The 228110-nt window shown below is 43.6% G+C and overlaps 2 protein-coding genes and 4 pseudogenes across 3 annotated transcripts; 3 read left to right on the top strand and 3 right to left on the bottom strand.

The window, feature by feature from the left end:
• The first annotated feature begins 77256 nt into the window (after window positions 1-77256).
• PTPRZ1 (protein tyrosine phosphatase receptor type Z1) lies at window positions 77257-162315 on the top strand. Its single transcript, XM_066633664.1, has 29 exons — window positions 77257-77272; window positions 90786-90965; window positions 93027-93178; window positions 97391-97486; window positions 97742-97808; window positions 97999-98156; window positions 100058-100208; window positions 108210-108394; window positions 109616-109742; window positions 116969-117012; window positions 118510-121993; window positions 127826-127955; window positions 137050-137141; window positions 140903-140988; window positions 143267-143287; window positions 143422-143518; window positions 145315-145397; window positions 147581-147715; window positions 148587-148721; window positions 149847-150010; window positions 150751-150886; window positions 151907-152053; window positions 154090-154183; window positions 155224-155297; window positions 156614-156742; window positions 157581-157727; window positions 158310-158452; window positions 160285-160420; window positions 162175-162315. Exons 1-29 carry the CDS (start codon window positions 77257-77259, stop codon window positions 162313-162315), a joined length of 6750 nt encoding a protein of 2249 aa, XP_066489761.1.
• Window positions 77554-77670, top strand: LOC136658155 (5S ribosomal RNA; annotated as a pseudogene).
• On the top strand, window positions 87568-87687 carry LOC136658042 (5S ribosomal RNA; annotated as a pseudogene).
• On the bottom strand, window positions 148810-148929 carry LOC136658058 (5S ribosomal RNA; annotated as a pseudogene).
• An 8480-nt stretch (window positions 162316-170795) lies between the features above and the next one.
• AASS (aminoadipate-semialdehyde synthase) lies at window positions 170796-211476 on the bottom strand. 2 transcript variants are annotated; one of them, XM_066633986.1, is made up of 25 exons: window positions 211414-211476; window positions 208807-209027; window positions 206355-206531; window positions 204542-204626; window positions 203973-204040; window positions 203741-203887; window positions 202756-202834; window positions 202543-202670; window positions 201262-201410; window positions 199955-200077; window positions 199728-199839; window positions 196664-196723; window positions 196500-196567; window positions 193058-193179; window positions 190809-190838; window positions 189120-189249; window positions 187695-187805; window positions 186747-186855; window positions 184838-184978; window positions 183326-183493; window positions 181822-181917; window positions 179715-179830; window positions 178139-178227; window positions 174804-174980; window positions 170796-174271 (listed from the first exon to the last, which is right to left on the bottom strand). In XM_066633986.1, exons 2-25 carry the CDS (start codon window positions 209017-209019, stop codon window positions 174153-174155), a joined length of 2817 nt encoding a protein of 938 aa, XP_066490083.1. In that variant the 5' UTR covers window positions 209020-209027; window positions 211414-211476; the 3' UTR covers window positions 170796-174152. The 2 variants fall into 2 exon arrangements, with proteins under 2 accessions (XP_066490083.1, XP_066490084.1); XM_066633987.1 differs by lacking the exon at window positions 190809-190838.
• LOC136657774 (5S ribosomal RNA) lies at window positions 190404-190520 on the bottom strand (annotated as a pseudogene).
• Window positions 211477-228110: the final 16634 nt, after the last annotated feature.

The following is a 228110-nucleotide window of genomic DNA, read 5'->3' as shown; positions in this document are numbered from 1 at the left end:
AAGCCGTAGCCTTTCCTCATAAGGAAAGTGCCCCAGCCCAGTGTCATGGATATGTACAGTTCAGGCCTAGTAGCATTGCAAGGCCTGAACCAAGCTAAAACAGTAACACAGAAGTGGCTTGCATTTCTTAGCTGCTAGGATTTACAACTCAATGGAAGGTGATTATGTAGCACCTAGGCAGCCAGAAAGATGCCCACCAAGGATGGAATGCAGCTGCAGATCTCCAGGGGGGAAGGAAGAGCTGAGAGGGTGAGCTTCCAGTCCCACTTCCGGAGGACAGGGTCTTTGTTCCTTGTCTCTGGGTGAGAGAAGTGGTGGGTGCACATCCTGCCCCACCAGGACCATGTGGCCTCTTAGGAACTGACATGAGGATCTACAAAAGAAGCTGACCCAGGTGAGGGTTAGAGAATGATAGAGTTAGCAAGTTAGCTTTGTTGTTTTATGCTGATATGTTTCCTAGAAGTTTTTATGCCTCTAGCATTTGCTGCCTTCTGTAACCTTTTTGTAACCCTATGTATTTAATAAAGTAGAAAATATTTTTACCATGTTGGTTCATTGTCTGTTGGGGGCAAAGGTTCAGAATCCTGCCTAGCCAGAATTCAGCAAGCTACCAAAAATCCTCATTGTGGACTAGAAACTTGAGGACTGAGACTTTAAGTAAAGAAAGTGCTCAGTGCCTACAAGGGATATAGTTAAGCCTAAAGGGTCTTGGTTTCCCTGGACTGAGGCACTGGCTCTTACAGGGTGGTGGCAGTACTACCGAACAGGGATCTTTGCGGGCTCTAGGGTTCAGAACCAACAACTCTGAGCACCCCAAAACCCTGGGAGTGTGAGACCAAATATAGGACATCCAGCAATCATCTTAGTCGCTCTCTTTTGCACCTTTCTCAAATCCTTCCTCAAATCTACCTCCCTATAAACTGTTCTAGTCCTGCCCTCATAAGCCAGAGAGAACAAGTTCTCCTGACATCCCTTAGATATTTAATGACAGCTATCATATCTCCCCTTGATCTTTTTTTTTCCTTTTCCAGGATAAACCATTCCTTACAGGCCTTGGTTTCCAGATACTTCACCATCTTTTTGTCCTCCTTTGAACTCACTCCAGCATACCAATGTTCTTAAAATATGGTGGCCAAAACTGGATCAAGAATTCCAAGTGAAGTTGGACTAGTGCACAGTAAGGTGGAACTTATACTTTACACCAGCCACTCTCAACCTTTAGGATCCCCCAGACCACTGAGGCAAATGTTGGAATCGTCACGGAGCACATGCAATCCCCCATTCCACAGCACATAAAAAATACAATTAAATTTGTAATAATTATACAAGATTTATTAGATTTATTGTTCACAGAAAAGTTTTGTGGCTTCTGCTTTTTTCCCCCTGGCTGCGGGTGGACCATTCTCCACTCTCTCTGGTGGTCTGTGGCGAAGTGTCTCCTGAGCAAGTACTCCTCCACAGAATACCAGAGAATGTGGAGAACAGAGCCACCACAGCTGCAGTAAACAATTGCAGTTGCAGCTGTGCCAGTTGCAGCTATGGGTGGTCCATTCTCCACCCCTGTCTGTGGTTCATGAGAGAGCTCTTACTCACTGAGATGCTGGAAGTGATAGGAGATTTTTTTCTAGACCTTGCAGACCACTTCGCAGAGCCTCATGGACCACCTGTAGCCCATGGACCACGGGTTGGGAACCAGTGATTTACATGATTTATGACTCTATCGTGCCTCTGTTAATACAGGTCAGCACTGAGTTAACTTTTGAAGCTGCATCACACTGCTGGCTCCTGTTTACCTTGTGGACCACTAGGACACAATATACCTAGCTCTTTTCCACCTGAGCTGCTTCCAAGCCAAGTTTTCCCCATCCTGTAATTGTGACCCAGGTAAGTTTGAGAATCACTGGCATAAGACATTGGGACTGGAATATCTAAAGGACTGACTTTTCCTTTATCAACCTGCTTGCCCACAAAGATCTTCTGTAGATGTTCTCCTCCTTAATCCATCAATACCTGAGCTGCATTTAGTTAGATTACTTTCTCGGTGGTTGGGCCCAGATTTTGGAATTCCCTACTTATGGAGGCTGAACATGCTCCCTCCTTGTTCTGAAGACTTTTCTCTTCTAGCATTTGACCTGTCAAGTTATTGAATGTTAATCTCCCTGATATAACAGCTTGACTGTTTTTATCTTTGGTTTCTTGCTTTCAATTTTGTTGCCATCAACTTAAATTTTATTGCTATTTTATATTGTAAGCTGCATTCTGTTAATGGAAAGGTGGGGAAGATAAGTAAATAAAGTGTAGCACAGAATGTAATATGTTCACCAATTAATGCTCAAATAACCTTCATGTTCAGCTACAACAGACAAATTAGTAGCCCCATAGTACACTCCAGATTAGGAAAGGGTCACTGAACTTCACAGGGTCTTTCCTCCTTACTACAGCAATATGGTCTTTGGAAAAACGTACCTTTTAAGTTAGAAGAAGGTTGGCAAGATCTATGGAGATGTTCAATGACATAAAGAAGCGTGATTATTCAAATCACGGCAACAACAAAAAGAGGCATAGATTAAGAAGTACTGAACCCAAAGAAATAGCAGGCCTGGTAAAGAAAGAACAAATGAAAAAGGAGAAATGAATGCAGAGGGGACAGTCTGAATGGGAAGCAGAGAAAGAATTGTAAGAGAAGCTGAAAGGAATGGGAGGAGGGGTAGAGCAAAAGAATACGGAAAAGAAGAAGAAGAGAGAGCAACTCAAAAATGGCACATTAAGTAAAGTTAGAAATGCGACTTCCACCAAGTATGTGGCTGTGGTCACAACAACTGAAGACACAGCTAATGATCCAGACTGCTGCAATTTTTACAAAATAAAAAAAATAAAATACAAAAAAAGAGCTTCTGCATTTATTAGGTTCTAAATGCTTTATATGCATTTATTAGGTTCTAAATGCTGGGTCCCTTTAGGGAGAAGAGCGGGATATAAATAAAGTTTATTATTATTATTATTATTATTATTATTATTATTATTATTATTATTATTATTGGTCAGGACCAGCACTTGCATTGAACCCAGAAATGTACAGGGATCCAGGCAGCCAGTGAAGGTGACTGATTGATTTACAGCCCTATCCAAACTAAATTCTCCGCCAGGCAGAAGTGCCAGGAGCCTGCCAGAAGTCACATGATGTTGTCATGTGCTCCAGTGTTGCTGATCAGTGCAATGAGGCTGCCAGCTCAATTGCTGGTGGCTGCAAGCATGAGCCACTGGCCAGGTCACCACCAATCAGAGCGAGGTAAGGTGGGGGGGGGCAGGCAGTTAGAGGAGCAGGCTTCCATATGAGGAGCCCAGGTCTTCCCACCGGTAGACCTGCTCTTCCATTCAGAGTCCTTCCTGGTGTGGAGCCCAGATCTAACCTCCCCCCCCACCCCCCCGTAGACCTGGCCAGGAAATTTCTGGCTCCCATACTTTGGTATCACACCCCTGCACCCACTAGTGAGCATTGGTATCAATGCCCCTGCACCCTCTAGTGACACCACAGTGTGCAGTGCCTCAGCTCCTGGTAGATGGGGCGGGGCTGGGGAAAGGTGGGAGGTGATTCTGAGTTCTCAGTATTTATCTGGGGAGGAAAGGAAGAGGAAACCATAGCCATACCACTGACAAAGAAGACCCCCCTCCTACCTTCCTCCCATAGGTCTCAGGGATGTCCATGTGAGGACATTCTACTCAGAAAATGTAGGAAATTATAAATTTCCAAGGCAGAAAGACAGTACACAAATGCTAAAAATATAAATAAACGTAGGGCACAATCCTAACCAGGTCTACTCAGAAGTAAGTCCTGTTTTGTTCAATGGGGCTTACTCTCTGGAAAGTGTGGTTAGGATTGCAGCGTTAACCACTGCAACATTCAGAATCAATGCGTAAATAACTCAGAGAAATGAAATAGGTGCTAATGTCACTAAAGATTGCTGGGGCTTTCTCAATGTTTAAGAACGTGTAGCTCTGATGAGCCCCTGGGGATGTGACTGGCCCAGGATGGGCGTTCAGAATCTGGTGGCTGCTGGCTCCAGTCTGCCTTTTTCCCACCCTGTTCCCCACTGCTCTCACCTCTCCATTGGTGGGGTTGTGCCGGTGGCTGGATTGAACCCCACTGCCAGTGGCATGTGGCTTTTCGGCTGCTGTACTGACTGCTGCGCTGGCAGCCATCAGCAGAGGGGCTGTCACAGTGCTGGAGCCATGTTTGTGCTGGCATACCTGGCAGTATGCCAGTGCTTCTAGAGCAGTGGTTTCCAAACTGTGGGTACAGACCCACTGGTGGGTCTCAGAAGGGTGATGGAAAGATCAGATAATTGATTGTCTCAAGCCCTGAGGTTATGGAAAAAGTTTGGGAACCACAAATCAAGAGAACAGGACTGGGCCATAGGAAAAGAAAGCAACATAAGAACATAAGAACAGCCCCTCTGGATCAGGCCATAGGCCCATCTAGTCCAGCTTCCTGTATCTCACAGCAGCCCACCAAATGCCCCAGGGAGCACACCAGACAACAAGAAGACCTGCAAGGCCTCTTGGGAATTGTAGTTTAAGAACATAAGAACAGCCCCACTGGATCAGGCCATAGGCCCATCTAGTCCAGCTTCCTGTATCTCACAGCAGCCCACCAAATGCCCCAGGGAGCACACCAGATAACAAGAGACCTCATCCTGGTGCCCTCCCTTGCATCTGGCATTCTGACATAGCCCATTTCTAAAATCAGGAGGTTGCACATACACATCATGGCTTGTACCCCGTAATGGATTTTTCCTCCAGAAACGTGTCCAATCCCCTTTTAAAGGCGTCCAGGCCACATGCCATCACCACATCCTATGGCAAAGAGTTCCACAGACCAACCACACGCTGAGTAAAGAAATATTTTCTTTTGTCTGTTATGACAACATATATGACCATATGACCAGTTAACATATTTGCCACATAATATTTGCCACATAATACAGGAGGACCTGGTGTACTGTGGTCCATGGGGTCATGAAGAGTCAGACACGACTTAATAACTGAACAACAACACTGGATAAATAAAAGAGAATGTAGTCTAGCTGTTTGCAATACACTATTGACTTCTGTCTACTTTAAATTGTGCAATAATTTTCAGGTAATGCTTAGCTCAAAAATATGTACCTGGAATAAGTTTGTAAAAAAGATGCAAGAAATGGACAGGGACAGAGAATAGAAAAAGCAAAGATGGCACAAACAAATTACCTTTATTGTTGGTTAGCATCACTCTTGACTTTACCAGGTCTCTCTGGATCTTGTAAATCGATTTCAGCAAAGAATGAATGTCTCGGTTCCTCCTCCCACATAACAAATGGTACCTGGGCACTGATGCCAGTTTTATTTTAACACACTGTAACCCGTAATATGCAACCCACACACTGGCAGTCCTGATTAAAGTTGTGTGGCAGATTGCATGGATATACTGTATGATATAAATTTATTTGAAATCACATAGTTGTGCAGGGGAAAAATTGGATATTTCTGCCTGACATATTTTTCCATGTGACAGATAGCTGTTCCTAAGAATTTTAAATCAAATCACCTTACATTTGCGGGCACGTTTAGGAGGAAGTGACCAGTTGTATATCACAATCATAGCCATACAGCCTAGGCCCTTGGCTAACAGGGATTGTCAGTGCCTTAAAGGAAGACTTTTGGCCCAGTCTTATCTTTGGCCTACAGTAGCAGATCTCGCAATCTGCTACCATAAGTCCAATTATTGTATTGCAAAAGGCATACAATTGTTGGGCAATCCACAAATGGCTAGTGGCTCCTTGACTCTACCAACCAATCACCTACACCACACCAGATCAGGTAACATGATGGTGTCTGCCCTCTCCCTGCCCCGTTCCACCCTCTCCCTGCCTTCCCCTGCCCTTCCCTGCCCCGGAATGCCTCTGCACTGCTTGGCGCAGGACTTGTCTCTCTTGGAGCCATGGAGCCTCTTCTGCCATTGCGAGAGACCTGCATGGGCCTATGTCAGCCTTCCCACTGGTATCTCCTTTTGCCTTATAGCAGGGGTGCCCAATCCCCGGCCCGGAGGCCACTTGTGGCCGTCGAGGACTCCCAGTCTGGCCCGCTGGGAGTTCTTAGTTTCCAATGAGCCTCTGGCCGTCTGGAGACTTGCTGGAGCCCATGCTGGCCCAGCGCAACTGCTCTCAGCATGAGGGCAACTGTTCGACCTCTCATGTGAGCTGTGGGCCAAGAGCTCCCTCCACTGCTTGTGTTTCACGTCTGTGATGGAGCAGCGACAGCGAAGGAAAGGCCAACCTTGCTTTGTGCAAGGCCTTTTACAGGCCTTGAACTATTGCAAGATCTTCGTTCATTCATATAAGTTCCATCTCTAATATATCATATATGTAAATTTATTCAAATTTTAAATGTATGTTTTCTTCCCCCCCCCCCGGCCCCAGACACAGTGTCAGAGATGATGTGGCCCTCCTGCCAAAATGTTTGGACACTCCTGCTTTATAGCAATCTCCATGGCAGCGCACGCTAGACTGGCGTGCCTGCGTTGGAGGATTGGGACGTTAAACAATTTAGAAACAAATTATATGCTGCTGGAGTTTATGGTTGGTTAACAATCAAAAACTCCTACACAGATCAGTCTGTGAGATCACTCACAGATCACGCAAGCCTTGCAAAATCCCATTCAGCACTCAAAGACTTGGTGAAACACGTGTATTTCAAGGGTGTTTCTAAAAGTTAAGAGAAAGGGGCTTCACCAACTCCCAAACTACTATACACACTTTTCTGGGAGTGAGCCCATTGAACAAAATGGGACTTACTTATGAGTAGACATGCATAGGATTGTGCTGTAACATAAGGAATTCCAGGGGATTATCACAGCAGTTGCATAGCTAGAGGGGGTGCAAAGCACTAAGTTTCAGAGCCATTCTGGGCGGGGCAGGGGGAACAAAACAGAGGCATTCACCTCCATTTTGCTACCCCTGCCTGGAATGGCTCCAATTCGGTAAGGGAGGTTCCCTGCAAAACTTAGTGCTTTGCAACTCCTCTAGCCATGCCACTGTATCACAGAGAAGGTTCTGTCCTGCCTGCATGTCAATCAAGTCTCAATCAATGTCAGCATGGTGAATAGATGCATAAATCCACATGACAGAAGATGGTCCTCAAGGTACCAAGGACAGTTGTAGTAGTGACCATTTATGTCTGCCTGATCAGTTGTGACTATGAGCAAACATCCTCTTTTGGAAAATGTGCAACAAGAGCTCATTCAGTAGCTTTATGCGCATGGGAGATCTATCAGCTTCACTAAACCCTTCCCATTTGGCTTTGCTGAACTGTGATATCAAAACCTGCCACTTTGATTTTTGTGCCACAGCCAGTAGAGTCCGCTCATTGGTCCTTAATCCTTGCCTTGAGATTCCTGAAAGCAAGTATCTTAGTGACCCATTACATGTTAAATATAATGAGGCCTCCCTGTCCCTCAGAAAACCTTCTAAGGCCTTCAGAGGGCACAAAAAGTTACTTCTGGTTTTACAGACAAACCAGGAAGTGATTTTTTTTTTTAGGCCTTTAGAAGGTGTCCTGAGGGCTGCATGCAGGCTCCCTGGCCCTCAGAGCACCCTCTCCATGAGACTGGAGCATAACTTTAGTTGCGTTCAGTGGAGTAGGCCAGAGGCTTACAGGGGACCAGAGGTTGGCCACAGGCTAGATAGAGACTTGCCATGGGCCACATCTGGCCCCTGGGCCAGGGTTTGGAGATTCCTGTCTTAGCTATTGTGAATGAATTTTTGTTGAAAAGTGCTCTATAAGTCTTCTATAGGAAAGTTGGTTAGGACTGAGCTGCAGAGGACTCAGCTCCAATGTGACTCCTTACCCATTTTGTGCTAATAGTTATTGTTTCTATAAGCACAGTTGCCATTCAGGTTCATTCTTTTGCTAAGGAAGCAGCCTTATAGATCCCCACCATCTTACAAAATACTTCGAGAAATGCTGACAGTGCAGTAGTAGACAGACTGGCCGTCTGTTGCTTCACTGCAAATTGCTAAATACCAGTGACAGCTTCTTGGATAAATTCTGATCACTCAAGAAAACCCTAATATGCTTTCTGTCAGCATCACTCATCACTTTGCCCAAACAATTAAGTTGTCAGAACAACAAAGAAAAGTTGATGGAAGATGTTTTCTTCTCTACCTAGTGGTAGGGAGAAGCGCCGTACTAAAAGTTCATAAGAAATAACAGATTGACAGTCAATTCTCATGACCGTCTCAGTCACAATTTCCAGTCTCTCCATCGCTGATTTCCATCCAGTCTGATAGGGCCGGCCCATCCATGAGGTCACTCCAGCTGAGTGGTTGCCTCAGGCGGGACACTGGAAGAGGGGGTGCCCATTTCCATCCATCCACTCACCTCCACTGAACCTCCTCCTGCCTCTCCATGGATTGGAAACAGGGATGTACAGTTCGGGCAGGCAGCAACTAGGCAGAACCAACCTACTGGCATCCTGCAAGAAGTGCCTAACCCAATGATTGTGCATGCATTCCACCCACTTAATCAGATGCAAGTGAGTGGTGCATGTGAGTTCACCATGTTCGGTTGTGGCAATTCTCCAAGGACACTGCTGTCCCCACATCACATATCCTTGCTTGGAAAAGGAAGATAGGGACAGAACAGAAGTAGGGAGGAAAAGAAACCGACGAGCTAGCATTAGAGGAGCAGAGGCTGGCACACCAGGTAAGGGCAGTAGCATTTTGCATGCTGCTGCAGATGCCAGATGGTCTTGGACCAGCTCTGACTGATGAGGCACCTGTCTGTATGTGCATTGCGCATGTGCATCGATAGCATGCAATGAAATCTGCTCAGGCCAGGTTTTGACATGCAAACACAACTGTTGTTTCCAAGCATTTGTGGTGTTCAGCTCGAAGATTATTTCTTTGGCATGCCACATCTGACATGAAAGTAATTTGCACTGTGGTTAGTATCATTTGCACACATGTGGCTGCAAACCTATACACACACTTATCCAGGAGTAAGTCCCATGGGACTCCATAGGACCAAGTTCTGAGTAGACATGCTTAGGACCGTGCTGTCAGGTGAACAAATCTTATTACAAAAATTGACAGTCAAACCTTATTCAGGATCAGAGCTGTTGGAGTACAAGACTACCTACCCCATTAAAGGTAAAGCACCATCTCATGAGAAACAAGCAAACTCAGCTACCCTCCTCTGCCACCTTGCCAAGGCAGTGTTTTCCTACACAGCCCCTTTGACTCACAAGGTTCTATTGCACTTGTATGCTACACTCATCTGCTAGCCCTTAGTGGCTGTTTCATACCAAGTCACTCCATCTAGCCCACTTACTACCTACTCTAACAGGGGCATTGCTAAAGAGAATGGAGTTGTGCATCTGGGCATTGGGATGGTGTGTGAAATGTTCCTTTGTCCCACAGCGCACCGCACCATTTTTCAGACCCGCATCCATCAATCCCCTTTCTTAGTACTTAAGAGCTTAGTACTTGAGAGATTTCCCCCAGCCTCTGCACAACAATATATTATCAGTTCTGCAGTGATGCAGAAGCTTCAGCACACGTTCATCAATTCATGTGCCAATCTCTGCACAGAACAGATCCACTTGAACCACTATCGGTTGTGTTGTGTCGATCAGCCCTCAGACTCAGTGATTTGAATGGAACTTGCTCCCAAACACAAGTGCTGAGAATCATAATGGAATGTCTTATTCCCAAATATAGAATGTGCAAATAAGGGCACAATCCTAACCCCTTATGTCAGTGCTTTCCAGCACTGACATAAGGGCAATGCAGCTCTGAGGAAAGGGAACAAACATTCCCTTACTTTGAGGAGACCTCCGTGAGTGACACCCAACTGCAGGATGCAGCACATGTCCCATTAGCACCACTATGCCAGTGCTGGAAAGCACTGACATAAGGGACTAGAATTGCACCCTTAATCCCATTGATATGTTCAGGACTGCAGCATATATTATGTATGAAGTCACCTTATTCAGTTTCTCGCCCCCCTTCTTTATCCATTACAAATACAGGACATGTAATGCTGGTTCATTCTATTGGGGTAACTAATTTTAATTCTTCTGCTGTTTGGATATTTGAGTATTTGCTATTTGAGTACATTTGTTCTGCTGTCTCAAATATCCTCATTTCTTTGTTATGATTTCATTTAAATAAGTGGAACTGTTTTGTTAGTTTACTAAAATGCTTTCCTGACTAGAAAGAAGGAAACATAAATCACATTTTAGTAGAGTGGTCTTTATTTAGATATTGCTGATTAAGGATTAAACATGAAATAAAAAATATAGTTGAGTTTATTCTGCCAACATTTATTCATTTCAGTTATAGAAAGGAGCTTGAAAATTGAGAATGAGGTGTAAACAGATTATAGTCTTGTCTAAAAAAAAGTAGGAGGTAAACAGTTTAAGATAAATTCATTAACAACTACCTCCCACTACTTTTCTATGAAAAATTGGCAGCAACTATTACCCTGCACATGCTGGATCTCATCTGATCTTGGAAGCTAAGCAGGGTCAGGCCTCGTTAGTACCTGGATGGGAGACCACTTGGGAATACTGGGTGCTGTAGGCTTATACCATAGTCTTTTGAGACTGAAGGTTGCCAACCATGTTATGATCTTTTTAATCAGAATGATTGATAAATTGCTTCATTTCTGCATGGTTACTGACCTAATTCTGGCAACAAACCGATCTCACATGTAGATTATCAGAATATACATAAAGTATGGTGGGATTAGCTACTATTCTTGCAGGACATATCTACCCACTGCCTGTATTACTTCCCCAAATCTCCTGCTGTATGCATGAGCCATTCGGAAATATGATAATTCTAGAACTGCCAGAATTTTTTGGCAACTCTGGAAATAGAGATGGGTTACTATTTTTGCATGCATGGATTGTGTGTATCGTTAGTCACACAGTCAGTGCGTCTCTCTTACCATTCATGATATCCTTCTTTTCACTCCTCGGCTCTGCAGTCAGCCATGAGGAAAGATGGGTAACAGCAGGAGCCTGCACAAATTGTACGTACCCTGTCAACACAAGTTCTGTCAGTGTTCATGCTAATCATCCTCTCCTTCTCAGCTCCAAGGCAGGAGGGAGATGAAGCGTTCTGGAGGTGGAGAGGCCTCTGCATTTATGGGCTCTGGAAGCGTGCATGAGCAAAATGACTACAAAGCAGGCTTTACCGGTGGTAAGCGACTCTGGTTTGTAACATGACTGGCGGGGGCTAGCATTTCCATGCATCCTACAGGGGTGGCCTTGTTGTTTCGATAGATTGGACATCATCAACGATGGTGCTGAAGTCCAGAACTGCGGAGGTTTGGAAATGAACTTCCGTAATGCAGAAACCCTGAACTCACGATAAGTCAAGCAAGCACCAATCCTTCCACAATTTGGAGCTACTTTATGAGTTTGACCAGTGCAAGTCTTATGCAAAGCAGTCACCCTCTAAAACCATTAACAAGATCCATGGGAACAACTAAATATTTTCAGTAGATCCTTGTGGCATGAATACTGCATTTTCATAACAACATACTGATACTGGAGATGTCAGGCTCTGTGAGAATTAGGCTGCATTGCTATATAGACTTACCTGAATAAGTCCTATTGAACACAACAGGTGTTCAATACTTCTGTGTAAACATGCATAGGATTGTGCTTTTACTTTTCTTATGGTTCCTTGTGACTGGGATGCTGCTAAAGTACTGAATGTCTAATGCAGTGTCCTTCAGCCTGTGTGTTGTGATCCCAACGGGGTCGCAAAGCCTTACGGGGGGGGGGGGGTGTGTGTGTGTCATACCTTTCAAGGCATGAGAGGGCTTTATCCAATTCAATAATGAGTTCTTATCTTGCACAGACTCTTTTTGCTGTCTTGCCCAACTGTTCCTAAGACCAGCCCTGCTCAGGCTGCAACCTCACAGGATTTTTGTGAAGACACAAGACATAGGGAGAAAACAGAGTGGGTGGGGGTAGGGGTGAGAGGATCGGGTCCTGGAGGTGGGGCAAGATTGGCAGTAGATTCCAGTTTCTTTCTTTCTTGCATGAAAAAGGTTGAATACTACTGGTCTAATGCAGTGATTCTCACACATTTAGCACCAGGACCCACTTTTTAAAAATAAGAATCTGTCAGGACCCACCGGAAGTGATGTCATGACCGGAAGTGACATCATCAAGCAGGAAAATTTTTCACAATCCTAGACAGCAATCCTACCCACACTTACCCAGGAGTAAGTCCCATTGACTATCATTGTTAAAAGAATATACATACTAGCTTGTTCAAAGTACAGGTCTGTAACATTTTCCCGAATGCAGTCACTTGCCATGGCAGCATCAAGTCTAATATATGAAAAATAAAATATTGACATGAATGGGGACCCACCTGAAATTGGCTCATGACGCACCTAGTGGGTCCTGACCCACAGTTTGAGAAACACTGGTCTAATGGATGCTGTGGAGCAATCCTTGCTGGTTATGAAACCCTGCTACTGTCTGGTAAATTTGGAGAAAAGAGAAGGGGAAGGGGGGTTAAGATGAAAGTCTAAACATACACCTGATAATGTCAATGGGAGCATCATGGAGACTGCACATTGATTAGGGTCAAGTTTAAATGAGCTTAATTCATTCAGTAGACCCCTCTGTACTGTGGAGGCTTACCCCTGCATAAGCAAATGAATGTTCCCTTAGCCAGAGGAGACCACTGTGACTGTCCTACCCCCAAAGGATGCTCTTGTTGGCATCCTTCAGTCTCGGAAGACTATGGTGTCATGCTCTGAATAGTGGTTCTGGAACAGAGTGTCCTCTCCAGTGCACGAAGCCTGGGTAAAGTAGGTATGGAGGATAGGCTGTTACCTATGCAGCAAATCCCCCCTCTCCACGTCGCTGAAATGGTCAAATGGAAAGGCAGAGGCCAATACGGTTGGTTCCAGCGGCGTCGCAGGAGTTGCCAGAACCTGACTGTGTTCAGCCATGAACTGCCTCAGGGACTCCGGCTCCGGATTTTGCCTCGAGGTTGACTCCTGAAGCCTTTTCCATAACTGGATGTAGCCACAAGGCAGTGGAGGTTTGGGATCAGAGTTTTCCTTCTCTCAGATGAGCTGCCTCCCCAGGCTGACGAGTCCCATCTACCCGGTGGCTGTTTAGTTGCCTCTTACGACAAGTACAGCCAAACGGAGGGCCTATTCTTGTCCCCAGCCCCCAAAGGATGCAGTGGTAGCCATTTTAGCATTGCTGCATCTGTCAGAGGGGAGATCATAGGATTGGCCTGTTAGATAATTAAAATGCAGTGTGATTTTAACCTTATGACAAATCTGTGTATTACATGCATATGTGAGTACCAAAAGTCTAGAAATAAGGGAATTTGAAGTTTGAAATGGGGGGAAATATTAATAGGCCACTACCTATCCATTTTTAATTACTCATTTAATTTTTATCCCACTTTTCTCCCAGATGGGCACTCAAAGCGGCTTACAAAGCATATATAATATACATAAAAATAATTCATAACAATTAAAACATAACTAAAATGATAAAAAACAAGCAGCAGAGTGAGCGTGAAAGAGCAAGTCATATAATATACAAAACCAGCAATAAAGCATAACCTTAAAACCAACTAATGACCATTAAAAAAAATCAGAAAGCTAATCTAAAATATTTTTAGGTCATGTTGGAAGATTTTTAACCCATTTCTGCCCAGCCCACAGGTGTACATATTTGGTCCCTGTTGCTTTAAGAAATAGCTTTAAAGTGGGAGCAGTCCATAAATTAAAAGGGATGGAATTCCATAAAGTTGGTGCCAGTATCCAGAAGGACCTATTTCTTTCACCTCCACAGGTGGCAGCACATCTAAAAACATTCTCTGGGATGACTGGAGAGTCCAGATTATATGGAAGAAAGCAGTCCCTCATACGCTGTTCCGAAGCTATATAGAGCTTTAAAATTCAAGTCTTGCTCCTTGGACTGGGCCCAGAAATGAACCAGCAGCCAGTGCAGTTGCTGGAGCAATGGTCCAACAGAGTTAAACCACCTACCTCCAGCATTCACATGGGCCACCAAGTTCTGCATTAATTGCAGTTTCTGAACTGTCTTCAAGGGCAGCCCCACACAGAGTGTATTACAACAGTCTAATCTCATTGTCCTTGTGGAAAGATCTGATGATGCTGAGGAGCCTGGGTGGACATCCAATCTTGGGGAGAATCTTGAAGAGGCCGTCCCTGCTGACCAGGTCGAAAGCCTTCGTGAGATCTATGAAGGCTATAAAGAGCCTGTTGTCTTCGATGGCTCCACATCAGACCCCTTTGACATCCGAAGTGGAGTGAAGCAGGGCTGTGTTCTTGCACCAACCTTGTTTGGGATTTTCTTCGCTGTCCTGCTGAAGCAGGCCTTTGGAACTGCAACAGAAGGCATCTATCTCTGGACCAGATCAGACGGAAAGCTCTTCAACCTCTCCAGACTGAGAGCAAAGTCCAAAGTCCAGCTGAACTGTCTGCGTGACTTGATGCAGCTGTCACTACCCAGTCTGCCAAAGATCTCCAGCAGCTCATGGATCGTTTTAGCAAGGCCTGCCAAGATTTTGGACTGACGATCAGCCTTAAGAAAACACAGGTCATGGTTCAGGATGTGGACTCACCTCCCTGCATTATATTCTCTGCGCATGAACTGGAGCTTGTCCATGACTTTGTGTACCTTGGCTCAAAGATCTCCGACACTCTTTCTCTTGATACCGAGCTAAACAAGCGCATCGGTAAAGCAGCTACCACGTTTTCCAGACTCACAAAGAGAGTCTGGTCCAACAAGAAGCTGATGGAACATACCAAGATCCGAGTCTACAGAGCTTGCGTCCTGAGTACACTTCTGTACTGCAGCAAGTCATGGACTCTTCGCTCACAACAGGAGAGGAAACTGAACGAATTCCACATGCACTGCTTCCGACGCATCCTCGGCATCACCTGGCAGGACAAAGTTCCAAACAACACAGTCCTGGAATGAGCTGGAATCCCTAGCATGTATGCACTGCTGAAACAGACACCTAAGTTGGCTCGGTCATGTTGTGAGAATGGATGATGGCCAGATCCCAAAGGATCTCCTCTATGGAGAACTCGTGCAAGGAAAGCGCCCTACAGGTAGACCACAGCTGCGATACAAGGACATCTGCAAGAGAGATCTGAAGGCCTTAGGAGTGGACCTCAACAGGTGGGAAACCCTGGCCTCTGAGCGGCCCACTTGAAGGCAGGCTGTGCAGCATGGCCTTTCCCAGCTGGAAGAGACACTTGGCCAACAGTCTGAGGCTAAGAGGCAAAGAAGGAAGGCCCATAGCCAGGGAGACAGACCAGAGACAGACTGCACTTGCTCCCAGTGTGGAAGGGATTGTCACTCCCGAATCGGCCTTTTCAGCCACACTAGATGCTGTTCCAGAACCACCATCCAGAGCGCGATACCATAGTCTTTCGAGACTGAAGGTTGCCAACAGGAATCTCATTGTCACCATGGTGTGTATCACCATGGCCAGGTCTGAACGATAATATTATCATTACTATTACTGACATATTTGTTATTGTCATTTCATGTATAAAGCACCTAATACAGCAATAACATGATTTTTTTTTGAAGAATAAACGAAAAGCAAGAGAGAAAATGCTATATCACGTAAAGCTAGTTTCTTGCAGCATCAACATGCAAGTCTAGGGAGGATGCTTTTTTATTTATTTTTAAAAATGTATGTGTGTGTGTCTGTGTGCCTGTGTGTGAGAGAGAACACAATGGGACATTCCAAGGAGTGTGTGTGTGTGTGTGTGTGTGTGTGTGTGTGTGTGTGAGAGAGAGAGAGAGAGAGAGAGAGAAAATATAATGAGATGGGACATACCAAGGAGTGTGTTTTTTGTGTGTGTACCAAGGAGTGTGTTTGGTATGTGTGTGCGTGCGTACCAAGGAGTGTATGTGTGTGTGTGTGTGTGTGTGTGTGTGTGTGTGTGAGAGAGAGAGAGAGAGAGAGAGAGAATACAATGAGATGGGACATACCAAGGAGTGTGTTTTTTGTGTGTGTACCAAGGAGTGTGTGTGTGTGTGTGTGTGTGTGCACCAAGGAGTGAGTGAGTGTGAGAGAGAGACAGAGAGAAAGTACAATGAGATGCGACACACTAAGGAGTGTGTTTTAGGGGGAGAACACAATGAGACATTCCAAGGAGAGTGTTTGTGTATGTGTGTACCAAGGGGGGGGGGCGAGGGAGAGAGTGTGTGCGCCCTTTCCCTCCACACAAGGAGAGATTCTGGGTCCTCCTCGAGAAGGCTCTTCCCTGAGCAGAGAGCCAGCCAGCCAGCTCTGCAGACGCGCGCCGGGGTCCTCTGCTCTGCTCTGCGCGCGCTGAGGATGCTCCGGCCGCGCTGCCTGCAGGCGCCCCCTCCCTGCCTCCCTCCCGCCCCGCGCTGATTCTGCTCCCCTTCGGGGCCGCGCTCGCGCGCAACGAGGCTGCGCGACGCCGCGCCGCTTCCCCGCATCCACCCTGTCCCCACCCCCGGGGCGAGGAGGGGAGCGCGCGCGCCTCTCCTCTCCGCTCCGCTCCGCTGTCCGCGCGCTCGGCTCTCGCCTTTTTCTGGGCACGCAGCGGGCGCGCCAGCGCAGAGAGCTCCTGGCGCGGCTGGGGAGTGCACTGGGGGCGGCGGGCGAGGGAGGGAGGCTGCGAAGGGATGCGCTGCCGCCGCCGCTGAGGGCTTGCTCCACCCGCCGCCTGCCCCGGCTCCGTGGGGAAGCCTCGCAGAGCTCGGACTGCCCGAGGAGCACAGCGCCCAGCAGGCGAGGTGGGAGCGCAGGGAAGCCCCGAGCCCGCCTGGAGATGCCCAGCCTTCGGGGCGCGCTGCTCGCCTCCCTCCAGCTCAGCTTCTTCTGCCTCTGCCCGATAGGTGAGTGCTTGGGCTTCCCCACTTCCGCGCCCCCTTCCCTGGCCTGGTTTGAGCACCCTCGGGATGGGGCTGTCATCGTCCAGGGCTCCCCCTTGCCTTGCCTTCCCTCGCCCTCCCCTCCCCCCCAGTGGCTGGGACAAACTCAAGGGGGGGGAAGAATGTAAGGGGGGACGACATTATGGATAGAGGGGATCATAGAAGGATGTTCTTTTCCCTCTCACACAACAGCACAACCAGGGGATAGCCATCAAAATTGGGAAAGTTCGGACAGGCTAAAGAAAATATTAATCGGTGGAACTCCTTGCCACCTGATAAGGGGGAAGACATTATGGATGGGGTGGGTAGAGGGATGTTCTTTCCCCTCTCACACAACACCACGACCAGGGGACGTCCATGTTAGGAATGTCACTGAATGTCCGGAGGATGTCAGGACAGACTAAAGAAAATATTAATCGGTGGAACCCCTTGCCACATGATAAGGGGAAGACATTATGGATGGGGTGGATAGAGGGATGTTCTTTCCCCTCTCACACAACACCACATGCAGGGCACATCCATTAAAATTGAGTGTCAGGAGACTTAGGACAGACTAACGAAAATATTAATCAGTGGAACTCCTTGCCCCATGATAAGGGGGGAAGACATTATGCATGGGATAGATAGAGTGGATAGGGGTATGCTCTTTTCCCTCTCTAACAACACTATAACCAGGGACATCCATTAAAATGGAGCATTGGGAGAGTTAGGGCAACCTAAAGAATATATTAATCCCTGGAACTCCTTGCCACGTGATAAAGGGGAAGACATTATGCATGGGATGGATAGAGTGGATAGGGGGACGTTCTTTTTCCTCTCACACGACACCATAACCAGGGGACATTCACTCACACTGAGTGTTGGGAGAATTAGAACAGACCAAAGAATATTGTTCTTACCCAGCGTGTCATTAACCTTGGGAACTCCTTGCCACAGGATGTGGTTATAGTGTCTGACCTTAATGCCTTTAAAAGGGGACTGGGCAAATTTCTGGACGGAAAGTCCATCACAGGTTACAAGCCATGATGGGTATGTGCAGCCTTCTGATTTTTGAAGTGGGCTACCTCAGAATGCCAGATGTAAGGAAGTGGCACCGAGATGCAGGTCTCTTGATGTCTTGTGTACTCCCTGAGGTATCTGGTTGGTACAGGAAGCTGGATTAGATCGGCCTTTGGCCTGATCCAGCAGGGTTCTTCTGATGTTCTTATGCCACTCTTGGGAGATGGCGGTGCTTGGGATGAGCCTTTCATGTGGGAATGTGAGAAAAGGGGACACCGATTATGCTTGCTGAGACTGTTGCATACCAGTAGAAGGTGCACCTCTTCAAAAGAAGAGAAATTCAGTCGACCTGCAGCCCTAGCTTGCCTCCTGCTTCTGTTGATCAAGGTGTAGCAGGTGTGTCTGTAGTCTCTCCCCACCACCTTTCACACCACAGCCAGGCAAGCACCACAGGCTCCAATTCTCTTCTCCTTTGCTGTGTCTGAAACTATAAGGTTGAAGCTGCATTGTAGTGCATTGCATTTAATCAGTTGTATTGCAGACATGGCAATCAGTTGCATCTCTGTGAATCAAGGAAGCCAACACAAGCCTTGTCTGAGAAAGCAAAGGGAGGTGGGGTGGTTATTTCAGCCATTCATTTTCTCTCCCCTGCCAAGGCAGTACTTGCAGGAGCATCTGCATGCATGACATATGAGAGAGAGAGAGAGAGAGAGAGAGAGAGAGAGAGAGAGAGAGAGAGAGAGAGATTGCCTACAGTCTAATCCAGAAGAGTGTTAACAGGCATCAACCTGCCTGGACAATGTACTCGGTATTAGACTGTCCTGCATGTTCAGGCAGTTAGCACTGGGTGCTCCCCATGCTACTTAGGTTTAAACTGGTTTTATTGAAATCAGTGGCACTTGTCCCAGTAATAGGATGTAACACACTGAGATGTGGAAGTGGAGGCTACGTTCCTCCAGTAATGACTTATTAGTCTGAATGAAATAGGTATCTATGTACAAAAAGCCAGCCAGCTTATCATTAATCCATTTACTCTCAGCACACACTTACTTGGATTTTGGTTTATGGACAGTGCTGCTTACATAACCAAATTAATGTTGAATGCATTCACATTCATGGAGTTAGAGTGCCTGCTCTTCCTGCATCGTTCACTAGCGGTGTATATTGGGTTGTACGTACTATAATAATCTTGTTTATTGTATTGCTAGCCTTGCCAAACAGAGCTGGAAAATATTGTGAATGAGTCAAGATTTTTTAGTCATTCGTGTACAGTTCCTGCTTTTGACCAGTAAAATAGATATTAATTTATATCTTCATCCAGTTTGTTTTTGGTACGTTAAATCTTTTTTAATCTTCATATGAGTTACTGTTTTAAAGACTTTGCTAAAGGGCCTGATTAATCCTAACTGTGATTGGTTCAAAAAAGGTTGGATTGGAATGATCTGAGGAACATAATGGCATTTTAACATGATTCCTTGTAAATGAGATCACTTAAATAAATATTAGTAAACCCATGTAGGCCAGGTATAAATGTTTAACACAATATCCATGGTGAGTTATTCTTCCCTTTTATGCCAGTGGCAAACCCAATAGTAGCTGAACTTCAACTGTTCAGTGTTTGAGTTCTGTCATATGTTCAGGAACCATACTTAATGAAATTTCCTCCTCACCATTCTGCAATGGTTGTACCTAATTGATTGCCTTTGTTTATGTAGTATATTAATTGAATGAATTTTTGAATTTTTTTACACTCACTTTTTTCAAAACAAAAGGACAGGAACATTATAATATCTATAGCAAATTAGAAATATAAGCTTTCGTGTAGGAGGTTCACACACATTTGGATGAAAAGCTTCAATATAATACTGTATACAAAAGGGAACCAGATTGCCAGATTGGTATTCAAAGTTGGATTGCTAGCCTACCTGACTCATTAAGGGTTAGCTTGTTCTGTTGTAATAATACATTCCCAAATCTTCTCTGCCCATTGATTTTTGTCAGGTTTGTTTTCCATAGTCCAGCTATATAAATCTTCACAGCTGTATAAAGGCATTGGAGTCATCCAAGAAGGAAGTAAGGATAATTTTTAGCAAAAGGATGTAGAACCATGTGTTTAGGATTAACACTAGATCTTATGTGCAATACCAGAAAGCCACTAGATCCCAAAATTACTGAACTGTAGGACATTCTCTATAGCTACCCAGGTATAGTGCAGCCAATATACTACTGGTGTTAACCCAGACATTTCCTGCAGTTTTTAAAAAAAATTGTTTCTGCCTTTTATGTTTGTATAATGTGTGTTGGCAACCTTCAGTCTTGAAAGACTCTGGTATCGCGCTCTGAATGGTGGTTCTGGAACAGTGTCTAGTGTGGCTGAAAAGGCCAATTCGGGATTGACAGTCCCTTCCACACTGGGAGCAAGTGCAGTCTGTCCCTGGTCTGTCTCCCTGGCTATGGGCCTTCCTTCTTTGCCTCAGACTGTTGGCCAAGTGTCTCTTCAGACTGGGAAAGGCCATGCTGCACAGCCTGCCTCCAAGCGGGCCGCTCAGAGGCAAGGGTTTCCCACTTGTTGAGGTCCACTCCTAAGGCCTTCAGATCCCTGTGAGTCCACATTTCTGTTGCATGGTGCAGAGTTGTCGATCCACTTGTCGGTTTTCACCCTAAACCCCATGCACCCCGTGAGGTTAACGGACCGTAGCCAGGCAACACCTTACTGACTGGGGACTGCCCAGCTTAAGGTGGGCGGTAGCTGCCCAATGAGATGCAATGATCTCTCCCACCGTCGGAAGCAGCCCCTGGCATCACGCTCTTCGCCAATCGAGCGAAGACTTATAACCGGTAAACTGCTGCTTCCCGTGTTGTGCCGACACCGTATGGCGAAGTTGGAGTGTCCTCTCCAGTGCGCGAAACCTGGGTAAAGAAGGTATGGAGCAGGGGTGCTCACACTTTTTTGGCTCGAGAGCTACTTTGAAACCCAGCAAGGCCCGGAGATCTACCAGAGTTGTTTTTACAATGTTCACGCCATCATAACATATAACATTTATGTGTACAATGTATGTTGGCGTACCTTGAGCCCCACTGAGTATAACAGGACTTACTCCTGAGTAGACATGCCTAGGATTAGGCTGTGAGGCTGCAATCCTAGCCACACTTGCCTGGGAGTAAGCCCCATTGAGTACAATGGGCCTTACTCCCGGCATTTCCTCCCAGAGGCACCTGAAGGGGGGGGTCGGCACTCCGCGATCTACTCATTTTGCCTCGCGATCTACCGGTAGATCACGATCCACCTATTGAGCACCCCTGGTATGGAGGATAGGCTGTTACCCATGCAGCAAATCCCCGCTCTCCACGTCGCTGGAATGGTCCAATGGAAAGGCAGAAGCTACTCTATGTATTGTATAATACATGCTCTTATTTGAAAGACATAAAAAAGAGCCTTATATATAGCCCAATCCTAACTAACATTCCAGCACTTTGCAATTGCAGTGTAGCCCCAAGATACGGAAAAAAGTGTTCCCTTACCTTGAGGAGGCCTCTGTTTCCCCCCCCCTCCCCGAATGCAATGCACACACCCTGGATTGGGCTGCTAGGGTTGTGGAGTTAAGGCAAATTCACTATCATGGAAGATTTTCAAGCTGTTGTCTAGCTGTTTTTCCCCCCTGAATTTCACAGTGTTTTCAGATATAGTCAAAGGGACCATGGAAGGGTATTTAGTGTTTTGGTCTCAGTGGTAGACTGTTGTGAAGACTGTTGAGCCAGACTGCTTCATGTGCTGAAGGATGTGATTGTTTCCGTGTATAAATATGCTGTATCCCTTATCTCAGTACCAACCATTAGATTTCATTTGACCGTGTCTTCGTCGTGCTACAAGAAGGGCTGCTGTTGCTCTAGCATCCATGTTTTGAATAGCGATTTGTTCTGTATTCTGTTATCAGATGTTAGTTCCAAAACTTTGAAGGAGTCTTCGCGTTTGTGCATGTGGAGCACACTTATCTCTCAGTAGCTGCAGCATCACTAAAGGGAGGAGCAGCGCACTAAGTATTGCAGGCGCTGCTACGCACTGTGTAAGTGGCCCCTCCACTAGCTGAGGGAGCCATTTTGGGCAGTGACAGCAAGTGGGAGGGGATGCTTTCATGGAACGTTGCGGCACCTTCAATGCTTACAGTTCCCCCCCGTAGCTACACTACTGCTCGGTAGTCATAGATTCCATAATCTTTGACACAACATTGCTGAAATCTCTCTTGGGTGGCATCAACATAAATTGAATGTACAACGCATAATGTGGCAATAATATGTAAATTTCGGGCAAGTCAACTTGGCCTGTTGTAGTTTTACTTGCTTGCCTTTGACCTGGTGGTAGTCCCATTGCTTATCCTATAATTGTATGTGTTCTTATCCTCCACTTGGAACTTCCTTGTTCATATGTTGGTTTATTAGATCCAACTGTGTTGTGCGAAGGATTGTGTAGCAGTTTGGGATTCTCACTGGTCTCCTGCCTCTCCCCAGTCTGACAAGCCTGTTTGCAATTCATGGCCAGCAATAGCTTTTGCTTGTACTTAATAATGTTTTGGTTCCCCCCCCCCCTTTTTATTTCTCCCTTTTGAAATTGTCAGAGATTATTTAATTAATCCTCTGGGCCCAATAAAAGTGAAGGGAAAATACAGATTAAACCAAAGGATAAAAAATAGTCAAGAATGATACAATAGGGTGTATTCACAGATATTTTTGAGGTTGAATTCATAGCATTTATGGCTACAGCCATTTTTCTGTTTCATATAATGTGTTCAAAACTGTACAAAGTTGCTGAAATTTTACCTAAAGTTCTAAGACGTTTGAAAATGCTTAAACTGGAAAATATGTGCAGTCTATCTATCTATCTATCTATCTATCTATCTATCTATCTATCTATCTATCTATCTATCTATCTATCTATCTATCTATCTATCTATCTATCTATCTATCTATCTATCTATCTATCTATCTAACTAACTAACTAACTAACTAACTAACTAACTAAGAAAGACATGGTTTCCATGGTTAGAGTATTATAGTAATATGGATGAGACAGTGTTGTTAGATGCTTTTGTAGCATTATATAGAATGTTTAAAAAGCAACTAGGAATTGATGCTATGATGGAGTGGTACAACATCTGTTTCCCTTCAATGGCTTCTCCAAAGTGTTTAAATCTCTTACAACCCAACCCGCAGCCTGGCTGGGCCAATGTATTGGATTTCAGCCTACTTAGGCGCATTTGCCTCTATCAAACTGAACAGGACTCCAGTAGTACTTGGTGTCTATTGTCTTTGTGCCTGAAATAGCGCTACTGAAGGCTGTGGGATTATCTTAAGGTAATTACCTTGAGTACAGTCCTTTTAGCAAGTCTTGTTTTCCTTCCTTCTTGCACTTGTTATTTAAGTGGTCAGTTCCAACGCTGGTTTCACTAATTAAGAATTTAAGGGTGAGAAGGTGACTCTTTTGCTGACAGTTTCAATTCCTCTTGAAATGGTCAGTGTTTTTCAAGTTTTTTTCCAGACGGGAAGTCTGAGTTTGTTCCGGAACCCTAGTGTCACCACTGAGAGCCTTATTCTTACAACTTCACGCACCATTTGTGAGCCTTCCCGGTATGACACATGCTTTGGCTAGTTAAGTCACTTTGCCTGTAAACTCCTTTTCTCATTAAGACAATTTACCGTTTGAATATATGTCATGGGGTTCTGCGCAGGAAAATATCAATCAACAGGAGGAAAGTTGAAAGCTTGCACACTGACAAATCACTCAGAGAACAGGTCCTTAGTCCCAGGAAATTGTCATTGTATATAAAATTATTAGTCCCAGCAATTTCTGTTGTATTTTTTTTAATGAATATATACACTTCCTTTCCCCCCTTCACCAGTGGGTGCAGATTGTAGATACACACTAACTTGCTGTGGCGAAAATGTGGGTAGGAGGTTTGAAAGTTTGGGTTTTTAACACCTATGCAGAGCTAAACTCCATTGAATTCAATGGGGACTTTCTTGCTGATGCAAGTCCACATGGACCTAGCTTGGGGGATTGGGTCAAAGAAGGGGGTTTGGATTTGGTGGACCTGCCCCCTTCTTAGACCCGATCTGCCCTCCTCCCCACTCCTGTCGCCGCCCTGTTCTAGCCTCCCCTACTGGCTTCCCTCGGTCAGCGGCCCTTTGGCAATCCATCTTAACATGTAGGGCCACTTCAGCTTCCCTGATGGTGCTCTAAACAGCACGTGGCTTCTCACACTGCTAGACAGACTTTTAAGGCTATCATAAGGCAGACTCTGCTGGCAGAACATTCTGCCAGTGGATTAGCCCAATGGGATTGGGCTGTGAATCACCTTCAGAGAATAGCTCACTCTGATTACTGAGAATAGATTACAACAGAGTAGTACATTTGTATATTGCATTCTCAGCACTTGTTTAATTTGGGATGTCGCAGTCTTTAGTTTCAGTGATCATGTGAGAATCAGGGTTCTCCCCCATTCCCCAAGTGGCATTTAAAAGAAGTTTTTAATCTCTCTTCTGGAATTGTAAGAGATTAATTATCATGTAGCTCTGCTTCTATATGACACCGTTACTAGTGTTATGGTCCAGCGGTCAGCTGATGGTGACTGTTGAAAAAGCATCATAAAGCGCTTTCTGGCAGCATGCGGAGTACCTTGCTGCGGGAATGGTCAGGGTGTGTGAGAAACTGAGTGGACTGAATTCAGCAGCAATCGTGCATGCCAGATCCTATCCACTCCAGCAGCAGCCTCCCCACCCACTTTCTCTCTTAGAACACGCACTTCCAAAAGTGCTAGTGCAAGTCTGAGGAGACTCATTGCAGAGTGGGAGGTGACTTATATCCCCTTTCCCTGATGAAGGCTCTCTATCCCCCCCCATACAGAAAGTCTGTTTTTCGCATGGCTGCACCAGTGGGGGGGGGGGGGGAAGAGGGTAGGATTTGGGCTGTTAATTTGACATGTGTAGTTTAAGGTAATTTGCCTGTCATCACTTCTTATTATTTGCCATGTAACATGTGAGATCTCTAAGATGAAACTGTATGAAGTAATCATTCAATTAAGTGGGCCTCAGTACTGCAGATAAGGCCAAAGGTCCCATGTTTGAAGCTCCTCCTCTTTGGGCCATGCAGGAATACCAAACATCTATTGTTTGTGGCTCATTTCCACCACTTTGTGACAGACCACGCTGGTCCATTTGCAATAAAATAGAGGTGTGCCCTCTGTGTTTCTAGACTCTGGAGGGTTTTCTGAGGCCATGGGCAGACATGCACAGCCTCCGCTGAGCTCAGAAGACCATCCAGACCCTCTGACCCTCCTAAGGCTGCAATCCTAACCACACTTTCCTGAGAGTAAGCCCCACTGAACAAAATAGGACTTACTTCTGAGTCGACCTGGTTAGGATTGCACCCAGGGTGCCCATTTTTTCTTTTTTAAAAACTTTTGCAGGCATGGGGAGCCCTGTGGAGTATTCCCTGGACCCCCTGGGCTGTAGCACTGGCTGCAGGTAAGTAAAAGAAAACTCCTCCCATCCTTGACAGCAGTGCGATCCTGAGGATCACGTTGCTGCCTTTGCCCCACCCTTTAAAGGGGCAGGGACAAGTGCTTCCTTGGCACCACCAGTTTGGTGCCACCAGTTTTGGAACCACTGATCTATACCATTTTGAGAACACTGGTCATAGTTTACAGCCAAGGAATGAAACAGAGCAATAAATGACTAGCCCAAGAGAATACATGGCACAGAATTCATCCGTGAAAATAATTAACCAAAGTGCCTCTAAGTATACAGAATCAAGTCCAAGCACCTGTTTTTCCCCTCCCAATTCTCCTGATTTACCTGCCCCCTACTGTATATAGCATGCTCTTTTTCAGCATAGCTACTTTAGTGGGGGGGGGGGGAGGAGAGGATAGGATTGGGCTGAAAATCTAGCAGCTGAACAAATACCAGAAGACTCAAAGGCAGATCTCTGAGTTGCTTCCCTATTCTGGTGAAAAGATAGAATGATGGTTGAAGGGAGTAGAGTGAGAGTGAAGTGAGAGAAAGATAGGAGAAGGAGAAACTACAAGTCACTACCAGATGGACCACATGCAAGAAATGAAAGATGGGGAGAGAGGCAAAAATATGCCTGATTTAGGTCTGCTGAACAGGAGTTTGCTGAAGTATAAGGTTTCACGCTCGAGGCTGGAGAAGCCACGTTCCTGGGGAAGCCAAGCCAAGCATTGCGAGTTAGATCCAGAAGAGGCACCCGCAGATATCAGTCTGAGTGGGCATGGATGTTCATGGAAGTTGAGAGTGGCATCTAGTGTGAAGTGTGGGTACCGGTGTCAACACAGTTACACTTGTCAGTAACTAAACTCGTCAGGTTTCCTGGACTAAAAGTCCAATGCTGAGGCCAAAGATCACCCTTTTTCTGAGTAAAACAAAAGGATTTGATTGGGGTGCAGGTGGTTCCAGAGCCTAATAAAAAGATCTACTCTTGAGCATTGCCCTGAATTGAGTGATGTCAGGGATGTTGATCGGAGTTCTTCAGCAGAGGCACCTTGATTGATGGGCAATTAACCAAGGCAATTTCTCTGGCACTTGCTTTGTCTGGCCCACATTCAGACTTTGAGGCAAAGCAATCAAGGGATTTTATGTAGTTGATTAGAATCCAGGCAGAAAATAAACTTTGCCTTAGAGGTGAGAAGGTGTCTCCTAATGTAGAGTTTTGCAAAAAAATTTTTTTACCTTTCTTGATGAAATTTTCAACCTGAAGGGAGGGCAAAAATGCCTGGCAAAATTCCATTGCCCAAACTTCTCAGTCCCTTGCCAGCTCTGACTGCTTTCCCCCTCCATCTCCATGGACTGGGAGAGGAGAACTAGCCAATAGTAAAAGCATCTACTTGCATTTAACACTGAGGAAAGTTTAAAAGAAAAATAAAACATCCATTTTATGAACTTTTTTTTGTTTACCTTGATAATTTATTTCCTTATGTTGTCAGTAATGAAATTTTTTGACATCCGTATAATTAAAGAGGTGTTAAAATTAAATGTGAGTAACCAAAATGGTAGGCAGCTTGTGACACTTATCCTGGGCTTCAGCTGTAGCTGCCATAGGGCATCATAGCATGGGGCACGGTGGAATGTATTTGTTTTTTGAAAAAATCAGAGTGAGGTTGCAATCGGGACTGCGCCTACTCTCACATATTTGTTTATTTATTTGTTACTAATGAATTTCTTTTTCTCCCTAATGTAGATAGTGCCCAAGGGGGTGTGCAATCAGATTAGAATGCAGCAGTGACATGCAGTGAGGTCCAGGCCCAGTGAGGCATGGCCACAAGAATATACACACTCTCCACCTCCTCTCTTAAGCTCAGTATCTCTCAATACCTTCCTTGAAAAGCACACACTCTCTCTCTTCCCCACTCTGCAAAATAAATAAAAAACCTCACCTCTTCTTCCCCCACTTGGAACTAGGAAAAGCCCAGTGACATGCCCTACGAGGCAACCGGAAACCAGCCTCCCTTGGTGTTTTAGAGAGTTGGTCCATTGCGCAAGCTCCCTACTGTCCATCCCTACAGGGGATGGACAGAGTGGATAGGGAGATGCTCTTTACACTCTCACATAACACCAGAACCAGGGGACATCCACTAAAATGGAGTGTTGGGAGAGTTTGGACAGACAAAAGAAAATATTTCTTTACTCAGCGTGTGGTTGGTCTGTGGAACTCCTTGCCACAGGATGTGGTGACGGCATCTAGCCTAGACGCCTTTAAAAGGGGATTGGACAAGTTTCTGGAGGAAAAATCCATTATGGGTTACAAGCCATGATGTGTATGCGCAACCTCCTGTTTTTAGAAATGGGTTATGTCAGAATGCCAGATGCAAGGGAGGGCACCAGGATGAGGTCCCTTGTTATCTGGTGTGCTCCCTGGTGCATTTGGTGGGCCGCTGTGAGATACAGGAAGCTGGACTAGTTGGGCCTATGGCCTGATCCAGTGGGGCTGTTCTTATGTTTTTACTTTTTCATGTTGTTTTTTTTTAATAAACAGAATGGAGGCAACTCTTCCTACTGTCTCCCCAGAGATTGCTGACAGAGGGACCCTGCCTGTTTTTCATTGGAAGCCAGCTATGATGGCAGCAAATCAGCTGCTGGTGGCCTTCCCGTGCATTGTAATGGGTGTGTGTTTGCTCTGCTTAACTCACTGACTGTGTTGGAAAAGAAAGGAGCAGTACATAAAGACAAGGGACTTGTTCCTGTTGGGCCCTTGTGCTTTTTTCTTTTATTTAACACTTATTGGGTCTGGTGAGGCTCTGCCTCCTCTTGACTGCACATCACTGAACTACAGGGGGGATGTAGTCACTCCTTCCCTCACTGCAATTTGCATTCCCCAGGATGTAATAGTTACAGACCAAAAAAAAAAAAAGGAGGAAAATTACAGGGTTAATATATGCATTTAAATTAAGGGGTTTTGACCCTTTGTGTGTGAACTTCTGGGAGAGCGAATGCCTTATGTGCTGTGGCAAGGGGCAGAAACAGAGCATGAAAGGAGACTTAGGAAGAATGGGGAACAATAGAAATCTTTAGGTTGGGGAATACCAAGGATGAGAAGAGAGTGTTAATGGGTGAAAAGAGAAAGTGTTAAGAGAAAGTGTTCTAAAAAGAAAACCCCCAGAGTCACAAATGTGTTTCTATGATTGATATAGCAGTACAACCCTCCTGAATGGATAAAAATGGAAAAACTGTTCTGATTGATTTGAGTTAGGCTCCCTGCTGTAGATAATTATGGCTACAGTGCTGGTGTGACAGGTAGATTCATTAAACTCTGGAATGGCTGGACAGATGCACTTTTACTCTGACCATTTGTTGGTCTTTGTTCTCACAGTTCTTTATCTCAGCATCCTCTCATGTGACCTACTTTGCAAAATCTTAAATTAAGGGTCACTCATTTAACACATTGTTACTCATTGCTAGCAGAAATCATTGTAGGCCTAACTTCATATTTTGTGACTATGAAAAATTCTGGCTTGGTCGAAGAGTGAATAAATATGGAGTCTACCAAGCAGTTAAGCTGACAAGTTCTAAGGGAATGATTGGGAATAAGTTGACTTAAATTCAAGCAATCTGTTTAAATGCTGTCTTGACAGGTCTGAAAACAGTTGTTACAGTTAAGGTTTGCAGCCTCACAGCCCAATCCTATCTACACTTTACTGGGAGTAAGCCCCATTGACTAATGGGACTAACTTCTGAGTAGACGTGCATAGGATTGGGCTGTCAAACAAGTACAGGTGTGTCCCAGTATTTGCGTGAGTTCCATTCTGGTATACATGGGTATGCAAAACTGCGGATACCAGGGATGCACCCTTTGCCTTTGGACTTTGTGAGGTGAGGGGAGCTGCACTATGGTTTTACAAAAACAAAGAAGTTGGGTTTGGGTTTTTTTTGGCCTAAACTGCCATTCTGAAGCCCACAGAAGCCATGGGCAGATGCATGTGGCATCTGTGGGGTTCAGAAGAGCCTCCAGAGGCAAATTGAACCCAGTTCCCCCCTCCTCTGGAGGGTGTGCAGGGGTGCTCAGGGAGCCTTGCCTTCATCAATATGTGAAACCACAGATAAGGGGGGTCCCCTCTACTAAAACAGAATTTGGGCGCAATCCTAACCTGCGCTGGAACAGGCAAGCCGGGAGGCTTGTGCTGTATCCAGTGCAGTATTGTGACCAGAAGTGGCTCAGCTGGAGGTAAGGGGAAACGTTTCCCATTACCCCTGGGTAAGCGCTGCTTGCCGCAATGGGTCTCGTCGGACTTGCACCACCTCTGGAGGTGGTGCAGGTCTGAGGAGAGTGGAGTGGCTTGAAGCTGCACCGTTCTCCCTGGGAACGGGAGTTGGGATCCCGCATAACTGCCGGATCTCAGACCCACCTCCTACTCCCCGCCCGCCCGCTCCCAGGGCCGCCCATCGCCTGCCCTCCCCTGCCCAGGAATGCCTCCCTCCCTCCTCCACCCCGCCTCCCCCACACCTCCCTTTTCCGCTTGTGTTGGCGCAGGCGGGCCAACACAAGCGGCTGAGGGGAAGCCGGTGCGGAGGCTTATGTTAGCCTCCACAGGCCAGCGCTTCTTGGAGCGCTGGCCTGACTTCCCCTTGAGGATTTGCAAACGTGCTTTATGGCATGTTTGCGATCCTTCTAGGCCGGCCCAAGGGACTTGGGCAAGCATAAGGCACAGTTTAGATTGCGCCCTTAGTTTTTCATTTAGGCTGCAATCCTATCCATGCTTTCCTGAGAGTAAGCCCCATTAAACACAATAGGACTTACCTCTGAGTAGGTATGACTAGGACTGTGCCCTCAGGGAAATATCAGATCACCATAAAATGTTTAAAAAATGAGAGAAATAAGAGTATTTAAAAAATAAAAAAACCTTTATATCAACATGCCATTCTAGTATCCTCTCAATTGCAATATGTATGAATATTGTATATGAATAAATAGGTCCGGATATATCTTAGTGAATAAAAACCTACACACACCGAAAGAATTTCATGCAGTCATTAATGTATGTAAATTTTCTTGGCAAATCATTAGGTGTTTCCTTTAACATAGCTAACTTTCTGTTGATGTGGATGCTATATCAGCTAATTTCAGTATTCCAGTAATTAGAGAAGAGTCTTAATTTGAATTTAATAGGAATAGTTTCCTTTAAGCCATTCCTGACTGAAAGGGAACATTAACCGGTACAGGCTATATCTCTGGAATGCTGTAAATTAATTAGCTTGAAAGCTTATTTTGATTTCCTTCATATTAAAGAAAAGCATCAGATTAGCTTCCCTAGGGATAAGAGTCAGTTGCTGGCAGAGAAAGGTATAAGCTCTTCTTCCCTGTTCCTTTCTGTGAATGTGGACTAGATACAGAAAGCACAATTGCTACTGTTGAACTAGTCCGTTAGTGTAAGTGAAACACTAGGTGCTTTCTGACACCTGCTTGTTATCATGTAACCCATTTGTAACTTGTATCTAGCTATTTACCCGCTTATCTGGGGCAAGTAACAATTCTTTTCAGCCAAATACAGTAGTTTTCTCAACTCCATGCTCTAGCTGTATTATAACAGGAAAGCACATAAAAGCAAGCGCATTGGGGTCAGGCAAAGTTTGCTGTAAGTATATTCTGTCAGTGGTGATAAGACAATCTATTGTCTCACATGCTCTCTGACCCCTCGAGTAGGTTTGTCTGGCCATTTTCCCCCAAGGTTTGAATGTACACTTATATTGCATCAGATACAATAATAAGATAAGATAATAAGATACATCACAATAATACAATACCTTTAATAATAATAATACTGTTAATAATAATCAGATACCTGTCCTATACCATTGTGTGGTCTTGCAGTTCTCAAGCCAAGCTGGTATCAGTGTTGGGGCATGCTCTCTCATATCACAGCCTGCTTTTTCACTTCTTGGTGCTAAAACAAGATGGCAAACTCCCATGCAAAAGTACCCTTGGGGATCCCATCTCCAGGGATCTTAAAGCCTATGTTTCTTCTTCTATACATAAAGTAGGCAGCATGGCACCTTTTTTTGGAGGCTGCCAAAGGCAGAAATTGTATTTCCCAAAGTATCAGTTCTGGGAGATAGTTAAGAAGCAAGGTGCAAGTACGCTTGTTATCTTTTTATGGCTTTATGCCTTTAGACAGACACAGTTGTGAGAGGAAAGGAGCCGGCATTATCTGTGACACATTACACAGTACAGCTGAAAGGACTGAGGAATGGTGGAAGGGACAAGCAACATCTCTTATACCTCCTAGGGAGATGGTCCCTAACAGTACAGTATGGAATGGGATGGCAAGCATTGTCCCCATCTCTAATCTAATTCTGATTCCGCTGTAATTATGGCACAGAAAGCTACCCAGGAATGATGATCAGTAAACTACAAGTAAGGTCAAGCATTAAAGCCTATTGCTTAAAAAAAATTCCTATTAAAGCTGTTTGGTGTAGAGGTTAGTAGTAAGTGCAAGCAGCCAGGCCTAGATTCTAATCCCCACTCAACCATGAAGCTGGCTGTGTGATTTTCAGCTAGTCACAATCACAATTGACCTTTATTAGGCATAGAACTTAACAGTTACCTGAGCAGCTTACACAAGAAGTTGCATTCAAGCAGGTCATCAAAACAGAAATAATGTAGATTAAATAAAAATTCCCTCCATTTTACTTTTGGTTAAAATCTCATATAAAAAATCTGCCATTGGTTTTACCATTTTTTCATTTGTAAGTAATATCTGTACTTTCAATTCATCATGACAGTTGGAATGATTGGCAAAAAACAGGTCCAAATGCATTGATCTAGACTTCTTGTAAAGCGGGCAATGGAGCACTGTGTGGGTCAGAGACTCCCTTTATCCCAACTCACAGGGACACGTCAATCGCTGTTGCATGGTTTTATTAAATTTCAGATCCAGTTCCCGAGAAGGGAACACATTACATCTGGCGAGCGTGAAAGCATGACAAAGTAAAGGATTATCTAAAATGTATAAAAATCTAGAACACTGGTCAGGAGGGGGAAAAATCTGAAAAAACAAAGGTGAGTGGGTTTTGTTTGCCTCAGCAAGGAGTCCCTGGTATTCAATATCTCTCAATCTAGAAATAATGATCTTTCTAGCCAGGCCTAGATTCTAATCCCCACTCAACCATGAAGCTGGCTGTGTGATTTTGAGCTAGTCAATATCTCTGTTTAGTCTGTTTCACAGAGTTGTTGGTAGGGTATAATGGAAGAGAACCATGTACCTTGAACTCATTAGATCAGGTATTCTCAAACTTCTTCCCTCCAGGACTCACCTGCTCTGCGATGCAATGGGCTGTGATCAACCGCCTTCTCTGGCACCGGGCCTCTGCAGTCTTCAGAAGGCCTCCACAGGCATCTGGAAGCAACTGGATGTCACTTTCACAAACCCAGAAGTAAACTCGAAATGACTTTCTAGCTGCTTCTGGAGGCATTCTGAGGCCTGCCGAGCCCTGGTATGGCCTCCAATTGTGTCCAAATTGGAGCCAGCCAGATGCAAGTGCAGGTGGGAGGGCCCAACCCAGGACCCACCGGATATCAAGTCATGACACACAGTTTGAGAAACCTTGCTTTAGAAGATGAACTGGGTAAATAGGAATAGTAAATAGTATTGCAATAGTAAACGAATCATTCATAGCATTCCCTAAGGTAGTGGGAGCACTACCCACTTTTTAGAATGATAGTCAGTCGGAACCCACTGGAAGTGACGTCATGACCAGAAGTGACGTCATGACGTCATGACGTCATGATATCGACAAGAAGGAAAATTTTTAACACCCCCCATATGACAAAAGCAAATCAAATCAATTAAGGAAGTAAATTAAAATTTTACGATAAGTATAAAAATTTATTTAAAAGAAAGAATGCTTCTTACCCTTCCAAGCAGTTGGTTGCTTATCTGCTTAAAAAAATTCCACAAACATCCCAAAGGCTGCAATCCTATCCACACATATCCAGGAGTAAGCCCCATTGACTCTCATTGTTAAAAACATAGACACAGTAGCCTGTTAAAGTACAGATCAGTAACATTTCGTCAAATGCAGTCACAAACCATGGTATCGCCACGTCTAATACATTAAAAATAAAATACAGACTGGAATGAATGGGGACCCACCTGAAATTGGCTCTCCGCGACCCACATTTTGAGAAACACTGGTCTAGCTGAAGTTCTTGGATTAATTTGGCATAATAAAGTGCAATATTTGCCCATTATCAGCATACGTTTGACCTGACATTAGTAATGACCAGTTTCAAAGGAGGATGTGGCTTCTGTTATCTCTAATGATTTTATAGAGGAAGAAATTTTTGGCAAGTGTAGTTTGAGAAGTCCTAGTTTTACATGAGTGAGAAAAACTGTACTTACCTAAATAAATACAACTTTTCCGCCTTTGAATGTTCAAAGAAATAAGAACCTTCACATGTTAATCCATTTTTGGATACATTTTGTCCAAGATGTCTTTCTGTAAAATTGTTTTGGGGGTCTTTTTTTTTTTGGCACTGGTGCTTTACCAATTTCTTTGGACATTTAGAGTATTTGGCATCAGATGGTTAGAGGAAAAAAGCAGATTTCAGTAGTCAGCAGCAGAGGCATTTGAATACAAAATAGACTCAATAGCACATTCATTCGAGGGTTGATACAAATAAGTTTAGCTTGGGAATTATTCTCTTTCTCCACTCATGACAAATAGGTCTGTATAAAACGATTTGGGGGTGCTGCTCTTTAATTCTCAGTGGTTCTTTGCCTTTTCTGAACTGTACTGTCAACTGTGGGATTTCTGTTGTATGAGTCTGGCAGAGAAATGTTCCACCATGAGCCAGTATTCATTACTGTATTATCCAAACATGAGAATCTCCAGCTTCTTCTTCCATAGCAATGTGATTGCAACATGCAGTCTGCTAATGATTTGAGTCATGATGTCAATTTTCAGAGGAAATGGAGAAGAGAAATTTCTCTATCTCAGTGTTTCTCAAACTGTGGGTCGGAACCCACTAGGTGGGTCGTAAGCCAATTTCAGGTGGGTCCGCATTCATTTCAATGTTTTATTTTTAATATATTAGGCTTGATGCTAGACTTGATGTGACTGCATTTGGGAAAATGTTACAGACTTGTATCTTTAACAAGCTACTATGTATGTTCATTAACAACAATAGTAAATTGGACTTACTCCTGGGTAAGTGTGGGTAGGATTGCAGCCTAGGTTTGTTAAAAAATTTTCCTGTTGATGATGTCACTTCTGGTCATGACATCACTTCTGGTGGGTCCTGACATTCTCATTCTAAAAAGTGGGTCCCAGTGCTAAATGTGTGTGAACAACTGCTCTGTCTGAATTCTCTCCTTTCCCTGACAACTTGTGCATAAACTTGCTAATGTCCCCCAATATTCAACTGCTTACAATAACTGGAGGGGTTCATTCAAGGAAGACAGTTCTTTATTAAGGTACAGTAAGGTATGGTAGATTCCATATCTGAATAAGTAGATTAATGAAATCAAACTATTTCTCTGATCTAAGAGTTGAAATTTACAAGTTTACAATTCTTTAAATTACAGCCCGATTGTATTCTCTCGTCCCCCTGTTCATGCAGGCGCATCCAAAAAGGCACATGCTGTATCCCGTGGGGGTGGCAGGGAGTGGATTGGAAGGTTTCAGATGGGAATCCCCTTACCCCTCCATAATCCTCCCACTCCCTAATGGGTCTCCTCCACTCTGCTCTTTAGCTGGTGCAAGTCCAAGGAGAGAAAGGGAGTGGGCTGGCTGCCAAAAAGGAGGATAGCTTCTGGAGTGCTCCATCACCACCAGATCCATTCCTCCTGCAGCCTCCCTGCCTCATTCCTTCCCCCTCCCTGCTCCAGAAGGTCAAGGAAGATCCACTGACGTCCCGGGAGCCCTTGTTGCATGTTACATCAGCAGCCATTTTAGGACAACGGAACTCTATCCCACTGTCATAAATGCCTGTGCGTGACAGTACAGTCTTGAATAGGATTGGGTTGTCCATGTTCTAATTTGTGATTGACATCACCTGTATGTACTGGCTCAGATACAAAGTACATGAAAAAGACGTGTAAATATCTTCATTGTTGAGTCAGAGCCTTGTGGAGAGCCCTGATGAGGCACTGGAAAGCAGTGGGTGTGGAATCAGAGAACCAGACCTGTGTTTTGAATTTGTCTTGCTCTCCTCAGAATCATTCTCTGATTTAGTGGCATATGTTACACTGGACAGGTGATAAAAGACAGTTGAGTCTTAGGTCTGGGGATGAACTCTCCCAATTCTTTATTACTTAAGCTGTTCAGAGACCGAACTGAATAATTATTCTGGCAAGATAAATCTATGCTTTGTCTTGCCTTTAAACCCTCAGGCCATCCAGTGCCTCTCTGCTTAACATCCCCTGGGATTTTATGGTTATATGGAAGAAAAAGAGGAAGAGGAAGAAGAAAGAGTGGGTTCAAAAGCCTTGGACTGCTGCAAACCCATTGACAGGGATGAAGTGGCATAGAAGATATAGAAACTTAGCAAGGTTGAAAAGGCACAATGCATGTAGGTGAATAGCAAAGGAATTGACTGAGTTGCCAACTTTTGAATTGACCTTTGAATTGACTCCTGCTTAGTACTCTTTGGGCAGCCTTCCAGTCAACACTAGACCACGCCTACTGGCATTGTCCACATTAGTGACATGTGTTGAGGTCTGAAGCAGGGAAGGCACAGCGCCCTGAGCTTGGTGACCTGGAAGTATGGTGGTGACCTGACTGGCATCACTGTCAAACTTCTGGGTCACAAACGTCCACATTTTTTGTTTACCAGAGTGAAAGAAACACAAAGAGGAGAAGGTGCCGGTCTGATCCTGCAGAGCTCATGTTCTGCTTTACTTCTTGTGTTAATGGAGTCAGCATGCACATCCAGCTGCCAATGACAGGCTTAGCGTTGATCAAGTGCATGTGGAACTTGGGAGCTGGAAGCTTGCTTTAAATACAATCAGTTTCTTATGCAAGCAGGATTTTGGTGTCAGGGAATGCGCACAAATCGTCTTCCTCTTCTCATGTGCCCTTTTTAAGCACACATTTCGATTGCTTGCCATTCTACCCTAGAAATATAAAGTCTATAATATGTAGGAACCCCATATGTAATAGCAGTCCCAGAGCTGCTAAGGCTGGCCCAGGAAGGGCTGCCCAAATTCACTCCTTCTCCCACTACCCATCCTGAGGAAAGCCATATCAGGTTGCCTCATGGTCTGGCTGACCCTACATTGCTGTTCTATTGATTTGATGAGGCCTTTTGCTTCTGATATCATTTTTGTTTGTTTGTTTTCTGTTTTGATAGTTTGGCTTGATTGTTTTTTGGCTGCCTGAATTTTTATTTTAAAGTTAAGCAGATTTAAATTTAAAGACTTAAAAACAAATCTTGGTGGCATGCTTTGCTATAGTTTTATTTTTTTTTTGTAACATACAGGGATTAGTTCTGCAGCATTTTGTGTGTTGTCCATGCAAGATACGTGTCTTCTTGGAGATGATGTGGCTGTCTGTGAAAGCCTCAGGAGGTATCGCATGAAATGGAGTATGTTCCAATGTGTCAGAAGCCGGGCTAATCGTCCTCAGCAATGAGCATATGCTGCCCCCTTGAAGGACTCACTTATATAATGATGGCACTAATTCACTGCACTTTCATTGGGTGCTGCTCCTAGTAGTTGTGTCCCAGCTGGACTTCCAAGAGGCATTGATTGTACTTCAGGACAGAACAATGAGCTCCAGTGTTCACATAGTGTAGCAGCTGCAGCTTTATGAAAAAGAGCAAGTCTGCTGCTCTCTATATGAACTCACCTTCACTGTGTTGTGGAAGATGGATTGTTTCTAGGCATACAATTGGAGTGATTAGACACAACAAAGGACAGAGCTACAGTACACAAGCAGTATCTGGTTGTAATTCTTTTGTGCTACATGACTACTAAAGGTTAAGATCCTTCCTACCTGTTACAATACGATTATCGCCTCCTTCCCTAATTCACTTTTTAAGAATGGTGGTTGCATTTATTTATTTGATAGTTTTATATTCAGGTCCTGCCCCCTTGCCCAAGGATTTGGGACCTACAATTTTAACTCATTGTGGGTTCTAAACCTGTAGGGTCTGGTTGGAGGCTGGACCTGTACCTTCTGAAGGTTCATAAAGCTAAATGGGTCCTGATTATTGTTTCAAAAAGTGGGTTTCACTTTTTGTTTCAAAAAGTGGGTCCTGCTGCAAAAAAGTTTGGGAACTACTGGATTATACTATGTAAAGCTATGATGAAGCATTGTTACCAAAAGGGCTGTTTTGTTTAGGGGAATTATTACACTGCCCTTATTGGAACATTAGGATCGTAGGCTGGATAGCAAGGTGGTGTAATGCAGAGAAATGCTTGAAGAGGAGGCTGAGAAAAGATAACTTTCAATAAAAGATTATGCTTTATTGCAAAAGACCAAAGGTGAACTTAATGCACATGGAGAAATATATTTCTTGGTACCTAGCTTTCATGGTGGTTGCGTGTGAAGAGTATTTGGTGCATCCAAGGTAATCAGAAAAAGGAAGGGGGGTTGTAGGGAAGGATTTTAGGGGTCCCTGCTCTGCCAACCCCAGCTGCTAACTAAAGATGGGGAGAGAAGGGGAGAAAAAGGGGGGGGTGAGAGAAGGGAAAGAGTTCCAGGTGCAAGATAGTTAGTTACCTGTTCTTGTAGAGCCAGTTGGGGGGGGGAAGAGTCCTGTAGAGAGGACCCTCTGAGAGAACACAAATGTGTGGGGCCTTGGTGAGAGAGAGAGCAGGTGAGAGGAAGCCCTCTCTTAAAAGGGGTTGGGAGACAGTACTGAACTGGATGGTACCTTGATTGCTAACACAAGGTTGGGTGCTTGGAGTATGTATGCATTTGAATAGGGATCAGGATGTCAGTTATCAGCAAAATTCAATGGGATCTATGGCTGGCTTCCTTAACAAAGACTGAGTGGAAACAATACAATGAAACAGAATCTCAACACCAAAATCATGGAAGGGAGTTCAAGTTTGCAAACAGTAATGTAAGAGATACTTAAACAGTGATTGGATTAAAACACAAGAAGGCAGTTCAAGTTTACATAAACAGTGATTGGATTAAAACACAAGACTTCCTCCCATAATGTGTGACTGGGGGGGGGGGTTGTAACCATGAGCTTCTGTGTAGGTACAATACAACACCAAAATCATTTGTATAGGAGACATTTAAATAGTGATTGGATTAAGACACAAAACTTCCTCGCATAATGTGTGACTATGGGGGTTGTCAAAAGGGTCTGATGTGGAGCCATCGAAGACAACAGTGCCCTTCATGTCCTTGTGGAAAGATCTGATGATGCTGAGGAGCCTGGGTGGACATCCAATCTTGGGGAGAATCTTGAAGAGGCCGTCTCTGCTGACCAGGTCGAAAGCCTTTGTGAGATCTATGAAGGCTATAAAGAGTGGCTGTCGTTGTTCCCTGCATTTCTCCTGCAGTTGTCTAAGGGAGAATACCATATCAGTGGTGGACCTGTTGGCTTGGAATCCACACTGCGATTCTGGATAGACGCTCTCTGCAAGTACCTGGAGCCTCTTTAGTACAACTCGGGCAAACAGCTTTCCTACAACGCTAAGGAGAGAGATGCCGCGGTAGTTGTTGCAGTCACCCCTGTCACCTTTGTTCTTGTACAGCGTGATGATGTTTGCATCCCTCATGTCTTGAGGTACTCCACCTTCTCTCCAGCAGAGACAGAGGATTTCATGCAGCTCAGTGACGATGATTTCTTTGCAGCATTTTAGGACTTCAGCAGGGATGCTGTCTTTTCCAGGTGCCTTGCCAAAGGCAAGGGAGTCCAGGGCCACGTGAAGTTCTTCTAGGGTTGGTTCACTGTCAAGCTCTTCCAGCACAGGCAGGCACTCAATGTTGTTCAGTGCTTCTTCGGTGACTACATTTTCTCTGGAATATAGCTCAGAGTAGTGCTGCACCCAGCGTTCCATCTGCTGCGCCCGATCCTGGATGACCTCGCCTGTGGCAGACTTCAGAGGGGCAATTTTCTTCTGTGTTGGACCTAGGGCCTGCTTGATACCTGCTTGAACATCCCCTTGATGTTGCCCGTGTCAGCTGCTATCTGTATCTCGGAACAGAGCTGGAGCCAGTAGTCGTTAGCACATCTCCTGGCAGTCTGTTGGACTTTGCTGCGAGCAGTTCGGAGGACCTGCAGGACATGAAGGGCACTGTTGTCTTCGATGGCTCCACATCAGACCCTTTTGACATCCGAAGCGGAGTGAAGCAGGGTTGTGTTCTTGCACCAACCTTGTTTGGGATTTTCTTCGCTGTCCTGCTGAAGCAGGCCTTTGGAACTGCAACAGAAGGCATCTATCTCCGGACCAGATCAGACGGAAAGCTCTTCAACCTCTCCAGACTGAGAGCAAAATCCAAAGTCCAGCTGAAATGTCTGCGTGACTTCCTCTTTGCCGACGATGCAGCTGTCACTACCCACTCTGCCAAAGATCTCCAGCAGCTCATGGATCGTTTTAGCAAGGCCTGCCAAGATTTTGGACTGACAATCAGCCTGAAGAAAACACAGGTCATGGTTCAGGATGTGGACTCACCTCCCTGCATTACAATCTCTGAGCATGAACTGGAGGTTGTCCATGACTTTGTGTACCTTGGCTCAACGATCTCCGACACTCATTCTCTCGATACCGAGCTAAACAAGCGCATCGGTAAAGCAGCTACCACGTTTTCCAGACTCACATAGAGAGTCTGGTCCAACAAGAAGCTGACGGAACATACCAAGATCCAGGTCTACAGAGCTTGCGTCCTGAGTACACTTCTGTACTGCAGCGAGTCATGGACTCTTCGCTCACAACAGGAGAGGAAACTGAGCGCTTTCCACATGCGCTGCCTCCGACGCATCCTCGGCATCACCTGGCAGGACAAAGTTCCAAACAACACAGTCCTGGAACGTGCTGGAATCCCTAGCATGTATTCACTGCTGAAACAGAGACGTCTGCGTTGGCTTGGTCATGTCGTGAGAATGGATGATGGCCGGATCCCAAAGGATCTCCTCTATGGAGAACTCTTGCAAGGAAAGCGCCCTACAGGTAGACCACAGCTGCGATACAAGGACATCTGCAAGAGGGATCTGAAGGCCTTAGGGATGGACCTCAACAAGTGGGAAACCCTGGCCTCTGAGCGGCCCGCTTGGAGGCAGGCTGTGCAGCATGGCCTTTCCCAGTTTGAAGAGACACTTTGCCAACAGTCTGAGGCTAAGAGGCAAAGAAGGAAGGCCCATAGCCAGGGAGACAGACCAGGGACAGACTGCACTTGCTCCTGGTGTGGAACGGATTGTCACTCCCAGATTGGCCTTTTCAGCCACACTAGACGCTGTGCCAGAACCACCTTTCAGAGCGCGATACCATAGTCTTTCGAGACTGAAGGTTGCCAATACATGGGGGTTGTGTATCTATGAGCTTGTGACTTGACCAGAGTCCTGGAAATGTGACCTGTATGCTGGGAGAACAGTTTAGCTTGCATGATATTATAACAAGATATATAGAAAATCACAGCTAAAAGGCAAAAGGGGATTTTCACGTAACAGCATGACTGATAGCACAATCCTAACTTATCTATGAGCCATGTAGCCATCCCTATGCTAGCTCTGTGTGTTGCAAATGTGCTGTAAAGCATTTTTGTGGATACGCAGCACTAGTTCAGTGGCCTGTACTAGTGCTGCATCCTGTAGCAGCACAGTTGCGCTGGGTGGTGCAGGGGTTGGGAGAGGGTGGTGGGAGTGCATTTTGAAGATGGGGAAGAGTGTTTTGGGGCAGGGGGGAGGGCGCAATCTGGGGAAGATCAAACCTAGGAGGGGTTGGAATTGGCAGAGCAGCTTTCACCATATCCTCCCAGCCTGCCTGACTGTACACTAGATTTGTGTCAGTTAAATTGCTGGCAAGAATCCAAGGAGTCCCATAGGGATGGCTGGGGCTTTACTCAGGGTAAGGGGAAATAAATCACCTTACCCTGAGGAGACCTCTAGCCACCTCCTGAGGGCTGCACTGGATGCAGTGTAGGTCATGTGACCTTGCTGTGCCACACATTTTAGGATTGAACATAAGAAGAGCCCTGCTGGATCAGGCCCAGAGGCCCATTTAGTCCAGCTTCCTGTATCTCACAGTTGCCCACCAGATAACTCAGGGAACACACACAAGACCACAAGATACTTGCATCTCACTTCCACCTGGATTTGGGCTGCCGAAGAGATGTTAAGGTGATGTTTCATAAAAAGCTCTCCCCAGCTTTCTGCCTTTCCTGCTACTGCTGTCCTTATGAAGTCTTTGGCAAACCCTGAGGGTAATATAAAATATATAATGATAAATATATATTGATTTAACATCGGAATTGTGGAAAAAGAAAATTTAATTCATCCACACACAATTAACTCTGAATGACGGCCAACGGTCCTTCTATTCTTGCAGCTACTAACCACAGGTCCAACCCTGAAAGGCCACTGTGCTGTTGGGACTTGTGTTCTGGGGGCTCCGTGACCTTTCTGGCATCGCCTGCAGTGCCTGACCCTTGATGTTATTGCATTTATTGTAAAGTGTCTGTTGGACATCAGAGAGCTTTGTACTGTAGTAATTTCCTGCTTCAATCTATGGTTCCCCCCCCCCCCGCTAGAAACCACTTTGAATGAAAGCTACATTGTTTAGATTAGAACATTGATTTGGTTATATTATGGAATGCAATGATTTAATGAAGCTGGGTTGTACAATATAGGGCATGCAAATCTAATTCTGTTGTGATCTGTCTTTCATTACCCAACTCGGCAGACAAGCAGCCCAATCCTATCCACACTTTCCTGGGTATAAGCCCCATGGACTGCAGTGGAACTTACTTCTGAGTAGACATGCATAGGATTGGGCTCTCAATAATCAAAGAATAACAGCCCAGTCCTAAGCTGCACTGGTAGTGGGGCCACAAGGCTTCTGTGCATCCAACACGGCTTTGGAATGGTTGGAGAACTCCTTGGGTTAAGGGGATATTTTCCACCTTAGCCAGGGTAATGCCCCAGCCTGCCCTGTGGGGAGACTTAAATCTCCACCAGCTATTTAGCTAGTGGAAGTCCAAGCAGGCTGTTGTAATGCCAGCTGGCTCAGGAGGGGGAATCAGATAACACAGAGGCATGCTCCACCAATCCTGCCCGCCTCCTGGACCTGATCTGCCCCCTGTTCCACTCTCCCCATGCCCCTCTATTGCTTGGTGTAAACCTTACCTATGCTAGTGGCCATTAGGCTGGATGCAGCATCAGTGTGTTAGCATCCTTCAGTCTCGGAAGACTATGGTGTCACGCTCTGAATGGTGGTTGTGGAACAGAGTGTCCTCTCCAGTGTGCAAAGCCTGGGTAAAGTAGGTATGGAGGATAGGCTGATACCCATGCAGCAAATCCCCCCTCTCCACGTCGCTGAAATGGTCCAGTGGAAAGGCAGAGGCCAATACGGTTGGTTCCAGCGGCGTCGCAGGAGTTGCCAGAACGTGAATGTGTTCAGCCACGAACTGCCTCAGGGACTCCAGCTCCGGATTTTGCCTCGAGGTTGACTCCTGAAGCCTTTTCCATAACTGGATGTAGCCACAAGGCAGTGGAGGTTTGGGATCAGAGTTTTCCTTCTCTCAGATGAGCTGCCTTCCCAGGCTAAGGAGTCTCATCTACCCAGTGGCTGTTTAGTCGCCTCTTAGGACAAGTACAGCCAAACTGAGGGCCTATTCTTATCCCCAGCCCCCAGGGGAGGGATGCAGCATCAGCAGGGCAGGAAAGGCTTCCCTACCACTCTCCAGGTTTCTCAAAACCTACTCTCCAGGTTTTGTGATGTGCCTTACAGCCTGTTTGAGACACCCTCTGCTGGTGCAGTGCAGGGACTGCTGCATTGGTGGATCTTCAAGTTAGAATTGAATTCTAAGCCTTATAATGCTGAGAGATTGAAGCAAGTCTACCAATATTACCCCAAATGTTTGTTTCCATGCTTTCTGCCTACAACACTGATATATCCTTCCAGTGGTGAACTTCCGTGTTTTGTGCCATTGTATTGCTGTATTTCTTGAGCTAATTGAGAAATATAGGTATTTTGTCCTTCAGTCATACACAGTCCAGAAACTGTGGCTTCACAATCTTGTATATTCTACCTAGAGTCATATATTCCTAAAAGTACATGCTGCTGTGATTTATATTTGGTCCCAAAAATAGATAGAAATGAATATACATCCTTTAGTTTGGAAAATAATTCTTGCATTTTAGATGTGTATGTTGGCATTTTGCAAGTCCCTGTTAACTTGTAGAAATAGGGTGGGAGGATATATTTACATATAATAAAGTGAAATTTCTCACCCGTTTGAAATTGTTTATTTTTAAAATTGGAAAAAAGGAAGCTATGCATTTGCCCATAAAGGGGAAAAATGAGATGAAGGGAAAGCTCTTTGCAAGAAACTGTCTTGTATGCATGCAAATATTATTGAGATTACTGCTGCACACATCTTCATTTCTAAACTGTTAGCCTCTGAACTACTTTTGATGAATATTTTCTAAAGTTCTGGTGTCGTTTTGGTATTCATTGTACTTCTGTTTGACTGTTAGGAAAAGGTTAACACACAACTAGAGAGGATCAACTAAAGAAGGTAATTTCAAAGGCAGAGGTATATGAACTTGCTTCTAGGTAGTATACATGAGATAAAAGAAGGGGGAAAGACTGTTAGGATGAGAAAATTTTCAATCCTGAATATTTTCCACATTTTTATACCAAACTTCTCCCAAAGACCTCAGGGTGATGTACGTTGTTCCTTCCCATCTTTTGTCCTCACAAAAATCATGTGAGATAGCTGAGACTGAGAAGTAGTGACTGATCCAAGGTCAGCCAGGAAGTTTCATGGCTGAGCAGGCATTTGAACCTGGATCTTCCAGGTCTAGGTCCAACTCCTGAACCACTAAGTATGGAAAATGGAGAAGAGTCCGCCAGGAGCTTGTGCACAGAGATAAGAATTTGTTGTACTGTGAACACATTTCTGTGGTACCTGCTCTAGACTGCCCCCCTCCTGACTCGGCTGCCCAAGTCGAGCTACCCAATGAGAATGCCAAAATAATACTTAGTATTTATATGACGCTTTTTGAGTGTGCAAAGTGCTTCATGTGTATTACCTTGATGTAATCCATACCATTAGGTAGGTTATTATTCTCTTATTGTTGCTGGAGAACTGAGGCTCGGAGAGAATGACTTGCTTAAGATCGCCAACTGAGTTTGTGGTAGAGGTGAGATCTAAATTGTGGTAGGTCCTGATTTGCAGCTTAACATCTCAATCCTATCAGCTTAACAGCCGGCCTGTCTGTTCCAGCGTAGGGTTGGGTCTGGCAACGGCACAATCCAAGCCAAGGGGAATCGACTACCCTTGAGCAATGTGTCAGCAACCCAAATGGGGCTACTCAGATCTGCGCCACCTAAAGAGGATTAGGGGTTAGGATCTGGCCTAAGTGCAGGATCCTGGCTCTACTCCCTCCATGGCTCTACTACCCTCCTCCCATGGGAGGCTGGCACAGGGGACTTGCGCTGGCCTAGGGATTTGGATTGCACCCTAAGTCTCTGAACTACTATGCTATACAAGCTCTTTACATTAGCAGACAGATGGAGGCAAAGGCATTGAAGGCTTGCTTCTGCTTTGACTGGAACTAGAATTTTTGTTTTATTTTTATTTCACATATCTTGTTTGTATTTTGGAGGAGTCTGGTCAAAAAGAAGAAGTTTACAAAATAAATGCTGTGACTATCTATGGAATTGTCATTTCCAGAGAGAGAGAGAGAGAGAGAGAGAGAGAGAGAGAGAGAGAGAGAGTGTGTCTTTGGTTGTTAAAATTGAGAATCTGGTCTAAGCCATGAAGGGAAAGAGTTACAACAAATGCAGACTGCTAAATGGATTAACTCAAGTGTGATATCTGCAAAAAGCCATGATAAAGCAACATATAGTTGAAAAGCATTTTGAGCAAAAGCAACCACTGAAGTAATATATTTGTTTACGTCCCATGTTCCTTTTGCTCTTCATGTTAATTAGTGGCATTTTTTTTGCCATGAATTTCATTCCTTTGAGGGTATATGATTAGAGTTGTTACATATGCCCTTGACTTGTGAAGAATTTCTTTAAAAGCTTGTTACAGAAAGTAGTAATTAACCCCGAGCCGAATAAATTTTCAGGCTTCAGGATCAAAGGCAAACACATTTAGCTCTGTAATTAGTATATGATAGAAAACTAGTTTCCAGATGAGAAAAAATAAACCCTTTTAAAAAAAAAACCTCATGAGTTTTAATAAGGGGGAAAAGACTTCAATGAAACATTAAGGAGTCCCCAGATTGCTTTGCAGCACATTCCTACTTTTTCCACTGCTGCTTGCGCAGTGGCTGTCGTACTGGCCTAGAGCTTCGCAAAAGTGCCATGAAGTACTCTGTGACATCATGAGAGTACGTTCTACTTAAAGTACACAAAATGTTATAAAAGTGAAGTATGGTATTATATTAACATAGGATGAAGTTTAATTAATGGCCACTGGAATTTTCTTTAGAGATTTTTTTATATTATTGTTGCAAAATTTCAAACTTGCCCAAGCCTGCAACCTTGAACATTCACGCCTAAGGGCACAATCCTAACCAGGTCTACTCAGAAGTAAGTCCTATTTTGTTTAATGGGGCTTACTCTCAGGAAGTGTGGTTAGGATTGCAGCCTAAGTCCCATTGAACTCAGTAGGGCTTATGCCTGAATAGACATACATAACATTGCTCTATTCGATGTTCAGGAACCAAAATGCACTGGAAAAATTGATGCCTCTAAAGATTCAAATAATTTCAATCAGAAAGCTATTGCTGAATTTCTTCTGAATAAGCAGAGATTCAACATAGGTAATGGCGTATCAAGTTAATGGGCTAAATTCTATTGGTGGAAATAGAATGTGTAATTTCTATTGGTGGAAAATGTGTCTACTTTATCTTAGAACCTCCTGGATGCAACTGGAGGCCACTTCTGGTTCACACTGGTGACTTCCAGAGGTATTCTGACCCAAGAGGGAGGGTAGAATGGGTCCGGGAAGGGGATGAGTGCGGAGGCAATGGTGGCCAGTGAATCCTAATCCCCTTCCTGGACATGATCTTGCAGTCTGGGTCCACATGGACCTGTGTTAGTGATTTCACTAACCCAAGTAGACCCCTCGGCCATGGAGACTTGTTCCCAGGTAAGGGAATGAATATTCCCTTATCCAGAGAAGACCTCCTGAACTGCCCCTCCACCGAATGCAGTGGAATCAATTTTGAATGCCTGCCTGCATCAGCTGGAGGGGGGAAGCATAGGATTGGGTTGTAAGATGGTACCTTTGGAACTGATCTGTATGTCTTATACATAGATAAAAGCCTCATTTCTATTAATCTCAACATGTTGAGTACCCTATACCCGTTTTTTAGTTATTGGCAGGTTGGGATATAGCACTGCTTTAATGCAAGTAGATGTTAATTGCTGGTGAAAATATGACTCCAGGGAAAATATGTAGCTTCTGTTTTTATTAATCAGTATGAAGGTATTTACTGTAATTTTGTCTTTGGAGACTAGACATTGTCAGAAAATTACTCCATAAACATTGTGCCAGTGAACTCTTGGTGCTGTTCACTCTGCAGACTTTGTGTAAACTTCCAGAGAACTTGTATGAATGGTTGAGTTCTGAATTTGTGTCCATGGCAATCTGTTCACTGTCTAAAGGAAGTTACAGTGGCATTAACCCATGAAAAGGAATGGTTGTTTTCATGGAAAGCAGTCAAGACATGCTTTGCATTCATATAGCCAAATTAATGAGAGCTAAGCATCGTTGACAAAGTATTCCTATTTCAGAGGTAGTAGTAAAGGCCACCTGCTATTTTTTGGGTACCACTGTGATCCTCAGAAACACCTCAATGTGATTTCTAGCAGACTATTCTAGGCTGCAATCCTATAAACACTGTCCTCAGAATTATCCCCCTTGAACACAGCATGACTTACTTCTGAGTAGACATGCATAGGATTGTACTGTTAGTCTGAATATGATAATTCATTTGAAACTTCAGAGAAGAGTTTGAGGAAAAAATTCAGTTTTCCATTTGCTTCCAGTTGATATCAAGTAAAAATATAAATATATCTAGTAGGACTATATCAGTGATGGCGAACCTATGACATGCATGTCAAAGGTGACACGCCACAATGTTTTGGGTATTCGCCAGCATTCACCAACACCTGACAACAAGTGAATTTGTTTTACTCATATTTCATTTTTCTATTATTTGACACTTCTTTATATAATACATTGCACCACACATGATTGAACGGTATTTTTTTTTTAAAAAATAATTGAATATGTAGAAAATTGTTTCTCTTTGGATCATGGGGTGGGTGGGTGACACGTCAGCAGTCAAGTTGGGCATTTTCCAAATTTTTGGCATACACAGCTTGCCATGGTCACAAATTCAGAACTCAGCCATTCATACAAGATGTTTTGCCATCACCGGACTATATGATTCATGTTGTTTTGGTATTTAGATGTCCAAGGGCCTAATCCTAGCTAAATGCTGCTTGCAAGGCACAGAAGCATTAGAACAGAAGCATTAGCACTGTCTAATGCATACTGTAGGCAATAGGAAACCATGCAGGGTGGAGAAGTAAGTAAAAGTTTTTTTTTTATTTGTCCTACTCCAGTGCTTCCCAAACTTTTTAGCACTGGGACCCAATTTTAAAACAGCAATCTTTTGTGACCACTAGTAAAAAAAATGAGATCTAGAAATAAATATCTTTATTAATTATTAATTAATAATAATCTGGTCCTGTGTTTCTGAGGCTGCTGGAGATTACTCTGTGTGTGTGTGTGTGTGAGAGAGAGAGAGAGAGAGAGAGAGAGAACATTTGCTGTACCCTCCCTGGAAATGGAATTAAGGACTGTTCCCTAGTCATTCCAGGGTACCCAGAAGGCTAAACTAGAGATCAGAACTAGGGTCTGCAGGTAGGGGTTTCCAAGCTGTGCAAACAGCTGAAACTGGGTTCACATGTGTTCTACAGCATGCTAATTGCTAAAGAAAATCAGAAAATGTGACATTTTAATTTGGTGGTATGAAGATTGCCTCAGGTTAGCATTCCAGCTAACGATTTTCTTCTGCAAACTGGGCAAGGGTACTTGCAAAAATTTTTTTTTCTTTTTTTAATGTTTCAAAAACTTTTTGCGACCTACAAAAAATTGGCTTGTGACCTACTGGTGGGTTCTGACCCATAGTTTGGAAAATACTGCTCTACACCATGCCTGCATGGCCCCTAATGTGTTTACTTGGATGTGCACCAGTCTGAGCAAACCCAGGGGAGTATGTTAAGAGTGAAATGGTAGCCAGGATATCAGTGGAGAAGGCTCCATGAAAACACACCCATGACACACCTGATTATCCTATCTCCTGCCCTCATTGGTGGTTTATCAGCTCTGGCAGGTACAGCAGGCTCCGAAAGGAGGTTGTGATACTGTTGCATTTTGTGCCAACATGTGCAAAATGGCTGTTAAAAGAACACTGTTTTGTTGTCATAAATATCTCTGTGCACCAGGCAGTCCCAAGGATTGGGTTGTGACATTTTGGCTGTTTACCATAGCTGCTTGCATGATGTAACTCTTGGGTAAATCTGTACAGGATTTCAACCTAAAAAAAATTAATTTTCCAGTTAAAGAGAGTCTTAGAAAGAACCAAGGGCTATTTTACCTGACAGTGGAACATCAATTCTTTAGTATTGCATGGTATGATCTTTCTCTGTAAAGTCAACTCATTTGAAGACAATTGTGCAAAGTATCTGTGCTGAAGGGCTTCCTGTTTAAACTGTGGAATAAATAAAGTACAAGATGACTATTCAAAGGTCACAATGTTGATTTGTCGGTTCAACAAACTAAATGAAACTTTTTACCGTGTGTCAGTAACTTAGCAGAAGTGGTAGAAGGATCTCTGTTGATTTACCTTTGGTAAATATTTAATTATATTCTTTTGAAATAATTAGGGCCTTGGATATATAGCTGTCAATATACTGCAATTATCTAACATTTAAAACATCAGGATTTAGCAACATTTTGGTTCTGTGATGGCCTGGCTGTGGTCTTTGTTCAAGACTGACATGCATACACATATGTCGCTTAACGATGGAGTAACGGACCTCATCATTAAGCGATTTGGTCACTAAAAGAAAATTACTTACCAGGAGTCAGGATGCCTCATCAGAAGGCCTCCTCCACATTGCCCAGTGCCTCTGCAGATCTTGGAATGGCCCACAGAAGCCCCTGGAAGGCATTTGCAGTTTTTGGAACCGAACCGAAAACCAAAATTTTGTGGCGACTTGTGCAAAATGGCTGTTAAAGGAACATTGTGCACACCATTGGCAGTGGATTCTGAAAACCAGAAGTGCCTTCTGGAGCCATCTTTGGGCCATTCCGAGGCCTGCAGAGGCCCTGTGCAATACAGAGCCCTCTAGGGCCTTCTAATGTGGCATTCTGGCACTTGGAAAGAAGTTTCTAAATCACTAACGAGACCGTTGCACAGCAGGTCACTTGTTAGTTGCAATGTCGCTAAGCAAAGCAGAGCTGTATTCCTGCCCTTGATGAGCAGAGCAGCTGAATGCCATTGCAGCAGAATCTAAACAATCAAGGTATAGAATCTTTGGGAATACAGTATAGTGGGCCTTCCTCATCTGTGGGTCCACAGCCAGTGGCTGGAGGGCCTCAACAAACGTTCCGGATGCAACTAGAACAGCCATTTCTAGTGGGCAGGAGGTCTGGTATAGAGGGTAGAGCCTCCATTTGCCTGAACATCCACAAGGTCGCCAGTTCGAGGCCACCGGCACCGTGCGACCTTGAAGCAGCTGGCAAGCTGCAGCTGAGCTGTTCCATCTGCTCGGAGCGTGGGAGGATGGAGGCCAGAATGTTAAACCAGATCGGAGTGTAACATCTTGAATGTGGTGGTTCTTGAAAGAGAGAACCTTCTTTCAATTTGTAAAAATCCCTGCGTGGATTTAATAAGCCTGCCTGTGTAAACCGCCTTGAATAAAGTCTTGAATAAAGACCAAGAAAGGCGGTATATAAATACTGTATATTATTATTATTATTATTATTATTATTATTTTCAACCACTGTGCCATGGCACATTGGTGTGCTGCAAGTGCTCCACAGGTGTGCCACAGGAATTTGGGAGACAATCATTTATTAGTTGGGCCAATGGGGGATGTGAGCCTCCCCCCCCCCCCCCACTGGCAGTTTGGTGTGCTTTGTCAACTGTCAAAAACCTGATGGTGTGCCTTGACAGTTTTAGTGCCTTGTCATAGTGTACTGTGAGAAGAAAAAGACTGAAAATCTCTGAACTAGAAGTACCTTCCAGTCACATCCGGGAGGTGTTATGAGGTGGACTCTGCATACCTTAGAACACATCCCTAAGGCTTCTGACACCCACTTCCCTTTTTTTGTAAATCTGGAAACGCATCTCAGAAGCCTCTTGGAGGTGTTCTGAGGCCTGTGGAGACCTCCCTGCACCTCAGAATACCTCTGGATGCAGCCAGAAGGAGCATCTGGTGGCATCCAGAGGTCCCTAAGGGACCCTCCATGGATCTCCTTATCTGTGGGGTCGGTATCTGTGGAGGGTCCAGGAGTAGAGTAGAACCCCTGCATATACCAAGGTCCCACCTGTACAGTTGAATTTTCAGAAGAAGGCATTTATAATAATAATAACAATAACAACAACAACAGGTATTTATATACCGCCTTTTTTGGTCTTTATTCAAGACTTTATTCAAGGCGGTTTACATAGGCAGACTTTATTTAAATCCCTTATTAAATAGGGATTTTTACAATTGAAAGAAGGTTCTTTCTTTCAAGAACCACTACATTCAGGTGTTTCATTCCGATCTGGCTTCACATTCTGGCCTCCATCCTCCCACGCTCAGAGCAGATGGAAATAGCTTGGCTTCAGCTTGTCAGCTGCTTCAAGGCTGCACGGTGCCGGTGGCCTCGAACTGGCGACCTTGTGGATGTTATCTTCAGGCAGACAGAGGCTCTACCCTCTAGACCAGACCTCCTGCCCTCCTACCAAGGCGGTAATGACAAGTCTTATGAGGCTTCAGGGAACTGAGATTGGAAAGCCTTTCCCCTTTTGTCTTGTATGTGTGCATATCTAATAGCTTCAGTGTAAATGTGATTTTAAACTTATAACTAGTGGTAAAATATTTACAACATTACACTGAACTAAGGTTTATAAGCTTAAAGAGTTATGGTCAACAGGCATTTTGTAATTTTCAGTAGCAATTAATTATAGTAATCCAGTATGTAGTTCTTTGCGTGGCATAAGAATACTCTGAATGATAAAATCATAGGTTGAGTTATTTGTCTATAGCAGAGTCAGTTTCTGACGTAATGGATTTGCATTAGTCTACAAAGGTCAGGTTAAAGGTGAGAATTTTATAGCAATGATTTTTTTCCCATGGAAAACAATTCAAAATGGATATAACTTTCTGTTACTACTAGGAAATGAAGTTAGCATGCTGCCAATTTTTAAATCTACTGGCTAGTGGAAATCCCCTACACCAAATTCCAAACATATGAAGAGTCAGCAGAACTCCTGCAAACCAACATTTGTCTCAGGTGCCTCTTGGTGTTGTCGGAGGTGAAATGCTGGCCTCTCTCATCAAGGGAACATCACCCAAAATGTGCCAATGGGTTGTGATACAACCCATACACCTACACCTTTCTAGTTAAGTGTATTGGGTTATGTATGTACCAAATTTCATCTTTCTTGGTACCTCAAAAGTATCTTATCCATTCTGGGATAGACTTTGAACCATTTGTTCTGATGAAAAATTGTAAGGTTTGAGGGCAATGTGTCTTAGGTTAGTGGTTCTCAAACTTCTTAGCACTGGGATGCACTTTTTAGAATGACAATTTTTTGGGGCCCACTAGAAGTGATGCCATTAACCTGGAAGTGATGTCATGGCTGGAAGTGACATCATCAAGCAGGAAAAATTTTTAGCATAGCCCCCATTTGAGAAAGACCAATTGAATGAATTATGAGTAAATTAAAAGTTTACAATAAGTATAAAACTTTATTTAAAATAAGAACCCTCCCAACCCTCTCAATTAGTTAGTTGCTTTAAAAAAATTCCCCAAACATCCCAAAGGCTGCAATCCTATCCACACTTACCCTGGAGTAAGCTCCACTATCCTTGTTAAAAGCATGTACATAGTAGCCTGTTCAAAGTACCACTGTGACATTTCCCCAAATGCAGTCACATACCATGGTAGCATCAAGTCTATATATTAAAATAAAATACACATGGAAGTGAATGGGGATCCACCTGAAATTGGCTTACAAAACCCACCTAGTGGGTCCCAGCCCACAGTTTGAGAAGCAGTAGACTAGCTTAAAGGCAAGTGCATTGTTATGATTATGTGTACAGCACATTCTGTGAGTCTGGTGCTTTAGGCAGAATGAGGAGACTTTTAAAAATCATATTGATTATGTTTAGACCCAGGGAGGTTATGTCCTGCTTGCTTGTTGACTTTTTTTATATAGTAGAGTGCCTTGTGTCTCTTAGGAGGTGATATTTACCAGGAAGTGCACTGAACTGTTTGTGTTCATCAAGGTAATTTCTGGAGTGTCCTTAGGTGCATCTTGTTCTAATGGAAGATGCATTTGTTCATCTACTTTTAGTGCTATTTCAAAACTAACTCATTAAAGCAGTGTTTAACTTAGTTTAGGTTCTCTTTTCCACCCCCGCAACACAGCACTAAACATGTGTTCTACGTAGCTGCACAGTTGCATGTGTGCACAGTATTGGTGCCAGGTTGTTGTAGGCCCCAGGGCAAGTCTTGACTTTGCACACACACACACACACACACACAACACCAGTGATACTGGATAGACCCTGTCTGGGAGCAAGTCATGCCTGAAACCCATAAAATTTGCCTCCTGCTCCTCCTCTTCATACACCTGGCTAGAAGGGATCTGTGTGTGTGATCTGATAGTGCTGTGTGATCCTTTACCCACCTTTAGAAATGGGCTATGTCAGATGCAAGGGAGGGCACCAGGATGCAGGTCTCTTGTTGTCTGGTGTGCTCCCTGGGGCATTTGGTGGGCCGCTGTGAGATACAGGAAGCAGGACTAGATGGGCCTGTGGCCTGAGCCAGTGGGGCTGTTCTTATGTTCTTAAACTACAATTCCCAGGAGGCCTTGCAGGTCTTCTTGTTGTCTGGTGTGCTCCCTGGGGCATTTGGTGGGCCGCTGTGAGATACAGGAAGCTAGACTAAATGGGCCTATGGCCTGATCCAGTGGGGTTGTTCTTATGTACCTCCAAGAAGGGGGGGCCATGCTGCTGCTGGAAAAACCACACAGAATGCAGTGATCTCAGCTCCTTTGTTTGAATGAATATGGGATAGGAAATCAAGACAGAGGATACTGATGAGTACCATATGCTACTTAGAGGTAGGAGATGTGAATAACCTTTAGATTTTGCTAGGTTTGTAGTACTTTGCATATCGATATTAGAAATGCATTCCTTCTGATTGATATTCATAACTTACTTTGGGGATTTTAATAAGTCAACAAAGGTTAAAAGAAACCTGCAGAAATATGGATGAGCTGTCATTGTTCTGGCTGGGAAGAATTCCAGAAACCATCAGTTTCACTCTAGTTCTTGACATGCTCAAGCCTTAAATAGTTAGCTTACATAGTCATGGTGTTATAATTCTATGTATTTTGTATGCTAGACTCTATTTTGTAATATTGTTTTCCTAAAATAATAGAATGCAGGGAATAGAATTCCATTGTAAAGCAATCTATCATACTAGTCTGTATAGCAAAAACGTGATGACCCTATCCACCATAAGGACTTCATGATTTTTTAATTTCATTTTCATTTTCATCAAATGAATGCATTTCTCTCTGAGTTGTAAATAAAAATAAAAAATTAGTCATTATTTTGCAATTGCTTAGTGCATTAGTTTTGCAACTGCTTCTCTATCAAGTCTAACAAAATAAAAATATAAAGTTCAATCTGTTTGATATGTAAAAGTAAAAGGGATATCAGCCTTCCTTTCAGTCCTAAAAGACTCGTTTTCAATGAATTGACAGGCTATAGCTATCTAGGTAGAAAGCAGAGATTAGCAATTGGCAGTCCGTACAATGAACCTGGTTTCATGAAGTCAGCAACGAATCTGGTTACAACCGGTGAACTCAGTGTAAAAGTGGTTGTGTTGGAAGAATAGCAGCTTATGCCATAGGATTTTGTTGACGTTTCACATTGGAAAGCAGTGGTTGAATTTTGTTTGCCACCCTTACACTTCTCTTCTGATCATATAGATGTCAATCTCTCTAGCAGGCCTGTATGTAGGTCGGGAATATGGGTTATGTTAAGATGAACAAGCTATTTATAGAGATGTTTGAAAATGGTGTTTTTACTTTACTCAGAAGTAAACGCTTTGTGTCCAGTAAACCCACTGTGTTCAGTAAAACTTAGGCCGTAATCCTGTTTTACTTACTGTAAACAAATGCTTCTAACTATTTATTTTCTCTGTTTTTCATAGCATTTATGTGCAATTTATAATCCACCTTGCTAGGTTAGTCACTGGGTCTATTATTTTGATTTGTTTTCAAATGTCTACCGTTCATATTTTTATTTTGGTAATCAATCCATCAAAAATCTCAAATTGTCCAACGGGCAGCCCTTTCCTAAGCTGCCCAGCGTGTGGGGCTGCACCAGCACCAAAAATGGCTGCCACTGCGTCCTGTGCACTTTGCAGGCACTGCCGATGGCTCCTCAGGAGAAGGGAACTTTTGTCCCCTTACCCCAAGTAAGCCGAGTCACCCCACAAAGGGGCTACTCAGTTCCACGCCGACCCTTGGGTCAGCATAGAATTTTGAACCTCTGTGTCAGGCCAGCAGCCCGAAACGGAAGCTCAGGATCCGGTGGAGCAGAGCTGCACCGGTCCCGTCTCCTTCCCTCCTGCCCCGCTCCCTCCCCCTGGCACACCTCCTCCCCACTCTCCCTCCCCTCACCCTGGAACACCTCCTCCCTGCCTCCCCCCACACCCCCACCTACCTCACGGCTGCTCAGTGGTCCACACGACCTCTGAGCGGCGAAGCTCTGGTGCTCGCCCAGCACTAGTCTAGCACTGTCTGGTGCTGGGCTACCACCGGTGGATCACTGGCATTAGTTGGAGCACCAGTGGAGCACCTTCCTAAAAATTGGGTCACAACGCAGTTTGGAAACTGCAATTCCACCATCAAATATGCTGTCAGTCATTGACCGACACATTGTAACGTGGTGCATACCTTACATTATATACATATGACATTTCATTTTATGACCCTATTATCATTCTATATACATCATTGTACAAATTCAATTCCTTTGGGCCACAGTGAGTGTTATAAGTACATATAAGAACAGTATGTCTTGTAATATCAGTATGCTGTAAATTTGTTGTTTTCATTTTCCTGGCTTTCTCTTTGATATATTTGTTGATTAGATTAATGGCCTCATTTTGAGAACCTTTGGCAGTAACCTGTTATAATAGGATTATAACTGACAGACAGTTAGCAGAATGAGTTTGGCTCAGTTACAGCTCCTCTCCTTGGTAAGCAAGATAACGCAAGCCTCAGCTATGCATACCTCTAGTTTTGAGGAAGGGGGGTGCTAATTGTTGCTACATATATTAATGATTAAAACATTTTTGATACAGACAAGTGAATATACACAGAAATTAATGGTAAGGTTTATTCTAAATTCAGTGGTTTTCACTTCTTCACAGATGTTCTGACTATACATGTGCATATTAAGATGCAAAACATGGCCCGGTTCAATTCTCCTTTGATGTCTGCCAAGGAAAAGTGACTTGGAAACCCATGATGAACCCGCATTCCCTTCCTTCTATTCAGTCCCTAGATGCTTGATGTGTGATTTTCATTTCAGAACATTCTTTAGTTATGAGAGCAGTGCAGCCTTTTTGTGCTGTACTGCCATTTCTCCTGGGACCCGTCTCCTTCACACATTTTCCCTTGAATTTCTTGTTTCCTCTAATCTCTTTCCTAAGCACATTAATTACCCCTAATTGCTACTCTTTCATTTCCCTTCCTCCAGGCCAGTGGAGGACCTCCAGGACCTCCATTAGGCCTCCAGGCCTAATGACAGTGGAGTCATTAGGGTTTGCATCACCTGGTGGAGGGGAGACTAGCACGTCACCCCCATGCAGTGGGCATGGCAACACTCCAGGCAGTGGCGATGGTGATGGAACATTGCCCTGCTCCCTCTAGTTTTCTTGGCTATAAATTTTGAAAGAATAGATATATCTCAACACGGTTTGTTTCATTCTGCATGAAATTATGCATTGAGTGATATTTAATATGATGGTATTATTCAAAAATACCAATATTTAAAAAACTTTGGCCAGTAGTGCTGTCACTCCCCCTCCCCCCGTGCGCGTCACCCAGTGTGGCCCGCACCCCCTAGCAACGCCACTGCTCCAGACCAACTTTTGTCCTCACACCAATAACATTCAACCCCACCTTCTGCTTTTGTCACCTAGTTCCCAATTCATCTAGGTCAGTGGTTTTCAACGTTTTTTCTCTTTAGGGCACACTAACCTCTATCATCTTCACTTCCGGTGATGTCACTTCTGGCTTCCAGGAGAATCTTCTGCAGCTCTGTTTCTAGGACAACTTTGTAGTAACAAATTGTCTCACCCAGAAGAAGAGGGACAATTTGTTAGTACAGACAGTTGCCCTAAAAATAGAGCTGCATAACCCGAAAGAATTTTTCGGTGATTCTCAGCTTCGGTGCTCCAAACCCCCACAGCACACCTGTGGTCCTTTCATGGCACACCAGTTGAAAATCGCTGATGTGTGTCCTTCAGATTTTAGTGGAATCGAAGTAGCCCAGCAAGTAGCTAGGGAGAACTCAAACACTGAAAACTAATTGTCTGCTTATGTTTGTCTCAGGTTTTGCCCCTCCTTTGAGTTCTTATGGTATGGTTGTTCTTATAAAACCCATTGGCAAATATAAATAACCTGTGCTATTTCTAAAAATTTGGCAGCTGCTCCGAAATGGGATTCATGCAGAATTCCTGCATTTGTTGTTGATGTGGAGATCATCAGGATCTACCTTATGAATTACAAGCATTTTTCAGATGTAACAACAATGGAAAATAGAGTGCTGGGGGGTCATGGTGGAAAGCTTTACCCCGGGCTATGCATGTTCATTTCATGATGCATGAAATTAATGTGTGTAAACTTGTGGGCAAGTGTGCCACAATGCCTTACCCTGCTTACATTTCCAGGAATATGACACTTGAAAGAAGCTACTGAAGAAGTTCGAAGATGACTCTATAATTTTAGGAGTGTTTTCTTTGGCCTGATGAGGGTCAGGCTTTGAAAGTTACCTGGACAACTGTCAGCAACATTTTCACCCTCATTTCAGTTAAAAGAATCCATTAAAAGTGAAATGTGAAGAGATGCACAAGTTTACAGGCCTGCTTATCTTACAGGTCTAGTTATCCCTTAAAATAGTTTTAAATAAGTAAAACCGCCATAACAGCAGGTTTTGTTGAAAACAGACAACCCAACAGATTTTTCCACAAAATGATGCAGCATAACCATAAAACTGCGGTTTTCAAACTCTCCTGGAGTTTGAAATTTGCAGTCCGTCCTTGCAGGGGCGGGGGGAGGGGAAGGCAGCGGCACGACCCACAGGATCACGCTGCTCAGAGGGGCTGCAGGGACTGGGGTGCACTCACCAGTCCCTGCAGCAGCCGCCCTGGGGTGAGAGGAGCCCTGCGCGAGCACCTGCAGGGCTCCCCAGCCTGCTGAAAATGAAAGTGGAGCGATTGCGCTCCACTTCTGCTAAAGCACTGGAGTGACCAGCGTGATCACTCCACTTTCACTTCTGCTGATATGGAGAGCCCTGCAGAGGCTTGTGCAGGGCTCCCCGCACCCCAGGGCGGCTGCTGCAGGGACTGGTAAGTGCACCCCAATTCCTGCAGCCCCGTTAGAACTGAAAATGAAGCGATCGCGTTCCACTTCCAGTTTAGCGGAGGCGAAGCGCAGTCGCTCCACTTTCACTTCTAAAGCATCGGGGAGCCCTGCAGACAGCCGCACCCCTGGGAGACTGCAGGAGGCTCTGGTAAGTGCATCCAAGCCCCTGTAGCCCCCTGAGCGGCGCGGTCCTGGGGATTGCGCCGCTGCCTCCTCCCTGCCTCCTCGCTGCCCCTGCTCCTTAAGGGGGCAGAGGCCAGGACCCATAGGCTGGGGCGTTGTGATGCCCCAGTTTGAAAAGCCCTGCCATAAGGTATTCTTTATGTACAAGAGAATCCTGAATCATCAATTTCTCCCTATACATCCATGATCAATTTATCTATTCTTTTTCATCTCTCTACCAGTTTAAGCAAATATTGGATTGATTATTTCCATTCCTCTTTTTTTATTAAGACAGACAATATCAGTGGATCTGTGATGTCCTTTCACCAAAGAACACTTCTTGCAATTAGTTTTACACTGTGGAAAAATCTTTCTAACTCACCTAACTCACACAAACTCTTAAATGGTACCAGCTCCTTTGTAGTTGTACCATTCAGCTCATTTCTCCATATCAGAAGCTCAGGAAGATTTGCTAGCAGTCTCTGGGATCCTGAGCGGATTGAAATTGAAAAGAAGCAGTAACTGGAGACAGTTTTATTTTTAGATAAGGAGCCACTGAAGTTTACCACCAGGAAAAACAGAATGAGTGACATTTCTAGATCTGAAATTAAAGTGATATTAGAGCTGAGACTGGAAACTTGGACGGGGATTGAGTGCTATAATTTATTTTGGATAGTCTATGCAATATAGTGTGCATTAATTCTGGTTTTGTGCTGTGTGAATAAATTCTTATAGTCAGTGCTTTTGTCACTGATGGTGATTGTTTTGAGTTCTCTGTACTACTTTTTGAAACTGACACAATTGTTTTATTGCTTGCTTATTTTTAGAATTGGCTTCTGGATACATTAGACCACAGCGAAAGTTTATTGAAGGGGCTGACTGGTCTTATTCGGGTAAGTGCTTTGTTTGCAATTTCATGATGTTGTATTATCATAAATCAGCAAATTTAGTTTTTTTTCCTTTGATAGGTATAGCAGACTGAACCAACTGTTAAAATTTATGCGCACATAGGTGAAATACTTAAAAGTATGAAAAAAAATCAATTGGTAAACAGATGGGCCCTGTATCCATGGATCCCGTATCCGTGGTTTCAATTAACTGTGGGTTGGATTCACAGGGCTCCCTACACATCCTCTCCAGAGGTGGGAAAGCTGAGCTCCCCTTGCCTCTGGAGGGTCTTCTGAGGCCCAACGAGGGCGCGCACAGCTGCTGTGGGCTTTGGAATGGTCAAAAAGGCCTAAAAAAGCTACTTCAAGTTTCCGGAGGGAAACCAGAAGTGACGTTTTTAAATACTTTCTAAGGCATTAGGAGGCCCGGGGAAGCTACTCAAGCATCAGTGGGTCTTCTCAGACATACACCGCCTTTTCTGTTGTCTGAGGAGAGGAGAGGGTTGGGGAGGTTTGAAAAGGAGGGGATAATATCCGGCATGTGCCATTGCTGCGGGATTTACTCCTCCGTCTCTTTCTCATCCCTTGTTCTTTCTCCTCCCTGCTCAAAAATGCCCCTGATCCTCTCACTCCTCCCCATCCCACCCATCTCCACCGCTGACTCAGTGATGGCAGACAGAAGCCGTGTTGCCAGCAGGGTCAGCAAGCATGACAATATCACAGGATGTACACCGGGATCCATGCACTGGCAATCTTTAGAGTGTTATATGGGTTAATTGCTGCAACTACCAGAATTTAGACCATGCTGGGTCTCACAAATTGACATGGCATTCTGGTGGTCATGGCCCTTTGTTCTTTTGTAGATCTAAACATACTTATTTTGCCTTTGATGGATGGATGTCACAATGTTTGTGCCATTTATTTTGGTTTCTGCATAAGTTGTGGTCACCTGTGAAAAACTGCACCCTTCATGTGCCTTTCCATGGTGTGGGGAGAAGGAAAGGAAAAAATGGCTCTCTCACCATGTTTGTGTGTTACACTCTTTTGGCATTAGTTAAAGCAGGGGTGCCCAAACCCCAGCCTTGGGGCCACTTGCAGCCCTTGAGGACTCCCAGTGCGGCCCTCAGGGAGCCCCCAGTCTCCAATGAGCCTCTGGCCCTCTGGAGACTTGCTGGAGCCCACACTGGCCTGACGCAAGTGCTCTCAGTGTGAGGGTGACTGTTTGACCGCTCATGTGAGCTGTTGGACGGGGGCTCCCTCCACTGCTTGCTGCTTCACATCTGTGATGCAGCAGTGACAGCGAAGGAAAGGCCAGCCTTGCTTTGTGCAAGGCCTTTTATAGGCCTTGAGTTATTGCAAGACCTTCATTCATTCATATAAGTTCCATCTCTAATATATTCATTTATGTAAATTTATTCAAATTTTAAATGTAAATTTATTTTCTTCCCCGGCCCCCGACACAGTGTCAAAAAGATGATGTGGCTCTCCTGCCAAAAAGTTTGGACACCCCTGAGTTAAAGCATTCAGAAGTATAGATTGCTTTCAAAATAATAAGAAACCCTTTTTAGAATGCTGATATTTTTCTTCTAGAATCCAAATAATGTCTCTTCTATTAGTTGCAGTATCTCCAGGCAATAAATTTCTTATACAAATTACCAGTGGCAAGAATTAAAGTACATGACCAAACCTTCGCAGAAGTTTCAATTTTTAAAAGTTTCTATCCCTCATACTTACAGTGTAAAGATTCTGAAGTCAACAATTTGTTCTCAGTTATATCTGCTTACCACATGAAGAACAGATAGTTCTTTTTTTAATTCTTAATTTATACAGTTAAGATTGGCTTGAATGGAGCAGCTGCTTATGTGAGAATTGGTTTTCACTTATTCCCACAAAAGGTAACTCCCAGTCTGACGGGTCCTACTAGAGGAGACTTTACTGAGGGCCTTTTCAAACCTAGAGGTGACACTTGATGGTCACTGGTATTCCTGGGAGGATGTTGTCAGATCTGTATCCTTCTCCCTCCTTTGTTCTGTATGCAAAACAACAACAAACACTAGATAAAAACCCTCATAAAGAATTCTTGTGGATATGGTCTTGCACAGGATTTCAACATGTGTTCAAAAGAGGATAATGTTTCCCTTTAAGTCAAAAACCACTGGCAGATCTCCTGCAGCTGCTCTTGCACCCTCAGGGATTTGGAAACACCTGCAGACCTCTTGCTCTCTCTTGGTGTTCAGACTCAGGAATAGATGTCATGAACTTCCTCTGAGCAGTTCATAAATGATTAAAATCTCAGTTAAACCAGATCAGCTGAAAAGTTCAGATAAAGAGCCATCTCCGTAGCATTAAGCCATTTTCCCATTGTGAAGTATAAGTTCACATTGTGAACATTTTCCCATTGTGAAGTATCGTCCTGCTCTGAATGGGGTTGCACTCCCTCTGAAGGAACAGGTCCGCAGCTTGGAGGTTCTCCTGGATCCACAGCTGCTCCTGGAGTCCCAGGTGGCGGCGGTGGCCCGGGGAGCCTTTGCTCAGCTTCGGCTGATTCGCCAGCTGCGACCGTACCTGAGCTGCGCGGACCTGGCCACAGTAACCCATGCCCTAGTGACATCTAGATTAAATTATTGCAATGCGCTCTACGTGGGGCTGCCTTTGAAGACAGTCCGGAAATTACAACTGGTACAGAATGCGGCTGCTCGTGTGGTTGCTGGGGCACGTTGGTTTGACTCTGTTGAGCCATTGCTCTGGCGGCTACACTGACTGCCAGTTCTGTTCTGGGCCCAATTCAAGGTGCTAGTTTTGACTTTTAAAGCCCTTTATGGCTCGGGTCCGGGGTATTTGAGGGACCGCCTCCTTCCCTACAATACTGCTCGTGCTCTTAGATCATCTGGGGGGGGGGTCCCGTTTGACTGTGCCGCCACTAAGAGATGTGAGAGGGGTGGCGGCCAGGAAGAGGGCCTTCTCGGTGATGGCCCCCGAACTGTGGAATACCCTCCCCTTAGAACTGAGAACTACTCCCTCGTTGCTAACGTTTCGGCGTGGACTGAAGACCTTTTTATTTCCAAAAGCTTTTAATTGTTGACAGGCTGGCTGGCGTTCTTGCTTCCTGCTTTTTATATGAAAATCCACAGGGTTTGTTTGTTTTTAGATTTTTTAACTATTGTAAATTGTTTTTAATGATTGTTTTAATGTTGCATTTTTAAATTGTTTGTAAGTCGCCTTGTGTGCCTGTTGGGCAAAAAGGCGGGGTATAAATTAATAAAATAAATAAATAAAATAAATAAGTTTTAGTTGTGATCAGCTAGTCTTTTTAGACTTACAGCCTAATCCAGCGATTCCCAAACTGTGTGTCTGTGGCCCTCCTCCAGTGGGTCATGTCCCAGTTTTTGGTGGTTCACGAAGCTGACAGGTTAGATTAGGGCAGCCTATGTGCATCAAGGATTAAACAACCTGCTACCTGTGGGAGCACTGGTGCCCAACCATCATTATAGCCACAGAGGCTGAAGTGGCTGGTAAAGTGAAACTTTTTTTTAAAGGTGAGTGCTAAAGTTTGGGAACCACTTGCCTAGTCATATACCCTGCCGTGACACAGCATATTGATGTGTCGATGGGGGCTGTACTGCATGCTGGGGGGAATAGATGTCACAAGGCAAACGGGAAGTAAAAATCTTTTTTACTTACTTATCCATAGGCCCTCTGGTTGACTATGTGTCTCCTTGGACCCACACCAGCCATGGAGCTGATGTAAGTCTAAGAAGAGCCAGGGGCATTTTAGGGCAGGATTATGGGGATAGGATCTGACATATGTGACTACTGCCAGATCCACCACTTCCATCCCCCAACACGCCCCTTGTTCTTTTTCTGAAATGCCCTGTCGCCCTCCCCCATCCCATGGACCATCTCTGCCAACGTATTCGCACTGGTGAAGCACCCAGTTAAGTCTGGCACGTGTGCAGAGCCACTGGCATTTTCAGTCAGAAGCTCTGTTGTGTGCGACAGTGTCCCAAGAGCTCTGCCATCTCTGGGCTTTTTGCGTCACATGATCCGATGATGCAGAAGGCCAATGAGATTGGGCTGATAATATACTTTTATAGACTTTTTTGCATAAAAAATCCTGTATGTGGATGTGTGCATTTATCATGTGTTTATATGTATAAGCATATAGTTATTGGTTTGTTATTGATTTGTAACATTTATAAAATATAATATTGAGTTATTGATTTGTTGAGTTTGTTTTCTTTGAGTATGTTGATATATTTGTTGCCGGTAATGAATTGTTAGTTGGACTATTTTTAAATACGATGTTGTATTTTGATGTTGTTGTAGCTGTTTTGTGCACAGGTCATCATGGCATATAAAAAAAACTTAAGTAACAGGGTGGTTGAATACACCTGCAGACATAAGATTCTGGAACTGAGCCAGAATTGTTTTCTTTGGTGTAAGTAAGGAGATGTGGCAGAGAGACTTTGCGCAAAATTACATACAGGCACCCATTAATTTGACTCAACCCGAGTGACGTGCTCAGATCTGGAGGGCCTCAAGGACCTCCTGAACGTGACTGGAAGTGTCTTTCAGATGAGACCAGTCCTGTGAGGCCTTCTAGATATTTAATTATCCTCAGAAATCAGAATCCATGAGGTGTGGTGGGGGGGGGGTGTCCTGGAACAGGTTCTTGTGGATACCGATGGTCCAATGGTGCTATGACCATGATCCAAAGGCAAGATATGTAAGCAGAAGAGAGATCAAAGTGCAGCTGAAGTCTTTCTTGCCACATCTGCCACAAATGTTCTTAGTACTGAAAAGAGAAACCAGTCCTTGAATCTCTCTCCCACCAACACACACCCGCCCTTACCATTCTTCTGGATCCTGGTGTGTGTGAATAATTTTTTTTTTAAACTTTGTACCTGCCTTTTCCTGAGACAGAGCATTGACCCATCAAGCAACTCAGAATTGTTTGTTCTGGCTGGCGGCAGCTCTCGGGGCATTGGGTTTTCTATGACCTATGAGGTGTTCCTATTTAACTGGAGATGCTAGGAGATAGCTTAGAAGCCTCGCATGCAAGCTATATACTCCGCCGCTGTGTTATCACCCCTCACAACAGGATCATGTAGTTATTGTCCCACTTTTCTGGCCAGCCCACATTGTTACCGCAATGTAATTCATTTTACTACACCTTTCTGTTCACCCCAAACCAAAATGTCACAAACATCATAGCTATGTTGTCCCTGCTAATTGGACTAAATGGCGCTATTTTAAAGTGGTGGTTCTCTTTTATTTAGCAGGAGGAGAACAATTGTCCCTGCTCACTTCAGCATAACATTTTATTTTTTTAGTGACTGTTTGCTGGTACATTTTTTCTTTTTCTTTTTTTTATTATGAGTCATTTGAGGGCAGAAAATCATTTTTTCATTTCCTTTCCTATATAAACTGCTTTGTGGACTTTTTACGTGGAATATGGTGCATAAATATTTTTAATAATAATAATAATAAATGCTAGTGTTGTACAAAAGAGTGAAAATTAAACCGAACGTATCCTGCTTACACTAGAACTCGCACAACCTAAAGCATGATACCTGCTATTGAACAACACAAACTTTTGCCAGTGTGTTTGCATAACAGTGTAATAGTAGACACAGTTAGTCAGTTACAACAGTTAGAAACAAAATGTTACTTAACATTTTGTACAACAAAATGTACAACAAAATGGTACAGTACAACAGATACTTTTCATTTTGATGATTCTCTGGATTCAGCCATTCCAGGTGACGGCTATAGAATAAGGCTGTATATGATATTGAATGAATGAATGAATGAACCTTTATTAGGCATAGATAGAGAAATCATAAAAGCAAACATAATTAGTCCTAATCCCGTTCATAAAAAACGGAGTTAAGATACTAAATTACTAATAAAACATTTACAGTTCAACATAAAATATCAACATTTTTGACAAATTACATTAAGAAGGCTTAGAAATTGCCAGTATGTATTATCAATCCACAATTCTGTTTCCGTTTCCCCATACACTCTCCAATCCACAGTGCTAGAGAGTTATAGCATTGCCGATGAAACAGTATTAATTTATAATTCATGGGCATCCCAAATGCTGCTGGAGGCAGCGGCATCAAAATAGCTACCACTGCATCCAGCAGGGGCAGGGATGCCATTGGAAGTCTCTTTGGGGGAAGGGGGCTTTTGCTCCTTCCCTGAGGAAAGCCCCAGGCCCCGCAATGGGGCTACTCAAGTCTGTACCAGCTATTTAGAAGCCGCTTGTTGGGCTTTGTAGCCTGACATGGGGAATAGGATCTGGTGGAGGAGACCTCCAGTGGTCCCTTCTCCCCACCCCAAAACACCTCCCGCCACACAGCAATGCTACTTACGACCAACGAATCCTTGTCATCTTCCTCCAGTGCTGAGGCCCAGCACCGACTGGCTCTGGCCCCGTGCCGGTGCTTCATATAATCCGTGTGCTGTAAACATGCTTTACGGCACATTTGCTACACCCAGCACCAGCGGTATGAGTGTACCGCTGGCACTAGATCCCTTAGGATTGGGCTCAACATCTAGCAAAAATAATCATAGATTTTCCTCTGGTTTATTTGTTTGCTTTGCTTTTTTATGTTCTTGCGGGCAGTTTGGGAAATCATAGCTCATGCTTTTGTTAGCAGATTCATTAAGCAAAAAGCACACGTCCTTGCTACACTCAGCTTTCCATTTACTTCTGGGCACTCAGAAAGACTGACTCAGCATCAGCATTTCAACACATTTCTTTGAAGATTATTCTAGTTTGTGGCCATGGTGTGGCACCATTATTTATCACGAGGTGATTGCCTTGAAGTAAATCCACTTTAGTTGGCCTGTATTTGTGATTTACTATCACATGGATCTTGCCAGCTTCTTTGTGCTGTCTTGTTTCATTTTCTTCCTTGCCTTTCCTCTCACTGGTTTTCCCAATTCGACTGCCTATTCCCGCGCAGGTTAGAATTAAAACTTTTTAAAAAAATATTACCCCTTGTCCTGACCTTTACTTAGCTGAAAATTCCAGGCCTCCTGTCAGCACGTGGTGTTCATGGCTGAAGGCTGGGCCGCAGCACACTAGGAAGGTTATTATTACTACTTCCTGCAGTGCCACTGGGCTCCCTTAATATATTTTTTCCCTGATTCTCCTCTTAGCATCAATGTGGCTGCAGTCACCATTTTAATTTCCCCTTAATGTCCTGGTCAGAGTGTTACTCTGGAGTAACATCTCATTGGAGACTTTATGGAGGATGGTGTCGTTAATTGTGTTGGCACTGATTGGAATTGTGTTCCTGCTGTATGCTGCTGTTGCCCAGTAAGTCCACCAGATGCTTGATAGCATCTGTGCTGTGATGGACCATTTCCGTCAATATCAACTGTATAATCTGCTCTCTAAACATCCCCTTGAACCTCAAGGTGAGCAAGAGAAGAGTATTCATCTACATATATATAGTACAGGTGGAGTCTCGGTATTTGTGGGTGTCGTATACTTGGTCTCACACTCCCAGGGTTTTGGGTGCTCAGAGTTGTTGGTTCTGAACCCTGGAGCCCTCAAAGATCCCTGTTCGGTAGTACTGCCACCACCCTGTAAGAGCCAGTGCCTCAGTCCAGGGACACCGAGACCCTCTAGGCTTAACTATATCCCTTGTAGGCACTGAGCACTTTCTTTACTTAAAGTCTCGGTCCTCAAGTTACTAGTCCACAATGAGGATTTTTGGTAGCTTGCTGAACGGCTAGGCAGGATTCTGAACCTTTGTCCCCAACAGACAATGAACCAACATGGTAAAAGGATTTTTACTTTATTAAGTACATAGGGTTACAAAAAGTTACAAAAGGCAGCAAATGCTAGAGGCATAAAAACTTCTAGGAAACATATCAGCATAAAATAATAAAGCTAACTGGCTATCTCTATTATTTCCTAACTCTCACCTGGGTCAGCTTCTTTTGTAGATCCTCAGTTACCTATGAGGCCACATGGTCCTGGCGGGGCAGGATGTGCACTCACCACCAATCTCACCAAGAGACAAAGACCAAAAACGAAGACAAAGAGCAAGACACCCCTTTGGGCTTTTCTTATACTTCTCATGCTACAGGATGATGTGACTCTGTACTTTTTTGAACTGACCAATCAGAACTCTTGGGGACAGAAACTTCTCGAAGTGGGGCTGGATGCTAGTTCTCTTAGTTCTCCCCCTCCCCACTGGGAATTCCTTGGCGCCTCTCTGGCTACTGAGGTGCTACATTTATCACCTTCCATTGAGTTGTAAATTCCTTGCAGCTAGGATGCAAGCCCCTTCTATGTTACTGGGTTACTTTGGTTCAGGCTTTGCCATGCTACTAGGCCTAAACTGCACATATTCATGACAGTGGGGAATCTATTCCTGGACCCTCAGTGGATACCGAAATCATGGATAATGAAATCTGCTGATTCCGACCCACAGGAACTCTGAACTTGACCATACCCTCATTCTGGTTGTGTTCGCTGAAAACCAGAAGTATCTTTTAAACTGCTCTGGGGGGTTTCAGAAGCCTGTAGAGGCCGCACACCGCCTCTGTGGACCACAGAAAGGCTCCAAGACACTACTGTAGAGCAGGGGTCTCCAAACTTTTTGGCCAGAGGGCCGCATCAAATAGAGGGCTAGAAAAAAAATTTAAATATAAAATTTATGTAAATAAATTAGAGATGAAACTTAAATGAGTGAATAAATGAATGAATGGGCTTATTCATTCAACCTCTCTGGCCCTTAGAACACCCTCCAGATGCAACCAGAGCACAGCTCCAATCATGTTCAGCCAAGTGGGCCAGAGGCTTTCAGGGGACAAGAGGCTGGCTGCGGGCTGGATAGAGGATTGCCGCAGGCCGCATCTGGCCCCTGGGCTGGGGTTTGGAGACCCCTGCAGTAGAGCATCACTGGTGGCGTCCAAGAGCTCTGGTCCTGCTTCCACCACAGATTTGGAATCAGTGGTTAGGGAGTCTGGACCTGTATTTTTTTGATAGAAGAAGTTACTTTTGTCTTACTCCAGAAAGTCTCCTTGTTCTGGAGGAAGGGAAAATGTGGATTCCACCCACTATCATCAGGAGTCAGGGAACACAGAGGAGGACCGTAAATAGCATGAAACATACTTTATGAGCGGGAGAAGACCAGTTGGTCCAAGATCTGAATAGATCAGTTCTTATCAGGAGAGGTACACTCATAGCTGTGTCATAGGATATTCAGAAATTTGCAAAGCTACAGTTAAGAGGAATCTTTCATCTTTCTAGAAAACCAAAATAGTAAAATACCGCTCTGCTGTGGATGAAATGTCTATAAAAGTTGCATTCAGAGTGAAATTAAAAAGAAAAAAAATCATAACCCTTTCTTGAAATGTTTCTTGGAAGTAAAGTTCAAACTGCTCAAGCCTCAAGCATTGTCAATTTAGAAGGCAGCTGCTAAATCATTTACATAATATTATCACATCAAGGCAGAGTGAAATCCAATTCAGCAGCTTTCACACATAGTGTTTTTTGAAGCCTGAAAATTCTAGAGAAGAAATAATCAATGATAACATACAGAAATATGACTGGACACCGTTTTTTGGGGGGCGGGGGAATCAAATCTTACAAACTGCTCATGAGAATGTTGCCTAGATTTTGATAGAGCTATTTTAACAGCAATATGTAAAAAGGAACAGCAGGAAGAGAATGTACACTTATCATAGCTTTCATATTTTATATAAAATATATATTTTATGAATCAAAACACAGTAGAATGAGTGAAACTAAGCAAATTTGACATACAACTATAAAAATGGAAACTTCCCATTGTTCCTTATGTATATAAATTAGTTGGTTCTATTCATTCCATAAAGTTTGCAGCTACAGTCAGTGGGCTTGTTAAAGTAATTAGTATGATGGATGAGAATAAATGTCCCTGCATAGAAAAGTATGTACAGCTGTGTCTCTTTATCCATGGGGGTTCTGTTCTGGAACCCTCCATGGACAGCTGAAACCACAGATAAGGGCAAATGCCTATCCCCGTGGTCTGGGGGGCCACCACCCCTCAATAGATGAGGGAAGCCCCATACCCTTTGCCTCTTGTCCCTGGCTTCTGCTGAGCTCACACTGAGCTCTGCAGGGGAAAAAAAACAACAACTCTGCTTCTGGTTTCACAGAGAAACCAGAAAAGATATTTTAAATGCCTTATAAAATTTTAAAAAGTCACTTCTGGAAGTAGTGCTATTTTACTTGCAGGGCATAGTCTGAGTTTGGCAGAGGCCTGGGACGGACATCCTCAACCTCTGCAGAACTCAGAAGCCCCTCCAGAGGCAAGAGGATCTTTGTGGGGGTGTGAGCGCTGGGGGGGGGGCCCTGGACCCAATCCATGGATAAGTGAATTTGAGAATCTGTGGATATGGGGCCCCTCTGTACCTCATAAGAGTAAGGTGCTCAGATGAATCAAGATATTTTATAAGAAAAATATATGTCTAGCCTTTTTTCTGCATCAGTAGGTTCGGAAAATTACTATTTTTGGTTAATTTATCGTACTTCTGTATATGTGTGTGTGTGTGGAATCCTGATAGGAGGTACTTCTGGTACTGACACCATATTCTGGAACACTATATTTCGCTCAAAACGATAAATTTCATTATGTAACAATAGGAAGCAGATAAAATGAATTAATTTAATGCTCTGTAGACATCAAGATCAAGTTGATGGCTGGAGCTCCCTGAGAGAGATGTCCAATATTCTTTGCCTGTTATTCTGCAGGACCAGAATAACAACCGCTAGTGAGAGTATAGACATTTGCAGCTTATTATAGCAATTGCATGACACAAATAATTATGTTCCATATATAATCTTTTTTTTGTCAGTGGAAACAAGAAATGAGATTTTAATTGCCAGAGGATTTACAAAATAATAATCTTTGGTGATTGGACTGAGTTTGAAGCTCACCCGCAGAGGCTACTTAAGCTGTCGTGAAGAGGAATGTATCATCTTCTGCGACTTGCTGCTTTCTCTATTCTCTGTTACTAAAATATGCTTGCTACAGCCCACACAGTTCAGAAAGAAGGCGTGTAATCTAACTGTGTTTTCTCCAGTAGGATGATCACTTCTCATCAATACATACTCACCATTTCATATTTGTAGGATCAGGCTGGTCTTAAGAGCTGTGGTGCCCAATTGGAAACAGTTTTTTCAGGGCCCCAGGTTCACAGTCAAGGTCTGTAGAATCTTATGGCCCAATCCTATCCAACTTTCAAGCACTGCTGCAGCCACAATGCAGTCCCAAGGTAAGGGAATAAACATTCCCTTAACTTGAGGAGGCTTCTGTGACTGCCCCCTCCACCACAGGATAAAACACACACCCCACTGGCACAGCTGCACCAGTGCTGGAAAGTTGAATAGGATTGGGCTCTCAGATATGTCTCTGTGGTAGAATGGAAAGCAATCAAAATGCATGCTTAAAAAAGGGCATGTGAGTTAATGAACCAAATAGATCTAAGCACACTTTAATATAAAAATTTCATACATGTAAGCCCACAAGTAAACAAACAAAAATGTGTTGATGACCTTTGAAAAGTAAATAGTAAATAATAGTAATTACTCTAGTGTGAGGGCCCCTTGGACACAGGGCCAAACAGAACAGTTGGTCCAATTGGTTTAAAGCTGGCCCTGTATAGAATTTTACCTGCTTCTTCCTGTCCTTGTTCACCAAGGGTCAGAAATAATTTATTTAGAGAGAAGGTAAGATCTAGGAAAGTGGATCCTTAGTGAGGGGCTGTAACTCAGTAGTAGAGCACATGCTTTGTATACAGAAGGTTCCAGATTCAATCCCTGACATGTGGATTAGAGCTGAGAAAGACTCTATCTGAAACGCTGGAGTTCCACTGTCAATGTGGATGGACAATACTGAGCTAGTTGGATACATGGTCTGTCTTGCCCATGCTACTACTATTGTACTGCTTGCAATTAGGCTTCCTGATGTGTTCGTGGTCCATCGGTCAAATTCTTAGTAGATGGAGAAATAAAAAGAAAAGTTGTAGGGAATATACGTACCTGGCTTGCAAGTGCTTGCATTCCTGATCTCCTGCTGTTAGCTCACAATCCTCTGCATGTCTACTTAGAAGTAAGTTCAGTTGTATTCAGCGGGGCTTACTCCCAGGAAAGTGTGTATAGCACTGTGCAGCCTAAAGGAAATTTAGGAAATTTAGGATATTACTTCAGATGATGACCTATAAAAAAAACCCAGTCTCCTCTCTACTTGCACAATTCTCTGTAACTTGTCAAGGTACAAAGTATTAATTTGGTTGATTTGGCTCTTTACCAGTGCTGATTGCTCAGTTGCCTCAAGCTGTTTAATTAACTAATGCCCATTAGTGTCCAGCAAGAGCTATATTTATTCTGGTAAAGGACAGTGTTTGTTCCTATTTTTGTCTTGGTGGCATTTTTGAAATAAAATATGTACAAGTCTGTTCAAAAGATGAAACATTATCATGCAATGCAATCCTAAGCTTGTTTACTCAGAAGCAGGTCCCATTGAGCCTGGAGACAGACTCACTTTCTAGTAAATGTGCTCAGTATTTCAATTTTTAGCCTTAATCTCTTTTGTTTCATTTTTTCTTTTGCAGTATTTGCAAATATTTGAAGCGCACGTCTTGTGTTGCTTAATGTAATTTTGGAATTAATGCATTATGAAATTGTACCAAGGCTGGAAAACTCAACAATTGCTGCTGGCAGAAATTTTTAAAGAGCCAGGTACTCTGACTAGTATTAGATGTATCAGATTTGTAGATGTGCAGGTGGTGAAATAAGTGGTCCTGCACGCACAATCCTTCATGATCCTGCATGCAGCGCAATGGGGAATTTGACCCTGTGCCCCCAATATACTATAGTCTGGTGGCATAGCTACAGGGGACAATACAGTAAGTTCTGCAGGTGCTGCAACATGCTGTACAAATGGCCTCTCCCACTTGCCTTTGGAGCCATTCTGGACATCATTTTCCCCTTACCCCTAGTAATGCCCCAGCTTGTCCAGTGCGGCTACTCAGATCTGTGCCAGCTATTTAGCTGGTGCAAGTCCAAGCAGCCCCATGTAGAGTGTTGCTCTGCTGATTCCTCTCCCCTCCCAGGCCTGATCTACCCTGTTCCACCCTCCCCCATCCAGAAATGCCCCTCTCAGCCTCCGTTCCATCCTTCCACCACCCCTCTGCCACCCGATGTGTCTCTTACCTCTGCTGGCAGCCAAATGTCCAGATGCAGCACCAGTGGGACAGCACAGGCCTCTCTGCTGGCACTGCTTACTCTTTGGGTATCATAAACGTGCTTTGCAACACATGTGACCAACACAAGACCATTGTGTTGGCGGAGAGGAAACTTTGTATTATGCTGTGAATTGGAACAAGAGTCTCCAATAAGAACTCTTCTTTCCTCCTGACACCCTGTAAATAGTTTTGCTTATTTTCACAAAGACGGGGTTGATTTTTGCAGGGGGTGAAAAATTTTGCACAACATAATCCCCCTGTGATTCAACCTTTGTTGTAGATGCCTAACTTTTGAAGATATACATGTATATACAGTAGAACCTCCAAAGTTGACCATCTTTCTATATTGACCACCTCCTTAAGTTGACCTCATTTTCACAGTATGAACAGACACTGCATATACACTATGGGAGACCAACCTCTCTATATTGACCACCTCTGTAAGTTGTATCTTGACCACTTCGATCATTGCACAGAGTATTAATTTACCCTCCGTAAGTTGCCCATTGAACGCGATACTGTGGGCCTGTGTTTTGTCTGGTTTGTCCCATCTTGGAAAAGCAAGAAGCCATGCGACAATCCCTCCCTTACTCCTGCTAGCGCGTATGCGAAAGAGTTTTTATAGGTGGGCACACTGCACATTGCCAACAGACCCGCTCCGGCTGCCGATTGTTCCTGGACATGTACCAAGTTGTGAGGGACATGAGGTTGCTTGTGCATAGTGAAGCCACTGTCCTTTCACTTTGGTTCTCATCACTAGTGCATTACTTTACACTTATATTGAAACACTTGCTGCCTATTCTCCCGGTTTGAAGAGATCCTTCTGGAGCACTTCACAATCCCTTCTGGTCTTCACCACTCAGAAAAGTTTAGTGTCATCCACAAACTTGTCCACCTCCCTGCTTATCCCTGTTTCCAGGTCATTTATGAAGATGTTGCAAAGCACCAGTCCCAGGACAGATCCTTGAGGCACTCCACTTTCCACCTCTCTACTTTTTTTTGTCAATTGCCCATTGACACCCACTCTCTATTTCCTGGTCCTCAACCAGTTCCCAGTTCATGAGAGGACCTCTTATCCCCTGACTGTGGAGTTTTCTTAACAGCTTTCAGTGAGGGACTGTATCAAACACCTTCTGGCATCTAGTGAATCTGAGGAGACCCAGTGGAGGCCAGGCAGCCTAAGTAAAAAAGTGTTTTTGGTTTTTTTACTATGTAGCATGCTATGTAGCTATGTAGCATGCTACATGCTATGGGCTGGCAAGGGATAGCATTGGTCTGCCTGTCTGCTATGAAACCAGGTATTTTTTTTTAACTTACAATTTTTTTAAGCTTATGAATTTTCAGGGTTTTTTTTTAAACATTGATTGTGGGCTGTTTATTCTCTGTCTCTTGATATAGATATAGATGATATAAATAGTAAGCATCACAAGAGGATAAATTCTCGTTGATATTTGCAATAACACTTCTTAAAAATCCAATCTAAATAATAATGTGGCCTTGCATTTGTTGTCCTGGGAACGAAACATGATAATATTTAAATGCCTTTTCCCCATATGTTGACCACCTCCCTATGTTGACCAATTTCCTCCAGTCCCTTGGGAGGTCAACTTAAAGAGGTTCTACTGTATTTTGACTGGATGTTGGTGGCTTATTTATTTAAACAGAGGTATAGCAAAACCTGTTTATACTAAGGCAGAGTGAAAATTTACAAGTCAGAGCACTTCTGCAGACTTCTCTCGTGACCACACTTTTATTTATCTAATGCTATTTCTAATGAATTTCTTGTTTACTGAAATTGTGAGTCATGATAATAACTCCCATGAGCTTCAACTATCATTTACTAGAAAGATGTCTAACCTTACATTTGAAAATCACTATATCCTCCCTTGTCTCTTGTTCTGCTTTGTCAGAGCTGGAGTACAAGTTATCGCTAGGGACTTGTTCTACTTGGGCTAACAAAATTGTGATTGTTTCTAAAAAAATACATGTGTGAAGTATATTGGTGGTGTCTGATGCTAATTAAATCCAGTGTCCTGTCTCTGACAGTGACCAATTCCAAATGCCCCAAAATTCATAATAACAAGGTGTTATTAAATGAAGAGCACAATAGAGTCCTAAAAGTAACTATAGTTAAAATTAATAAATAATGGAACTGTGATTTACTGAAAGGTCACAGGGATTATCATCTCATAGAATCAAAGAATTACGTTGAATGTTAGAGTTGGAAGGAATGTTGGAGGTCACGTAGTCTAGCCAGGGTGACCAGTTGTCATAACCACAAAAGAGAACAAAGCACCCCAAAAATGTAGGACATCTAAGAAAAATGTAGGCCATCCAAGACAACACTCTAAAAAAACACTCATGTATATTGATTTCATGGGGTCAATTTAAACACTATTATTTATAAATACATTTAAAACTATATTGCACGTAATTTATTACATATACTTTGTTAATTGTAAGAAGGCTATGAACTGCCTGCAGGGGCCACTCACAGGGAAAAGGAGGGCATTTAAGTTCTTTTCCAGGACAGGATATCTCCTTTATTCTCAGGAGCCACATTATTTTCCAGGCAGTGGGGCTAGAAGTGTATGTTGTTTCATAAGCTGAATCACTCATGAGAACTTTGCTCCATCTAGCCATTAGGGCTCCACTATTATAGAGCAAATGTACTTGGGCTTAGCCAGGGCACTGCATAAGTGATCCAAAAGAGAAAACTGAGAATTAAAGTCCAATATATTCCAGTACTGGGAAGGAGCAGGCTGGAGGTCTCCTTGGGGGTAAGCAGACTTTTGTTCACTTATCCCGTGTAAAGCCCCAGCCTGCTCAATAGGACTACTCAATCCGCACCTGCCAAATGGTTGGTGCAAGTCCGAGAAGCCCCATGTAGGATTCAGCGTGCTCCAGCTCCAATGATCTTGCCCCTGCCTGGGCCCAATCCACTCCCAATTCTTTTCTCCCCTGCTCTGTTAACCCCCTCCCCTAGCCCTCCCCATCACCCCCAGCCCTTCCCCAGTTCTCCCCCCATCTGCCCTCGCCCCATCTCTTTCTCCTTGCGCCCACTCCTGCCCCATTCCACCCTTCCCCACTTCTTTCCAGCCCCCTATGCAGCCTTATCTATGGTGGAGGGTGTCCCTAGTTTGTCATCACATGGATCTGGCCGCTTATCACTATCCAGGCCATGCTTCCAGCATTGTCACATTTGCGACAGCCAGAAAGGATATTACCCTACACACGTTCCGGCAGCTTAGGATATAAGAACATAAGAAGATATGCCAGATAGGATATAAGAACATAAGAAGAGCCCCACCGGATCAGGCCAAAGGCCCATCTAGTCCTGCTTCCTGTATCTCACAGTGGCCCACCAGATGCCTCAGGGAGCACAAAGACAACAATATACCTGCACCCTGATGCCCTCCCTTGCATCTGGGTCAGACCATGTGTTTCTATTTCTATGGGATGTTCCCAGGAAGAGCTGCACCAGTGTTGCTTTATGAGGATGAGCATCTGGCCCTTTTTTGTGCTGCCATCAGTGCACCATTGGTGTATGGTTGCTGGGACATGTGTAGGATATGACGGACATTGCACACGAATGTCTGTGATGTTGGTGCAGCATCCAAATAGGATTTGTGCCATCAGAAAATCTAACATGGCCGCATTTCATTTCAAAACAAAGCAGCTCTTTAAAACTAATGAAAGTATTTGTTAGAACAAAATTGGAAGGAGAGGTCAGGACAGTCAAATCTCTTCTGTATGCATGGAGGTCATTTAGAACCACTATAATAGCTCAGTTAGAATGTATTCTACAGAATACAGGTTCAAACCACCAAGTTAATGCCAGAGTAGTTAATGAGCAAACTTGAGGAAGGGACAAAAAGCTAGAAGTCTGCCTTTAAAAAGTGGAAGTCTTTTCTAAATGGGAATAATAAAAAGAAGAGCAAACTCTATGAAGGCAAAAAAAAAAAAAACAGTTGAAGGAAGCAAAAATATATGAGGACCATATTTCTTAGAAACCTTAAGAAATCTGGGTTCATTTTTCTTCAGATAACAGTATTTATGGTTTTTCTTTATGGATTAGTATCTTGGTGATGAATATAATTTGTTATTCATATATTTTTTGTTAATAAAACTTTAAAAATATATTGAAAACTTTCTCAAAAGCAGGCAACTTGTTGTGTAGGTGGTTAGACCATATTAGTTGAACTAGGAAAGGATTACTGAAGAGAATTGCATCTATCTTCATGTGGACAATACTGGACAGATAACCACTTTTCAAGGAAGATGACTGAAGAGCTAATGCCCCAAACCTATCCTCGGCTGGCCGGTCAGGTGCTGTGGTGCTCTCTGTGGGCCAGCCGGGGACCATGGAACAACAGAGAGGTAAGTAAATGACATTCTTACCTACTCTATTGTGCCACAGCCCCCAATGGGTCTGTCTGGTTCTCCACCAGCTCTTTGGATGGCACAAGTCTGAGTGGACTGAAGGGGCCGTGTCGAGGCCAGTTGGGGGTCATAGGATTTTGGTGGCGCCATTGCCATCAAAACCCATTTCCTGCTCTCCCTGACATGCCTCCCAGCAGCCCTGATACCTGCCCCAATCATGCCCCTCTCCACCCCAATCCTCCCCTTCCCCACCCACAGCCCACCCCCTCTGCCAATTCACCTCCTCTTGTTACCCTGCACATGCCCGATCTTGTCTGATCTCGGAAGCTAAGCAGGGTCAGGCCTGGTTAGTACTTGGATGGGAGACCGCCTGGGAATACCGGGTGCTGTAGGCTTATACCATAGTCTTTCAAGACTGAAGGTTGCCAACCATCGAGTGGCATACACATGTTTGCCAACCTTTCACACATTGTTGCTGCAGGTGGACTGGCAATGGAGCGGGTCTTCTGCTGATGAAATGCTCATTCCATCAGTAGAAGGCACCCACAGGATTGGGCTATAAGTGAAATAGAGTGATGAGATGAAGCTTTAGGGCTATTGACAAGTTAAAAATGAACAAATCATTGGGTCTGGGTGACATTCACCTGAAAGTTTTTAAAGAATTAAAATGAAGAATTATGATCTTCTGAATAAAAATAAACAACTTGTAATTAAAATGACATATTGCAGAAATGGAAAGAACCAATATATCTCTGAATTTAAAAAGATACCTGTGGTAGCCAGAACAGTACAGTACAGAATCATTTGCTTAACATGTTTCCGGAGTAAATTGGTGGATAAATTGCTGGATAATTACTGGAAACTAGAATCAAGGCCAAACCATCCACGAGGCCAACTGAAGCGACTGCATCAAGCAGCAGATAATTGGGTAAGGCGGACAGCATTTGTCATGCTGTTTCAGGTGTCAGGATGTCTTGGGCCAGCCCTGGCAATAATTATTCGATGTGTAAAAGAATGACCTGCACTGAGGAAAAACCAACATGGCTTCTCCAAAAATAAGTTCTTCCTCACCAACGTTTTAGAAATATTTGGGTTGGATTCAAAGAACTGTGAGCAGAGTTGCTAGTGTTGATCTGCAAAGTCCTTGTACAGGATTTTCTTTCGCTTTTTTCATGCAACAGCTTAGAGCAGTTGCACGAGAAACCTTTTTTGTGCCTTGACCCCAATAAATAAATAATAAAGTATGAGACTGGGGACCCACTGTTGGTCCTGCCCCCTCTTGGGACTCTATTCATACACAATCCACCCCTGTCACATCCTTCCAGCACTGTTCACTGTAACCAAATATTCTTATTAGAGAAAGCAGAAAATGTTACCATAACACTATGGTAATGAAAATGTTACCGTAGCATTATGGCAGTAGTGCAAGCCATTTTAGCACCTGAGCAGAACTGGGACACAATCTGCTAAGAACCTGAGCAGGACTGGGACACAATCTCCTGGAATCTGAAGGGCTACACCAGATGCCTCCCCCTTTACCTGCTGGTGCTCTAGTCCAGTGTTCATCAACCTTTTTCATTCCCTTAAGTTGCTGCAACCCCACAACTTAGGCTTTGTGACCCCATTTGGGTTCCAGGCCCAAGGCTGAAGAACACTGGCTTAGCACAAAGTGTAAACCAATGCTTCTTTGTGCGCAGGTGAAAATGGGTAGAACACAGTCATGAGTTAAGAGATGTCAAATCAAATTTGCTGCTGAGAAATCTGAGTAATATTTTGTTTATGAATTTATTTATTTAGACTGCAGTTGTTTTTAAAGATACTATAGATACCTCCTAATCAAGGTAGAAAGGTTTTGTTTTGTTTTAAATTAGGCTGCAATCTTATACACACTTTCCTGGATTTAAGCTCTACTGAATGCAGTGGAACTTGCTTCTGAGTTGACAGACATAGGATTGCACTGTCAAATAATTTGCCTGAAGAACAGTGGATTATCAAGAGTGCACTAGTAGCCAACACACATTTATAAGGGGTTTTGTTTTAAACAGGAGTGTCACTGTTTCAGTGTGCTTTGTGCTTTTAACCCACTTTTGCCAAACCCGAGATCATCTGATACATCACCTACATAGAAGCAATGAACCAAGAGGAGCAGTAATTAACCCTTTCACTGCATACTGTTTCCCAGTGAAAATGCTCCTCCCCACCTGCTTTTGTCCACACAAAAGATACTAGCAGTGTTATAGCTAGAGGGTGCGCAAAGCGTTAAATTTTGCAGGAGCCTGAATGTACAGTGCAAGTACCCCATCCCCTTTGGAGCCATTCTGGGTGGTGGGAAGCTATTCACCTTTGTTTTGCTCCTACCACCCTGAATGGCTCTGAGGGGGAGGGGCCAGTTGCATGCTGCAGGTGAGGCTCCCTGCAAAACTTAGTGCTTTGCACCCCCTCTAACAACACCACTGGATATCAGGTCCATGCACTGGTAGCTCTCTATTTCTGCAGATGTATGTTTACCCATATTTGAAATAGTGAGACTAAAAATTAGTACCAGAAGTGTGATTTGTGTGGGCTCATATTTAAAATAATGCAATTATGATTAATGTGACGATCACATAAACAGACTGCATCAATAGTCAATCAAGTTAGGTGCTGGGGGAGGGGCTTTTGTGTGGATTGTTTTTAAGTCCCAAGAATGAGGGGCTTCCAGCTTCTCCTCCCCTAACCCTCCACAAAGCTGTGAAACCCCCCACCAGCATACCTTATAAAGCAGTGGTTCTCATCCTTTTTAGCCCGGGACCCACTTCTGAGAATGACAATTTGTCTGGGACCCACCGGAAGTGATGCCATCAACCTGGAAGTTATGTCGTAGCCGGAAATGACATCATCAAACAGGAAGTGACATCACTGTGATGTCAGAGCTGGAAGTGATGTCATCAAGCAGGAAGTTCTTGCCTAGGAACTCAAACTGCAAATGACAAGTGAAAGTATTCCAGCTCAGAAGCTTCTTCCTGTTCTCCCTGCACTTACTACTATTGCTATCAAGCAAAAAGAATAAAAATAAAACAACATCTGGAACAAAATATTTGTGTATTTACTACTGTTTTTATTTCTGTCTTTATTTACAAAATCTCTAGCTACTTAAACTGTTTGTGAACTTTTTGTTGAAAAGCAGTATGTAAATACTGTTATTAATTTTAATAATAATAATACTTCTTGTATTACACTTGAAACTAACTAACACTGATATGGATGTTGATACTGTGCTCAGTATGGTCAGAAGCAAGTGCACCCTACTCATGCACCTCAATACAAGAAGTAGCTTGAGCTAAATAAAGGAAATAAGAACAGTAGTATCCCCCCCAGAAGGAAGATAAGGAGAGACACCTCCCCTCACCTCCCCCTCTCAGCTGCTCACCTAAGCATGCCTACTCAGAATTAACTCCCATTATTGGCAATGGGGCTTACTCCCAGGTAAGAATAGACAGGATTGCAGCCTAACAGAGAAGTAAGAACAGGGGAAGGGTGCCCATCAGAGAGGCGGGGGGGGAGGGGAGTGGAGCATCTCCCTCAGAAGGAAGATAAGCAGGGACACTTCCCTTCACCTCCCCCAAGCCTAAGCATGTCTACTCAGAATTCTCCCGTTATTGGCAATGGGGCTTACTCCCAGGTAAGCAATGGGGCTTACTCCCCCACATGCCAGGCTTACCCCTCTCCTCCCCCCTCCTAGCTGCTCTCTTGGCAGCCAGGCAACCAGGGATCCCCCCTTACCCCAGCAAAGATGTAAAGAGAGGACGTGCTGTCCGGGGCAGGAAAGGATCGCGGCTTCCAGAGAGGGAGAGATGTTGCAGAGGAGGAGACTCCTACAAAGAGCCCTAGAAGAAGTGCTGGGAGAGAGGGGGCAGCAGTTCCATAAGGGGTGCGAATGGCAGTGGGGTGTTGGCGGTGGCAATGCTGCTTTCAAGGCAGGCTCACAAGAGGGGAGATCGCGCGGGTCTGCCTCTACTCACCGGAGCCCCGTGTTCAGGTCTCCACCCACACTCTCCAGCCCAGTCCAGCTGTGGGGGGGGGGGTGGAAGCTGCTCTGTCTTGCAACCCCAAGACAACCCATTCCGTCCAGGCAGCTGAGCTGACAGAGGTTGGTGGGGAGAAGCCTGCCTGGCTCTTCCAAGTCTCTCCCTGTCCTTCTTTGCCACACTCCGCGATTTGCCCCTCCTGAGGGAAGCCTCCGAGTGCAGAGGGAGGTCCAGCTGGAAGGCAGCAGCACGCTGCTTTCTTTGCGCATGTGCAAGCCGCTCTTAGTTACTTCGCAATGCCGGGAAGTTTTAAATGGTGATACCCAGGCTTTTCCCTCTTCCAAAATGGCGCCGCCAGGTCTTTTGCCATCTTCCAAGATGGTGGCCGCCAGCTTCTCGTGACCCACCAGAAATTGCATTGTGACCCACCAAGTGGGTCCCGACCCACAGTTTGAGAACCGCTGCTGTAAAGGGTCCGCAACAGTGCGCAGACCTCTTCAGCAGCTTTGCAGCATCATGCAGAGTCACAATGAATCCATCACTCATTTTTTCATTGGAGACTCTGCTTAGTGCTATGCGACCAAAAATCTATTCATGGCCCCCAGTGGTCTTTTATGGTATGAGTACCAAGTAGAAACTGCCTGAAACAGCTTTTGCATGGGTCGACCTTAGTCTGATTCAGGCAAGGCAGTTCTTACAAGTGATTGCATGTATTTGCAGATTTGTTAAAATGCTATTTTCTGCATTCCCTTTCATTTAAAAAATAGAATGCTTTTAATATGTTAAATAAATTGTTTTTAGTACTTGAACCAGAACTATGCTATTATTCTTCATCAGTGTCACTGAGTACAGTTGAAGAGTCTGTGAGAGTAAGTGAGAAGCGGGCATGAAAATAGGCCTTTTTTCTAACAGTCCTTTTATCTACTTGAATAAGTGCTGAGCCAAACTGAGGGTGTTTCATGCTGCTCAAAATGTATTCCCCGTTTTCAGTTATTTGGGGGGGTGGGACTCTCAAAAAGGAGCAAAAATTTCTGAGCACAGAGGGATTGTGTCCCCCTTCCCTGGTAACTGAACCAGTGCTCCCCCCCCCTTTTTTTTTTTTGCCATATTCACTGTGGCAGTGAAATCTCTGTATTACTGCTTGACAGAACAGAGAGCATTAGAACACATGTTGCAATGTAGATTCAAACACTGAATATCTAGTTTGTGGCATACCACACTGTGCTATGCTTTCCCTACCAAGATAGGGAATGGATCTCCATATTGCCAAGGCAACTCAACAGTGTCCCTTGTCTTGCTGCATGGTGATAGCTGGCTGGCTGGCTGGCTAACTGAAAGCACGGCCACAGCATAGGAATGTAACTTTATTGGATAACGTAACTTTATTGGATAACTTTCATGTATAATGTTTCATATCCCACGCTATTTGTGGAGTTTTGTGACGTCATCTTGCTCTTATGCTGTGATTCTCGATTGCCTAGGACCATGAAGTGAGGGAGAGAAGAAAATGTGAGCTGCTATGCAGCCTAGGGGAGACAAAGTGGCTATCATCTGCATTGAAAATGAGTGCATTTGGGGGAGGGGGAGCAGAATTGATCTGTATTTAATTACCCTTTGGAAAAAAAAAATACCCTTTTCTCCTTGGAAATTTTATAGAAGAAAATCTGATACAACACTAGTGTCATATCCAGTGTATTAAAAAAAAAGAAGACTGTGTTTGTTAGATTTCCATGTGGAGGGAATTTTTTATTTGGGGAAACATATTAGGAGCACTGTGACTTTTGAGTTGTTCTACTGTCTCATCCATCAGGCTTATTCACTTCTCTTACACTATCTTTACCCTGATGTTATGTTTACCTTTTTTCCAACTAAGGATGTGGTGACATCTTGCTTACTTATGGTCTAGAATGGATGGTTGTCACTGCAAACTGGTCTTGCAATTTTTAGAAGTTATAGAACCTGCCTCTTGTCAGTGCAATCATTTTTACAGCACAATTCTAAGCGTGTTTACTCAGAAGTAAGTCTCACTATGTTCAATGGGGTTTACTTTCCAATAACATCTGCAAGAGGGATCTGAAGGCCTTAGGAATGGACCTCAACAGGTGGGGAACCCTGGCCTCTGAGCGGCCCACTTGGAGGCAGGCTGTGCATCATGGCCTCTCCCAGTTTGAAGAGACACTTTGCCAACAGACTGAGGCAAAGAGGCAAACAAGGAAGGCCCATAGCCAGGGAGACAGACCAGGGACAGACTGCACTTGCTCCCAGTGTGGAAGGGATTGTCACTCCCGAATTGGCCTTTTCAGCCACACTGGACGCTGTTCCAGAACCTCCATTCAGAGCGCGATACCATAGTCTTTCAAGACTGAAGGTTGGCAACACACAGTTTCCAATAAGTGTGTATAAGATTGCATCTTTCCTCTCTTCTAAGAGTTTATAGGATTGCAGCCTTAGGGTCAAATCCTATCCAACTTTCCAGCCCTGGTGTAGCCATGCCAATGGAATGTGCACTTCATCCTGTGGTGGGAGGGTAGTTATGGTGAACAAATCTAAACCATTTACTCTGCCATTATATTATTGTTAAGAATATTTTTATACTGCTTTTCAATGAAAAAAGTCAGAAAATGGTGAACGTAGCAAAATAAATATCTCTATATTCATAAATATATCTACATGTGATCCTATATTTGCTTCTTTAATACACATACCATGTTTTAAATATTTGTGTACTTCTAATATTTGAAACCCTACAAGTTTTAAAGAATAATAGTGTAGTTTATTTATGTAGGTGGTCAGTTCTACCAACTGCTGTGACACACAGAAATTGGCTCTTTTTGGAAGTTTTCCAGTCACTTTTAATGTTTCTTCATATGGGTACCACTTCATTCATTCATCATAGCCGGAAGTCTTAGCTCTTTCATGAGTAGCACCTTTTTTATCCTTCCTGGATTCTGGTGACAGCATACAAAGATCAGCAGTTCTTTCATATGCTACAGGGCAAAAGAAAGATTGAGGTTTTTCATTATTCACTACCGGAAGGATCTTATCATGTTTGAAATCTGTATTGTACTAGCTATGCTAGCTGCTCTGTTGGAGTTTGGACCCAAAGTTGCATTTTGATGGTTGGTTTGTGGAGCGGCATGCTTTTTTTGCCCTTTCTGTTCACACTTTCTCTAACTGTAGAATTTCTCATCACTGGAAAAGTGATGAGCTTTTCCACAAAAGCAAAAGCTTTTCCAGCTTTTGCACATCTTTTCATCTCTCCTTTCCTGACCAAGGCAGCTAGCTATTAGTCACAAATACCACCTTTATTCTCCTCCTCATTTATGTTCTTCTTGAAATCTCCCTAATTCCCATGCCTCTTCCATAGCGTATGGACCATGGAATAACTGGCACAGAATGGAGTGGGCATGAAGCAGGTACATTTATTGGGAAAAGTTGCCAAAATTCAGCTTAGCTTTGTTAAACTTTTCACAGCCTTGTAGAGCAGTGTTTCTCAAACTGTGGGTCACAAGCCAATTTCATTATTTTATTTTTAATATATTAGACTTGCTGCTGCCATGGTATGTGACTGCATTTGGGGAAATGTTACAGATGTGTACTCTGAACAGTATACTACGTATATGCTTTTAACAATTAACAGTATACTACGTATATGCTTTTGAACAATACTCCTACGTATATGCTTTTAACAATGATAGTCAATGGGACTTACTCCTGGGTAAGTGTGGGTAGGATTACAGAGTAGGATTGTTAAAAATTTTCCTACTTGATGTTGTCACTTCCGGTCATTTCATCACTTCCGACAGATTCTCATTCTAAAAAGTGGGTCCCAGTGCTAAAAGTGTGAGAATCACTGCTGTAGAACAATGGTTCACTATTAGTATGGTGCACTATTAGTATGGTGGTAAAATGCATCTGCTTAAAATCTTTTTATAGATTAGTGATAACCATGATATTTTGAATGGCCCTTTAATCAAGGTTGTGATAATTGGGTGTTCACAGGGGTCCAAAATCTTTAATTAATGAAAACTGGTCTTATTTATTCTTTGGGTGATAAAGGTGAGACATAACTAGTTGTTATATCCAATGTGAAAGTTCTGAGTTCTGTGAAAATTTGTTTGAGAGCCTTATCAGAACAAGCAATAGGCTGTATATCTGTATCTTTAACTTGGGGTGCAATCCTAACCCCTTATGTTAGTGCTTTCCAGCACTGGCACAGCAGTACCAACGGGACACGTGCTGCATCCCGCAGTTTGGTGTTACTCACGGAGGCCTCCTCAAAGTAAGGGAATGTTTGTTCCCTGACCTCAGAGCTGCATTGCCCTTATGTCAGTGCTGGAAAGCACTGACATAAGGGATTAGGATTGTGCCCTTGGTTGTTTAAACTTTACTCTGAAAACACAATGATAGTTTACATGAAACTGTACAGAATGTTTCTAAGTATGCAAGCTAAGGGCCATCTATAATTCAGAATTGTCTTAGGCACTTGAAACAGGTGACTCAATCTTTTGATCAATGTCTCAGCAGAATTATTTATATGCACTGTGAAGGGCATTATTTGTGCATGCAGAAGTGGTTATTCATTCTTGGTTTACTGTTGTTCTGCTTTTCCTGAATTTATAAATTTAAGCCACGTCTGCCCAACATTGCATATATGCACCAGGGATCATATGAGTGCACCTGTGGGATGGGCAGCAATGGGTTAAGATGCAGTGCAACTACCAATATTATATATATGAAGGCTGCAATGGAACTTCAAGGCACATAAATCAAAGCAGAGTTGCAGCCTCAGGTTACAATCTGACATATAACAAATCATGTTTAAATACCATTACAGTCGATTGGACTTGGCAAGTTGAACATGGATGTCTAGATATCTATAGATTTTTGGGGTACTCATTGTCTCATAGGGCCCAATCCTAATCAACTTTCCAGCGTCGATGCAGCCGCAGTGCAGCCCTGAAGTAAGGGAACAAACCCTTGAGGAAGCCTTCCTGACTGTCCTCCCACTGAGGATGCAACACCCACCCCATTGGCATGGCTGCATCAGCACTGAAAATTTGGATTGGATTTTGTGTCTTGACATCAAACATCTTTTCACCTTTTTATTATAGTAAAAAGTTTGCTGTGCCCTTGCTTGTATTTAATCATTCACCTGGCATATTAAATGCTACATTTTAGGGAATGGTTCACACACAGATATCTTAATGAGGCACTTGATGTTCAGAAGCTTCTACTCCTTTCAGTCCTGCCCCCTTTTCCTTCATGATCAACAACTAGAAAGCCCCGACTGCTCAGTGATCCACAATTTTTGTTTTAATGTTTGTCACAAAGTGAAAATTGTGGTTGCCTGCCAAGGAACATACACATTTCTCTCATGCGCTTATGCACATGCAGTCTCTCCCCCCCCCCCCACACCCTTTGCTGTGCTTGAGCCGAAAGAGGGAGGGGGTCCATTTGGCCGCTGCTGGTCTGAGGCACTCCATGGTCAAGTGTGTCCTACCTCTTCTTCCTCGTAAAGAGCAAGAAATGTAGGTGCAGAGCTTCTTTGTTTGACCTGCATAGCTAAGATGCTCTGAAGGGGTGCCTTAGCAAAGCACTAGCCAAGCAGCCCCCCATTTTGCCTTCCAGTATAGGAACTGGGGAAGGCGTGGGGTTCACTGGCAATCCCTGTGCACTTCTGCAGCAAGCTTAGGAGGAAGGCTGGGCCTTGTCATGCCTGCACCACTGTTGCCATGTCACGTGGAGCAAGCAAAATCATGGAAGTTTGCCACTACTACCAGCTTGTCACCCTCAATGCACCCCAATTTTTCCTTGCAAGAGGAACAAGGAAATTCTTGCACAGCCTGATTTCATTTTTCTGTACTGTAGCAATTGTTTTATCCTTTTCTTCCCCCTTCCAATTAAAAACCACCAGAAGAGGAATAAAATGACAGCAGCCTTAGCTAGAGTAGAATGACAGATGCAGCTATCCAGAGCACAGCTCTCTAGAGGGCCCAGCAGGAGCTGAGGATGAAAAGTTGTTTATGCTGTTGATAGACTTTGAAGGAAATTAGTCATATCTTTTTCACTCCTTTCCTGCCTCCGTGTTATTTGAAACAAGATTCTCACAATGTCTTTTAAGTTCCTCTGTAATACAGCATCAAAATGCAGTGCTCTACAAATGTACAACTATAATTGTCATTTTGGTCTGAATTGATAGGTGATGGAACAGGTATTAATGTTTGCCCAGGGCCCAGAAACATCCAGCTATGTTTCTAGTTGTCTTTACATTTTCCTTTATAAGGGAACAGCAACTGTTACCCTGCACATGCCCAATCTCATCTGATCTTGGAAGCTAAGCAGGGTCAGGCCTGGTTAGTACTTGGATGGGAGACTGCCTGGGAATACTGGGTGCTGTAGGCTTATACCATAGTCTTTCGAGACTGAAGGTTGCCAACCATCTCGTAAGGGAAAGATGGAACTGCATTGAGAGTGAATGACAGTGAGCTGTGACAGAATCGGTGCTAATGAAAAAAGGATACTGTGTTTATTGTTATAAAAAGTCAGTACAAGTGTAGCAAGGCTTTTGTATGTGTAGTGTTTCATTAACAGGATAATGTATGAACCTGCCAAATGACTAGTGTTTCAAAATTGGCTCTATTCTTACAAGATGGCTACTGCCTCTGCAAATTATAGCTTATTCATCAGGTCTGGTAAATGAACAGTGTAACATTTAGCAACCAACTCCAATGAGAACTAAATTCCTTTCCATGGATGGAAAATGTACATTTTTTTATGTTTCATAGAAGAGATGATTTTTCATACATTACAGTTCTTACAAATCAAATAACTCGTGTGACCAGTTGCTTGCATGAACTGTAATTGTTTTGTGTCTGTGGAATTGATTCAGATAACTTAAATTTAATATTAGTAGTTTTATTTCTGTCCATAGGCTCCTTTAGGTGCCCTGGTTTTTCATATAAAACAGGAATGTATGTTTAACAGTAATGTGTACTAGAATTGTGAATTTAGGTGTGTAAGAAAGCACAGAGGATCAGTTCCAGATGCAGATTAGTAAAATGGGTTAAAAGTAGGCCTGTTGTTGGGAAAACAGATCACATGAAAATCAAAATATAAAAGACTTATTCTGAAAAGCATGCTATCTTATAGGTGCATCTCATATTTGCTAGAGTTATGAAGTTCTAAGAATCAAAAATTTATTTTCCAAACCTGTGTCCAGGGTCTAAGAAGTAGTTATCTGTCCTTCATTGTTCAAGCACGTGGTGTGCTAAAGAATAATGAAACAGTAACAAGAATATACATGCATACTCCAGTATCTGCGAATTCGGTATCTGCGGTTCAATTATCTGCAGATATTGGGAACACCATTTTAAAAGATAGCAAAAGTGAAGGGGAATGTAACAGTAGCTTTGCTTACCTTAGCGCAGCAAAACTGCTGTGTTTTCAGGCTCCAGGCATTCTTCCAAAATATCTGTAATCTCCTCCTGGTCACTCTGAGGGTCCTCCCTTCCCCAGTGTTGCACCAGAATGTATCGCGACCAGGAAGGGAATGCATCATGATGCATTCAGGGGTGACATTGGGGAAAGGAGGAACTTGGAGTGACCAGGATGAGGTTGCAGGCAGCTTGGAAGGCTACCTTATCTTAAATAGAACTATTTTTAACATTTCCCTTCACTTTCCCTTTTAAAAGGGCATCCCCAGTATCGGCAGATCCCTGGTATCTGCGGATTCCCAGTATCTGTGCAGGTGGGTCTGGAACCAAATCCCCATGGATACCGGGGCACACATGTACACCATAGCAACAGACACTCCAAAAACTGCTCAAGTGACTCTTCTGTGGAAAAGTAGTTCTGCCCTTAAATGTATTAAACATTTAAGAACTTCTGGGAGACTTTCTGAAGCCCACGGAGACCACATGCTGCTTCTCCAGGCCTTAGAAAGTCCTCCAGAGGGGTCAGAAGGCACTTCTTGTTTTCCTGAAAACTGGGAAGATGCTTTTGGTTGCATCCAGAGATCAGCCCCCAATGATCCGTGTTTCGTTTCTCCATGAATTTCAGCATCCATGAGGGTTCTAGGCAGGGCTTTGGAGAGGAATTTTATCAGGGGTACAGAGTTTCTTTTGGGCCCCTTCCCAAAGAGGGAGGGATGAAACAGAATAGGGGGGGCAGTGGGGGCAAAACAGGCAGGGGGAAAGTGGCACCAGCTGGAATAGTCTTTGTAGTCCAGGTCCACAAACCAAAGAGCTACTGTAGCAGGTCAGTTTCCTCCCAGATGTGACACTGTTAAGGAATGTATGCAATCCTCGGCCTGGTGTGTATGGCAATAGTTGTAGCCATGTGCCCACAGTATTGCCCCCAGGATCCTGCGTGGGTAGTGAGATTGGAGAATGTAAGATCCCAGCAAATTTCTGGGCCCCCTCCTTTGGCTCCTGGGCCCCCTTCCTGACTCTGGGCCCAAATACAAATTACCCCTTTACCCCCCTCTCCTAGGCCCTGGTTCTTGGAATGGAAGCCCCATGGACGCTGAGGGCCTACTGTACTCTATAGCATTTCAGATACTTAAAGGCAATTGGACAATAGGTGGAAACCTGGAGGAAAGATGTTACTCTCTAGGAGACAAACCAAAAGAACACATGCAGTTCTTAGGACCCCTTGCTTTGCTTCCTGTCCCCCAAAATGGAGTTTTGCACATGAAATCAGTGATGTTAAACTGACTGAACCATGACTGAAATCATGACTAGTAAAGGTCACATTAATAACATTCTCAGAACATATGCACATAACTGAAATGTCAAGGACAAGGCTAGGCTAGAAGATCTTTTGCAGACATGCTACAAGTTCTTGATGTGACAGAATATTCAATTGTGCTACCCGCTTCTCCCATTTGTTTTGAGATGGTGTTGTCCCATGATATTGTCATGTATGCTTTTGAAATGGTTGAAAATATCAGACTATTTAGACCAGGGGTGTCCAAACTTTTTGGCAGGAGGGCCACATCATCTCTCTGACACTGTGTCAGGGGCCAGGAAAAAAAGAATAAATTTACATAAATAAATATATTAAAGATGGAACTTGAATGAATGAAGGTCTTGCAATAGCTCAAGACCTATAAAAGGCCTTATACAAAGCAAGGCTGGCCTTTCCTTCGCTGTCACTGCTGCATCACAGATGTGAAACAGCAAGGAGTGGAGGGAGACCTAGGCCCGCAGCTCACATGAGAGGTTGAACAGTCGCCCTCAAGCTGAGAGCAGTTGCGTTGGGCCAGTGCAGGCTCCAGCAAGCCCCTCGAGGGCCAGAGGCTCATTGGAGACTGGGGGCTCCCTGCAGGCTGGATGGGTAGTCCCTGAGGGTCGCAAATGGCCTCTGGTTAGGGTTTGGGCACCCCTGTTTTAGACAAGTAGTGTGTCCTGAATCTGCATAATTTCTTGCTCTTTGTATGAAAGCAAATGCTGTCACACAAGTTGATTTAAATTTCTTACCTGTGTTGTTTTGACATTTAGGAACATTAAACCAAACAAGCTGGGTGAAAAAGTATCCCGCATGCAATGGTGCCAAACAATCACCTATTAATATTGACGGGGATCTAACTCAAGTAGATGTGAATCTTAAGGAACTGAAATTCCAAGGCTGGGAAAAAGTAACTTCAGAAGATACTTTAATCTACAATACAGGCAAAACAGGTACAAATTTCATATCACGTGTTAAGAATACCTTAAGATTCTGTAAGTTCAGGAAGGTGAATTTCTTTAACATGAGAAGTAAATACAGGTCCAGCCTATTTATACACGGATTTGACTCAACACGAATGGCCCCTGCAAATGAGAAGGAATGTGCTGATTCCTGGAGAATGGGAAAAATGCATCCCTTTAAAATCAGTTTTAAAAAGTGAACGGTCCTTTAACAACAGCCTCCTTAATGAGAGAGAGAGAGAGGGCAGCTGACTGACAATCCATCAATCCTTCTCTCTCCTTCTGACCCCTCCCTTCCCCCAGCACGTGAAAGAAAGGTGATCATTTTGCATTGGTGAAGGGAGGGACTGAGTGAAGTGCTGATGGATTGTCTTCTTAATGACTCTTATCTTAGAGTCAAAAGGTCAGCAAGGCTGTTTTTCAATCACTGAAGCAAAGAAACTTTGTTTTTTAAATTGATTTGCTATAGTGCTGTTTTTTTTAATCCACGTGCTTGGAACGGAACCCACATGAATAATTAGTCTCAACCTGTATTTTGTTTCTTTGACAAACTCTTGCTTTATTTCTTTTTCGTTTGTTAGCTTTTTGAAGTTGAGGGTTTTTGCAGGAGGACATCTGGCAATAGCACTAAATCATCCATTAAGAGAACTCAAAGGGAAATTATACACATCAATAAAAACAGCCTCAGTAATCATACTGTTAAGTGTAAATCAGTGGTTCTGAAAGTGTGATGCCCCAAACAAGGTGTCACAGGCCACCCACTACCCAAGTAGGATGACTGCATCACGAGCTTCCAAATATTGGCAAGAGGCTCAGCCTGGCAGGCAGAGCTGTGGCATTTGAAAACTGCATGTGGTGGAAAACCCTCCTACCTGCCCTGTCCTGCTGTCCTGTACTGCTGTTTGGAGGCTTGCAGTGCCCTCCAAACCTGGATGCAAGTGGCAGTGATGTTATTGCATGATGCTTTTCATGTCATCGCCACTTCCTTCCGAGTTTCAAGAGACTCATAAACCGGGAAAGTTTGGGAAGCACACGTTTAATCCAAGATAATAAGCCTACTTACGGAAAATAATAATTTAAGTATTTGCCACATAATAATTATGATTAGTAAAGGTACCTATATCTAGCACACTGATATACTAATACGACTACCTAGTTAGTGTTTTCAAAAAGCTATTTATTAGGCACTCCGCGTTATGTTTGAGAAATAGCTGTATAACAGCCTATCACTCATGTGTAGGATTGAAACTGAAAAGAGAAAATTTCACTCTAGTTAGTTGGTGGCAGTCCTAAGGAACTTATAGAATAGTGCTGCAGAGTAACCTTATTCGTGTAATAGCCGTGTTCACGCATTATAGTAATGTAGATGATGTCCACATACGGAGGGACAGCGAGAGTACCCTGGAAAACTGTTAAGTAAGCTTTGCCCCCCAATCCCTGTGTGTGCAGTTTTGTGTCTTCACAAATGCCGTGAATGAGCTTTTGAGCAAATGAGCTGGGTGCCTAGAGATCGCTCTTTGAATTCCAGCAGTCAAACTATTAAAACTTATTTGAGTATTCCAACAAGCAGTTTTGTTTTCTTTCAAATGCAGTATTGTTTTCCCTTCTTTTTTTTAGTGCAGGGGTATTCAAACTCCCCCCCCCCACCGCTGTCCACCTGCCCTGCAGTGAAGGACACCTGATCCACCTCCTTCTTCGGTTCATTTCTTATGCTGATAGATTTGAGCAGAAGCATAGCTAGAGGTGGGGACAAAACGGTATGTACTGCAGGTGCTGCAATACACCATTTAAGTGGCCCCTTCCATTTGCCATCAGATCCATTCCAGGCAGCAACGGCTATGTGCAGGCACTTGCCAAACCAAATGGCAGGTTGCCGTCTCTGTCGAGCATGATTCTGATGGTGAGTAGGAGGGTGTGCTTACAAGCTGCGTTGTGGCACCTGCAATACTTACAATTTTGCCACCCCCCCGCTAGCTGTGCCACTACATTTGAATCACACATAGTTTTTCTGCTTAAGTATGATGAATAATAACTCTCTTTTTTTCTCTTTAGTGGAAATCAATCTGACAGATGAATTCTTTGTTGTCGGAGGAGGCTTAGAAACTATATTTAAAGCAAGCAGAATAACATTTCATTGGGGAAGATGCAATATATCACACGATGGATCTGAACATAGTATAAATGGACAAAAGTATCCTCTTGAGGTAATGAACATGTATTTTGGTGCAGAATACCACTAAGAAAAGCCACAGTATTTATATATGTAGATATTTTTTGTTTATTAATACAGTATATGGTTATTAAAATGTTTAATAACTGTGGGCAAAGATATTTGGGCACATAGCTGCCAACTGCTTCTGGGTGGTTTGATTTCAGGCCAGTCAGATGCAGAGGTGAGACGGGGGGGCTCAACCTGAGCTCTGTTTGTCACACCAGCCTCTGCACGGAGGTTTATCTCCATGCAGAGAGCTGGCTGTGACTGTGGAACCTGATTCAGCAGAATAGGCCAAATTCTGTGCGCCTTAAACAAATTTGAAGCCTTCAATTCAAATTTGTGAGCCTTCAACAAAAAGGCTCACAAAGAGGTTCAGAGGCTAATCCTGTGGTTGGCGGCTCAGAGCTGTGCCGCTGACCACAGTCGCAAATGTGCCTTAAGGCTTGTTTGCGGGGCTCACTGCCGGGCTCCCGCCGGTGCTAGCCCAGCGCCGGTCAGTGCTGGGCTAGCGCGAGGCGGTCACCCAGCTTCCGTGGCTCGGCGGTCTCCTGGACGTCCTACAGAACGGCAGGCGGGGGCATAGATGGGGGTGGGTGTGGGGAGGAGGCATTCCGGGGAGGGGGGAGGCCAGCGGGGGCGGAGAGAGGGTGGGCGGGAGGTGTGCCGGGGAGGCGTGACGCGGGGAGGGGGGAGAGCTGCAGGCGTGCCAGGGCGAGGGATGGGAGGCGAATCCACAGAGCTCCGCTCTGCAGGATCCAAGGCACTCGTGGAGGGCTGCGCGCCCTACACGAGTGCCTTTACCTTACCAAAGGGTTGGTGGTAAAGTGAGTAGCCCCATTGCAGGGCTGCTTACTTTACCCAGGGGAAGGGGATGGAAGGTAGTGCGGGAGGCACTAGATTCGGAGACAGCGCTCCTCGGTGCCGCCGAGCCAGGGCACCCCGGGCAGCTCAGGATTGGGCTGTCACTCAGCACAAAGGAATAAGAAAATGGTTCTTTGTCCCAAAAGGGTTTGTGATTTTTTTTTATTGCAATTCTGCCACTGGGAGGAATGCTATACTGGAATGAAGGGACAGCTGCTCTCTCCCTGTGGCATTTAAGAGAAGTTTGTCTTTAGAAGATGCCTCTCTGCCCAGTTGGCAGGGGATATGCACAGTGCTCTCAGTTGTAAATAGTGTTCACATATTTAAATAGCCATGCTTTTTGCAATAAATAATGGTCAAGATAGGTACAGTAGGATTGCTTTCCTGCCTACATGTTCGGTGAATTGAAACAGGGGCCGACAAATCTGGGTTGGCCTTGGTGACCAACCCAGTTTCGTGCTTGGTGCCAGTCCTACTCTTTTCTCAAGATCTTGTCACTATAGGTTGAGCCTCGTTATTCTGAAAGGCTCCTTTCCCAGAACTCACATAGATGGCAAAAATCGTATTAAAGCAAATCCATTTAAAAACAGTGCCGCTTTGCTTGGTGATTTAAAAACAGCCTTGCTTACCTTTGTGGTGTAAGAGCCAATAGGCAGAAAATCCATCAATCCATCTTTCTCCAGGCACTTAGAAAGGCTTCACTCCGAGCCAGCGACCCCTCCCTTCACCCAGAACACAGTGCTAGGAAAGAATACAAAGTGATTATCTTTCTTTCACATGCTCAGGGGGAAGGGAGGGGTCACTTGCCTTGGAGTGAAGCTGTTCTAAGTGCCTGGAGAGAGAATGATTGATGAATTGTCAGCTGGCTGCCCTCTCTTGCATTAACGAGGCTGTAGTTAAATGACTTTTTTCCTTTTAATTTAGAGGGCGCTTTTTAATCTCATCACGTTGCGTTAAAACCACAGGTGGAAAATCTGTGAATAATTAGGTTATACCTGTATTAGCGGGTTGCTGACATTCGAAGGCATTCAGATATCCTCAAAAGATATTCTCCCTTGCATTGCTGGTCCAGGTTGGAAAGAGGGGATATTAATTTTTAAAAAATCAATAAATGTAATAAACGTCACTGCAACAGTTAGCTCCTGCCCCTACTCTCAAGTTCTCAGCAGGGGAAGAGATAATTCATCCTAGGAGGAGGGAATTTATCCTGATAGTTCATGTTCTTGGAAGTACTTGGTGGACCTCAAAGCCCAGAGCAACTGTTGTGTAGATATGTGTAACCCTGAGAGGAATCCCTGCAATTTATAACCCAATCCTATGGTGCTATTGCATTCCTGGAACTCGTATCTTGGCGGTACAGTGTGCTTTATGGCCACTGCAAAATCTTATATGCCAGAGAGCACAGACTGACCGGCCTCCGCAGAATCCCTGGCACCAGGATATTGAGGTGGAGGCAGGCAGATTAGAGTGGGGACTGGGGCCGGGATGGGGTGTGTGTGGAGAATGGGAAGGGGTGGTTATCCTCTTCCCATCCTTCACTCTCCACCAATATCCTATCCACCAATATCTACCAATGTGCTATCCCCCTTCCAGCAACCCCATCAATATCCTATTCCCTTCCCGGCCTCCATCCTCTTACCTGAGTCCATTCTGACATGTGCCAGCAAAATGGCTGGTGCATGTCTGAGAAGAACCTTCAGGGCAGCGGAAGCTCATCTTGAGGCAAGGGAACAAATATTACCTTGAGGAGAATTCTGGGACTGCCCCCCACCACAAGATACAGCGCATGCACCAATGGTGCTGCTGCATTGGTGGGGGAATTTAGGTAGAATTCTGCAGCAAAATATGCACATGCTAATTAGAGTTAAGAGCACCTAGCGCTAGTTTGCCATTTAAATTGATGCGTTTTATACCTGAGTAGGCATCAGTGTACATTAGTGTGTATCATTTGTCAGTTAGTACACAACTAATGTCAACCAGGGCCATTCAAATGAAGGATGAGATTAATTAGGACAGCACATGTTTAAATCCCCTTTGGCCCACAACAGGGCTGCCTGATTTTCTCCTCTTTGGACTAGCGCAGTGGTTCTCAGCATGGGCCATATGGTCTGGTCTCCCTAGGGCCATACCATACGTTGTTACTTAGAAATAAAGTTCAATTATTAGAGTAAGCAGTGCAGCTGGTAAAGTGATTCTCAAACTGTCAACCATGGGTCCCAGGGGAGCCACGGAAACCGACCAGTGGACCCACGGAATCCTTGCAGAAAAACCTGCCACGCTATACAATGTATAGGATTGTAGCCCTAATGGGGAGCTGCATCCAGTGGCCAAGTAGGTCAAGGGAACCACCATTGGAAAAGTTTGGGAACTGCTGGTGCACAGGACTGCAGCCTAAGAAGTGTGTAGATATCTAGGCACAGTTATCTAAGACTTGTGTTGGAGATAAAACTCTGTACATATCTGTAGTACGTATCTACATTCTTTCTCTGGATACCGAGCTAAACAAACGCATCGGTAAAGCAGCTACCACATTTTCCAGACTCACAAAGAGAGTCTGGTCCAACAGGAAGCTGACGGAACATACCAAGATCCAGGTCTACAGAGCTTGTGTCTTGAGTGCACTTCTGTACTGCAGCGAGTCAGGGACTCTTCACTCACAGCAGGAGAGGAAAGTGAACGCTTTCCACATGCGCTGCCTCCGACGCATCCTCGGTATCACCTGGCAGGACAGAGTTCCAAACAACACAGTCCTGGAATGAGCTGGAATTCCCAGCTTGTATACAGTGCTGAAACAGAGATGCCTGTGTTGGCTTGGTCATGTTGTGAGAATGGGTGATGGTCGGATCCCAAAGGATCTCCTCTATGGAGAACTTGTGCAGGGAAAGCGCCCTATGGGCAGACCACAGCTGCACTACAAGGATATCTGCAAGAGGGATCTGAAAGCCTTAGTAATGAACCTCAACAGATGGGAAACCTTGGCCTCTGAGCGTTCTGCTTGGAGGCAGGCTGTGCAGCATGGCCTTTCCCAGTTTGAAGAGACACTTGGCCAACAGACTGAGACAAAGAGGCAAAGAAGGAATGCCCATAGCCAGGGAGACAGACCAGGGACACACTATACTTGCTCCCAGTGTGGAAGGGATTGTCACTCCCGAATCGGCCTTTTCAGCCACACTAGACGCTGTGCCAGAACCACCTTTCAGAGTCCATACCATAGTCTTTTGAGACTGAAGGTTACCATCAATCTACATACCTGTAGTAATGTTACTTTAGTACATTATTACATTAGTACATTATTTTCAGAGAGCTTTATTGTACGATAAATTTATTATTATATTTACAGATGCAAGTCTACTGTTATGATGCCAAGAAGTTTCTGGATATAGATAAGGCAATTGAAGAAAATGGGAAATTAAGAGCTTTATCAATTTTATTTGAGGTAATCATTGTTTATACATATTGGATCACCATACCATGTAATCATTTCAATCTTAAAGATAAGTGAATGTATTGTTGCTTCTTCATTTTGCATGAGAAAATGAAGCCTAATACAATACATCTATTTTGACATAAACTCATGTCATTTTGTGTATGTGCAGAATAATAATAAACATACAATCTGAAAATTAGCTTGGTAATAAACATAGCTAATAAACGCTGCTTGAGAATAAATCATGCACTTTATCCTCAACAGGTTGGTCTGGAAGATAATAAGCATTTCAAATCGATCATTGATGGAGTGGCCAGTGTTAGTCGCTTTGGTGAGTTTGTGGCTTAGAGGGGCAAACCATCTGCACAATTAATCCATTGTGAAACATTGTGAAAGACTGCCTTTCACAAGGTTTTTGTTTGCAATCTTTAAATAAGTATCGCTGGGCTTCACTTTTATTTTATGTTTCTTGTATAGTTGTGAGTAATATTTAAGGTGTACTTGTGAATAATATTTTGCAGGGAAAAAAAGTGAACTGGAGCCTTTCGTCTTGCTGAACCTTCTGCCAAATTCAACAGACAAATATTACACGTATAATGGATCCTTGTCATCTCCTCCCTGCTCAGAAACAGTTGAATGGATTATATTCAAAGATCCAGTTAACATTTCAGAAAACCAGGTAACTTTATATAATCTGTAAAGGTAAAAAAAAAAAAAATAGTTTCTGCTTGCACAGAAAAAAGATGTATAATTTTTTCATCATAGTAATGGCACAGGAGTGCCATTATATCTATATCTATAATGTAGATATACATTATATCTATCTTTAGGCTTTTTGAACTGGACCATAGAATGCATTTCTAAATTGTAACATGATTTAAAAATACTTTAAAAATAAGGATAGTAGAGCAACCCATCGCTTGAGATTCTTGCACACCATTGCTTCAAGGGAAGCACACTATTTTTTTTTTTACAATGGTTAGAAAAAGTATATTTTTAATTGCATTGTAATAGTGATAGCATTAAAAAAAAGTGTAGTGTGGGCGCACCTATGTGGTATAAAGAACAAGACTGAGCACCATACCTCATGAACAGAGTAAATGGTTTGGATCTCTGGGATCACCCAAATTCTCATGAGTCTAAAATCTCACTATAAGCCTGCCCCCATATCCACAGGTGTTCTGTTTTGGAACCCCCCTGCAGTTAAGTGAAACTGTGGATATGGGCAAACCCTCCCCCCCCCCCTGCAGAGACAAGGGGAGCTCCATTCACTTCCGAAAGGGCTCAGCAGAAACTGAGGACATGCATCCCTGGCCTGTGCCAGGCTCAGATTGAGCTTGGAAATTGAAATAAAGCGACTTCTGGTTTCATGGAGAAAGCGGAAGTGATGTTTTTAATGCCTTATAAGGCGTTGGAAGGCCTGGGGAAACCTTTGCTGGCCTAGAGCAGTTACTTTAGAGACAACTTGTGGTGCATGAAAAGGCCAGCTGGGATGGAAGGAGAAAGTGGCTGATGGGAGTGGCAATTTCACCATGGCTTAGGCCAGGGGTCTCCAAACATTTTGGCCAGAGGGCTACATCAAGTATCTGGCATGGTTTTGGGGGCCAAAAAAAAATATTTAAATATAAAATTTATATAAATAGAGATGGAACTTCTCTCATCTGAGTGAATAAATGAATGAATGGGCTTACTCCTTCAAACTCTGGCCCTTAGAACACCCTCCAAATGCAACAAGAGCACAGTTCCAGTCATGTTTGACCAAGGAGAGAAGAGGCTGGCCGTGGGCCGGATAGAGGCTTGCCGCGGGCCGCATCTGGCCCCTGGGCTGGGGTTTGGCCCAAATCCTAACCAACTTTCCAGCACGGTCACACTGTGGGGCATGTGCTGCATCCTGCAGGTGGGTGGCAGTCATGGAGACCTCCTCAAGGTAAGGGAATGTTTGTTCCCTTAACTCGGATCTGCGTTACTCTTACCCCAGTGCTGGAAAGTTGGTTAGGATTGCACCCTTTGTCTACTAAACTAGTGTAATAGACATGGAAACTCTGCCTTATGCTACAACCACTGAGACACAGGAAACTCAAAAAGTGATTTTTCAATTTCCTTGAAAATTCTTTTGATGAAACTATATTTAGCATAGTACAGGGGCTATGTACATAGTACAGGAAGTACAGGGGCTTCCAAACTGGCTTCCAAGCCTGCGAGCCGGATCCAGTGTACCCGACAGGTGCGTCTGGGCGCAATGGTGCTGGGGCACATTCCAGCACAAAGCAACCCATTTTCATGCTGTGAGTTTGCAGAACTTCACACTGGGCAGTTGCTTCTGCCAGGAAATTGGGGCGCCAAGCTTCCTGGGGTATTTGGCAGTGAAAGCAGCTGCCTGGTGTGAAGCTCTGTGAAATCATGGCACAAAAACAGGTTGCTTCATGCCAAAATGACTGCACTTGCCTGGACAGAACCGTCAGGTGCACCAGGGGCTGCGGTTTTAAGACCCACTGTACTAGAGCCCTGCAAAGATATTTCTAAAGAAAGCTCTTTATAATCTGTGCATTTGCTTACAAGAGATTTGCTAAATTTTTCCAGCTGTCAGTATTTTGCGATGTCCTCACCATGCAACAAGCTGGTTATGTGATGTTGATGGACTACCTGCAGAACAATTTTAGAGAGCAACAGCACAAATTTTCTGGCCCGGTGTTTTCCTCATATACTGGGCAGGAAGAAATTCATGAAGCAGGTATTTATTGCTTACTTACTAATACTGACTTTTTGTTTTGTCGATAATTTTTACCACGATGAATTGGTTCTATAAAGGGTACTGGCTTCAATTCAAATATACATGTGCACAGTACTCCCAGCCCATTCCTATTGAAGACTAGTGCCAGTAGACTGTGAGTTCCGTTGGCACAGGCTGCTGCAAATCAGCAATAAAGTGCTTTGTGGCAGTGTAAGCTGTTAGCATGCTTAGTAAGCTGTTAGTCCAGAGCCTTCCCTTGTGCACCTGCAGACATCAGGAGGCCTGCATCAGGGTGCAGTGCAGGCAAGCCCAGCATGGGGAGGGGGGGGTGGAATGGGGTGTGTAGCAGGGCGGGGTAGGGCTGAATGGGGAGGAGATGGGTCAGGTGATGGCAGATTGGGCCTGGGAGGGGGTGGGTTTGATGTCAGTGGTGCCAACCAAATCCAAACCCCTTTTCCAGGCTTGATACTGCAAGTTGACACATTGTGGCTACTGGGGCTTACCCAGCCCCATGGGACAAATGTTCCATTACCCTGAGGTGACCTCTAGCAGCCAAAACTCTCCCACGGGACACAGCAGAAGCCAGATGGGGATTTCAGTAGGATTGGGCTGTTAGACAGTGATGCCAACAGTGATGCCAATCAGCTGTTTGACAGGGAGAAATCTGATCCCACCCTGCTAAACACCTGCTGGATTTGAATGCCAGTTTTTTGAGTGGGGCTGTGTGGCTCAGTCCTGGCAGCTGTATCAGGTAAAGGACTGTGAGGATTCTTCATTTAGCTGTGGATGCACACACGCAAGCATGCCTCTATATGCTTATGCCCCCTGGCTGAATTAGGGCATCAAGTATTAACTTGCCATATGAAAAAAAAATGTGTGTGTGTGTGTGTGTGTGTGTGTGTGTGTGTAATAATAATAATAATACTGGTATTTATATACTGCCTTTCTGGTCATCGGATTACTCCTCTGACTATATTCAAGGTGGTTATTAAAGGCGTCTAGCCTGGACGCCTTTAAAAGGGGATTGGACACGTTTCTGGAGGAAAAATCCATTACGGGTTGCAAGCCATGATAGGTATGTGCAACCTCCTGATTTGAGAAATGGGTTATGTCAGAATGCCAGATGCAAGGGAGGGCACCAGGATGAGGTCTCTTGTTATCAGGTGTGCTCCCTGGGGCATTTGGTGGGCCGCTGTGAGAAACAGGAAGCTGGACTAGATGGGCCTGTGGCCTGATCCAGTGGGGCTGTTCTTATGTTCTTAACTACAATTCCCAGGAAGCCTTGCAGGTCTCTTGTTATCTGGTGTGCTCCCTGGGGCATTTGGTGGGCCGCTGTGAGATACAGGAAGCTGGACTAGATGGGCCTATGGCCTGAGCCAGTGGAGCTGTTCTTATGTTCTTATGTGGTTCACACAGGCAAGGCTATCTCTAAACCCCCGAGGGGATTTTTACAATAACAGAAAGGTTCTGTCTTTCAAGAACCACACAACATTTCAGATGGATCTTTCTGATCTGGTATCACATTCTGGCCTCCAGTTTCCTCCCACGCAAGCTGACAAGCAGCTCCTTCATCTCTCACTGGAAGGGCAGCCAAGACGCTTCTTCGCTCACACCAAAGAGCAGGTGGAATAACTCAGCTCAGCTTCTCGGCTGCTTCAAGCTCTCGCCATTCACAGAGCTGCCGGTGGCCTCGAACTGGTGACCTTCAGATGTTATCTTTGGGCTAACGGAGGCTCTACTCTCTAGACTAGACCTCCTGCCCAATGCTAATGCATTTTAGTAATGAAATGGTCCAAGGCAAAATTACGAAATAAGCTATTTACATGGAACAACAAAAAGAACTTCCTCTGGAGGTAATTGGCGCTCTGCTCTTCTCTCCTCCAGAGGGTCCTCTGAGCCCAGCAGAGGCCACATCTATCCATTCTCGGGGCTTCTCTGGGCCTCCTAATATCTTATAAGGCATTAAAAACATCGCTTCCAGTTTCACAGAGAAACTGGAATTTGCATTTTTTTTTTTTTTTGCCTTTAGGCTCCGGCAGAGGCCAAGGACAGATGTCCACAACCTCTGCTGGGCGCAGGGAACCCACCGGAGGCAAGGGGAGCAGAGCTCTGGAGAGTGGGGGGAAGCATTCACCTGTATCTGCAGTTTCACTAAACTTCTGTGTTCCCCCAGATCCAGAACCCTGCACTGGGCCTCCCAACCCTTTACTCTGTGCGGCTAAATAGCCAGTTGCAGGGCCTCCTTCCTTACCAGGGGGAAGGGGACAAATGTCCCCTTTCCCCAAGGAGCCACTGGCAGTTGCCTCGTGGCCATTGGATACAGTGGCAGCTATTTCATCACCGCTATTTCATCAATCCTTTGGATTGGATACAGTGGCAGCTATTTCATCAATCCTTATCCCTTACCTTCCTTTTACAAGTCTCTATAAGCATTCAGGCTTTTAGCAACATGCAGGCAGGCTGCAGTTACTACTTTGTTTCCATACCTGCTGCATTTTCTATCTTTTGTACTCCGTGTCCTGTTGCTGCACTTTCCTCTTCCCTGTGTTTGTCCTAAATCCTTGCCTAGGGCCTTGTGTGGATGATTCTCAGTGCAGCTGTTTGGCTTCTCTCCTTGGTTTTGTTCCATTGCTGGACGACCATTTGGGGTTGCTGTTATCCTCTGCGTATCCACTGTTTTGGCCTTTAAACTTCGTCAGCTGTTTGAAGTGTTCTCCTTGCCAGGTGGAGTGCATTAAGATTTAAAAATACTGTATAGGGAGATTACTGAGTAGCATAAGAATGTCTTGTAACTAGGGAGTCATATACATCTGGTCTCAGTTTTGAAACATATGAATTTCTGTCCCACCACTGCATGTCTTTTTCAAGTCATCTCTAAAGCAAAGATCATCAAAGGAGCTAGCCATGGAAAGGGTTTGACATAGCAGGATTATGAGACCAGTAAAAATGGACTTCAGTTCATTGACACCACTTGCCCATGCAGGAGCTCCAGTTTTCCATGCAAACCATTATTTTCGGTGTCCGGGAGTGGTGTTATCCTATACAGGCATGTCCCCCAAACCCATCCAAGGCAGAGAGGTTCCTGCTGCTACTTTGGTCACCTGAAATGCAGATTGTAGCAAACCCTACAAGATTCCCCCTTTGCAACAATGACTTCTCTTAATCTGATTGCAGCCCTCCTGCTGCTTTCTCCTGTGTCTCACTCTGTCTGTGATGCAGGAAGCGCTGTCTGTTATCAGGAATTGGGTTGGAGGGCTGAAAACAATGTGATGCTTTGTTTTCAGCTAAGAAGCCCTCCAACCTGCTTCCTGTTAGCATTTGCAGCCACACAGAGGAGACAGCAACAGGAGGGCTGCAGTCAGACAGAGGGCCCAATCCTATCCAATTTTCCAACACTTATGCAATTGTGCCAAGAGGGTATGCGCTGTATCATGCTGTGGAGGGGCAGTCACGGAGGCCTCCTCAAGGTAAAGGAACATTTGTTCCCTTATCTTGAGGCTGCATTGTGGCTGCAGCAGTACTCAAAAGTAGGATAGAATTGGGCCGAAAGATATGGATATGGGGGGTGTGTGCCTGTCTACATTTTGTTACCGCATGCTTGGCGAACAGAGAGCATGAATGACACATGGTCAGCTTGTGACTCTCTTTAAAAGGAGGTGATTACTTTACACCAGTGGTCCCCAAACGTTTTAGCACTGGGACCCACTTTTTAAAATGACACTCTGTTGGGACCCACCTAGCTTTATCAGCCTTAAAAAAAATTGCTTTACCAGCCACTCAAAGCCTCTGTTTTTATTCTTTTCTTTTACTATGGAGGGGGGCACTCTCTGGAGTGTTTGTCGAGCTCCACATTCTATTGGATTGGGACCATGCTGGAAGCTTTGCATTCCCCTTGGCCTGTCCTTTGATAAGAACTGAGGCAAGTTTGCCTACTTGGGGGTAAACAAGCACATGTGGCTTGGTTTCACTTTCCGTATGACTCAATACATTTTCCCTGTCATCTATCAGCTTGTCAGTTTCAAGACTCACTAACAATCAGGTTGCAACCGACGGGTGGGTCCTGGCCCACAGTTTGGGACACACTGCTTTATAAAATTCAAAGAAGCAAGGAAAAGAGGAGTCACTCTCATTTCCTATTCCCTGAGTGTTTATGTATCAATGGCCCGCAGACATAGTTCTATAGTGGGCATTTTCACAAAGACCAGTGGCATAGCTAAAGAGGGTGCAGGGGTGTCAATTGCATGTACCTTTCTCTAACTTTAACAAGAGCGAATTAAGACCCTGCTTAATGGAGCTTCATCTGGACCTCTGCTAACTGGACAAAGAGATGTCATTTAATGTGGTGCCCTCTTATATTTAGCAGTGAGGATTTGTCCCTTTTCACCCCAGCATAGCTTCTTTCCCAGAGGCCGTTGCAGGTGTCACTTCGACATCTTTTTTTTTTAGCTTGTGAGCCCTTTGGGGACAGGGAAACAATTATTGATTTATTTTGCTATATCATTTCTCAACTTTGTTGAAAAGCAGTATAGAAATATTCTTAATAGCAACAACAGTCTCTGGGTTGGAAAGTTCCCCATGGAACTTTTGAGTGGAATAAGAATCTTAATCCACTATGATTCAATAAACTCTGAGTTTTGAGACTTCTCAAAAAAGTATGGGTTCACATTTTAAAATCTTCCCATAATAAACCGCCACCAAAGTCTCTTTCTACTGCAGTTTATTGTGAAATGAGAAGGGAAAGCACCATTGTGTTGAAAATGTTTAGGCTCATCTCCTCTGATTCAGTTTCAGACATTAAACATTATTGGCTTGGTTTAATGCAATTGAAGAAGCCTTCTTTCTCCCACTGTGTTCTTCAGGGTATCAGAGTATTTGCTCAGTTTAATAAAGAAGAAACAAATGTGTAGCCACATCTAATAAATCAAAACAGACTCTGTGAAAGGTTTATTGTTTTATTTTGAAAGATGAAAGTGAATTTAATAGGTCACAAGTTTAAATAAGATTGTTTCATTAAACTTTTATTTGCTGTTATCATGATATAACAACATAAAAAGTACTTTGAATTTTCCATTATTTCATGTAGGTTTAAGTTTGGAAAACAATTTTGATACTTGAGTGCCCTCTTGTGTTCAACGTGTAAATTACAGAAAAGTTCAAGATTTTGAGACTATTATAATACGTGCATGAATTTAAAATCAAAAGCTTTTGTTTGTACTTTTTGACTGCTCATAAGAGGAAATAAAGCAGACTGTGTTAGCAAATAAATGCTTAGGGCAGAATCTATGTAGTTTTTCACCAGTGCAGTGTCAAATGAAGTGATATTATATTGAGGGTGTCAGGCTGTTTTGTCACCATCAAAACATTGGTACATGTATTTAGGACTAACTTAATAAAGAGTGATTAGACATAAGTTATACTATTACATGGCAAAATGAATATTTGCAGAATTCATAGACAATAATGAAAAAGCAAAATCCATTACTCCTTAGTCCATTGGGTAAGATTCCTACTTAATGTACACCAACTATGTAGCTATATTTTGACCATTAGGTGAGTCTTTCACGTGCAGCCTCTTCCCACTATGAAACATCACTTAAAGTAGAGGTGACATGTACCAGTTTGTGCCAAGATTGTATCTTTACTGGTGACAAGCATAACTCTTGTTTAATATTATCAGGTAAACTTTCACGCTTATAACACACAAAAGGGGCAATCCTGGTGTAAATTGATACATGCCACCTTTACTAACTTGATAATAAAAAATGAATAAAATTGGTCAGAACTGAGCATGGCCACATCTTCAGTGGTTCTTAAACTTTTTAGCATCAGGACTCACTTTTTAGAATGACAATCTGTCAGGACCCACTGGAAGTAATGTTGTTAACCTGGAAGTGATGTCATGGCCAGAAGTGACATCAGCAAGCAGGAAAATTTTTAACACCCTCCATAAAAAAAAATCTAATTAATTAAGTAAAAGTTTACAATAAGTAGAAGTTTAAAAATTTATTTAAAATAAAGAAGAAGCTTCCTCATTGTCCCAAGCAGTTGCAGATCTGTTTTTAAAAAACTATCCCAACATCCCAAAGGCTGCAATCCTATCCACGCTTACCCTGGAGTAAGCCCCATTGATTATCATTGTTAAAAGCACATACCTAGTAGTCTGTTAAAAGTACAGATCTGTCACATTTCCCCAAATGCAGTCATATACTATGGCAGCATCAAGTCTAATATATTAAGAATAAAATACACATTGAAATAAATGGGAATCCACCTGAAATTGGCTTACAAGACCCACCTAGTGGGTCCCAACCCGCAGTTTGAGAAACACTGTCTTTGATAATGGCTGGAAAATATCTCTGCTAGTGTTCATGCCAGTATCACTAAGGGCACTATCCTATCTCCCCCACCCCTCCAGCAATGCAGCCATGCCAAAAAGGCACATTCTTCATCCAGCAGTGGACGCCCAAGGGCTAAAAGGGAGGTGAGAATAAAAAGTTTATACTTACCTCCTGGTCAGCCCTGGGGCCACCTATGGGTCTCCTCGGAAATGCGCCATGACTTTTAGTGGCATGTGTCTAAGGAGAGCAACAAGCAAAGGGAAGGGGAGCTTCAAAAAGGAGGGGATCGGATCTGACTATTGCTGCCAGATCCACCCCATCCCTCCTTCTCCTCAACCTTGGTTCCTCCCCCTTTCCTAGCCAGTATATCTCCAGTCCTCCAGCCCCCACCGATGACTTACTGGGTTCAGCAGTTCTCTCAAAATGGCAAGTCATTGGCAACTATTTTACAACAGCAGAAGTCTCTTCCACTCTTTTAATGCACTGTTCTTGGCAGCCCAGTTCTCCATAAGATTGGGCTGTAAAAGAATGATTCTTGCACTTATTGTGCCCTATGATTTTCACTATACAAATATAAATCTTTTCTGATTTTGGTTTTGGTCTCATATTAAGGTGTTATAATGAAAATCAGTGACTTCACCTGGTGAGCCATTAAACTCAGATGTTTAACATGCCCAGTAACCTGTATGTGGTTGGCTTTAGTATGATTTTTACATGGTTTTTTTTGGCCATGTGAACCAAAAAGCAACCAACAAGCCTTAGGTCCCAATCCTATCCAACTTTCCAGTGGCGATGCAGGTTTGGCAACGGGGGGGGGCAGTCAAAGAGGTGTCCTCAAGCTAAGGGAACTCTTGTTCCCTTACCTGGAGGCTGTATTGAAGCCCTGGAAATTTGGATATGATTGGACCTTTAGTCTGGTTGCAGCAGACATAACATACCGGTCAACCAAGCTCTTGGAGGGCAAGAAAGATTTGACAGTTTTTAGAGCTGTGGGACCACTTCCTTCAACAGGTTTGAACTGTGAAATATATGGTACAGTGGGACCTCCTTATCTGTGGGCTGGGCACTTGCAGATTTCAGTCTCTGCTCATCATAGCTCAGATAACAAACTTGTGGCTGGAGGGCCACAGAGGAGTTCTCAGATGCAACCAGAAGGCACTTCTGTTTTTCAGCGGTGACTTATATTTAAGAACATAAGAAGAGCCCCACTGGATCAGGCTATAGGCCCATCTAGTCCAGCTTCCTGTATCTCACAGCGGCCCACCAAATGCCCCAGGGAGCACACCTGATAACAAGAGACCTCATCCTGGTGCCCTCCTCTGCATCTGGCATTCTGATACATAGCCCATTTCTAAAATCAGGAGGTTGCACATACGCATCATAGCTTGTAACCCGTAATGGATTTTTCCTCCAGAAACTTGTCCTTTTAAAGGTGCCCAGGCCAGATGCCATCACCACATCCTGTGGCAAGGAGTTCCACAGACCAACCACACGCTGAGTAAAGAAATATTTTCTTTTGTCTTTCCCAACTCTCCCAACACTCAATTTTAGCAGATGTCCCCTGGTTCTGGTGTTATGTGGTTCTGGTTCTGGTATTATATTTGTCTCACTCCTGAATTTCTTCAACCTATAATTACTTTTTAAAATATTTTTATTTTTAAAGTTTGCAGCTCAGAACCAGAAAATGTCCAAGCTGATCCAAAGAACTACACCAGCCTTCTTGTTACTTGGGAAAGACCACGAGTTGTATATGACACAATGATTGAGAGATTTGCTGTTTTCTATCAACAGTTGGAAGGAGAAGACCAGACAAAGCATGAATTTCTAACAGATGGGTATCAGGACTTGGTAACTGATTACTTTAAAGGTTTCCTACATTAGCAGATATAGTTAATTATTTCAGATAATTATTGTGAGAGACTGAGTTTTCATGGTTATCTTGAATATTTTATAAACAAAAATGGGAATACTGACGTGTTGCTTGTCCTCTCTGAAATGTTTCCATGACAAAGAATCATAGCATGTAGTAGAACTGGTAATAATTGCAGTGGTGTGTTTCTATTACCTAAAGCAGGGGTGTCCAAACATTTTGGCAGGAGAGCCACATCATCTCTCTGACACTGTGTTGGGGGCTGGGGGGAAAAAGAATTAATTTACATTTCAAATTTGAATAAATTTACATGAATATATTAGAGCTTATATGAATGAATGAAGGTCTTGCAAGAGCTCAAGGTCTATAAAAGGTCTTGCACAAAGCAAGGCCGGCCTTTTCTTCACTGCCACTGCTGCATCTCAGAGGTGAAACAGCAAGCAGTGGAGGGAGTCTTTGTCCCAAAGCTCATGCAAGAGGTCGAACAGTTACCCTCACGCTGAGAGCAGTTGTGTTGGGCCAGCATGGACTCCTGCAAGTCTCCAGAGGGCCAAAGGCTCATTGGAGACTAGAGACTCCCTGCGGGTCAGATTGGGAGTCCCCAAGGGCCGCAAGTGGCCCCCGGGCCGGGGTTTGGGCACCCCTGACTAAAGGCTGCTACATACTAAAAGCGGTAAAAGGATAGGAATAGCAGTTAATGTTTCAGTCAGATGATAACCTTAACTACCTATGGAGGCCCAACCCACGTAATCAAACAAACCAAAATGCAGACTCTCTGCTCACCTCACCGGCCTCCAAAATGCCAAGATCCCAGCTGCAGCAGCAGGTGATCCAGTTGCTGTGCTGGCACAGGACACCTCAAAGCTGGGGCCCAGTTTCGGCAAACTGGGCAAATTGGCCTAAAGCCAGCCCTGATCATTACAGCTATATCTAATTATAGCATAAAGACTTTTATCCAATAGCATGGGTCATGTAGTATCATTCTGATCATCATCTCTTGAAAAAAAAATCATCTTTAAAAATATATATTTAAAATATATCAATATATTTTCATGCTAAAATATGAAACCCAGGCACCCAAGTCAGTGCACATAGTGATAAAGCTTTAGTATTGTTTTCTTTTATGTTTAAAGAAAAGTACTTAAGTTAGTGAAATGTGTGAAGTATTGAATATAGTTGGTTGATTTCTGTCCTTCCAGGGGGCTATTCTAAATAATCTGCTGCCCAATTCAAGTTACGTTCTTCAGATAGTTGCTGTTTGTGCTAATGGCCTTTATGGAAAGTACAGTGATCAAGTGATTGTTGACATGCCCTTGGATGATCCAGGTAAGTGTTGTTTTGAGCACAAAAACCATTTTTAGTTAAAAGACTACTGTGAACTTTCATTTGCAAACCAGCTGAAAAAGCAGAACAATGAAATTTCAAAATCAATGTTCTTAATTTAACCTATCAGAACTTTTTTATCAAGCACTTTTGAAAAGTGTTTGTACTAGATGTGTAAGTTTAGATTTTGAACCATAATATCTGGGTGGGGGTTAAATGAGCAGCTACCTTGGTTATGCTTCTGGCATCCTGCTGTTCCCAAAAATATAGCATATTGGCATTCATATATAAAATTAACAAATGAGGACTGGATTCAGATTCCTGGATGTTTAAGCAATCTATCTCAGATGGCCTGTTCTGAGAGCACATAAGATAAAAACAGCTAAATCACTGATGCGTTAAAGGATGGTAAATAGATTGCTAAAAATAATCACCAATATAACTTCATTGATTTTGAAATTACATGGTGCCTCTTGCAATGTGATTTCAGTGCAAACATGGTGATGGAATTCCCTCGCTTCTTAATGTCGGACTGCAAAAATGAAAATAACACAATTGAACACAATGGGACGTATAGACGTGCATTACCAGGGGAGGCTTATTATGACAAGAACTTCTGAGCTTAATAGTGCATTGCATAAATTAATCTTCTGTTGAAGAATTCTTAATCTGCCTTTCCAACCATTTTCCTTCATTTGGCCCAGCTAACGAGTATTGCTTCATTTCTTATATTATTGGGGATTTCTCTTCTCCAGTGAAGTCAAGAACAGAACACATAGACTCTCCAGATTATGGACTAGGCCCAAATTCAGCCAAATTTAGGAATGACCAAGTCTCATTGAAACAGATAGAATAAAAACTCAGTCTTATGCCTGGGCAGTGCTCCTCTCACATGCCCTGTCCAGGCAACGGCTGTCGTGAAAGTGCCATCGGGCACTTTGCGGTGGCCGGGAGAAGAAAGGCATTGGCACCATAGGATTGGGCTGCCCGTTGGTTAGGTTTAACATAATTTCATTTAATGGAATTGACTGCCCAATCCTATCCTTGGATTTACGACAGCGGGACCCCAACCACACGCTGTTTTCAACACGGATGATAATATCTGCACAAGGATGTGAAGTTAAACGAAACTGCAACAATTATTTTTTTAGGTGAACCAGAGCAAAACTTAAAATGCTGCCCCGGTGGGGCTAACTTGCTTGGCTCCCAACCACCCCCCACCACATGTGGGCAGATTGCTGGGCGGTAATTGGTCAGTGTGTGACCAACCTTAGATCGTCCTGCAGGAGTGAGAAAGGCAGGCACCATTCCGTTTCTGAATGCAAAACTTAAAAGTATCCTTGTTACCCTTGAACCTGAACTGGGACTGAAGCCGTAAACACAAAAAGTGTTAAGCGGTTCTCAAAGCCAGTTTAAAAATAAATACAAAAATCAGGTACCCAGGAGATCTTTTTGAAGGGTGGCACCTCTCTGATCCAGCTGTGTTTGGAGAAACTATATTTCCCAGGCAACCATTTCAAAAACAGAAGTGGAAGAAGAGCAAGAGGGATTGGTAGGTGAAGCTTAGGACTGGTGGTAGTCTTCAGGCGCAACTGGATGCTTGCCCACAACAGAGCCTCACTGTGGAGGGTTCTTAAACTGGGGCAGGAGGCATCCTGTGTTTCCCCGGCATTGCAAATGCTTCTTGTTGCTGTTCTTCTGTTCCTCCTGAAAAGGTAAGGAGAAAATTTTCTTGATTGCTAAGACAGTGAAACTTTTTGAAATAAATGATTGAACCCTAAGGAGTTGGGTGTGTGTGTGGAGATATTAGGAAAGAACATTCAATTTGAAAGTGTTTCTAGCCTGCGCTCTCTCTCTCTCTCTCTCTCTCTCTCTCTCTCTCTCTCTCTCTCTCTCTCTCTCTCTGTAGGCGGTGTTGAGTAGTTCTAATCTGGTTAGTAAAATAAACACTTTATTGCTGTAGCCTCCTTGGCTAGCTGAGACAACAACTTTTTCCCTCTGGCCACTTGCTAAGGAGACTTTCCTCTCAGAACAAAAATAATTACATGTTCTATTTTATACTATTCCTTTACTTATTTGCTTATGATTTCGCTTTACAACAAATGTTTACAAAGCTGTTTACATGGGAAAAGATATTAGAACATTGAGACCCTGCATTTGCCCAAGGCTACTAAACGTTGAGTGTCGGAGAACAAGGCACAAGAACAGCAACATTAATTTCAATTATTTTCTTACATGTTTATAAATTTGAAATATTACGTATTTAACAGCTCAGTTCTATCTGACCCTTCCCATGCTGATGCAGCTGCACCGGTGGGGTGTGCACTGCATCCTGCAGGGACGGCAAGGAATGTCCGTTCCCTTGCCTGGGAAGTAAGCTTCCACTGCTACAATGGATCTACATGAATCTGCACCTGCTATTTTGGTGGTAAGAATGGACCCAGGAATGTTGATCAAAGATGATAAGGGGAATAGGATATTGCTGGAACTACTGCTGCCAATATTTCCCCCTTTCCAGCCTCAATACACTTCCCACCTGGTCTCTGCCCCATTCCTTTCCCTAACCTTCCCATTCCACCTACCCACTGCCCATCCCCTGTGCTGACTTACTGGTGCCAGGGTTATTCAGGAGGCTGCTGGTGTGTAGCCGCAGCCACTCACCACTTGCATTGGCCTGGCTGTACAGAATGTCAGGTCACGTTTTGTAACTGCTCTAAAGCGTGCTGCTTTGCCAGGACATGAGTTCCAGAGGTGGATGGATTGGGCCATCAATCAGCAACTGTTACCCTGCACATGCCCAATCTTGTCTGATCTTGGAAGCTAAGCAGGGTCAGCCCTGGTTAGTACTTGGATGGGAGACCACCTGGGAATATCAGGCGCTGTAGGCTTATACCATAGGCTTTCGAGACTGAAGGTTGCCAACCACCACCAGTTATGGGTTTGATTTTACTCTGCATGAAACCAAGTCTGAACCAGTTACTGAACCACCTTGTAAAGTTACCGTCTAAACTGAGGAATCGAAAAATTCTCGTGAACATGAATCAGAACTGGACGTAAATTTGTCCAGTCAGTTTGGTTCCCTAACAAAATCATGTGTTGAGAAGTTCTCCTTTCGCACTTTGAAGTAATCTTTTTTCCATGGAAGGTCTTCTCACAAGTAAGATGTGTTCTGGTTCTCTATCATGGTTGCTTTTTTTTGCACTAAAACAATTGCAAACTCTGCAAAACATAAAAAAAAATAGAATTTTAAAAAAAATGAAATCAGAAGAATGTCAAGCAAAATGCACTACTATAAACTTATATAACAAAAATAAGTATGCTTCTTTTTAGTTAAATAAATGTAATTTGAAAAGTCTGTTGATATATTATAGTTGTGAACCCTCCATATTAACTATTTTCAATGGATATCCAAATGTTTCATTATGAGCAATTGAGAAGCCAGGGAATGTCATCATTATTTTATCCTTAGCCTCCTAACCTTCAGAAAGTAACAGGTAAGACATGCTTTTTTTCCTGATAATATTCTGTATCCCTTCCTCAATTGCTTGTTTAGATTTTTTTTAAAAAGAACTGATTATTCTGGGGCAGGGGTGCCCAAACCCCGGCCCTGGGGCCACTTGCGGCCCTTGAGGACTCCCAATCCGGCCCTCAGGGAGCCCCCAGTCTCCAGTGAGCCTCTGGCCCTCCAGAGACTTGCTGGAGTTCACGCTGGCCTGATGCAACTGCTCTTAGTGTGACAGCCAACTGTTCGACCTCTTGCATGAGCTGTGGAACGAGGACTCCCTCCACTGCTTGCTGTTTCATATCTGTGATGCAGCAGTGGCAGCAAAGGAAAGGCTGGCCTTGCTTTGTGCAAGGCCTTTTATAGGCCTTGAGCTATTGCAAGACTTTCATTCAGTCATCTCTAATATATTATTATTATTATTATTATTATTATTATTATTATTAATAACAGTATTTATATTACTTTATAAATTTATATATACTTTATTATATATATAAATATATTTATATATATTTATATAATAATTTATATATATAAATTATTATTTATACTTTATATAATTTATATTATATTTATATTACTAAAAGTTCACAAAGCGGTTTACAGAGAAAAATCAAATAACTAAATGGCTCCATCTCTAAGATATTCATTTATGTAAATTTATTCAAATTTGAAATGTAAATTAATTCTTTTTTCTGTGCCCCTGGCACAGTGTCAGAGAGATGATGTGGCCCTTCTGCCAAAGCATTTGGACACCCCTGTTCTGGGGTATGGCACATATAACATATACAGAGGTTCCTATTTATAACCATGTTTTTTTAAATCCATACTGGTGTAATCCATACACTACCTTATTCTGGAATAGGCTTCCTGCTGTTTTATTAATTTTGATGGGGTTTCAGTGAGGCTGGGAGCTTACGGCCCAGTCCTGTCTTTGTAGTGCACTAGCACAGTGGTTTTCAACAGGTAGTACACGTACCACCAGTGGTACGCAGGGTGGTGGTGGGAGGTACACATAGTACCCACCGTCCAGCAGTGAGATCATGAAGGAAGCTTCCAAAGTTGAAAGGAATCTAGAGCTGGCAGGCAGAGCTTTAGTGTGCTGTTTTTGAGCCCAAGAAAAAGTTCTGAGCCTCTTATTGACCTCTTAAGCTCCCATCACAGTCTCAGAGCCTGTAAGTAACTGGCAATTATGTCATTGCCAGTTACTTCTGGTGGTACCTCCAAGAGCGATGGTGAGTGGTACATTGCGGAGCAGCATGGAGAAATGCTGCACTAGCGTACCACATGGTCCACAGGCTTTCCACGCGATGCACTGTCATGGCAGCCATTCTGTGTAGTGCTGCTGCTAGTGCAAGGGTTGGAAGGCCATGTGCCACCAGCAGCACGATTGTGGGGTTCTGCCTGTGAAGGGCTGAGAACTGGGGGGTGTCTCGGAGTGGATCTTGGCAACACTGGTGTCCGCTGTATCCGGAACCCTATCGTGGGCCGGACACACTGCCCACTGTAGCTGGCTATCTCCTCAGAGCTACACCAGCAAAAAAAGCTAGCATAGAACCCCATTGGCTCTCCATTGGCTGGCATGGAATCCCCATTGGGAAAGTAAATAAAATTTTTCTTTTCTTACCTTTCTTGGCTGTCTTGGTCCCCTAGTGGCACACAGGATGCAGCACAGACTACACCAGCAACCCTTCATCATGTGTAGCAATGTATATGATTGGGCCATATCAGTTAGGCTGTTAGGTTAACGTTAAAAAGAACAGTTAGGTGTACAGGTCCAGCCTTGTTATACACGGATTTTTTAATACACGGATTTAACTCAACACAAATGGCCCCTGCAAATGAGAAGGAATGCGCTGATCCTTGGAGAAGGGGAAAAATGCATCCCTTTAAAATCAGTCCTTTAACAGTAGCCTCCTTAATGAGAGAGAGAGAGAGGGCAGCTGGCTGACAATCCATCAGTCCTTCTCTCTCTAGGCGACACCTCCCTTCCCCCCCAGCACATGAAAGAAAGGTGATCACTGCATTGGTGAAGGGAGGGGCTGAGTGAAGTGCCTTTCTAAGAGCTTGGAGGACAACTGATTGATGGATTGTCTTCTTAATGACTTTTACCTTATATCACAAAGGTCAGCAAGGCTGTTTTTAAATCACCTGAACAAAGAAACTTTGCTTTTTTAATGAATTTGCTTTAGTGCGTTTTTTTGCCATCCACGTGAGTGCTTGGAACGGAACCCACGCGAATAATGAACCTCAACTTGTATATTAAAAAGTTGTGACTGAAATCTACAGGTGTCAGTTATGTTCAAGACACAGAATGCATGTAAAGGATTCACTCAATGTGGTTCATGAAACATTGAAAAACCCAAGCAATTAAAATCATAATTGAACAATAAAAACTACAGTATTTGGTAGATACCTGTTTTTTTCCTGTCACTGATTGGCTATGTGAATCAGGACCACAGTACTTGGAAGGGGTGTTATTGCTTCCCCATGCACCATTTCTCTGATCACGCTTGTACACACCATTAGAGTGGGGCAAATATGTAACCTGTACCCAACTAACAGCAACTTCAGGATGTGTGTGCAGCTTAAATCAGGGAAATGGTGAAGGGCTAAACCCACCCCCTTCCTCCCCAGTCCTACAGCGCTAATCCAGTAGTCTAGCTAGAGGGGGTGTAAAACCATAAGCACTGCAGGTCCCACAACACGCCATGTGAGCAGCCCCTCCCACTTGCTGTTGGAGCCATTCCAGGCAACAACAATTTGCCGCAACAAGTCGGTCTGTGGAACTCCTTGCCACAGGATGTGGTGCTGGCGTCTAGCCTAGACGCCTTTAAAAGGGGATTGGACGAGTTTCTGGAGGAAAAATCCATTATGGGGTACAAGCCATGATGTGTATGCGCAACCTCCTGATTTTAGGAATGGGTTAAGTCAGAATGCCAGATGTAGGGGAGAGCACCAGGACGAGGTCTCTTGTTATCTGGTGTGCTCCCTGGGGCATTTGGTGGGCCGCTGTGAGATGCAGGAAGCTGGACTAGATGGGCCTATGGCCTGATCCAGTGGGGCTGTTCTTATGTTCTTATGTTCTTAACAACAAAATGCAGGTGCTCACTGAACCAATTGGCATCTCCTGCACATCGATGTCGCTGCCCGGAATGTCTCCTGTGGTGATTGGGAGAGGCCACTTACAGAGCACATTGCAGTGCCTGCAGTACTTACTGCTTTGGCCCCTCTCTAGCTGTGCCACTACCCAAATCACCCTTTGACAGCTGCTTTTAAGGAAAGAAAAGTGTGTGATCATTGATCTCCCACCAAACATCTAGTTTGGCCCTTAGCCATAGCTGTTCCAATGCTGAACTACAAAGTACTTTTAAAACCTTCACCTACACATCCATGCTCTGTTATGGGGAAGTGAATGGAAAACAAAAGACAATGCTGACCATACAAAAGTCCTGTAGATAAATGGATGCGTCTGGTCCATCACCATACACTTTTCTCCCAAACTCCTTTCTACATCTTCCAAATTAGCATTGCAGAAGTAACTGTACAGAGGACCCAATTCATTAATGCCATATAATGTTATATAATACAAGTTTTGTTAAAAAGCTACTTGCTATATAGTTTCTTAAGTGAATACTGTCATTAATAACATTATCTCCTGCAAAAGTGATGTCTGTTTGTGATTGCAATATTAGTTTTTATAGTGCATGTTTTTGTTTTATAGAAACTGATTTGTTTCCTGAATTGACTGACACAGAAGATTATGAGGTATTGTGCTATCGTGTACTTTGCTTGCACAACTGTGATGAAACATATGCACCCTACATTTAACAGCATATTCAGTGTGTACGTTCTGACTGTCTAGAATTTGAGTTTGAAATTATTTTGTAAGAGCAAATGCCGAGATCAAAAGACCCAACTGTCTTGTAGCATTCTTTAGGAAAAAAAAAAAAATCTCAACTAACATTGAGGCACAAATGATGTTTGAGGACCCAATCCTATCCAGTTTTCCAGTGCTGGTGCTGCTGTGTCTATGAGATATGCACTGCTTCCTGTTTTGGGGATGCAGTCACAGAGGCCTCCCTAAGGTATGGGAACATTTGTTCCCTTACCCCAGGGCTGCACTGTGGTTGCACCAGTGCTGAAAAGTTGGATAGAATTGGGCTGTAAGCCAGTTATTTTCAACCACTGTGCCATGGCACACTGGTGTGCCACAAATGGTCTGCATTGGAAGTTTGGGGGAGGATCATATATTAATGGGACTATTGGGGGATGTGGGGGGTGTGAGGCCTCCTCCCCACCAACAGCATGGTGTGTCTTGTCAATTGTCCAAAAACCGATGGTGCGCCTTGACAATTTTAGTACCTTGTCAGTATGCCGTAAGACTAAAAAGATTAAAAATCACTGGTTTAAGCAAATATAAACTCCTGGTGTCATAGCTGTACGGATGCTAAAGCAGCTTGCTGGCACCAGGCATTATAGGGAAGGTATGGTTGTCACCCAAACAGGCATACCTGCAACTGTTCCTTCTCCCCTACCCTGTGTCATGCGCCAGGCCTGCAGCAGTAATCTGAACTTTGTTTAGCAGGAGGAGGGCTAGTTTGGTCGGATGGCCAATAAGCACAGAAGGCTAAGGCAATTGAGATTCTGGAGGGATGAAAGGAAGTATTTCATACACCACATAATGAATTTATAAAATTGACTGCTACGTGACCTAGTGATGCCTCTAGCTTAAGTGGCTTTAAAAGGGAATTAGACAAATTCATTAGGAGCAGATCTATAAGTGACTAGTATTCATGATGGCAGGCAGGATTTGTTCAGTATAATTTACCCTCCTTTGTTCATTAGATCAATGTTTCTCAAAGTGTGAGTTGGGACCCACTAGGTGGGTTGCGAGCCAATTTCAGGTGGGTCCCCATTCATTTCAATATTTTATTTTCAGTATATTAGACTTGATGCTACCATGGTATGTGACTGCTTTTGGGGATATGTGACAGACCTGTACTTTGAACAAGCTACTATGTATATTCTTTTAACAATGATAGTAAATGGAACTTACTCCTGGGTAAGCATGGGTAGGATTGCGGTCTTGGATTGTTAAAAGTTTTCTGCTTGATGATGTCACTTTCGGTCATGACGTCACTTCTGGTGGGTCCGGACAGATTCTTATTCTAAAAAGTGGGTCCTGGTGCTAAATGTGTGAGAACCGCTGCATTAAATAATAAGAGAGAACATTGACTGTACTGTATGTTTGCTTATTTTTAGGAGGAAGATGAAATGGAGGAAGCAAAGGCAGGAGTGGGTGAAGAAGCCGCAGTAATCACCAGCACAGATAGCGTAGTGAACCAAATCAGGAAAAAGGAGTTCCAGGTTACTACTTCTAGCTACGGTCAGGACAGAATGGGGACGAAATACAATGAGGTTGGAACGCACAGATACTTAGCGAAAGAGGAAGACGCGTATGGAAAAAATGACCATTCCAAAGCAATTTTTCATCCTTCTTCTCAGCCTACCACTGACGTACCAAAGGAAGAAGAGGTGGATTCTGCATCATCTCAAGCAGTTACTGCAGCTGTCTCTCTAGCAAGCAGCGCCACCAAAGGTAATGGGGAGGAGTTTGCACACGCTTTTTCTGACAATGAGACAACAAGAGCTTCTGCTGCTGATAGTCATGAAGATGATATAGAGGTGTCTGCTTTTAAGCCTGATCTAGACACTGATGACTCTTGGGGTTCCATTCCTACTACTTCTGCTAGATGGTTAGTCACTGTGGAGACATCCCAGGAAAACATGATTAGTTCAGGAAGCCCAGAAATAAACATGCATGAAGATCTCTCTCAAGACTACATTAAAATTCCATCAGAAGATTTAGAACCTCCGAGAGCTGAAGAATCTGCAGAAGAATCCCCTACAATCAATTTGAATTCATGGCATAGGTGGAATGGTACAGATACTACTGCCATTTCGGTCGATAGTGAGCAGCTTTTTCAGCCTAGCTCCCCAGATCCTGCTACAGTGCATTATCCCAATGGTCCAGTGTTGTCACCAGAGGTTTCAGTTGCGGATCTAGAATTGCCACATCCTTCTACCTTTGCTTTCTCCCCTACTGAGTTGTCATCTTACTCTGTCTCTCCAAATTCTGAAGAAAATGGCTCTGCTTCTGCTGCCAGTGAGGTACTCTCTCAGACAACTCAACCAGTGTACAATGGTGAGATACCGCTTCAACCCTCCTACAGTAGTGAAGTGTTTCGTCTAGTCACCCCTTTATTGTCTGATGCTCAGATGCTCGACACTTCCCCTGCTGCATCCAGTAGTGATGTGACCTTGCATGCTGCACCTGTATTTCCCAGTGTTGATGTGTCATTTGAATCCACTCTGTCTTCCTATGATGGTGTGCCTTTGCTTCCATTTTCCTCTGCTTCCTCCAGTAGTAAAATGTTTCACCATCTGCATATGGGCTCTCAAACATTTCCACAAGTTGCTCCAGCTGTTGAGAGCGATAAGGTGTCCCCGCATGCTTCTTTGACATTAGCAGAGGGTGGCGTTTTAATGCAGTCAAGCCTCGCTCAGTTTTCTGATGTGACATCACATCAGGCGGTCCATGCTGCTTCAGAGACATTGATATTTGGTCATGATAGAACTCAAGTTGAACCATCCAGCAGTGGTTTAGATATGCATGCAGTGTCTACAATGTCTGAACTTTCTTATGCTTTATCTAGTAATGCGGGCCCTCTCCAAACTGTTGCTGCTTCAGAATTTGCACATGATTCTATTGGCGCATTTCATCAGGGTCCGTTGTTTAGCAGCTATATCAGTGTGCTGGTGCATAAGCCTTCTTCTGCAATATCTCAAGCTGACACTTTGCTGCAGCCTACACGCACTCTATCTAGCAAAATGGATTGGTCTGAAGCATATTCTGGTAGTGAGTCCCTTTTGCCTGACTCAGATATAATGTCTATGCTTAAAGCCTCCTCACGTGATTCTTCAGGTGAATTGATAAGCAGCACACCTGGGTTTAATGGTAATGTAGAGATGCCTCACCAAAAAGGGGTAATATATGGATATGACAGAGAACTGCAAATTCCTTCTTCTTTCAGTGAAATGGCTTCCCCTGCTGAAAGTGAAATGATGACTGAACTTCCTACTACAGTTTCTAATGATGAAATTACTAAGCAGGATACAACTTTACAAGAGATGCTCATTACTGTTTCTAGTGCAAAGGGAATCCTTCCAGTATCTATTGCTTTACCTGTTACTAAGGTGTTTGATTATGATGCTAGTAAACGCTCAGAAAACCATATTCCTGTTCAGCCTTTGCATGTTACAACTCCAGCCTTTGATGACACTTTGCTTAAGCCTGTGCTTAGCGCAATCTCAGAGCAAGCTTTCTCTACTCCTGCTTCTCTCAATACGTTGTCTCCCTTCTTGCAGTATTATTATGAGGCTTCAGCTACATTAAATAACACTTTGCTGCAAACTTCCTTTCAGTCTTCTGATGATGGTGCACTGCTTAGAACTCCCGTAACTGTGCCTAGTGATCAAAAAACCGCAGAGGCTGACAATGGTAGTTCTACTTTTGACCAAATATTGCACCAAATGACACCAGATCCTACAGCGAATAAAACAAGGTTGCATTCAGCATCATCTACTGTAAATAAGCCACATACTACCGGTACCCCCACAGATTCACCAGAAGGTTTAAATGTTTCCTATATAAGTGATGAAACTGTTGCACCCAGTTTGCTTAATAATGAAGATATACACCAGGTTGTACCTTCATTGTACAGTCATGATGTTTCATATCAGTCAACCAATTTAGAAAATACAAGTGCCTTTCCTTCCAAAGCAGTGAATACAGTGACTGTCCCAGTCATGCCAACTGACCTATTACCAAATACAGCTACTTCTGCCAACAGCCATAGTCTTCCAAGTGTTTCTCAGAAGGAGGAGTATCTCACTTTTTCCTCAAGGCCTAATATTGTTTCTCCTGTGCCTGATTCTATTCATCATGCCTTTTCAAATATACCAGATACGTATATTTCTGTTACACGTGATTCTCCCGGCATCGATGGTAGTATAACTTTAAACACTCCATTAGTTCCCACTAAAGCAGACCCTGAGTTATCTACCACAACTAGTTCTGACACCGATTTGTGGTTGTCTATTGTTGATGATGATTATGATGAGTACGATAGTGGCTTGCCTGCAAACGGTTGTCACAGGTGCATTTCCCATAGAGAAAGCCAGGAAGAGATAGATGAGACAGAGGCACAGGTAGACAGTGTCAACCATAAGAATAATCTAATTATAATTTCACATTTTGAAACATCTGAAGAAAAAGAAGCAAAGAAAACCACAGTTGATCATCCGGAAGACATGATAACCCATGAGGTGGACCAGCTGAAATATACAAAAGTCCCAGCAGTGGCAATGAAGACAAAGAAGCACAGTGATTCAGCCATGCCGGAGAACCACATTCAGGCTATTAGCAACTCACTGCAAAGTGCACCAAAGTCTAAATCATGGGCAGTTTTCACCAGTGATGAAGAGAGTGGTTCTGGGCAAGCTGCCTCAGATAGCCTTAATGATAATGAGACTTCAACAGATTTCAGTTTTTCCGATCTTAATGACCATGACTTTGAGGGGGCAGTTGGAACAGGTAACTCAGAATTAACTTCTGGATCACAACTGTCATCAGTAGCATCTGTACCCAGTGGTCACTCGTCAGTATTCAACATTTCTGAGGCAGGTTAGTTATAGCTCCCAATGGCAGATTTGCATGCCTGTAGAATTGTGAAGCAAACTTCTCTATAGAAGCATATGTGTGTGAACTGTTGGAATTACCCTAGGTATTTCAGTTATAGCTAAGACATAAAAGGCGAAGGGGGGGGGGCAAACCAAAGTAGGTCTCCTATACTACTAGATTTAAAATTCAGAGTTGCCCTCAGTTATCTCTTTCCTAAGAATGCTGACAATTCTTAGATGTTCCTTGCCTTCTTAACTCATTTTTGCCCAGCCCACAGGTGTACACATCTGGTCCCTGTTGTGTATATGCAACATTGGGCAGAAATGGCTTAACTTACCTTGACTTATCATGGTTCCACTTAACTTAACCTGGTGGACCCATGATGGCTAAACTGGCAGTATATGCAGTCTGTGCACTAAATTATTGTTTTTGTTTTGTTTTTAATTTAAGGCCTAAATCACCTAAGTTTCTTCCATTTACTGAGAGATTAGAAGTTGCATGGTTCCTGAACACATTATATGATTATGCCTGGTGCTGATTTTGAATTTTATTTATTTATTTATTTTTGCCCGTTTTTAACATATGCTTGCTTTGTATGTTTTTCAAGTAAAGTAATGGTAAAAAAAAAATTATTTCATCATAATGCTGCCTCATCTCACTTTGAGAAATAGTCATTATAAATGTTCCTTCTGTAGATATGAGTGTCTTGCAAAATCTAATGAACTGCCAAGTTTTTCTATGCCTCCTCATATAATGCCTGCTTGTTCCTACAAAATGAAAAGTTTTATTTGTTTGATTGTATTCTAGCTTATGTCAATGAAAATGCAACAGAAATCAAACTTTTTTTGAAATTCTAAGGTTTTATCTTAACTTCTAACTTATATCAGTTTTATAACACTTTAGCTGCCATTGTTCCCTAAAAATATTTTGGGAACTGTAATTTGAAGAAGGTGCTATTAGAGATTCTTAGATTTTCCTAAAACTACCATTCCCAGGGTTCTGTGGTAGAGGGCATGACAATTCATCCAGAATATGCTTATTGGAAACACCCCACCCCAACTTACATTGACAACTGCCTCATTGGATGAAAATATAACAATTATATTTGTTAGTATTGAGAATTGAAGATAGATATTGCATTGAGGCCTTGCAATTTATTTGCATGTTTCTAGTGCCTATAGAGGGCAGTATTAATCAGCAAAATATTTTTATTTTTCACATTCATGGAAGAATTGGTTTCTGGAAAGTATGTAAACTATAAGAATTCAGCTCTACAAACATACATTTGGGGGGGCACAGATTAAGATGCAAGGATTTAAGAAATGCATCCTTATTATTACATCTTGTAGTCTATTTACTTAATGGGAACTATGATATGTAGATGCTATGCTGTTTAAAAGATAATCAACTGGAAAACCATCTGTATGTGCAGACCAGGAATAAGCTATGCAGTTGTGCAGGACTGAGCTGTGTTTAGCACAGAGCCATTAGTAAATGATATAAAGTTGTATTTTATGTTCTGAATAGAGAGAATGGAAGATAAAAAATAAGGGGGTAGAGAGAGTATTAATTACCCATACAGTAATTAGCAACAGTTATAGTTTGCTGTTATTAAAGGTAAAATGCTCCATCTGCAATTAACACTAAGGAGCTATAAAAAGGTGCTTTAGAAGTGTGTTATATCAGATTGCTTGAGTAACAGCACTTGTTAACTTTTTATCTCTCATTCTCATTAGAGTACTTTCATGGGAATTATTTCCTTCTGACATGAGCCTTATTTTGCTTTAATCTAAATAGCAATTAATACACTGATGCTTTCTATCAAGAAATCTTCTGCTAATCAACCAGAGATGCCTAGTTGAATCTGTTTTTTAAATGACAATAATACAAATTGAACATTATATAAAGTTTAAAATGCCTTCTTGATAAGTACAGCAATTAAACACTTTTTTGGGGGGGGGGGAGAGGAATATTTGTATAATTTTTTTAATGTTAATTTGTACTCTGGTCTATAATCAGTGCTAAGCTTTTTTTTATCTTCTCATTCACTTAATATATTTAAAAAGAATTGTAGTACAGTTTATGTAATACCTTGCACTCAGCATAAAAAAGGAATTTATTTGAATTCCTCTTTATAATCCTTACAACTTACTTTTAAGGAAAACTGGAATGGTTATCCCCATATTATAGAGGTGCTGAATAGATGACCTAAAGCCATCTTCTATATTCATGCCTACAGTGAAATTTGAATTGTGAACTTTCAAGCTCACCATTTTATTTTTTTCCTAATTTTTTAGGGAGATTTTTCCTAAACTTCCTTTCTACTCAATCAAAACTGTAATGTTATTTCATGAACTAATAACTGTATTATCAAGTCTTCCTTTAAGGGGGGAACATCTATAATATTATGGAGTTCTGGTACATTATTCACTCTAGTAATACCACTAAAATAATGCAAAATCTGGTATAACTTGTGTTGATTTTTTTATTGTTGACCAAGGTTATATTTTGTTGCTATGGAGAATACCTACATGAATCCTGGCAACCTGTTTCTTTACAAAATTGATATACTGCAGATTATTCTGAAATCCAAGCTTGCTTCATATATTTTATTTACCATTGTATATTGCATATGTCCTGCATATATGCTATGTAACCCTACTTCATAAACATTTTGTTGAAAAGCAGTATATTCTTTCATAATAATTTTCCATTATGAAAATCAGATTAACAGGAATTGATTGAAGCACATTTATCTCACTGGGATTAAACCAAATGTAATTATTGGGCAAATTATATAAGTATTGGCTTTCCAGTGCATGTATATATACGAATGTATATACACAATTTGATGTGAGCTATCATTTATGTTCCTGTTCTAATGCAGTAGTAACTGGCTGGATATTTTTTCCTCATAGGCAGTCACTCTGCTTATTAAAGTATACTGCTCAAGTTGATAAGGTAGTTAAGAGGGATCAGGTTTAAAGCTAAGTACAGAAACAGTTGCTTGAGCAAACTTGTGGTATTAATGTTTTTAGAGTGCTCTTCAAATGCACAAGTGCTCTTTTAGAGTGCTCTTCAAATGCACAAGATAATTCACTGCTTGATGTATTTTTCTGATTCTTGACTAATGGGTTCAGAAGTTAACTACAACTTTAACTGTGTCTGCTGAAAAAAGATGTCTAGGGTACACTTAGGTTTCTGCAACAAATCAAAAAAATTTCTGAAACAAAAAAATCTCTTTTTGTTGTTGTTGTTGTCATTGATGCAACTCATAAGGTTACCTGCAAGCCTCAAAATTATTTGGTACTTGTAACACCCATTTTCCCACTCAGCTCATGTAGAAACTGCCTCACTCAAGGCAGCTATTATTCCAAGGGTGTTCAAAGATCATGACCTGTTCAAGCACCATGTACCTGACTGCTGTGATTAATAGCCTGCCTGCCTTTAACAAGAGCCTTGACCCAAAAATATTATGAAGGTATCACTTTTTCTGACACTTATCTCCATGCTAGAACCTAATTTCTACATAAGGCTGCTCTTAAAGGTACAAGAGCGAGATCAGTAAGAAAGTTGACAACGCTACTTCTCAGCCATGCTTTGCAGTATTTTATACTGCATATTTTATAGCTGTCCTGTCATTGTTCATTTAAGAAAAAGATAATATCCTTGAAATATATGTAAACATGCACACCTGATTGAAGTAATTTGGGTTTTCATGATGCTGATTCATGTCCACTTATGCACTCTAGTGTGCAGTAAAAATCTTTTTACAATTATTAAATTATTATTTGATATCTTTATGTTCTGCTTTTTAAAAAAAACACAAAATGGCTTTAAAGATTAAAAGCATGAAACAAATAAGACAAACAGCCCAATCCTAACTAAATTCTCATGCAACACTGAATCTCAAGGAGGGGGGGATTTTGGCTGCTAGAGATCTTCTTGGAATAAAACTCCAATAACTGCTATGGACTATGAACCTGCCCCCCCACTGGGTCTGATCTGCCCATCCCTCACCCCTATCACACCCCTCCCTGTGCCATTCCACCCCCTCCCCTCTCACTTCCCCATCCCTGCACCAAACTTACCTGGTCTGGCAGGCCTCCAGATGTCCACCAGTGCCAGGTACTTACACATATAGAGATTTGTGAGTGCATTTTAATTGTAATGTGTGCATACACCACCTATAATTCCTAGAAGTATATAGCATCCTATGATGTGCAAGTAAACTACATTCCACTAAAATCAATGCTTCCAAAACTGTGGTTCTGGGACCCATCAGTGGTGACCCAATTTTTTGGATTTGCAAAACTGACAGGGCAGATTAGGCTATGTGCATAAAGGGTTAAACAAACTGCTACTTGGGGGAGCACTGCTGTCCAATCACCATTATAACCACACCCCTTGGTGGCACTGCTGAAAGGGTGGACTTCCTGATAATTGGGCTCTCTCAGCAGTGCTGTTTCTGCCAAGGGGCTGGGAGGGAGTGATGGAAGGAGGTCTCAGAAAGCAAGGAACGGTATGAGGGAAGGCGAGACCATAAGTAAAAAAGGGAGAAGTCATGCAGGCTGCTCTTTCAGGAGCGCCTTTTCTGCTGAGACATCACCTGGCATAGCACCTGAGCTGCAAAGTGATGCCTTGGCAGAAGCAGCATTGCTGAAAGGACAACCTGCATGATAATTGGATGCCCAGATCTTGAAAATATGAACAAGGTTTACATATTTTCTCTTCTGTCATTTGCAGCTAATCAGTTCCTAAGTGCTTATTTCTGGTCATCGCCTACTTAGTGACGTCACTTCCTGCTTCATTAAATCACTTCCAGCCCTCAGTAGGTGCCAGGATTGCTATTCAGCCCACCGTATGAAACAAGTTTGACATCCCTGGTATAGAGACCACCAAAAGTACATGGCTTTAGCATGAAACTTGTAATTTTAGTTTCCAATTCACATTCTTTTTCTTGTAAACTCAGTGCAATAAATCAGTCAACAATGAAATGTATTCTCAATTATATTGATAATTGTAAAGTCATTATAGACATAAAATTGGATTTTGACAGATTAATGAAGAAAAGCAGACATTTTGGTACAAAACATTCTACCATTTCAACCATGTGCTACAGATTGAAAGGTTAAATCCTAGTCAATAAGTAATTCTGAATCTCTCTTGTTCAGTTGGGCTTTATTTGAACAGCATTATAATACAAATTCTAATTCTCACTTAAAACCCTACTTAATACATTTAACAATATGGTACAAACAGACCTGTGTAACTAGAAGATTGACTCGCATAGAATAGATCAGCTTGTTCATGCAAGTGGCACAGATTGAAAATGCTAACATCATTTCCCCATTTTACGATGTTTAAATATAGCAGAAATATATTTGCAATTTAAACAGTATTTACTCTGCTAAGAATGAATTTCCATTTATAATTAGTAGTCAAATGCACAAGTAAAAATAAAAATAAATCAAAGCAGTCTATGCACTTCTATACGTAGTTTTGATAACCTGGAGCAGTTTTGATAACCTTTTTTTATTTACTAGTATAACTTGATTTTCTCCCTTTTTTCAGCATAAAACAACATTTTGCAGTGTTTTCAAAATGAAATGCCACACTGTTAGGTGTTGCGTTGCCTAAGCTATGACCTTCTGCTTGCCGACTTTCTGCTTATTTTCTTTAAACTGGTTTGCAAATATATATGCTTTCTGCACTATGTACTAACAAAATTACAACGGTAAGTAACAGCATCTAGGACCCTGAAACCATAGTCAGTTATGTTGTGCCTTAAGTCAAAATTTAAATATAGGTTGTTTCAATTTTCTCTGACTACAGAGGCAAGTAATAGTAGCCATCAGTCGCTTATTGGTAACGCAGAACCGAAGACGGTTATTCCTCTTGTGGTCGTATCAGCCCTGACTTTCATCTGTCTAGTGATTCTTGTTGGTATTCTCATATACTGGAGGTAAGGTTTTATTAAGTTTCCCCCCCCCCTGTCATTACTGTTATTAATTCTCTAAATAATCTATACATATAACTATGTATGGCATTCTGGATGGCTGGTTTCTTGATACGGCTTTCCTCATTCACGTATTTATTTGTTTTATGAATTTTATACCCTGCCTTTCCAGTTAAAAACTGCACAAGGCAGATTATAATAAAATCAGACATAAAACATTTTGAAAATAAAAGCTAAAATAGAAGGCAATAAAATAACAGCTATAAAACAGACCTTTTAACCCATTTTTGCCTGGCTGACAGATGTACACATTTGATCTCTGTTGCGTATATGCAGCATTGGGCAAAAATGGTTTAATTTTTCAGTAAGACAGCCCCCCCCCACCCTCTCCCGCCAAAGCTAGTTGAAATAAAAATGTCTTTAAGACTTGTTTGAGCTCCTCCACAGAGGAGGATGATCATAGATGCTCAAAGCATGTGCCACAGGTACAATGCCACATCAGAGAAGGCCCTGATTTTTTGCCACCATCCTCTTTACCTTGGAGGGTGGTGGAACTCTTAGCAGAGCCCTGCCAGGTGACCTAAGGGGATGAGCCAGACTGTATGGGAGTCCATGTTGGCATCCTTCAGTCTTTGAAGACTATGTTACCGCGCTCTGAATGGTGGTTCTGGAACAGAGTGTCCTCTCCAGTGCACGAAGCCTGGGTAAAGTAGATATGGAGGATAGACTGTTTCCCATGCAGCAAATCCCCCCTCTCCACGTCGCTGAAATGGTCCAATGGAAAGGCAGAGGCCAATACAGCGGTGTCGCAGGAGTTGCCAGAACTCCTGTGACTGTGTTCAGCCGTGAACTGCCTCAGGGACTCTGGCTCCGGATTTTGCCTCGAGGTTGACTCCTGAAGCCTTTTCCATAACTGGATGTACCCACAAGGCAGTGGAGGTTTGGAATCAGAGTTTTCCTTCTCTCAGATGAGCTGCCTTCCCAGGCTGACGAGTCCCATCTACCCGGTGGCTGTTTAGTCGCCTCTTAAGACAAGTACAGCCAAACGGAGGGCCTATTCTTATCCCCAGCCCCCAGGGAGTATGGGAGTACTCCCATGTATGGGAGTAGGCAATCCCAAAGTTACCCTGGCCCTAGGCTGTGTAGGGCTTTGAAGGTTAAGATCAGCAACTTGAATTGGGCCCTGAAAGAAAAAAAAAACAGCATCCAGTGCAGTTGCAAGAGCAATGGGCTGACATTAAACCGCCAAGCCCCAGTAACCACACAACCATCACATTCTAAACCAGCTGCAATTTCCAAACTGTCTTCAGGGGCATCCCCACGTTAAGTGTGTCATGGTAATCTAAATGCTGTGTAATCTAAAAGCATGGACCACTAAAGCCAGATGCAGCTGACTCAGATATGGACGCAGCTGACACACACCAGCTGAAGCTGGGCAAAAGCCCCCAGTGTCACAGCTGCTACCTGGTCATCCAGGCCCCCAGGCTGCACACCTTTTCTGTCCAACTGTGTTTTGCGTAACAAATTTTAACAATGACATGAAGCTACATGCGGCAGCGACGACCCTGCAGGGTAGCGCTTCTTAATATTTATTTATTTATTTATTCTATTTGTATTCCGCCTTTCTCCCCGAAGGGCACCCAAGGCGGCTATAGGTGCAATGTCTGACATTGTCACAAAGGTGATGTTGCATCACGCTACAGTCACTGTACCCTGTCTTGGCCTCTTGTTTGCTGATATAGTATCCTATGTGATTGGTCTCTACGCTGTACTGCTTGTGTTCCCTGTAAGAGGTTAATGACGCTTTTGAAAACTGTGGAAATGATGTTGTCCCCTTTTTAAAAAGAAATAATTAGTGGCACCTAACTATAGTGTATCTGCCACTAGGAGCTCCCTTCATGAATAGAAGGACCATTCTGCTTGTGAAAGGGGTCCTCGTGGAAGTGGCCCCTGCATGAGCAGATTGTTACTTTAAATCACAGAAATACCACCACTTACAGAGTGTGCTCCCAGTGTTAGAAGCATTGTCAGGATGTCACCATCAATTCACACATATATGTTTGTTTTTGTACCATTTATTTGTTTGTTCCTTTGTTTAAAAGATGTTTATATGGTTTTCTCAATGCCCAAAGTGATGTACAACAGTAAAATGACAGTACTACGTAATAAAAACATGAAATAAAAGCCATTAAAACATAAAGTAAAACCAGTTTAAAACAATTTCGGGCCCAGTCCTAACAGTCCACAGTGATGGGCTAAGCTCTAGTGTCAGCACTAGATGTCGTAAACATGCTGTAAAACACGTTTACAGCGCTATGAGAGGAGCTTTGGAGCCAAGCCAGCACCAGTTTGCATTGGGCCCAATGCCAGGAGGAAGGTGCTGGGTGGCTCCCAGAGGAAAGTAAGACAGTGGTGGGCAGTGGTGCAAGCTTTGGGGGCAGGGAGAGGCATTCTGGGGTTAGGGAGGGCAGAATGGGGGCAGGAGGGGTGAAACCGGTTGGTCCTCTGTGTCCGGCTGAAAAACCTGACATGGAGATTTTCAAGTCTGTGCCAGCAAAATAGCTGGCACAGGCTTGAAAAGCCCCATTGCGGGGCCTGGGGCTTTCCATAGGGGAAGGGGAGGAAGGTCCCTTTCCTCCAAGAACTTAGGCACTCCTGCAGCTTCCCCATGCCTGTGGGATACAGTGGTAACCATTTTGTCACCACTGTTTCTCCGGGTGCCGGGAAACATAGGATTGGGCTGTAAAACAATTGCAATATCAAGTGATACTGTAACAGATTTAATACTACAGATTGAGTGTTCATATAGCCAGGTCTTACACAGGTGTAATGTGATATACCGCAGATACTCGCCTATAAGTCAACCCCGCAGATAAGCCGAGAGCAAGTTTTGAGCCAACAATCATGGAATTTTCTATGACCCTTGGATAAGTCGGGGGTTAAACTTAGGAGGGTGTCTGACTATAGTTTTATCTGATTTTACCAAGGCCAGATCCTGAAAAATAACCTACCACTAATTGTTACCTAAAAACTGTAGTCTCTAATTTATTAAAAACACAGTAAAAGATCATAAGATACATTTTTATTCTTTTTTAAATTCTGGTCTTCACCACCTTTTTGTAAACACTGTCAGAGCAAGTGCACTGTAAACAATATACCAGTAAAACAGTGGTTCCCAACCTGGTATTCACATACTCCCAGGGACACTTAACAGGACCTTTAGGGGTACTTGAAAAGGAATGGAATAATGACAGAAAAAGGCAGGCTGTGCTCCAGAATGCACGGCCTGGAAGGGAGGTAGCTAGTTGGCTGTGAAAGCCCCACCAATAGCTAGTTTTTGATCATCAATTCATGTATGCACCAGTGATTGAAAACCAGCACAGTAAAAAAGCTGAAACATAATATGGAAAGTGTTCAATCCGCCAGAATTTCCCAGCACACTTCTGTGCAAAACAGTGCAAAGGCAAAGTCTTCTGTTCTTCAAACAGATGAAAAGAGAAAACACTGATACATAAATACATGAAGTCTGGGTTTTCATATGGGGGAGATGAGGGCTTGTATTATTAATTACAAACATTTTGCTAATAGGAAGGGTACAATTTATGGAAATGGGCCACCAAGGGATATACAAGTGAAAAAGGTTGAACCATGAATCAAATCCACCTTTACGGTGCCTAGTGTGTTAAGCCAGAAGCTCTACGTACAACAGACAACCCATAACACATAGCTTGGAGTGTGCAATTCATTTCACAGCAGAGAGATGCAGCTGCATATATTTGCAACCCTTTTTACTCAGAAGTAGACCCACTGCTTTCCATGGGTGTTATTCTTAAGTAAGAGTGCACTGAATTGTAGCTGGGAAAGGAGGGTCCCATCCTGGTGTTTCCAAAAACAGACCTGCTTTGCAAGCATTTGCAAAGCAGAACCAGGCTGCAGCAGAAGGAAGGAGAATAAAAGGTTAGCTTTGGCTGGAATGTCCCAGGAAAATTACTATAGGAACTAAGGAGGTGCCTGCCTGAGCTCATCCGAGAAACCATACTTTTCAGAGTTGAAAGGCTCTGCCCTCTGATTGACCCGGAGATCAGGCGAAGTGAGAATTGGAGCTTGATTACTTGGCAAAAATTTCACGTACCATAGGCGAGTATCTACAGTATTTTTATTGGAGTTAATTTCCACATTCAGCTGTGAGTCACAAACTGTACATGCATGTGTGAACCAGCCCAGATAAGAGAAGCACTCAAAAAGCTGCACATCATATTTTTAGTTTAGATTTCCTGCACATTTGTTCTGGATTTTGCAATGGGGATTTATAGCTAACCAACTTCATTTTGTTGACAAGCTTCTTTGTAGCTCTGTAGTATTCTACATGACTGTTCATATTCATCTTCCAAAGGGTCTTATCTTTAGGGCTAAGTGGTATTTGAAATATACAAAGAAAACACTGCTGTACACTTTAAGACCAGGATTGCAGGGTGTAGTCTTAGTAATCCTACATGTGTTTTGATCTTGTCTTTTTAGATGACATTGTGTTCATTTTGTTTCCCTGAAAAAACAGCTTTGTAACCTTGATTTTTCAAAATAAAACAAATATCCCATTAATGGTAATATCTCTTAGATGTTAAATTTAATCCTTCATGTCTTTTCCTTCATGTCTGAATAGAATTTGTAGCTCTTCTTTGCAATAATCTGAAAGAGAAGTTATAGGGACCACAAACACTCACTAATATTCTTTTAATATTTCTGCAACAGAACTATATATTTTCTAGAAATAAAATTCATTGTCCAATTATGCCAGCATTTCTGTTAAAATCAGAAAGATCTTTGTGAAGCTCAGATGCAATTTCGCAACATTGGGTCATTAAGTTGTATCATGTGATGCTTACTCATGTGAACTTGTTCAGGACAACTAACTGAACCATATACAAAGTATTCTTTAATTCTTCATCTTGCAGAAGCTTTTTGTTCCTCTGAGCTTGTTCACATATGGCATCATCATCATCATCATCATCATCATCATCATTATTATTATTATTATTATTATTATTATTATACTGCCTCTCTCACCAGCTCGCACAAGGAGTGAGAGCCTTACAGATCTAAGGCAGTTCACATAGACAGGCTATCCCCAAACCCCATTTTTACAGTAAGGATGTTTTCCTTCCTGTGTGGTCGTCATTCTTTTGCCAACATGTGCTGGTCTGAGCTTCCAGCAGGAACAGCCACAAATCAGCCAGGTATTATTCATTCTTGGCTGCTGACCTCCACACTCCTCCACCTCTTGGCAGCTTATCACAGTCGACTCCTTTGCCCTCTCAAACCCCGGTGATCAACAAGCCACAGCAAGTTCTTGTGGCTCTGTTCTCTCACAACAGCTTATCAGTTGTGACAGTCTTCCTTCCAATTCATGGCCAGGGTTATTCCTACTTAGCTTCTTCAGGCAAGACACACCTTTAACCTCCGTACCACACCTCACGATGACATCTCCCTCATGCACCACCATAAGAAGATGTACAAGATGCTCTGTATATAATTGGTTTTGATACACAGTTTTTTGTTAACCCGCTGTTTTCTATGTCCTTGAAAGAGCACAATGTTATACGTATTATCTTACATTTGCATCATTCACTCATTGTAACTGATGGATGAAATTGAATAGGCTCACTCTGACTGCAGTACCACATATATTTCCTTGTATCCAAGTAAGGGCACAATCCTAACCCACTTTCTGGCACCAACATAAGAGCAACGCATCTCTGAGGTAAGGGAACAAACATTCCCTTACTTTGAGGAGGCCTCCGTGGCTGCCATCCAACTGCAGGATGTAGCACATGTCCCATTGGCACTGCTATGCCAGTGCTGGAAAGTAGGTTAGGATTTGGGCCTAAGTATGATTAAGATCAGGTTGCAAAAACATTATGCAGATTTAAAAAGAGCCTCTTGATCCAGCTTAGCACACAAAATATGTGAAAAGGAAGATGTATTCCTATGTGCATAGATCCATGAAAGGTATATATTTTTCTACTGTATTAGTATATAAAAATTATAGTGGATCTCAAACTTCTTAGCATTGGGACCAACATTTTAAAATGAACTCTGTCAGGACCCACGTAACTTTACTGTATTTTAAAAAGGTGACCTAGAAAGAAATGACATTTTGTCTGTCTGTCTGTTGGCAAAACACTTGATCCATTTCTTATACTGAGGCAGCCCTAATGAATAGCCTCAAGGCTTGAGGGACTTAGTTATGAGACCCAACCTTTATCTGCCCCTACCTGACATTGATGGACTTGGAAAAAAACACACCAGAAAAAAAGATGCTCAAACATTTATCTCCCTTGCAAGCTTGCAGACTGCAGGAGCTCAGCAGTTTGAAGGGCAATTAGCAGCTATCTTGTAAACTGCAGGAGCTTAGTTCTTTGCAAGGCAGCTAGCAACTATCTGGTTTTTGAATAGCCTTGGAGCGTGGGGTAATTAGTTATGTGATCTTTCCATCACCCATGTTTTCATTGGAGGCTCTGTGGGACCCACCAGAAATCGGGTCCCGATCCACCAAGTGGGTCCTAACCCAAAATTTGAGAAATGCTACTCTATGCATTACATGTAAACAACCATACTCTGAACAGGCTTTCTCTATCATATGGAGCAGAAGCATAGACTTGCATGTATATAATCACATAGGACAATACTTTAAGGTACTATTTGTTTTGTGCAAGTAGAGGCAGTTCAGATGCCCCTCCCCTCAATTCGAAGTGCACATGGGGAGATGAGCACATCTGGCCACACCTTCTCGCCCATATGATAGAGAAAGTGGTTTTGCATCATCATCAAAACCAACCCTAAAACACCAGGCTGCTAGGATCCAGGGTTCTACTTGATCATTTAATGATGTTTACAAACCACATAAGCTGATATATGCATATACTTAAACAGGCTTATTTTCAATTTCATTCTTTCTTCTACTCTAGACCAGGGGTGCCCAAACCCCTGCGCGGGGGCCACTTGCGGCCCTCGGGGGCTCTCAATCAGGCCCTCGGGGAGCCCCCAGTCTCCAATGAGCCTCTGGCCCTCCAGAGACTTGTTGGAGCCCACGCTGGCCTGACGCAACTGCTGTCAGCAAGTGAACGACTGTTTGACTTCTCACCTGAGCTGTGGGACAAGGGCTCCTTCCACCACTTGCTGTTTCACGTCTGTGATGCAGCAGTAGCAGTGAAGGAAAGGCTGGTCTTACTTTGTGCAAGGCCTTTTATCGGCCTTGAGCTAGTGCAAGACCTTCATTCATTCATGTAATTTCCATCTCTAATATATTCATTTATGTAAATTTATTTAAATTTTAAATTGTAAATTAATTCTTTTTTCCCCGGCCCTTGACACAGTATCAGAGAGATGATGTGGCCCTCCTGCCAAAATGTTTGGACACCCCTGTTCTAGACCAATTGTTTATCAATGTATTTATGCTACAGTTGGTTGAAGCAAACTAGAACAAGGTGAAACATAGAATGAATTGCAGTCTGATCCACTATCCAGTTTTTAAAGTAATCAAGAGTTTAAAAAAATAATATTATTCAAATCAGTTGAATTACAGCAAATTAAACCTAAGTAATTCAGCTTTGTTGATTTCTGGATCAGCCAAAAAGTTCCACAAAATATTTGCTATTGGAAACAAAAAAGGAATGCAGGCCAAGTTTCCTAGAATTTAATAAATTTACAATTACAGTAGTACTTTTTCTTATGCAGATATCTTTTTAAAGTTAACCAATTGTGAATAATACTTCAAACAAAGCAAATGACCCATGTAATGTGTTGATTGCAGGTTTAATTATCTGAAGATGGATTTTTTAAATTAAAGGAATGTTAGATGCATAAAGCTGAAGTTGATTATTCTAGTCATTTGAATTGCTTCTTTTGCCAGATGTCTGTCCTATTATTTTTACATCTGGAGTATGAAAGAATATTCAAGCAAAATTGTGCAACACAGTTAACATTTTCAGTTAAATCACCAACTCCCCAAGTACATACTACCCTCTTCAGAGTAATTGGCAAAGGTCTGTCAACCTGTAATGGCTTGGCGATCAACCAATCTTTCTCCCTGAATTTTACCAATTTAATTGTGGGCTTCTGAATTCTTCATAATAGGTTGCTGTTTTCCATTCAGTGCCTCTGAGAAGGTGGAGATTTCTCAGCATGCTATAAAAAGGTGGTTTGAAACATGAATCCGGTAGTGTGCTAGTTAGACTATAAAATAGAACAATTTGCTAGCATTTGAATCTGAGTGGGGCAATAGTTTCAATAACACTGAGAGCTTTGAACAACTCATGCAGTAATACTTGGTTCAGTTTTGCATCCTTGAGCTATTCATTGTGATGGATGTTTGCAATGTCTTCTGCCTCTTCTTCAGGTAAAATCCGAGCATTTAATATAGGAATTATGTGCTACCTATTAATGTGATGTACTGAACTGGAAGGGCATGCTCCACTTGATGAAAAGCACTGTTCAGTCTCATTAATTTCTATAAGAGAGTTAAGGCATGTACTTGGTTCTCTTCCATGGAAACCAATGGGATCTAAACAATGCTTAACTTTTGCTGGTATTTGTTTACCATTCCTTCAATGTGGTGATATTGTGGTGATATTTAGATCTTGCCAGAAGTACAGGGTGACCCAAAAAAAAACAGAACCCATAAAAATTTTATTAAATCCTACAAAGGTCCAGCAAATTTCAAGAAACTTACTGGACTCAAACCAAGACATATTGGGAAAGACTATTGTTCCAATATTTCATGCACAAAGTCGACCTGTATACCCTGAAAGAAAAAAGAAGAAAAATTAAAATTAACAGTTTTATTCAAAGATTTGTGGGTTCTGTTTTTTTGGGGGGGGGTCACCCTGTATTTAGCTAGATTATTCAAATGCTTATTTTGTAAGATTCTTTTTTTTTTTTTTTACTCAAATCACTGTTCCAAGAAGTCTTACAGTGCAATCCTTGCATGTTCGGAAGTAAATAATATTCAATAGCTTACTCTCAGGAAAACTGCATAGGATTGCAACCTTATAATATTTTAGGTAGCTTGTATGAAATATTATTCCTTTTTTCTTTCTTTTAGAAAATGCTTCCAAACTGCACACTTTTATTTAGAAGATAACACATCACCTCGGGTGATAACTACTCCACCAGCACCAGTTTTTCCTGTGTCAGGTATTTGCTTTGAATTTATTGTATGAACCAGTGGTTTCCAACTGTGAGCCATTGCTCCCCAGAGAGCTGCAGAAACTCAGCCAGGGGAGCCACAGAATCCTTGCAAAAAAAATCCACCACTCTATGCAATGTACAGGATTGTAGTCCTAATGGAGAGCTGCGACCAATGGCCCAGTAGGTCAAGGGAATGTTGAAAAAGCCTGCCTGCCTGTTGTAAAAGCTTGGGAAACACTGGCATAAACTATAGCTCTTCCTGAACAATGATAGATAACTTTTGATGCTGTTATTGAAAATATAATTTTACACATAGCTTTTGTGTCAGTATGACCTCTAAATATAGCTTATATGCTGAACCGGTGTAGATTGATACACCCTTACAGAAGACCAGTGTTCTGATCCAATGACAGCATCCTATGCACATAGATGGCAGAACTCAGGCATGCAAATGGCTACTGTACAGGGAAACAAGACCACATCCAAAGATCCGGGGGTGGGGGGGGGCTATATGTACTGAGGTATGTAGGGGCCTGTTCTGGGCAGCCACAACCACAACAACATGCATACCACCATCAGTTATTGTCACATTTCCCTGTGATCAAGCGTGGTCCTCCGTAGGGCTCTTCTGGGGATAGATGCATTTTTAAAATATTTTAGCTATGGTTCTTTAAACCGAATTTTGCTAATGCTATTATTGGTCAAAACCTTTGGATTTATATACTGATTTATATACACATGCATGTAGTTTATGGTAATGATGTGGTTGACATGGAATAGGAATCAGGAACGAAAGATCTACTGGTGAAGACATTCCTAGTTTCAGCTACAGCACTCTAGAGTTTAGCTTATTGTCAACGCCCATTTATTTCCATGGTACTTACCGGCTTCCATTTACGTTCTTCATTTTAACTGGAATGACTGGACTTTAATATTATTTAGACATTCTGATATAGACATTCAGATAAACTGAAGTACTTAATTTCCATTCCGTTTATTTTCATTTAATTCAAATGATGAGCCAGGATGGTGTAGTGGTTTGGGAGGTGGACTTAGACCTGGATGATCCAGGTTCAAATCTCCCCTCAGCCACAAAGCCTCCTGGGTGACCTTGGGCCAGTCACTTTCTCTCAGCCTCACCTACCTTACAGGGTTGTTGTGAGGACAAGAAGGAGGGGAGGAGCAGCAGCTGTGCAAACCGCTCTGAGCTCTTTGGAGGAAGGGCGGTATAAAAATGTGAATAAATAAATAAATAAATTTGAAGGAGGTTCCTCTTCCTTCTTTTGCTATTAATGTCATCCCCAGTATCCCTGGATCTACTTATCTGTACCCCCTACACCCATTATTTTTATTTGTCTTGTTTACAGTCATGCAAAAGAACATGTGTCTTGCTTTACCTAGATGCAATAAGCAGAAAGCTTGTACTGTGGACAAGCAGGCAGGTAGCCTGCAGATAGAGGGGGACAGCTCAGGAACTGTTGACAGGCAACAGGAAGCATATGATCGGGCTGCCAATCTTCTTAGGGTCTGGAAGGGCTGCCATGGGTCCTTCCATGTTATTTTTGATAATGTTTGAAACAGAAATTTGGATCCTTTACCATATCCACTGAATTAAGTGGATCATCGATACATTTGACTTAATGGATCTGGTAGCCCACTTTTCCAACTTTTCTGATATAGCTATTAGTACCTGCTTCTCTCTAGTTCATTTTAATTAGAAAACATTATATGCCCCCAACCCCTTCACCAAGGTGTGGAAGTGGCATTACACATTTGTGCAATTTTTCTTAAGCTTGAATAGCGACTTCATTTTGTGTATTCAGGCCCATTCAAGTAAAAAAGAAAAGCAGATGGATCTCAATAGAAGTCAGTGAATTATTGGTAATTGAAGACTAAAAAAAAATTAGGTGTCTGTTGTTGCATCAACATCTGTTGATGCAAATATCAATTGTTTATTCAGCTTGCTTAATGTGGCCTCATTTTTGTAATCATTTATGAAATTATACACTGTGGAATTTCATAGTAATATTAGAAGAACCCTGGTGGATCAGTGATCGTCCATCCAGTCAAGCAGTTTCCAAACTCTGGCCCGTGGTCTGCCAGAATATTCATTCTGGGTGTGATGGCGGCAAAGCCTTACTGTTCTGGTGCAAAACAACCAGTTTTCATGTCATGTGATTGCAGAGCTTCACACCGAAGAGCAGCTTCCACCGCAGATCACCCTAGATGGCTCTTTGCCCTGGGGAAGCGACTGACCTGCATGAGTCTCTGCAATCACGCGGCCTGAAAAGTAGTTGCTACACACCAGTACAGTAAGGCTTCACCACCACCATGCCACCCCTGGAATGAATATTCTGGCAGACTGGATCTGGCCCTTGGACCAGAGTTTGAAAGCCCCTGATCTAGTCCTATATTCTGTATCCAGCAGCATGCAGGTATTTGCTTCCAGAGAGCCTTGTTATTGGTAGTGCATTATAAAACTCATGCAACATGCACACATGGGGAGGAAACAATCATGTGCAAGGACCCAGTGTAATGGCCAATGGCATGACTGCATAATTTGGTGGTGAACAGAATAGAGGCAAGGGTGAAGGTGCATCAAAAATTTTCTAAAGTGCTCAGAAACCAAAATGGGGGTTCAAACTGAGTCTAACTGAATTAGCCCACATACAGCCTGTTCCTGACTAAATCCCCATGCAGTGATCCCGATGCACACCACATTGCATCCCACAGGGGATTTTTGGTTTTAGGGGGTCCCTTTGTGGTAAGGGAACAGTTGTCCCTTTTAAAAAGGGTCAACCCCAGGACCCGCAACAAAATTTCTCTAACCATTAAGTGCATTTAAGAGACATCATTTTGCTGATGTTGAGAATAATAGCTTATTTTTTTGGAGGCTTTTATAAAAGATATTTTGGCTATGCAAATCTGAAGAGGAAAAGAACATAGCACAGCTGAAGGGAAATACCTCATAAAGATTTCCAAAGTACAGTCTGACTTCAGCATCCACTGGGTTTCCTAGAACCTTTTCCACCAATAACGGGTTCAGCATTACCTGATCTGTACCCTCCGGATGTGACCTGAGGTGTCCTTTGGAGGGTGTTCTGAGGCACAGGGAGTTCAAACGTGATTTTTCAAAAAAACTGAATGTGTGTCTTCTTAGACACCTCCCAAAGGTGTTCCGAAACATGGGGGGGGTGGCACGTGGCCTCCCCACGCCTCAGAACACCCTCTGGACACAAGAAGAGGACACCTCTGGTCGCATCTGAAGGATATAGGCCAACCTTCAGTGTGGGCCAGGGGACCTGCGTTGAGTCAAATCCACAGATGAAAAGGTCCGACTTGTATACAGACAAGTCTTCTTAAGAGTATTTTCAGATGGAAGATTTCTAATATACTGTACATGCAGCTTCCTCTCAGCCAACACTCTCAAACCAGATAGACTGTGCCATCACCAGGGCTGGTGATGGCCTCTTGTCTAAATGGAAGACTGGTGCATTATTCTGACTACAGATGTAGCACATTCCGAAGAAGGGATTGCTGGGAAACTGACAATCAAATCCTACCCTGCACTTTTTTGTCAGATTCTGTTATTGCTTCATACACTTCCAGTTTAATTCTGTTTAATTCCAGTTTAATTCTCAGATAAAAGCATTTGAACATCTGCATGTTTCATTCTGTTATCGTATAGTTGGGAAAAACTATGGATAATGTTACATATTGTATAGTGTTAAATTTTTTTCCTCTGTCTTTCCCTTTTCACCTTTAAGATGATGTTGGAGCAATTCCAGCAAAGCATTTTCCAAAACATGTTGCCGATTTGCATGCCAGCAATGGGTTTTCTGAAGAATTTGAGGTATGGAATTTTATCACATCAAACAAGAGATATTAAAAAACATCAGATTGACACATGATTGAAACGGCCAATAAACATTCAGGGGTATGACAGAACATTCAGGGTTATGACAAAACTGATAGAAGTTAGATGTGATTTGTCGGTGAAAAACTATACATCTACAAATATATATGGAGGGAATGTCTTTAGCACTAATCACTTTTTATGTGACCATAAAGTGTATCATGTGCACCAATGCGATAGTACTGAATATATGAATACTCTGTAACTTTTCTAACTTTTTCAATTCCCCATATTTGGCTATGAATTGAAATGACAGGAGTCTGAACAGTCCATCTGCATACACAATAGCATGGAATGTATGAGTGTGAGGTCTTCAGAATCAGTCACTAACAGCCCAATTCTATCCAAGGCTTATTGGGGATCTCACAGTCTTCCACCCTAAGTCCTGGATCTGAGGCACAAAAGCTTTGCCACCTTTGTGTGCAGCAGGGCTGCTGGCCCAAACTAGTGGAGCCTCCCCCCCAATACAATGTAGCTCCCCAATATTCCACTAGAACAAGTAGGTTGGTGGAGGGTGTGGTTCGAGGAAGGAACATGGGTGGTTCGGGGAAGGGAATGGGCCAGGCAGGGAAGGGGAGGATCTCAGTAGCACACACTGAGATTCTGTTCCCCTTTCCTCACCCCCATATGCCCCCTGGATCTTCTCAGACTTATGGTATCTACATAGCTTGCATAGGTCTGAGGAGACCCATTAATGGCTAGGCAGCCTATGGGGAAGTAAATAAGGAAAATCTTTACTTACCTCTCCCAGGCAGTCTAATTACCCCCCTGTAGCATGCAGCATGCGTCTGGCTGTGCCACTGGCGGGGGACAGGGTTGGACCCTAACAGTGCAGTCCTGTACATGTCTATTAAGGGCCCAGTCCTATCCCTGTCACTCCATAGCATGCAGTACCACCAATGAAGTGACTGCTGCATGTTGTGGTGGGGAAGGTGACTAGATGGCCTGTGAGAGATAAGAGTTTGACCTAAGCCTTGCAGGGCTGGCAGTCAGGCAGGGCTTGGGGAAGGCGAGAAAAGCGTTCTAGGGTGGGGGGAGGGCATGCAGGCCCATGGGCAGGCCATAGTCGAATGGAGGGGTGGGGACAGGATTCAGCACTTATGCTTGATCCTAACTCCAGTCCTGGGTGACACAGAGCAACTCCAAGCTGCTTGAATCTGTGCCACCTCTGTAGTTCTGAGTAGCCTCATTACCCGGGATAAGAGGAGTGAATTCCCCTTACCCTTTGCTAAGCTGTGGGCAATCCCAACCCTGCTCTGGATGCAGTGCAGGCCAGCTGGTCTGCCTGCTCCAGAGCAGGTTATGATTGGGGCTGTCAGTGTGACTTACTTCAGAATTGACTCGCCTGTGATTATGCTGAAAAATCTTGCATCAGTACTGCAGTGAGATATGAAGGCTTCATGTACATATGAAGCTTAAACATTTTGCCACAGATGCATGTTTACCTGCTTCACACATTAGATAGGAAAATACTTATGCTGAACAATAGTCAGTTCACTAGGTCAAAATATAACTGTAAAATTGCACTTTGCAATTTGTCAAATTCAGAATGATACAAAAAAAGCTCTTAGACTTCAAATATGTTTTAAGGTTTGTTTTTTTTACAATATTGCTGGAAAAAATAAGCAAATCTGATAATAGTTCTGGTTAATAAGTGATAGATGCATAGTGTTCCACTGAGATGGTGGAAATTTTAAGTGTGATCTCATTAAGCACCTAATTTCTGTGTCTTACATCACTGAAAAAGAATTTAACCCCATTCGCAATTCATGTATTTTAACTTTCCAGTGCATGGTGGAATATTTGCATGTCCCTCATGGGAAAAGTTGCTGCCATTAATATTTTTATTTGCAAAATAAGTTGTTTGTATTCACAAGCCACTTTCTGTGGACTAGAAATCAACAGAGACTTGTTCGTGGCTTCTGCATTGAATCAGCCGTCCTGATTCATTATATAATCAGTGGGTGTCCTGCCGTTAACATCAATGGAAAGTGGATTACATCTCTATTCACTAAAATTATATTTCAAAGTAAATTTTTTTACTTGCATGTTGTATATTAGAAATGCCCAGCTGTGTTCTATTATAAATGTGTATATCTGTGTATATTTCTCATAACCATAGTTACTTTCCATTGTATTTGTAATATTTACTCATTTGTTGCGTGCTGTGGAATTTGATTTATTTTTACTTTTTTTGCATTCATTCCTTCATTAGACACTGAAAGAGTTTTACCAGGTAAGGAATTCTTTCAACGTATCTTATTTTAGCAAAGAAGTAGTTGCAAGATATCACAGATAATTTATGGGGGGGAGGGGCAAGTATACAAATATATTGAAATTAAACAGTATGTATTGATTTTCCTTTTCTAGGAAATCCAGACCTGTACTGTGGATCTAGGCATTACATCAGACAGCTCTAACCATCCAGACAACAAAAATAAGAATAGATATATAAACATTGTCGCCTGTAAGTAGTCACATGTATCTCTTTGTATATGTTGAGTCTTTACATAGTCTTCCTGATCCAAAGTCTCTTGTATGCACCAATGAAGCAGATTTCTTGTGGACATCGTGGTTCCATGAAAGTTGTGTATGAGTTTCCTCCACACCCTTCATGTAACCTCAATGACTGTAAGAAATCAGCTTATGGAGATATATATATATATATCCCTTGACATGTGCAGAGTGGACCCAGTGGAGAAGCCTTTGCAGATGGTGGAGAGCCATGTGTGCACTTCATGGCCATAAGGAATCTCTGGAATGGAGTGAGTGTGGATATGTCCACTGGCATAGCTATGGGGGGGGAGGTGGCACACTAAGAACTGCAGGCACCAAAACATGCTGTATAGGTGGCCCCTCCCACTCACCATTGGCATTCTGGGGCAGTAATTGCAATGCACAGGAGAGCCCCTGCTTTGCCATTGCTGCTAAGTATGACTCCAATGAGTGGGCGAGTGGGAGGGGCCGCTTACATGGTGCTTTGCGGAACCTGCTGTACTTAGCTATGACACTGGCTATGACTACATAAACATAATCGCTTCCAAGCCATTACTCAGCTGAAATATTTTGTGGGTTGCTTTATTGATCTTTAAAATTTATTGTTGACCTTCCACTAACAAGACCAGTTACCCTGCACATGCCCGATCTCGTCTGATCTCGGAAGCTTAAGCAGGATCAGGCCTGGTTAGTAGTTGGATGGGAGACCGCCTGGGAATACCGGGAGCTGTAGGCTCATACCGTAGTCTTTCGAGACTGGAGGTTGCCAACCAACAAGACCAGTGTGAAAGACCAAGAAAATGTGGTGCTTCTTAATGCTTTTTTAAGGAAAAATGTGATGGGATAAGAGAATGGCACAAAAATATGAATGGCAAAAGAGGCAATGCTTTTGTTTTTCTATTTTAACACTTCTGGAATCTAGCATAATGATGACTCAGAGCCCAATCATATCCACACTTTCCTTGGAGTAAGACTCATTGATCATAAAGGCATTTACTTCTGAGTAGCCATGCATAGGATTGGGCTGTGAGTCTATAAAAGCCAGGAGAAACCCACATTCTAAGATGTATATCTACAAGAAAATCCAGAGTTGCCAATTCAGAACTTCCCCATGGGGTGAACATGAGTGCACCACAGTGCACCAGTCAGTACCTATTATGCAGGTCCCTATTTCAACTCCCATATGTATATTCAGCAGTTCTGCTGCTCCACAGAGCCTCACAGGCTACTTGTGTGCAAAACAAGACCGCGTTCTGCATGAAGAAGCAGGTCATTTAAATCTACATAACAGAGATGCATGAAGGCTTCAAATAAAAAGTAATTGCCAACCCATTGCAGGAGTATATCATTGAATAAATGGTACTTAAGAAATCAGTGATTTGAATCCATATTTAAAGACAATATCCCAAGTCCAACTGAAGTTGAAGGCAACTAGCTATGTGCAAAAACAAGTATCCCTAATAAGAACACACAGTTTCATTTGCATCAAAAGTTGCATTCAGCAAGGTCAGTGGGATCCAGATGAACACTGTGATGGAACTTTACAAATACTTAGAACTGCCTCTATTCACAAATCTGCCTTTCTGAAGCAGGCTGATTCAATTTTTCCTATTCAGGTACAGAATATTGGTGTTTGTTACAAATTAATTGTATTAGAATTCTAAATTTTAATTATTTAGATATTCTTTTTTTTTTTTAAATTCTTTTTAAAAAGCTGTTGGTACTACAGCATTGTATTAATTATAACCATTTTCCTCCCCAATGTAGATGATCACAGTAGAGTTAAACTTGCACAGCTTGCAGACAAGGATGGAAAATTGACAGACTATATTAATGCCAATTATGTTGACGTAAGTGCTTTTCCTATATTACTATCTGTCTGCTTCCTTTTATCGTTGGTCTGTGCTAGGGTCAGACCTCAGTGCTAATTATGGAAAAGGTCAGTGGCAACAGATAGAATGGAATACCCCTTTACAGTGCTGGAAATAGCAATGAAAAGGAAGAGAACAATGATAAGGAAGTTCAAGGCCCCATCCTATGCTCCTGCCTGCCCCACAGTACTGCAGCACTGAAATGGCCACTGCTCTATCGTGAGGGGCAGGAGAAGATGCTGGAGGTCTCATCGGTTCCCTTATCCTGTGTAGTAACCCGCAGCCCCTGTTCCAGCGAAAATCTGTGTCTGTGCCAGCGAAATCGCTGATGCAGATTTGAGTAGATCTGTGTAGGGCTTCCAGACACAAGAGGACAGATTAAATCCAGCGGCAGCCTCTGCTGCTGTCTCCACCACCCCTGTAGGCCACCCTGCCCCACCCAGAAACACCCCTTCCCCCCGCTCAGAAACACATCCTCACCAAGCAGAGATGCGCCTGGTGCTGGAGATGCACCTGGAGATGCACCTGTACTAGAGATGCACTGAGCGGAAATGCATCTTTTCTTACCGCCTGGCACTCCTCTGTGTTGTCCTCCCTGCTGGCCCCTTTCCCAGTCAGCTGCTGCAATGTGCCTTATTGCACGTTTGCAATTACCGGGGCAGTTTGCTAGAGAGAGGCACTGCCCAGATAGAAGATGGGGCTGCCCATCAGTCTGATAAGTCACAGGTTAGGTGGAATGGATGGAGAAATGTTACAAGATATGGTAGTTTTTGAATCAGAGATAGGCTTTCATGAGTAGACTACCTGAGGATTTATTATGAAGGTTTTTATTTCATTTTTTTTTAAACTCCACCTTCCTTCAAGATACACAGAAAAATATGTGGTTATCCCATATTATCCTCACAAAAAATATTGGGTTACGCTGAGACAAGGATGGAAAACTTGTCTGGCCAAAGATTGCCCCATGGGCTTCACGAAAACACAGGGATTTGAACCTAGTTCTTTCCTTGGAAAAATAGTTCAGGGAAGACTGATCATTCAGTGGTTGAACAAATGCTCTGCATGCAGAACATTTCAGAGATGTTCTCTATAATTAGAGATGTCCCCTGCATCTCTAATTATAGGATCTTAGGTAGCAGGGTGAGAAAAGACATAGCCCTAACCTGACATAGCCAGTCAGAAGAGACAATATTGACCTAAATGTGCTGGGGCAGCATATGCCAGCATCATAATTTTAATATTCCATGAAGTATTAGATTGCAAAGGCCGGTTCTTGTTAGTGCAATAGTTTTTGCAACAGTGGCTTGTGCTTGACAGCTCTGGGCTTTTATAGTATCTGCAGAAAACAAATGAAAATCATCTTGTGAAGGGAGGAGGGCATGGCTCCATAACTGAGGAGATACTTTGCATGCAGAAGGTCTCAAATCCAGTTCCTGGCATTTCCAGATAGGGTTGGGAAAGACTCCCCTGAAATCCTGGAAAGCCACCAACCAGTTAGTATAAACCAGTGTCTCTCCAACTGTGTGTCAGGCCCCATTAGGTGGGTCGCAAGCCATTTTAAGGTGGGTCTCCATTCATTTCAATGTGCATTTTATTTTTAATCTATTAGACTTTATGCTACCAAGGTATGTGACTGCATTTGGGGAAATGTTCCAGGTCTGTACTTTTAAAATGTTAGCCAGCAGTGGTGTCACCCCCCTGTGAACATCACCCAGGTTGACCCTCATCCACCACACACACCCCTAGCGACACAAGAAGCATCAACCACTCAAAAATTAAATTCTCCTCTGACAAGAAGTGCATTGTGGATTCACTATACAGTACATCTCTCTCTCTTTTTGGTCCTGCATTAATTAATTAGCAACCCCTGCTAATTGGGTAAGAGGCACTTTTTCAAGTGGGTGCTCCTTTTTTTAGCAGGGGGAGAATAACTGGCCCACCTCACCCCAGCAGTGTCTGTTCTAGTGGCTGTCTGCTGGTGTTCTTTTGCATCTTTTTAGATAGTGAGCCCTTTTGGGACAGGGAGCCATTTAGTTATTTGATTTTTCTCTGTAAACCGCTTTGTGAACTTTTAGTTGAAACTGTTAATAATAATAATAATAATAATAATAATAATAATAATAATAATAATAATAATTGACCTTTCTTTTGATTTAATGCAGGGATATAACAGACCAAAAGCTTACATTGCCGCTCAAGGGCCTTTAAAATCAACAGCTGAAGATTTCTGGAGAATGATTTGGGAACATAACGTGGAAGTCATTGTAATGATCACCAACCTTGTTGAGAAAGGAAGGGTATGGAAGTCTTTGTTAATGTTACTTATTTTGCTTTTATATATTTCATTCCTCTCTCACTGAGTGTAATTAAGACCCAAAACTTCATTCAGGGCTATACATGATAATGCTAATGGGCAGAGCTCACTAAGTGCTCCTTGCCACCATCAGTGCTTATTAAGCTCATGAAGCTTTGCAGATACCCTGGGACTTTTCAGCTCCTAGGGCAAACAAAACGGGCAAACAAAACAAAAACAGGTAAGATGAGCACAGTGGGGGAATTTGTGAACTGAGGATACCTGAAACTGTGAAAACTGAAGGCCCGATCCTGAAGTCTCAGTGCCAGCCCTCCACTGGCACTAAGTGTTGCCATAAGGCATGTCTGCAACACTCAGCATCAGGTCAGCACTGGTGCCAGCTCAGTGCCAGTTTGCATGCCGCCCAGAGCGAGGGATGAGCTCTAGGCAGCAGAGAGATGAGTCAGGGTACAAGGAGGCATTCCGGGGGAGGGGAGGGAGGGAGGGGGTAAAGGGAAGGGAGAGGGCTGGACTAGTGGAGCTCTGCTGCGCCGGATCCGTTACCCTGTGTTGGGCCTCTCGGCCTGACATGAGGCCTCTCAACTCTGCACTAGCTAATTAGCTGGTGCAGGCTTGAGTAGCCCCATTGTAGGGCCTGGTCCCTTACCCAGGGGAAGGGGGTGAATGTCCCCTTCCCCAAGGAGTTGGTGGTGGTTGCCTGGCACGCTCAAGATGTAGCGGTTGCCATTTAGGCACCTCTGTTCCTCTGGGCACCAGGCAGCTCAAGATTGGGCTGTCTGTCTGCAGATACGGGGGGGGGGGGGGGGGAGACTGTATAAAATATTTTTTTAACATGGCATGTTCCTCTTTGTCAGAGAAAATGTGACCAGTACTGGCCTGCTGATGGTAGTGAAGAATATGGAAACTTTTTAGTCACTCAGAAGAGCATTCACGTGCTTGCCTATTACACTGTGAGGAATTTTACTATTAGGAACACCAAGGTGAAAAAGGTAGGCAACAGTTTAAATACATAGTGTTGCTATAAGAAATCAGGGGTGGCCCGTTTGGCAACCTTCAGTCTCGCAAGACTATGGTATAAGCCTACAGCACCCGGTATTCCCAGGCGGTCTCCCATCCAAGTACTAACCAGGTCTGACCCTGCTTAGCTTCTAAGATCAGATGAGATCAGGCATGTGCAGGGTAACAGTTGCTGCAGGAGGGGTGGCCCAAGGCGTTGCCAAACTCTGTCTCTTTGCCGGCATATGTGCATAAGCACACATTATGGCAGTGCCTCCTATACCAGCATCCAGCACAAGTGCCAGTATACCAGCACCCATGTACCAGCATAGCTACGGGGGCAGCAGCATGATGATTGCCATCATTGCCCAGAATGGCTCCAACAGCAAGTGGGACACTTACACGGCACATTGTGGCACCTGCAGTCCTTGACACACCATCCCCCTGGAGTTATGCCACTGCACCCATGCACCCGCAACCCACTGATTGCATCTTTCTCTAGCACAATTCCTTCTAAACTGGTGGCAGGGTGTATCCTGGAAATGGAACTTCCTTTAATCCTCTTCGCAATCACTCTCAAGAGGATGAGCAGGAAGGGAATGGGGGATGACATTCTCAGGCAAGTTCCAGTTTACTCCCTGTCCCAGCCCAGTTTTTATCTCAAAAAAAGAGATACATAGTGGCATGGAATTTTGTAATATAGTCATTTTTAGATTCTGCCGTCTGAACTAGCTGTGATCTTCACATGGATTGACATGTTTCTTGGAAAGTTCAAGGGTGTTCGGCTTGCTAAATCAGCACAGCTGACACCAGACCCCCTTGTTTGCAACTGCCTATTTTAAAGTGTTAAGTAACAAATTCCACGTGTAGAGAAACAAACACTTTTAATGTTTCGTGCAAACCGATGTAAACATGGTTTTCCTCCAACAATATCAATTATTTCTCTTTCTGTATTGTTTTGATCACAAAATGCTTACCCTCCTTTAACATTGCAAGATAGTTAAGGCTGTTTATTCTCCAGCACAGAATGTGAAATGTGTGATTTCTATTAAATAATAAATGCGCTTTTTGTTTCCATTGTTTCAGTTTTGTTATCTGACCATCCTTATCTGTTGTAGGGCTCCCAAAAAGGAAGGTCCAGTGGCCGAATAGTTTCTCAGTATCACTATACTCAGTGGCCTGATATGGGTGTTCCTGAATACACTTTGCCTGTACTCACATTTGTTCGAAAAGCATCCTACGCGAAACGCCATGCTGTCGGACCCGTCGTGGTTCACTGCAGGTCTGGGTTTGCTTAACAGAACTTCTACCGCATTTTTATCAGTTTATGTTAAGTGCCAAAAACATCTGAAAATAAAAACAAATGTTTCCATGGATTTTAGGTTAAACGCAACCAAAATCTCAATGGTTCAGATACAAAGCAACATTACAAGCTCAAATATGCCATGTAAATTGGCGTCCCCATTAATTTTAGTATTACGTGCACTTGGTGGCAGCTTTAACAAATCAGTTACAGGTGTGTGTCACTTAAGGACAGGATACGTTCTTTGATCCCCGTTGTTATGCAGTTAGGTGGTTAAGTGAGCATTCAGCCCAATCTAGTGCCTTTGTTGTGTAAACAGACACTCCCTGCCAGAAACTAGCTGGCTGCACAGTCTACTGGAGATGGATTACCTCTGCTTTGCATTAAAAGCCTCTGTTGTGTAAACAGACACTCTGCTGCAGGCTAGGGGAGTCCTGACTGCCTCATTAAGAGCCTCTTTGATGTGCTTTGACCACTGTCCTCTATGCGGTACATTGCTAAGTGGAAGGATGTTAAGTGACACATGCCTATATGGTTGAGACATAACATTTAGAGTAGTTGCTAGGATCAGGTTAAGTGGTGTATGTGTAGCATCAGTGCTTTTCTTTTGGTCGCTAGCTTTGTTTTTATGGATTTCTTTTTGAGATGTATGGTATGGGACTGGGTTGTACTTTTTGCTAATCTAAAGATTCAGATCTATCTGTTTTTCCTTTTAATAGTGCTGGTGTTGGAAGGACAGGCACGTACATCGTATTAGACAGTATGTTACAGCAAATTCAGCAAGAAGGGACCGTCAATGTATTTGGATTCCTGAAGCACATACGATCCCAAAGGAACTACTTGGTGCAGACAGAGGTAAGAAAAAGTTTGTTTCTTTTTTTTAAATGTGGCCTGCCCTGCCAAGAAAAAAGTCACAGAAGTTAACAGATATTTTTAAATGAATTGAAAATGCAAAGCAAACAAGAGTAGTAGGATTACAACTGCTTAAATTTTAACTCCAGAGGAAGAGAAAACTTTAATTGTGGATCACCTAGAGCAGTGATTTCCAACCACTTTGCCACAGCACATCACTGTGCTGCAAATGGTGTGCAGATGTGCTGCCGGAGTTTGGGGGAGGGTCGTTTATTCGTGGGGCCATTTGGGGAGTTTGAGAGAGGGCAGAACCAATGTCATTCTTCAGTCAGCTGTTGTTTGGATTGAGTCTGTTATTCTATGAAAGCTTGTGCTAATGCATTTTGTTTGTTATTCCTATCTTAATACAGTTAATACCCTCCTTAATACCTCCTGCAGATATCAAATTCCATGCATAATTAAATCCATGGGGGGGCACTCTGGCAAGTGGAAGTGCCTCTCCAAAGCATCCAGGAGGCCTGCTGAGGCATGAGAAGGTCACACACAGCCGCCCCACACATCAGAGGGCCTCCAGGACGCAATTAGAAAGCATGTCCGGTTGTGAGCTTGGCACCCATGTTGAAATCCATGTGTGCTGAACTCACGGATAAAGACGGCACACTGTACCCATTTTTTAAACGATAAAGTATATCCTTTAAAAATGGATGGTGTGCCTTGACAATTTTAGCTCCTTGTCAGTGTGCTGTGAGATGAAACGGGTTGCTGACCTACGGGCATATGTATTTAGACCTTCACACTGTTCCAAATGAGCACTGAGATGGCAGGTGTTTATGTATGAGTATCAGGATTATTTCTCCTTCTTGCCCATCAGCACTGTGTACTGTTTCCTTTTCAGACTCTATCATGTTTTTCTCTGATTAACTTATACTAATATGTGGAGAAAAATAATTTGCTTTTAGCCAGCAAGAAACGCTAAAAGTAAAATCAAAATCGTTTGCTTACGCTCTTTCTTTCTTCCCCCAGGAACAATATGTCTTTATTCATGACGCACTTGTGGAGGCCATACTTAGCAAAGAAACAGAAGTACCTGAAAGTCATATTCATGCCTATGTGAATTCTCTCTTAATACCTGGACCAATGGGAAAGACAAGATTAGAGAAACAATTCAAGGTGAGACTTCCCCAGCTTGCAAAGAATAAAAATGCAGATACAGCACACAAACATTCGTTGTCTTAAGTAGTTGTAGGATCAAAGAATCAGCAATGGAGGGAATCTCGCTCTCCCAAACTGCTATCTCACTTCAGTTTCCCAAATTTGACATTAGAAGCAAAAGGCTCAAATAAATAAATACAATGAAAGTTTGAAAAAAATCTCATATTCTAATAGCTCTTGTAATGTAGAGATATCCAGCCCCTGGAATCCAAGCATTAGACTTATGTGCATGTCCTATTGTGAAAGGAGCCCAAAGGACACCATGGAGCATCTTGCAGAAGCATCACAGCTCACATAATTTAAGAACATAAGAATGTAAGAAGAGCCCTGCTGGATCAGGCCAAAGGCCCATCTAGTCCAGCTTTCTGTATCTCACAGTGGCCCACCAAATGCTTTAGGACAAGACACAACCTGCATCCTGGTGCCTTCCCTTGCATCTGGCAATCTGAGGTAGCCTACCTCTAAAACCAGGAGCTTGCACATACCTAACATGATTTGTAACCCTTGATGAACTTTTCCTCGAGAAATTTGTCCAATTCCCTCTTAAAGGCATCTAGGCAAGATGTCATCACTATTTCCTGTGGCAAGGAGTTCCACAGACTAATTACACGCTGGATAAAGAAATATTTTCTTTTGTCTGCCCTAACTCTCCCAATGCTCAATTTTAGTGAATGTCCCCTGGTTCTGGTGTTATGTGAGAGGGAAAAGAGTGTCTCTCTCTATCCACAGTATTCATCCCCTGCATAATTTTGTATATAATTTGACTGTTGAAGATCCCAGTAGCCCTACATTGGTGTGACATGAAAGAGAAGAAAGGTGCACAGCTGGTCCATGGAGATACTCCTTCCAAATTAGAACAGAATATCAAGGTCTATGCTTTTCATTCCATCTTTCTTTCTAAGAGAACCCATTATCCTCAGAGTTACAACTAACTCTGGTGTTTCTAAAGATTAATACAATGGGAGACTAAGCTGTAAAAAAGAAACTCACCAGTTCAAACTTTGCTTCTGCAATGACCTCACCCAAGTGTCCCAGCGCACCTCATATCCCATCTGCATTATTGTTATTATTATTACTTCTGTACTGCTTTTCAACATGAGTCATTCACAAAGCAGTTTACATAGTAATATAAATCAATGAATAGCTCCATATCCCCAAAGGCCTCACAATCTAAAAAAAAATAACAGAAGAGACACCAGGAACAGCCACTGAAAAAAATGCCATGCTGGGGTGAAGAGGTTCAGTTAAGAACATAAGAAGAGCCCCGCTGGATCAGGCCACAGGCCCATCCAGTTTCCTGTATCTCACAGTGGCCCACCAAATGCCTCAGGGAGCACACAGGACGGCAAAAGACCTGCATCCTGGTGCCCTCTCTTGCATCTGGCATTCTGAGGTAGCCTAAGGGTGCAATCCTAACCTCTTATGTCAGTGCTTTCTAGCACTGGCATAAGGGCAATGTAACTCTGACGTAAGGGAACAAACATTCCCTGACTTTGAGGAGGCCTCCGTGAGTGACATCCAACTGCAGGATGCTGCACACGTCCCACTGGCACCGCTATGCCAGTGTTGGAAAGCATTGACATAAGGGGTTAGGATTGTGCCCTAAGTTGTTACCTCAGTTGTTCTGCCCCTGCTAAACATAAGAGGGCTCCTGTTTGCAATAGGTAGAATCATGTGATTCAATGGTTTCCAAACTTTTTTGACTGGTGGCTCTCTTGACCTACTGGCCCATTGGCCGTGGCTCCCCATTAGGACTACAATCCTATACATTGCATAGGGCAGTGAGCTTTTTGCAAGGATTTTGTGGCTCCCCTGGGCTGCTTTCTGCCACAGCTCACAGTTTGGGAACCACTGCTGTAAGTTGACAGGAGAAGTGGGGTCATTAATCTATGTAGTCTTATCAGAATGTCTTCTTGGTCTGAACTATACTTGGATGTCTGTCTCCTATCAAACATAAAGCAAAACCTGTTTTTTTTTATTCACTTTGTCTTCAGCTTCTGAGCCAATCTAATATACAGCAGTGTGATTATTCTACTGCACTGAAACACTGTAACAGAGAAAAGAACAGGACCTCATCTGTCATTCCTGGTAGGTTTGTTAAGAAACCGAAGTGTTTTTGAACATGACTGCAAAATCAGATCAATGAGCTGCATTGTTCATTATCTTAAATGTCACAATTGTTATCCAAACTGTGCTGAAGAGCAGTTCTACCCAAATGACTTTGCATGGAATTTCATGCACACCCGATGAATAGAAACTGACGTTGGCCCTAAATCTTAGGGTTGCTTCATACATTACTGGCATTTTTGAAGAGCTGTTTTCCCATGACTTCATCCTGAGCCACTGCTATAGTATACAAAGGCCTTATATCAAGTAAGCAGGCAAATCAAACCATTTCTTTACTCCTAAGAGTAGCCCAGGTGGGAGGGAAGGCAATAACTTGGGTTGGAAAGACCCATACAGTTCTCCTACTCTACTTAATGCCAGGTCTTCAAACAATATAGAAAGTTTGTTGGATGATGGCACAAAGATAAGAAGAGCCTTGCTGGATCGGGCCTGAGGCCCATCTAGTTCAGCTTCCTGTATCTTACAGTGGCCCACCAGATGCCTTACAGCCCAATCCTATGCATGTCTGCTCAGAAGTAAGTCCCATTAGAGTCAATGGGGCTTACTCCCAGGAAAGTGTGGATAGGATTGGGCTATTAGGGAGCACACAAGATACCTGCATCCTGTTTCCACTCCCGGCATTCTGGGATATCCTACTTCTAAAACCAGGAGGTTGCACGTACCCATCACGGTTTGTAACCTGTGCTGGACTTTTCTTCTAGAAATCTATCCAATCTCATTTTCAAGGCATCTAGGCCAGATGCCATACCACATCCTGCAGCAAGGAGTTCCACAGACTAATTACATGCTGGGTAAAGAAATATTTTCTTTGTTCTAACAGACAAAAAAACTCTCTCCCAGCACTCAGTTTTAATGGATGCTCCCAAGACACTGGCAGCTAGGCCACTGCAATAGCAAGAAGGACCCTCCAAATCTGATTCTAGAATCTAGGGCAATAAGATGGTAGGGGTCTGCGTGTGTGGTAGGCCAAAGAAAAAATAGCTCTCATTTTTGTTTTACAGTGGAAAGATCTAGAGTTGGTATTTCATCATTATCTGGTGAAGGCACAGACTACATCAATGCTTCCTATATTATGGTAAATATAGTAAAAATTTTGCTCATAAATCACTTCTTGTTGGCATCCTTCAGTCTCGGAAGACTATGGTATCATGCTCTGAATAGTGTTCTGGAACAGAGTGTCCTCTCCAGTGTGCAAAGCCTGGGTAAAGTAGATCTGGAGGATAGACTGTTTCCCATGCAGCAAATCCCCCCTCTCCATGTCGCTGAAATGGTCCAATGGAAAGGTAGAAGCCAATACAGTTGGTTCCAGTGGCGTCGCAGGAGTTGCCAGAATGTGACAGTGTTCAGCCATGAACTGCCTCAGGGACTCCGGCTCCGGATTTTGCCTCGAGGTTGACTCCTGAAGCCTTTTCCATAACTGGATGTAGCCACAAGGCAGTGGAGGTTTGGGATCAGAGTTTTCCTTCTCTCAGATGAGCTGCCTTCCCAGTCTGACAAGTCCCATCTATCCGGTGGCTGTTTAGTCGCCTCTTATGACAAGTATAGCCAAACTGAGGGCCTATTCTTATCCCCAGCCCCCAGGGGAATCACACTGCCATTTGAATTCATCCTCATACTTTTTGCAGCTTTCTTATAGCTCCATGGGGTTGGTTACATATAGTTCACTGGGTAGATTACACTCGCATAAGAAATATATGCCCCTTCATACCACCCAGTCCTATCACTGGGCTGCGCTGCCAGAACTGGCACTGCTAACTGACACCGCTGCAGAATGTGATGCCGTATAGCACGTGATCAGGCCACTGCCGGAAACCATGAGTGGTGGCAGCCGCACAGTAGCAGCCTCCCTGGAGCCTCGGGCGCTGGTAAGTCAGCAGCAAGAGCAGGCTGTGGGCAAGGAGGGAGAGGGAGTGGGAGCACTGGGGCACTTCCAGGCAGGGAGGGGTAAGGAACCAGGGGAGTGGAGGAGGTGGGAGGGGTGGATCTGGAAGCAATGGCACAAGCCAGATCTTTATCCCTTCAGTTTTAAACCTCCCTGGCCCTTTTCTCTCCTTGGACATATGCCACCAAAATAAGTGGCTTGTAGCCAATGTGACCCATTCAGGCAACCTGCAGGCTGTCTGATCACCCCACAACCACAGGATATAGCACGCCCCTTTTTGGCGCATCTGCGTTGGGCTGGTAGCGGTAGATAGGAACTGTTTGTTTTGAAGAAGCACTCCATCATACAAGTCACCATCTGCATTCTGATGTGGCACGATCCGAAGAGAGGTTTACCACCTCATCTGCTGTTTGTGAGAACTAGAGTCTTCTTCCTTTCGATAGGATAAGGTACCTCTAAATACTGAACATGGTAGACCCAGTTCTCAACTAAGTTTGTTTGCCTTTCAGGGTTATTATCAAAGCAATGAATACATTATTACCCAGCATCCCTTGCTACATACAATCAAAGATTTCTGGAGAATGATATGGGACCACAATGCTCAGATAATTGTCATGCTTCCAGATAGTCAGAATATGGTAAGACTATGTTAAGGAATTCATGCTGCAATCCTATACACTTTTACCTGGGAGTAAATCCCATTCAACTCAATAGGACTTACTTCAAAGCAGACATGGATAGGATTGTGTTGTACAGCATTTTGTTTTATATTAGTAATTTTCATTCAATGAAAGTGTGGTTCAGCAAAAAACATGGAATCAGTCCATCTTTTAAAAAATGACTTTATTCACCTTATACTTGTTTTGATGTCAAGGATATAAGCATGAAATAAAATACTACATCGGGATCTGCCTAAAAAATGTTTTACTTTATCACCTGTTCAAGCCTCTGTGGCTATAATGGTGATAGGGCAGCAGTGGTCCCCCCAAGGAACAGGTTGCTTAACCCTTGATGCACATAGCCTAATCTGCTTTATCAAATTCATGACCCACCAAAATTTGAGTTGTGGCCCACTGATGGGCCACGGACCCTCAGTTTTGGAACCACTGATCTATGTAATTATAAAGGAATTATTTTTAAGACATATGAATTCTGGAGATTTGAAACCAATAAAAAATGTTTGTTCCAATAATCAATAGGGTGGATTGGGAAGTAACTTTTTCTTACATAAGATTTATAATGGCTAATGCTTCACAGTTGTTAACATTTTGCTATAAAAGGACTATGAAATAACTTTACTCAGAGTTAATCTAAAGCTACTCGATTGATTTATTATCAAATCTAAATCTGAATTAAATTCAAGCAGACCATATGTATTACTTGCAGTATGTGTTATTTGCTTCACAAAATTGAATTAAGCTTTAATTTATGGCTAATTTGTGAGTTTGTTTAGAAATTTATATTTTTCTTTTTCAGGCTGAAGATGAATTTGTGTATTGGCCAAACAAAGAAGACCCCATCAACTGTGAGAGCTTTAAAGTCAGCCTGATTTCAGAAGAACACAAATGTTTGTCAAATGAAGAAAAGCTTATAATCCAAGATTTCATTTTGGAAGCTACACAGGTATTTCTTCTGCCCAACTTTACAATAAAATAACACTGCTGTCATTTTAACTGCTAAAAATAACATCCCACATAAAATCATACGGCCACAATTATGGAACTCCCTACCAGGGAATTAAAAACAGCCCCCTTCCTCATGGCTTTTTGGCTAGGGCTCAAAACGTTTTTGTTTCATCTTGAATTTGGGTGATGGGTTGTTCTATCCCCCTCTTCCTCTGTAGCAGTGCCTTGGTTATTAATAGTTAGCGCTCCTCTTATTGTTTTTTTTTTATTATGGTTTTATTGTTTTTATATGCTGCATATTTTAATTAGGAATTGTAAGCCACCGTGGGCATGTACAATGACATGGGAAAGGGAGGTTATAAATCTTTAAAATATTAAACAATGTTAAATATTTTCAGAAGTTCATATCCCCCCATTCTCCTTACTGAAAAGGAACCAAGGTAGCTTAATACCTTGGTAAACGTAAAAATAATAAATGCAGTTGATATAAAAATATGTACAAGACACAAGTAAGGACAGTCTTTACTTTGAATATCACAAGTTAGACAATGGTGTTAACTGCCTCTTTCTCACTTTTTAGGATGACTATGTTCTTGAAGTGAGGCATTTTCAGTGTCCAAAATGGCCAAATCCAGATAGCCCTATTAGTAAAACATTTGAACTTATAAATGTTATCAAAGAAGAAACTTCCAACAGAGATGGACCAATGATTGTGCATGATGAGTAAGTATTAATGTGGATGCTGAACTTATTGTATTACACGGAACTTGTCTGTATGCATCTCTCACGACATCTGCAGCCAGCAGTAGCGGGTTGCAGTCTAGACATCCACACAGATAAAGATGGTGGCAGGGGTGACAACAGTGTCCACAGGATCCTAAGGCTTATTCCAGGCCTTAGCCCAACCCTTTGGCCTAACAGATTTACAGCACTGAAATAGCTAGCATAGAACTGAGTAGGCCAGCCTTTCCCAAAGTGTGGGTCACAACCCAGTGCTGGGTTGCAAGCCCATGGGAGGTGGTTGGGAGGTTTGGGACTCCACCCACCCTTGCGTCCAAATGGCTCCAAATTGAAGCCATTCTTGGAAGCATTGGGTGGCCCCCAAAAGCTTCTTTTGGGTTGCACTGGGCTTGCAACCCACTCTACTGACATCCACAGTGCCCAGAATGACCTGCAGAGGCCTCCAAAAACCACTTCCATTTTTTCAGAAACAACTTCCAGCTTGCCTCGGAAAAATGGAAGTGGCTTTCAGATGTGAGTTTTCTGAGGCTCACGGAGGTCATAACTTTGTGAGCGCCAGTCTAGTTTTGACATCACGTACGGGTGGATCCTTTTTATCTGCAGGTTCAGAACCCACAGATTTGACTCAGCACAGGTTCCAGACCCATGGTGGAGGGCCTCCCAGACCTCCCAGACGTGACTGGAAGTGCTTTCCAGTCATGTCTGGGAAGCTTTCTGAGACATGGGGAAGTACGTGGGGCTACAGATGCTTTGAGATCCTGTTTTAGTACAGGTTGGCCTTTCTTATCTGTAGGTTTGCTCAAGCCCTTACAGTACTGTAATTCAAATATCAAGGAGTTCCATGGCCATTTTATGGTTTACATTTTTTACCCTTATTTTGGTGTATAGTGTGTCCAATGCGATACAAGGACATCTGCAAGAGGGATCTGAAGGCCTTAGGAGTGGACCTCAACAAGTGGGAAACCCTGGCCTCTGAGGGGCCCGCTTGGAGGCAGGCTGTGCAGCATGGCCTTTCCCAGTTTGAAGAGATACTTGACCAACAGTCTGAGGCAAAGAGGCAAAGAAGGAAGGCCCATAGCCAGGCAGACAGACCAGGGACAGACTGCACTTGCTCCCAGTGTGGAAGGGATTGTCACTCCCGGATTGGCCTTTTCAGCCACACTAGACGCTGTTCCAGAACCACCTTTCAGAGCGCGATACCATAGTCTTTCGAGACTGAAGGTTGCCAACACAGTGTGTCCAAATTGATTCATTCTTTTCAGAGCTGTGATCATGTTCCTGAAAGTACCCTAGCTACCCCGTATGTTGTGATGAACTTTGAAATGTCATTTTTGAGGGCAGATTCTACCCACTTTGTAATCTTTGTCACTGTACGTATAATAGGTTTGGCTTAAGTATCTGCTTGTGACATGCCAAACCAGTGACTTATTTTCTTCACAAGCAGGGATGTGGTTGGTCTTCTGTGTTCTACTGTGAATATACCCTAGAACAACTGCAAAAAAAAAAAAAAAGCAGCAATTTCTTTCAAGAGCACTTATTATATTACCTTTTTATGCTTCACTATGTATAATAGCATTAACAACACTAGTCAAGCAGTGACCGTTGTCCTAAGCAGAAAGATTTGTGACTTGTGACATGCACAGCTGGTACACATGTGCATTTATGAACAGTTTATAAAGAAGTAACTTCCAGGTGTAGAGCCAGCAAGACCCCACCCCAGTGCCCTCTCTCAATAGCATCTTCTGTCAAGAAACCTTCTCAAAACATGGCAATAACCTTGTGTGCATGTGCACTGCTTTTTGATCTTCCACTAGGCATGGAGGAATGACAGCAGGCACTTTCTGTGCTTTAGCAACTCTCATGCATCAACTAGAAAATGAAAACTGTGTGGATGTTTATCACGTAGCTAAGATGATAAATTTGATGAGGCCCGGAGTCTTCACAGACATTGTGAGTAAAACACAATTTTCTTTGTGTTATGGAATTTCATTAGCAAAAGCATCAAAGGTTTGTGTTTAATTTTAACCAAGTATTAATTTGTTAAAACTAGGGTGCTAGAGTGTTGTAATATTTTTATTTCAGAATGGTAAAATGGTGAACTGTTACATAAGAGATACATCTATTTGATCAACTACATCCTGCTGCTGCTGCTGCTTACCTGGCCATTTACCAGTGTAGTATTACAGAGAACCCTTGGTATACACAGCTTTGGCACCCATGGATCTGAATACCCATGGGTTCTGAACCAGCAGGGTGGCCACCTGTAGCCCTCCAAACCCAGCCAGAGCTCCAGTCATGTCCGGAAGCCCTTCTGAGGCCTTCAGAGGTCTGAAAAGGATGGCTCAAACCGATGCTTTGAGATCCTATTTGCCTTTAGTACAGGTTGGTCTTCCTTATCTGTAGGTTTGGAACCTGTGGATTTGACCTATCACAGGTCAGGAGAGCCTCTCATCAGGAGGGAGGCCTGCCAGAAGGGAGGAGATTCTTCTGAGATGCAGTCACAGTTTTTCACACCAGCACACCTTCTGAGACATAGGGAGGCCATGTGCAGCCTCCCTACGTCTCAGAACATCTGGATGTGACCAAGAAGCAGGAGAGCAAGAGAGCATACACACCGCCCTGGGAATCCCAAACAATCTTGGCTCCATATTCAATATACATGCTTGTAATCATTAATCTTATTAATGATTAATCATTATTGTTAATTATTATTAATAATAATAAATAGTTTTTGATTATTATCAATAATCAATAATCAATTGATTATTATCAATAATCAATAATTATTATCAATTATTGAAAATTATTATCAATAATAATAATAATTATTATTATTATTATTATTAATTATTAATCATTAATCATTAATCTTACAATCTTATTCATTCACATTGAATGTTTTTACAGTAACAACCTAGACATACTTCTGAAATATGTTGTGTGTGAAGTAGCACATAGCATTAGAAAGGTAAGAGTTTTAATGCGGAGCTTCTCTCTGGGTTTTTTCCTTGCCCAGACATACTTTTCAGCAAGCCCCTGAAACTTCATATCAATCCCTGAATCAACTATCACTGGAATTTCCTCTCCTGACTGTTACATTGAATTCCTGTCTGATGGCAACCATTATTAACCCTGTTTATCCACAGCTTCAGAACCCGCAAATTTAACTCACCACGGTTTCTGACCCTGTGGTGGAGGGCTGGACCTGAGCTCTTGGACATGACTGGAGGTGTTCTCTGATCACATCTGGGGGGCTTTCTGAGGCCAGGCGCAACTTCTCTGGGCCTCAGAACACCTCTGGTCACAGCCAGAGAACATCTGTGGTTGCAGCCAGTGGTAATATTGGACCAACCCATGAATTTGCTTATCTGCAGGGGGTCTGGGAACTGATCCCATATGGATACTGAGGTCCAGCTGCACATAATATTGACTACTGAACTCTCTCACTGTTGCCCTTGTCCTTCCTTTAATAGATTATAGACCTTATTTGGATTTATGTAAATTGTGAGTACTTAAAGCAGGCAGAAAAGACGCAACAAAAGCAAAATCATTTGAAATTAGAAAATAGTCTACTAGAATTCTGGGGAAAAAAATGCATTCCTGTTTCCTCTTGTCATATATTAAAAAGTGTTACAAAGCTGCTCTTCTCATTTAGGCAAACCAAAATAATCTTGATTGGATTTTTTTTTCCCCTCCCACTTTAGGACCACTATCAGTTTCTGTACAAAACCATTCTCAGTCTTGTTAGCTCAAGACAAGAAGAAAACCCTTCGGTATCCATAGATAGTAATGGCTCAGCTTTACCAGACGGCAATGCAGCTGAAAGCTTGGAGTCTTTAGTTTGACTACAGATGGAACATGCCATACCGCAGTTACTCAGAGCGGGGGTTTCAATGTTGTTTTCTGTTTTAAAAAAAAATAAAATATGTGTCAAGTGGGGAGGAGGGAATGGGGAGAATAGCCCAGCTCTTTTTATGTCCCTTGTTCAAACAAAACATTGTTGCATATGAATTCACTGCTGAACTTATATCATTAACAAATGTGTGCCTTTTTGAAAGATTTCTTGTAACACATTTTGTTATGTTTGGACTAATTTGATTGAATTTTACTGTGTTTCTAAGAATGACATTGTGGTCTCTTTTACAGTATTAGTTTTCAATTTCACTGGCTTTATTTTAACTTAAAATTTTACCCAAACAGTAGATGCTAGGGGATCACAGCAAGAGAAGATGTCCTGTTTTAGTATTCAGTTTATTTGCTGTTATTTATAGCATCCCTTATATTTCCTAGAAACATAACTTTTAATATGGTAGAATGTAAATATAATACTCTTTTCTCTGTAATATTCAACGTTTTAAGATTTTTGGTAGGCATTTAGGAGCAACAGATACTTACTGTAAATATTTCTATAGTGATTCCATGGACCAAATTTATATTTATAATTGTAGATTTTTATATTTTACTACAGAGTCAGTTTTCTAGTTCTGTGTAATTGCATTGCTAAAATGATGTAGTTCAGTACCTGTTTTTTTAATGTTAACAAAACATTTTCTGATATGAGATTATGCATCCTAAGCCAGTAACCACATCTCTGCATGCAGTTTTAACTTTTTTGTGGGAAATTGAACTATACTTGTTTTGAAATAAGAGGTTTCTACGAGAATAACGTCTGTATACTCAGCATTGTTTAAACCGTTTTTACCTGAGGCATTGTGAAAATAAATATCAGTATTCCAGTCTGTGTCTAACACTGTACAACAAGCAGGCATTTAAACAAATGTGCCTTGTCAGAATTGAAAATCTAGGCTCCGCTCCCAGGGAGGCCATTTTACTTGCGTCAAGATTGAATTGCAGTCGGTAGGACTGTATTTTACAATCATCTGCTGTGGTTTTCTTATAACTCATAAACCCCATAGGTGTTGCTGCACAGAGCAGAACCAGAGATTTGTGTCCCTGGGATTGGATTTGGAACTGCAGGGGAAGATGTGAGGCATCTCACCCACTCCACATATCCTTGCAAACACTTGTTGATGGACAGATGATTCCAAGGAATATTGAACAGTTCTAATCATTTTTGGAGATGCAGAAGAAGGCCTCGGTGCACTTCCCCATTCCCAAATACATGATCAGAATTCAAAAAGTACACAAACATACATTTGATCCAACAAAGATCATCCCCAGGTCTGAATTTCTCACATACACCTATTCAGTTGGTTTTATTGCTGCTGGAGCAAAGATTGACACATCAAGAACAACCAATGTTAAAATGCAACACAAAGCTAGGAAAGTTTATTGGTTATGAATACAGTCAAGATTCCTGCCAACTTGTTGGATTTCAGTTTAAGTCTGTTTACTCCCAGTAAACCTGAGTTATTATTCCTCCTCTTTTAAACTGTTCCTTTGCTATAGTCTCAGCATAAGAACATAAGAACAGCCCCACTGGATCAGGCCATAGGCCCATCTAGTCCAGCTTCCTGTATCTCACAGCGGCCCACCAAATGCCCCAGGGAGCACACCAGATAACAAGAGACCTCATCCTGGTGCTCTTCCCTACATCTGGCATTCTGACTTAACCCATTCCTAAAATCAGGAGGTTGCGCATACACATCATGGCTTGTACCCCATAATGGATTTTTCCTCCAGAAACTCGTCCAATCCCCTTTTAAAGGCGTCTAGGCTAGACGCCAGCACCACATCCTGTGGCAAGGAGTTCCACAGACCGACCACGCGCTGAGTAAAGAAATATTTTCTTTTGTCTGTCCTAACCCGCCCAACACTCAATTTTAGTGGATGTCCCCTGGTTCTGGTATTATGTGAGAGTGTAAAGAGCATCTCCCTATCCACTCTGTCCAACCCCTGCGTAATTTTGTATGTCTCAATCATGTCCCCCCTCAAGCGTCACTTTTCTAGGCTGAAGAGGCCCAAACGCCGTAGCCTTTCCTCATAAGGAAGGTGCCCCAGCCCCGTAATCATCTTAGTCGCTCTCTTTTGCACCTTTTCCATTTCCACTATGTCTTTTTTGAGATGCGGCGACCAGAACTGGACACAATACTCCAGGTGTGGCCTTACCATCGATTTGTACAACGGCATTATAATACTAACCGTTTTGTTCTCAATACCTTTCCTAATGATCCCAAGCATAGAATTGGCCTTCTTCACTGCCACCGCACATTGGGTCGACACTTTCATCGACCTGTCCACCACCACCCCAAGATCTCTCTCCTGATCTGTCACAGACAGCTCAGAACCCATCAGCCTATATCTAAAGTTTTGATTTTTTGCCCCAATGTGCATGACTTTACACTTACTGACATTGAAGCGCATCTGCCATTTTGCTGCCCATTCTGCCAGTATGGAGAGATCCTTCTGGAGCTCCTCACAATCACTTCTGGTCTTTACCACTCGGAAAAGTTTGGTGTCGTCTGCAAACTTAGCCACTTCACTGCTCAACCCTGTCTCCAGGTCATTTATGAAGAGGTTGAAAAGCACCGGTCCCAGGACAGATCCTTGGGGCACACCGCTTTTCACCTCTCTCCATTGTGAAAATTGCCCATTGACACCCACTCTCTGCTTCCTGGCCTCCAACCAGTTCTCAATCCATGAGAGGACCTGTCCTCTAATTCCCTGACTGTGGAGTTTTTTCAGTAGCCTTTGGTGAGGGACCGTGTCAAACGCCTTCTGAAAGTCCAGATATATAATGTCCACGGGTTCTCCCGCATCCACATGCCTGTTGACCTTTTCAAAGAATTCCATAAGGTTGGTGAGGCAAGACTTACCCTTACAGAAGCCATGCTGACTCTCCCTCAGCAAGGCCTGTTCGTCTATGTGTTTTGAGATCCTATCTTTGATGAGGCATTCCACCATCTTACCTGGTATGGATGTTAGGCTGACCGGCCTATAGTTTCCCGGGTCCCCCCTCTTTCCCTTTTTAAAAATAGGCGTGACATTTGCTATCCTCCAATCTTCTGGCACTGTGGCCGTTTTGAGGGACAAGTTGCATACCTTAGTCAAGAGATCTGCAACTTCATTCTTCAATTCCTTAATAACCCTTGGGTGTATGCCATCAGGGCCCGGTGACTTATTGATCTTTAATTTATCAATGAGGTCTGAAACATCTTCTCTTTTAACCTCTATCTGACTTAACTCCTCGGTTAGGAGGGGCCATTCGGGCAGCGGTATCTGCCCGAGGTCTTCTGCCGTGAAGACAGATGCAAAGAACTCATTTAATTTCTCTGCCATCTCTAAGTCTCCTTTTATCTCCCCTTTCCCTCCCTCACCATCCAGAGGGCCAACTGCTTCTCTGGTGGGTTTCCTGCTTCTAACATATTTGAAGAAGCTTTTATTATTCCCCTTAATGTTGCTGGCCATGCGTTCCTCATAGTCTCGCTTGGCCTCCCCTATCACCTTCTTACATTTCTTTTGCCACAGTTTATGTTCCTTTTTATTCTCTTCATTAGGGCAAGACTTCCATTTACGGAAGGAAGCTTCCTTGCCCTTCACAGCCTCTCTAACTTGGCTGGTTAGCCATGCGGGCACTCTCCTGGATTTAGTGGAACCCTTCTTTCTTTGCGGTATACACCTCTGCTGGGCCTCTATTACTGTTGTTTTAAGCAGCCTCCATGCACTCTGGAGAGACTGGACTCTTTTTACCCTCCCTTTCAACCTCCTTCTAACCAGCCTCCTCATTTGAGGGAAGTCCACCCGTCGGAAGTCAAGGGTTTTTGTTAGAGATTTGCCTGGTATTCTTCCCCCAACGTGCACGTCAAAACGGATCGCAGCATGATCACTGTTCCCCAATGGCTCAGTAACGTTTACATCTCTAACCAGGTCCTGCGTACCGCACAAAATTAAATCCAGAGTCACCTGGCCTCTGGTGGGCTCCGTGACTAGCTGATCTAAGCCACAGTCATTTAGCACGTCAAGAAATCCGGTTTCCTTATCGTGACCAGAACACAAATTGACCCAGTCAATATGAGGATAATTGAAGTCCCCCATGATTACAACCCTGTCCTTCCTTGTCACCTCCCTGATCTGTTTCCTCATTTCAAGGTCCCCATCAGATTTCTGGTCTGGAGGACGATAGCACGCCCCCAGTATTACATTGCTGCACAAGCCTGGTAATTTAACCCTCAGAGATTCTACGGTGGAGTCGGACCCACCTTCAATCTCTACTTTGCTGGATTCTATCCCTTCCTTAACATAAAGGGCCACCCCACCTCCAACATGCCCCTGCCTGTCCCTCCTGTAGAGTTTATAGCCCGGGATTGCGGTATCCCACTGATTCTCCGCATTCCACCAGGTTTCCGTTATGCCCACTATGTCAATATTTTCCCTTGTCACCAGACATTCCAGTTCTCCCACCTTTGCTCGTAGACTTCGGGCATTCGCATAAAAGCATTTATACACGGAATGCCCCAGGATGGGCTGCTTATTCGCTCCTTTGTCCCCGCATCCTCTCATTGTGCCAAACCGTCTATCACATCCCATCACCCTACTTTTCCCAATTTCTTCTCCTACCCTGCCTTTGTCTTGTTGTTCTCTAACCTCCCCATCCTCATCCCATAGCAGTTTCAGGTCTGTCTGTCCCATGCCTTCCAGCAATCAGCCTGGCTCTGACGTGTATGCAATATTGGAACTTGAAGCCCATCTACAAAGGAAGGCTTACTATAGCCCTGTTGCATACTCTGTGAGCAGACAGGCAAGGGAATTAGCAGTTTACATTGTTCAAGAGGGAATGCAAAAGTCTTCAGCCATGTCTGAACATTGTGCGAAGCCTTCTACTTGCCACAACCTTTGTTGGAAGGAACAGGAAAGGGAGCACCTCAATGGCAGAGACTTTGTAAGTTCACTGTAATTGACCCGTCTTTTGCTACTTAAAAAGAAAGGGCCAAAACCAAAAAAATGCTGTAGATAATCAAGTGGCTGAAGCTAACCAAGTGAGGACTTGATCAGTGCTGGATGAGGAAGCCAGTGGAAACTGAGTTGAGTTTCTGAAAGCAAGAATATAACACAGTTTTTCTACCGCCTGTTGCCCCTACAATCCATTGGGGTTCACAGATGGAGCTGCTACCACATGAAGACAATGACCTGCCTTGGAAAGCAAAATAAATCCGAATTCACAATTAAGAACATACTCAAGAAATCTTTTGAGTTGCAAGGGAAGCTGCTTATGATAGGCTATATGACACATGGCCTAAAAAGACAATTTCTATCTTCCCCCCCTCCCACCTTTATTTGTTCCAGCACAAGGATGCAACGTAAACAACCCAAATCATTTTTTGTCACAATATCCCTTGGGGTGCAAGTGCCACAGGGTTAATTTTGATCTTATGGCTGCATCATAACCCCATTTCCAAATCCTCTTAACTTCTGTTTTCTCTCCCACCATAATCCTAGAACACAAAACAATTCAGAGTTTCAGGGCAATGATGATCTTGGGTGGCACTTCTTTGACCTAGGAAAGCACCCTGATAAACAGCCCAAAGATCCTGATTATGCACTAAATGATTTATTCTCTGCAATAGTGTTTATTAAAATTTTACAAACAAGATCTTTACCCATTACAGGAAGCTAATCGCTGCTGTCACTTTTTGAGGAACTAACAATTCTTCAAACTAGTTTTTCCGGGGATTTTGGCTTTTTAAAATTTATAACCTGAATAATCCACTGCTGCTTCTAAGGTTCATTTCCAGCCATTTCCGTAATCACATTCATCATCTTAGGTTGCTGACCAGTTATTTAAAATGTAAGTCCTTAGGATAATCTCTTTACCAACACATACTGAGTTTGGTCTGGAAAAAAATAAAGAATTATAAAGAAATCTTTCATAATCTTCAACTTGTCCTGGATTATTCATTTTAATAAATGTACATCGGTTCCTCAACAGAGCTAACAAACCATCTCAGACAAAAAAGGATGTATTCTAATTAATTTTTTTAATGTAATCCATACTACAGACTCAAAAGATATGGAGACTGCATCTGTAAACTGGGTCAAGTGCAGAAAAGATGTTATTGAAGCAGCCACAAAATCTCTTAATACATCTTTAACTAGCAATGTCAAGTTTTGCTTTGTGATTCCCCCCCCCCCCAAGTTACAAAAATGGATATCACCTGACAATGGGAATGAGCAAAGAATACATGGGGGAGGAGAGAAAGGAATGTTCCAAGCAGTAAACCTAAAATAAGTGCCAATAAGTTTTTCAACGTTACAATAAAAACGTGAAAAACACTAGCATTTTGTAGAATGATTCAACACACTTTTTTTTATCTGATCATGAAATGGCATCATTTAAAGCATACTGGTTGTATTCCCATATAGCAGGGATGCCTAAATTTGCTTAACATAAGAGCTACATAAACTTCAGGTGTTTGAAAGTCACAACAGTTAAGAAGCATTTAAATTCTTATGTATTTACTCACCTTGAACATTAAACTTCTGTTTTAATGCACTGGATTCTTGGTTTACACATGGCAAATAATTATAAAGCTTGAAAATGTCTTATTTCATCTTTTCATTGTGGTGCAAAAAGTAGCTCAGCCAACATATTTCTAAGAGCCACACACTATATAGGATTGCATCCAAAGGTCTCCTTCCTTCAGACAAATGATTTCTCTAACCGGATTCAGGAAACTTTTGGTAAATTCCATTGATTTTGCTTTCTTACGATGTTTACAGTCATGGCTGAAACAGATTTTATCAAAACAAATTGACCCACTTAATTAAAAAAATGTCTTTTTGGTCCCTGTTGTGAGATTAAGAACTAAAAGAATCTGGCTGGATCAATCCAAAGGTCCTTTTTTCCACAATGGCCAATTAGGTGCTTCAGGAAAGTATACAGGACTTGAAGATGATAGCCGCCGCCCCCCCCCACTGTTCTACCACAACAATAGGTATTGTATCAAACTGCATTAGAAGTTGGATGCATCATAGGGTCATCACTAGCACTCGATCACTGTTAGATCTATTGAGCTCTCCACTATCACCACACAAAGATCTCTCTCTCTCAATCCATCACATACAGGTCAGTACTTGTATATGTGAAATGTTTATTTCTTGCCCTAATGCGCCTCACTTTACACTTAACATACATTGATCTACATCTGCCATTTTGCTGTCCACACTTCACGTTTAAAAGATCCTTCTGGACTTCATCATCCAGGGAGGTTTAGTGTCATCCACAAACTTGGCCGCCTAGCCAACTCCAGATCGTTTACAAATTGAAAAGCAGATGGCCTGATCTTGGGGGCACCCCACTTTCCTGTTACTCCTTTTACTCTCCAGTGTTCTGGCACATTGGCTGTTGTAAGAGCCAAGCTGTATATTTTAATCAGAAGCTATATTCCCACACTACTGCATGAACCTGGTCGCTTGTTGCGCAGCATTGTAAATGCATCACCGTGTTGTGTATGGACACTTGGTGATGACATCATGCATAAATTGCCAACTTCCAGGTTGCCAGGTTCCAAGCTGTGCAGAGCTTGGCTTTGACCTGTGAAACTACGCAGTTTAGTGGGAACAGCGGTCAGATTAATAATTTCACACCTGAGCTCCTTACAGACTCTTGGGTGGACGCCGTGTGGGCCCAGTGACTTGTTAATCTTTAATTTGTCAATAAGTTCTGAATCAAGCTCCCTCTTAATAGTTAACTAAATTCTTTGGTCTGGGAGGGTGGGGACTGTACAGGCAGTGGTATCTGCCCAAAGCTCTTCTGCCAGAGAGAGAGAACAAATAACACATTCATCTGTAATCTCCCCTTTATCTCCCCTTCCCCCGCCCCACTGTCCAGTAGGACAACTGCTTCTCTAGTAGGTTTCCTGTCTCCAGCATATTTGAAAAAACTTACTTTCCTTAATGTTGCTGGCTACATGTTCCTCACTTTATTTGCCTCCTATATTGTCTTTTTATATATATTTTTCCCAGAGCTTATGTTTCTTTATTTTCCTTGTTAAGACAAGACATCAATTTGTGGCAGTCAGCTTCCTTGCCCTTTATAGCCTCTCAAACTCTGCATGTTAGCCCTGCTGGCACCCATTTCAAAACAAAACACACCAATAAAATGAAGGAAAAAAATTGTGCTTGAACAAGAATTTATGTAGCAACAAAGACAGAACTGCATGCCCCTTCTTCTCTGGTGGAGGAGCAATGGGTAAAATCATGAGCTGACAAGAGAAGGAAAGTGCTCTGCACTCAGAGAGTTCTAGAAGATTCTGCAGCTAACCTCCATGAGAGTCTACAGAGGTGCCACAAATATGAAATGCAGTTTGCACTTAAACATGCGAAAGTTCTCAAGTCATCCTACAGCTTTTGAGACAACAAAGGCAGGTGAAAGTCAAAAGCTTTTATTGAGCATGGAACCATAGCAGAAGCACTGCTTTAAACCCAACACATGCAAAAAGCATATTCTTCACCTTCTGCAAGAAAGACATTCAATGATTCAGAAGTACAGTATATTGAAATAGAAAACAATCTGATACAAATACATACACTACATTTGTGAATGCTTCCGGAGCTGGTGGTGTGTATTCACATTGCTGTAGAGTAGACTGAAGCTTTTTGTTAGAACACTTCAATGAAAAATATCTTTTGACCTTGTTGGGAAAGTGGGTGCAGCAGGAGGACCGATCACAATGAATATACAGCTGACACATGTCTGAGGGGAAGGAAGGAGCAGGGAGGCTCAAAAAAGAGGGGACAGGATCCAGCGCATATCTGTCACTGTATCCACACTTTCCCACAGCCTCTCTCCCTTGTTCCTCTCCCCTTCCCACCCAGTTTTGCCTCTCCTGCCCACTGTCCTGGCCTAATCTGGTCCTAATCATTTTATACAGTAGAAGAGTCTTCCACTGTTGTAAATGCGCCCCCCCCCCTTCCCAAGCAACAGCCCAATCTTGGATAGGATCTGGCTGTCAATTTCTTGATACTCTTCTTCCAAATGAAGCTGGTGTTCACAATCAGAAGTAGACTTTCACCTCCAAGTTCAACTAATTATTAAAGTGACTGGTGAAAAGTTAAAAATTTATGTTTGGAAATTTACTGCTTCAGGGGACATATATGACAAATTCAGACTAAGAAGGGAAGAAAGAAAATCATATTGAAATACCGTCAAAAATGGAACAAAATGTTTTGACAAAGTATTAGATTAGTGTTGACAAGTTTCAGAAGTCAAATCCTAGTTCTCCTGATATCGGTGAGAGTCAAATAATGATAGGTAGGGCGATTTTAGGCAGCAGTATTCCCAACAACTCACACTGAAATTGTCCCATTGAAGTGTACAGGACTCTTGAAGAGAACAGAGACTGATAATTTCAGCTTCAGCTCATTCAAATATATAAAAAGCCAAAAGGCACACTGAAGAAAAACTATTGCACCTTGCTTTAAAACAGCTAGGCAAATTAATTTTGCAAAGTACAGTAAACATTAATGCTTTGTTTATATTAACTTCCTTTTAGTCACTAGGATTTGTAGCACTGCCCTTCTATCCCATCCATATGGGAACCATGGATGGAGCACCCTTCTTTTCCCCACTTTTCTTCCTTTGTGCACACCTGCCCTGAATGGTTGGCAACCTTCAGTCTTGAAAGACTATGGTATAAGCCTACAGCACCCGGTATTCCCAAGCGGTCTCCCATCCAAGTACTAACCAGGCCTGACCCTGCTTAGCTTCCAAGATCAGACAAGATCAGGCATGTGCAGGGCTCGTGCCAAAGACATGCCAAGTTTTTCATCACCTCATTTTTTTCCCTGGCTGGAGAAAAAGGCACTAGATGCCAAGAAGCATGACTGCACAGGGGGACAACACTGTTAATCCCAGGATGATATTTAGGGTGACATATTTACGGCCCCATATTTAGGGTGACATAAATTTGAAATGCAGTTACATAATAAAAACATTTAAGGGTTTCTCCTCCAAATGCTGTACATACTCTACAATATTCAATACTGTATTCTGCTTCTCCATGCATAGAGCACGTACGGTTGTTTGAGATACAGCCTATTATTTTGCTAGACCAACTATTTCCAATCACTGTGCTACACTGATGTGCCATGAACAGTCCACAGCTGTGCCACAGGAGTCTGGGGAAGAGTCATTTATTAGTAAGGTCTTTGGGGGGATGTGAGCCCCCACACCACTGTCAGCCTGGTGTACCTTGTCAAAAAACTGATGGTAAGCCTTGACAATTTTAGTGCCTTGTTAGTATGCCATGAGATGGAAAAAGTTGGGAAAAAAATCACTATGCTAGACTGTCAGGGAAAGAAAGAGAAAGTAATAGATATTTTAAGCTTGCAATCCTACAGACAGTAATAAACCAACTTTCCATATGTGCGTATTTTGTTTGATATCATCAACACCAGCTATCCATAATACAACAAAATGCTTGGCAGAAGTGCAGCTGTAGGTCTTCACATAAGTTAAAAAGAATATTTTTTCAATATTATTATTAAAGCATCTAAAACAATCACACATCCATCATATTCTCTTGCAATGTACATATTCTTGTACACTCTTTGACCTTTTACATTACATAATTTTTAAGCACTAAAGTGCATATTAAAACAGAAGGTTCCCTTTTGATTATTACATGGAGGATCAGTTCCCAAGACCATGGCTTCTGCAAAATTATTTTAAACAAGTATAAACATATGAAGGTCCTTTATGCTAAGGCAGACAATTTCTTCTTTTAATCCCAGTGTTGTCTATTCCAGCGAAAAGATGCTTTCCAAGGTCTTAGGGGGCTGTTCGTTACTATCCAAGACACTTTAACTGAAAATGCCAGGATGGACGTATAGGCTGCAGCTTCATTACAAGATCCAAGGGTTAAGACCATCTTACAAACAGACCCCTGCCACAGAGATTTGGCAATCATTTGGTGACAGACAGCACCAGTCTTTGATGAAGTAGTTAATAAGATCATCATGCAAGAGTATCTAGCCACAAGAGAACTGAAAAATTTACTCATGGCAGTAAAGTTCCCCAGTATACACACTTAAAAGGTAGGGGGTATGATAATATATAATCCTGGCAATGCCTCACTGACTTTAAATTTCTGCCCGACATTGTACAATACACAATAGGGATCAAATGTGTACACCTGTGGGCTGGGGCAAAAATGGTTTAACAGGGGTTCTTGGGAACAAATGATTTGAAAACTGGGGTCTCAGACTGACATTATCTATAATAAGATAGTGAACAGGAGGAGGACCAAACATCCCAATTTAGACACACAATGAATATATTACTGTTTTCTTTTGCTCCTAAAAATGTGACAAGGGCAGATGTTCTTAAAACAAGGCCTTGTTCTTAAAACAAGGCAGATGTTCTTCCCAACACACAGCAATGTCAAAGATGCAATTTCTAAATATTTCGGCAAATGTTGTAGAGTCCTGTGTTCTCCTGTGTCTTTGAAGGCAAATGTTGTCCACGTAAAGCATCAGGTAACAGGTAAAAAGAAATGAGGTACCATTCACCAGAAAATTCTATTGCACTGAAACACATGGGAATTGCAAAAGCACCCAGTAACACTTTCATGCAGCTCCCATACGTTTCAGAAGGGCCTGAGCAGGAAAACTCTCCATTGGACAGTGCCTACTACGGACAATCATTTTCAAGCTTCAAATTGTACATACATACAAAACTAGGAACTGATAGTAAACTCTTTCTCCAGGAAAGATGAAGTCTCCCTTATTGCTTGATCACACTATCGACACTGTACACAATGCCTTCGGCTCGAACACGGTCGAGTATCGGCCCATATATATTTTTCGTCAATGGGATCACCATGCCTTTGGTGTTGATTTCCCCTGAAATGTAAAGACAGAAATATATTTTCTAGTGGGTTATCTTTTACAGTGGCATTTACTTTAAGAAGCTACAGACTTATTACATGAAGCACTGGCACTCTCCTGGGTTAAAGCTGGTAAACAGGGGGATAAAGGTTTCACCGGCATGCTCTGGTAAACAGGGGGATAAAAGTTTCACCAGAAAGATTTACTGTGAATATGATTGACAGTAATACAATATTTATACCTGTCTTTCCTTTTCTATAAACATGCAAGGCTGAAATAGACTACATATAATCATTAAGAATACAATAAAAATGATGCCAGTCAGTCAAATAATTATAAAATAGCAGAAATTAAATTCACCAGTAATAGCAAAATCACAGTACAGTAGAATTACATAGATGTGCACATAATTTATAATTTGTCAAACGCGTTTACAGGCATCATAATACTACTAATTGTTTGCAGAGAAGCGATTTCAAAACCTATTACCTAGAACAACAACTCCATAGGTAGGAACCATTTAGAAAACCGAAAGGTCCATACATACCATCCAGAACCATCTTTGCTGCAACTGCAGTCGGGTACCCTACAGTTTTAGCCATTGCAGAATATCCTTTATCATCACCATACACCACCAAACTGATTAATTTATCTTCCAAATGACCAGAGGGATGCCTGATTCCTATTTCATTTCTCATAACTATCATATCGCGCTCTCCAGAGCCTAAAGGAAAGGCAAACCTGTATTTCAATAATTTATGTTGAAACAGATCACAGGATGAAGGATTAACAATGAGCTAGATACAGTCTTATGCTACGCAAGAGACCCTAGATATAATCCAAAGTGCTATAAAAATACTGCTCCTCCTTTTCTTACAAATGAAATGTATATACGTATATCCTCTGAAATAAAGAACGTTCAGTTCATTATCAGATACATGGGCCAATCACTCAGTGGTCCACTAACCAGATAATCTAGGTATAGGACATTGATATTTGAATATGATATACGTATCCAGGTCTAGGACATTGATAATTTGGGTATGATTTATGTATCCATTTGTAATTAGACAAATACAGTCTTGGAACATGTAGGTTTTGCTTCTCTGACTATTACTGCAAGTAGCTAACTTTCCTCCAGAAATTTTCACTTGACATTTCAAAGTAGTATAGAACTCTAGAACACCATCATCACTGATCAGAAGTTTAGGCATGAACTACTCATGCCAACATACCTGGTTATGTCATAGCAGCTCTCCTCTTTGCTTGATTTCTGATTTTAATATATAGATTGCTTTAGATACATTTATCTCAGAGAATAAGCAGCACATCAAAAGTGAGCAAATGCACCTGATACAGAACATTGATCACTCTAAAGCAGAATTGAGGGTAGGACAGGTTAGATGCAACTATCTCAAGGCCCAGGAACTTCAGCCAGAACTAGGCATGCCTAAAGTTCCTTGGAATGAGGTCAGTATCTTTTATTGACCAACTGGTGTTCCAAACTCAAGTCGTCAAAATTTACAGAGTACTGTTTCTCAGAGTGGATGTTCAAAAAATGAGAAGGGGAAAGAGCATCTATTTCTATGCAAAGGGACATACTCTAGTATCAATTGATTCTACTGCCTGTAGATAGACTTTTTCCAGTATTCTGTTGGTCATGGAAGTTTGCCTGGATAATCATTTTGAACATAAGAACAGCCCCACTGGATCAGGCCATAGGCCCATGTAGTCCAGCTTCCTGTATCTCACAGCGGCCCACCAAATGCCCCAGGGAGCACACCAGATAACAAGAGACCTCATCCTGGTGCCCTCCCTTGCATCTGGCATTCTGACATAGCCCATTTCCAAAATCAGGAGGCTGCACATATGCATCATGGCTTGCAACCCATAATGGATTTTTCCTCCAGAAACTTGTCCTATCCCCTTTTAAAGGCATCCAGGCCAGATGCCATCACCACATCCTGTGGCAAGGAGTTCCACAGACCAACTACACGCTGAGTAAAGAAATATTTTCTTTTGTCTGTTCTAACTCTCCCAACCCTCAATTTTAGTGGATGTACCCTGGTTCTGGTGTTATGTGAGAGTGCAAAGAGCATCTCTCTATCTACTATGTCCATCCCCTGCATAATTTTGTATGTCTCAATCATGTCCCCCCTCAGGCGTCTCTTTTCTAGGCTGAAGAGGCTCAAACGCCGTAGCCTTTCCTCATAAGGAAGGTGCCCCAGCCCAGCAATCATCTTAGTCGCTCTCTTTTGCACCTTTTCCATTGCCACTATGGCTTTTTTGAGATGTGGTGACCAGAACTGGTGACCACAATACTCCAGGTGTGGCCTTACCATCGATTTGTATAACAGCATTATAATATTAGCCATTTTGTTCTCAATACCTTTTCTAATGATCCCAAGCATAGAATTAGCCTTCTTTACTGCCACTGCACACTGAGTCGACACTTTCATCAACCTGTCCACCACCACCCCAAGATCTCTCTCCTGATCTGTCACAGACAGCTCAGAACCCATCAGCCTATATCTAAAGTTTTGATTTTTTGCCCCAATGTGCATGACCTTACACTTACTGACATTGAAGCGCATCTGCCATTTTGCTGCCCATTCTGCCAGTATGGAGAGATCCTTCTGGAGCTCCTCACAATCACTTCTGGTCTTCACCACTCGGAAAAGTTTGGTGTCGTCTGCAAACTTTGCAACCTCACTGCTCAACCCCTGTCTCCAGGCCATTTATGAAGAGGTTGAAAATCACCGGTCCCAGGACAGATCCTTGGGGCACACAGCTTTTCACCTCTCTTCATTGTGAAAATTGCCCATTGACACCCACTCTCTGTTTCCTGGCCTTCAACCAGTTCTCAATCCATGAGAGGACCTGTCCTCTAATTCCCTGACTATTTTTCAGTAGCCTTTGGTGAGGGACCATGTCGAACGCCTTCTGAGAGTCCAGATATACAATGCCTATGGGTTCTTCCACATCCACGTGCCTGTTGACCTTTTCAAAGAATTCTAAAAGGTTCGTGAGGCAAGTCTTACCCTTACAGAAGCCATGCTGATTCTCCCTCAGCAAGGCCTGTTCGTCTGTGTGTTTTGAGATTCTTTGATGAGGCATTCCACCATCTTACCCGGTATAGATGTTAGGCTGACCGGCCTAGAGTTTCCCAGGTCCCCCCTCTTTCCCTTTTTAAAGATCAGCGTGACATTTGCTATCCTCCAATCTTCTGGCACCGTGGCCGTTTTGAGGGACAAGTTACATATTTTAGTCAAGAGATCAGCAACTTGATTCTTCAATTGCTCAATAACTCTTGGGTGGATGCCATCAGGGCCCGGTGACTTATTGATCTTTAATTTATCAACGAGGTCTGAAACACCTTCTCTTTTAACCTCTATCTGACTTAATTCCTTGGTCAGGAGGGGGTCAGGAGGGGGTCAGGAGGGGCCATTTGGGCAGCGGTATCTGCCTGAGGTCAATAAGATGAGTCATAAGATCTAGTTTCATGTTACGCAATGGCAATATAGGACAAAGCATTACGTCAAAAATGTGTTCCTCTTGGAATGTGTTCCTCTTGGTCAGGAGGGGCTGTTCAGGCAGCGGTATCTGCCTGAGGTCAATAAGATAACATAAGATCTAGTTTCATGTTACGCAATGGCAATATAGGGCAAAGCATTCAGTCAAAAATGTGTTCCTCTTGGAAATACAGGACGTAAACATAGGCCAGAGACTCCCTTTGGAACAAATAACCATATCCTTACACACAACACCAGCATTCTCCAACAGCTTTTAACTCTACTATATGACACAAATCATAGCATTTCCTCTTTCCGCCAAGAAAAGCGAACTGTCACGCATTCCATGAATCAAAATGATTTCACATACCAAAAGGTAGCTTGGTCTCCATGTGCTTGGCCAGTGCACCCACTATAGAATCTGCTATTGGAACAGGTTCATCTCCAAGTAATCCCAACCTGAAAATTATTATTATTATTAACAGTATTTATTGTTAATTCAATACTGAAAAGTACAGACAGACAAAAAGACACTAAATCACAATGCCAGCCAGTAAGTCTGTGAATGAAAGCTTCAGATGATGACAGAATGCAAAGTATGTGCAGTATTCCTTCTGCAATGCCTCTCTTTTGCTCCAAAAACGTACTGTTATTCTTGCTGTTCCAGGGGAAATCAGAAAGTTTGGTGGAGTAAACTAGAAAAGAATGTTGGATCCAACTTAGAAAATGCAACATGTCCTTCAGCTATATTTACTTGGCTTAGACAGGTTCTGGACAACTCTCAAAGCAAGTCTTGGGACACAGGTTTCCATCCCATGTCATGCATTAGGGATTTTTTTTTTCCCTCTCAGAACCTTAGAATAAAGTAGATAAAGTGCTCCGTGCACCATGCCCTTCCCTCACACAGCCTTCCATAGAAAGCAGGACTTTTAGCACAACTTGAGCCCTACTGCTTCTTTTCCCCTTCATGGATTTCACATGTACAGTGGACCCTCAATATGCATGGGGGGGGATCTGTTCCAAGACACCTTGCCCATGGATACCAAATTCCATGGATAGTGAAATCTGCAGGAGGGGGCACTTCTGCACAAATCAGAAGTGCCTTTCAGAAGCATCTGTAGGCCTTCTAAGGTGAGGGGAGGCTGAACTCAACCTTCCCATGCCTCAGAAGACCTCCTGGACTCAACTGGAAGGTACTGCTGGTCACTTCTGGGAGGTCTCCGAGACCCTCCAGCTACAGGTACGGCATCCACAAATATTAAAATCCGTGGATGCTGAGCCCAGAGATAAAGATGGCCCATCCTTAACTATATAAATATATTTTGTCCACCTTCATCTTGTGATCCCTTTTCTCTCCCTCTCTCCCATCTCTGGGGCCATTCCCAGGCCAGTCTGTATGGAGCGGAAACCTGCTTGGAGTGGGTTCGCATTCCCTCGGAGTGGGGACCTACTTTTTGCTTATGTTTTTCAGTAAAGTGCAATGCACACTGACAAAACCATATCATTAGCAAAAAATTAGATTAAGGACTACTTATTTACTGCATGTCAGCTAGCCTAGATTAATGTCACTGACCAGCAGGCAAAACTTGCTCCGAATACCACAGTTCACTCCAACACAAGTTATTAAGAAATGAAATCAAGGAGTGGGCATAGTTGAGTGGTAGAGCACCAAACACTGCATGTAAAAGGTTTCAGGTTTAATCCCTGGTATCTGCAGGTAGAGCTGGAAAAGATCCCTGCCTGAAATCCTGGAGAACCACTGCGCACCAGTGTAGACAATACTGATCTAGACGGACCCTCAATCTGATTCAGTGTAAGGCAACTTCATGTATTAAATGGACTGGTAGAATGAACAGTTATTCCTAGCATGCATATGAACAGTCCCGTTTCGCTTCATAAATGGAAGAGAGGACTTAATGGAATGTGGGCGGGGGAATGACTCCTACCACTCTACTGCTTCCAGCTGTCCTTTATCCTTGTCCAATTTATTGTAGATAGCATCTCGGAGATAGTCAGATTCAGCCGATGGCTTAAGTCCAAGATGTTGGCACATTAGCTCTTTCTAGGTATAAAAAAATTAACACACCACTTCACCTCATGAAAGACAGAGAACACTTAAACCACAGGAACATGGCAAGTAACAAAGCATTTATTATTATTATTATTATTAATATTATTAATATTAATATTATTATTAATAATAATAATAAACAACTTTATTTATACCCCGCCCTTCTCCCTAAAGGGACCCAGGGCGGCTTACAACATGTTAAAAACAGATTAAAACATAATTTAACAAGCAGATAAAAACATATTAAAAACACATTAACAGATACCATAAAACAGTAGTCAGATAAAAAGTCAGATAAAAAGAGCATAAAGCAGCAGATCGTAGTGGAATCAGGCCTGTAAAAAATACTAAAAGATGTAAAAAAGATGTTAAAAAGGCCATGAACTCAGAGAGCTTGTTTAAACAGCAGGGTCTTCAGGCCTCGTCGAAAAGTCTCAAGAGAGGGAGCCATTCTCAAGTCAAGGGGAAGGGAGTTCCATAACGTTGGTGCCACTACTGAGAAGGCCCTATTTCTTGCCGCCGCCCCACGTACCTCCTTAGGCGGCGGCACTTGTAGGAAAACAATGACAGAAACTAGAGTGGCCAACAATTCTGAACTGATACAAGTAGCACAAACTCCTCAGACCTGAGAATATCAGAGTGCAGTGGACCCTCCAAACCTGTGGTTCCCATAGCCATAAATTTAAACATCTGCGAATACAGAGGGTTCACAGGGGTGCCTCCAGAGATTCCCTGCAATCACTTACCTGGAGACTCCAGAGGGTCGTGCTGGGCCAGCAACCCTATTGGCCTCCATGGGCCTCAAAACGGCCCACAGAAGCTACTTCTGGTTTTTGGAATCAACCCAATTTGACTGGAAGTAGCTTCTGAAGGCTTCTGCGGGCCATTCTGAGGCCCATGGAGGGCAAGAGAGTGGGTCGCTGGCCTGGCACAACCCCAGGAGAGCCTGCAGAGGCTCCAGGTAAGCAATTGTGCAAGCTTTGGGAGTAAACCCCAGGATCCATGGAATTCCTTATCCTTGGGAGGATCTGAACCAAACTACCACAGATAAGGAGCACCCACTGTACACATACGCATGTTGTCCCTTAAGGAGGACATATGAAGGACATATGTGCAGTTGGGTCAAGCACTATCTATTTACTGCAGGTTGCTTCAGACTGAGTATGGTGCAGTTGGCAACTGACCAGCCATGTCTACACTGGAAACAGACAACCATGGTTGCTGGGGCCCTTTGAGCGAAGCCCTGCACCAGGTCCTGCATAATGTCTCCCCTGCCCGCCCCAGTGGTGGTTTGAGCCACTATACCAATGATTTAAAGGCTGTCGAGTGGACCTTCAACCTGGCTGAATCACAAAGCCTGAAGTAACTCTTAATTCAGCCACGGTACTTGGGTTGTCACAAACATTTGTCCTTGGGCCATTCTTGGCCATCTCTCATGCTTCCTTCATCCTCTCTGTCTGGAACAAACTGGACTGCATAAACAAGGAGAGTTAGTTTCTCTGCTGATTGAGGCAATAGCAAAAGTCAGCAACAGAAGCTTTGCATATGTTCCCCTCCCCCCAGATTTAAAACAAGTTAATTTAAAAGTAAGTAAGTAAGGGCACAATCCTAACCCCTTATGTCAGTGGCTGGAAAGCACTGACATGGGGGCAATGCAGTTTTGAGGTAAGGGAACAAACATTCCCTTACTTTGAGGAGGTCTCCGCGAGTGACACCCAACTGCAGGATGCAGCACATGTCCCATTGGTACCGCTATGCCAGTACTGGAAAGCACTGACATAAAGGGTTAGGATTGCGCCCCAAGAAAAAGGATAATCCATGAGGTTGGCAAACAAGCAAAACAGCAGCCCATGGACTGTGGGAAAAAGACCCAGACAGACAAAGCTGGGTAGCCCACTGCTGCATCAACACAAGAGTCAATAATTATAGATATCTAATTAAATCTGCCACATAAACCCTCCTTTTTGAAGAACCACACTCACCCAGTTTATAGATGGTGCTGTAGCACTGAGAATAGGACATGGTTCTGGATTTATGAGTCCCAGCTTCACAAAGCCACCAACGGCTTTCATAAAACCCTGCAGGAATAGAAGCAAGGGATTAGAAAGCATCACAAAATACAAGAGTGAATATCTGTCAAACAAGCCACCAGGTCATAAGAATATTGCGAATCTGCCACCATGGCTTCTACGCTATCCTAGCCTCTGCTCTTCAGTGCTATATGCTCAAATCAGTATCACTTAACAGGAGGCAGAAGGTTACCAGAAATGAGATTGCAAAGAGTTTTGCACTCCTGCATAGGAAAAAAAACAAAAACATACAGTGCAATCCTAAGCATGTTGACTCAGATGTCAGCCCCACTGAGTTCAGTGGAGTGTACTCTCAGGTAAAAAGAACATTCAAGTGATGTTAAGAACTAGTGACATTGGTCTATCTAACCCAGAACTGTCTACACTAATGGTTCCCACTGTATGTGTTGCAGTGCTCTGGGACATCACAAGGCACTCCCTAAGAAAATGGGGAAGCCCCAACACTTAGCATAGAACCCACAGGTGGTGTGAGTCTAAAATAGCAGTAAGGAGACTTGACACAGCAGGCATAGCTGTTACAAGTAAAAATTGTGGACTTGAAGCCCACCTGCCCACTTTGACCCCCTTAGGGCTATTTTTAGGATCCATGCAGCCTCTGAACCTGGAAGTAAGTGACTGGTGTCACTGGTGCATAATGCTTTTCGCATTACCATGATTTACTGCTGAGTTTGGGCAGCACAAAGTGCATTGTGAACTCAGTTACTTTGGGAAATACTGATCTACACTGATGGAGAACTGTCTGCCAAGGCCTCAGGCAGTGATCTTTCCCAGCCCTATGACCAAAGACCTTTTCACCTGGATTTGCCCAAAACAGTGTCTGAACCCTTGTTCAGTGTCTGGATTTGCCCAAAACAGTGTCTGAACCCTTGCACAAATGGTTGGCAACCTTCAGTCTCGAAAGACTATGGTATAAGCCTACAGCACCCAGTATCCCCAGGCAGTCTCCCATCCAAGTACTAACCAGGGCTGACCCTGCTTAGCTTCTGAGATCAGACAAGATTGGGCATGTGCAGGGTAGCAGTTGCTGCAAAGGATGTGTTTTATCACTAAAAAGTGGGACCTCCCAGTAAGAACAGGGTAGAAAGGCAGATTTGAGACACAAGCAAACGAAAGTCCTCATAGTTTCCCGTTTCTACCATTGATAATAGATAGCCAAATTTTTTTGAGTATGTTTTATATAGCCTTTTAATCAATTATTTCCAATTTAATTTACAAAAGAAACAAATCAACGAAACAAAAACAGCAGATTGACAGCTCAATTCTATCCTGGGCCTACAGCACCAGATCTTGCAACCCACTGCCGTAAGGGCAAGAAAGGTGCAATGTTATCAGTCACTCCAGAGTTGCCAACACAAACATGGTTTGCCATGCCTTCTACAGAATCAGAAGTACCTACCCTGTATCGTAAAGTTCCTCTTAAGAGAGTGTGAGCCGACTGAATACCATATGGCTCAGCATATTTTGTACTGTCCCTGTTTGGAAAACCTTCCAAATTTAATCCTGGGAAAAAATCCATGACAGCAACAGAATCAAGCAAAGCTCCTCCGGCTGGAATATTAATAATCTAAGGATTGTAGAGAAACAACAATCATGTAAGTGTATTATGCTTTCACAGTGGGGTTGTCAAATCACCAAGCCTTTAGACATCTTTATCTCCCATGAACTGCAACAATTTTGCTTTCTGTTTCAGGAAAAGTGTCAACAACCCCTGAATTCTCTCTGGGATCTATTTAAGTCCCGGGTTGTTCCTTCCTGCCACCTCTACAGAGCAGCAAAAAGTTTGAAAAAGCTGACGGATCTCCAACTTTAGTTTCCCAAGACTACACAGCTTGCCATAAATGCACAACCAATTCCTGCATCTCCAACACAAAGCCATTTTATTGTACTTAACTTCTGCAATATGTTTACAATTTTTTACACTTAGCAACAAGATGTCTGGTTCTGATCTATTCTAGATCACGATGATCGTAAACCAAAATTCCCAAGTGTTCACAATGAAGCAAGAGTCAGAATCACAGCTTGAAAGCTCTATTTTCCAATCATAAGAATTTTGGGAGGTTTATTTCACTAAGGGTGCAATCCTAACCTGCACTGGAACAGGCAAGCCAGGAGGCTTGTGCCGTATCCAGCGCAGGACTGTGGTCAGAAGCGGCTCAGCCAGAGGCAAGGGGAAACTTTCCCCTTACCCCTGGGTAAAGGCTGCTGACCACAATGGGCCTCTTCGGACTTCAACCACCTCTGGAGGTGGCACAAGTCAGAGGAGAGCAGAGCGGCTTGAAGCCGCTCCGTTCTCCCCGGGAACGGGGGTCGGGATCTGGCATAACTGCCGGATCCCAGCCCTGCCTCCCGCTACCTGCCCAGCCCCAGGGCCACCCACTGCCCAGCCAGGAACGCCTCCCTCCCTCCTCCTCCTCCCCATCTCCCCCATGCCTACCTTTTCCACTTGTGTCAGCGCAGGTGGGCCGACACAAACGGCTGAGGGGAAGCCAGCATGGAGGCTTATGTCAAACGGTTTATGTCAGCCTCTGCAGGCCGGCGCTTCTCGGAGCGCCGGCCTGGTTTCCCCTTGAGGAGGCACAAACGTGCTTTACAGTACATTTGTGACCCCCTCTCAGGCCAGCCCAAGGGCCTTAGGATTGCACCCTAAAACTACAAGAAATCAAGTAATCTGGTAATCTCTCCCTAGATGAGGGAAGAGAATAGAGGGATTGGGTCCTGGAAAGGAGATAGAGGGAAAGTGTGCAAATCAGGGCCTGACCCAATCGTATTTGCACAGTGTCTAAGTAATGTAAGAAGGCTTAGATAAACTGAGGTCAAGAAAAAAGTATTGTAAACTCTATAAATCCTGAATAAATATGACCCAATATCCCATTTATGCAATTTTGCACATATACACAGATAACGTCACCTCTCCGTCTTTTAAATATGTGGCAGATTGAACTGTATTCAGGAGGACTCCCTGCGGGCTCCAGCTGAATTTATATCTGAAGGGATTGTCAGAATGTTCTGGAGCAGGCAGGCCACCACAGAAAGAGGTGTAGGATACCACCTGTAGTCGAAGAAAAACACCTTTTTAATTCATACAGAAGTACCTCAAATAGACTGAAGATAATTTAGTATGGTTTCACTCTGTAGGGCTGAATTATCTGCACAGTGAACCCTTATCCATGGGTTCGGCATATCGGGAGGGCCTGTGAGGGCCAACTGCGGATTTGATTATCTGTGGAAATCGGTATCCCCAGGGGGTCCTGGAATGGCTCCCCCATGGATACTGAGGGCCCAATGTATTTTTTAAATAGCTTTTGTCAGTCTGCAGTAAGAGTATTGGTAAATTTTCACATATCTTAAAATATCACTGAGCTCATGACTCCACTTAACAATAATACTATCCAGCACTTCTGGGTGTGCAAAACGTTCCACACATATTATCTTGATGTTGGCCAGACAGTAACCTTGCAAAGCAAACAAGTGTTATCATTCCCACACTGCAGCTGGAGAGCTGAGACTGAGAGGATGCAACTTGCTTAAGACTACCAAGGGCATGAATGGCAAACTCATTTCATACAGTGGGCGGAGTAGCATTCATGGCACCTGCAGAGGAACGGAAGTGACATCATTAAGCACACGACGGCCAGAGATAGGCACTTTGTTTTCATGTAGAAGCTCATTAGCTACAAATGACTAAATAGAAAATATGCAAATCTTGTTCATATTTTCAAGATATGAGAGAGCCCAATTATCACACAAGTCGCCTTTTCAGCAAGGCCGCTTCTGCCGAGACTTCACTTTGCACCTCAGCCGCTGGGAGGTGGTCTACAAAGTGACACCTTGGCAGAAGCTGTGCTGTTGAGAGGGCGGCCCAACTAGACTCTCCCAAAGCTTCAGTAACATCCCTCTCTCACTCCTCTTGGTCTCCCCCTTGCCCTGTAGCATTCGTTGTCATCTGAGGCCTCCTTCCACCTCTCCCTTTCACAGCCTCAGCAGAAGCAGCACTGCTGAAAGGGCTGCTCTGGGAGAGCCCAATTATCACTGGAATTGGATAAACAGTTTCCAGGAGCCACATCGGGGCTGGAGGCCTTATGTTTGACACCCCTGACCTACAGAACCTACAGCAGAGGCGAGATTCAAATTAGGGGGAAGTTCTGATATGCAGTTCAAACTCTTAGCCCCTATGCCATACCAGCCTGTCCTAGGGCTAACAGCAAAAAGATCTGAGAACCATGAATTTTGCAGGGTATATGTATACAAGCCAAAAAGCAACAGAGGTCTTACATTTGGAATTCCAGAGATAAGAACCCCACTGATTCCAAATCAGCTCAAGTTAAACGAGACTAACAGCCCAATCCCAGAGTGCCCTTGCGCCACCAGAAGCAACATTCCAAAGGCATAAGCTGCTTTACGGAAGTCATGAATACAAGCCACTATCAGAAGCATCTGGGCCACTGTTGTAAGCAGCAGTAACCCACCAGTGAATCTGTCGTGGCCCATGGCACCAGTAAGTCAGCACAAGGGGTGGGAAGGGGTTAAAAGGAGGAGACCAGGGTTGAACAGGGGATGTGGAACAAGGGTTGAAAAGCAGCAGTATCCATGACAGCACCACCACCAATATCCTATTCATCCACTTGGAGTTGTGCCAGGTAACACATAACCATCACGACTAGCAGTCATTAACAGGCTTGCCCACCACAAATTTACTGAACCTGTTTTTCAGGGTCTCTCAGCCAGTGGACATTACCATAAGCAGGGGGATAGGGGAAGAGATAATACAATAAGACTATTTTGGAGGGGAATCTTTCACCAGATTTTTTGGGTCTTACCGTAGCGCCCACTTCTTTCGCTTTATCAATACACTCCATTGCCAGCATATGATCAAGACCAGGATCCAAGCCTACTTCACTGATCACAGTAATGCCAGCAGCCTCTACACTAAAATAAAAGACAATGTCAGTTCAAAACAAAAAAAGCCATAATGAGGCCTCTAAGTACTAGCAAAACCACGCATTAATTTGCTGATTCTCAAGCTACACCTCCACATGGATAAAGGGCCACACCCAACCTATTATATTTCAATGTCCCTTTACAAGGCAAGCATCCTTGCAATAGAGCAGTGATTCCCAAGCTTTGCCTAAAGGTAAAGGAACCTGTAAGGGGTTGGGGGAAGTTGTCACAGTGACGGCGATAACAGAACTTCTGGGTTTGAAGCACCACCAACGAAGTGTATTTGGGACTTACCCGTGTTCGGCATCAGCGCAAACCCAGAAGTACTGTCGCTACCGTCACACAGAGCTACCAGTCCCCTTAAGGGGTAAAATGTTGTTTTCCACTGCCCCAGAGGGTCATGATCCCTGGGTTGGGAAACACTGCAACAGAGTAAAAATGGATGGACTATATTTGTTCCATTCAGAGTTCTAGACTGGAGGATTCTAAATTGGCTTCCACTTCTCATTTCACCCCATACTGCAGTAAAGCTTAAACCAGGTTGTCTCCCGCTAAGATTTTTACCTAGATCCATGTATTTTGCCTGCCAATGGTCTGCTATCAGGCTATGATCCATGTTTGCAGGGGTGGTCACATGTCCCAAGGGTAGAATAGACAGATTACTGGGGATGGAATCATCTCTGAGATGATAGTTTCATCATGTGAGTTTGGACTCCAAGGCAAGAGGTATACACGAGACAGCGTGACAACATGTCCTAATGGGGTATGCTAGGCTATAAAAAGGAACACTTTTTATTCTCAGAGAACACTTCTCTTCTCAGACCTACCTTTCCTGTAGCTCTCTCATGGCAGGCGTCAAGTAGCTGGCAGTTACTAAGTTCACCTTTCTGTCAATGCATTTCTTAGCAACCAAAGGATGGAATGAATAAGGCAGCAAGCTAGAGAGACAAATGAGGAAATATAGACATTAGAAAATTATGTACTAGCTTAACTTCTCTTTCCTTGCCTCCTTTGGGCGAGGGAAGTGTCTTTCTTCCCAAAGAGGAAGTTATTAAAGTTAGAACTCAGTTAAAAAGATCTCAGTAGTACAGCTAGAAAAGACCTCTGGGAGACCTTGTCACTGCCTCTATCCATGAGTATAGATACTAAAGGGATCAACTGTTTCAATGGCTCAATACAGTGGGCCCTCAGTATCCACAGGGGATCCATTCCAGGACCACCTGCAGATAATTAAATCTGTGAGAGGTCCACTCATCACCACAATTAATAATAATAATAATAATAATGATAATGATAATACAGGTATTTATATACCGCCTTTTCTCCTCAGACTTTAATTCAAGGCGGTTTACATAGGCAGGCTGTTCTAAATCCCCATAGGGATTTTCACAATTGAAGAAAGGTTCTATCTTTCAAGAACCACAACATTTCAGATGGATCTTTTTGCTGATCTGGTATCACATTCTGGCCTCCAGTTTCCTCCCACGCAGGCTGAGAAGCAGCTCCTTCATCTCTAACTTGAGGGGCGGCCAAGACGCTTACAGGTAGAATAACTTGGCTTGGCTTGTCAGCTGCTTCAAGGTCTCGCCATTTGTGGTGCCGGTGGCCTTGAACTGGTGACCTTCGGATGTTATTTTCACGCAAACGGAGGCTCTACCCTCTGGACCAGACCTCCTGCCCACACTAGATGGCCACACCCAGCCATCTGGAGGTCATGTGTGGCCTCCTGGCCTCCTCAGAAGTCTCCCAGGCATGAGTGGAAGGCATATCAGTGCCTTCCTGTCATGCCCAGGAGGCCATGCAAGGCCCTCCAGTCATGGGCTCCGCATCCACGGATACCAAGCCCACGGAAAAGGAGGTTCACTATAACCTTCTCCAACCCTGCAAATCTGCACAAGTTCCAGACTTTCTGTCCAGTTCCACACTGACCAGCTAACTTAGCAGGAAAACCATTATGGTACAGTGGATGTAGGACTGGACTTCATGAAGCTTACAGTGTGAACTTGAGAAAGACACTGCTGCCCAGTCTAAATTATCCCAGGAGATTTTTGCAGGGATAAAACAGGGGATGTTTCACCTGCCATGGAGCACACAGCCAACATGGAATGCTTGTGATGCATTGAAAGCTTGCAATGTCCCACCATCACCACTAGGTGCCATTCAGTAAAATGACCAAGAACTATACGAGGCCAAACTGCTTCTACCATTTGTAGTTTCCAAAGTATCTACTACACGATCATCCAAACACTGACCTGATAACAAGGTCATGTTTCTTCACCAACAAAGATAACTTCTCCTCGTCTTCTGTGACATCCACAACAACAGGAACAACATTGTTGTATTTCTTAGTCAGCTGCTCCAGCTGCTTCTTCATAACGGATGCTGTAGTAGTGCAAGAATATAAGCTGAAATAGGCACACAGGAACTCACCTGTTCCGCCCTTTCTAAGCAACTAAAGGCCCAATCCTATCTAACTTTCCAATATCAACGCAGCTGCAATGCATCCCCAAGGAAAAGGAACAAGCATTCCCTTACTTTGAGGAGGACTCCCTGACTGCCCCACCACCACAGGACACAGCACACACCCCATTAGGACAGTTGCATCAGTTGGATAGGATAGGGCCCTAAGCGTTTTGTGTGCCAGCTTTAACACAACTCAGGTCAAAGTATCATGAGGCCTCCCCTGTATGCCACAACTTGCTTTGTATGTATCTTGTCAACTATACACAGGCTGTATACTTGTGTCTCTCTCTTTTCCTCAAGTGACTTTGAAGTCTATAATAAAGATGAAGGATAAACCTTTTAACTAACATACAACAAAGTGGTTGAGTTAGCACCAACAAGGTAGAGAAATTTACTCATTGTGGGTAAATGCAAAAGTCTCCCATATGTGCAAACACAAAAATCCACCCAACATGAAAATGACACCAAATTTAAGACAGATTTACACAGCACATTTACCTGGAAGAGCAAAAACCATCCATATTATGTTGCTGAAATACAAATCAAGGAACTGAAAATTGCATTGTTGAATTCTTGTAAATTACCTTCTTCGTGGAGGAAAAACCAGACAGAAAAAGACACGCTTTCTTTCAAACCACCTCAGTTACACAATAACTACACTGATCAAACCACAAAATATAGAAAGTATGGACCAAAAAATCCTTTCAGGGGAAATCAGACTGCTACATAGGAATAACTTGCAAATAGGTTAGACAAGAGTCACAAGTTAGGAGTCACGTAAAGGCAAAATCAGGGCAAATAACCAACTACATTATGCAGAAAACATGGACTTATCAGCCTCTCAGACATCCTTGCTTGTCTAGCTATTGTTTTAAAAACTGGAGAAATATTTTTTTTAAAAACCACACACTACCACAACAAATCCAAAAACCTTACCAAAAGGGCAAGGATTAACCCCACATCTGTTTTTTTTATTTATTTGTTTTAGAAAAAGACAGTATACAATTCTCCCCTATTTAAAACAATAAATCCACATAGGTTGGCAACCTTCAGTCTCGAAAGACTATGGTATAAGCCTACAGCACCCGGTATTCCCAGGCGGTCTCCCATCCAAGTACTAACCAGGCCTGACCCTGCTTAGCTTCCGAGATCAGACGAGATCGGGCATGTGCAGGGTCACAGTTGCATGCCACATAAATCCACATAATTCATTTTAAAATGTTGCTGGATAGGGATGGAGGAAAAGGGAGGCTCCAAAAGGAAGCAGAAAGAGGCAGGATGTCACCGAATGGACACATCCTCCACCTTGCTTGTTGAAACCATATAAAGTAGCCAGAAAATGTGTGTCCTTTGAAAAGAGGACACAAATGCACAAAGCAAGTGACAGGACTGCATGAATAAGTTTTGTCAAAATAAATGTGACAGAGCTACGTGATGCTCAGCTAGAACTAAGCTAACCCATGCAGGCAAAACAGTACCTGTTCTAGGATAAAGGCTCAACGTAGAAACTGTTAGGGGGGGAAAAAAATCAAGAGGATCAACAAATGAAAGATGCACTAGGCCTTCAAAATTCTAAGCCATTCACTCCAAGCATCTCCATCACAAGAAGAACAGAGGTGTAAACATCATGGCACCCAGATCTTGTGTGGTTGCCAATAAACTTTGGTAGACCTTGCATTAGAACCCTGATACTTAACCATCATTTCAAAAAGAAACACTACCGTTCTGGATTCTTATGATCACAGAGGTTTTGTGGGAATGACAACGGTGTGTCTGAAAAGCTTAAAAATCAAAAGGCAAAAGTGGGAGGCAGAGAGGAAAGAAATTTGCCTCAAATATCCCTGGGCATTGAAGTTCTTTCACTTTCCATACATTGCTTTGAACTTGGTTGTGGATTTTCCAGGTCTTACTTGGGTATTATCTGGGCAATATAAATACTGAGATTCGAGGGCACAGATGAATAGAAATCTGCATCCACAAATCTCATTAGAAGTGGGCCCCTGTATCCGTAGATCTGGTATCTGTGAATTCAGATATCTGCAGATCTAGGAGGAGTGGGCACACACCCCTGCTTGCCCTTTATTTAAATGCTTATTCCAGCAGCAATGTTCTTCCTTTACAGGGTCACTACAGGCCAGTGCTTTTCAACCTTTTACGTCTCAGGGCATGCTGACAAAGTACTAAAATTGTCAAGGCACACTATTGGTTTTGATACAATTGACAAGGTACACCATGCTGCTGGTGGGGGGCTTACATCGCCCAATGGCCCTTCCCAAGCTCCTGTGGCACACTTGTAGACCATTCATGGCACACCAGTGTGCTACAGCACAGACGTTGAAAATGGCTGCTACAAGCAATCAAACTTACAGCGACGCACATGATGTCTCCCAGCAGCCTGAAAAAGCTACATCAAGTTTAACAGGAAGTGGTTAACTTCTGTTTCCTGCTAACTTTGATGTAGTCTTTTCAAGCTTTCAGGCTGCCAAGAAGCAACCTGCATGTCACTATAAGCTTGTATGCTTATGGCATCCTTCAGTCTTGGAAGACTATGGTGTCACGCTCTGAATGGTGGTTCTGGAACAGAGTGTCCTCTCCAGTGCGCGAAGCCTGGGTAAAGTAGGTATGGAGGATAAGCTGTTACCCATGCAGCAAATCCCCCCTCTCTACGTCGCTGAAATGGTCCAATGGAAAGGCAGAGGCCAATACGGTTGGTTCCAGCGGCGTCGCAGGAGTTGCCAGAATGTGACTGTGTTCAGCCACGAACTGCCTCAGGGACTCCGGCTCCGGATTTTGCCTCGAGGTTGACTCCTGAAGCCTTTTCCATAACTGGATGTAGCCACAAGGCAGTGGAGGTTTGGGATCAGAGTTTTCCTTCTCTCAGATGAGCTGCCTTCCCAGGCTGATGAGTCCCATCTACCCGGTGGCTGTTTAGTCGCCTCTTACGACAAGTACAGCCGAACTGAGGGCCTATTCTTATCCCCAGCCCCCAGGGGAACTGTATGTATAAGCATACATAAGATGTATGCTTATAGTGACCCTGTAAAGGAAGAACATTTAGACTGGGGTAAACATTTAAATAAAACTAATGGGCTCACAGGGGGCATGGAGACAGGGCTCCCCTATTTGTGTTCCCTTATCCATGGTGGGGCTCCCTGAAATAAATCCCCTGAGGATATGGGAGCATACGAATATTCTTCATAAAATACAAGTTCAGGATCTGGAAAGCCCACACTCAAGTTCATAGAAACATACGCAAAGAAAAAGAAGCACAACAAGGCTTAGAAGCAAATACTGTAGTACTACACAATGTGTTAAAAATATGGATGAGGGTGATTAATACTTATATACAATTTTTCCACAAAAAAGTAGTTCACAAAGCAGTTTACAAAGAAAATAAATTGATTCTGAAAACATACGTCATTTACTTCTATCTCCAGAAAATAGCTCAAACATGTACACATTGACTTCAAGACACACAGAAGATTTTAAAAAAAGAAGTCCATGGAAGGCACATGCATATTTTTCTGCTTTTACCAACTTTTTGGGACATAGCTCAAAAATTCATATCTGAACTCTGGCTATAAATCACAAGGAACAGAAATATCACAATACAGAGGAGTACAATCTGGCTCACAGCAAAAGCATAGAAAAGCTCTGCAGACACAAGGCATTATTTCTTCGAGTTAAGTTGCTTGGCTATTCTAGGGTTATATTCTCTCTTACAAACCTGCTGTTATTTCAATGCTGGGATCTCTAGTTAGATATTCTATCACCGGCCCAGAGACATACCCAGATCCAAGTAACAAGACCTTCTTCTTCTTATTCATGGCTAACGACTGAGCGTGCTCCCTAGAAGAGACAAAATTTAACAGAAAGAATACATGAACAAGCTCAAAAACTCTCCTTTAGTAAGATAGCTTTCACCTCATTGTTCAAAAACTCCCCCAACAGCAGTCAACACTACTTCAACCTTTAAATCTAGTCCAAGATGTTAAAATGGCACTAATATTATTTCATCAGGAAACAGGACATTCTAAAGGTGAACCAGCAAGAATCTTCCAGCCAGATGAATCAACATCCATCCATTCAGGGCTGGCCCATCTATGAGGCCAACTGAAGCAATAGTATCAGATAGCAGAGTAGATTGTTGGGGGGTGCCCGTCTCTGTCCACCCTGCCTCTGGTGGTGTTTCGCTTCAGACAACCACTTCCACTTCTTGGACTTGAAGAAGTGATTGGAGAGGAAGAGGAAATATGGGGGGGGGGAGAGAAGAATGCTGAGCTAAGTATTAGAGAGAAGGAAGAGCACCATCAGGTGAGGGCAGGCAGCGTTTCACATGCCACCTTAATCATCAGGACTAGAGCCAGCCTTGCAAACATCCTCACCTTCATCAAAAACATGCATTCCAAAAAAGAGGGAAAAGGCATCTTGGGGATTAACTGGAGCCAAAGTTGAAAAGGGCAGAGTCCTACAACCTGCTTTAGAAAACCCCACATAATACTGGAATGCATGAATAAATAAGGGAACAGGTATCACAATAGAACAGGTAACGCAAAATGCTAACAAGAATATTTCTGTTGCACTGGGCAACAATTGCACATCTGGATATGAGTGAGGCCCCCACAGACAAGCTTGTACATTTCTTTTTTGAAATACAGCTCCTCCACCAATGAACTTGGGAAGCACCAAAGATATAAACAGCAGTTCAGCAGGCTGCAGCAAAATTAACCCACAGACAAGATTTTTTGCAGGACAGGTGTAAAACATGTCATCACTTAGGCAGCTTTCTAAATACTCAGTAATCACAGCAGTACAACACTAGGTTAGGAACAATGCATCTTCAAACCAAACCAACTCAAAATAAGCCACAGTGCCTAGTTTGGAAGTGAACAACCTACTTCCCTGCTTATGTAAAAAAAAAAATAACAATAACTCTAACATTTGTGTTACCACTTAAACTGCTGGTGTTTTGTCATGCAATTTGGATACATTAATTTATAGCATACTTCATGCAAACAGCTGGGAGTCAGTTAGAAAAACAGTCTCCATAAACAGAGAACAAGAATGAAATAGAATACAAATCAATCCATTCACCCATCAGCCATCTATCGCTGACCTTCAGGACTTAGCACAATGAACAATAGTGCAATCCTATGCATAACCACTTGAAAATGTCTTGCTGTGTTCAAGGGAGCTTACTCTCAGGTAATTCTGTATAAAATAGCCTGTCAAAGCCTGATAATACTTTCAAAAGATGCTCAGGCTTTGACACATTTGCATTGTGAGAAAGTTGGACACCAGAGACACCTCTTTTTCAGCAGTAGCAGCAGTAAATTGTAAGGAAAGCTTTTGCTTTCACCTCATTGTTCAAAAACTCCCCCAACAGCAGCCAACACTACTTCAACCTTTAAACCTAGTCCAAGATGTTAAAATGGCTGTGAGAGGGAGGGCAACATTTAAGACAGCGATTTTCAACCAGTGTGCTGCAAAAGGTCCACAGGTGTGCCACAAGAGTTTGGAGCACAACAGTTGAAAATGGCTGAAAAACTCATCCAGATGATGTGGCTCTGTTTCTGTCTGTTCTTCTTCCTCTGTCAGCTGTTGAAACAGAGCTGCAGAACCCAGAAGAGTCTCCTGGAAGCCAGAAGTGACATTACAAGAGGTGAAGGCTACAGAGCTCAGTATGCTACACGAAGAAAGACAATTAAAATCACCATTCTAAAATGTGCAAGGCCTGTAGCTCTTTGGGCGACATCTTTACCAATACAAAGCATTCAGTTTGCATTTTACTGACAGCTATTTCTATTAGATAAAGACCAACAGCATTACAGAAAAGCAAAACGGTTCCAGTTCCCCAACAATGCCCAGGAAGTATACAAAACACTAAAATTGTTTACGTATAATAATTTACATAAAAAGCACATAAAAATTCTGCTCCCAAACAGCACTATTCTGTAGCCTGTACTGTAAAAATTAAGCCAGGGTGTATACAGTACATCCTTTCTTTTGCATAGTGTATTCTGCCCCTTCTAGTCATGGAGATGCTGGTCACTACAATCTTGCCAACAGAGCCTTGGAAATTCTTCGCAGCTTCCCTTTGACAAGGGAGGGTCTATAGCTCCCTGGCAAAGCATTTGCTTCACATGCAGAAGGTTTTGGGTTCAAACTATATCATCACCAGATAGGAAAGAGAAAAGTTCTCATCTGAAATGCCCCAAAACACTGATATGGATGGATCAATGGTCTGGTTCAGTAGATGGCAGCTTTCTATGTACCTATGGTATTTTACTAGGGTTGCATGAAAGATGAGAGCCCAGGATTCCCCAGAGTGTGCCCTATACAAGTATTTATTTCATGGCACCATCACAGAAAACATGTCCTTGCTTTTGCTTCTTCCTCTGCAAATCTGCTACACAGTGACAAGAAAACAGTGGACCACAAGGTTGCTCCTCCATCATCATTCTTCAAAAGCATCCTCCACAAAGCCACACACAGGACTGGTCACTGGGCAGGAACCCCTTTCCAAAGCCTGCATTAACTGCTAATAAAGATGAAAACAATCTACTTGTAGAATGGCATCTCCTTCCTCACTTCTTTCCCAGTTGCTGGAAATATGTGGTGAAAAGGTATTTCCCTGAGGAAGCACACAGTATATGCTTCCCAAAAACCCACAATGTGGACTACACAGATGTCCACATGTTAAAGTGAGAGCATAGTCTTTGCCATACAACACCACCTTTATTATTCCAACAAAGGGAATACCATTATGAGGAAAAGAACTAGCCGAACTACTTTTTGAGAACCTGTGACTACAGGACTTTCGAGACCCTGATCTCCTAGAATTCAGAAAATATACAGATAAAAGAAATCTGTTGAATGTGGAAGCATCATTCCACTCCAAAAAATTTTCCACAGACAACTGCCCACATTTGCCCCTCTTTCCCCCCCCATTATCACAAAGTGATTACATGCTTGCAACAGCAAGAATGATTACAGCTGTGCCACTGTGACATTTCATAGTGCAATGCCACAAGTGTCACAGAACAAGGCTGCAAAAAATCTACTCAAATTAAAACACATAAATAAGAAGCCAAGAGAACAAGAAAATGTGAGTCAGAGAAACTTGGAAACAAAGACAAAAAAAACAACAAAAGAAATCTATGTATTACCTGCTCTCCCTCAGTTTCTGGATATATTTATACTTATCAGTCAATGAACCATTGGATGCAATCACTGCCTATAAAGTATATGAAACACATCATTATTGTCCTTGCAGCTGACCTTGGCACACTGGAGTCAACAAGAGGGAAGAGAATCGGTTTGCAAGACTTACATCTCGAACTACAGGTGAGTAATTCTGGCTTTCAAGAGGTTCAGAGGCATCAGACAACAGCTGCAAAGATCAAGGATTTCAAGTCAGAGCACTGGGTTCCATGAAACATAGATAATTATCTTTCAGAACTTTAAAAACGTTTCATTAAAACAAAGTGGAAATTTCAACTCCTGATTCCAATAAAAGCTGTGTTGCAACCTTGAGAATCTGAAATTCCCTCGACCTTGAAATTGTCAATTAAATCCTTCTCCCTGGATTCACTACCCATCTAACATACATGTATGTAATTTGGGCTCAATTAATTGCCATCCTTTAGATCAGCCATTTTCAATCACTGTGCCATGGCACACTGGTGTGCCGTGAATGGTCCCCAGGTGTGCCGTGGGGGTTTGGTGGAGGGTCATTTATTAATAGGACCATTGGGGATATGAGCCCCCCACCAACAGAAAGGTGGGCCTTGCCAATTGTACAATAACTGATGGTGTGCCTTGACAATTTTAGTACCTTGTCAGTGTACCGTGAGACGACAAAGGTTGAAAATCACTGCTTTAGATAAAGATACAATACATGTGAAACAAGTATTTTGTGCCTCGAAACCTACACTGGGGTTCCCAAATGGCAAATTGAAAGCCAGCAGTTCTTCAACAGAGATTTTAGGGTAGGTTACCAAGCTGCTACCAGGAGGGCAATGGGCATGATTGCTGGAGGAGGTTGGGCTGATTCAGCCCTGCAGTTTTTATGGTTTCAAAGTAGGTTGATACAGCAACTGTTACCCTGCGCATGCCAGATGTCATCTGATCTCGGAAGCTAAGCAGGGTCAGGCCTGGTTAGTACTTGGATGGGAGACCGCCTGGGAATACCGGGCGCTGTAGGCTTATACCAGTCTTTCGAGACTGAAGGTTGCCAACCATCTCCCTATACCGAACACTATCTCCCGATCTCGTCTGATCTCGGAAGCTAAGCAGGGTCAGGCCTGGTCAGTACTGGGATGGGAGACCGCCTGGGAATCCTGGGTGCTGTAGGCTTATACCATAGTCTTTCAAGACTGAAGATTGCCAACCAAAGTAGGTTGAAAATATACAACCCAGCATATGCTTGTATATCTTTCATAGCATCCTGATTTGCAGAAATCAGTAGATAAAGATTTTCAAAGCACAGTGCGCTTAGCATTTACCAAGTCCCACACTCAAGCTACTGTTCAAGGTATAGAAACATGGGTCAGTGGCCAAACTGGAAAATCTATATTTTAGTTGCAACAGTAGCTACTGGGAGAGAGGAACAACCCTACTTTCCACTCTTTTGCTCATCTTTTCATCCATTCACAACCATTTTTTTTACAATTTGCTGTTATTATAGCATCAGCACCATTTTTTTCCCTTTAAAGCAGTGGTTCCCAAACTTACTATGGCCTTCCTTTGTGGTGATTTCTTCTTCCTGGCTCTCCCAGGCACTGCCATTTTGATTACACAAAATCATGTGCAATCCAAGATGGCATCACCCAGGAGAGCCAGGAAGAAAAGGCTGCCAGGGACATCCCATGGCGCCCAGTGTGGAACCACTATTTTAAAGGGTTTCTTCATTATGTGATCCTAGCCATTCACATACGTAGCATAATGTCAACATACAGACAGACAGTTGTGGCTATACAACAGTATCACTGAGGACAAACAAGAGACTTTGAAGGACAGGAATGCACCCCCATTGCTCAGATTACCTGATGAAATGCACACTGTAAAAAGCAATCATTCTTTGGGCAATACATTTTATGGGAAAGTGCCTAAAAGACATGTTTAAGAACATAAGAACAGCCCCACTGGATCAGGCCATAGGCCCATCTAGTCCAGCTTCCTGTATCTCACAGCGGCCCACCAAATGCCCCAGGGAGCACACCAGATAATAAGAGACCTCATCCTGGTGCATCTGGCATTCTGACATAGCCCATTTCTAAAATCAGGAGGTTGCACATACACATCATGGCTTGCAACCCATAATGGATTTTTCCTCCAGAAACTTGTCCAATCCCCTTTTAAAGGCATCCAGGCCAGATGCCATCACCACATCCTGTGGCAAGGAGTTCCACAGACCGACCACACGCTGAGTAAAGAAATATTTTCTTTTGTCTGTTCTAACTCTCCCAACACTCAATTTTAGCAGATGTCCCCTGGTTCTGGTGTTATGTGAGAGTGTAAAGAGCATCTTTCTATCCACTCTGTCCATTCCCGGCATAATTTTGTATGTCTCAATCATGTCTCACCTCAGGCGCCTCTTTTCTAGGCTGAAGAGGCCCAAACGCCATAGCCTTTCCTCATAAGGAAGGTGCCCCAGCCCAGTAATCATCTTAATCGCTCTCTTTTGCACCTTTTCCATTTCCACTATGTCTTTTCTGAGATGCAGCGACCAGAACTGGACACAATACTCCAGATGTGGCCTTACCATCGATGTGTACAACGGCATTATAATATTAGCCGTTTTGTTCTCAATACCCAAAGTTTGTTGTATGCAAACTTTGCCACCTCACTGCTCACCCCTGTCTCCAGGTCATTTATGAAGAGGTTGAAAAGCACTGGTCCCAGGACAGATCCTTGGGACACACCGCTTTTCACTTCTCTCCATTGTGAAAATTGCCCATTGACACCCACTCTCTGTTTCCTGGTCTTCAACCAGTTCTCAATCCATAAGAGGACCTGTCCTCTAATTCCCTGACTGTGGAGTAGACTTTCACATCATCAGCATTACATACTTAGACCTTTATTGGCATTAAAACAAGAGATAACAATAACAATAACAATCATCAGCATTTACTGAGCCACCTGATGAAAAGCACTGTGAAATATATAAATTTGGGGGAGGGGGGAATTCAACATGAGCAAGGCCATCCCACAAACAAACAGAGGTCACATAATCCAGTATGCATTCTGAACACATAGAATCAACACTGCAAAAGTTTTGTTTTTTGTTTTGCAACAATCAGCTATGTTTTACAGCAGATTTCCTACAGGTAAGACAGACCAGAAGCACAATACACAGATGCTAATGCACCCAAGTTAAACACAACCACTCTTACCATTTCTTCAATGTAAGGGAAAAGCATGTCTCCGAAACATTCTGTTGATTCTATAGGAAGCTGAGCTGGCAGGTTATCAATTGAACACATCAAAATCCCAGATCCCTCCACACTGGAAGAGAGAGTAATTTGATTCAATTTCATTAATACTTTGTGTGCTTCGACAGCCTTTGACTTTAATCAAAGATGAGCTCTTACCCCAAAGGCAAATTAAAAAGAGGTCTCACCTGTCATGAAAAATATGCTGATCAGCATCATACATGCAGAAGGGATTGTCAATGGTTGTGCATTCTGTCATAAATTCTATTGATCCTCCCGTGTCTGCTGAGATGTCACATATTGCAACAAGTCTGGAAAAGTTGCTTTTATAAAATATCCCATAGCAAAGAAACATTTTCAGTTTATAAAAACCCTGGAGCTATTCCTTCCATACAAGTTGTCAGCGGGGTCAGAGAAATCAGCAGCTGGGTAAGTCAGTTCACTAAGGGGCTTATTTACATTACAAACAAACTGCTCTTCTTAGGGAACTGTAGCTCTGTAATACAGGTAAAGAACTTCTATTTCTAACACAATCATCAGCACCCTCAAACTACAATTCCCATGATTCTTTGCACAAAAAGGTTTATTTAACCAACAGCTATCAAACCACAACCCGCAAGCCAGACGCAACAAGCTGGAAAAGCTGTCTGGGTACAGTGCTGTACTTTCTGTGCCTCACCGAGCCTCCTATCTTTCCAGCCGATCTCGGAAACTCACACTGGGCAGCTGCTTCTGCTGCCCTTTGCCTGGGGCAGTAGGCTCTGCATGCCAATTTCCAGGAGAAAGTGGCTACCCGGTGTGAGTTTCTGAGAAGATCAGCTGGAAAGACTGTAGGCTGCAGTGCGGAATGGAAAGCACCACACCTGGATGGTTTTTCCTGCATGCAGCAGTCAGCAATTTGGAGACCACTAGTCTACACTGAGAAATCAGGTCTGATGCACCCATGCAGCAGAATGAGGTGGTACAGTGTCAAAATGATAGAATGGACTATACCACTGCAAGAGAAAGAATCACATTTTCAAATGCCCTATATGGGGGGGGGGAACCCTGCAAATAGAAAATTGCACAGAAAAGGGAATGGACTAGGTTAGAACCTTTCTCCCTATTTTTCGATTTGCAAGGAGTTTTTTCAAGTGGAGAAACATCCAAAAGTGGTATTTCCCACCTACAGTCTAAAGTGAGGCAATTCATTTCTCCTATCTCAGCAGTCTCCTACATGTGTAGACCAAGCTTCTTGCTGCGTGGCACAGTCCTAGAATGAATTAAATCTAGAAAGAGTACACAAGCACTCATCGTACTTGATAAATGTACATGCATTCGTTCTGCAAGTTAGTGTATTATGTACATATTTTATGAACCCTAAAGGGAGCAACAGAGACAAATCCTTAACCTGAAGTCACAGCCATATATTAGCAGAGCTGATGCTCATTCTTAACAGAGAGTACAATTCTTACCCACCCACCCTCCCCAGATAAACTTGCATGGTCATTCTTACTTATGTGGTAATTCAGGGCAGCCTTCTGTAGCAGCAGCAGAAGGTCTGAGAGGAGTCAGAAGTCTCTGTGCATCCTGCCTGCTTAATAGACGTGGAGTATGCTGTTCCCAGTAGATTCCATTTATTACACAAGTTGCATAGGGTGCAATCTGTAAATACAGCCATGAATTCCTTTTTCTCTATAATTAGAAATGTCTTTATCTACAGCTGTACAATTAAAGAAGCAAACAAGGTGGGAAATGATGCAAAACTTTTGTGTATTTATTGTTACATTTGTCCATTCTGGAACTCAGGGCACAATCCTAACCCCTTATGTCAGTGCTTTCCAGCACTGGCATAGCAGTGCCAATGGGACATGTGCTGCATCCTGCAGTGGGGTGTCACTCACAGAGGCCTCCTCAAAGTAAGGGAATGTTTGTTCCCTTACCTCAGAGCTGCACTGCCCTTATGTCAGTGCTGGAAAGCACTGACATAAGGGGTTAGGATTGCACCCTCAGGGTGGTTTACAACCACCCCTAAAAACTTTGCGTAGTTTAAGCAAGATGGCTATACACATGCCCTCAGCCTGTACTCTGGGAGCTACAATATTTGCTGTGGATAGTGTGCCTTGCATTCATCTGCTTATAGGACATCAAGCACCTAGATAATAATCTGCTTAATTTAAAAAAAAAAAAAGCATTGTTCACCTAGGCTACACTAACAGGAAGAGGGCAAGATGGAACTGTAGTTCTAGCAGCCACACAATGGTCAAAATAAGAGGATTAAATGAGGTAGAACCAGCTCCTTAGAGCAAGCCATTAACTTGAATTCATTCACTGCAGAGGAAGGAGAAAGACTGGCTTCAGGAAAGAAGCGGAATCTTCTTTCCTGAAGATTCCAGGTATCTCCTGGCTCAGTGTTTACCAAATATTTTTGGACGAATAAATGCGCACGTGTAGCTCGGTTTTACTTTCCATAGGGCTTGATTCATCTTCCTAGTCAGTTTGTCAGTTTCACAGTCAGGACCCACCATCATTCAATTCAGGAGCCACAGTTTGGGAAACACTGTCCTAGCCCAAACCCTGATTAATCCAAATCATTCTTCAAAAGAACCTGCTTCCTAGTGGTCAGAGAGGGGCAGTATCCCACTGCCTGGACCACTGAATGGCAATAAGCAGGGATAACACAAGAACAAACTGGGCAATTCAGATCATTGAGGCTTGGGAAACTTTGGAGAAGATTCCTACTGAAACATCCGAAACATGTCAGAACACAACTGAAATGGTTAACTGTCATGCTCACATCAGTGTTAAAACGAGATGTGTAAAGTTCTGGATGCTTGTCATATTCCACCGGGTCATACACCCCATTGCTTTTCCTCACAAGGTGATGGTGACGACTCAGCACAGTCCCATACACTTTTCTGAGATCTGTGGAAGAGTACAGCAAATTAAAGAACAAAACCAAACACTGCGTCGCTTCTTAAAGCACATTGTAGCATTATCTAAATAGTACCTCCAGTTCGAGAGACCTCCTTTAACTCGTGGGGCTCGACAAACTCACAAGGGAGGGCGTTAAACATTTCTTGGGCACCCTGCAGATAAAAACATGATCTTGAGTTTAGTTAGATTTACCAAATAATAAAAGGCACTGGGCAGCCAGTCACAGAAACAACACTTCTGCTATGATAAAGCCCTGGCATCTGAAGGACAGTGTGGTATTAACAACTGAACGTTGAATTTAGACCAGAGGAATCTAGATTCAAATCCTTACGCAGTGGGTCCTTACGCAGGAGAGCTTTTCCAGGACCCCCTGCAGATACTGAACTCCACAGATAATGAGGAATTATCAGGCGTGCATGCTGCCAAACCAGAACTGCCTTTCAGAAGCATCCAGGAGGCCTTTTGAAACTCAAGGATGTGGTACACGACATCTCCACCACTCAGAAGACTTCCCAGACACAACTGGAAAGCACTTCTGGTTACATCTGAGAAGTCCTCTGAGACTCTCCAACCACAGGATCAGCATCCATGAACATTCAAAGGAGGATTCACTCAATGGAGGCTTGGCATCCACTAATTTGAATATCCACAGATGCTGAGCCCACGGCTGGAGAGCCTCAGAGGGCTGCATATGTCCCCCCCATGCCTCAGAAAGCCTTCTGGAGACAACTAAAAAGCAGTTCTAGTTTGCCAGCGCAAACCGAAAGTGCCTTCCAGTTTCAACCAAGAGACTTCTAAGAAAGCTGGAAGGCCACACGCAACCCCGGACCACCAGGCATGGCCCTAGGTAAGGAACTGCAATGCTATGCAGGTCCCCCCTTCGATTTCATTATTGGTGGAATTCAGTATCTGTAGAGGGGGTCCTGGAATGGACCCCCCCCCACGTATACCAAGGGTCCACTATATTCAACAAAATTGAAAGGGGCCCATAGAGTATTGAAAATATGTTATAGCCTGATGTGTATAACATTATACAATCCACTTAAAGAACTCCTTACCTTAGAGACATTACCGGTACCTGTAAACACAAACGTTATGGGTCCAATGGACTTGGGCATCAAGCCTAGTGAAATTTCATATCCAGCGTCCCGAACTGCCTGCACAGCCTGGCTGCTGTTTCTGTAGTTATGGGCCATCCCGATGTGCTAGAACCAGAGAAAGAATAATAATGTCAACAGGCTTTTGGGTAGACAGAGAACACCCTGCTAGCCATCTCGTATGTAGCCTTACCATGAAAGGAGTATGATGTCCCAGAGCAAGAAATCGCAATCCCATTCCATGTAAAATATTGATCATACCTAGGGCAGAATGACAGTTCACACAATTGTGAATTCTATAAAGAAGCAATCAGAGGAGAAGAAGCAATTCTATGAACAAGAAACACTGAAATTAAAAAGTAGCACAGAATCACAGCACTGCAAGGAACCCAAAGGTCACAAGGTTCAATTGCTTAGATGAGGTGGAACTGCCACCACCTGCCAAAGCATTCAAGCCAAAGCAATATGAAAGTCACTTCAAGCAGCAAATTTCAGAGAAGATCCCCATTTTCTTGTCTCCCCAACTCCATTGGTGCATGCCAATGAAAAAAATTAGCAAGAGAGGGGGTCATTTTAGTTTAGACATGAAAATGCCCAAATTGGCCCTGAATAGAACAAATAATTCCAGAAGACCCCAGTGACCAAGTCAAGCCACATGTTATAGAGGCAGGGAAAAGTGCTCTGCTTTACCCAAACTCATAGGCACACGACATAATTTTAAGTCTTTGAAAATAATAAATATGGAGTATTTACTCTAGATACCTGCAACACCAGCCCATTTTCCAAAGGCTACCACTCTCACTCCTCTGTGATCCACCATTTTCTCATAATCTATCAATCGAACTCCCTACAAATACAAACACAGTTTGTGTATCTGTATGTTCTAATACATGGCATTCATTTCAGCATATTAGGAAAAACAATTATACAGGTATGAATCTAAAGGATGCCTTCTGCTCTCTAGGAATGAGCCACTAAGGCTGCAGGCCTATACACCAGTGGTTCTTTAGAATGGGACCCACTTTTTAAGAATGAGAATCTGTCAGGACCCAGCAGAAGTGATGTCATGACCGGGAGTGACATCATCAAGCAGGAAAATTTTTAACAATCCTAGGCTGCAATCCTACCCACACTTACCCAGAAGTAAGTCCCATTTACTATCACTGTTAAAAGTATCTTCATATTAGCCTGTTAAAAGCATAGATCTGTGACATTTCCCCAAATGCAGTCACATACCTTGGTAGCATTAAGTCTAATATATTAAAAATAAAATATTGAAATGAATGGGGACCCACCTGACATTGACAGTGTTTGAGAAACACTGCTATACACACTTAACTGGGTGTAAGCCCCACTGAACTAAATGGGGACTACTCCTGAGTAGACATGCACTGAATTTCAGAGAGGACAAGGCCACACCCTACTTGTAAACACCCAAACATTCCTACCCCCTTTAGATTTGGAAAGCTCACTAGGAGCATGTCAGAGTAACCTTTCTACTGAATTATCTTCACAATTCAACCACCACTGTGGTAGAAATTCAGGCATACAGGTCACTGATGGAAGGATTATTGTGGTACCTAAGGAACTACCTAAGGAAGCACCTAAGTAATATCAGGCTTAAGGAAAATCAAAGTTGAGAAAAGGATGTGGTTTGACTAAAACAGTCTGTATAGAAGGCTTCCGCTGCCCAAACTGTCAGCCTCAGTCGTTGGCTTGGAAGGAATATTTTCGAGCCGGGTAGGAAGTTTTTTTTGTCATATGAATGGTTCATGGATGGCAGTTTCACAGCCTACCCCAGACTGGCGAGGGAGGGAAAGTATATTCAGTAGGTTTCATGCATTAAAAATTGGCCACGGTGTTTAATAAATTAGAAGTTCAACCCAACTGCAATCTGGTGTCTTTGCTGGGGAGTGTCAGTGTAAATAGAATGCTATATGCAGGGAGGTAGGAGCGAGATGCAAGTATCTTGTGGTCTTGTATGTGCTCCCTGAGGCATCTGGTGGGCCACTGTGAGATACAGGAAGCTGGACTAGATGGGCCCTGGGTCTGATCCAGCAGGACTCTTCTTTTGTTCTAATACAAACTTTTACAAAGAAAAAAATTTTTTAAGGCTTTACAGTAACTAATTAAAATGAATTTCCTGTTGGCGAAAATGAAGTATCTAACTTCATATTGGTCCCACACCAATGCAGCCCTACCAAGGATAAATATTAGGCAGTATTAAATAGCATTTGGAAAACAAATAGTTCACAGCAGGCCTACTTTTGCAAGCTGAAGAATATTTATTGTTTTGACTGTGCACCTGTATAAGGGCAAAATCCAGCAAAAGCTACACACCTTTAAATTCCAATTGATTTACAGACTGTCCTTCAATCATTGTCCTTCAGTGTCTTTGCCCCGAGACCAATAGAACCCAAAAATGTTTTAACATTGGCAGATAGTGCCCAATGAATATTTTGCTCTTGTTTTATGACTCCGTTATATTACAAATATGCTGGCTTACATCCTGCTGAACTTGCATTTCACAGTTCTATTTTAGAACAGTTCCTGTTTTTATTAAGATCAATACTACCTTGCTTAGGATTTCATCCAACAAGGTCATGTTTGCCTCTTGTGCTTTAATAGTATGAGAGAAGAATGCATAGTTCTTGTTGGGGATTAGTTTATCCTCTGGCGGTCTCTTCACACCCACAATTAGGCAGGCTGCTGAAATATCTTCCTGTATAACACCACCAGCTTTAACATAGTCCTGTAAACAGAGCATTGAAGATACAAGGACATCATGAGCTGCACTGAACAAAGGCAGATAGCATGAAATAGTGCTGTAAACAGAAAGGTGTGCCCTATTTTGTACTGGTGAAACACTCTGGGGAATTATATTTTCCCATGACTTCATTCTTCTGGGAAAGAATACACCATTCTTTTCTGCCAGACTGATATGAATGCATAAATTATCTTCCCCATTTCTTCTGTGTATTCACCGAATGCAGGTGAGACAAAGTCTGCCAAGAGTACAACAGACAGCCACCCTTCTTCACCAGCATTTTCCCTGACCATGCCCCCAAACACCTCAATGTTCAGCACCTGTCCTCAGAAGTAAGTGCCAAATGCGGGAAAAGTTTCACCGTGCCATTTGCTTATTTGAGAAATTTTTATCCCACCCTTCTGCCTCTTCAGAGGCCACCCTTCTGCCTCTTCAGAGGTAACTTGGGCCAGTTACAAGAGTTACAGTAATACAAAATTAAAATAAAAGAAGTTAAAACAGTAACAATTTAAAAGCATGGCAACAAAAGCAGTTTAAAAGAGTAACATGAGCTGGCCAAGCAAGCTAAAAAGATGGCTATAAACCAAAGGCCTGCCAGACCTAATAAAACGGTCCTTATTAGGCATCTGAAAGAGCTCAATATCTGGGCCATTCAAACCTCCCAGGGGTGGGAATACCACAAACTGGGTACCACTATCAAAACAGCCCAGACGGACACCAGACGAGGGCACGGTCAGCTATTGCTATCTCATTTCATCCCCGTCACGCATTGCCTGCCTGCTATGCTGTAGCAACATTTGAACAGGGCTACCAAATTCTAAGACAAGTTACTCTTTTCATATTACAAGAGAGACTACAGGCCTGCAGCTAAAGCTCTGGTGGATTCTTTCAATCAATGTGCGGGCTTCAGCCCTGTGCAAGGTTGTCGTCTCTGGCCATGCACCATTTTTGCTTGTCCCTCAAACTCCTTCATCTAGCCTTCTCCTAATGCATTCAGAGCTCTCCCTTTCAAAACTGCTGCCTACCCTAGCTTTTCAGATGGCTATCTCCGCTTTCCCCCACCCCGTTTGCTTTTTCAACCTTCCCTATGCCCTCGCATCTGCCCTACCCCTCTCAAGGGCCAAAGCAGAGACCCTTTTGACCACTCAGTACGTCTATGCCATTTCAATGGCTAAAGTAACTATCAATGGCAACAGGCTTCACCATCCAGTAATGAGTTTGTTGCTTATAGATGGTCTTCTCTGCCTCATCAGTTGAATTAGATATGCAAATCAAATAAACGTGTCCCCTTGTATCTGCAGGAGTTTCATTCTGGGGGGGGTCCTGCAGATCCAGAAACCATGGATATAGGGGAACCCTATATAAAGCATTGTACAACACGACCCCTGTACCCATTACCTTCATTTTTCTGTGCATTCTTTTATTTTCTTGGTTAACACAGGAAGAATTTTTTGATTTAACAAAGGAACATGACATTCAGGTAGAGAGCCTGCACACTAGAACAGGAGTGTTCAAAGTTTTTGGTAGAAGGGCCACATCATCTCTCTGACACTGTGTCGGGGGCCGGGGGGGAAAAGAATTAATTTACATTTAACGTTTGAATAAATTTACATAAATTAATATACTAGAGATGGAACTTATATAAATGAATGAAGGTCTTACAATACCTCAAGGCCTATAAAAGGCCTTGAACAAAGCAAGGCTGGCCTTTTCTTTGCTGCTGCTACTGCATCACAGATGTGAAACAGCAAGCAATGGAGGGAGCCCACATCCCACAGCTAACACTAGAGGTCAAACAGTCGCGCTCACGCTGAGAGCAGTTGCGTCGGGCCAGTGCAGGCTCCAGCAAGTTTCCGGAGGGCCAGGGGCTCATTGGAGACTGAGGTCTCCCTGAGGGACGCATTGGGAGTCCTCGAGGGCCGCAAGTGGCCCCCTGTCCGGGGTTTGGGCAACCATGCACTAGAATTAGGCTAACCCAACATTAACAGGAAGGACAGTTCCTCCTTCCTGTTAACATTCCGGCTGTGTTCCTCTAGCATGCAGGCTGCCTGCCTGCATGTTGTGTTCCTATGATAAGCACGGAAAAAAATAATGCAAAGTTCAGAAAGACAAAGGCAATGGGCATAGCATGGGGGAGCCAGAGGAGGATGACAGATAAGTGAAACCGCAGGTTCTAGATCCGCAGATATGGGGGGATGCCTGTACATTATAAATGCTGCATTTCTTTTCCACATATTCCAGAAGACATGTTGCTACTTACTTTTTCATGGATGGCCCTTCGATTGGATGGCTGTACCAAAACTTTATATCCCAGGTTGGTTAACTGCTTGACGTGCCGTGGGGCCAGAGGTGCTCTTCTCTCCCAGGCATTCACGTCCTCCCTCCTGATTGCTAGGACAGACTTATGATAGCATTGCCACCTGGGGAGATGGCTCCCAAACCTACAGCCTGTGCGTTTGAATGCCCGGAGCATGATTAAACCTGACAGTAGCAAAGACAAATAAGCCAATACAACATAAAGGTGCTTAGGAACTGTTGTGATTATGCAGAGAAAGATCTGGTCTCCTTAGAAATCTGCTGTAAAATCCCTTATCGTCAGTTCTATTTAACATAACCAGCAGTGCAAAAACCATCATAACCTGTACATTTTCAGTTAATCAAGCTAATATTATCCACTCCTTAAAACAAGAAAGATATTTCTTTTGCCTTCCTTAGTAAATGAGACCACTAAAAAAAAAAATCACTGCAAGCAATCAAGGAACATCTCAAAAGTCACATTTGCACCTCAAATATAGTGCAGTGGCTGAAAATAATTCACAGAATAATTCTGAATAGTATCATCATTGCAGGAAGAATGAAAACAGCTGAGCAAAGCCAGCAAAATAAGCCAAGCAATCCATCTATCAGGAAATCAGGAGAATTCACAAGACCATTCCCCTCAACCCCCTAGAAACCATCTCACAATGGACAAACATGTAGCACTGGACTGCGTGAAGGAACCAACCAATCTGTCACCAACTCACAATACTCAATGCTTGTTGGATGTCTCCCATAATTCAACTCCTCATGATGCCCCATCATTTAACTCCACATGGCTCTCCACCTTGTGACAGCTCAGATTTAAGTTATCAAATACACACACTGATATTCAATTTCACCCTTCATCATTTTGTCTTGCTACCTTCTTGTTTTTAAATAAATCTTGTTTCTTCCACATTTTATGGACAAATTTTTTTCCCCACAGAAGAGAGACTGCAGCTGCCATCCTAGGATTGCTTACCTGAGAGTAAACTCTACTTAGGCTCACGTAGGGCTTTATCAAGAACAGAAAAACATGCTTTGGAGATGTATCTGCTGAACCTAGCCTCCTGGAGCTGTTTCTTGTGTCACGTTCCTGGTCTCACTGCCAGGCGGCAGGTGTCCAATGGTTCAATGAGTACCACCAGACAACATCTCAAGTACCACTGGTGGTACTTGTACCACTGGTTGAGAAACACTGTTTAAAACCATTGAGGTATTTTTAGAGCGAGTCATCTTTGATATGAATTTGGATAAAATGGGCTGCTTTATTTATTAAAATAAGTCACCCACCTGTCCCCCAAAGTGGGGGGAGGAGGAGTGGAGAGAAAAACACACCCAAGACAGACTTTAAAAGGAGGAGGGAGAAAGCTTCCTCCATCCACCCACCCTCCGCCATTTTAGGTAGAACAGCCATTTTCAACCACTGTGCCATGGCACATTGGTGTGCTGCGAATGGTCCACAGCTTTTGCCACAGGAATTTGGGGGAAGGTCATTTATTAGTAGGGCCAATGGGGGATGTGAGCTCCCACTGGCAGCATGGTGTGCCTTGTCAATTGTCAAAAACCTGATGCTGTGCCTTGACAACTTTAATGCCTTGTCAGTGTGCCCTGAGATGAAAAAGGTTGAAATCACTGGGGTAGAAAAGGGTCACCAGGTGTTCTCACATTAAGGGCACAATCCTAACCCGGTCTACTTAGTCCTGTTTTTGTTCAATGGGGCTTACTCTCAGGAAATTGTGGCTAGGACTGCAGCCTAAGGGCGCAAACCTAACCCACTTTCCAGCACTAAGGTAAAGGCAATGCAGCTCGGAGGTAAGGGAACAAACATTCCCTTACCCTGAGGCAGCCGCCCCAACTGCTACCCCACTGCAGGCTGCAGCACACTGGCCCCACTGCCACAGCTGTGTCAGTGTGGGAAAGCAGGTTAGGGTTTAGGCCTAAGGAGAGCTGCCACCCTATCCAAGCTTACCAGAGCGTAAGCCCCACTGACTATAAGGGGGCTGACTTCTGAGTAGACAGGCAGAGTCTTGGGCTGTAGAGCAGTGTTGTGTTGTACCAGCATGTTTGGGAGGGCGGGAAAAAGTTCACTGCACCCTGAGGGGAGGGTTGGGCAGGACCAACTGGTGTGGCGCTGCTGCTGCTGGGTTGCATGCCTGGGGAGCACTTCAAGAAGCCAGTCACTGAGGGGTCACCAAGAGGCTGAGGTGTAGGGTGGCTTTCGGGGGGGGGGTGCTCCCCCTCCCCCACAGGAAGAGCTGGGAGCAGGCTGCCACCCCCTCCCCAGGGAGAGTGCGGGAAGGCGCCAGCTGCGCCCAGTGACCTGCGCGCGAGCCAGCCCAGGTGTGCGGCACGCGCCCCCAAAGCGCGCGCGCTGCGAGGCTGCGGCTGCAGCGCAAGAGATGCTCCGACCTCCTTGCGCGCCACGCGGACCTCTCTGGCTTCCTCCCACGAGGTGGCCATGCCCAGCGCGGGCGCTGCCCAGGCGCCTGCACCCCCAGCTCGGCAGGGACCTTGCAGGCAGAGGGTGAGGCTCCGAGGCGCCCCGGCTGGCACCCTCCTCGCTTACCTGGGGTGGCCTCGGATGGCTGCAGACCGGGGAGCCCTGCGCGCGCACGAGCTTCCCCTCCAGGGCTGGGCTTACGCAAGGGCAGCCCATCAAGCAGCACTATTTACGGAGTGAAGGCGCAGCCAGGCTGCCTCCCCTCCGTGGCAGCCAATCCCCAGCCACCTCGCGGGCACAGCCTTCCCCTTCCGCCCGCCTGGGCGACCACGGCTGCTCCCGAGGAGCAGGGACGGTCCGCTGAGAAAGGTCCCGAGGGGGATCGCGGGGCATCCGTCCCCGCCCGCTGAAAGGGAGAGGAGCTGGGCTGCGGTGCAGCCTGCAGGCAGAGCTGAGAACCAGGGAAGCACCGGGTGGGGAGGGATCCACAAGGTCATCTAGTCCAACCCCATGAGAACCACAGGGGTGGAAGGGATCCACAAGGTCATCTAGTCCAACCCCATGAGAACCACAGGGGTGGAAGGGATCCACAAGGTCATCTAGTCCAACCCCTTGAGAACCACAGGGGTGGAAGGGATCCACAAGGTCATCTTGTCCAACCCCCTGAGAACCACAGAGGTGGAGGGGACACACAAGGTCATCTTGTCCAACCCCCTGAGAACCACAGAGGTGGAGGGGACACACAAGGTCATCTTGTCCAACCCCCTGAGAACCACAGAGGTGGAGGGGACACACAAGGTCATCTACTTCAACCCCCTGAGAACCACAGGGGTGGAAGGGATCCACGAGGTCATCTAGCCCACTCCCTGAGAACCACAGGGGTGGAAGGGAACCACAAAGTCATCTAGTCCAATGCCCTGCCTGTAGCAGGTAGTACTCCTAGACTTAGAGCATCTCCAGCAGATGCCTGTTGAGCCTCTACTTGAAGGTCTCCAAAGGGGAAGAATCAATGGCAAAGCTATAGGGGGCAGCACAGTGAGTATTGCAGACACAATACACTTCCTCTTGCTAGCTATTGCAGCCAATCCACAGCCCAATCCTATCCACACTTTCTTGGGAGCAAGGCCCATTGACGCTAATAGAACTTACTTCTGAGTAGACATGCATAGGATTGGGCTGCCAGGCAGCAGCTACAAAAGCACAGGCATATTGCAGTGGTTGCAATACTTGCCACTTACCACACTGCCCCCCTGTCGTATACTTGGTCTCACTCGCAGGGTTTTGGGTGCTCAGAGTTGTTGGTTCTGAACCCTAGAGCCCTCAAAGATCCCTGTTCGGCAGTACTGCCACCACCCTGTAAGAGCCAGTGCCTCAGTCCAGGGACACCAAGACCCTCTAGGCTTAACTATATCCCTTGTAGGTACTGAGCACTTTCTTTACTTAAAGTCTCAGTCCTCAAGTTACTAGTCCACAATGAGGATTTTTGGTAGCTTGCTGAACAGCTAGGCAGGATTCTGAACCTTTGTCCCCAACAGACAATGAACCAACACGGTAAAAGGATTTTTACTTTATTAAGTACATAGGGTTACAAAAAGTTACAAAAGGCAGCAAATGCTAGAGGCATAAAAACTTCTAGGAAACATATCAGCATAAAACAACAAAGCTAACTGGCTAATGCTATTATTCTCTATATCTCACCTGGGTCAGCTTCTTTTGTAGATCCTCAGGTCAGTTACCTAAAGGCCACATGGTCCTGGCAGGGTAGGATGTGTACCCACCACCTATTTCACCAAGAGACAAAGACCAAAAGACCCTGTCCTAAGGAAGTGGGGCTGGATGCTCGCCCTCTCAGCTCTTCCCCCCCCCCCCCCCGGAGATCCACAGCTGCATTCCATCCTTGATGGGCGTCTTTCTGGCTGCCTAGGTGCTACACAATCACCTTCCATTGAGTTGTAAATTCCTAGCAGCTAGGAAATGCAAGCCACTTCTGTGTTACTGTTCCAGCTTGGCTCAGGCTTTGCAATGCCACTAGGCCTAAACTGTACATATTCATGACACACACACCCCAAACTATGCCACTGGGTCAGCAAGCTGTTCCATTGACAAAACCACACTTACATCAAGAATTTATTCCTGACATCCAACCAGAATCTCCTCTTGTACAGATTGGATCCGGTTCTACTCTCAGAGGCAGTTGAGAACAAATTTGTTCCTTCTTCCATATGACAGCCCTTCAGGTATTTGCTATCGTATCCCACTCTGCCTTCTCTTCTCCAGGCCAAACATACCAAGGTCCCTCAACCTTTCCTCATAGGGTTTGTTCTCCAGCTTACCCTACAAAAAATCTGTTCAGTTTTTAGATGCCACAAGACTCTTTTGTTTGTGTAGAGAATCAGTCCCTCAGCCTATGGGAGAGAAAGGAACATTATTCTTTATTTATAAGAAATGGAAGAATTTGCAAAGGCATCTTGTCTTTGTTCTGGGACTCTTTCCATCAATGGAACTGCATGAGAAGCAGCATGACTTGTGCACAAGGATACTGTAACACTGCAAGTTTTGCCTGCCAGAACTGTTTGTGCTTTTAACAAAGTGCAGCAGGCAGAAATTCAACAGATTACGCATTTCCCAGCCTGGAGATGTGATAATAGGACAAGCTACATTTATGGAATTTATTTCACTGCAGCCTACAGAGTTACTATAAAATAGCATAAACAGTAAGTGAGAAACAGTAACAATTAAACACTGAAGCAAAAAAAAAAAAACAGCAGTAAGGAGAGCAGTTCAAGCAAAAAACAGTTTAAACAACAAAAAAGTCTTACAGTGCAATCCTATGCATGTCTGCTCAGAAGTAAGCTCCATTGAGTTTAATGAGACTTACAACCCAATCCTATGCATGTCTGCTCAGAAGTAAGCTCCATTGAGTTTAATGAGACTTACAGCCCAATCCTATGCATGTCTACTCAGAAGTCTAATTCTAATTGGCAACCTTCAGTCTCGAAAGACTATGGTATCGCGCTCTGAAAGGTGGTTCTGGCACAGTGTCTAGTGTGGCTGAAAAGGCCAATCCGGGAGTGACAATCCCTTCCACACTGGGAGCAAGTGCAGTCTGTCCCTGGTCTGTATCCCTGGCTATGGGCCTTCCTTCTTTGCCTCTTTGCCTCAGACTGCTGGCAAAGTGTCTCTTCAAACTGGGAAAGGCCATGCTGCACAGCCTGCCTCCAAGCGGACCGCTCAGAGGCCAGGGTTTCCCACTTGTTGAGGTCCATCCCTAAGGCCTTCAGATCCCTCTTGCAGATGTCCTTGTATTGCAGCTGTGGTCTACCTGTAGGGCGCTTTCCTTGCACGAGTTCTCCATAGAGGAGATCTTTTGGGATCCGGCCATCATCCATTCTCACAACATGACTGAGCCAACACAGGCGTGTCTGTTTCAGCAGTGCATACATGCTAGGGATTCTAGCACGTTCCAGGACTGTGTTGTTAGGAACTTTGTCCTGCCAGATGATGCCGAGAATGCGCCAGAGGCAGCACATGTGGAAAGCGTTCAGTTTCCTCTCCTGTTGTGAGTGGAGAGTCCATGACTCGCTGCAGTACAGAAGTGTACTCAGGACGCAAGCTCTGTAGACCTGGATCTTGGTATGTTCTGTCAGCTTCTTGTTGGACCAGACTCTCTTTGTGGGTCTGGAAAACGTGGTAGCTGCTTTACTGATGCGTTTGTTTAGCTCAGTATCGAGAGAAAGAGTGTCGGAGATCGTTGAGCCAAGGTACACAAAGTCATGGACAACCTCCAGTTCATGCACAGAGATTGTAATGCAGGGAAGTGAGTCCACATCCTGAACCATGACCTGTGTTTTCTTTAGGCTGATCGTCAGTCCAAAATCTTGGCAGGCCTTGCTAAAACGATCCATGAGCTGCTGGAGATCTTTGGCAGAGTGGGTAGTGACAGCTGCATCGTTGGCAAAGAGGAAGTCACGAAGACATTTCAGCTGGACTTTGGACTTTGCTCTCAGTCTGGAGAGGTTGAAGAGCTTTCCATCTGATCTGGTCCAGAGATAGATGCCTTCTGTTGCAGTTCCAAAGGCCTGCTTCAGCAGGATAGCGAAGAAAATCCCAAACAAGGTTGGTGCAAGAACCCAGCCCTGCTTCACGCCGCTTCGGATGTCAAAGGGGTCTGATGTGGAGCCATCGAAGACAACAGTGCCTTTCATGTCCTTGTGGAAGGATCGGATGATGCTGAGGTGCCTGGGTGGACATCCGATCTTGGGGAGAATCTTGAAGAGGCCATCCCTGCTGACCCGGTCGAAGGCCTTCGTGAGATCTATGAAGGCTATAAAGAGTGGCTGTTGTTGTTCCCTGCATTTTTCCTGCAGTTGTCTAAGGGAGAATACCATATCAGTGGTGAACCTGCTGGCTCGGAATCCGCACTGTGATTCTGGATAAATGCTCTCTGCAAGTACCTGGAGCCTCTTTAGTGCAACTCGGGCAAACAACTTTCCTACAACGCTAAGGAGAGAGATGCCACGGTAGTTGTTGCAGTCACCCCTGTCACCTTTGTTCTTGTACAGCGTGATGATGTTTGCATCCCTCATGTCTTGAGGTACTTCACCTTCTCTCCAGCAGAGACAGAGGATTTCATGCAGCTCAGTAGCGATGATCTCTTTGCAGCACTTTAGGACTTCAGCAGGGATGCTGTCTTTTCCAGGTGCCTTGCCAAAGGCAAGGGAGTCCAGGGCCACGTGAAGTTCTTCTAGGGTTGGTTCACTGTCAAGCTCCTCCAGGAAAGGCAGGCACTCAATGTTGTTCAGCGCTTCTTCGGTGACTACATTTTCCCTGGAATATAGCTCAGAGTAGTGCTGCACCCAGCGTTCCATCTGCTGCGCCCGATCCTGGATGACCTCGCCTGTGGCAGACTTCAGAGGGGCAATTTTCTTCTGTGTTGGACCTAGGGCCTGCTTGATACCATCATACATCCCCTTGATGTTGCCCGTGTCAGCTGCTACCTGTATCTGGGAGCAGAGCTGAAGCCAGTAGTCGTTAGCACATCTCCTGGCAGTCTGCTGGACTTTGCTACGAGCAGCTCGGAGGATCTGCAGGTTGTGCTCACTGGGACAGGCCTTGTGTGCTGCTTGAGCTCTCCTCTTTTCCTCAATGACTGGTGTCAACTCCTCAGAGTGGGCTTCAAACCGGTCTGCTGTCTTGTTGGTCTTCTTGCCAAATATGGACAAGGCTGTGTTGTAAACGGCATTCTTGAAATGTTCCCATCTGTTGGATGTGTTTGCATCGACTGGGCCTGGAAGAGATTCCTCAAGTGCTCATGCAAATTCCTCCACTTTTCTCTGATCCCGGGTCTTGCTGGTATCAATGCGAGGTCATCCTTCCTTTTTCATGTGATACAGTCGCTTTGTTTGCAGTTTCACTCTGCTGCACACCAGAGAGTTGTCAGTGTCACAGGCAGCACTCTGATAGCTGCGTGTGATCTTGGTGCTGGGAAGGCTGGAGCGTCTGGTGAGAATCAGGTCGAGCTGGTGCCAGTGCTTTGATCTTGGGTGTCTCCAAGAGACTATGTTGGGGCTTCATGTTGAAGAACGTATTGCTGACACAGAGACCATGATGACAGCAAAACTCTAGCAGGCGTTGGCCATTCTTGTTCATCTTCCCAATGCCGAACTGACCTAAGCAAGTGGGCCACGAACTGTTATCAGCACCAACTCTAGCATTGAAATCGCCAAGGATGAACAATGGCTCTTTTACAGGGATCTTCTTGATAGTGGTGGCCAGGTCATCATAGAATTTGTCTTTGGCTTCTGCTGGAGATGACAAAGTCGGTGCATAAGCACTGATGAGAGTGACAGGACCTGCTGATGACTGAAGCTGCAGGGACAAAATTCTTTCACTTCCCACAGTAGGTGGGATGATGGACTTCAGCAGGGAATTTCTGACTGCAAAGCCAACACCATGTTCCCTGGTTTCGTTTGGTGGTTTTCCCTGTCAGAAAAATGAGAAATTTCTCTCCTTGACAGATCTGGAATCTGGAAGCCTCGTCTCTTGAAGGGCGACGATGTCTATCTGCAGTCTGCTCAGCTCCATGTCGATGACAGCTGTTTTGCGTGCGTCGTCTATTTCTTGCAGGTCATCAGAGAAGCCAGGTGACATTGTCCTAACGTTCCAGGTGCCCAGCTTTAGGGCAGGAGTTTTCTGTTTTCTGTTGCATGGTGCAGAGTTGTCAATCCGCTTGTCGGTTTTCACCCTAAACCCCACACACCCCGCGAGGTTAATGGACCGTGGCGAGGCAGCACCTTATTGACTGGGGACTGCCCAGCTTAAGGCGGGCGGTAGCTGCCCAATGAGATGCAATGATCTCTCCCACCGTCGGAAGCAGCCCCTGGCATCACGCTCTACGCCAATCGAGCGAGGACTTATAACTGGTAAACTGCTGCTTCCCGTGTTGTGCCGATGCCATATGGCGAAGTTGGAGTGTCCTCTCCAGTGTGCGAAGCCTGGGTAAAGAAGGCATGGAGGATAGGCTGTTACCCATGCAGCAAATCCCCCCTCTCCACGTCGCTGAAATGGTCCAATGAAAAGGCAGAGGCCAATACGGTTGGTTCCAGCGGCGTCGCAGGAGTTGCCAGAACGTGACTGTGTTCAGCCATGAACTGCCTCAGGGACTCCGGCTCCGGATTTTGCCTCCAGGTTGACTCCTGAAGCCTTTTCCACAACTGGATATAGCCACAAGGCAGTGGAGGTTTGGTATCAGAGTTTTCCTTCTCCTAGATGAGCTGCCTTCCCCCCCACCCCAGATCCTCCGTTTCACTCACACATCACTCTTTCCAATTTCCAGGTACCCACAAGGTACCTTGTGGGTACTCAGAAGTAAGTCTCATTAAAGTCAATGGGGCTTACTCCCAGGAAAGTGTGGATAGGATTGGGCTGTTACTCTCAGTAAGTATGATTAGGATTGCAGCCTTAGGGCCCAGTCCTATCCAGCACAGGAACAGCAGCTCCAGACTGCTACCACTGCATCCTGTACTGGAACTGAGCAGGCTTGGGATAAAGGTACCATTCATCCTCTTATCCCAAGTAAATTCCCAGCCTGCTCAGTGTGATTTCTCAGGTTTGCACCAGCTATTTCACTGGCACATATTTGAGAGACCCATGTTGGACTTTCAAGCTCGACATGGGGGATAGGATTTGGCAGAGGAGGCCTCTGCTGGTCCTGCTCCCCTCCTGGTCTGTCACCAAAAGGGCTGTTTTGTTTAGGGGAATTATTACACTGCCCTTATTGGAACATTAGGATCGTAGGCTGGATAACAAGAGGTGTAATGCAGAGAAATTCCCTTTTGCTTAAAGAGGAGACTGGGAGAAAGATAACTTTCTATAAAAGATTATGGTTTATTACAAAAGAACAAAGGTAAAAACAATGCACATGGATGGAGAAATATATTTCTTGGTACCTAGCTTTCATGGTGGTTGCATGTGAAGAGCATTTGGTGCATCTGAGGAAAACAGAAAAAGGAAGGGGGTTGAAGAGAAGGCCTAAGGTCCCTGCTATGCCAATCCCAGCTACTAACTAAAGATGGGGATAGAAGGGGAGGAAAAGGGGGGAGGGGAAAAGGGAAAGCGTTGCAAGCGCAAGATAATTACCTGTCCTGTAGAGCAGTTGAAGAGGAGGGAGAGTCCTGTGGAAAGGACCCTCTGACACAACACAAATGTGTTGGGCCTTGGAGAGGGAGAGAGAGGGAGAGCACCTGAGAGGAAGCCCTCTCTGATAAGGGGTTGGGAGACAGACAGAGCTGTCTCATGTAGCTTGATTGCTGAGCTGTCAATCAAGGTAGCTTGATTGCTTACACAAAGCTGGGTGCTTGGAGTAATGCTTTCATATGTATACATTTGATTGGGGATCAGGATGTATGTATCAGTTATCAGCAAAATTCAATCAGGGGGTCAATGGCTGGCTTTGAAGGCAGTTCAAGTTTGCATACAGTAATGTAGGAGACGCTTAAAACAGTGATTGGATTAAGACACAAGACTTCCTCCCATGATGTGTGACTGTGGTAGGGATGGTGGTTGTGTAACCACGAGCTTGTGGCTTGACCAAAGTCCTGGAAATGTGGCCTATGTGCTGGGAGAACAGTTTAGCTTGCATGATATTATAGTCCATAATTGTATAACCAGATATATGGAGAGAAAATCACAGCTAAAAGGCAAAAGGGGATTTTCATGTAACAGGTCCTCCTGCCCCTCCTCCCTCACCCAGGAACGCCGCCCCAGCACCCTCGTGCTACACTTCCCACGCCATTCAGCGCTTACCTGCTTACCTGTAAAGCAATAAAAATTTCATTTTCATCTCTGTCGGAGGAATCTCTTAAAACTGGTTTCCTCCTTTAGGGGGGAAGCAGAGTGGCTTCAGCAGCAGACCCCCCCTCTTTCTGGGAATCAACCCAGGGAGCCTCCCACACCCAGCTGACTGCTAATCAAGAAACACAAACAACATTGGCTGGTTGAAGTTGCAAAGGAGATTCATTTACTCACGATTCATTGGAAGTAAGGTTACAGCATCTGATTGAGATCAGAGGTACACTAACTTAAAAGATAACAAGGCCCTGAGGCTGCCTCATCCTGCATGCCATGTGGTCAAGATGGTGTCACCTGCTGCGTGCCATCTTGTCTGCTCAGTGGTCAGTGAAGAAGAGAGCAAGAAGAGCGTGCTCGGAGCTAAGGGAAGGTTAAATAGGGTCTGGGGCCACGCCCCCAAATAGGTCATCCAACGGGGACAGGTAGGGTCACTGGGCTGTGGCTTAACCCTTTCAATGGACAGTATCCTGCCACCTGTGGAAGCAGACGGAGTTGTACCAACTCCAACAATCTCTTGGCACTGACAAGGCACTAAAGTTGTCAAGACGCACCATCCATTTTTTGCCAACAGACAAGGAATATCACACTGCTGGCTGAGGGCTCACATCCCCCAATGGCCCTTCTAATATATGACCCTCCCCCCAACTCCCATGGCATACCTGCAGACCATTCATCACAGTACAGTGGTTGAAAATTGCAGCAAATAAAAAAGAACAGGTAGCAATAAAGCCAGGAAGAGGCTAAAGAAACATTTTAATCTGGTTTATCAAGGCAGATCTAATATAGACAGAAAAAGGTGGGAGATGGGTAACTTCCTATATTCACAGTACAGTAGCCATTATACAGGCCCATAAGCCTGTGTGCTTTTCTATAAAGTCCCATTTCAGGTTGCATAAAGGCAGGAGGTCTGGTCTAGAGGGTTGAACCTCCATTTGCCTGAAGATAACATCCGAAGTCGCCAGTTCGAGGCCACCGGCATCGTGCAACCTTGAAGCAGCTGACAAGCTGAGCCAAACTATTCCATCTGCTCTGAGCGTGGGAGGATGGAGGACAGAATGTGCGACCAGATCAAGAAAGAAACACCTGAATGTTGTGGTTTCTTGAAAGATAGAAACCTTCTTTCAAATTGTAAAAATCCCTACTGAATTTAAATTGCCTGCCTATGTAAACCACCTTGAATAAAGTCTACAGAGAAATCTGAGGACCAAGAAAGGCGGTATAGAAATACCTGTACTATTATTATTATTATTATTATTATTATTATTATTATTATTATTATTATAACCTTCTGAAATAGTATATAGTACTGTGGGCCCAATCCTATCCAACTTTCCAGCACTGATACAGCCATGCCAATGGGGCTTGCACTGCATCCTGCAAAGAGGGGACAGTCCTGGAGGCCTTGTCAAGGCAAGAGAACATTTGTTCCCTGACCTCGGGGCTGCATTGCAGCTGCATCAGTGCTAGAAAGTTGGATAGGATTGGGCCGTATAGCACTTTCATGGGTCCTAATTTTAATAACTTTCCTAAATTAAACTCTGTGCTGGTGCATTTTTGAGGATAAGAGCTTAATGATTGCATTTGACTTTGATCGTCTCTAGCTCAGCTACACAGGCATGATACTGTTTTCTTTGTCAGTTGGACAGGGAAAATTGTAAACCTACAAGTAAATCATAAAGAATAATTATCTGCCTAGATCTGACATGATGAAAATCTGTTTCCCTCTGTTTTCAGTTTCATATCCCTGTTGTGTAGCAGTTGGCAGCAGTAACCTTTTTATTGTTGCTGTTGCACTGGGCCGCACTCTTGACATGGGATCACAATAGGAAGTAATGTTTTTGTCTGCCATTCAAGGCAACATTTCAGAATGCATTCCTATTGCTCCGAAAGATATTTTTTAAATGGCAAAAAAAAAAAAAAAAGTGATGTGGGAATTTGTGCAATTTATTTAACCTGGTTTGGTTTCATGGCAAACTCAAAGCAGTACTTGGCTAAATGTTTCGTTAAGGGTTGGTCTACATACAAGAAGAATTGTACGTGTGTTTGCTGGAACAAATTAATGTACCCAGTCCCCAAACTTCAACACTGATACTCTTATAATAAAGAAGAGAGTACAGTCGGGTTTGGGGTTGCAGTAATCATGACCAGCCAATTATACTCTTCATTTTTTAGACAATTATTGACTGGTTTGGGTCAGTTTTCCACATCAAACGGGCATTGGGATTGGCCCATGTGTAATCACTGGACACATTTAGGTTTGCTTCTAAACATGTCCTACCATCTTGGGCACCATCTTGGGGATCCCAGCTGAACCTTCACAACTCTGGTGATTATGAGAGACCTATGATGAGAGGTTTCTGGAAGGCTACCTGAGTGATTTTCCCATTTGCTCAGTGATTTGGTATCCACTAATTCGGTATCCACTAGGACCGCAATCCTAACCAACTTTCCAGCACTGACATAAGGGCAATGCAATTTCAAGGTAAAGGAACAAACATTGCCTTAGCTTGAGGAGGCCTCCATGACTGCCCCCCAACTGCAGGATGCAGCACATGCCCCACTGGCATAGCTATACCAGTGCTGGAAAGTTGGTTAGGATTTCGCCCTAGGTCTTTCAGGAACTTAACTCTAGCAGATAATGAGAACTGACTGTACATCTGTATTGGAATCTGGAGAACATAAGAACAGCCCCACTGGATCAGGCCATAGGCACATCTAGTCCAGCTTCCTGTATCTCACAGTGGCCCACCAAATGCCCCAGGGAGCACACCAGATAACAAGAGACCTCATCCTGGTGCCCTCCCTTGCATCTGGCATTCTGACATAACCCATTTCTAAAATCAGGAGGTTGCGCATACACATCATGGCTTGTACCCCATAATGGATTTTTCCTCCAGAAACTTGTCCAATTCCCTTTTAAAGGTGCCCAGGCTAGATGCCATCACCACATCCTGTGGCAAGGAGTTCCACAGACCGACCACACGCTGAGTAAAGAAATATTTTCTTTTGCCTGTTCTAACTCTCCCAACACTCAATTTTAGTGGATGTCCCCTGGTTCTGGTGTTATGTGAGAGTGTAAAGAGCATCTCCCTAGAGTTTGGTGTGGGCAGCAGAAGGAGGAAAGCTGGAGACTGGATTAATGGACTGAGGAATTGATGGGTGAATGGACTTTGGAGACTGCTGGAACAGACTGCTGGAGTTTGGTGTGTGGCTGCTGTGACCAAGACTTGCTAAGGACTAAGTGGCTGTTGTAGTGGTGAGAGGCTGCTGACAGGAAGGAGGACCTCTGTAGGTTAAACAGGTGAGCTACCCTGGTGGTGGGGTCCAGCAGTACTGCAGGGCAGAACCAAGGTCATTCTTAGGTAAAAAAAAAAAAAAAGGGGGTGCTAATTAGCTAAATGTGGGCATAATTCTCCAGGCAGAGCTTGGATTGGGATTTGGCAGAACAACATCTGAGCACCTTCAAAATGCCAATCATTCCTCACAGATTTTTCATCGAATGGCTGGCATCCCAATTCACCATAACGCCCTGGATGGCGATGCAGTGGCTTTGGAGCTGTCCTGGCTTCATCCTGCAGGAGAGTTTTGGTCTCCAGAAGCCTTGTTGGGGTAAAAGAACATTTGTTCCCTTGCCCAGGGTAAGACCCAAAAAGTACATTTGTGGCATCCCACAGGTAATCAGCACTAGCAGGAGGGCCTTGCTGTCCCACCAACACTGAATCCTGAAGCAACTCCTAACACAGCAGGTAAGTTCCCACTGAGCAGGGGTAGGAGGAGGCAGAGAGGGGTCTAGATGAGGCTCAGGGGGCAGGACTGCGTTGCTGGTGCATGCTGAATCCTATTATGCCTTCTGGGCCTGAAAACCCTAGATGGGGTTTTTTGGATTTGCACCAGTTGATTTTGCTGGTGCTGTTCCGAGTAGCCCCACTGAGCAGAGATAAATGTTCCCTTACCCTGCTGAGACCTCCAGCCTGCACCAACACTGGATAGGATTGGGCTGCCCATCATCGAATTCCAACAGTGGTTTTTTTTTTTTCTTATTATATGTTTGTTCTCAAAAGAAAACTCTTTTACCAACTTTTTCAGTAAAGTATGGCAACTCGGAATCAGCAAGTCAAGTACAAGATAGCTAATGACCTTATCCCTGCATATCAGGACATGATTCTCATGAATGACAACAAAAAATGACAACAAAGTAAAAATAATCTCATTTTCTGAAAGGGTGGAACCATAAGTACACATCACACGTTTTATATAATTGACTAAATGACAGCCACACACCTCTTTGGATGTGTGGTGCGTTGTGGGTGTTGTATTAAGCAGGCAATGGGGTAATTAGTTTCTGCATGAGATCCTTTTGTAACAATACACAAATCTCCTGATGGCAATCTTGATGGAACTTGACACGGTTTCATAAGAAGGAGCAAAAAGATTTGTGGTTTTTGCCATCTCTGGATAAAATGAGATCTAGCCAACATATTCAGCAAACTGCGCTGGAAATCAGGTGGTAGAGTTCTGAGGTGGTAGAATAGACTAGTGGTCTTCAACCTTTTTCATGCCAAGACCCTGATAGATAGATAGATAATGAGACTAGGGACCCACTGCCAATCCCAACCCCTCCCAGCCCCCACCTGCCCCATTTCCCCCTACATTTTTGTGTCTTCACAACAACCCTGTTATGGTAGCAGCCTGAGCAGAGCCAGGAGCTGCAAGGCAAAACAGCGAGAGGAGGCTATGTAGGATTATCTCAAGAACTCAATTTTGAGTAGGATTGGATCCAAGCCTCAGATCCAAACAGGCTTTGAAAGGTTGCCACAGGCCCCAAAATGAGGCTTTGCAACCCCACTGGGGTCATGTCATGACCCACAGGTTGAGGATTAGAACAGACTGTACCACTTTCAAGCTGATCCAGCCACTACCTGTGGCTGATCCGTTGCGTGCCCTCCCCAAATTCTGCCACACCTTGCCAACACACCCACACCCCTGTGCCAGTGCACAGCTTGTCATGGTTCACCACCAGCCCCTTCACAGCATCTAGGAGGAAACTTGGAATGGGAGCAAGACCTTTCAGTGCCCAGTTTCCTCTTGATTCCACTACTTTAGAAGAAGTTGTGGGGAAGGAAAGGCAGCAGTCCTTTTCCAAGCTTGGGAAATGGATTGTGGTGATGGTGGAGCTGAAAGAGGAAGCCTTTCTCTTGTGTTTGGAGAGCACAGCCAAACATCAGCCTGGGGAAGTGGCTGGTGGACAGAACCAGGTTGCGGTCCACTAATTTGTTTACTTGCATGAAGCTTATTTACAATTCATAAACGGTACTTCTCACCAGCAGTCTGTAGTGGTCTCACCCACTCTGCCATCTCTGGCTTTTACCACCACTTTCTCCTTCATGTGCAGACCATGCCCAATTATGCCTATTTCTGAATTGCACAAAATCAACACAAGGCCACAACATGAGTAGATCTGTGCAACATATTCCCCAGATCTGTACTGAATACCTATATGGAGGTCTCGTAGATGCTGTATTGGCATAGCCAGCAATTAGGATTGGGCCATAAATTGGACCATAGGATTGGACCATAAATTTCCTATAGAAAGTAAGAACTAGTTGAGCTAAAATGAAGGACTTGTTCGTTAGTTTTAAATTTTGCTTTTCATGTATTTAAAAGTATCACCCTCATGCTTGAATACTGCAAATCTGGTTGCACTATGTAATCTGAACATGTCCCAAATGTTGTCATTGTGGAATTATGTCACCATTCATCAGGGATGGACACTCAACTCGATGACTCAACTCAAGTTGCACAAAAACACAGTTTTTGATTACTGTAGTCATGGACATCACTGACTCAGCTCGACTCAGGGCCAGTGACTCAAAAAAGAGTTATGACTCAAAGGGAGCAATCCTAACCAGCACTTATGCCAGCATAGGTGCTCCGGAGGCATCACAAATGTGCCGTAAAGTACATTTGTGCCTCCTTAGGTGGGAGCTGCGTTAGCGTATCTGGATGCGCCAATGTGCAAACGGAGGCAGAAGCCTCCACCGCAGCTCCCATGCCGCTGCTTGTGCCAGCGCGAGCGCACTGGCACAAGCAGCAAAGGTAGGCATGGGGGGGCATGGGGAGGGGTGGGAGGGGGTGTTATTGGGCAAGGGGAGGGCAGGGGGTTGGCAGGCCCAGGTGCATGGGGAGCCGGGGGCGGGGCTGGGACCCAGCAGTTATGTCGGATCCCAACCCCCATTCCCGGGGCGAGCAAAGCAGTTTCAACCCGTTCTGCTCTCCTCGGACTTGCGCCACCTCTAGAGGTGACGCGGGTCCAAGGAGACCCATAAGAGCTTCCCCTTGCCCGTGGCTGAGCCGCTGCCTGCTGCAATCCTGCGTTGGATGCAGCGCAAACCTCTTGGCTTGCCTGCTCCAGCGCGGGTTAGGATTGCACCCAAAGAGACTTGCGTCCCTATCTTGAGTCCCAAGAGCATGTGTGAATGTTCTTGCTCACTTTTTTGACCTTGTGGGCAATGCAGAAGCTGGCCTTCAGACCGATGTCGCAGCAGCAGATGTGATGGGAGGAGGGTAGGTGTTCCAGGAGGCTGGGGAGGGTTGAGGGGAGGAGGAAAGCTTAAGCTTTTCTTTTTGGCTCATTAACTTGACTTGTCTCTCAAAATGACTCATGACTCAACTCAAAATTTCCCATGAGTCAAGTTGTGACGGCACATGCTTTGACTCACAAGTCAAGTCAATGGAGTTACTGACTCGTGACTCAACTCATAACTTGGGCTCAGTGACTGGAGCACATCCCTGCCACTTATGGTGACACCAGAGTTTCCAGTTTGCCAGATATGACCTCTACTCCAGCCTCTTCCTTTTTTTGTCTCCAGTAGACTGGCAGCAAAGGTTAATCTCAAGCCATTTGGGGGCAGCCACACAGCTGCTGGACTCTCTTTCAACTTGTCCCAGTTGTGCACTCACACACACACACTCACGCAAACTATTGTTCACTGTATGAAGGGCGGCTATGATATGCTTTTTGTCAACTCCTCCTACACCCCTCCCACATTATGTCCCAATACTAGGGCTGTGATCCAATCCAAACTTACCTGGGAGTAAGCCCATTGACTGTAATGGGACTTACTTCTAAGTAGACATGCATAGGCTTGGGCTCTAGATGTGACTGTTATGTCTGGTTTAGAGTTCTGTTTCTGATTCAGATCAGAATAATAGTTTATCATCAGATTTTTGTTGCTATGGAAGTATTCATTATAAATGTCTAGGCAAAGGAAAGCAGCATAGCAATCTGATTTCAGAAAGATAACAGCAGTTACCTTGAGCAAACTTCTATTGGATTGTTCGTGCGACATTATAATTTGCAGTAAGTGCCCTCCCACTGAATAGCTATACTAAGAACCTGAAATATATTCTCAGTGAAAAAGATACAGCTCAGAATTTAGTAATACAAATACATCTTTAGGAAACTATTTTTAGTGATGCGGAACCAGTTCCAAGAATACCTCAGTGAATTTATGACATTTCTATAGAACAGGGGTGTCCAAACATTTTGGCAGGAGGGCCACATCATCTCTCTGACACTGTGTCGGGGTCTGGGAGAAAAAGAATTAATTTACAATTTGAAATTTGAATAAATTTACATAAATGAATATAGTAGAAATGGAACTTGTGTGAATGAATGAAGGTCTTGCAGTGGCTCAAGGCCTATAAAAGGCCTTGCACAAAGCAAGGCCAGCCTTTCCTTTGCTGTCGCTGCTGCATCACAGACGTGGAGGGAGATGTAGTGTAGGGAGCCCTTGTCCCACAACTCAAGTGAGAGGTCGAACAGTTGTTCTCTTGCTAAGAGGCCAGCATGGGCTCCAACAAGTCTTTGGAGGGCCAGAGGCTCATTGAAGACTGGGGACTCCCTGAGAGCCTGATTGAAAGCCCCCAAGGGCTGCAAGTGGCCCCCGGGCCAGGGTTTGGGAACCCCTGCTGTAGAACATGGAAAAAGAAGCTAATTATTTGCTCTCGGTCTTTGGTTTTCCTGTGCAAAAACAATGGTGTGGCAGCCCAATCCTGTGTTTCCCAGCATCCAGGGCTGCAACGGTGCTGAAATGGCAACATTTGCATCCCATGGGACTGGGAACCAGAGCGGGGTCTACTTATGCTCCTTTACCCATGTAATCCCCAGGCAACCCTGATGTGCTTCCTCGGATCTGCACACACTATTGAGTGGGCATAGATTCAAGAAGACCCATGTCGGTCTCCCAGCCTGCAAGGGGGATTAGGATATGGCAGTAGGGCTTGCTGCCATCTCCACCCCCTCCTTTCTCCCCCTGAGCCACCAGGAGTGAATCTGATCCAGAATCTGGATAAGAACATAAAAAAAAGCCCCACTGGATCAGGCCATAGGCCCATCTAGTCCAGCTTCCTGTATCTCACAGCGGCCCACCAAATGCCCCAGGGAGCACACCAGATACCAAGAGACCTGCCCC

The sequence above is a fragment of the Tiliqua scincoides genome, chromosome 7 (genome assembly GCF_035046505.1).
Source record: "Tiliqua scincoides isolate rTilSci1 chromosome 7, rTilSci1.hap2, whole genome shotgun sequence".
Lineage (NCBI taxonomy): Eukaryota > Metazoa > Chordata > Lepidosauria > Squamata > Scincidae > Tiliqua > Tiliqua scincoides.
This window is presented reverse-complemented; position numbering and strand designations above follow the sequence as displayed.

What these genes read in the sequence shown, in the direction of transcription:
- PTPRZ1 (XM_066633664.1), top strand. An exon ending in GGTATTCTCATATACTGGAG is followed by an intron (nt 127,956 to 137,049) that starts GTAAGGTTTTAT and finishes TCTTTCTTTTAG; the next exon opens with AAAATGCTTCCAAACTGCAC. An exon ending in CCAATGATTGTGCATGATGA is followed by an intron (nt 158,453 to 160,284) that starts GTAAGTATTAAT and finishes ATCTTCCACTAG; the next exon opens with GCATGGAGGAATGACAGCAG.
- AASS (XM_066633986.1), bottom strand. Translation starts at nt 209,019, where the DNA reads ATGCTCCGGGCATTCAAACGCACAGGCTGTAGGTTTGGGAGCCATCTC. An exon ending in GGAGGTCTCTCGAACTGGAG is followed by an intron (nt 202,671 to 202,755) that starts GTACTATTTAGA and finishes ACTCTTCCACAG; the next exon opens with ATCTCAGAAAAGTGTATGGG. An exon ending in CAGCATTGAAATAACAGCAG is followed by an intron (nt 190,839 to 193,057) that starts GTTTGTAAGAGA and finishes CCCCCCTAACAG; the next exon opens with TTTCTACGTTGAGCCTTTAT.